Source organism: Cupressus sempervirens, chromosome 7 (assembly GCF_028749045.1).
Source record: "Cupressus sempervirens isolate cs-2001-9-10 chromosome 7, ASM2874904v1, whole genome shotgun sequence".
Classification (NCBI taxonomy): Eukaryota; Viridiplantae; Streptophyta; class Pinopsida; order Cupressales; family Cupressaceae; genus Cupressus; species Cupressus sempervirens.
In genome coordinates, this window is record NC_143124.1 from 903,529,265 (window position 1) to 903,817,622 (window position 288,358).

General features: G+C 35.5%; 3 protein-coding genes and 1 long non-coding RNA gene across 11 annotated transcripts; 2 read left to right on the plus strand and 2 right to left on the minus strand.

Annotated features, from left to right (window-relative positions):
- Window positions 1–13,148: 13,148 nt before the first annotated feature.
- Window positions 13,149–28,661, plus strand: LOC149550427 (protein LURP-one-related 15-like). 2 transcript variants are annotated; one of them, XM_089793456.1, is made up of 3 exons: window positions 13,149–13,563; window positions 13,761–13,982; window positions 26,705–26,988. In XM_089793456.1, the coding sequence occupies exons 1-3, from the start codon at window positions 13,324–13,326 to the stop codon at window positions 26,849–26,851; spliced, it is 609 nt and encodes a 202-aa protein (XP_089649582.1). In that variant the 5' UTR covers window positions 13,149–13,323; the 3' UTR covers window positions 26,852–26,988. The 2 variants fall into 2 exon arrangements, with proteins under 2 accessions (XP_089649582.1, XP_089649583.1); XM_089793457.1 differs by lacking the exon at window positions 26,705–26,988 and adding an exon at window positions 28,327–28,661 and having other exon boundaries at window positions 13,180–13,563.
- Window positions 28,662–49,719: 21,058 nt separating this feature from the next.
- LOC149550428 (potassium channel KAT3-like) lies at window positions 49,720–56,141 on the plus strand. 5 transcript variants are annotated; one of them, XR_016354203.1, is made up of 13 exons: window positions 49,720–50,451; window positions 50,619–50,834; window positions 51,804–51,965; window positions 52,549–52,606; window positions 52,701–53,018; window positions 53,123–53,359; window positions 53,842–53,964; window positions 54,106–54,204; window positions 54,318–54,356; window positions 54,609–54,826; window positions 54,977–55,177; window positions 55,422–55,677; window positions 55,803–56,141. XR_016354203.1 is itself a non-coding variant. In XM_089793458.1 (13 exons), exons 1-13 carry the CDS (start codon window positions 50,270–50,272, stop codon window positions 55,904–55,906), a joined length of 2,181 nt encoding a protein of 726 aa, XP_089649584.1. In that variant the 5' UTR covers window positions 49,791–50,269; the 3' UTR covers window positions 55,907–56,141. The 5 variants fall into 5 exon arrangements, 4 of the variants coding, with proteins under 4 accessions (XP_089649584.1, XP_089649585.1, XP_089649587.1 ...); XM_089793458.1 differs by having other exon boundaries at window positions 49,791–50,451; window positions 54,609–54,794; XM_089793459.1 differs by lacking the exon at window positions 53,842–53,964 and having other exon boundaries at window positions 49,796–50,451; window positions 54,609–54,794.
- A 16,105-nt stretch (window positions 56,142–72,246) lies between these two features.
- RAPTOR1 (Regulatory-associated protein of TOR 1) lies at window positions 72,247–214,877 on the minus strand. Of its 3 annotated transcripts, none has more exons than XM_089793463.1 (23): window positions 213,519–214,877; window positions 206,928–207,030; window positions 203,257–203,339; window positions 202,965–203,123; window positions 202,760–202,876; window positions 202,459–202,619; window positions 187,274–187,428; window positions 187,016–187,160; window positions 186,844–186,922; window positions 180,980–181,081; window positions 151,863–151,946; window positions 151,642–151,752; window positions 151,143–151,496; window positions 150,866–151,055; window positions 150,115–150,738; window positions 149,535–149,849; window positions 149,270–149,393; window positions 127,466–127,590; window positions 127,212–127,357; window positions 126,968–127,069; window positions 88,252–88,337; window positions 87,929–88,004; window positions 72,247–72,529 (listed from the first exon to the last, which is right to left on the minus strand). In XM_089793463.1, exons 1-23 carry the CDS (start codon window positions 213,870–213,872, stop codon window positions 72,404–72,406), a joined length of 3,921 nt encoding a protein of 1,306 aa, XP_089649589.1. In that variant the 5' UTR covers window positions 213,873–214,877; the 3' UTR covers window positions 72,247–72,403. The 3 variants fall into 3 exon arrangements, 2 of the variants coding, with proteins under 2 accessions (XP_089649589.1, XP_089649588.1); XR_016354204.1 differs by lacking the exon at window positions 72,247–72,529 and adding an exon at window positions 73,851–74,765 and having other exon boundaries at window positions 127,450–127,590; XM_089793462.1 differs by lacking the exon at window positions 72,247–72,529 and adding an exon at window positions 73,851–74,765.
- On the minus strand, window positions 194,607–196,143 carry LOC149550430 (uncharacterized). Its single transcript, XR_016354521.1, has 4 exons — window positions 195,797–196,143; window positions 195,556–195,679; window positions 195,199–195,461; window positions 194,607–195,091 (listed from the first exon to the last, which is right to left on the minus strand). It is a non-coding gene; the product is annotated as an uncharacterized LOC149550430 (long non-coding RNA).
- Window positions 214,878–288,358: the final 73,481 nt, after the last annotated feature.

A 288,358-nucleotide genomic window follows, 5' to 3' on the forward strand; every position in this document is an offset into this window, starting at 1 on the left:
GAAAAGAGAAAACTGTGGGCATTACATGTGGAGTTGAATGTACAATATGAAGATAAATTGAGAAAGGCTCTCATGTATCTGGGAGATAAAATTGAATGGCCATTATTTTAATGATCAATTAGCAAGAACAATAAACATATGGGATGAAATAAAAGCAAATGATGAGGCTTTGAAGCTCATTGTGAATAAGTGGGGAAAGAGAAGGAAAGAAATTACATTCTTGTGCTACTCTATCCTAAGATCTCTACATGATCCAATTGAAATCACTTATGATCTTGCTCATGATCTTACAAAATTTGATGACAAGAGAGTTGAATTGCAAAGAAGAATAGTTGGCTACTTGGATAAGTATAAGAGCCAAAAATTTGATATATTCCCTTTTGCCTTAGGCAGAAAAAATAAATTGAAAAACAAAGATGAATGGGCTAAAGAACTAGATGATTTATTTTTTCTAAGAATGAATAAAATCATCAATGAAATAGGACAAGCATGGTGGGCCACCACAACAGAAGAAATGGTGAAAGCCCAAATATTCTTTGAAACAAGATTTTGTTGATATTGACAGTGAAGCTGAGTATGTGCTTAGAAAGAAACAGGATGTTCTACAATTTGATTGGCTAGATGACACACTTTTTGACAAATGGATGGCAGATATTGCTCCCAATGAACAATTGGAAGAAGCTAACATAAATGATGATGAGGTACAGGAGGATGAAGTGGAGATTGTTGATATAATAGCACCATATCAGAGAAAGGACAAGGATAAAGGTCAGCAATCAATTTTAGTTACAAGTTCAGAGGCACGGGATGTGGACATGATAGAGGAACAAATAAGAGTAAAATTAGTTTTGTCAATTCAAGATAAAAATAGAGAAAATCCTTGGGTAGAAATTGATTTGCAAGTGCTACAACAAGATCCATTCATTGGCCACTATAGTAGCTACATATGCCAAAGATTCAGAATAGTAGTGGCCAACCAAAGAACCAATAGCTCATGAAGATTTAACAGAAATGGGACCTACCCAAGAGTTACTTGATACATTAATTTTCTATTACATAAAGTTTTTGTCCTTTCATGACTATTTTTAAAGTGTAAATACCTTTTGTAAAAGGACACTTGTCAGTTATCTATGCTTGAAGCTTTTTGCATCTCACACTATATAAGTGAAATTCCAAGGCTAGAGAAGGTTCTGATTTGTAATACAATTTGAATCTATATTGAGTATAGTTCGATCCAGTTATGGTAGCAAACTCTATGATGTATCTTCTCTGCAAATTTTCTGAGAATACATTGATGTTATGTGATCTTTGTGTCTTGTCTAGAGTCATTTTGAGTTTTATTTCAATTGTATATAGTTTTCAAAGAAAGTTAATACAAGTTTGAACCATTCCCATATCTATTCTTGTTGAATTTTGTCTCCTTTGTTATTACTTGGTTATTCGGATATTATGAACAAAGCTTGTCCACTTGAATGCAATTCACTTAGGTTTTATGTCAATTCATTATTGCTATTGATTCAACAAATTAAGTAAATTCTTTAGTGAATTTGATGGGATTACTATGGTAGAAGAAAAGATGTCTATAAGAATGAAGTCCAATAAGAATTGCTGATAATATTTGTTGTAATGCAACAAATTAGATCTATAAATTGGAATAGACTCTGAATCCCAATGGAATAGGCACTGGTCTAGTTAATCCAGTCTACAAATAGGTAGATCATGAAGAAGCATCAAGTTTAAAATCAAAATCACCTTTATTTTACTGTTCGAAGAGTTTCAAAGATGATTAGCACTTGTTTGCATGTAACATTTTAGCTTTAGTTAGCTACTATGGTTAGAAATTCTTGCAAATTCGAGAAGAATTGTGACCAAATCTGCTTATAAGGGATGTATATCATTTGAAAGTGACAAGAAATGGATAAACAATATACATGTCAAAGATATAAGATGAGAATCAGAATGAAACTAATAAAATTCTCATACAACAACATTCATTTTGAATTATCCCTTAGGTATACCCACCTTGTTTTTGCAGAGCCTAAAGAGTAGAAAGCCAGTCCTAGTTTTGTTGAAGTTGGTTCCAGATAATATGCAAGCATAATTGTTAATAGGACGTAGATAATCCTTAGATTTGTGAGTATTATTATTTTGGTATTGAGCCTTTATTATTCAATAGTTGAAAAACACCAAGTCATATGATGCCGTATCTATAGAGAGATAGATTAAGAGGTTTATCGAGAGAGAGAGAGAGAGAGAGAGAGAGAGAGAGAGAGAGAGAGAGAGAGAGAGAGAGAGAGAGAGAGAGAGAGAGAGATATTAGGGGTATATCTAGAGAGCATAGAGGGAGAGAGAGAGATTGGGAGGAGTATCTAAAGATTAGGATGAGAGAGATAAGTGAGTGTATCTAAAGACTAGAGAGAGCGAGATTAGAGGGTATATTTAGATAGTGGGGAGGAGATATTATTGGGTGTAGTTAGAGAGAGAGAGAGAGAGAAGATGGAAGAGGGAGGGATTACATTATTAAAAAGGTTAATAACTTCTATAAAAATAGCACTAATCACGAGCACTATAATAGAACTAACCCACATTAAAATCTAACTTATCAATTATCCTAACACCAAGGTAAAGTGTAATAATAGCACTAACATCAACTATAATTTATGATTAGTAACCTAAAATTAACCTTAACCACAATAATAACTCTAACTATAACTCTAACGCTATCTCTATCTCTAACTATATCTCTAACTCTAATTATAACCTTAATCCTAATTCTAATTCTAACCCTAACCCTAACCCTATCTCTAACTCTAATTCTAACTCTAACTCTAATTCTCCCCCTGACCCTAACCTTAACCCTTTATAACTCTAACTCTAATGCTAATTCTAACCCTAACCCTATTTCTAGCCCTAATCCTAAGCCTTACTATAACTCTAATACTAACTCTAGGTCTAACTCTAATGCTAATCCTAACCCTAAATCTACCCCTAATTTTAACCCATATTCTAACTCTAACCCTAACTCTAACTCCAACTCTATCTATAACCCTAACCCTAACCCTACCCCTAATTCTAACCCTAACTCTAACTCTAACTCTAACCCTAACTATAACTATAACTCTAACTCTAATTGTAACTCTAACCCTAACACTAACCCTAGCCCTAACCCTACACCTAATCTTAATCCTAATCCTAACACTATATATAATGTTAATCCTAACCCTAACACTATATGTAACTCTAACTCTAACCCTAACCCTAATTCTAATCCTAACTCTAACTCTAACCCTAACCCTAAATCTAACCCTAACTCCAACCCTAACCCTAAAGCTAACCCTAACCCCAACTCTATCTACAACTTTAACTCTAACTCTAACTTTATCCCTAACTCTAACTCTAATTCTAACCCTAACCCTAGCCTCAATTCTAGCCCCAATTCTAACTCTAACCCTAACACTAACACTAACACTAATTATAAACCTAACCCTAATGCTAACCCTAACTATAACCATAACCCTTGTGCTAACCCTAACCCTAATTTTAACCCTAACTTTAACTCTAACTCATGTTCTAACTCTAACTCTAGCACAAACCCTAACTCTAAATCTAACCCTAACCCTAATTCTAATCCTAACTATATTTCTAACCCTAATTCTAGCCCTAACCCTAATTCTTACCCTTACCCTAACCCTAACCCTAACTCAATCTGTAACCCTAATTCTAACCCTAACCCTAATCCTAACTCTAACTCTAATTGTAACTCTAATTCTACCCCTAATCCTAACCCTAACCTATTTAACCCTAATTCTAACCCTAACCCCAATTCTAGCTCTAACCCTAACTATAACTATAATCCTAACTCTAACCCTAACTATAACTCTAACTCTAATTCTCACCCTAACCCTAACCCTAACACTAATTCTAACCCTAAATCTAACTCTAATGCTAATTCTAATCCTAACCCTTATTCTAACCCTTATTCTAACCCTAATTCTTACCCTAAATCTAACTCTAACTCTAACTCTAACTCTAACCCTTTCTCTAACTCTAACTTTATCTCTAATTCTAACCCTACCCCTAATTCTAACCCTAACTATAACTCTAACTCTAATTGTAATCATAACCCTAACATTAACCCTTACCCTAACTCTGACTATAAACCTACCCCTAATCCTAATCCTAACACTATATAACTCTAACTCTAATCCTAGCCCTAATTCTAATCCTAATCCCAACCCAACTCTAACCCTAACCCTAACTCTAACCCTAACCCCAACTCTATCTCTAACTTTAACTCTAACTCTAACTTGAACCCTAACTTTAAGTCTAATTCTAATGCTAACCCTAACCCTAACCCTAATTCTATCCCCAATTCTAACCCTAACTCTAACTCTAATTCTAACTCTAACTCTTAAACTAACACTAACACTAATACTACCGCTAATTTTAACTCTAACTCTAATTATAACCCTAACCCTAATGCTAACCCTGACCATAACCCTAACACTAACCCTAACCCTAACTCTAACCCTTATTCTAACTCTTACTCTAACTCTAACTCTAACCCTAACTCTTATTCTAACCCTAACCCTAACCCTAATTCTAACCCTCGCCCTAATTCTTACCCTTACCCTAACCCTAACTCTAACTCTAATCCTAACTATATTTGTAACCCTAATTCTACCCTAATCCTAACTCTAACTATAATTCTAACCCTAACCCTAACTGTAACTCTAACACTGACCCTAGCTCTAGCTCTAATTGTAAACCTAACACTAACAATAACCCTAACTCTAATTCAAACCCTATCCCTCACCCTAATTTTCATCCTAATGCTAACCCTAACTCTAACTCTAACCCTAACCCTAACCCTAACCTTAACACTAAGCCTAACCCTAATTCCAACCTTAACCATAAACATTAATCTACCCCTAACTCTAACCCTAACCCTAACCTTAACACTAACCTTAACCATAAACATTAATCTACCCCTAACTCTAACCCTAAATCTAACTCTACCATAATTGGACTATAACCATAACCCTAACCCTAACTTTAATCCTAGCTCAAAACCTAACCCTAATCATAACTCTAATCTTAACCCTTACTCAAACCCTAACCCTAGCCCTACTATAACCCTAACCATAACTCTAACCCTAACCTTAACCATGAGCAAAACTCTAATCCTAACCTTAACCATAAACACAACTATATCCCTAACTCTACCATAATTGGACTCTAACCCTAACCCTAACCCTACAATAACCCTAACCCTAACCCTAACTATAACCATAACTCTAACCTTAACCTTAACCATGAGCATAACTCTAATCCTAACCTTAACCATAAACATAACTCTACCCTTAACTCTAACTCTAAATCTATCTCTACCATAATTGGACTCTAACCCTAACCCTAACTCTAATCCTTACTCAAACCCTAACCCTAACTCTAACCTTGACCCTGACTCAAACCCTAACCGTAGCCTTACTATAACCATAACCCTAACCATAACCATAACTCTAACCCTAACCTTAACCATGACCATAACTCTAACCCTAACCTTAACCTTAACTCTAACCCTAACCTTAACCATAACTCAAACCCTAAACCTAACTCCAACCATAACCCTAATGCTAACCCTAATTCTATCCCTAAGGTTAACATAAACTGTAATGGTGACTTTGTCCCTAACCATATATCGATGTTTGACTATAACATTTTACCCAAAAATAAAATTACTTTTTTTTATCTAATTTTTTTTTTATCGATAAATGGCTAAAGCCATGATTTGTATTAATAAAAGTAAGAATTTACAATAGTCTCTGTTCTGGCGGGCACTAGTAGGAAAGAACGGAGAAGAAAACCTCCAGTCTAGCCCGGGACCGAAGTCCTATATAATACAAAATAAAAGGGGCATATTGTCATGTCCAAACTATGAGGGCAAAAAAAAAAAAAAACACACAATTTTTTTTTGTAAAATTATTATAATGTTCAATGATGATAAGTTTGTGATCCCTCAACAAGAAAAGATTCTTTTTATTACATCATAAGTTTATAACTCTTGTGGAGGAATACATTGTTAAACTAAAGCTCTCGATATAAAAATAATGTCATCATTTCCTTCGTCTCATATTAATCTTAAAACAATAAATTTAAAATTTCCTCTATAACATTATAATTAAAGATAGATTGAACATTTATTACATAGCATCTTTCATTTCATATGAGGTTAACACTATAAAAGAAAAATTTTAATCAATTTCAACTAGATCAAGTTCAATTATAAATCTCTTAGACAAATATCACTTGACAATTAAATCGATATTGAAAAGTCACTATAAAAAAAAAAAAACAATTTAACTAAAATTAAAACATAATGTATATCAAATTTATTAACTTTAAACATTCCAACCATTTTCACATATTAATACTCCGTCGAAATCTTCTAAATTTAAATTTAATCAATTAACAATTAAATAAATTCTAACTAATTATGAAATTTAAAGCTTTCAAAAATTAACTACATAACTAAATAATAATAAAAGCGAGCTAAAATAACTTAATATAAAACTAACTACATTATCATGATAAAACTATATTAAAACTAACAACTATCTAGATCATTTAATATAACACAAATTTAAATACATAAAATAAAACAACCTAACTAACTTAACTTAATCTAAACTAGCATCTAAACATTAACTTAATTTTAACATACTAAACTACAATTCAATAAACTTAAACTAATTTAAAAGCTTTGTTAATTAAACTAACATCTCATAACTAACACAAGTCTAAACTCAATTAGATCTAATACTAACTCAATAAATACTAACATCTAACCTAACACTAACTAAAAATAATAATAATATGATACACAAACTAAACTACTACACCCAATTCAGTCATAACTCCCTACACTCAGCAATGTACAAAGGGCAAGATTGGGGCTAACCACCATCAGATCGCACGTGGGCACAAGGCCCGAGCCTATCCCACTCATGTTGAACCATGCCGACCTCTCCCTTCCAAGCGCATGATATAACTGCTGAGTTGGGAGGTGGAAAGAAGGAGGACGAATAAGAAGAAGACTTTGCATTGTGAATTCATTTCAAACGCAACCTGCCACTACCCTGCCAGGCACTCGAGTACTCTCGGGCTGCGAATTTGGTGGGAGGTACAGGGCTTGTGTCAGCATTAAAACATTGTTGACTTTGGTTTAAAAAAGCTCATGTCTTCCCTTTTGCTTGTGCCTAGGAAAAGGATGGAGGAGTGTTTAAAACACTCAAAACCAAAAGCAATTTGGCTCAAAGGCCCCTGCGAAATCCTAGGAAGGTATGTGGGTCAATCACCCATAAAACTCATTGACTTAGTTTATAAGTCTGCCAAAACTGATGCCAAGGAAGTGATTGGGTGGGTGGTAAATGCAAGTCATAACATAAAGTTTTATGGGTGAGAATGTCACAACATATACATTATAATATTTTAATTTTCAAGCTATTCATTTATATTTCTATCTTATACAATATAAAATTGGGGTTTATTTACAACTCAAGGCATAATGGAGGGAATATTCTCTGTCACCAAGAGGGGAATTAAAATTTTCTCCCATACATTTTCCAATGAGCAAATTTGCTCCTGGAAGTGTCTATTCTCTTTTGAAACCAAATATTATGAACCAAGATGCATCTGTTTGAGATATAAATTTCATTATTGAACTAGGTTTCAAAGTGATCCATAGTTTCATTAATCTATTAAACTATCATGTTAATGCAAGAGTATGCATGAGGAAATCTCTTAGCCTTTAAATTTGAATTGCATGTTCCATGCATAAATATCCAGTGCATACTATGAGTCCTAAATTTCCTTCAATTTGAATACAAGATTACAACTTCTTAATTCCATTGATACCATATGAGAATGGAGAATTTGATGCAAGGTAAGATATCATATGCATGATTTACAAAGGTGGTGAATAATTCTATTACAACTTGCGTGAATCCATTCGTGAATTTTGACAAGAATGGATATATACCGAGGAAACCACATTGTTGAATTTGTGTTGATTACATCATAATTCTTATGCAACAATCTATTAGACTTTATCATAACCAATGCTATTTCTTTCATTACCACAATTGAAATTTGAATGATCATTAATCAAGAACATTTATCTATCAACTATTCCTTCACAATATAAGCCAAATTATGAAATCACAAAGAACATTGCAAGGAACTTCCATAATCCCCCTTTTTTTTTTCTATTATGCAACCTGGTTCAAGACTCCATCGAGAAAGAACCAGTAAGAAAACTCGATTTCGTTGCCAATCATTCACAATATAAATATACATATAATTACATCAGATTCACAATACAATGATGATGATTTTTTTTAAGCTTCTTTACAATACTTTACCCCTTCAACTTCAATTCTTCATGGAACCCCAAGGGGAAACAAGGCTGACCCAAGGCAATTCAACACAATCAGAAAGACACAATTCAACATACACCCATCCGGTTTAACACACTAGATCCATCCATAGGACCTTATTAGGGGGGGAGGTGGATTTTCCCAATGGGAGATGTCAATCACCATATCTTAACATAACCCTTTCGGGGTTAAAACTCAGGAACTTTCTTTGTTCCTCAAATGCCCTTTCGGGGCCAATTCAACAAGAATTTTCTTTCCTTTCCATACTCAAGATTTCACAATATCAACAAGGTATGTGATGACCGGTAGGGGCCCATACACCCTACCCTTTTTTCCCTCCTCTCACCATGAAAGGAGACTCTGCACCATTGAGGTCCAACTAAAGCCCTACCCCCACATGGCCACTTCTTCCCTATCCAAGGGTGAGTAATGCCAAATACAACCCCATGAAAACCCCTCAATACGATACATCAAGATGAACCAGAACACATCAAGGACAACACAAAAGAAACCCTCCAAATCAACCCAACATACAAGAAACAACAATTAACAACACAACACAATGTGCAAGAACAAGCATGATCAAAATATGGAGAAAACAAAATACAAAGCCAAGAATCCTACCTTCACCAAGGAGGGATGGTAACAATGGAGGTTTGAGAAGAGCTTCCTTTTCCTTGTTCAATCTCCAACTATCTTCCAAGCTTTCTCTAAAAAAAATAGAGATTGGGTGACCCCCCAAAACTCCTCCAAAAATCCACTAAATAGGTTCCCTTGACTCAACTAGGCTTCATGAAACCCTAGGATGGAGTTTGGGTTCCACTCAAGTGGATGACAAGCCATTTTCGCAATCAACCATAAATGGGATTTTTAAGTGACCCTAAAAGTCCACTAGGGTGGCTAAAGTGGGTGGAAAGTACCCCCAACCCATACCCTTACCCTTGGGTGCTTAAATTTAACAATTTTAAGCCTTAGAGACTTGGTAGGAACACATAAAAGTTAGGAAATACTAAAATCAAATAACAACCTTTAAAGGTGGACAATACAAAGACGACACAAATCAAACAAGGGGTTCAGCTTGTCTCTCCATTGGATTTTCTGACTAGCTTTCCTGCACACTCGTTGCACACGTCAGTAGTCCAAGAAACATATAGGTCCAAAACATGCATTAAAATTTTCATGTAATTAAAGACATCCATTTTCCACAATTCAATTATTTGTCTTATCCTATTCATTAAAATTGGAAAATTCAAAGTATTAGTTGCATTCATTTACTTCGTCAGCATATATGTTATAAAGCTTTAAATGACATAATCAAATATCTAAAGTAAAGCATCATACATCATAGATAGCATAATAGTGTTCAGTGCATCAATAATGTTCTGACATAACGAGTCAAAAGTATCAAAATAACAGAGTATCATCAATGTTAGGATGGGTCGGGGTGAGGCCTAACACATACCCCAGTCAGATTTTTAACAAAATTACATAATTTCCTCTGGATGTACTAAATCTAATTAAAAGAAGGTGATCCTTCCAAATTCTGATGAATGCACTTGAGTTGAAGAGAAGGAAACTTGAAATCAAAAGGAAAAACACCACAAGCTAACCACAGAATGGGGTTAATAGTTAATCCAAATAAGAAGGAAAACCAAAAGCAATACCAGATGTGGCAGGTACCGAGATACGATACAAAGTGAGATATATTTTCAAAATGATGTTATTTCTATGCTAATTTACTTTTTTATTAGTCAGCTAGTTATCAAATAATCTTGGAGAGATCAATAAACCTCTTGAAAGCTTTAGAAAAAATTCTAAAAACTACAAGGCAAAGGAATTAAAGAAAAACAAAAGTGCATAGAACAGATATGTCCATAAATAGAGTCATCGAAATTCAGAAAGCCTTATGAGAATGCATCATAACAGTGAAAAATATAAAACTAAAACTATAAAATGATAGGAGTCGAGAGGATAAAAGCTAGAGATCCAGCAGATACAACTCGTGAGGGGAAAAGGAACAAGAGAGGGCTACAACTCTCAAAGCCTCAGTTGCAAAAAAAGAAGAATAATGTCCTTAACAGAATTTGGAGATTAAAAATCCACTCAAAGATAACCATGCTATAATCATCACGAGATATCAGGCAAGAGGTACTAAAAGCTATTAGTATGCCATAAAGGAGGAGATACAAGAGTAGTTAAATTAACCATTGAAACCTTAAAAACATGCATAAATATGTTACTAATCCAACCATAAATCAAGAAGTTGTGATGCTTAACAAGTACGCAAAATCCAAACAAATAGATGCTTAAATATTAACTAAAAAAGGGCAATAGGCCTTTGAGGCCTCCGAAGCCAAAGCAACCATGAAAGAGAGTAATTAACAAAGTTTGTTACATTTATCTATATTAATGGAGATAAATATATACAAAGTATAAGCAACAAATCAAAAAACCTCCAAACGTCCATAACTGATAAGGGTCCCAAGCTAAGAGTGCCCAGATTAAAGAAGAGTTACCAAAATGCTACTAAAAACTAAAAAACAAGCTAATATTACAGTAGCCCAGAGCGAAGAGCATAAAAAACTAGCATACCCATGTAACTGAAGCCCTAAACCTAGAAGCATCATATGCATCTACCCAGGGTCAAAAAAAGAGAAACTGCCCAACAGAACACCAGAAAGCCCTTTACTTCTAGTAGACCAAAATGACTTCAGAGATGTCATTTGGGTTCTCCACCTGAAAATTGGGAGGAAATTCAAAATCAAATTTGACCCTACTAGTTTTTGCTATATTTGCAGTACTGAAGATCAAGGCTTCTAGATTGTCGAAGACTACCCCTAGCTGAACATATGCTTTGGACACATTGAGATAGTTGACTAGCCACTCTCTGTTCTCCTCCTCAACGATTCCCCTCCATCTTGGGCCATTCACGATAGAAAGCTAAATTTTCACGGATAACAAGTGAGGGTCGATGAAATGCTACCTCCAAATCTGGAGACCTTGGAGGGAGTGCCATTTATTTCTCCGAGAGGGGTATACGTAGCTTGTAATCAATGCTTCTGATGACTTGTTCTAGCCTCTTCCTCCAATTTGGGTTGAAAATGTTGTAGCAGAGTCTAATGATTGCTCACAGTTCCACCCTAGCCCTCGCCATACATTTAATGAAGGTGCCTATTATATCACTATTCATCCTCTAGGTATATTCATAGTCGAAAACACCCTCTCCAATGGCTCTACTTACAGCAATCCTCGTCATGTCATTCACCGATTTGAGGATTATACTCCATCTCTCTTGTTTGACGCTGCCCCAGAATGCCATGATTTGAATTTCCAAGATGTGAACTATGCTAATATTAGAATCTATCCCCAGAGTGAGAGTGAGCCCAACAATAATGACAAACAATGGTCTTGCTAGAGATTAAAAGGTGGGATCCAGTCAAAAAACCTAGAAACTCTTGCTGCTATGACATCATATAGTGATGACTTCAACACAAGCCAAGACTTGAGTGGGACTTAAAGGTGCAATAATGGAAGATACAGTTGAGCGAGTTGCCACAATTATGAAGAGGACAACTTCAACTAAGGAATAGAGGGATGCCACCAGGCAAGTTGAAGTGAAAAAGAAATAGGGAAAAACAAGAGAAAAATAAAATTGAAAGAAAATAAAATAAAAAAAGAAGAATGTGGTCATGACAAATAATGAAAGAAAGAGAGGTTCTAATTATCTCTAAAAATAAGATAAGACTTACCATTAGCCCCTTCATTCGCTAAAAGATCAGCTTTCTGATTACCTTCCCAGTAGATATGAAAAATTTGAGTTTCTTTAAATTTATCCAAAATGGAGAGAACCTCTGATAACTTTGAGTTCAGAGTCCAGCTAGGCATGGCTCTTTTCCTAATGGCATTTAATACGATATGAGAGTCTCCGTCGATGACAATTATAGAGAGACCCAGTTTCAGACAAATCAGTAGCCCCTCTTGTAGGGCTTCAAGCTCTGTTAGGTTGTTAGTAGTAGGCTCGATAGATTTGGCCTTCTTTGCTATCCAAACGCCTGACTCATTGTTAATTATGCAGCCAATGTCTACCTTGCCTGGGTTACCATGTGAGGCTCCATCAAAATGTAACTTTACCCAGCAGTGAGGAGGGGGTTGCCATTTGCAAGATGCCCTAGTTGCTTGATTATTCTTCCTATAGGTGAGCGGAGGGTTGATAAGATAATTCCAATTTGTTTTAATGAAGCCATCCCAATTGGAAAAGGATCCTTCTTCCTTCTAAACCTTTCTGAGATGAGAGTTCATTGTGAGACTTTTAATCTAAATTAAACTCCATATATTAAATTTAAAAAAAATGTTTTGAAGCATAATTTTATAGTAACTTTATACAACTCTAATTAAAAATTAATTAACAATTTTATAATAACCTTATCAAAATATAAATAAAAAGTAAATGTTTTTCCTATTGCGCTGCAACTACCACTAGCTTTTATATATATATATGAAAAATCGTTCTTGAGGCGCCTATTTTTATTTTCATAAATCTTAACTGTGATTAAAATAACTTTGGAATTAAATAAAAATAAGCACTTCAAGAACGATTACTTTTAACGATATATATATAAGCTAGTATATATATTGAAACATAAAAGAAAATAGCATATTCTTTGCTTATCAAGTAGCGTATATATATTGAAACATGAAAGAAAATAGCATATTCTTTGCTTATCAAGTAGCGTATTCTTTTGCTTTAGGCGCCCTTGTATGTGACTGAACATACCAACAAAGCGACCGACCTGACCGACTTGGGAATCCTCTTTTATCTTTTCCCCCTGCTTCTTCTCCAACGTCCATTTTCCGTCAAATTCAGTGAGGGGAGGAAAAAAAAATTATGGAATACCAGTTGCAGCAACCCCAAAGCTTAAGTGTAGTACACCAGCGCTTCTGCGCTCCGTACCCCATTGAACTGACTGTGCAGAAGAAACTCCTCACTCTCAGCGGAGGAGATTTCACCGTCACAGACTCAAACGGCAACATTGTTCTCACAGTCGCCGGAAAGGTCATCAGCCTCCACGACCGCCGCCTCCTGCAAGACGCCGCCGGAAGTCCCCTGCTCACGCTGAAACAAAAGGTATAAATAATCAAACCCTAAGTAATGTCAATGAAATCCCCTGCTCAGGCTGAAATAGAAGGTATGAAATCGACCCTAAGTAATGTCAATAAAATCCCCTGCTCACCCTGGAACAAACGGTATAAAGTATAGACCCTAACTGCTAATTCATTTTATAATTCAAGAGCCGTTTTAACTAGATTTGTTTTACATTGCAGATGGTTTCGATGCACAGGCGATGGGAAGCATTTAGAGGGGACAACTCCGACAACAAAAGCTTTGCCTTCAGTGCAAAGAAATCGTCGATTTTTCAGCTCAAGACTGCCCTTGATGTGTTCATGGCCGGTAATAAGGCAGAAAGGTACCCTGATTTTCGTATCAAAGGCAGCTATTTTGACCGATCGTGTACAGTGTATCAGGGTGACCGTATCCTTGCTCAGGTAAAATGTTGTACTTGTTGATTGCATAGCAGTCCAGAACTATTTAAATGTTGTATTTGTTGATTGCATATCTGTCCAGAACAATTAAATTGTTTTTGAGCAGTTAGTGATCTTGTTTTGTTTTATTTCATTTTTTAAATTCTATAAAATTATATGTAACTGTCTCATTTTTATTTGAAATATTTTAGAATGGTGAATATTTTTGTATTTTAATTAATTAATTAAAGTTTACTTTTCATATGAAATTTTATATTTAATCAAAAAAAAGTTTCAAATTTGATTTTCAATCTTCTACTCAAATTTTACCATTTTTCTACTGGTCTTTAATAAACTCAAGACTTCACCATCTAATTGTCCCAACTAGTAAACTTCTTGAGATTGGAATTTCTCCCTTTAACATTCAAAAAATCAGATATGCCAATTTCTATCATCTTTTTCTCATGCATCTATTGCACTTGAAGGCATAAACATATTTTAAAAAATCTGATTTCAATCCCTTCCATAACTATGCTTTATTACCATGAAAGGTCCTATGAAACATAATCTCACACAAGTTTCTTTGTTCTCAATATGTCGCCAACTTTCAAGAAGTATTCAAAGAGTTCCTACACATCTTAGCCTCTCTATCAACCAGTTTGAGCAAGTGCAAGCATAGGGACAAGTGGCATATGCTAACTTGATTCTTCAACATTCAATCAAATAGACACCTTGAATGATCCATAATACTAATGACGCATATCCTACCACCAATAAGGACATGCATGCGCAAAGTAGACCATACAAAAACCCTCGTGTTAGGTAACACATTGACCAATGCCCAATCAACAATATAAAGGCCAATAACAATTAGTGGTAGGTAGGTTCTATATTTAATACCCTACTTTGACTATGTAGCAACCAAACATAGTTCCACACCAAATGAGTTTATCAAGATTGGGAGATTAAAAAACTTGACATTTAGAAACAAAAAGCTTTCAGTTTGTTAATTTTGGCTTAGTATAGGTTGAAGCACTACCAAACCATTATACATTTACTTTTGAATAACACAATCTACAACCTTATCACCTCAAATATCCACCATAATATCATTGCACTCATTTAATTTCATGATCTTTTAAGGTGGCTCTAAACTATTCCACAGATCAGTTAATAAATTAGCATAATTACCACCATTAATGACCCAAGGTAGATCTATGATTATACATATCTACATGACATTATGAAATCCTTAATATGAGATCCATTCAGAGGACTAACAATAGTAAGGATTTTTCTCTAGTCCTTTTTATTTTGATTTTTCTTGTAAAAATTTGCACCATTGAGCATTTGAGTTGTTTCATTATGTATAGAACAATGTTGGCTTCATTGTACAAAATGTGTGTGGCTTCTTCCAACCTACTTATTCTTACCAAGTCATAGTTAACTAATGACACTTTCTTGATCTCATTGGGGCCTTCCTATAAAAAATGTTTTCATGATTCCACTCATGTTGCTTTCTTTGTAAGTTGGAGACGAGACATTAAGTAAATAGAAATCATTAATACTAATCACTACATCTTACTAGCATATGATAACCATTGGCCTTTAGATGTCTATAATTTCATTCTACATATTCCAAGAGTATCATTCCATAGCCCAATCCTAGAAATGCATTTGGAATGATGAACGTCCAAGTTATTATTCAAGATTGGGGCTATATCAAACCCCCCCCCCCCCCCTAAAAAAAAAGAAAAAAAAAGAAATCCTTCTTTAGGCCGCTTGTTTTGTGTAAAAAAAAAGATTTGCAACTTTTCACTATTAATGATATGATCTAATGAGAAAATATAATCATTTAAGGTGGCTTTCATCTTGATAGCCTAATCCATTTACACATTTTTCATGAGATCTATAGTTTCATCTAAAAACCTATGAGCTTTTTGATGATTAGACCACACAAAAGGCCCACCTTAAGTAACACATTGACTAATGCCCCCAAAAGATATAAATGCTAACATAAATTAGTGATAGGTAGGTTCTATATTTATTACCTTACTTTGACTATATAGCAACCAAACCTAGTTCCACACCAAATGAGTTTATCAAGGTTGGAAGATAAAATAAAATGCTTTATAAACAAATGGCTTTCACAATTATGATTCTGGTTCAAGTATAGACTGAAGAACTACTAAAATCCTTCAACGCCCACTCTAAACTATTTTTCATGGACTTTTGAATAATATAATCTACAACCTTCTGACCTCGAACATCCCCTACAATACCCTTGTACTCGTCTAATTCTACAATCCTTGAGAACTTGACTCAAAACTACTCTTAAGAATCGATTTATAAATTAGAATAATTACCATAATCAATAGTATAGGATAAATGATCTATAATTGTACGTCTACATGACATAATGTAATCTTGAATATGAAATCCATTTGGAGGACTAGTAGTAGTAATGGGTTTTCTCTACTCCTTGTTGTCTTATATTTAAACATTGTACCACTGAGCATTTGGATTGCTTCTGATGTAAGAGCATCCAGAGGTATAAGGGCAATCTTGTGTCACCCAAAAAAATGTACTTAGACTTAGTTTCTATTTGATGTGTTTTCATTTTTGGATACCCATTTGGGTCAAATAAAGGTTCCAACTCTCACAGTTCCACTATCAGTGCGTTTGAAAATTCCGAAAAAATAGGAGCGTGTATTTGGGCCATCTTTTTGGTAAACTAGAAGGTGTGAATTGGCCAAATGAATGTAATCATGATTTAGAGCATTCCAAAAAAAGAATAAGGTCAATAGGCCCCACGGTTTGAAAGTTATTGCAGTTTTTCGGGTTTTGGAGACCTCCTAAGAATGCTTCAAAGTCAGGTTTGGGGCATTAAATGACCTCGAAAAGGGTCGAAAAATGGGGGACGAGCAAAGCTGGTTCATAGGGCTATAGAGCGCTTCGAGAGCTTTTCGAAAATGTAAACGGTTCGTCAATCGGAGCTACGGTTCAAAAGTTATGCCTCCCGAAAGTTCGGTTACCGTTTCTGGATTCTTCTAGATTTGCACCGACTTCTAACGCAGCTTCTGGAACCTTCTATTTTGTCGGTGGATGTCTACTAGCACTTTCTAGAATGTACTCCTAGTCCTTAACCCTTCGGGGTCTATTTAAGGAGATTTCTGGCATTGTAAAAGACAGTTCGGAGTGGAGTTTGAGAGGAGGTTCTGAAAGGAGAAATTATCTCCAGATTTATGCTATTGTAAGCCCTTAGGGCATGTTCTGAAGTTTATTTTCTCTGTACTGTTTGTAATAGCTTATTTTCTTAGTTAATATAATTTTTCCTTTCTGTTGTGTCCATTTTGTTCTTGGGTTGTGTCCCCATCAAGTGGTATCAGAGCTGGTTTTCTTGAGTGTGTAGACAGAGCACCGACTGTGAGGCAGTTTGCACCAGGACTATGTGGTTGTGGGTTTGAGTTAAGAAGATGCCTCCACGAAGAGAGCGTGGCGGAAGGGTCAGAGCTGTTAATCCTGAGGAGGTTAGAGCCCTCCAAAGGCAGGTACAAGTATTGCAAGAGGAGCTTCGTAGAGGAGCAAATGTTGCCGCAGGTGACGACAGTGAGGATGACAATGAAGAAGAAGAAATGGGACCAGAAGGGGAACTTGACGGGGAAGTTCTGAATCCTGTAGAGAAAAGGCTTTTTAGGGCCATTACTAAGTTTGGGAAAAGACCTACAATTGAAGTGGGTGTATTTTCAGGAAATCTGAAACCAGATGAGTTGATCGATTGGATCAATGAACTGGAAAAATGCTTTGAGTATGAGGATATCAGGGACCCAGATAGGGTTAAGTTTGCAAAGGCCAAACTGAAAGGCCATGCGAAAATCTGGTGGCAAGAGGTTCAATTGGAAAGAAACAGAAGAGGAAAGGAGAAGATCACAAGATGGGATCGCATGGTGGACAAATTGAAGAAGCAGTTCATTCCTGTGGACTACGAGCTTGATCTGTTTAAGAAGATGCATGGGTTAAAGCAAGCAGGAAGATCAGTCCAAGAATATACAGAAGAATTTTACCGACTCTTGATTAGAGCAGGACATGTAGAAGCAAATAAGGAGAAGGTTGCTCGTTATATCAGTGGGTTGCGACCTAGCATCCAGGAGGAATTAAGTATGGTAAGAATGACCAGCGTTGAAGAGGCATACCAGTTTGCCCTACGAGTTGAAGAGAAGCTGAATAAAAGGTTTGAAGGAAGACAAAGAGGGCGCGGTCAAGGAGAAAGGGGAAGCGGTAGATCATCTGGAGGCCGCAATGAAATCCAAAAGAAAAATGAAGATGTGGGTACTAGCAGGAACCAGAGGAATGAGGGTTTCAACCGCTCCCATGATCAAGACTTTGGAAATCAAAGAGGAAGAGGTAGAGGATGTGGACAAGGAAGAGGAGGCTTCCATGGTACCTATTTCCATTGCAATGAAGAAGGTCATCGTGCCTTTGAATGCCCTCAACGACAAGGAAGGACATATAGGAGAGCTGAGGGCCAAGCTAGGGTTGCTCATGTGGATGAGGATGCACAATCATCACATTCAGAGGATGCAGAAAGAGGAGAGACCTTGGTAAATGAAAGAGTCCTACTAAGTGGTGAGATTGAACCAGGACAACGGAGGAGTTTGTTCCGTACCAGATGCAAGTGTGAGGATAAATGGTGTGACATGATCATTGATGGTGGTAGCACTGATAACTTGGTATCAGAAGAGATGGTCTCTAAGCTGAAGCTCAAGAGGGAGAAACATCCACAGCCCTATCGGATTGCTTGGGTAAAAGATGATCATAAGGTCCTGGTAAGTGAACAATGTTTAGTAAAATTCAAAATTGAGAGTTACCATGATGAAGTTCTCTGTGATGTTATTTCGATGGATGTTTGCCATCTATTGTTGGGTAGACCATGGCAGTTTGATAGACATGTAGTGCATGATGGACATGCAAACACATACTCTCTCACAAAGGATGGAGTTCGCCATAAATTGAAGCCCATGAAAAAGGAAGATGAAAAGGTATGTAGCAGTGCTAGGATTTGTCTTGTTGATGGAAGGAAGTTTTTAGATGGCATGAAACATCAGCATATGTGCTATGCTTTGATTCCTACGAAAGATAAAGAAGGTAGTAGTGAAATACCATTTGAAGTTTCAGATTTACTAGGGGAGTTTGGAGATATTATCTCTGATAATGTTCCAGATGGATTGCCACCAATAAGGAAAATCAGTCATCAGATAGATCTAATTCCAGGAGCTAGTTTGCCTAACAAGGCTGCTCACAGGATGACTCCTACTAAAACAGAGGAGCTAAATAGACAGGTTCAGGAGTTCTTGAGGAAGGGCTTGATTCGAGAGAGCCTGAGTCCATGTGCAGTACCTGCAGTACTCGCACCAAAGAAGGATGGAGAGTGGAGGATGTGTACAGATTCTCGAGCTATAAATAGGATCACCATCAAATACCGGTTTCCTTTGCCAAGGATGGATGATATTATGGATTGCTTGAGTGGAGCTCAGTACTTCACAAAGATAGATTTGAAGAGTGGTTATCACCAGATACGGATTCGAGAAGGAGATGAGTGGAAAACAGCCTTCAAGACCAAGGAGGGTCTTTATGAGTGGTTAGTCATGCCCTTTGGATTGACGAACGCCCCAAGCACCTTCATGCGGCTCATGAATGAGGTACTTAAGAAGTTCTTGGGAAAATTTGTTATTGTCTATTTGGATGATATTTTAATTTTCAGCAAGACTTTGGAAGAACATGTATTGCATATTCATAGTGTCCTTGAAAGGCTAAGGGAAGAGAAACTGTTAATTAATTTGAAGAAGTGTAACTTTGCAAAAAGGGAGTTAGTCTATTTGGAGTTTGTTATATCACCTGAAGGTCTCAAAATGGATTCGGAGAAGGTAAAAGCCATCTTGGAATGGCCTACTCCAAGGTCTACTACTGAGGTAAGATCATTTCATGGTCTGGTTAGTTTTTACAAGAAGTTTATTAAGAATTTCAGTGGCATATGTGCACCCCTAACTGATACAATAAGAGGGGATAGAAAAGAGTTCAAATGGACTGCAGCAGCTGCGAGAAGTTTTGAATTGCTGAAGAAGAAGGTAACAGAACAACCTGTGTTGGCACTTCTAGATTTTAGAAAAGTGTTCCAGGTGGATTGTGAGGCTAGTGGCAGCGCTATTGGGGCTGTATTAAGCCAAGAAGGTAAGCCTATTGCATATTTTAGTGAAAAATTGAATGATGCAAAGAAGAAGTATTCTGTTTATGATCAAGAGTTCTATGCAATAGTTCAGGCCTTAAAAAAATGGAGGCATTATTTATTGCCAAAAGAATTTGTTTTGTATACTGATCATCAGGCATTACAGTACCTAAATAGTCAAGGTAAATTGAATCAGAGGCATATGAAGTGGGTAGAGTTCTTGCAGAGCTATACATTTGTGTTGAAGCATAGAAGTGGAAAATCTAACAAGGTTGCAGATGCACTAAGTAGGAGACAGTTGTTGCTTACAACAATGCAGGTTGAAGTAGTTGGGTTTGATGAACTCAAGAATTTGTACCCCGAGGATCCTGATTTTGCTGAAGCATGGAAAGCTTGTAAAGAACCTGTTGCTATAGATAGAACCAAGTGGTTAGACTATTTGATTCAAGATGGCATGTTGTTCAAGGGTAGTCATTTGTGCATTCCAAGAAGTTCCATGAGAGAAAATCTGATTAAGGAGAAACACAGTGGAGGGATGGCAGGACATTTTGGTCGAGATAAGACCATTGCCATTCTTAGAGAACATTATTTTTGGCCTCACATTTCACAGGATGTGAAGAAGTTTGTACAGAGTTGCCAAGTTTGTCAAGTTGCCAAGGGGTTTAGTCAGAATACTGGCCTATATCAGCCATTGCCTGTTCCATCAAGGCCATGGGAGGACATAAGTATGGATTTTGTTCTTGGATTGCCAAGGACACAAAGGGGTAATGACTCAGTATTTGTGGTGGTTGATAGGTTCTCCAAAATGGCACATTTCATTCCATGCCACAAAACTCATGATGCTGTCCATATTGCAGACTTGTTTTTCAAAGAGGTGGTAAGACTACATGGTCTTCCAAGGAGCATAGTTTCTGAAAGAGATACTAAATTTGTGGGGTATTTCTGGAGGACATTGTGGAAAAAGTTAAGAACAGACTTAAAATTCAGTTCCACGCATCACCCACAAACTGACGGCCAAACATAAGTGGTAAACAGAAGTCTGGGCAATTTGCTGAGATGTTTAGTTGGGGATAAGCCCAAGGGATGGGATTTGATTCTACCACAAGCAGAGTTTGCTTATAATAACTCTATAAATAGGAGTACTGGAAAATCACCATTCCAAATTGTATATGGGAATAGCCCAAGGACTGCACCAGAATTGAGGAAGATAGAGCAAGGGGAGAGGACAAGTGATGAAGCTGAGGAATTTGCTGAACATATCAAGCGTCTACATGAGGAGGTTCAAGCACACATAACCAAGATGAATCAAGAGTATAAAGCTAGGGTTGATCAAAGGAGAAGACATAAGGAATTCCAAGTAGGGGATCTAGTCATGGTGCACTTACGAAAAGAAAGATTTCCAGTCGGTACTTACAACAAGCTGAAAATGAAGAAATTTGGCCCCTGCAAAATTCTGAAGAAACATGACTCAGGAAATGCATATGAGGTGGAGCTACCAGAAGGTATTCACATTTCTCCCATCTTCAACATTGCAGATTTAACAGAGTATCATGATGATGGTGCAGATGAGGAGCTGGTTTTAGAGCCATGTCCAATTCCTACTTCTAAGAAGGAGGAGATAGAAGACATTCTAGATCATCGTGTGGGTAGGAGTACTAGAAACAGGCAGTATAAAGAGTATTTGGTGAAGTGGAAAGGACGGTCGATCGAGGACTCAACTTGGATTTCAGCAGCTGAGGTTTCCCATTTGGGATTTCCTCTACCATCCATAAAGTGACAGGGTCACTTTTCAATCTACTCTGGGTGTCTGATGCAGGAGCATCCAGAGGTATAAGGGCAATCCTGTGTCACCCAAAAAAATGTACTTAGACTTAGTTTCTGTTTGATGTGTTTTCATTTTTGGATACCCATTTGGGTCAAATAAAGGTTCCAACTCTCACAGTTCCACTATCAGTGTGTTTGAAAATCCCGAAAAAATAGGAGCATGTATTTGGGCCATCATTTTGGTAAACTAGAAGGTGTGAATTGGCTAGATGAATGTAATCATGATTTAGAGCATTCCAGAAAAAGAATCAGGTCAATAGGCCCCACGGTTTGAAAGTTATTGCAGTTTTTCGAGTTTTGGAGACCTCCTAAGAATGCTTCAAAGTCAGGTTTGGGGCATTAAATGACCTCGAAAAGGGTCAAAAAATGGGGGACACACAAAGCTTGTTCATAGGGCTATAGAGCGCTTTGAGAGCTTTCCGAAAATGTAAACGGTTCGTCAATCGGAGCTACGGTTCAAAAGTTATGCCTCCCGGAAGTTCGGTTACCGTTTTTGGATTCTTCTAGATTTGCACCGACTTCTAACGCAGCTTCTGGAACCTTCTATTTTGTCAGTGGATGCCTACTAGCACTTTCTAGAATGTACTCCTAGTCCTTAACCCTCCGGGGTATATTTAAGGAGATTTCTGGCATTGTAAAAGGCAGTTCGGAGTGGAGTTTGAGAGGAGGTTCTGAAAGGAGAAATTATCTCCAGATTTATGCTATTGTAAGCCCTTAGTGCATGTTCTAAAGTTTATTTTCTCTGTACTGTTTGTAATAGCTTATTTTCTTAGTTAATATAATTTTCCCTTTTTGTTGTGTCCATTTTGTTCTTGGGTTGTGTCCCCATCAGCTTCTATAAACCTAGTCCCATGTTGTGGTCAATGTACAAAGTGCTTATGGCTTGTTCCAACTTACTTATTCTTACCAAGTCCTAGTTAACTAGTGACACCCACTTGATCTCATTGGAGCCTTCCTATAAAAATATTTTCATTATCTTATTTGAGTCACATGCATAATTCTTTGTAAGTTGGAGGCAAGACATTAAGTATATAGGATTAACTAGTAATAAACACAATTCACCACTAACATCTTACTAGCCTTCGATAGCCATTTTCCTTTTCATGCCTATACTTTTGTTCTACATATTTCAATAGTATCATTATATAGCCCAATCCTAAAAACACCTTTGGAAAGAGGAACACCCAAATAATTAATCAAGATAGGGGAAATTATAAGCCCACAGAAACAACAAAATTTCTTTAGGTCACTTGCCTTGTGTGAAATAAGAAGATTAATGACTTTTCACTAGTAATGATTGGCCAAAATATGAATTATAATCATGGAAGGTGGCTTTCATCTTGATAATCTCATCTATTTGCACATTTTTCACAATAGTGTCATCTACAAACTATTGGTGGATTATGGGATATAAATTCTTTGTTAACTAGATGCATCACCATTTTCCTAAGGAAACCTTCATTTTGACAACGCTCCTACAAAACCTTCCATAATCACAAAGAAAATGGGAGACTAGGTACTCTTTCCATAAACCTCTAGTTTCTTTGAAGAAACCATAAGGGACCCCACTGAGTAAAATTAAGAATCGAGAATAATAAATAATATGATAAGTTCTCATCCTTGTTTAACTCTAAATTTATTCTAGATTCTCATCAAGAATATCTAGCTAACGTAATCATAAGCCTGTGTATGTCAAATTTTCTCAACACGCTCTTTTAGATCTAGTATTGATAATTGAATGAATGACTTTATCGACTGAAATCATCCATTGAACTATACCTATAAACCTAACCATAAGCCTAGACCCTAACCCTAACCATGATCATAAACCTAAATCATAAATCCTAAAACCTAGTCCTAAATGGTAAATGATGAACTTAATGCTAACCTTATCCATGATGTAAACCCTAATTATATTAATTTATTCAATGTATAACACTAAACCTTAAGTATCTGGCATTTAACCCAACTATGGAGTCCTTTGACAAGATTCCTCTTTGGGTTAGATTGTTGAATCTTCCCCTTCACCTATGGCAGGACTCGGTCTTGGAGGTTGTGGGGAATGGCCTTGGGATTTCTGAATGGTTGATTTGGTTTCCTCCAATGTCTTTAGGACAACGTATGCTTGCATCCTTATGGAGATGGATATCTCTAAAGGGCTCACTGCTATGATTAAGCTGGCTTGTTCAAGTGTTTCCTGGATTCAGCTTCTTGATTATGAAGATATTCCCTTCAGATGTAGGAAGTGTCATAATATTGGACATCTTGTTACTTGATGCTCCTCTGATAAGGTTAGAGCGAAGAAATCACCTTCTTGGTGGTTGGGGGTTTCAGATGATCATTATACGATTCAGAAAGCTACTTCGGTTGTGGATGGGTTGGATAGTTCTTCGCATACTGATCTCACTTTGGATGAGGATTTTATGGATGTCGTTGATGCTACGCATGCTGCCCCTTCCACAGTTTTGACTCAAAGTGTTGTTGATGTTTCGTCTCCTGCTAACTCTACGATTCCAGACCCTTTGCCTACTTTGAGTCAGAATTTTGTTGATGTCCCTTCTACTGCTGACTCTTTCCATAACACTACTCCTAGCTCTTTGGCTAGGGGGTTTTTGGGGGTTAGTGGGGATTGGCAGAAAGTTGCAGGGAAGGTGGAGGATGCTTGGACTTCAATTAAAGGGAAAAAAGGAAATTCCTCCAAACCTTCATTTGATATGACTTTACGGTCTCAAAAGAAGGGACCAAAATGTAAATCTTGATGGTCTATGTTTGACTTTGGTTGTTTGCCCTCATGTTGGGAACATTAGTGTGTCCCTCTAGTTTTTCGAGTGGTTCTCCATAGTTGTTTTAAGATTCTCATTGTTATATCTTTCTTGTCCCTTTGTACAAGGTTTCAGGTCCTTTCAAAACCTGTTTTTACTTAATCAAAACACTAAACCTTAAGTATACTAAACCCTGACCCTAACCCTAACCTAAATTAAACCAAATCTATTTAAACCCTAACAATAACCATAATCATAAACATAAAGTAAATCCTAATTGTAATGTTAATCTTACCCTTAATCCTAATCATAACCTTGACCCTAACCCTAGCCCAATGAATAACCCTAACCAAATCAAAATCCTCGTGCTATCCATGTAATTATTCTAATGCCAACCCTAATAATAATCCTAACCCAACCCTTAACACTAACCAAAACCTTATTCCTAATCTGAAACTTGTTATAATTATAATCCAAACCCTAAGCCTAACCATATTTCTACCCCTAACTATAACACAATTCTGACCATGACGTTAAACCCTAATCGTGACCATAAAACTAACCTTACGAATAAACTATAACCATAATATAAACCCCTAAATGCTAACCCTGACCATATTAATTTATTCAATGTGTTATACACACCATGGCTACTACTATCAAATGTATAATCAATATATTCATTAAGTGCATTTTATTTTTTCATCATTCAACTTTCATAAAAACAAAGTTGAAAAACTCAACACCTCGATACATAGTTAAAGTTGAAAAAATTAAATGTCTCGATACATCTCAACATATTTCATATACAAATTATATATTGGCTATAATATGTCCAATCTTATCAACGTACTCTTTTTGCTCTAACATTGACAATTGAATGCATGACTTCATAAATTATGTTAATTGTATCTAAAATGTTCCATTTAGGCATGGAATCACTTTCCTTTGGAAATAATATATGTAAGAGGAATCAATTGTTTTACCATCATCTTAGATTTTTGTAACTTGTAATTTGGTGTTACATAAGAGGAGAGGTTCATCTTACATAAAGGACTCAAATTCCATATTTAGATCCTCTAGAATCTTGTATAACTTTATCAATTACTCTACAACTCCCATACATCTTTATCTTTAATAGTCTAACACTTTTATTCAAAAAGAAGAATAGCTTGTATTTGTTGTTGATATGCCAATATATCTTACAAAAAACACTCAACTCGAAGTTTCTTATAATATTAAGCAAAAATAAAGCTAATTAATCTAAATATTAATTATTCTTATGTTTTAGTATTGACAATTAAATGAATGACTTTATAAATTATGTTATTACTCAATGAAAATGATATATGTGTGAGAAATCAATTGGTTTACCATCATCTTAGATATTTGTAATGGTGTTTTATAAGAGGAGAGGTTCGTCTTATACAAGAGTCAAATTATATATTAAGATCTTCTAGAATCTTATGATATTGCTATCAGGATTTAACTATGTGGTTTTGAGTCAAACTCATTAACCCATATTTTATGAGTATTTATTTGACATGAATCCATCTCTCATGAGAATAAATGGAACACTTAGCACTCATTGGATCTAGGTGATGCTCACAGGGGTGAAGCATCGAGACTTCTTGGGAGGTCACCCATCCCAGTACTACTCCAGTCTAAGCGCGCTTAACTACAAAGTTTCCTCTAGAATCTTGTTTAACTTTCTAAGTTCCTCTACATCTCCTATACATCATCTATAATAGTCCAACAATTTTAACAAAAAAGAAGAATAGCTTGTTATTTGTTCTTTATATGCCTATACATATAACAAAAAACATACAACTTGAACTTCCCACAATATTAAGCAAAAGAATAGCTAATTGATCTTAATATTGATTTTTCTTATATTTTAAGAATTTGTTTGTTTGTTGTTGTGTCTGAAACATCAGATGAAGAGGAAATATACGATAACAGATGTGTTGTTGGGAAAGGATACATTTGCAGTGATGGTGCAACCTGGAGTAGATTATGCTTTCATAATTGCTCTTATAATTATTCTTGATGAGATTAATACAGATCGTCATGATGAAGAATAAACAATCTTGCATTTGTTTTTGTAAGGTTTATGAATGCAAAAGAGTGTTTCTAATATGATCATGTAACTCACTTTTATTAGAAGTGTTTTCCTTTTCGTTTAAAAAGATCAAACAATGACAATTTTTTTATTAGTTTATTGAGTTTGTAAAATGCATTATTTAATTTCATAATTGTATACTACAATTTATTTAGAGTACCAAATAACAACAACAATAATAATTTAATATTTAGAGTTGGGTTTAATAATTATAATGATGTACATGAAAGTTAAATATGGGGATTACATAAACTAGACTTTATAAACTATCATAAAGAATTCATATTGATGTCATGTTTAATTAATTTGTTTCATATCTAGTATTGAATACCTCAATCTATTGAATGCATTAGTCTTTATAGTCTTCAAGTGATTTATGATTTGATTCTAAGCATTGTTAGGTGAATCCCAAGTGGTGCAAACTTGATGTAATGCACAATAACATAATGCATGAGACCGATTTATCAACATATGTTTACAACTGTATGCATATTCATCTTCTTAGATGACAATTTCGTAAGTTGGTCCCTAGGAACATCTTTCCAACTTGATGAGTGTGATTTCTCTAAAGTCAAACCCCTTTGGCAAGTTGAAAACAACCACCATAAAATAATATCAAAGGCAACTTGCACGTGCAAATGCACATGCACATATGCATACACATACATGAAGATGACACATATGAATTAGGAATTGGATTGGGCCAATCTTGAGCATGAATGTATGCATTTTAAAGTTTATGGACATTTTTATTTGACATGAATGTTAAATATTTGAGCACTCATGAAGTGATAATCATAGAATCGTTGTGTTCTTGGTATGATTGCTTCATCAAAACCTACATATATGCAATGACTAGCACTTGTCTCATAATCAACAAAAGCATTAACTATAAGTTGCCTAGTAATTGTAAGGCTTAACTATTCTATGACTATTGTCATACCACAATAGATTATGATGCTTGAGCATTTTCATGTTTTTGAGACCTATTTAACATATAATTTATGTATGTGCATCCACGCAATGGATTGATAATGGAACAATTGTTGTCATGTACATGATGCTAACCTAATATCTGTATGGGTTAGATGTTTGTAAAGTATGCCCATGGTTTGATTGAGGGCTATGACCGGATTTTATGAAGTCATGTTAAGTGCTTGTATAAGTTTGGTTAGAGAATCATTTATTCTTGGTTATATTATGAGATTAGTTATGAGTGTTTTATTCTATCATACATAATTGGGATATTGTAGGATGTTTATGATATTATTGATCATTGTGATTTATAGTGAAATTATATATCAACTAATTTTTTTAATATATTTTTAACCTTCTTTGTATTTACTCAATTAGCATTTATTAATCTAGTTTTTATATATTTCTACACTTATTTTATAAAAGTAGAATTTTTTTTTTTTATTATTTTTTTTTTTTTAGACAGCAAGAATCGGTGCAACACAGCCCCCCTATAAACTGCAGTGCGCCTGGTAAGCTTTTTAACGTGACCGGTAGTGCTGGCGCGACACGCCCACGGGTACCATGAGGACAGGGGAGACTAGAACCCATGACCAACCCCCTGCAACAGGGAAGATTTAGCCAACCGAGCTAGGGCCCCCGCCCTAGAATTATTTTATTATTGATTTAAATATTAAATTAAATTATTCTATATAAATACATGGTAGATAAGAAAAAGAACTAAACTATAGTTTAAAACTAAAACATCAAATGTAGATGTTTCATTTACAAGTTACAAAGATCATAGGTTATTTGCATCTCGTAAGAGCATACTTTGAACCATATATGTGACTTGATATAAAATGGAAAAATATGACAAAAATATACTAGTAGACAAAGCTAAGAATAGAAAGAAAACAACACGTAGTCTAACTATACTTTAGAAGCAACACTCATATCAACTTTAAATAAAGATTAATGGGAATCTAGACACAAGAGTGGTAGGTAGATGAAAGAATCAAACTTTAGAAGAAGCACTAAAATCAACTTTAAGAATCCAAATGCAAAAATGATAGATAAATACAAGAACTATAGTTTAAGGCTTAAATATCAAATCTATTATATCTACACCACAAAAGAACATAATTTAAATTATTAATATAACTTTTCAAATTATTAATTAGTTTTTTATTTTTCACCGGAAAATTGTTAGCCCATTTTTATTTTTTCTAATAAGAATTAGTTGTGCATATCTATTTTTTAATTTTGGAAACTATTTAAGTGAATTCTTCTTTTCTTTCATTATAGAAACAAATTATTTCATTTATTGTGGAAACTATAAGAGTTTCTAATTTTGACTACTATCTTTTTTTATTTAACTCTTAATCTTATGATTTTTTTTGCTTTATAAAAGCAATTATTTAGTTAAATCTAGAATTAAAATATCTTAATTTTACATATAGAGAAAATTAGATATTGTTGCTCATATTGAATGTGCTTTAATTTTTTTTAATTATCACTTGTAATTAGATTTTTATTTATTAGTAGTACTTGCCATCATGTATTGCTTGTACTATAACAATTTTCTTATTTTAACCAATTATATCAATTTATTATTATTATTATCAAAACAAACATACTTATTTTAAAGTTTAAATTTATAATTATTATTTTTTTTATATTAAAATTTCTATTTATCTCTTATACCATTGGTTCAAATTAATGTGCCTTATAGAAACGTTTTTTATGAGATCATTCAATAAAAAATAGAAACTTCCTCTTTTTAACAATAATTTTCTAAGGAGAACCTTTTGTTTTAGATAGTTCTAAAATATGCATTTAGTCTAAGTGGGTGATATTTTAATCATCTCAAAATTATCCTAGATATAGTAGAAATTGTGGAAGGGCAAGCTAATGCATGTGAAGATTGTAAGGTATGAAAAGAGGTGGATGGTTCCTATGCTATATTTCTCATTGGCTTTTTCCCTTTGTTAATAACTTGCTTTGTGGAAGGGCAAGCTAATGCATGTGAAGATTGTAAGGTATGAAAAGAGGTGGATGGTTCCTATGGTATATTTCTCATTGGCTTTTTCCCTTTTGTTAATAACTTGCTCAATTATTGATTTGATGGTGATGTGTTCCAAGAGGTAGTGTTTTTTCAATTGTATGATTGTTTTCATTCTCATTTTTTCTAATTAACTATTCATTTATCTCTCTAAATTAGCTTAGCTCAATTCTGTGGGAAGTTCCATGTGATGGGTTGGTAATTCATGTATGTAATCTTAAGAGATTTGTTTATATTATTGATATGTTGATTTTCATTTGATTTTGTTTTTAATAGTAGTTGTTTGTTTAATTTTTTTTTATTTTTTTTTTATTAAAATAATTGAGTGTTTAGTTTTCATTTTAAAAAAAATGGATAAGAGTTCTATATGATCTTTTTTAATAAAACTTATGTATGATTTTACGTCTATATATTTATTTTTAATGAATGTCAGTTTCCAAATAAAAAATATTTTTACTAATACTATTCTATTAGTTAGTTTCTGATTTGACCAAATCATATCGATTTATTATGATTTTTATCAAAATAAAAATTTTAAATTAATAATTAATATTTTTTATTTTAGAAAAAAATTGTATCTCTTATGTCATTGATGCAAACAATATTCCTAATAAAAATGTTTTTTAACAGAATCATTCAATAAGAAATAGAAATTTCCTTTTTAAACAATAATATTTTGCAAAGAAACTTCAATTTTAGCTAGTTTTAAAAACATAATCATTTAGAATGTCCAATAATTGATATTTTAATCATCTCAAAATATACGTTAGCAAATATGATATTTTTTCAAGTATTTTTTTGTGACTGGGAGCCAAAGAGGCACAACAATTTTTTTTTTTGTCATTTCATTAAATAATTTGGCGAAAGACTTCCTATCTAGAAATTGGGCCATGGACACTCAATAGGGAGCAATGCAATTATCAGTGCAAAGTAGAGCCATGAAAAAAGACATTTTCCAAATTTTCTATGTTATATGAGACTACGTAAGGAGACCACCACTGAATTCTTGATTTCCCACATATACATATATTATGGGAGGACCTTGTTGGGACACATGTAATAATGGAAAATGTAGACGAAAGACTATCCACTATAGACAAAATAGAATTTGTTATGAACATTACTATACTTTATCTCATTTCTAAAAGTTTTTTCATATTTAAATAGTCTTTTATTCATGATAGATTGAACATAAACAATAATATTCTCTCATTTAATAATTTTGTGATTTTCAATGGATTTTGTAATATATATTTTATTTTTAATAAATTGAAATCAGTATCATGTATTTTGCTTCTCCATAGTTACAAATAATTTTTTCAAATGTATATTTCTTTTCAACCATCAAACAAATAGAAGAAATAATGAGTTTAGTTTTCCTACAATCAAGATAGATTTCCTCCTATAACTTATCTAGATTAAAGAATAGTTATGAATATACAATTAAACAATTAAAACATCTTTTTCTTAATATACTTAAGCTTTATTTGAAATGATACTTGGATAGAATAATTAAATTCACATTGATTAATTAAAAGAAAATTAAAATAAAAAGAATAATAACATTAATCAAAATATTTCACATATGTACAATAATTATTTTTTTAAACATAACACATTTGATTTCTACTAAAAAAATAACTTTTATCACAAAACTAAATATGATTTAAAAAATAGAATGTATAATCATTATTAAAATTTACTTATTTATGATATAGTAATGTTAAGATAATATTTTATTGTTAAGATTATAATATTGTAATTGTAATTATAGGTGTAATTTTATTAAACTAATATCATTAATTTCATTCTAAAACTCTGCTTAAAATAAGGCAAGTACTCACCACTATGTGACACTTGTTAGCTCATGTCATAGGAGGTAAACTTACACAATCATTCACTTCAATAAATAACAATTAAAAATTTAGACAAAAAAAAATTAACATTTTTTTCAAGTTTTTAATTCTTATGAAATTTAAAATTTTGAATGTATTTATTAAAATGAGAAATTACTTTTTTTTAAAAATCCTATCGATTGAAAATAACAAGAAGAAAAATATGTTTTCAATCTAAAATTAATAATAATTTAAAAGTAGAAAGTTTCTAAAATTTTCCAGCTACATTTTTTTGTTTCTTTTTTTTTTTTGCTTATATTTTTTTTTAACATGCATAACTTCTTTCTTATGAGAAACTATCTCTGTATTTTGAAATTAGAGTTTAATTTTTACAGATTTTTTATTTAGAGACTGTTATTGAAGAGTGATTTTGTTTTGGTAGACAACTCTTGAAGATAATAATTGATGGATAGGTTTTATTTATACAATATTTTAAATTGCAGAAATCCTTCTGGAAGGATTTTATGAATTAGTGTTTATGAAAATCAAAACTCGTATCGACTCATCATTGAACGTAGAAAAAAGGTGCAACTGCTAGTATAACTTTTCATATAAAATTTGATAGAAAACAACAATTGATCTAACTATATTTAAAAGCAAACACTTAAACAAAATTTTTAAATACAAATGTATGAGAATCTAGAGACAAGCATGTGACGTTGATGTAACATGCTTACTCAAAAAAGAGATGGGCCTTCCTCCAAAAGATTTCTCTCCCTTCCACATTCTAAGTCCCATAAAGCCAGCCTGTTCTACATATAATGCTATAGACTAATACTAAGAGCTGACTTCTGCTAATACAAGTATATAATCTTCCATAACCCATCCTTTTAAATGACACAAATCATATATGTATGCATTACCATCCTCACTCTATTAATCATTCTCCTGTCTTTGGAAATGACATAGCAGACCTTGACCACCGCCATTGCTATCTAATTAGCGGTCAGAATAGATAGCGGTATAAAAAGCTATGCATTTCAATACATGGAAGAATGCAGCTTCTAAGATCGTAACACAATGAATTTACATTGGGCACTGTTAACATTGAATTACATGCCCAACATCATAATTGTTGAAGTGGGGAAAATAATCATTTGGTCAATTCGATTGTGAAATCGCCATTAGAATGGCAAGATGCTGTAACATCACCGAAAGCATCTCGAACCCTTCTACACACAACATTGTTCCCCTTCTATGAACATAACCTCAAGACCAAGATGGATTATTGTCATTTTTACTGTGAAAAACACACTTGCAAGTGAAAAATCAAAAACATGTAACACTAACAGATAGGAGATAAGATGGGAGATAATAGAAGAAATATTTTTGAATATCGATGACACCAATTGGGAATCGATCACTCTAAAATGAAAATTAAGCTTGAAAAAAAAAGTCAACTTTGACTATTTAACACTTTTAGTTTTAGAATGAAGCTTAGTGTGTGATGTTTAAGGCATTCACTAGTGGAATAGGAGATGACAGTAGGAGACAAAGATGTGTCAAGTGCAAATATATCTAGGATTGTAAAGGAGGATAATGAAATTCAAACTTCTATATCTTTGATAATTGTCGATCTTTTCTATTGATGCTAAAGTGAGGAACATAATCCAAAATGTTACATCTTTTAAGAGAATTTATGTACTTAAAATCTTCATACTATTTTATTTGCATCACTTTGTGGGAGTTTTCTAATAAGCTTGGTTTATGTTGATGGTCTAATGATATTTTGTTGTTCTCCACCAATGACAAACGGGAGATTGTTGAACAAAAGGGTATCATGGATGTCAAAGTTGTTTGTCAGAGGAGTCCATAGCCAGTGACAATTAAATAGAATTGTACATTAAATAGCAAAGGAGTTTGATGGGTTGTCAAATATCCTATATGTCCATGTCTAAAGATTTGAGCTCGAGAAGTACAATGGCTAGTTATGTTAGTGAAATATATTGATGTACGACAAAAGTATTATCTTGCATTTATTCGTAATGGTGGATACAATGCACAAGTGAGATCCAAATTGTTTTGATGCAAGTTATTCAAACAAAGAGCTTGCTTTGGAAACTCGTTACGTTTCACACTCTATCATAGATAAGAATAATGACCTACAATTCGGAAGTAGAGTACATGTGTATGTACATGTTATGTTGGGTTCTAGAGTTCTTGAAATTGATTGTCAATCAACGAAAAGTTGGAAATGACAAAATGTCTATTGTGCACGTTGGTTGACAATGGTGTTTCACATTGACATGTTATGTAGTAACATGTTCTCATTGGAAATGACATGTATAGATGACCATTGGGGCCAAATAACAATACATTGAGGAATGAATAGTGAGTTTCCTTTTTAAGATTAATGTGTAGATCATTGAACCTAACCTATTGCATGTTTGGTTATGGGTCATGTTTGTGGCTAACTTGCAAATGTAATAATATGTATATCATGTCAACATGTGAATGTAATAATCTTTGTGATTCATGTGTATTATTGATTTAAAATTGATTAAGGATTTGTCCTTTAGGTTGAAAAACAAAAGAAGTATCATAGTATGTGCAATGATTGATGTGATTAGATACAAGGCAATCTGGGTTGCATCTTGATAACTGTAAAGCTTCAACATAAGGTCATATGCATTGTACAAGGATTCACTAAAGGTTTTATGTATCAAATGTAAGTTATGTAGTGTGTCCTAAGTTGGTGCTCAAATCTCGGTGTCTATTGTAGGTTGATACCTACAAAAGTACTTGGGGATTGCCACCTATAAGTTGTTGCCTACAAATGTATTGGGGATCATTGTGTCTGGTAGGTTGGTGCCTATTTCATATTGTAAGTATTCTATTTTTATAAGGATAAATTTGGCTAGTAGATCTGACCAAGTATCATGATTGTGGTTTTTCTCCATTATGAGTTTCTATGTATATTGTTCATATGCATAAATATGTAGTTGTGTTCCTTATTTGATAAACTATTAGTAGATAATTTTAACAATAGATTTAGATGTGGTAAGTTAAGAAGTTATCACGGGTAATTAATGTTCAATCTTGAGTTGAACTTAACATATACTAATCCCCTCTCGTCCAGTACATTGTGCACCCTTCACTATTAGCACTCAGATATTTATATTTGATGGATCAAGTGATCACTACCAAACATAATCATAGTTTGTTGAAATGAGTTTCTAATACACTTTTTGAACTTCTCATACACTCAAAAACCCATTGAAACCCTTATTCTACCTATTACAACCACAACACTATATCAACGATGAGATTAAATATATTTTTGTATCCTCTATTTATTTACTAAATTAATATTTAACGATTCATATTTATATAATTATAATTTAATAACTATATTATGATTTGTTCAAGAAATTAAATTAAATTACTATATAAGTGAAAGAACTAAAGTGTAGTTAAAAAATTAAACATCAAATATATTTCTCTACAGTACAAAGGAGTAGAGTTTATCTACACCAAATAAGAAAAAGGTTTGAACCGCGTACGTGACTTCATATGAATGGGAAAAAGTGAAAGAGCTACATTGCTATGAAAAGTTGAGAATTTATATCCTTTTGAAGAACCAGTCAAATCGATTCTACATACAATTTTATAGATCTAAGTATAAAATGGTACATAAGTAAAGAACTAAACTTGAGAAGACAAGTTGAATTAACTTTAAGTGCAAATTTTAAAACAAAAACACAAGAATAGTAAATAAGTGAAAGAATTAAAGTATAATTCAATAGCTAAACATCAAGACTATTTTATGGATACTACAAAAGAATACCACAACATTAACTTTAAAAATAAAATAAACAATTGCAGCAAGGAATAATTAATCTATTTATTTATTAATATATGCCCAAACCAACTTTAAGAGCAAGTATGTATATTGCTCCTTAGCTTATTTTTGCTAGCAATGTTTTAAATATTTTTTTAAAATCAATTTTCAATCACTTATCTCGCAAACAATTTTCAAAACTATAATGTAGCCAAATAAAAAGGGGATCAAGAAAAAGTGGTGAAGACATGTGTCACTTTTTTCAATAAGCAATGACTACTTATTTCTAGTCCCCCCCCCCCCCGCTCTTTTCACACAACTTATTTTCATTTGATACAAAATAGAAGCTCCACAAAAATAGGAAAATATTCTGATTTTTTTATTTCCTACAGTTTTTTATTTTGGCATGGGGACATGATAAAGTAGGTAGATGTGAGAATCTAATTACAAGAATGCAATGTTGATGTTATATGCTCACACAAAAAAGAAGTGAGCCTTCTTTCAAATGATTTCTCTTCCTTTCAGATTCTCAACGATATAAAGTTGATATATTCCATATATAATACTATAAACTAATAATAAGAATGACTTTTGCTAGTACAAATATATAAACAATTATCTCAATCATAAAAGCATGTAATTTAAATTATGTGTACATGATTATTTATATCTTATAAGAAAGAAAAAGATAAATAACATGACCATTTCTATTGATATAAAATAAAGAACACTTTCCAAAAGCTATGTTAATAAAAATAATTAAGAATCAATAAAAAGCAACAAATAATCTAATTACACTTTAAAAGAAGCTCTCAAACCAACTTTTAAGTATAAATGTATGAAAATTTAAGAGCAATGAATGTGGCATTGATCTAACATGCTTACACAAAAAGCAGATGGGTCTTCCTCCAAACTATTTTTCTACTTTCTACATGTTGATGCCTATAAAGCCCACCCTAATCTATATACAATTTTATAAACTAATACCACAACTGACTTATACTGGTACTAATATGTAAATGGTATATAAATCTTACACAACTTGTCCTTGTTCAATTATGTAACATGAGATTGTATCTTAGGGCCTATTTGGTTGCTAATATATGATTTAGGAATTGGAATAAATGAAATCCTTGATTTGAGATTCTAGAACTTGAAATCCATATTATAGTTTCTAGAATTTATTTTGGGACTATTTGGTTCAAACACAAAAACATTTGATATTCAAACCTTGTTACTCCAAGCCCATTTGGTTCAAAATACGAATATATGGTTCAAAAGATGAATACAAAAGTTGTAGTGAGAAAGGAGGTTTGTATCTCCAATTTGTTCAAGGAGTTGTTCATGGTGCTTCTAACTCCACACATGTCAAAAATGTTGATGTTCATTGCAAAATAAAAATTCAATAAAAGTTTAAAGGAAGACAAAAGAAATTAGATATGTGTGGTACTAGTTATTTTATTTAATCCAAACATATGATCAGGTGTAACAATAGCGGAAATTTTTTCCCCAATTTTAAAAAATTGTATTAGTACAAATTTCTGCAGTAATTTTTCTAATTTTTTCAAGCGACACTTGCTAATTTTTACAAAATAGCATTCAAAGGGTACTCGAAGTAGATGCAAAGGATGTAATTTCTTGAAAAGCCTCACTCTCTTGGTTACAACCCAGTTAAATTTCAAAAATATGTGCAAAAATGGGCATCTAAATGTCAAACCCAATTAAATTTCACTTTAGGCGAAATCCTCATTTTCAAAAAATGGGAATTCTAAATAACAAGTATTTTGAGGGGAGATGGAATTCTTGTTTTGGGGGGCCAAATTGGGATGCCAAATCCACATTTACCCGAATTCAAATTCCAATTTTGCAAACCCAAACAATGGATTAGGAATTTTTGAGAATTTTGAATTATAATTCCTACTCAAATTTGTGATCCAAACAAACTCCGTGAAATTATGTTGGGCACTCTTAACATTGATTCCATACCCAACATCATAATTGGTTTGGTCATAGTTGAAGTGGAGAAAGAATCATTTAGTCGATTCAATTGTGAAATTGCCATTGGAACGACGGGATATTGTAACATCACCGAAAGCATCTTGAGCACTTTGCACAAAACATTGTCCCCATTAAATGAACATAACCTCAAGACCAAGATGGATTATTGTCACTTTTACTATGGAAAAACACAATTGCAAGTGAAAAATAAAAAACCCATAATACTAATAGATGGGAGATGATAGAAGAAATTATTTTGAATACTATGAGAAGGAGTTGGGATTAGTTGTTCCCTCTTCTTAAATCATGAGGATGGGAAGAGTGTTGACTCTCTACCACAAGAAAACTTGGTGGTCTAGTGGAGTAGGAGATGATACTAGGGAAGAAAGATGTCTCAATTGTAAAACCAAACTAGGCTCATAATGAGGATAGTGAAATTAAAACTTTTATATTTTTCATAATTGTTAAACTTTTTTTATTGATGTAAAAGGGGGATCATAATCTAAAATGCTACATCTTTTAAGAAATTTATGTGCTCAAAATCTTCATACTATTTAAATATTTACATCACTTTGGGGGAGTTTTCTAATAAGTCTGGTTTATGTTGATGAACCAACAATATTTTGTTGTTTTCCACTAATGACAAAGGGGGAAATTGCTAAATATTTTCTAGAGGTGTCCAGAGCCAGTGAGAATTAAATGGAATTGTACATTGAATAGGAAAAGAGCTTGTTGCATGGTCAAATGTCCTATCATGTATATGTCTAAAAATTTGAGCTCTAGAAGTATAATGACTAGTTATGTTGGTGAAATCCATTGAAGTATGACAAAAATTATTATATTGCATCTATTCCTAATGGTGTCTAGGTGATCCAAAGTGAGATCGAATCCTTCTTTAGGAAAGTTTTCAAATGAGATTTCTTTGAAAACTTGTTATGTTTTACACTTTATCATAGATAAGAATAATGAACCAAAATTTGGAAGGAGAGTATGTATATACATGTTATGTTAGGTTCTAGAGTTCTTGAAATTGATTATCAATAAACAAAATGTTGGAAGTGACAAAATGTCCATTGTGCAAGTTGGTTGGCATTCTTGTTTCACACTGACATGTTAGGTTATAAAGTGTTCTCATGGAAATGACATGTATAGATGCCCATTTGATGCAAGAGAATCCTAGGGTAGTTGACAATCCTATAGGGTGAAGTGGTTTTGGCCTTGGAGTTGGAGAATTCAGTTGTAGAAGAATTGGTACTAGGTCTTTACTAGATAGTTCTTGGGTGTAGTGTTGGTTGAGAAGCTTGGTCACTAAAGGGGCTCGATCATTGAAGGCTTGCTTAGAATATACACTATCACGTAGTGTATACTATGTTGCTCGGCATGTGAGGAACTCATCAATGCTTGTTAATTTGTTGACAATCGACAGTTTGGCTTACAGGATGGAGTTCTTGTAGATTTTCTCGATCAAGTTGGAAAATTTAATGCATGTTGTATGAGATCATGATGTGGAAGAGATCATGGGAGTTTGTGTGGAAATATTTGGGTCTAATTTATTTGTTCTATGCCTATTTAATGAGTATTGTAAGCTTTTCAATGCATTTGGTATTTAATATCTGTTGGAGGCCAACTTGTGGCTCAACATGTATTTAATGTAAGCGTTAATTTTATTTTTAATTTACTAGGCCAACTTGTGGCTTAGTTAGGTATAAGTAGGGTGTCTTGTGGAGTCTTAAGTAAGAATCATACAACTTAGAGAAGAGGATGTGGAAGAGGAGACAACTTTGAGAAGAGTTAGTAGCTACAACTTGCAAAACAAGGAGATTGCTTGGTGGGCTTGTGAGCACAAGTTTACATCTTCTTTGGAGGTTTCTACTAGAGTGTGGTTCTAGACTAGCTAAGGGTTTTGGTTTGGATCTTGAGGATCTTTTAGAACTATTACTTGCTTTGTATTTGGCCATAACTAGAAAGACCTTACAGCCTATCACATTGCATGTGATCAATTATTTTATGAGTAAAGAGTTGTGTTTGGTATCATATTTTATATCTTGTGTTGTGTTTTTGTTTTGTGGTTATTTTTTGGGGGCTAGAACATATCCTTTGGGGATTCTCCTACCTTGCACTGCATTAGGTGGTATTAGAGCTGGAGTTCATGAGTGTGTGGATAGATCACTGAACATGAGGCAATTTGCACCAAGACATGGGGTGAAGATTTCAGAGTGAATTTTGGATTAGGTTAATTTGTTGCAAAGGGTTTGTGAAGGTCTTGGAAGATGCCTCTGAGACAATTGGATCCTAGGGCGATTGAAGATCTATGTGATGTTGTGGAAGTGAGGATCTCAGAGAAGATTAAAGCATAATTCAGATCTGAGATGGTGATGATGAAGAGTGATATGATCACTAATATCATAAGTGTTATAGTTGGTGTACATTGGCATGCAACCAGTGAAGATGTTTATCAGGAAGTTGCTAAAGACTTGGAGGTTATTAGATTGAGTGGTAAGGATAGAATTGATAATATGGAGAGACCTATGGGAAATAGGGTTGTTCAGTTTGATATATCTGGATCTTAGTTGAAGCTAAAGCATAAAATGGATGTTTCTAATTTCTTAGGTACATTGAATCCCGAAGACCTAATTAATTGGATTGGTGAATTGGAAGAATAATTTGAGTTAGAGGATATTGGAGATCCGCTCAAAGTGAGGTTGACACAGACTAAGCTTAAAAGGCATACAAATTTATGGTGGAAAGAATTGCAAAGAGATCGAGAAGAGGAAGGATGAAGATCACTCGTTGGACTAATGGTGACAAAACTAAAGGCTAAATTCATACCTGTTGATTATGAACTTGAGTTGTTTAAGAAGTTGCAAAATTTGAAGCAGAAGGATATGTTTGTGAAGGATTATACTAAGGAGTTCTGCAAGCTGACTATTTGGTCTGGACATAGAGAAATTTCTAAGGAGAAGGTAGCTTGATACATTAATGGTTTGCAATTCAATATTCAAGATGAGATTGGTATGCTAAATATTGCTTCAATTGAGGATGTTTATCAATATGCTTTGAAAGCAGAAGATAAGTTAAAGAGGATAAATCAAGGTGGTTCCCTAGGAAAGAGAAACAGGATCATTTGACCAAGGATAAACAAATTACAAAAGAAGAACCAAAACTTGTTGATCAGAACAAGAGGACAGATAGAGGTGAGTTTAAGGGTACTTGCTACAAATGTAGTGAAGAAGGACATTGAGCTTATGAATGTTCACAGAAGGCTGGTGATAGAAGAACTTCTGTTGTGAATGAGGTTGAATACTATATCAGTGAACCTGAGTAGGGAGAGAGTTTTTTGGATCAGGGAGTACTAGTTGGTTAGAGGACACTGGAATCTTTTCAGAGGAGTAAATTGTTTAGGACTTGTTGTAAGTTTGGTGGTAAAGTCTGCAATGTGATTGTGGATGGTGGTAGTATTGATAACCTAGTTGTTGAGGAGATGCTTTAGAAACTTGGTTTGAAGAGGATGAGACATCCTTGTCCTTATAGGATTGGTTGGTTAAAAGATGAACATGCTTTGTAAGTGAAGGAGCAATGTATTGTTGATTTTCAAATTGGACAGTATAAGGATCAAGTTTTGTGTGATATTGTGGACATGAGTAGTTGTCACATATTTCTTGGTAAACCTCAATAGTATGAGTGTAGGGCTATGTAGGATTGTGTCAAGAGTGTGATTACTATTGAGAAAGGTGGCAGGAAGCATTCCTTGATTCCTTTGTAGAATGAAGAAATCGGTAGGAGGAACTCGAGTATCTATAGCCGAGTTGAGTTGACAGATTCTAAGAGGATTTGAGATCAATGTAGAAAGAAAACATGTGGAACACTAAGGATGAATGTGAAGAAAAAGAGATGGAACAAGGGAAAGAGTGTGCAAGTTAAAGACTTGGAGGACATGTATGTGAAGAGCTAGTTTGGGGTTTATGTATTGAATCCTAGAAGATTTTCTTCCAGCTGCTGAGAACATCATTTTGCACCTGGGATGTCTAATGCAAAAGCATCCTAGGGTAGTTGGCAATCCTACAGGGTGAAGTGGTTTTGGCCTTGGAGTTGGAGAATTCAGTCATAGAAGGATCGGTGCTCGATCTTTACTAGGAAGTTCTTGGGTGTAGTGTTGACCAAGAAGTTCTATCATTGAAGGGGCTCAGTTAGTGAAGGCTTGCTCGACATTTACACTGTTGCTCGACATATACTATGTTTCTTGACATATGAGGAACTCAACAATGCTTGTTAATTTTTTGACACTCCACAATTTGGCTTGCAGGATGGAGTTCTTACAGATTTGCTCGATCGAGTTAGAACATTTAATCCATGTGTTGTGTGAGATCATGATATGGAAGCGATCATGGGAATTTGCGTGGACCTATTTGGGTCTTGGTTAATTGTTCCATGTGTCTTTAATGAGTATTGTAAGCCTTTTAAGACATTTGGTATTTAATATCTATTGGAGGCCAACTTGTGGCTCACCATATATTTAATGTAAGGTTAATATAATTTATAATTTACTAGGTTGGCTTGTGTCTTAGTTGAGTATAAGTAGGGGGTCTTGTGTAGTCTTAAATAAGAATCATCCAACTTGGAGAACAGGAGCAAACTTTGAGAAGAGTTAGTATCTACAGCTTTGAAAACAAGGAAATTGCTTATTGAGCTTACAAGCACAAGTTTAGATCTTCCTTGGAGGTTTCTACTAGAGTGTGGTTCTAGACTAGCTAAGGGGTTTAGTTTGGATCTTGAGGATCTTGAAGAACTATTACTTGCTTTGTATTTGGTCATAACCAGGAAGGCCTTACAACCCAACACATTGCAAGTAATTGGTTATTTTATGAATAAATAGTTGTGTTTACTATCAGATTTTATATTTTGTGTTGTGTTTCCTCTATGTGGTTATTTTCTAAGGGCTAGGACATCTCCTTTGGAAATTCTCCTATGTTGCACTGCATCACCATTGGTGTTAAAGAACAATAAATTGAGGAATGAACTTAATGTATTTCCTTTTTAAAAGTAATGTGTAGACCATTGGACCTGACCTATTACACATTTGGTTAAGGGTTATGTTTTTGGCATTCTATAATATGTATATCATATCAACATGTGAACATAATAATCTTTGTAATTAATGTATATTATTGATTAAGGATTTGTCATTTGGTTTGAAAAAAAAAAAAAAAAAAGCATAGAGTATGTGTAATGATTGATGTGTAGTCAAATGTGAGGCAATATAGGTTGCATCTTAATCATTGTGTGGATTCACCATAAAAGCATATTGATGCAAAAGCATCCTGGGTGTAAGAGAAATCTTCCATCACCAAAACTATTTTATTTTCAGTCTTTTCTATTTTAATAAGGACTAGTAGACAGGGTGGTTACTATTTATGAAAACTTGCTATTTTTAGTAATTTTGTCATATGAGATTGGAATGTTCTCATTTTCTACAGGAAGGTTCATTTTAGAGTTGTAAGCCTACCGTAAAAAATCTCATTGCTCAAGCATAAGTATCAGAGAAGTTATTGCAGATTTTTGGTGGAGAAATTTGCAGAAAAATCTTCAGGCTCATCGATGGAGGCCTTAAAGTGCCCAGATGAGGTCTAAAAACTTGACAGAAGGGTGCTAGCATCATTCTAAGCCTATAGATCAAGAGCTGGCATTTTCAAAAAAGGGTTATAATAGCCAATTGGAGCAATGGTTCATTAGTTATGGCCTTTCAAAGTTGGGCTACCCGAGATATCTAAAATAATTGTCAAAGATTTATTTGGCCGACTTTATATGTATTGTTAGGGTTTGTTGGCCCTAGCTATTAAGTTTTAATGTTTAGAACCTTCCTAGGCAGCATAAAATTGCCTATTTAAGAAAGGCCTGAACATAGTCTAGAATAGCTCTAGGTGGTAGTTCATGGCTTAATATTACATATTATTGTAGTGAAGTCACCCATGTGGGTTAGCATATTGTACTTATGAATTTTGTAGTTCTGCATTTGCGACGCAAATAAGAAGTCCATATTTTGTTCTTGCATTTGTTGTTGTTTCTTTGTTTTTGTTATGATTTTATGACTTTAAGGGGAGCACCCTTCATCAAGTGGTATTAGAACTAGGTTCTTGAGTGTGCGGATAGATCGCCAACTATGACGTAGTTCGTGCGAGGACCATGGTTTGAGTTGAGTTAATAGACAGATCGCTAATTGTGAGGCAATTTGCAGTAGGGTTTTAGCGGAAGCACAAAAGTGCCTCCATGAAGAGAGTGTGGCAAAAGAGCTGTAGGTGTTACACCTAATGGTTTTTGAGCCCTCCAAAGACAAATGCAAGCATTGGAAGAAAAAATGCACAAAGGAATAAATCTTTTTGTAAGATAGATCTGAAGAGTGGTTACCCTCACATTCATATCAGAGAAGGTGATGAATGGAAGATTTCTTTCAAGACCAAAGAAGGACTGTATGAGTGGTTAGTCATGCCTTTTGGGATAACCAATGCACCTAGTACTTTCATGCAGCTCATGAATGAGGTACTGAAGGAGGTTTTGGGTAAGTTTTTTATTGTTTACCTAGATGATATTTGGATCTTTAGCAAGACATTGGAGGAGTATTTTATCCATATTCGCAAGGTGTTTTATAAGTTGAGGGAAGAAAAGTTGTTGATAAACCTAAAGAAGTACAGTTTTGTAAAGAAGGAATTGGTGTGCCTAGGATTTGTAGTCTTAGCAAAAGGTTTGAAAATGAACCCAAAGAAAGTGAAGACTATCCTTGAATGGCCTACTCCAAAAAGTGCGACAGAGGTAAGATCTTTTCATGGACTGGCTATTTTTTACAGAAAATTCATAAGAGGTTTTAGCAGTTTTTGGGGACCCCTGACTGAAACAATAAGAGGGGATAGGAAAGAATTTAAGTGGATTGTAGGAGCAGATAAGAGTTTTAATCTATTGAAATAGAAAGTTACTGAGTAGCCTGTTTTAGCACTTCCTGATTTTAACAAGGTGTTTCAAGTAGATTGTGATGCTAGTGATACTGCAATAGGAGTTGTTCTAAGCCAAGAAGGTAGACCTGTTGATTATTTTAGTGAGAAGTTGAATGATGCGAAAAGAAAACATTATGTTTGTGATCAGGAATTTTATGCTATAGTTCAAGCATTGAAGAAGTGGAGACATTATCTTCTTCTTAAAGAGTTTGTTTTGTATACTAATCATCAAGCTTTGCAATATTTGAATAGTCAAGGAAAATTGAACCAAAGTCATCTAAAGTGGGTTGATTTTTGTAGAGTTATACATTTTTTTTGAAACACAAGAGTGGAAAGTCTAATAAAGTTGTAGATGCTCTTAGTAAACGACAACTTATGCTAACAGAAATGCAAATAGAGGTGGTTGGGTTCAAGGAACTCGGTACTTTGTATCCAGATGATCCTGATTTTGGTGAAGTGTGGAAGGCTTGTACAGAACCTGTTACACTTGACAAGACAAAGTGGTTGGATTTCATAATCCAGGATAGTATGTTGTTCAAAGGAAGCTAGTTGTACATTCCCAAAAGTTCAATGAGAGAGAATCTCATCAAAGAGAAGCATAGTGGAGGATTGGCTGGACATTTTGGCAGAGATAAAACCATAGCTTTGGTTGCTGAGAATTATTACTGGCCACAATTCTAGCAAGATGTGAAGAAGTTTGTACAGATTTGTAGAGTATGCCAGATAGCGAAAGGAGTGAAGTAGAATTTAGGGTTGTATCCACCATTACCTGTACCAAAGAAGTTGTGGGAGGATGTTAGCATGGATTTTATTCTTGGATAACTGAGGACATGGTGCAACAATGATTCTATTTTTGTGGTGGTTGATAGGTTTTCAAAGATGGCACATTGTATTCCTTGCAAGAAGACTAGTGATGGTGTTCATGTGGCAAAGTTGTTTTTCAAAGAAGTGGTGAGACTACATGGTCTGCCAAAGAGTATCATTTCAGTTCAAGATACCACATTTGTTAGGTATTTCTGGCATACATTATGGAAGAAGTTGAAGACAAATTTGAAGTTCAGTTCATCACATCATCCACAAATTGATGGACAAACAAAAGTTGTGAATCACAATTTGGAAAACTTGTTGAGATGTTTGGTTGGAGACAAGCCAAAAGGATGGGATATGATTTTACCACAGGTGGAATTTTCATATAATAATTATGTCAACAGGAGTACTGGTAAATCACCATTTCAGATTGTATGTGGGAGTACTCCCAAAAATGCTTCTAAATTGAGGTAGTTGGATAAAGGAGAGATAAGTAGTGTTGAAGCAGAAGAATTTGCTGAACATATGAAGAACATCCATGAGGAGGTGAGGAAGCACATTATAAATATGAATACATAGCACAAGATTAACGCAGATATTGAAAGGAGGTATAAGGAATTTCATATTAGAGATGAAGTCATGGTTCATTTGAGAAAGGAGTGTCTTCCAGTGGGTACATATAATAAGCTAAAGATGAAGAAGTTTGGACCGTGCAAGATAGTGAAAAGGCATGATTCTAGAAATGCTTATGAAGTGAAGTTTCCTGTTGAACTGAATATTTCACCAGTATTTAATATTTTTGATTTGACAAAATATTATGAAGGAGGTGATGGAGATGAAGTTGTAGAAGCGCAATGGAGTATTCTAGCAGCTAGTTTGGCTACAAAGGAGATTGAGGAGATACTGGACACTCGTATTGGCAAAAGTACTAGGAACAAAACTTATGAGGAATATCTGGTCAAATGGAAAGTGAGGCTGGTAGAGGAGTCATGGCTAACAAAGGAGGAGGTTCACAGACTTGGTTTTCCTCTAAACACCTGAGACGCGATAGAGTCACTTCTCAAATTATCTCGAGTGTCTAATGCAAGAGCATCCTAGGTGTAAGAGCAATCTTGCATCACCCAAAAATAATTTATTTTCAGTCTTTTCTATTTTAATAAGGGCTAGTAGATAGGGTGGTTACTATTTATGGAAACTTGCTATTTTTAGTAAGTTTTCCGTAGGAGCTCAGAATGTTCTCATTTTCTACAGGAAGGTTTATTTTAGAGTTTTAAGCCTACCATAAAAAATCTCATTGCTCAAGCATAAGTATCGGAGAAGTTATTGCGGATTTTTGATGGAAAAATTTGCAAAAAAATCTTGAGGCTCACCGATGGATGCCTTAGAGTGCCTGGATGAGGTCTAAAAACTCAATGGAAGGGTGCTCCATTGTAAGCCTGTAGATCGAGAGCTGGCATTTCTAAAAAGTGGTTATAATAGCCAATTAGAGCAACAATTTGTGAGTTATGGCCTTTCAAAGTTGGCTACCCAAAATATCTAAAATAATTGTCAAAGATGTATTTGGCCGACTCTATATGTATTGTTAAGGTTTGTCAGCCCTAGGTATTAAGTTTCAATGTCTAGAACCTTCCCAAGTGGCATAAAATTGTCTATTTAAGAAAGGCTCGAACATTGTCTAGAACAACTCTGGGTGGTAGTTCACAGCTTAGTCTTGCAGATTATTGTAATGAAGGTGCCCATGTGGGTTAGCATATTGTACTTATGAATATTGTAATTCCACATATGTGGTGCAAATAAGAAGTCCATATTTTGTTCTCGCATTTGTTGTTGTTTCTTTGTTTATGTTATGAGTTTATGGTTTTAAGGGGAGCACCCTTCATCACATATCCATTGTATGAGAATGCACTAAAGGTTGTATGTATCAAATGTAAGTTATGTAGTGGTGTGTATTAAGTTGGTGCTCAAATCTCAGTGTCTATTGTAGGTTGATAGCTACAAATGTACTTGGGGATTGTTGCCTATAGGTCGTTGCCTACAAATGTACTTGGGGATCATTATCTATGGTAGGTTGGCACCTATTTCATATTGTAAGTATTCTATTTTTATAAGGATGGATTTGGCTAGTAGATCCAAGCAACTATTCTCATTATGGTTTTTCTCCATTTTGGGTTTCCATGTAAACATAGTATTCATATGTGTGAATATGTAATTGTATTCCTTATTTGATAAACTAATCGAACAGATGTAGATGTGGTAAGTTAAGAAGTTATCACTAGGGATTATCGTCTATAGTTTGTTGCCTACAAATGTACTTGGGATCATTGTCTATGGTAGGTTGGTGCCTATTTCATGTTGTAAAAGTATTTTATTTTTATAAGGATGGATTTGAATAGTAGATCCAAGCAACTGTTCTCAATGTGGTTTTTCTTCATTTTGGATTTCCATGTAAATCTACTATTCATATGCATGAATATGTAGTTGTATTCCTTATTCAATAAACTAATAATAGATACTTTAATGATATATCTAGATGTGGTAAGTTAAGAAATTATCACTAGTAATTAATGTTCAATGTTGACTTGAATTCAACATATATTTATCCCCTCTTGTCCAATATATTGTGCACCCTTCACTATTGGCATTTGAACATTTTTATTTGATGGATCAAGTGATCACTGTGAAACACAATTATGGTTTGTTTGAAATGAGTTTCTAATGCATTTATTAACCTCTCGTAGACTCAAAAACTCATTCAAACCCTTATTCTACCTTTTATAGCCACAAAAATATACCAACCTTGAGATTACATATATCTCTTTATCCTCTACTTATTTACTCAATTTATATTTAATCATTCATTTTTTATTTTAATAACCTAAAAATATAATATAACTATTATATTATGATTTGTTAAAGAAACTAAATTAAATTGCTACATATAAAATTATACGGTTGATAAGTGAAAGAACTAAAGTGTTGTTTAAAAACTAAACATCAAATCTATTTCATCTACACTACAAAGGCGTAAGGTGTAGAGTTTATCCACCAAATAAGAGCATGATTTAAATTGTGTGTGTGACTTTATATGTAATGGGAAAAAGTGAAAGAGGTACATTGTTATAAAAAGCTAAGAATTGATATGCTTTTGAAGAACAAATTAAATAAATTCTACATAATTTTATAAATCTAAATATAAGAATGGTAGATAAGTAAATAACTAAACTTGAGAGAAAACCTTGAATTAACTTTAAGGAATTTTTTTAGAAATAGAAACATAAGAATAGTAAATAAGTGAAAGAATTAAAATATAACTCAAACATCATGACTATTTTATGTAGACTAGAAAAGAATATAATTTAAAATATATACACACTTGATACTAGTATATTGAAGAGGAAAAATTAAAAAACATAACAAGGAATAATCAATCTATTTATAAAGATATGCTCAAATCAACTTTAAGTACAAATAAATGAGAATCTAATTACAAGAATGCAATGTTGATGTAATATGCTTACAGAAAAAATTATCTATGCCTTTCACATTTGGATAACTATAAAGTTGACCCACTCTATATACAATACTGTAAACTAATAATAAGAAGTGGCTTTTGCTAATACAAATATATAATCTTATGTTCTCATGTTCATGTTTAAGTGTCATTTCTCTTAAATTTAAGTAGCTGAAGTGTTCCCTTTTAAAATTTTAATTTCTAGAAGGAGAAAAATTGGAATCTTTGGCTATTGTTTAGGAATTGAAAATAAGCTATGGGAGAAAAGAGGGCTTAAAAGAAGCAGCAACTGCTTATTGAAATAAGCTAGTAGTGTTTCCATAAAAACAAGTTATCTTTTTTTTCATTGGCCTAACTTCTTGCATCTATATTTTATTTACAACAAATAATATTTTTTTTAAGAGCAATGCTTGAAAAGAAGCAGCAAATTTTGTTTTCATGGCCCATCAGCTTCACATATTACTCTTATAAATATTGAACTAACCAAGATAAGCCTAACAATAGCATGAGAACATGCTCTACGAAGTTATCTAAATCATAAAAGAAAACAATTTAAATTAATACTTGATTATTTATATCTTATAAGAAAAAATAAATTAGTAATATGACCATTTCTATTGATATAAAATAAAGAGTACTATTCCAAAAGCTATGTTAATAAAAGAAACTAAGAATCAATAAAAAGCAACAAATAATCTAATTACACTTTAAAAGCAGTTCTAAAACCAACTTTTAAGTACAAATGTATGAAAATCTGAGAGCCTGAATGTGGGGTTGATGTAACCTGCTTACACAAAAAGCATATGGGCCTTCCTCCAAACTATTTCTCTCCTTTCCGCACGCTGGTACCTATAAAGCCACCCTATTCTATATACAAATTTCTGAACACTATAATATAATAATCAGAGCTGCCTTCTGCTAATACTGGTATGTTTATGGTATATAAAACTTCAATAACTCATACATTTTAAGTGACACGAAACATATGAATTATCACCTCACTCTATAGATCATTTAGCGAGTTTAATCACCACCATTACAATCTAACCAGTGGTCAGAGTAGAAGAGTAGTCTAAAAAGTTAAGCATTTCAACTTCCTCGTTCAATTATGTAACAGGAGATCGTATCTCGGTGAATTTACGTTGGGCATCGTTAAAAACGATTCCATACCCAACATCATAATTGTTGTGGGGAAAAAAATCATTCAATCAATTGAATGGCAGGATGCTCATGTAACATCACCGAAAGCATCTCGAGCCCTCCTGCACAAAACATTGTCCCCCTTATATGAACATAACCTCAAGACCCAGATTGATTATTGCCACTTTTCTTGTGGAGAAACACGATTGCAAGTGAAAAACTCAAGAAACCTGTTAACGCTAACAGATGGGAGATAAAAGAAGACAATTTGGAGCTAGCTGTTACAATATATGCAATGGGGGAGAAGAGTGTACCAGTGGAAGATCGTATAGTTTCAATAGTAGCTTCCTGCCTCCCTTGGGGGCTAGAAGTAATTGGAGGCTCCAGCTAAGGAAGCACATTATTTCTCCCATTGAACCTTGGTACAGGTACAAATAATTACAAGGTCCATGCAATAATGTATTTTGATTTTGTTTCTATATTTGGTTATTTATAATATCATAATAGCAATCTAACTTGGATTTTGATCTGCTTCTACTCAACAAAAGTGAAATTCAGTGATATCTGATGTGAGACTATGACTTATTTCGTCCAGGTGGTGGTGTTTGTTTCTGATAGTGCTGGTCATTTACTCTGCGTGGATCTCACCATTCGAGCTAGCCTTTGTTCCAAAGCCTGGGAAGGCATTGATCGTGTTGGACAATGTGGTCAATGGCTTCTTTTTCATTGATATTACCATGACATTCTTCGTTGCCTACTTTGATAGAACTACCTATGTATGGGAAGATACACCCAAGAAAATTGCCATCAGGTACTGGATCATACTACCAAGAACTTTAAATGGCTATAGTGGGTGTGAAGTATACACTCAACTCATTTCACTGTTTATATGGGTTACTTGATGATAAATCTGTATATGTATATGTTTTGCGATGCAGTTGTTCTATTTGTTGCTTTGTTTTTGTCTTGAGGTTGTGAAACTTTGCAATAAAGTTTGTTTTAACAATATTATAGGAAGTCTAAATTATGTGATTCTAATTGATTGCAACCTCAAAGGATATTTAACTTAAGTTGGATATTTAACAACAGTTTTATTTTTATTTATTAAAAGAATATTTCTAAATTTGTGAGTTCGAAAAAAACATGAAGTGATTTTATGTATGATTTAAAGCTTAAGAAAGGAAGAAACATTCTTTCCTTGCTAAGTAAGTAAAGTAGCTTGGCTTTATATATGTAAGATTGAAGTAGTAAAATTGAATTGATTTGGATTCTATTATATTTTGGAAGAGAAAGTTTGTTGTTAGGCTGAATAGAAAATCCAACAGTTGCAGGTTTTTCTCCAAGCTGGGGTTTCTGTTGACTTCTATTAGTTTGTTTCCACTATTTGCTTATGTTAATTAACCTAGAGTATTAATTGTTATAAAGCAAATTGAATTTCTTTCTTTGAATTTTTTGTACAATTGATCTAAGTTATAAGAAATTAACAGAGTTTACAAACAAAGAGCATAATAATATACTCTCGCTGTATAATTCAATATATATTTGTGAATTTGTGGCTGATTTCCACCCTTCTGTTTAATTGGAATTTCAACAATGGCCATTACTTCACTTGTCTATGTCTCAGGAGTCAATCATTTGATAGTTCAATCTGAATTAACTAGCATGCCTTTCTCATGAGTTTGAATGGATAACTTGGAACTCACATTGAATGGAATGAAGAGATATGAATTAGTACACTTTGACAGGTATCGAAATAAACCTTGTGTATACTGCATTGCAGGTATCTTAAGACTTGGTTTATATTGGATGTGATTTCTACAGTTCCATTTCACGAGGCTACTTCCTACATATTCAGTGGAAAGCACAAGTGGGGGATCTCCTATGGTCTTTTAGAAATGACCCGTTTATGGCGTTTGAGGAGGGTCAGTGCACTATTTGCCAGGTAGTTCATTATCTTCATAACCATAGTTAGAATATAGAATATACAATTGCACATTCCTTCCCTTTGCACATTCCTTCCCTTTGTAACATAGAATTGCACTTAATTGGAGATTTAATTGCAGTGTTTTTCTGAGATCAAGTCTTTAAGTCGATTGTATCTTTAAAATATATAAGCTTTTTCACAGTTCCTAACAATTAGTTCATATTATTTTGATATTAGATCATAGAATATAACAAATCTTACAAAATTGAATTCAGAAGTGTATGGTTACAATTAGATCTCTCCAGAAAACCCTCATCAGAAAAAGGATGCGTCAGATATTTATTTTATCAACTATGGATTCAGTAATCAACGCCTACACGCCCAAACGTAATCAATCTGCCTAATTGTTGTCAGAAGAATCTTGCAATTAGATCCATCTTTTCTTGTTAAGATCCAAAACTTGCTGCAGTTATCTCCTAAATCAGAAACAGAATTCAAGTATATTAAGGCATTAGCTATTAATTGAAAAGGTTTTGAATAACTAAAAGTTCACCTGAAGATCACTGCAAAAAACTTAGGAAAATTCTTTGCTGAGATGTAGGTTAGAGAAGGACGTGCGCCTGAATTACTTTTGGACAAGATGCATAAAGCTTATTTGTGTAAGGACTCAAAACATCTCTATGATTGATATTTGATTTCTTGATTCAGTTTCATCTTAAACAAGGATGATTATAAGGGATTGTGATGGCCCAGGTGACTCTTTTTGCTGTCCATTGTGGTGGGTGTTTCTACTACCTACTGGCACGGCGGTATCCTGACCCCAAAAGCACCTGGATTGGTAATACGTACCCTAACTTCAAGAAGGAAAGCCTCTGGACTGAATATGTCTCCTCCATGTATTGGTCTATAACAACCTTAAGCACTGTGGGGTATGGAGATCTCCATGCTAAAAACACTGGAGAAATGGTTTTCACCATAGCATACATGCTCTTCAATCTTGGGTTACAAGCCTACTTGATAGGCAATATGACCAATCTTGTTGTCCATGGCACTAGAAGAACATTTAACTTTGTAAGTATATGCAGTAATAGTATTAATTAGGATGCATATTAATAACCTAGTATATTGGTTTTCTATGTAATTGCTGATGGAGTGCTATGTTAGATGGGGTATAGAGAGATGCAGCGAATGCTGCCTCAGATTTCTGTGATAGAAACAGACTGCCACATACACTAAAAGAACAAATCCTTGGACATATGAGGCTCAAGTTCAAAACCGAAGCTTTGCAGCAGCAAACTGTAGCAGGCCTTCCCAGGACAATTCAGTCTGCCATAACTCAACATTTGTTTTACTCAATAACGCAGAAAGTCTATCTCTTTCATGGCGTTTCAGATGATTTCATTACTCAGATGGTAAATGAATCACCTTTTGCTAAAAAAATATTAGTGTAGGTTTACAGTTTCTACAATCTATGCTAATATCATTCAATTGTTTTAGAACTTAGTTGTGTAATTTTTTACATCAACATTTCAGATTACATTCTATGAACTATTCTAGCTTCTTCTCCCATCCAGCCCTTTGGGACCGGGCCCCCTGCACGCACATGAAGCCCATAATGTTAAGAGAATGAAAGAATATATAAGATTGTAAGGTTTACTAATAACAATAATTTGTTTTGCCTCATTAATGGATTAATAAATACCTCTTATACCAATAATTTGACCTGTTCTCTATTGAGGAAGAGATCCAATAGCTGTTCGGGTTAACTTTGTGCATCTAGATCTCCTAAACTGTTAGTTGAATTGTGCTGATTTTTACAGTGTACCTCAGTAGGTGACTCAAGAGCTTAAAGCTAAGGTTTCATGTTTGGATGTTTACTGATCTCTCTATGTAGAAGCTATGGAGTGCAAAGTCGTCAAAAAGTGTCCTTCTAAAACACTCGCTGATATTCCGCGCACCAAAAAATAGTACTTTTGGCACAATTGGACTAGATCTCTTCCCCTATATTGTTTCTTATGTACTTATTATTCTCAATTTCTTATGTACTTATTATTCTCTATTTCTTATATCTTTTTCGTTTGTGGGTATTTGCGTACTAGTCGTATTGAAGTTATGTAAAGTTGTAAGCATTTATCTCTATGTGCATTCCTTATTACAGGTGACAGAGATGGTGGCAGAGTATATTCCTCCTAGAGAAGATGTAATTCTTCAGAATGAGATCCCATCTGAGCTATATATAGTTGTTTCTGGAGCAGCTGTAAGTTACATTCTCGCAATCTTGCATTCCTTTTCCATATCTATCATGATTCCTGCTTTGACACTATTTGGTAAGCATATGAATTGTAAACTGGGACAGATATTGTATTTCAGGATTTAATTTTAACGGAGGATGGTCCAACTTCAGAAAAGGCAAGTTTTAAATTAGATCACAAAAAAGAATTTATTTATATGAATGTCCATTCTCTTCTAAGATCTTGAGTGTAGTTTCGGGAGTGTTGCTCAAAGTAATTGAACCCAAATTTAGAAGAGGGTTACACATTTGTTCTAGTATTTGTGGAAAAATTTGTAAGCTCTTTTCAATGAGAACTTAACAATTTTTTAATGAAATCTTCTTTCATTTGATTATCTGGTGTCATTTCTTATATGAGGTAATGGCTCCAGGTTCTTCAATCGGTTGAACCAGGAGATATAGTTGGAGAGATCGGAATCCTGTTCAATATTCCACAGCCATTTACAGTCAGAACAAGAAAGCTTTCTCAACTTCTAAGACTTAATAAGAATGTTTTGATCAATCTGATACATTTAAATATTTCAGATGGAAGGATTATTATCAACAACGTTCTTGAGGTCTCCAAACATCTAGGACTCTGGCACATATGGTTTTTTCCTTTTCTGCAATTTAGTTTATTCAATGAAAACATTTTTCTTTTAACATGAAGCTGCATTCTTTAGGCATATTGAGGGAAGCAATAACTACCCTCTCTTACAAGATGGCGAAGATAATTTTTACATTCTCTCATTTTCCACAGCATCTGAAGCAGCTTAAAGGAACAAATTTAGAGCATCTGCCATCCGAAATACAGGTTGCTTATACAGAAAGTGATGCAGATTCTCCATTGCCAATAGGCCTTAATTATACAGCTTCAAAAGGGAATGCCCAATTCATGGAAGAACTTCTGAAAAGAGGATCCAAATCTAAAGATGCAGATTATAATGGCTTCGCTTCTCTGGTTAGTCAAAGTATTTATTACTCTTATTATCAATGGGCCAATGTTTTTGATCTTATGAACTGATATTTTGGAAAAAATCATATTAACAGATTGAATCCCCTTGTAAAAGCTTCCTTCCTATAAAGTCTTATTAAGGAACAGAGTAGCCTTAGAGTACAAAACCTAAACTAAATTCCATAAAGTATAACAGTCCCCTTGATCAGCAGCCATACTAATCATTTGCATTGTAACTAATTCGTTCCAGAATAAGCATATTGAAAAACTGGATGGTTTTCACCATGCATTATTTGGCATGCTTGAACGGGAGATGAGCATGAATTCTGCAATAGGGGATCTGAAAATTAACTCAATCTCCAACTCTTTTCATCCTCAATCAGTTGCAAGTCAACCCAAAAGAGTAACAATGCACTTATCCCATCCAAGCAATCAGAAATCAGATATATTACGTGGAAAATTGATTGTTTTGCCTTCATCACTGGAGGAACTATTGCAAATAGCAGGTAGATTCTAGCGATTTGGCATTATATTTCGATTGCTTAGATGTGTTGATTTAATTTTGAGCAAATTCAAAATTCTTTTCCAAATATTATCTCTTCAACAATATGCCTCGTGTACTTGATAACAGGGCAAACATTCGGATACAGAGCAGCCATTGTACTGAACCCAGATGGTGCAGAGATCGATGATATCAATGTAATTAGGGACAATGAGCATTTATATTTTTGTTAATTTAATTTTATAAGATAAGTTTCAATCAGCAGGACTAAAAAGATCAGATAATCATTTTGTTCTGACTTTATGGAAAAGATCAGGAGTTAATCTGCAATTAGCAAAATATAAAAGGATTATAATGTATATACTATACTACCTTACGGCTCTGCCAAAACTGTAATGTTCGTCTTTCTAATTCGATTTTTATATTAACATGACCTTGGAACAATAAATTCTTGATATATTTTGGAAAGTTTTGTTTTATTTCACTAATATAACTGATTCAAACATGTACCAATAGACATGGGCAAAGTGCTATTGTTCAGAAGATTTCATAGCTCTAATAATGGCAATTATATTGTAGGAATTCACTTACAATATTATAGACGAAATTATAAGTTATATCAAAATTGTAGACTGGTTGGTTACAAATGGACTGATAATTTAATTTTGGAGCACATTAGTAGTAAATAGATGATACTATTTTTAAATCTTAACTATCAAAGTTAAATTTAGACTAGGGGTCTCAACTTCTAAGCACCTATATTGTAGCTCAAAGGGGAGTATTGAAAATTAAGTTACATATGGCCCATAGATATATTGGTTATAACCAGGCTAGAAGCTCAAAGGTTTGAGCACCTTAGTAGTGAAGAGGTGATCATAGCTTCAATTCCCAGTTGGCTCATGTAAAAAGATTAACTAAGTATAGGAAAGAAATCTTTTGCCATCAATAAGACTTAATCATTATTTTGAAATAGATGTAATATCTTTGAATAGGGATGTGTACATAAATTTAGCAAGAAGCAATGACCTTATAAGTACAAGTTTATGTAGAGGTGAAAACAATATAGAGCATGATTCCTCTTGAGAAGATATTCATATTACCGAAAAAAAAATGATTTCAAGTTCAAACACAAAAGTTATTACCTAAGTATGTAGCAAGACCTCTTGCATGTTCACATAGTGTTTGCTCATATCAAAAGCACTCTCCTAATAATAATTGCCTAATTGGTACTTTTGCTTTGCATAAAGTGGCAATTTTGCAACTATATGGTTCTTTTGGAACCACCAAGACATTTTTGTATTTTTTTATGTATCTAAGTAGTAGCTTTCCCTTGTTCTACCTATCAACTTTTCCCAGTGTAATGAGGAAGTGTCTATACATCCAACCAAATGGTTGTGATTAGGCATTTATTTGTTAATATTAAAATTAAAATATAATGGTTTTATGATTATTAAACAATTAATAAATTGTAATAAATAGCCATTTTGTCAGTTGCTTAGCCATTTCGATGTAATGAGGTGGAGTGATGTAAGAGGGATTAAAAATACGCCCTCCTATAGAGATTAAAACTTGAATGCAAATGAAATGTTATGAAACCAAAATAAAAATATGCAAATTAAAACAAAAAAATCTTCATAAATTTAAAAAAGGCCTTATCTTTAAATAGATGAGGTTGTGGTCTATGGGCTAATGAATATAGTCCCAAATCTAATGCGGTTTAATCATAGACCTCCAACACTGATAATTTTTAACAACAACAATTGCTTCCCCAAGCCTCCTTCAAATTATCTCAAAAGCTAAAACACAAAGCTCTCTCCCTAAAACCATTCTCAAACCTGCACCTAGACTATTTGAAAACTCCACTCTAAAAAATCCCTCTGAGAAAATACTACAAACCCCTTTAAAGGAGTATTTCCTAAAAAATATATACCCATCACTTGTGTTATTCCCATAACCACTCACATTTTTCTAAAATTTGGGGCAAACATTTAAATAAGAATGTAACACAAATATTAAGACGGGTTTCAAAGTATTGATGGGGCTCCCTCCACATGGATGCTCTTGCATTAGACAACCATGATAGAAAGGATAGTGACCCTATCACTTCTAAAAATGAAAATGAAGGCCTTTGACCTCAACTTTTGATAAACAAGATGATTCATGAATAGGTCTTGTAAATCCTTCTATCAAATATTCAAAGCATTGTGTGTTCCTTGTGCTCGTAATCACCCTTCTCTCTGAAATTGCCTCTCTATCTCCTCAGTATATGAAGTAGATGTTAAAATGTTCACCCATGTTCCTATTGTATCCCCTCTAAACTTAGATTTGTGATAATATGCTAGATCTAATTTTTCAAATATGGGAGAAATATTAAGCTCATCAGGTAACTCCACTTCATAGGTTCTACCAAAATCATGCTTATTTCATTCTTGTAAGACACAAATTCTATCATTTTTAGCTTGTTTTAAGTACCAACTAGAAAGCTTTATTTCCTTTTTAGAGTATCATATCATCACCAATCCAAAACTCCTTATGTCTCCTCTTCAAATAAGATTTAGACTTGTGCTGAAAAATCACTTCAATGATATATTTTCTTACCTCTTCATGCAGGTTGTTCATTTGCTTAGTAACTAAATGTTTCTACATGACAGCTATGTCCAACTTTCTCAATCTCAAATACCCTTTGCGTTGTTCTCATAAACAATATGAAATGGTATTTTATCCATAGTTCTATCAATGGAGTTGTTATATGCAAATTCATCTTGAAGTAGAATCAAATCCTATCCCCTAGCTTATCACCAACTAAAATTCTTGGTGAAATACCCAAGCTCGTGTTTACAACTTCTATTTGGACATAATTTTGTGGATGATAGGATAAACAAAACTTCAAATAAGTCCTTATCTTCATCCATAATGTCCTCCAACAGTATCCCACAAACATTGCATTTCTATATTAAGTTGTTTTGGGAAAAAATGAAAGTGATCTATAAGATGTATTTATCAATTGAAATATTCACCCTAACACTCAATATAAGAGAAAGAGGGGCTTTTGAGTATAACTCTCAATAGAAATTAAGTTTGATTAGCAAGACCCAAATAAGATGAGGTAATGCTAATGCAAAACTCAAATTGTATTAAGGAAGTACGCAAGCAAGCCTCCCTCTTTCATGCAATGTTAATTCACCTTAGATTTGTTATGTGAAGGTAAATTAGTTAAATTGAATTGGTTGCTAGATTGATTAACTTTCCTAGGGTTAATTAATTTAAATGCAAGAAACACAAGTACAAACCTATGCAAGAATTATATTTGGAACATAAATGGACAAATAAGAATGAAAATTACTCCAAAGACATGAAGAGGAAGACACTTTAAAGGCCTAAAAATAGTAGATTGGAAATAACATGAACAAAATAGAAGGAATATTTGGAATCATGAAATCGATAGAAATAAGACCTAATAAATAATTTGTCCTAGTTATAAGTTTACTTGTGGTGGCGTATACATCTACTTGGAGGGTATACATCAACTTGGAGGTACATGTCGACCTAATTGATGTATACTAGAGCTTGAAACTTTTGTGAGTCCTATTTTTTTTTTGAAAAGGTTACTTAGATCCACATTCAACACTCTGATATTGGAACCTGCCACAAGTAAAAATGGTTTTCTTTGTTGGGGGAAGGCTTGCCTCTATCAAGCCCTATATTAAGGAATTAACTTTGAAATGATATAAAATTTAAAGCACATAAGGAACCAAGAGAAACTATAAATAATTCCCCTTGCTTAATGAGACCCAAGTTGTTACGAAGGATTTTGCAATGCTAGATTGCCAAATCTTCAATGTGAATGTAGGAAATCTCTACAAATGCAATAGATCTAATCAATACCAAATCATGGAGCCATGGATGTAGATGTGCTTGAAGAAAGAAGAAGAAAAAGAATTAATGCAATGCATATCTCCTCCCTTGATGACGAACAATGGATGGTAGATCTTGAAGATGAAATGCTCCAAATTAATCACGAATGGTGCTCCCCTTAATACCACAAAACACAACAGAAATAGAGAAACAATACAAATTGGGAGATCAAAATATGGGCTTCTTATTATTGCCAAAAATGCATAACTACAAAATTACAATATGCAAACCCACATGGTGGTCTTCCTTACAATAGTCTGCAAGACAGAGCTATGACTATCACCCAGAACTGCCTTAGATAACCTATGGATCTTTCTTATATAGGCATTTTCACTAGCCGGGAAGGTTCTAGACACTAAGCCCTAACCCTTGAGGCTGACCAACCTCATATTATATTATTTCATTACACTTTATTACATAGGATCACTCAAGACAAATTAAAAACTACATTTTTGAACAAGTTCACTTTTGGATACCATAACTAGCAAATTGTTGGCCCAATGGGCTAATATAGCCCCATTTTAGAATCCTCAACTAAAGATCTACAAGAACTATTGTGCAAGTGTCCATTAGCAAAGGTTTCTCCTTGTTTTAGATCCATTTAGGCCTTCATCATTAGACCTAAAGTTTGGATAGCCAAAATTAATACCGTAAATCTGCATGAACTACACTAATACATATGACATGACAATAAATCTCATCTGGTAGGTTGCTATGTCAAAGATGAACCCCCACATTTGAGACTAGAAAAAATGAGCACATAATACCAACTTACCAAAATTAGCAAGCTCCTACAAATAGCAGCTCTACACAGGTATAGCCCTTATTGGAAACATAAAATAGGAAAATTGGAAGTATAAATGTTTTGGGTAATGCAAGATTGCCTTACACCCAGGATGCTCCTATATCAGATACCAAGGGTATTTTGAAAAGTGACCTTGTCACGTCTAATGCAAGAGCATCCTAGGTGTAAGAGCAATCTTGCATTACCCAAAAATATTTCCTTTTTTGTTTCTTGAATAAGGGTTGTCTCAAGGTAGAGTTGTTATTTCTAGAGGCTTTCTACTTAGTAAGTTAGTCATACAAGCTCGGAATGCCCTAATTTCAGGGGTGGGTGTTCATCTTGGATATATCAACCTACCAGTTGAGGCTCAATGTCATATCATGAGTATTTGTAGATTTATTGTGCAATTTTGGTATAAAAACTTGAGGCTTGTTGTTGAAGACCTTAGGGGCCCTCTGTAACGCCCCGCTCAAGAACCCAAAAGAAATAAATCTAATATGTTACAAAGTTTACTAAACTAATTTTTTCTAAATTTTAAACAACACAAGACAATAATGCAGAAGTAATATACACATACACATCAAGTACACATAAGAAAATACAAATACAATTTTTCATTCCTCAAGGGTTCCTTCACATTGAGTCACATTTAAGAAGTTTATAACAATTAGTTTAAGTCTCAAGTACATGTTCATGATCATAAAGAAATAATGGATACATCATCTCATAAGAAAATGCATGAATACAACTAATACAATGAGAACACATCAAATGAATAACATCCACTACACATATCGCAAGGTATGCGAGAATAGATACAAGTACATTAATATACAATACAATATCCTACAAGATCTCCAAATACTTGATACATAGATATATTAAATGAATAGAGTTCTCCAAGATAAGAATAAGAATGATAATGGGTACAACTACACCAATGAGCATCCAACATCTACAAATCTAAGAGGGACTCAAATGGTAAAATGACACTAACTCCCGACTACGTGGTCACCTAATCAGGCTCCCACTCCTAGCATGCAGGAGAGATAATGTACAATCCACACACAGACAATCAAATCATAAAATAATCCTAGGCAAGGAATCCTGATAGCCAATTCCAAAATTTGTTTCCCAAAACCTATGTGTCCCTCAAATGAACTGCCAACACCCTAATAAAAAACCATAACCCTAACTAGAGTTTTTTTCTCCAATATTTCATAAGCCATTAACTTTATTAAAATACTAATATTTTAATTGTTTAATCCCTTCATGCACACTTAAAGAACTTTTTAATTAAAATATTATTTTCTTTTCTTTCCCTCCACTTTATTAATTAGTGCAAGAACTATTTGAAGTGTAGTTTATTATTTAAATTAATAACACTAATTAAAGCTCATTATTTAAGTGTAACTCAAATTTAATTATTATTAATTAAATTATTATAATAAAACAATATTAAATATTTTAATCTTCTAATTCTTTTTTAATGCAACTTCTCAAATTGGACTTTTAAATTAAATCTTTTAAACTAAAGAACATATTTAATTAATTTATAATTAATTAAATATCATCATATTCTAATTTCTCTGTAACCAATTTCTTTAATTAGACTTCTAAATTAAGTCTTTTAAATTAAAGCAAATATTTAATTAGTTTTCAATTACTTAAATATTCTCATATTTTAATATTTTCTTTTTAATCAAATAATATTTAATAATTCTCAATATTATATGATTAACCCAAATATTATAATTAAATCATTTACCAAATAAATCACATAATCAAATTCACATAAAAGCAACATTACTAAAACTAACCAAAACTCAAAATTAAACAACACGGACAAAGATAAACTTGTGGGTTTTAAAAGGGTAGATAGTTAGATACGAGTCCTCCTTACAAGACAAGTATTTTGGCTTTGGCTAGGATTGGACATGAACATTATCTCCTCATTTTTACCATTAAGTTATTGCAATAGGGTGCGCTCATCCTGGCAATTCAGGGAAGTCGATACATGGTACCTATAAATTTGTATAAAATACGAGCATCTACATGTGCATATATATAAGCTAAACAAGCAATGGTGGGGAGTGGTACATCATGTACATCTCGGCTAGTGGATGACTACAACTCCCTCCCTCGGCCATATCAGGCACGTCAAACATAAATGTAAAATAGACACACACACACACACACATGCAAGTATGGGGTGTATAATAGTAAATCTTAAATATAAATAATATCCTATTCTAACATGAATATCTCATCGTCATGAGAACATAATAAACATCTTTCTAAGACACACCATATGACATCATCATAAAAGTAATTTCATTAACTCACTAAGAGCAATTAAAGCACCATCATTGCGAGTAGGAAAATGTTACAACCTAATATAATCAATTACTCAACATATCAAAGTATTGCATTTCAAATATCAAATACGGGCTAACACATCTATAAAAGAGTCATATAGAACTTTAACAACGAAGTCTACAATGATAGCAAAGGAGGGGTATTACACCCTTGATGGCCTCTAAAATGGGGTTGAATGGAGCTTGTGCAAGCCAGGCCCTGTAGATCAAAAGCTGAGGATTTTGAAAAGTGGTAATAATAGCCAATTGGAGCAACAGTTTGAAAGTTATGGCCTTCCGAAGTTGGGCTGACCAAAATAAGTGTCAAATGTGTATCAGGCCGACTCTATATGTAATTTTAGAGTTAGTCGGTCTCAAGGGTTAGGGTTTGATGTCTAGAAACTTCTCAGGTGGTGTGAGAATGCCTATTTAAGGAATATCTATACATTGTCTAAGATGGCTTTGGGTGATAGTTCGCAGCTCTGTGTTACAAATTATTGTAAGGAAGATGCCCATGTGGGTTTGCATATTGTGTTTCAAAATTCTACAATTCTACATTTGCGGCGATAATAAGTAGTCCATATTTTGTTCTCACTAATTGTTGTTATTTCTTTGTTTATGTTATGTGTTTGTGGTATTAAGGGGAGCACCCTTCATCATGTAACTCTTTCATTCTTTTTAGTTTAATATTGCATTTCACTTAGCTTTAGCTTGCATTTGGCATTGCATACTTGTGATTCTTGGATATTGGCACTCTTGATTCTACTTCTTGAATCTTTCATCTATGGTGCATCTTCCAAGAGTTTCTTAAATAGGTTCATTTGAGAGTCATCACACCATCTTGAGTCCTTGCACATCTTAGATAGGAAGCTATAAGCCACCTCCTGAGACTCCCGTCCTCATGGATTCTCTCAGGTATAATGGTTTATAGAAGTGTGACAACTTTTGTACACACACACGCACATGTTGGTGTTATTTTGAAACATCATAAATTTATTGGACACATAAATGAACCATGTCACTTTTTTGGATGGTTTTAGCTCATGGAATTGTATTATAGCTTGACAGTTTTGTATATTTTATCTTGTGTATTGTATTAGAGCCTTATAGTTCTTACCTTTGGATCTTTCTCTATGAGAAGCTTTCTTTGCATATGTACTATATTCTGATGTTGATTTCTAAATAATATATTTAAGGTTTTTGGAGTGTGGCATTTTCCTCCCGAAAAGGTTTTCCCTACATAAATCAATGTGGTGTTGTATTCATATTGTTAATGTATATTTAGGTTCTTTGTTTAACTGTTGTAATGACTTGCAATTTCTTACACAACCACCCTCTCAAAGTTAGTCTACAAGTTGCTCTTCTACCTTATAAATTTGATTTATTTATTAGAATTATTTATCTCATGACTTTATTATAGATATTATGAGTATTGTGGCATTTTATTGAAAAAGGCAATTTCACTCCAAGACGCAATTTAGTGTTTTAGGTGTGATGGTCACATTTTTTATGACAAGTAATTTATTGTAATTAGAGCATGCAATGCACACCAAAGTGCACAAATTGCAATTTAAAAAAAGTATTTAGAAAAGAAAAATATTACAAGCTAATTTAGATATCTTGAATACAAATGTATATGTCAATTGTTTTGTCAAGTATAAGTTATTGATATTATTTACATATACTTCAAACTTCAAGATATTTTAAATATAAAAATATGACAATGATCAAATAATAATCATATACTTGTTCATAAAGTTTAGATATATTTAAGGGATTCTTTAAAAAAATCATCCTATAATATTTTTCTTCAATACTTGTCTTGTAATGATTTATCTATTGTACATTGTGTACTTCTATTTACTTTTTCATTCTTTCTCTTATCATCAAAAGGGGGCCTAAGAAATGACACTTAATATTGTATTTATTTATTAAACACTAACTATATTAATCTTTTCTTTATTTATAATTTTTATAGCCTCATTTTCCTATCAAATTGAATAGTTTTATAGTCATAACATAAATTTGTAGAATTCTCGACAACACACAAATATTTACAACTACCCTCTCACTAATCAACTAAGAATGGGTTAATAATTATAGAGATAAAAAGGGAAACTAAATTGTTCCGACGATAGTAGTAGATATTCAATATTTGGACATCACCCACTGATTTGGCGACATTTTTAGTGTGTCCTTATTTAATGTAATCAATAAGCACATAGTAGCATGACATATTCTAGTGTAACAATGAAAACAATAATCAACTCACCCAAAAAAAAAAAAAAAACTATTTGAGAAAAATTAAAGAGTAGAATATAGAGATAGTGTATCGGTAAATATACGAACATATTAATAACTATATAATTCCCAAATTTACAAGATAAAATGCAATGGATCCATGTGTATCATTATAAAAACTTTACAAGCTAAGATGTTTGAAAATGTTGTAGATAAATATCAAATATGAAGTTCCTAAAACAATACTTATATTTGTAGAATAGATCTTGCAATATGCAACATAAAGAAAACCTATGATCTATATCAACTCAGATAGCAATTCAAAGCACAACTTGCACTTGAAATGCCAACAGATTGACTTCTTGGTATTCATTTGTGGTTATCTCTCACAACGATAAGGGGTGTGGTGATAGCCTAAAGTTGACATACAAGGGATCGCATTGGCAACTTGCAAAGCCAAACAAGAGATTGATATAAACTAGTGAGTTAATTCGAGTATTTGATTTTAATAAGCTTTAATTCTATGTGAGGATAATTTCCAAACACATTAAAAATGTTAAATTTTTAAACAAGTAGAAAATATTAATACCAAAAATATTGCAAAAAAGTAATTTAAGGTATGATGTAATCTTAATTGCACAACATGTCTCATAACAGAAAAGAAAAGTGGTATCAAATGCCACATATTAAAGATTTTAAATACTGTATATTATCTGAGCAAATAATTTTGCTCTATCATATATGCAAGTACAAACAAATTAAACAAGAATACATATCATCTAGTTCATGTTGATTTGTTTTTAACAAATTTATTTTGGATATTGGATATGAAAGAAAGAAAAATAATAATTTTGAAGTTAATCATCGAACTAAGGAAATCAAAGGAATCGTAATATCATCTTTGTCTATTAAATTATTAAATTATCTCTGTAAATTTTGAATTTAATGATGGAAGTAAGAAAATTAGTGGAATCATAATATCATCTTTGCTACCAAATTATAAAATTAGTGTTTCAGGTGTAATGATCGTACTTAGCTATGACAAGTACTTCATTGTAATTAGAATATGTAATGCTTAATAATATACACATTAAAATGCAACTAAGAATTTTTTAAACAAAAGAAAATTACTACAAGCTAGTTTAGATATCTTAAATACAAATATCTATGACCATTGTTTTGTTAAGTATAAGTTGTGTATTATTCACATATTTAAGATATTTTATAAACTAAAATATGTCAATGATCAAATAATATTAATCATAAATTTATTCATACCATTTAGATATAATTAAAGGGATTGAAAACTAGCTATCCTATTTTATTTTTCTTCAATACTCATGTTGTAATGATTTATCTATCATACATTGTGTATTTATTTATATGTATTCAGTTTCTATCTTAACATGAAAGGGGGTCTAAGAAATGAGACTTAATATTGTATATATTAATCAAGCACTAACTATATTAACCTCTCTTTTTTTTCATAATTTTTATAGCCTCCTTTTCCTATCAAATTGACTTTTTCGTAGTCCTCGTAGAAAATCATAGAATTCTTGGTAACTCAATAATCTTTACAACTACCATCTCACTAATCAGCTACAAATGTGTTAAAAATTATAGGGATAAAAGGAAAACAAAACCATTCCAAAGATAGTAGTGGTTATTTGATATTTAGGCATAACTAACTAGTTTGGCAACATTTTTAGTATCTTCATTACTTACATGATACATTTAGTATACTTAATAAGCACATGGTAGCATGTCATATTCTAGTATAACAATGGAATAGTAATTAACTCACTAGAAAAAGCTGCTATTTGAGAAAAAATAATGACTAGAATATGGAGATAGTGCATTGGTAAATATACTAGAACAAATTAATGACTATATGATTCCCATTATAAGATAAAATGAAATGGATCCATCTGTATCATTATAATCTTGCAAGTTAAGAGGTTTACAATATTTGTTTGAAAACATTTAAGATTAAAAATAGATATGAAGTTCCTACAACAATATTTATATTTGTAGAATAGAGCTAGCAATATGCAACATAAAGAAAATTTTGTTGGGTGTATGATGCCCAATTATTCTATAACGATTACTATGGCTAGAGAATATTGTAATGGACATGCAATGTTAATATTCTAGGGGGAATCAATAACATCAGAAACTCTTGGTCTTCCACATATTTTCTTTTTTGAAGACTGCTCATAGATTGATGAAGATTACCAATCAATGGTGTATTGTATTGTGAGATTAATTAAAACTGAGAATCCTCGATTTAAATAAAATTTGTGTATGTTTTGTTTGAGTTTGTTATCCTAATTTTTATTTTTATTCCTTTTCTTGTACACTTCGTTTTGAGCAAAAAATCAACAATTGGTACCAGAGCTGGGAGAATACTCTCAGTGTCAAATTGTGAAGAATTTCCACAAAAATGGATGAATCAAAATTGTGTGATTGAGCACAAGCTCTCATGTCTATGTTACATGCTTGTCAAGAAACTGATGATGATGATGATGATGATGAGTTTTTTTATCAATATAAATTAGATGTTGAAGCTAATGTTGTGGAGGATTTCATAGGCATGCTAGAATCTAGTAGTGATAGAAGAAAGATTGATGGGGTTCTTGGTGATGTGTTTCAAAATGATGTGTCTAAGAATGTTATTTGTTTGGCTGTAAGAGATGTCCTTTTAGACGAAAATATTTTGTTTTTTTCTCAACATGATGCATGATTTGGTAAAAGAGGGTATAGCACCTCATGTGGTGATGATTGGACACAAAAGAAGTTAGTGTCATTTGCAGAGACTAAGTGCGACTATTATTTACTATGAGCTCGTCTGAGAGAGGTATAGAGGATGGAGGAATAGATGTTGTGGATAGTTTGATTGTTGTTTGAGAAATTTGGCAGTGTTAATGGCAAGTTTGTTCAACCTATTAGAAATTTGTCTATAGGGGGTGAATTAAAGCCCACCATTCCAAGGTTGAGAAGGACGCCTTCTTTGATTGCCAAAGTGGACAGTGAGCAAGGAGATGGTCCCACTCATACCGCAAAAATTTCTTGCTCATGGCATTATTTCAATGCCTAGCAATCTTTGGGGCAGTATAGAAATGATCGAGAGGTGTTTGATAGTGGTTGTAACTCAATCTGATAGTAATCTTCCATCAGAAAAGCCCCAAGATTAAGGTTTCGATAAAGCCAAAGCAGACTATTAAGACCCAAGAATCTGCCAACACTGTAAAAGCACTTAAGCCAATCAAGGCACCAAAGAAAGTAAAGGCGATGGCTAAGGGAGGTGAGGAAGTAAAGTCGGTAGAGGCAGAGAAGGAATGAAAGCCTTTGCTAGAGAGAGAGAGAATGTTCTTCTAAAAAATCTGTGCGTCAAGGTTCAAGGTTGTGGATGTGTTCAAGGTAGATTCTATTTTGTTAGAGGATTTCATTGGCAACGGGAGTGAGAAACAATTTACTCATATCATGTTGGGCTGGATATTATATGGTGTGTTTATTTCGCTATCAAAATTTATTCAATGTGAAAGAACTTGGGGAAATCTCATTTGGAGTGTGCAAGTACATTGCGTTGTATTGTTGAGATCTTCTCAAAACCTTTTTTTATTTTTTGTGGTTGATGAATAATGCATGGGATATCTGTACGAGCTTTCTTTCACTCCTTTTTAAGGGATTGGTCTTTAGGTGAGAGATTGATGGGTGTATGAAGCCCAATCATTCTATAACGGTTACTTTGGCTAGAGAATATTGTAACTAACATGCAATGTCAATAGACCCATCGACTAAATCCTTTAATAAGATTCCTCTTTGGGTTAGGTTGTCGAATCTTCCCCTTCACATATGGCTGGATTCAGTCCTAGAGGCTATGGGGGAGGCCCTTAGTGACTTCTTGATGATTGATGTCACATCTTCCAATGTGTATCGGACGACGTATGCTCGCATTCTTTTGGAGATTAGCGTTTCCAAGGGGCTCCCTGAAATGATTAAGTTGGCCTCTCCAAATGGCTCATGGATTCAACTTCTTGATTATGAGAGTATTCCCTTTAGATGTAGGAAATGCCATAAGACTGACCATCTCGCTGCAAAATGCTCCTCTGAAAAGGTAAAATCGAGGAAATCACCTTCTTGATGGTTGGGGATTTCAAATGATCACTACACGATTTAGAAAGTTCCCACTATAGGGGATGGTTTGGATGCTTCTTCACAGGAAGATATTTCTGTAGTGAAGGATTTTGTTGCTGCCTCTAATGTTTCAAATGATGTCCCTATGGCGATGACCAAGAATGTTGCAGTAGTCCCTTCTTCGGCTATTGTAATTGTTGATTCATTTGTTGCCCCTCTTGCAGCTCTGTCTCAAGACAGTGTTGTTGTCCCTTCTTTTGTTGTGGTTCAGAAATCGTGTGGTGGAGATGTTTCTTCTCCTGCTGCAAGGGTGTTGGGGGTTGGTTGTCAAGTTGATGTCCTTCTATGGCAAAAGGTTGTTGGGAAGGTGGAGGATGGATGGACAACAATTTTAAAAAAAAAAAAAAAAAAAAAGTCAAGCCCTCCAATCCTTCATTTGATGTCTTTACGTTCTCAAAAGACAGGTCCAAAAGGTAAATCTTGAGGCCTGGTTTTTGCATTTGGTTTGTCCTTTCAGAACCTACAGCTAGCCTATGCTTTTGAGGTTGTCCCTTTAATATGAGTCTCCTAGCCTTTTTGGCATGTTGTTTCTTTGCAATTTGACATGGTTCAGGACTTAAATCTCTATTTCTTTTGTAACCATGGGGTTTCAGACACTCATTTTAATACCTTTTTTTGGTGGCACAAGTGTACTATGATATTTGTGAGGCCACCCCAATCACCTAATTCTGGTAAGTGACTTGTTTCACCTTTGATTTGTTGCATCTTTAGTCCGGGCTACTTTGAAAACATTTTGATTTGTAAAAGGTTTCAAGCACCCTTCAAAACCTATTTCCTAATCAAAAACATGCAATGTCAGCATTCTTGTAGGAATTAGTAATGGCAGAAACTCTTGTTCTTCCACATATTTCATATATTGAAGGCTACTCATATATTGAGCAAGATTACCAATCAATGTTGAATTGTATTGTGAGATTAAGAAAAAATGAGAATCTCAAGTTCATAGTAGATATAGCTTGTCTACATGTGAACCACTATAAAATTTGTGTATGATGTGTGTGAGTTTGTTATTCTAAATTTTGTTTTTATTTGTTTTCTTCTACCCTTTTTTTTTGAGTTCAAAAATAATAATCAACAAACTTAGGCTCCATATCAACTCATAGAGCAATTCAAAGCACAACTTACACTTGAACACCGATATATTAGCTTTCTAGTATTCATTTGTGTTTTTGTCACAATGATATGACACGTTGTGTGTGTGTGTGTGTGTGTGTGTGTGTGTGTGTGTGTGTGTGTGTGAGAGAGAGAGAGAGAGATTTCAAGTTTTGAGTGACAAATTTTAATATTGATTGACAATTTTACTCTGTAAAAGTTGACTGACAAATTTGGTAAAAATGAAAATTACTTGGGTCTAGATTTTAATTTTAAATACTTTAAAAATAACCTTTTTAAATGAAAAAAATTAGTGTTACATACTTATAAAAATTATTTTTCAAATGAAAAACATTAGTTTTACATAGTTATAGAAAAATATATTTTAAATGAAAATAACTTTACACATCCATCCACATATTTCTAGAAACATAATTTTGTAATTATTAATGAAATTATATAATTTTAAATTTTATTAGTTTTACAATTTTAAAATAATTGAAGTTCACAAAGATATTTATTTACTTAAAAATCTTAATTGTAAAAATTTCAGAGTTATAATTTATATTGATCTTCTTAAGGAAAAATTCATTACCCCAAAAACAATATTGATTATGTAAAAAATAATTTTAATGACAATTTCATGTTTTCTTATTAAAAAATAATGAGTATACTATTTGTTTAAGCCATACCGTGAAGATCATAACTACTAGGATATAATTTATGTTAGACTCAATTAAACTAGACTCCTCGTCCATCATATTGCTTCAAAAAAAATTGTTCGAATTTATTCCATTTCCATATACCTATCATGAAATTTTTTTGCTGTTCCAACGGACGAAGAAATATCGATGTTGAGGGCACCATCTACAACCCTTGAGATTTGTCCGAAGCAATCTGTTCACTTCAATTTTTCAGAACTTGTACTGTATGCTTTGTTCTCTAATATTTATTATTTCTTGCATTTATTGCTCTATGAAATTTAGCCTAATGCGGCATATGATTACCGGATTTATATAGTGAAACGAAAAATTGGGGATTTGAATATAATTATTTTGTATTGAGGACAAGAGGGCACTTAAACATATAATATAAACAATTAATTTGAAAAAATATATTACTTTTACTAATCTCGAGAATCAACACTTGGAAGAGCGAGGAACGTCTGTGTACAGCCAAAGATATTTTCATTCACAATACCAGATTGCCGACCAAATCAAAAAAAATCCAATTCACATGGAAGTATATATTTTAATATAATTTCATATACCTGGTTAACTTTTCCTTGGCACTTGCGCGATGTACAGTGTTGGCCACTAGGGTTTCATTTGAAATTCTTTCGACAGAAGAGCGGAAGAATAGAAACTGAATCTTCACCTTCCCTGAAAATTCTAGATGAACCTTGGGTACTTTAGAGGTTGTGCCAATTAGTAAATAGAGATTACAGACAAGTTGAAGGCACTTTGCACCATTCCACCCAATTTAACGGAAGTGTGGTTAGCGGAACAATATGTTTGGCAATGTTTTTGGTCTTATTATTTTGTTTCAGAAAAGTAATGGACGAGTGCAAGTATCTAGTAATGGTAAGTTGCTTCTGCAAAACCATATGTTACTCTCATTTCCCTGCGTAATGGCAGACGAGAGGGGTGTGTGTTGTGGAGACGCAACTGCAACCAGCATTAAGTAAATTAGAAATGGAGCCATAAATCATAGCCGTCAGTTGGGAATTGCAGATCTTTTACTGGACGAGACAATGCTTGCACGGATAAAGCTGACTTAGAAGAATAAGACCAATGGGTTCACTCTGTTTGCTCTCACTAATGAGCCATTCTAATGTCTGGGTTGAAGAACTACTACGCTTTTGAGGCCCTCAACAATGAGGAAGTTTCCAGAATTTATTTCTTGATAATTTTCTATCACAATTAATTAATTTTACCCCAGGAAAATGGGGATTGACCAAATTAAAGTAAAAATAAATGATTTCAGATCATTAGTACTATCCTGAATTTGATTTAAACAATTAATGCTGAAAACATTAGTTCCCATAAAGTTCCAGGCGTAATGTATAACAGATCTAGAACGCTGAATTTTTGGGTTGCAGCAGACCATAGCCTTCAAGTTTGTGGCCACAATTAGGGGTGTAATCAGTGCAGTACACAAGCTCCATATCTGACGGAAGTCTTGCATATAGACTTTCCAACGTTAATAATCTCCAGAATGATCATTACATAGCTGCACACATCGTCTTTTCCTGCTATATAGATCATGAACTGCATATCCCGATTGATTTTAAGATAAAAAGATTTTCATAGAGATTCGCGTTAAATGCAACCAGCAATATTTCACTTCTAAAGTAAAATTTGCGAACTGTTAAGACACTACGTGTTCATTGTAATCGCTAATAAGAGGATGAATTAAACTAAAGAAGTTAAATTAGAAACATTATCCATGTACACGTGTTTATAAGATTCTCTTCACTTCATTGGTCAGAACGAGAAAACAATTAATAAAATATTTTTTTCCAAAGAATAATATATTCTTTGATATTGTCAAATTGGTTGGTGAATTTTTAAAATTTATTTTGATACTTGTTTATCAACAGTTGAAATTTTAAAAAGATTGATAACTTCTGAAAAACTCGATGTATATTAAAATCATATAAATGCAAAAGGTTGTTGAAAAATAAGTACTCTAATTGGACAGCTAAAATGAAAACTTGCATTTCGCTAAAAGCTACAGTATCCTGCCCATAGGCAGAAACTAGAGGAACTATTAAAGTTGCTTCCCAGTGCACTTCACTGGCCCACCTAATATATGTAGTTCTTTTTATTCTGTACATGTACAACCTTGTTCTTGGAAGAGCAGATCCATCCAAAGTAAATACATAATATGCTTCAACTGTGTTTGACGTGCCATCGCTCGAGATATTTTTACATCATAAAAATTGATAAGCCATCACAGCAAAGAGAACGAGCTCCCAACCATGAACCCAGATAATACCCAACAGTTCCAAAACCACCTTTCCTTGTTACAACACGCTTCCAGACTGAGGTATACTACCTTTGTTATGACTAATAGAGGCAAGGATGGAACAAACCAAAGTGACACCCTTGTAACCTCCCCAGGAAGTCAATAACATACCATACAACCCAAACCAAACCAGCTGTGTGTTAAATCATCTAGACTTTTAAACACTTCAGCTCCAGTCAGAAATGACCTCTCAAATGTATGAGTTGAAATAGAGCATCCATAGAGTCCCTCATCTTGCACATGAACCATTCAATATTCTTTCAGGTAACATACAAATTTAAAGTATCCTCCAACAGTGCATCCACAATTTGGAATTCCACGTTCCAAGAATTGTTTCAACAGAGGTAATATTCATGTTCCAATGGTCCACGGCATTCTCTTAAGTGAACAACTACAGCAATAAGTATGAACTCCCGATTGAGAGATGCTCAAAAATATCTCACATAGTGGCAGGTTAAATATGAAGAGGTCCACAAACCCCATAATAGTCTCATCCAAATATAATGCCTCAAGATTCCAGAACTGAAAGTCCACATCATACAAGGTACAGAAAACAAAAAATGTAACAATCCTTCAATGCTTACAATTTAGCATATTTTCAAGAAAAGAATACAATAAATCAGTGTACACCCTATGGCCCTGACCAGGGTCGGTTACAGATTTTGAGATTGTCCCTAGAAGGCAGTAAGGGAGTGCAACCCTGATCTGTTGAAATACAACAAATTGCTACAAGTGACAACAGTTGCAAACCTATGCACTGCAAATGTTTACAAAACGAAACAAGAAATATTTACATATTTTGCCCTCCTACACATTATTCTGTTGCTGTGAATACCCCAAACGAAGCTAAGAAGATGCTCCATCAGAGGCATAATACCTTTAATCACCTCTTGCCAAAAGACCAATGAATATAAATATACATATTTGACAAAAACCCATACCCTTGAAACCCTAAAAGGAATTAATTCCCATAGAGAGGAACAAGAGGAAATGCTGGGTTAGATTGCTGTGTAGCAAAAACCTCATTTAGCTAAAGCTTGCTTCTCAAGAATTATTGCAACAACTGCACCTCTAAGCCACAATTACAAGCATGATCTTCTGATACACAGGTCAAAACAGTGACCAGAGCTCTATAGTTTATCTTGCTTGTGAATTTTCTCGAGCATAGATAGACACAATAGCATCTGATGCTCCTGCAGCAAGTAGAATATTGTATGGATGAAAGGATAAGCAGTTGACTGGTCCTATCCTTTGTCCCAAAAAACTGTTGTGATAACGCACAATGTTTAACAGATCACCCCGAAGATTAAACACCTTAATATACTGCTTGGCAGTCCCACTTGCAATCACTGGAGCATGTCTATGAACAGCCAAAGCAGTCAGTGATCCCCTATGAGCATCAATTGACAGGTAAGGACTGCTGCTGTTTCTTATGTCTAGAAACTGAATATCTCCTGCCTGAGAAGCACTCACTATCTGCAGCAAAACCTAATCTTAAATTAACATATACTAAATAAAAATAAATCAAGGAATTTGTTTAAAGACATCCAAAATGTTAAGACTATTGTATATTAAGCTGTCAAAATGTTAAATACATACATAATAGAAACAAAGAACTCACTATCTGCAGAAAATCCTAACTTAAAATTTAAATTTAGTGAATAAAGATTGAGAAAATCATGGATGAATTAATAGACTTCCCGAAGATCACATAATTATGTATTAAGGTATCAAAATGACAAAAAAAAAACAGCACACCACAAAGCAGGATTAAGCATTATAAGAGAGAGTACAGTCCAATAAACTCAATCACCCTACAAACAGAATTGAATTTCCGAAAGTAAATTTTACTTGATGAACAGTAAAAACTGTCATTAATTAATTGAATGGTAAAAAGCACAGATTTTAAAAGCAATTAAAATTCAAACTCACTTTATAAGCCATACTGTTTCATTCAAGCAAAACACAAATGAACAGCTTCCATTATATTTTTTTTATATTAAGAAAGTTCGTCAACAGATAAAAAACTGTACATACATATATAAGCCTTCATTATATTACATTAGTCAACATATTCATAAACCCAGACACCATACAAAAGAGAATTCCACAGATTCAATATTACTTTAGTTAACAAGAAACAGCATCACCAAATGCACAGTAAAAAGATAAGACTATCCCTTATCTTTCAGACCAATGATTTTGATTTATCAAGGTACGAACGACACATAAAATGCAAACTGTAAAAAGGTTGTTGAGCTCTTTTATAAGAATCTTCATCCCAATACTCTTCATGATGGATGTGATAATTTCACTACACTTGGAGTAATAGCCAACCACAGAAGTAAACACCTGTCTGCCATTTTTTTATAATAAGTCTAAATGGATTTCTAAACTAGTCACAGAAGTAAACACCTGTCAGACATTTTTTTATAATAAGTCTCAATGGATTTCTAAACTAGTATAAATAAAAACCATTAGCATCCAGAAAAGACGCATTAAACACTTGCAGGCAAACAATTATCATCCATTGTAAAGTTTCTGCAAATTGTATGTGCTCAGACTTTGATAATAACTTCTATATTGTTTGCTGAAGATGATCTTCCTTCTATCTGAACTTGGAGAAGAGATGTCAATATCAATTGTTATTCTGAAATGTTTTTGTCTCAGCAAGTATTTGAGTTTAGGCAGAATTGCTTAGAGGAGTAGATGATCTATTTGTGTGTCCTTTAACTACATTCCCATCCTATATAAATATGCAACCAAAGGGCATGTCTCTCTAAGAGACATGTCCCTATCCGGGTCGGCCCTGATTAGTTCTCCCAGAATCGGAGCTCAAGGGACAATAACATTAGTTAGTGTTTATCCTAACTAATTAAAGACAAGTGTGGACTTATCTAATTAACCCAGGGTAGACACCGATACCTTAGTAAGACAAGGCAATCATATATATAGCCTATTGCAAGAAAGGCATAGAATTATTACTCTGATCTGTACGATCTATACTGCCAGACCAGCATGATTGAGAAGTTACAGAATAACAATCCCTCTTAACTTAATAATCATACTGAGAGATAACATATCTAGCATCATCAATTAAGATGAATAAGCATAGATCGATACTCTATATCTATTTGAATCTTCAGAGTATGTGTCGTCATGAACACATGATACTATGTCATATTACTACACACGTGATATGACATATCACTGATACTAGTGATAGCAGTATTGCAAAGAATACAATATATAGGATAAAATCCAGAGAATTATTAAATTCTTCATTATCCAAGTTGTGACTCATAGGTACTGGCATTCCTATATCACAACATGATCCTAACACAGGATAAACTCCAAAGAATAATAAAAATTCTTCCTTTATCCAAATTGTGACTCATACGCATAAAAATGCCTACATCACAATGTGATCTTGAACTCATCTAGATATGAGAGTAGCTCTCTACTGTTTAGCACATTATCTAAGAAATTGTCATTTCTCATGATGTCTTTTATAACAGTGTTCATTATTTCAGAGATCGTCACCTCTTAAATAATGAATATAGGATGGTGGAACTCATAACAATCAATAGCCTGACAATAAAAATTATTTTAATAATTATTAAGGAATATAAATGAATTACAATTCAACCATACCAAGTCTTTTCTTGAAGTGATCTATCTTCACTCGAGAGAGAGGTTTGGTAAGAATATCTATTGTCTAATCTACAGTGCAAATGTATTCTAATTTTATAGTATTCCTATCTACCATATCTCTTACATAATGGTAAGGACCTTCAATATGCTTGGACCTGTCATGAAAAACTGGATTCATAGAAAGCTTGATTGAACTCTGATTATAACAATGAATAATCATATGATTCATGGCTTGACCAAATAATCCCACAAGTAACTTTCTAAGCCAAACTGCTTCTCGAAATCCATCACTGTTGCAATGTATTCGGCTTCTGTGGAACTTTGTGCTACCTAAGATTGCTTTCTGCATATCCATGATATCATTGCTGAGCCTAAACTAAAACAGCACCCTGAAGTGCTTTTCCTGTTAGTAACACTTCCAAGCTATTCTGAGTCTGTCTATCCATGTAGATCCAATTCAACTTTCTCATACTTGAGCCCAAGGTTAAGAATGTTTTGTAGGTATCTCATGATGTGTTTGACTGCAACTAGGTGAATCTCCTTTGGCTCACACATAAATTCACTTAATGCATTAATAGCATAGTAGATATCAAGTCTTGTATTTACCAAATACACAAGGTACCCAATCATATGTCTGTAAAGAGTAGAATCTATGAAAGGTGATTCTGTTGTTGCTTCCTTAAGTTTATATAGATTAGTCTCCATGGGAGAAGACATAGGCCTACAGTTCCACATTCCAAATCTCTTCAAAATGTCTAATGTATACTTTCCTTGATTAAGTATGATGCTATCAGAATTCTGCCATACTTTCAGTCCTATGAATAAATGAAGGAGTACTAAATCTTTCATCTCAAATTCTCTGATTAGATCTTTCTCACATTGATCTTTGAGATGATCATCACCCGTTATTAGTAAATCATCAACATACAATATCAAAATTACCATATCATCTTTATCGCTTTTATAATATAGAGTTGGATCAGCTTTCAATCTTGGAGAATCCTAAGCCAGTGAGATACTTATCAATTCTTTCATACCAAGCCCTTGGAGCCTATTTAAGCCCATTGAGAGCTTTATTGAGCCTGCAAACAAGTATTTTAGGGTTATGAGTTTCAAAACCTTCAGGCTGCTCCAAATATACCTCTTATGTAATCTTTCCATTTAGAAATGTTTTTTTTTACATCCATCTAATGTACTTTCCATCCCTTCAATGCTGCAATAGCTAGGGCTCCTCGTATGGAGGTGTATCTGGCAACAGGAGCAAAGGTTTTTTCATAATCGATCCCCTCTTTTTGAGAGAATCCCCTGGCTACGAATCTAGCTTTATATTTTTCAATGCTACCATCAACAGCATGCTTCATTTTAAATATCCACTTGGAAGAAACAACAAATTTTCCTTCGAGTCTTGGAACAATTTCCCAAACATCATTCTTCACAATGGATTGGTATTCTTCCGTCATGGCATCCTTCCAAGTTGTATGTTTAATAGCATCTGAAACATTGGTTGGTTATGATTTAGACAAATCACTCACGTTCGCTGCATAACTAGAAAATCTTTTGGGTCTTTTGCTTTCTCCAGAGATTCCAGATGGTGCAGCAAAGTCTTGTGCTTCCTCTACTGTCTTAATGGCCCAAAGTGGTCTTTTCTTAGAATTTTGAGTTTCTTCAAGATTGAGATTTTGAATTTCATCCTCAATGTTCTCCCTCTGAGACTTGGATTCAATATTTTCTTCAAAACTAGGTAAGCGAGAGGGATCTCCAGAACTTTGAGGCTCTTTTGAATGCTAAATCTTCTTCAAAAATTGCATCCCTACTAAATTCAATATTTTTGTGACCAGGTATAAAAATCGTATATGCTTTAGATGTTTCATTAAAGGGTTCTGACTTAGTTCTGTTTTCCTTTTAGAACATGTATGTATATTAGGCACCCAAAAATCCTAAGATGACTTACATTAAGTTTAACTTTCATAAAAACTTCTTCAGGAGTTTTATCTCTAAGGTAGGAGTGAGGACTTCTGTTTTGAATATAGACAACAGTACAAGAGGCTTATGCTCAAAGATAATATTCTAGATTTTGATCAAATATCATAGCTCTTGCAGCTTCTATAATTGTCCTATTCTTTCTTTTTGCTACCCTGTTTTGTTGTTGGTTAGAAGGAACGTTATACTAACTCTTAATTCCTGTTTTTTTACAAAACTCTTAAAACATATCTAAGGTGTATTCCCCTCCATTATCAGTCCTAAGAGTTTTAATTTTATGTCCTGATAAGTTTTCAATTAACATTTTACATTCTTTAAATATCTCAGGGATTTCTTTAAATATTCGTTAAACATTTTAATAGGAACCGTAATTTTATCACAAGGAACTAATACTGATGGCTATAGATGGGTCACCAGATTCATGGGTTGCCAAATTTCCTTGTGCGAATGTTTCCCATGAATCTGGTGACCCATCTATAGCCATCAGTATTAGTTCCTTGTGATCAAATTACGATTCCTATACTTGCAAGTTCATCTCTTAGACAAGCAACCCTTAGGTAAGAATTCATCAATTCTCTCTTCTTTATATGTATATGATTTAGTTGTTTTTTAGTGTGAGGACTCTAGTTGCATTATTGATCTCATATGCATTTAATAATGCACTCATTATACAAAATGTTGTTTGATGTTTTGTTAGCATGGGTACTATTTCATTTTTCACTCCATCTAATATGATATGCATGTCTTTCCTGTTTCCTTTACTCCAGATAGTTTTATTAGTTTCAACAGCAAGTTGTTTGGATGTTGAATCAACAAACTGCTTCACATCATTTTCTTCAAGAATCATCATGATTTTGAATTTCCAAGCATCGAAGTGTTATTTCCCATCAAACCTATCCTCGGGTTTGATTGTGTATGCCATTGAAGATAGAAGAATGATGCTAGATATATTAAGTCTGATTGTTTAATTTGCAGAACCTAGGTTCGTCTAATATTATGTAAAGTTTCTGCAAATTGTATGTGATCAGACTTTGATAACAACTTCTATAATGTTTGCTGAAGATGATCTTCCTTCAATCTAAACTTGGAGAAGAGATGTCAATATCAATTGTTATTCCGAAATGCTTTTGTCTCAGCAAGTATTCGAGTTTAGGCAGAATTGTTTAAAGGAGCAGACTTGATCTATTTGTGTGTCCTTTAACTACATTCTCATCCTATATGAATATGCAACCAAAGGGCATGTCTCTCTAACAGACATGTTCGTATCTAGGTCAGCCCTGATTAGCTTTTCTAGAATCAACGCTCAAGGGACAATAACATTAGTTAGTGTTTATCCCAACTAATTAAAGACAAGTTTAGACTTATCTAATTAACCCAAGGGAGATGCCAATGCCTTACCAAAACAAGGCAATCATATATATAGCCTATCACAAGAAAGGCATAGGATTATTACTCTGATCTGATCTGTACTGTCAGACCAGCATGATTGAGAAGTTACAGAATTAACATCCATTACACTTTGTGCCATATTATACCTCAGTTTATATTACATAAGAACTCAGCAGTATACTGTACAACTTACAAAACTCCCAAATACAAAAAAAAAGAGCCATATTTTCCCAGATCTAAATTATTCTAAGTGAATTTCAAATGAAGTAACTAAGCAAATATGTAATGACCTTGCTCAAATCTGATCCCAAAATGCTGATAAAAGTTCAAGAAGACACTTTGCATACAAGGGTCTTATGACTGATATAATATTTCAGTTTGCTTGTATGGCTCTTTCCTTCACTTAACATCAATAAGAATGCTTGCAAGAAGACTCTCAATTGACTAAACAATGACCTAACATGAATGTGCAACTTATTTTGACAATATTTAATGCATATATGTGACTGAAACTACTTGCAATATGCAGCTACAGCAACTAGTAATTTTGACAAACACTTGGTATGCAGAATAATAAGCTGATCATGAACGTTAAATACATATTCAATTACATTATATCAGACCAGCAAATTATGTCTCCTTTATTGCACATAAAATGTTAACTACAATATTAGTATGAAATGACCAAGACTCTTGGCTTACATCCGCATGAATAATGCTTAAATCTGTTACAACTTTCACCTACAGCCCTACCTCCTAATATGCATCTAAATGATAAGAACAATGCATGTAATATCCAAGGAACCTGATTGTAGATGGCTGTAATAATTTTCTCCAATGCTACCTTTCTGCTTTGCTTTTTCCAATCTGCTTTTTCACCTGCTTTTTTCAAATTTGCTTTTTCGTTTTGCTTTTTCGAACTGCTTTTTCTAATCTACTTTTTCGGATTGCTTTTTTAGATCTGCTTTTTTAGACTACTTTTCCGGACTGCTTCCAAAAACTCAAACCCTCAGCTTCGAACTGCTTTTTCTAATCTGCTTTTTCGGATTGCTTTTCCGGATCTGCTTTTTCAGATTGCTTCCAAAAACTCAAACCCTCAGGTAGTCTGAGTATACAAATTAAGCTCAACTTGAAATGGCTGAATACCACTTCCAAAGTGCAACCCTTCAGAAGATCTTTCACTTCCTCAGTTATGTGATCCACTGGGAGGTATCGTTCCCAAAGACCAATAGACTATCTGAAACCCTTAGCTTCACAACAGACCATGTGATTGTATTCAAAATCTGATGTCAAGAGAAATGATAAAAACTGGATGATGAGAATGAAGCCTAGGATGCCTATTTATTCTTTTTCTCCACTTTTTCTAGAAACTTCTAGAACATTATTTTTATTTTATTTATTAAGTGACTTTATAAACTATTTTCAAGTCACTTTATTAAATTAATTAAATATAAAGTTACCTTTTTAATATTTATTTATTTGATAACTTTATAAATAATTAACTTAATACCACTTATTTATTTAATTAAAATAATTAATTAGTCCTCATAAAATATTTCATTATTTTGGACAACTTAATTAATTTAATTAATTAAATCAAATTACCGCCAAAACGGGGACATTATAGTCCGCCCCTCCTGAAATTGCTTGACCTCAAGCAATTCACCACCTGGATTCCACAAGAAGAACTGCATAATGTCCCTGCCATCACCAAACAACTCCTGCAACATTTGCTCAATCCATCTATCATTCTGTCGTACCAACTCAATACCACCAATGCATTCCACTGGCCTAAGCGGAAAGTACAACCCAACTCTGCAACAATGGTGAACATTCCTGAATGAAATTGTACCTAGTATGGAGAATCCACATACTATACAAATCTTGCAGTCAACACAACTCTACAGATCATTGGCCACTGTCTCATAACCATAACTCCCATGCATCGCTGATGGCGAATAGTCATCACATGATAGATAGCAAGAACTAGAACCCAAACCATATCTGGCGGCCATCAAGTCCTTAATACCTGGATCCAATACAAACTGATGAACATACCCTGCAGTATAATGTTGATTAAAAGAACCAACCTCAGTTGACAACTCGCCATACACAGGTGATGCAACCCACTGCAGCTGATCACTAACCAAGGCGGAACTAACTACTACTTCCGAAGATATTGCCAAGGGAGTAGTGTCACTAGCAGGAACCATGCCAACTACCGGCTCACCAACATCACACATGATCTTTGATACAACATCACTAGTCTCCTTGTCATTCGTAGTAGAGACCACCACCAAGTCAAACATACCTTCATGCTCAGCTGCAACGCCCAACTCAACTAAACCTGCCTCTAGTGGAAACGAACCAAACATGCCAATACTGGTATCGAGGACAGATATATCCTTATCTCCACTGCCTCTATCAACCTTGACCATAGACATCCTCAGATCACCAGACAGCGTGATTTGTGACTGTACAGGATCTGGTAAAGACTGAAGTCGCTCTAACTCCATGGTCACCTCATCCAAATGAAAATGTGACTCCTTGAAAGCCAATTGTGTATGCTCAAGGAACTCAGAAGTCACCTCGAGCTGCTGAGTAAGCTCACTCACCTCATCTTCCTTGACCAATAATGCGTCATATGCTGTACTGCCCCACTCCATAAGATAATCTCTGTCGGCTACCAACTGCATATAATTCTGTCTCAAAATCCGGATAGCCTCCCATAAAGAGTGGATCCCTATCAAGGAAAGATAACTGCCTCCCTGCTCATCACTAGTAGGAGAACCCCATTCGTAAACTGCTAACAACTGACGAGCAACATCGAAATGCTTGCAAGCGATAGCAATGTCTTGCTCACTAACTCTTAGCTGACTAGACACATGATTGTGCTGGCTGGTCGAACTCCTATACTCTACCCCTGGTACACTGTCCAAAGGAGTAACCTTAGAATAGCTATCATCTGTAATACTGCCATCCAAATTCTGCAGACCAACTACTGAACTTGTATCATCAAACATAGTGACTAAAGCATCAACATAAACCTCTGTATCAAAGGAACCCGCTGAAGAGGCTAAGTCCTCAACACTGTTAACAACATCCTCCTCGGTGTCATCTGTAATAATCAAATCCTGGGACTCTTCTGTAAACTCTGTCATATCTAAGGGATCATCAACCCATTCCAACAAGAATGCTCAACTGGATACATGAACAATGCCCAACACAGGTGTATAAAAACTAATTCCAGCATCAGACAAGCTGCTGGCATGGATGAGAACTACACCTGGTAAACTACTAATCAAGTCCATGATAGTGCAACAGATACTACTACCAAAGAATGATAGATATCTCCGATCAAAACAATCCCAAGTACTGAGATAAGGATTCCAACATCTAATCCATGAACGAAAATCAACTGGCAACTCATGTAAACTCCTCACCTGAGTAATGTGAACAATACCAACTGACTTCACGCACCTGTTTACTGTACCCACTACAATCTCTGAATCCAGAGTGTGAATGATAGACATACTCATATCATCATCAACATGTGACCCGACTGTAAAAGAAAACCGAGTCCCTTCCATATGCGCTAACTCTTGAACTGAACTCCCCTAGAGACGAAGCTCATCCACATGTCTCTCAGAATCCTGGAGAGCCAACTGAGTATACATCAAGGAATTCCGAGTACCCTCCAGCTCATGAGAAAATCGGTTGACCTCCTCTTCCTTCTTCTTCTTCAATGCATCTGAATAGATCCCCACAAGATTAAGGAGATGATCGCAATCTGAAAGTAGGTGTATGTAACTTACCTTCATTGCTTCCATGCCTTCCTTGATCTGTTGTAAGTCGTCACAAGAAGAACCTACTGTGACCCCTTTCTGTCTCTCCTGCAGTTGAATCATCCAAATGTGATTCTCGATCAATCCATGCATCCTATCATGATGAGATAAAGCCGCAACAATATCCTTTTTTCTTCGTCTTCAGCTGGCTTGCCAAAACACGTGAAGAACTACTAGCCTCTATCTCATGCGAAGAAGCATCCAATTGTGCCTAATACTCATTTTCTGCAAAGTCCTGAATGCTCACTTTCTGATCAACTGTACTATCCTCAAACATAACAGTATCCTTAATAGCTAAAACTTCATCCGGACTAACTGTACTAGAATCACTATCTATGTCAATCACACAATTCGGTGTGCTTATGATATCCCCCTCTGATGTAACTGGCTCAACCTGCACAACATCTATAACCACTTCTGCCTATGAAGATGATGCAGATAAACCATTACCTAAAGATGTGCTAATGTCTCCCTGTATCGAATCGGCATGTCTGTTAAACTCCTCATACAAGTTTCTGCCTGTCATAAGAAAAGTACTTCGATCCTTATGGCCTATCAATCAGGCTCTTTAACCACGTACATGCCACATTCCTCTTTTTTGTCCAAACCCACCACAAATCTTCTACCAAAAGTTTAGAAATTTCATTCTCCTCCTCAAACAAGATTGTGAACATGATGGAGTGCATCAATGCTAATACACTACTGGGATGAAACTCATCCATAATATTCCAAAATGTGTTAAACATCCTGCAAATGTCACCGATACAACCTATTGCCAACATAATGTTTTCAAATCTACACCTTGCAAATACTTCAAGTAATCTTGCCCTTTTTGTAAAATAAGGGTCCCGGAGGTTGTCCAACTTTTCGAAGCTTTTTACCATGGCATGAAGTATCTCTCTCATAATCTGATCGTCATAAGAATTGAGGCCAGCTATTATCCTCATGATTTCACTAATGCAAGAGAGAGTTGCAAGTCTTATCACCTCATCATGATGTCTCAATAAGCGGGGTTTAACCAACGAACCAAATGCTGGAGATAAAGCTGTTTACATAGCATCGGGTTTTGAATGATCAATCTTGCCTAAATAATTTTCCAACTCCTCCAAATCTTTTAGAAGGTTCTTTGTTCGCTGAAATGGGCAATCTAATTTCTTCTTTGCATTGTGCATTCTTTCTTCCAAATCCTTGTCTCCTGTTAACGCCATACTGATAATTGAATTCATTCTGAAATAACCTAGTCAGGCTGGCAGGGAACCGCTCTGATTCCACTGTAATGACCCTGCTCAAATCTGATCCCAAAATGCTGATAAAAGTTCAAGAAGACACTTTGCATACAAAGGTCATATGACTGATATAAAATTTCAGTTTGCTTTTATGGTTCTTTCCTTCACTTAGCATCTATAAGAATGCTTGCAAGAAGACTCTGAATTGACTAAACAATGACCTAACATGAATGTGCAACTTATTTTGACAATATTCAATGCATATATGTGACTGAAACTACTTGCAATATGCAGCTACAGCAACTAGTAATTTTGACAAACACTTGGTATGCAGAATAATAAGTTGATCATAAATGATAAATACATATTCAATTACACTATATCAGACCAGCAAATTATGTCTCATTTATTGCACATAAAATGGTAACTACAATGCTAGTATGAAATGACCAAGACTATTGGCTTACATCTGCATGAATAATGCTTAAATCTGTTACAACTTTCACCTACAGCCCTACCTCCTAATATGCATCTAAATGATAAGAACAATGCATGTAATATCCAAGGAACCTGATTGTAGATGGCTGTAATAATTTTTTCCAATGCTGCCTTTTTGCTTTGCTTTTTCTGATCTTCTTTTTCACCTTCTTTTTTCAGATCTGTTTTTTCGCTTTGCTTTTTCAAACTGCTTTTTCAGACTGCATCCAAAAACTCAAACCCTCAGGTAGTCTGAGTATACAAATTAAGCTCAACTTGAAATGGTTGAATACCACTTCCAAAGTGCAACCCTTCAGAAGATTTTTCACTTCCTCAATTATGCAATCTACTGGGAGGTATCGTTCCCAAAGACCAATAGACTATCCAAAACCCTTGGCTTCACAATAGACCATGTGATTGTATTCACAATCTGATATCAAGAGAAATGATAAAAACTGGATGATGAGAATGAAGTCCAGGATGCCTATTTATTCTTTTTCTCCACTTTTTCCAAAAACTTCTAGAACATTATTTTTATTTTATTTACTAAGTGACTTTATAAACTATTTTCAAGTCACTTTATTAAATTAATTAAATATAAAGTTACCTTTATAATATTTATTTATTTGATAACTTTATAAATAATTAACTTATTACCACTTATTTATTTAATTAAAATAATTAATTAGTCATCCTCATAAAATATTCATTATTTTGGACAACTTAATTAATTAAATTAATTAAATCAAATTACTGCCAAAACGGTGACATTACAAAATACCTAACTACAATCAATGCCACTGTGTTGCCAATACAAATGCATTATCATTGTAATGACCCCATATTTTAGCCTTCACGTTCTCCAAAGTCTAAGTGAAGCATGAGGAAATTAAATTAATTTCTTATAAAGTAATTAAATAAATTAAAAATTAAAAGCTGACTTTATATTTAATTAATTTAATTAATTATTGTATTACAAAGGAGAAGCTTCTAGAGTGTGTATTAATTATTGAAAAGAGGGAAGTCTCTAGTAATTTAATTTTCTAGAAGCACAATTAATTATTGTATTGCTAGGGAGGAGTTTCTAAAAAATGCATTAACTATTGGAAAGGGGAAGCCTCTAGTAAATGCAATTAATTAATGTTTTAGTTCCTTCTAGAAGGGTGAAGGAAAAGGATAAATAAGGTTGAGAGTCTCATTGTTTAGCATCAGATTATTGTGAATGACACTTGACAAGAACTTGGATGTGTGAGTTACATATCTTTTCTTGGCATTTGAGGACATTCACCATATCTTGTAACATTCTAGACGTCATTCCCTTGGGGTTTGGCTTTTGAAATATATTGCTATGTATTTGATTTTATCATCTTGAGAACTAATAATATTTCAGTAGCGGTTCAATCTTCAATTTGCATAAATTCCTTCTTGCTCATGTTGTGTGGATTGAAACCTATGCAAAGACATTTAAATTGCTTTCAACAATTAGTTAGTGCTTGGGCATTTCCAGGGTGCCCATTACAGTGCTATCAGAGCTTGCTTGCAAAGAGTTTCACAAAGTTATAACCAATTGGGGTTATTAGACGGTGCCCATTACAATCACAAGCTAATAATGTGCAAATTATTGAATGTTTCCAACTTGATAAAGCTATAATTTGCCAGAACATATTGTTTTCCATAAGAAATAAACTTTTATCTTATTAATTAAACTTGAGATGTGATAAGCAATTATTCCCTTCTAAATTCTAGGATAATTTTAGGTGCAAAACACCTGACTGCTATCAATGAAACAGGCATTGAGCATTTGGTTAAATTTTTGAATGAACCAAAACATCTCAAAAATGATATAAAAAACAAATCACAAAACTAAGTACCAAAGAACTAATATTTTCCTAATTTGTTTTGGATCCGTGAGTTCATTTTGTCAATATACATGCAACCAGGACCAGATCGGTCATTAACATAAAATCAAATGATGGTAATTTGATCCATTAATTTTTCCTCTTTTCGTCTCAAGAAAACAGAAGTTTTAAATTGCACAAGAATCAAAGAAAAATAAAGGCATTCTAACCTTTGCAGGATCCAAGCCTGGTTGAAAGTCGATTCCTACAACTCTCTGAGTATGCGGCCGCATGGCACAAACTAGCCTGTAATATAACCAGAAAAGAGCTGTCAATCCTAAACTCTATGAAAGGAGCAACAGTTGAAGTTTTATCCACATATATTTATAGTTTTCAAAAGCAATATTAAACATCTAAAAATTGCGGTATAATGCAATTGAAATGAAAGAAATAATTCCTTCTTTGTAGATCTTTGAACAATTTTTTTAGGGCTTCCTTAAAAATTTGCATTAAGTTTGTTCATTTATTGATTCTTTAAATTGTCTGCGCTTACATTTCCCTCGTCCGTATATCATAGAGTTTGACAGATCCATCACCAGTTCCTGCTGCTAGCTGCCCACTATGAACCTGGGATGCGGACTGCAAAACACATAGACATCTAGCAAAGGTTACAAATTGCAAACAAGTTATTTGGGTAAGATTGACCATCACAAGGAAATGTAAAAACATGAAACATTGCTAACGAAATGAAAAGGCAAACCATTTGCTAATAGCAATAACATCTCAAAAAGTTCAATCGAACCCGCAAACTAAATGCTATAGTAACAACTACTTCAGCCCTTTATTCTTAACAAACAGCGTGTCCTATTCAAAGCACACCTAATGAAGTTATACAACTACCTAAACCCATCAAACCAATAAATATCCATACCATAAACCCGTTTATTAGTCCCTGCCTTATAGCAGGGAACTAATGTTTTTGTTTACCCCCTCCTCTATTTCTTTTTCTGGATACAATTATCATATTGTTAAGGTTTTTATGCTGTATATTTTTTAATTCATTTATGAGAATAAAAATCTGTTTTTCTGATTGGCTAAATGCGATTTTCTTGGGGATATTTTTGATTTTTTGAATTGAAAAATGTCAGAAAAATTATAAAGATAAGAATGTAATTAATATGCTGGTCAGAATTCATTTATGAATTGTCATTTCTAATTAAAGTCCTTGGGGCGGGTGACTTCCTCCATTCCCAAGACCAATGATGGCCACCGACTCTATGTTCTGGCAGCACAAATTTTCCAAAATGCACAGTGCACTCCATTGACAATATTTTTCCGTTCTTAAAATAAAAAATAATACACATCACACATCCGTAAACTTTATAATTCAAAAGAACAAAAATGGCATACAATATTCCCTATTCCATTTAATCTAGCGTGATAGGATTTATGGACTCCAAACCGCCTAATTTGTTGGCAGGTAGTTGCGCCGCTAAAACTATAGCTGAACTTAGCCCACTGGCTTCTCATTATAATTATTATTTAGGCAGAGCCAATAAGAAGACGTGCGGTCCATAGCTAATGCTGGCGGAACTGTTGGTAGTCGAATTCAAATTTGATGGTTTTAAATCACCATTTATTCACTTTTGAATAATATATTATTGTACATGATTTTTTTAGATTGTTTTTCACATGATATTCTTTAAAAAAATTATTATAAATAATATTTAGTATTTTATTTTATAGTATGTATTTATGTGCGTTGTTTAAAATATTAATATTAATATAAATATTAACTTTTTGACATATTTTAATATGAACTTTAAAATAGTTTATTTTATTATATGAATTTAAAAAATAATATATAAAACTTGGTATTGATTATTAATTAATTATATTTAATAATATTTATTATATCAAAAGTATTAAGTTTTTCCCTGTATTTAGGTTCTTGGTATTGATATATTGTCATAATATAAAAAAGAGAATAAATAAATTGTACATATTCAAATTGAAAAATTTAATTTTAGTAATGTTTTATTATATATTTATATCACTAATTTATTGTCATCTAAAAAATCTATATTAGTAATGAAAGGCAGCGAACTAATTTTTTTGTTTACCCCCCCTATTTATTTATTCTAAGTAAAAAGTATCGTATTTCTAAAGTTTAGAACTCTTTATTTTTTAATTCATTTATCAGAATGGAAATCAAATTTTCTGATTGGTCAAAGACCATTTTCCTGGGTGAGACACAACATGGACACAAATGGATTTTTCGATATTTAGCTTAATCATATAGAACGATTAAATTATTTTATTTTAAAAGCAAAAAAAATTGAATTAAAAACATTTCAAATTTTTATAAGCTCTTTAATTATATTTTATTATATTAATTTTTACATTTACATATAAATATTATATATTATTATTTAAACTATTCTCCACCTAAAAATACAAACACTACATTTGTGTATCGAAAACTAATCCATTCACAATTTTATCTCACACATAAAAAGACAATTTCCTTTCTAAACACATACTAATAACTATAATGTTGACTATGATCCAAAAGGCAGGGACTCCAGCTCTCAAAGAGCTCTTGTTATATAGGAGCTAAGAATAAAGCCAAGAATGTTGCTTCCAGATCATGAGAAATGAGACGACTTTTTTGATGTAAAACAAGATATCTAATCATGTAATGTCCCCTTTTTAGCATTCATAGCATGATGTTGTCGTTAGCCTATTTCCCCATAGTCCCGTAGGCTAACCAGGACATCAAAAGGGCTTAGAGGCCATTTGGCCTAGATAGTTTCAGTTGCAGGTCTTTCTGAGGGGTTTTGAGGCAACTTTGGGCATACTTACTATTTATAGTAAGTCATCTTGGGCATGGGTGGACATCCAGTGGTAGCGGTATGTCGATGGTAATTGTTTAAAATCGGGGTAATTGTTTAAAATCGGCAAGAAGACTTGTTTATCATTGATAAGATTTGTTTTGCATTGAAAAAGCGGAACTAAAAAAGTAGGCGAAAAAAGCGGAATCGAAAAAGCAAGCGGAAAAAGCGGAACCGAAAAAGCAGGCCGAAAAAGTAGTTCGAAAAAGTAAAGCAGAAGGGGCAGCATTGAAGGAAAATTATTACAGCCATCTACAACCAGGTTCTCTTGTTGGTATTGTTTTTTTTAGGATATTATAAGTTTCAGCTGTATGTGTGCATTATACCAGCATTGTCATTTTGGTAATCCATGTAAATGCCAAAGTCTTGGCCATATTTCATGAGCATTGTATTAGAAATTTGATTGCAATCAAAAAGATAATAGTTGCTGGTGTCATTTAAGCAATTCAATCTCATTATTTATCAGAGAGATAGTTTGCATACCAACTGTTTGCAAAAATGCCAGTTGGCTGTAGGTGTTCTTTTCTCATGCTTAGATCATAATATATGCACTGAATATTGTCAAAATTAGGAGCACACTCATGTTAGGTCATTGTGTAGTTCATTGTAATCTTCTATCACTAGATTTTCATTGATGCAAATTGGAAAAAAGTCATTTAAAGCAAGCTGAAATACTATATCAGTCATATGTCTCTTGCATGTGAATTGTTTGACAAAATTCTTTGAGCCTTCAATCAGCATCTTTGAGAGCAGATTTGAGGAGGGTTATTACAGTGGTATCAGAGCTTGCTTGCAAAGTGTTTGACGAAATGTCAAACAACTGAAGTATAAAGATTTTTGGTGTTTGAAGAAGTTATAACCTGTTGGGGTCATTACAAATCATTGAGATCTTGGACCACTACTGACAATATCTTGACCAATTTTGCTGACCAGTGATTGCAACATCTCAATCAAGATGGTCCAGGAATAGTTTGCTGTTGACTTTGATTTATAGACATGCATCAATCATGTGATTCAAATTAAGTAGAAGGGTTATTTATTCAGAATGCACCAATTTAAAACAGAAATTAGTAAAAGACTATAAAAAACAATATCCAAATGCAATGCTGGAAATTGCACTCAACTTCATGAAAAACATTGTAGAGGTCTTTACGCTGATATGGTGATGTATGTCCTCAACCCAAAATATATCACTTGTATCTAGAAAATATATTCATAGATATTACACAAAACTTCACCAAAAACATCCAAAACTAGTTCGCTACTCTTGAGTAGAGACGACCAAATTAGAATAAAACTTTATAAAATATTAGTGAATACGATTTTATCATGCTTGAAGCTGGTTGATTACAGCAGCAATAATAATGTATACAAACTACTGTGTAGAAAGGGCCAAATAAAGATAGAACTTTATTAAATATCACTGAATGGGATTTTAATCATGCTTAAAACTGATTGATTACAGCAGCAACAATAATATATACAAGCTCCCGTTCATAAGAAAAACTCACAAAAACTATTACAGCCAAATACCACCAATGTCACTGCAATTTCACTACATGCCTACTTTATTCGGGGAAGCGTTTCTGGCAATAAGCCCCAAGTTTCGGAATCGGGGACAGCAGGACGGTTGGGGATGTTTCCTAACCATCCCCACCTAGACAGGAAAATCGGAAACACATCACAGAAACTTCAGAAACGATCAACGAGTTTCCGGATCACATTGACCATCCTGGGGACTCCATTTAAGTTTCCTATCCATCTTGGGGATTGCAAAATGTCCAGTTTAAATAAAATTCAACCCAAAAGAAAATTTAAAACTTGTTTACTAACCTATCTGTGCAGGCCCCACAGTTGGAAGCCAGACTTAAAATATAAGTTATGTTTACATATCAATCAAATGTAACAAAGTTTTTTTGCATTTTTCATTCTACCTGACACACACACAGAGGGAATGCTGGAGTTATGAATGCAGCCACAGGAAATTAAGCTTTGAAGGCAGCCGCCAAGGGATGTTGAGCACAGGTTGAAGTTTGAAGGCAGATTTTTTTGCATCTTTGTTTTCATTTTGACTTTGTTGTTGCTGAATGTTTTATCTTAATATTATAGGATCAATGACAGTTGATAAATTAATAGAACGATTATATGATCATTGATAGATTATAGTTGATACTTTAAAAGTTTAATACTGAAGTCTTCGCTTTTCAATGTTTTCATTTTGTTGAAAGTTGAAACATGAGCATTGCAGCCTTGTGATATGAATCTATGATACTTCTTGTTGAAAATTTGGTAGGTAGAATGCATGATAAAGAAAGTAGCAAGTTGGTTGGAATTGAATTTTCTATAAGGAATGTGCTGATACATGGAGGATTCATCATTCCTAATTCTTCAAAGACTCAAAAACTGGACAACATATCGATTGAGATCAAATATGAAATAACTGGAACTAGTTAATGTATATTTTCACGATCAACTTGTGTATATTCTTACTTTTGATGTTGTATTTATATGAAGTAATTAATCTTGCATTGAATCGTAGTCTATGTATTTTCCATTAAAATATATATATATATATATATATATATCAGTTTGTAGCTATTTTACCTCAAGTTTCTCAGACAGGGGGACAAGATGTAATGTCACCCTTTTTCTGGGACATTATAATCCTATGTTGCTGGCTCTCTTCGCCTAGGTTTTGAGGGCAAAAAAGTTCTTTACGAGGTTCAATTCGAGATTTGGCCTAGACATTTCCAATTTTAGACCCATCATAGCAGTTTTGGCTGCTTGTCCAGTACTTACTATTTTTAGTAAGTAAACAGAGCACAATATTTTTGGTACCTCAATGTTGTTTTGGAACCGTCTCGCCGAGAGCTTTCCAACGAGCTATTGCATGTGATTCTCTGAGTTCATTTGGTCAGCTATTTTAGTGTCTGATGATTATATGGTTTACTGAGTAAGTGACTATTAAAGCTCATTTAACTTGTCACTTTATTTTAAAAAGTATTGTGTTCACTTAAGTGACTAAAGGACAAAAAAGGTGCTTTATCCCACATTACTTAAAAAAGTGTGCATCACATTGGGAAAAGTGATAAAGGTACAACAGACTCCACATGGGATGGTATGAAAATATAATATTTAAAACAAATATTAATCTCGGAGCTGGAAACAGTTGCTGGTTATTTCTTCGAGGACACAAACCCTTGAAGAAGCTTTGGAGGTTGGACGCAAACCTAGCCTTCTTACAAATTTTATCTACACTTGCCAATCTGACTGTTTTTACTGTTTGTAAGATTGGATCATTTGGATATTTGCATGTTATTGTATTGCTGTTGTAAAATAGAGTACCACATTTGATGGTTATCTGAGTTAACTCCTGGTTTATATATGCCCTTTCTGAACATTGGAGGAATAAACAAAGCTTTTCTAAGTTTTATTGCATGTAAATCTACTGATTAGAAATCGATTTAAATTCTGGAATTTATATTGGATATTGGTTTACTGTTCGGATTTAAATCTGCAAGTATATATCTTGGGTTTTTGGTAAAATATCCAAAAATGGATATTACAGTAGTATCAGAGCCAAGAATCCTGCCATCCTGTGGAATCACGCAACACACGAGAATTTATGAAAAGTTATATTGTAAGTTCTGGTTGCTTTAATGTGACTGGTCTGAGACTTTGACGACGAAAAACCTCAAGTCTGGAAACACTAAGGGCCCGTTTGGCAGCTGGAATTAGAATGGAATTGGCATTCAGAATTCTTAAAAAATTCTAATCCATTGTTTGGGTCCGCACAATCGGAATTGGAATTGGAAAAAAGTGGAATCTGGTATCCACATTTGACTCCCAAAACAAAGATTCCAAATTCTTTCAAATAATTGTTATTTGGAATTCCTGTTTTAATTCCCATTTTAAATCCCATTTTTTGAAAATGAGGATTTCAACTAAAGTAAAATTTGATTGGGTTTGACTTCCGGATGCCCATTTGGGGGCACTTTTTTTTGCACTAATTTTTGAAATTTAATTTTTTTAAATGGGGGGGAAATTTTCCGCTATTACTTGCTCATATATTTGCCACTGTTGAGTAGTTTATCAAGCTTTTTCCGCCTAATCCGCCTTAGTAGTTACTACAAAAAAGTTTGGTGAAATAACTTTTTCACATACATTGTTTCTCAATTAAATGAATTGTATGCAGGACAAAAACAATCTACTCTATTGATTTTTTTTTCTGGCATAAAAGTGTTTCCAAGTAAGATTTCGTAAAAATTTAATATAAAAATTTAGACTTTGCACCTGTGAGTTTGAATGTTGTGATGATCAAATTTTTTATAGGATCTCTACAAATATATATATATATTTTTAATGGGATGTTTCTGACTCTTATTTCATCAATTCTTGTGATTCGGATTCATTCAACGAGACTTGAACAATATACATATTTCATATCAGTAATTATGTGAATTATAATCAATGGTATTTTTTTTATAAAGCAAGAGTCATAAAAGTTTTAGTATCCATTAGTACAATCTCGTCCTCATCCGTTATGATAATGTTTACTTTCAACATGACTTAATCTTTTTATACTTGTTAAAAATGTTTGGACTTCAACAAAGCAAATAAGTATTGAATTTTTTTGCATGATGATAATGCTACAGCTGGATGATAATATTTTGCATGTTATTTTGGCTAGTATTCCAATTCCACAATGTGCAACCAAATGGAGGAAATCTGTATTCTCACAATGAATTCTTGGTCAACCAAACAGTCCCAAATTGGATTCCCTAATCATAATCTGGATTTCAAGTTCTAGAATCCCAAAGCCAGCATTCTGAATGCCAATGCTTAATTTATATTCCAGCAACCAAACGGGCCCTAAAGGAGCTGGACGTTACCCCAAGCTTCTTTTAATTTTTTCAGTTGTTTGGTTTGGGCAGAAGTCGGCATGGCATGAGATTCCAGTTTAGACAGCAAAGTAAGTACCATTGGCCTTTGCATTTGTACTGGTAAATACAGTTGATTCAATACAGGTAGCTGAGCAGATTACACTGACAGTGAGATAATAACAGTTTGGTTTGAGGAAGTGGCAAATAGAAATCCCTATATTGCTTCTCACGTGCCGAGTATTTCCTAGTTGTTTTTCATCTTCACGTGTTTGGAGGGAACTCAGGCTGGCACAGGCTGAGACAAATCTGGGTCGCGACATTAAACAGGGACAGGTTTCATTTATGAGTGAATGCTGGTGTTGGTCTACTGAATAGGGAAAAAGGTCAAGCTGCTGAACAGATGAATGGGATTACGGCAGGTAGATTCAGGAACTACGTTTTGAAAGGGGCATAAACTAACGCAGACAGGAGGTTCCATTATACTGGCAGCAGTTGGAAATTTAATGAGTTTATTAAAGTGCCACAGTGTGTTCAGATTTTGGAAAGATAGCACAGTTTCCATTCAAAACACCAAAGAAAAAGTGCTACAGACTGCTCAGAATTCGCATGCCGTGGTTGGACAGCACACATTGGAAAGAACTTGCAGAGAGTCTTATTTTTCAGACCTTGGGCAATTGTTCGTGACTGTTCTTGAAGGTACACCAGCAATATGGGTCTGTTCTGGTGTTCTATTATTGTTTGCGTTCCAGCAGTGAATATTGAAATATAAATCAAAACATCGCACATTCCAGAAAATACAGTATACACAGCAGGGACGTACACCAAGTGTTTGACCAAATTCCAACGGCAAACATTTAAGCGTCCTGTCTAGGTTGGACAGAACTGGGAAGTTTATTACAGTGATCTGGACATTGAATCAGTTAGTTAATCATGTTTACCTCAAGTACCCTAGAGCAGTGGGACAAGACTGTGGAGAAGCTTAAACGAAGTTTGAAAAAGTTGGATGACAATTAAAAAAGGATGAATGAATTGATTTCAGACCCTGCAAAACTAGACAAAGTGGCACGATGTATGGTTTCCATTGTTAAGAGGACTGCATCACAAAATGAAGAAAAAGAGGAACAAGAGGTCTCTATAGTATCTAGAAGCCTCTATGATGAATTCCCAGCAGTTAGTGACCATCATACAACTGACCTTATAGGGAGCAAAAATCAGACCTTAAAAAAGGAATCAGAAAATTCATTTGATGACAATGAATCCCAAGATCATGATGCGGATGGACACGTAGTCACCTTGGGAGTGGAAGTGCGTCAAGATACTGTTATATCAGCAGCTTCTACCTCGCCAGTTGAGCTATCCTATGAGGTGCATAGCAATAGAACCCTAGATATTAAGGAGTGCTCAGATGATAGCATACACGATGTTGCTTATCATATGGTGAGTGACATTGATTCAGCCTCATATCATAGTGTGGGTGACAAATTGGAAGATTGGTGTGGAATTGTTTTGTCACAAGGGAATCATCATTTAGCAAGCCAATTGAAAGTTAATGAGAGGATGGTTGCCACAACCGTTAAGCATTTTGATGTTGCTCGTCAAATGTTGGCCACCTATGGTTGGGGTACTCCTTTGACAGATGAGCATGGTGATAGTGTTTTTTCCCTTGCAGAGATACATGCATTCCGAGAAGCGATTGGAATGATGAAACAAAATTACCTACAACTACTTGCAGATAGAGAATATCTTCTTGAGTGGGATCGCATTTGTTATGTTGCATTGCAGGGAAATGAGGAGACGGTTGATAAGCTCACTCATGAGCTTGAGGTGACTATGGACTCTTTGCAAAATTCCCAATTGGCCCTTCAAGAGTCACAATTACAAAGTGAGAAACTTACAGAGGAGTTGAGTTTGGCACAGTCTCCACCAACTGCAGATATAGTACAGTTACATACAGAGGCAGTTGATAAGGATTTTATATCCATGGGTTATAGTAGGGATGTGGTTACATCTATCACAGATATAGTTACAAGTTTCAACTGGGATGAGTACCTTGGTGGAGAACAATAGAGAACCACTAGTTGTATCGAGTTCTCCTGAGGTTAGTGTCGTAATAGTTGATACAGGACAATTTGCTAGTAGCTCTTGTGTCACAATGGTGGATTCTCTTGAGAGTTGTGTGGTAGTACACGAGGCTACTCCGTCATCCACACAAAGCATTCGCAGAGTGTCATCCGATTAGGTGTATAGCTCTTATGTTGATTTGTTTCCATCTCTTGGAAGCAAATCTGTCACTTCATTCCATGCAGCTGAATTTGGATGTCGGCTTGTTGATTTTCAGAATCAGAGGGATCGGCTGCTTGATTCAAGTGTTTTTAGTGATGAGCCACTGACAGAGGTTGGAGCATTTTACCATGAACACACAGTGAGGAGTGCTCATCATTTTTCTTTTGACACACGCACGAAGGACTTGATGATGCATCAGTTTGGATTGGTTCCAAAATTATGCCATCCCTTGTGGGATGTGTATTCACCATCTTCGAAAGATGGGATTAGCGGCTGCAAGCATCCAACTCAGCTGTTTGTGGGGGGTTACTAGCAAGGAAAGTTGTCAGTTATACATCATGTTGATATGTATCCAACATGGATTGCTACTTCTATGTCACAAAGTTCTCTTATGGGTACATGGTTATAGGTCGACTATGGTGTCAGTTGGCATGATGGTTTGGTTAATTATCACATCCATGGGAGATTAGCGGGACCTGTAGAGAGATGTTGTGTTATAGATGCCACTAGGTATTTTTATCTCTATATGGCAAATGGATGTGGGCTTTGATTGTTTTGGGATCTAGGTGGCGACAAGTTTGACACGATGTATTGGGTGACCAAGGATCCAGGTGTTAATAGTATCTTACATCTAGTGGATCATGTTGTGTTGTTACACAGTCACAGGACTATGATCTGTGTGTTTCAGCCTTCTAACACATCAAAGTTCCAGAGATTAGGATTACTCTGTTGCCACCAGGGTGATATAGTGGTAGAGTCAGATTTGTCAGATCTACCATTGTCATTGATGCAAATATTACATGAGTTGGTCAGTGGTATCTCAGACAGCGCACGAGTTCTCACTTGGGATCCAGGGGGAGCATCCTTATGTATTGCCTTTTATCAGGGAGCTAGGAGGAGAGTTGGGGTGTTATCATCTTGTGGTGGATATTGGTATATTATTGAGCTTCCATCTTCACTTCATAGTAGAGACTCGCAAGGTCACTCATGGAGTGAGACATTCATTCTAATTGAGGGTATTGGTACATAGAGCAACAACATATGGCAGTTGGTATCCCTTAATGGTGAACCTTGGGATCCTGGCATTTGATTTCTATAGGTATGAGCGGATTGCTTAAGGGCAAGCAATCTTTGAGAAGGGAGGCTTTGTAATGTCCCCCTTTTTCTGGGACATTATAATTCTATGTTGTCGACTCTCTTCGCCTAGGTTTTGAGGGCGAAAAGGTTCTTTACGGGGTTCAGTTCAAGATTTGGCCTACAGATTTCCAGTTTCAGACCCATCAGAGCAGTTTTGGCTGGTTGTCCGAGTACTTACTATTTTTAATAAGTAAATAGAGCACAGTATTTTCAGTACCACAGTGTTGTTTTGGAAGCGTCTCGCCAAGAGCTTTCCAACGAGCTATTGCACGTGATTATATGAGTTCATTTGGTCAGCTATTTTAATGCCTAATGATTATATGGTTTACTGACTAAGTGACTATTAAAGCTCATTTAACTTGTCACTTTATTTAAAAAGGTACTATGTTCACTTAAGTGACTAAAAGACAAAAAAGGTGCTTTATCCAACATTGCTTAAAAGAGTGTGCATCACATTGGGAAAAGTGATAAAGGTACAACAAACTCCACATGGGATGGTATGAAGATATAATATTTAAAACAAATATTAGTCTAGGAACTGGAAATAGTTGCTAGTTATTTCTTCGAGGACGCAAACCCTTGAGGAAGCTTTGGAGGTTGGACACAAACCTAGCCTTCTTACAAGTTTTATCTACATTTGTCAATTTGATTGTTTTTACTATTTATAAGATTGGATCATTTGGATATTTGCATGTTATTGTATTGCTGTTGTAAAATACAGTAATGCATTTGATGGTTATCTGAGTTAACTCCTGTTTTATATATGCACTTTTTGAACATTGGAGGAATAAACAAAGCTTTTCTGAGTTTTACTGTATGTAAATCTACTAATTAAAAATTGATTTAAATTCTAAAATTTATATTGGATATTGGTTTACTGTTCGGATTTAAATCTGCAAGTGTATATCTCGAGTTTTTGGTAAAATATCCGAAAAGGGATATTACATGGGAAAACTAGTTTTTGCGACATTTTGTTTTGGCCGGAGCAAGGGACAGCTATATGTATAAATTCATCACAGCAGTAATATAAAATTATCAATTCCATTCATCAAATAATGATTCATCAATCATTATATAGAACACATTAGAAAATAGCATCAATTTCAATCATCATCTAAGAATATCAATAGTAACATAGGATGACATCAAATGAATCAAATGAGAGAATGAAAACCTGCTAGAATTCCATTAGATACATATCTAGTAATCACATCTTTTGCCTCATGAATACGAGGTAACTCACCAATGAAAGCAACCATCCTACATCCATAACCATGTCAATTTCTCCACACCAGTTAACACAGAAATCGTTATCTTCTACTCCGTCCTTTCACACTTATGAATCATGTCATTGATCAAAATTTGTCTCATTCTCCAACTTAAAGACAAGCCTTCATGGCTCTTCTTTTAGAATGAAAGTTTAATACTTGGAACCTTGATGTAGATCAAAGTGAAAGAGTTACCTTTTTCATAAATAATCCCATGGCAACCTTGGACTCATGCTCTTCAATAGTTCTTCGAATCGCGTTCCAAAGTCGCACTTGGTGGGAAATTCATTATTAGAAATATTTTATTTGCCCACTTTACTCTTGCTTTCCAATTTTGTGGTTGGAGGATAAATCATTAATTAGATATACTGCAATTTCCCACTCCATTCTTGCACCAACCTATGTAGAAACACCTTGGCGAGAATGTCGCAAACGAGAGTATGAAGGGCAAGAGTATGATGGTCGCAATGGAATTCATAGAAAGAGGTGCTTGTACTAGTCTTGAGTAAGCCTCTTTGAAATCAACCTCTGAATTGATACGCTCATAACTAGCATTCCTGGGGGCAACATCCTCAATAGATAACAATACTACAATAGCTTCACTTAGGCCAATTTTTTCCTACACTTATTTTTCCTCGGCAGTTCTATTGCTAATGTGATAGCCTTCTTCCAAACCTCCTAATCTTCCATATTGGTCCAGCAAAATATTATTGTTGCCATAGTTCTAACTGTCCCATCAGTCTAGAGATACTTGTATATGAATCACAACTAGTAGAAACACAATAGCATTTTAGGTTATATAAAAGGCCTTGTGCCTTAAACATACAACACATGGATTTTGTCAAATAGTCCCCTAACGCAATTATAAACTTGGTCGTTGCTAAGTTGCATCATGAAGCCAATCTTCCAGCAAGCAACATCAAAAGCAAAGTTTGCACCCATTAATTGATACTAAGGAGTTCTAATAAATACTTAGACTTTGGCATAGCCATAATGAATTTCTTGAGTATCTAATTATCCCTAAACCTCATATGTCATCCTGCTCCACTTGCATTAAGTCTTGCTAGCAAACTTGTTAAATACGTGTCTCTAACTTGTAGGCTCACATGGAAGCTATGGAAAGCATTGTGGTGAAGTGTGAAGACCAACTAGAGAAATTGACTTGGAAAACTCTATAAATAATGGTTGATTCTCACCTTACCCTATTATATTGCACCACCATGTCACATAGGTGTCTCTCGCACTCTTTGATTTGGCGAATGGAATTTGGATTGCTTTGCCCACCTATGCATGACGGGGTCCAAGTTGTCCAAGCTCTCTTGCACTCGCTCTGTATAAAGCTTTCCCAAATAAGGGAATTAGGTGTCTCCCCTTTAGCACCTCCAAGCTTTTCTCCATGCCATTGCTCATCATCACTTAAACTTGTGCTCTCAACACAAATCAATTGGCCTTAAATAAGTCACTCTACAAGCAATTACGATAATTGTTGCTTGTTTGCAAATACACACTCTAAAAATGGTTTTGGTCTCTTAGTCTCCTTACAATTGGGAAGGCATGTCCTATCTTGTCAAGAACGAGCAAATTTTTTGATTATTTAGTGAAATAAGTATAAAGCTGAAATGTTGTGATTGTGGAAGTTAGAAATTAAGGGTGAAATGGTTGAAATTTCACTGTAAGAAAACTTGTCAAAAATATTGTGAATTTGTCGAGGATCAAGTTCTTGCATTTGAAATTTGAAAATTGCTGAGTGGAGATAAAAGTTCAAGTAATGTTGCTAGGTAGAATTTAAGCCATCATAATTCAAAATCAAACTAGAAGTGTTGAGTGGGAATCCAAGTTCAATGGCTAACTGGAGAAGTAAAAATCTCTAAGTCCCTAGTCGCACATGCAAGAGATTCTAGTGAGTGAGAGTGAATGTTTCTATGTTCCCCCAACTTTCCTAGACAGGTACAGCAAGAGATAGCAGGACAGGTTTCCACGAAGGCAAAATTTTTTGCTGATTTTGAGGACAGACGGGGGGCAAAATTGCATAGAGAAATTTAAAATATTTATATGAAAACATAGATAAAGCATTTACTTATACATAATAAAACATTAAAATATAAGAATCAACAGAATTCATATGCCAAATTTTTGTTAATTTGAGAGTCAAAAGTCTAATTTGTTCTAGAAGTCAAAGTCGCAGTCCCCTAGGTGTCCCCAGGTCTCCGACTGACACTGGTAAGTTTTGCTCATCTCCTACATAGTGTTGGAATTCTGACCAACTTTCAACCAATTCCAATCACCCATTGGAAAGTCAACACTTGAACATCATTTCCAAACTAAACCCTGCCAGGAAATGTAAGGGAAAATTGCAAGTTTGAAATTAGAAAATGGATTTCTTATTTACAAGATGAATTTCGAATAAGTGAACAGGAGAATCCTCAAACAAACACAGGAATTTTAGACAAAGAGATGAAATCCTTGAAATGAAAATGCAAAATCTTATTAGATTTTGATGTGGAAAAAAGAAGGTAGTCAAGCTTTTGCTCATTTCTGCTACCTATAAAAAATTTGGACTCACTTTTGCTTGTTCCAAACACCCATTGGAAATCTGACATTACAGGTTTGCCAATTTTGAAACACCAGTTGGAAATCTGACCTAACAAGAGCTCATATCCAATTACCAAGTAGAAATCTGCCTAGCATAATTGACAATTCCAAGTCATCTATAAAGATTGCTGTAATGTCCCTGAATTTTGAGCAGCAATTACTTGAATTATTTTTTATTAAGTTGTCATTAAATGTTTTTTTAATTTTTTATTATTTTCTACCATTAATTAATTCAATAAAATGATTAAATTTTATTAAATGTCATTTTCTTAAACTAAAGTTTTAAAAAATATATTAATTTCTATGTCAGCCAAGTTAGCCTAATGCTCTAGAGTCTACATGCCTCTTGGAGTTCTTTATAAGGAGGCAGATGGAAGACATAAGTATATTATTTGGAACTAATAATTTATATGAAGCTTTGTATAAAGCAAATCATTGAGGATGGAAACCTTGAGAAGATTGTCAAAAGGGTTGGAAGAGAACCTAAATCTTCCTAAAAGGGGGATTTGTGATGCAGTTCACAATGGGCATATTTGTGGAATCTCCTATGTGTTGTGGTAACAGAGGTATTTGCAGATCTAAAGTAATTAAAGCAGGATTTGAAAATAAAGATCATCCTGGTGGAAAAATATATATGGTGAGAATATTCAAGTATTTCATCAGGCTTTTATTATTTGCTATTGCTGTAGATACAAGTGTCATGAATATCTATTAGGAAAGTTGAGCGGTGAAAATATTATAAGGCAGTAATTGTATTTGGTTGCGGACTTTGCCAGAGACAAAATTCCAGCAATAGAAACAGCCCATTCAAACAAAGATTACTTTTATTCTGAAAATTGTGGCTCTGTAATATCCAGTGGGTCACAATCCATTATTAGTTTTCCTTTATAAGTAGTGGCATTATAAGTATTAAAGGTTTTTAATTTCTATTTGCCAAGTAGATTAAAGGAGGCAACTACAACATTTGCCATCAGCCGATATTTTAAAATAAAATATCTGTCTGGCTTGTCATTGTCCTGATTGTATTACATATCAACAGACCATCTTCATTTAATAATTTGAAAGATTCGAAAACAAATCTGTTCTCTGTGCTGGGCAGATTCGATGATGTGTTGGTTTCTAGGAATACAAATAGATCCATATCTTTGTGACTGAGTTTCGAATCTCCCAGTTTCATTTCTTCAGCAGTTTGTGCTAGCCAAATGGAAGACTGCATGCAACAGTGGACGTTAATAATTTCCGAGTGTTTAAGCTTGTTGGCCATTGATTATGGAACAGATTATGGACAAAGAATAGGTCAAATTCCAGACTGAACGTATGGATAAGTCTCCCAAATTTCTGAGTTATTCTGCAGGGACCATTCCTTTTGTATTGTGGAGAAATAAGGTCAGAATCATTTGTCATTTCTGTAAGTTTCAGAATATTATCTGTTGACCTATACCCCAAAAGTGCGAATTAAATGTAAAATCAGAAACTATGGTATGGTAAATTCAATTAATGGAAATATCAAATTGCATATCCAACACTGATTGGCAAAATAATTCCATGACATGCACGATAAATGTTTACAAAATGTATCTATGGAAAAGTGCAATTTTATGGTGACATTGTGAAAGGGGATAGTACAGTCGCCCTTGAGAAAAAACATAAAAGGAACAATTTGAGAGAAAATTGCAAATTCAAGTACAAATTCCATCAAAAGAAAATGGTAAAGAGGGAAGGGAACTGTCAAGAATGAGTTTTCATCTAAAATGGAAGAAAGAAGAAGAAATCCTAAGTGAAGAATCATCAAAATCGGAATTTGCACTAGTCAATTTTTTGCTCCTTTACAAACCCCTTTTGGAAACCTGCCAAAAGCTTCAATCATTTTCAATACCCGACCTGAAATCTGCCCAGCACTTGCTCAAGAAAAAAAAAATTAATATGCAAAATCAAAATATTGAATTGGGAGAACAATCAGGTCAGCCTTATCTAAGCCCAGCCACCTTTTGAAGGTAAAGTGCTAAGAAGAGGCTACAAGCCTACAACCATCATTGAATTCACAATTCAAAAGAAAATCAAGTGCACATCAAGGAAAATCAGAAGTGACGACAAGAAAGGCAAATTTCTAACAACAAAATCAGAATTTGAGGGCGATCCCAAAAGCAAATGTGAATTCCATCAGACCTTGGAGTCGCTTCATTTGATTACACATTTGTTACAATGCTTAGCATTTGAGGTTTCCTTGTTCAAGAGAGAATAGGATAATTAATATTTTATTCTTCATGTTGGAGTAGTTACAAAATTTGTATAAGCACTACTCATTTGTTGAATATATTGCTTGATTCCCTTCTGTCACCTAGAAAATACTTGTCTGTATGACCTATTCTGTATTGCCATACACAAACATCCAACAGTGTAAATGTTGTTGGTATTTGTCCTATATAGCCTACTTGCATTGTCGTACAGCTTACCCTCACCCTCATACAGCTCACTTGCTTTCAGATGCAGCCTTAAGTACCAACCTCCCTTGTTTGTGTGCAATCTGCTAACCTCCTCCCCATACTGCCTAGTTGTTCTGCTCTATACAGCGTACTCAATCATACGACCCGGCCCAACTTTGTTCCAAGACAACACTCACAGCTGTCACATTGCCTCGGGATCAACAACGTATTGTTGTGTCCCAATACTGCAACCCTTCCTTTGCTCCCATAGAATCTCTTGACTGGAGTACTTAATGCATGTACATTGCACAGTCCTTGCTGCTATTGTACGATGTGTTGCCATGCCTCATCAATTAGGTAATCGATTATATGCAAATTTCATAATTGCCTTTTATCACTACGTGTTGCCACATGTTTTTCTTTTTCTCGTCTTATTGTTCCTTTTCTTCTCTTTAAGGGAGTTCAATTTAACTTCAAAACATTCTTTAAATTTCTCCCTTTCAATTCTTTTTTTGGCCCCACTAATTATCTTTATTTTTGACTGTTCCATAACATTCACCAATTTCAACAGTTTAATACTCTTTTTCAATCTTAACACTTGAAGAGAGGAAAAAAATTGCAAAATTCTGCTTCTTTCCTCCTTATTTATTACTTCTTGTTCTTTACGCTCTATTCATCATTTATCTTCCTCTTTGTTCCTCAACACTACTTCTTGTTCTTCACGCTCTATTCATCATTTATCTTCCTCTTTGTTCCTCAACACTACTTCTTGTTCTTCACGCTCTATTCATCATTTATCTTCCTCTTTGTTCCTCAACATGTATCTAACAACCTAATTTTTGCTTAATATACAGAATTATATTATCTGATAATATGATACTGTTAGATATTTTCGTCATTGATGTCAAAAGGCTGGTGATCAAGACTGTAAATATGAGAGAATTTATTTGAGGTGCTTGACCTGCTTGACTAGCTTCAGCTGCTAGGTTGAGCTAGTTGCCTGTCTGCTTGTTTCAGCTGCCTGTATGCTTGTTTGAGCTGCCTGTGTGCCGAATGTCTTGAGCTGGCTACCTGCCTATTTGTCTACCTATCATTATCAGATTGAACTTTTGCTCATTCAGTATTAACTTTTCAAACCAGGTTGAATTTTATACATTGTGTCGTGTGTATTCATTCTTATCGTGAGCTGAGTGGTTAGTCGATATTCTCTATCTGCTGGCAGCCAATAGAGAATGCCTGGTAATAAAAACCGTTGCTGTATGTGCCAGGGTAACACAGACATAAGAGACATGATTCACAGTCATCAACAAATACACTACTCCTTGGAATGGCACTGAATGATGCCTTTGTAGTTGGTGTTGCTGTCAGTTTTTGGTTGTCGTTACTATTCAGAAGGAATCAAGGTTACTATGATAGGTTGTCACTACTCAAATGTCCGCAGTTGGGATTAAACACTGTAACGGTTCTTACAGTGTCGTAGTACTGGTTGGTGCAGAGATATTTTGCAGGTACACAGAATATTAGAAATGGTGCAAAGATTATTCTACACAGAATTTACTTTGGTCGCAATTAATAGTGAAAAGGCAAGGTGTAACTTATTAATACATCACCAAGATAAGATTAACTAGCAGGCCAGTTTTAGGGCATATGTTCTGTTCCTTCTGAACTCATACTAAAGTGGCAGATGATTGGGTGTTGAATGGACGTTACAAATTTTATTGACTCACCTCATGACTTGTGTAACGAAGTGTATTTAGAACGTCTTTCCATTAAGTTCGGTAGCTAACTTTAGACATAAAGAGATATATGTTCCATATTTGGTAGAACACTACCTCAGGCTCTGGCTTTCCTACAGATAAAATCAGGGAAGTAAGTATCTCTTCCTTCTTGATTAGTCAGTTACTGTGTAATTGGAGATTGTGAAAAATAGTGAAAAATGAGGTTCGATTTTAGAAAGGGACTATGAATTTGGTTTCTGTATGCTCTGCGGGTAAAGATTTCTGGTTAGTGTGAAAAGAACACGCTACCTACACCTACATTTCTTTTGAATACATGCAAATGCATTTGTAAAATGATGATACTGGCTGTAGAAGTATTTGCATATAGAGAGCACTATCTGTTGGTCGATTCAATTTCATGGAGCTAAAATCTAACATCATGTGTTGAGGTGTTAATGCTGTTGAAATAGTTTAGTTCAAACCTTCAGTGTATGTCTGGTCAATTGCTGAAAAGGATTCTAGTGTCACTACAAATCATTTGCATTGTTCTGCAAAAGAGGAAAGATCTATGTTGAGTGCCTAATAAAATTGGTGATTTAACAGAGTTTACACAGCAGTAGCGTTACATCTCCAAGGAAGTTCAACATACTCATGCTACTGATTCAACGACAGATTGTTTTTACAGTTTTACTTCATCGAGGCTCATACTCCTGCTATGTTAATGGTTGCTGCCATTACAACTTATAAGTTGATGTTCTCAGTGAGAGAGATTGAAGCCTGAGTGTTAGTTTTGAGACAACAGTTGTAGCTCTTCATGTACTGGGTTGGAGTCCACTGCTGAAAAGGATTCTAGAGTCACTACAAATCATTTACATTGTTCTGCAAAAGAGGAAAGATCTATGTTGAGTGCCTAATAAAATTGGTGTTTTAATGGAGTTTATATAGCAGTTGCGTTACATCTCCAAGGAAGTTCAACATACTCATGCTACTGATTCAGCGACAGATTGTTTTTACAGTTTTACTTCATCGAGGCTCATACTCCTGCTATGTTTATGGTTGCTGCCATTACAACTTATAAGTTGATGTTCTCAGTGAGAGAGATTGAAGCCTGAGTGTTTAGTTTTGAGACAACAGTTGTAGCTCTTCGTGTACTGGGTTGGAGTCCATATTTGATTTTAGTGAACCATAGTTTTTACCCAAAAGGGTTTCCACGTGATAATTGTGTGTCATCATCTCAAATCCCTTTTGAATCTGTCCTATCTAATTTAAAGTTTTAAAAAACTAATTCACCCCCTCTCCCTCTCAGTATTCTTGTGTTTTTCAGATACTTCATCATTTGATCAAGCTAAATATTAAATGCCAAATCTCTGTTAGACGCATAGGAATCATTTGATAAAAAGTAAGGATTCAAATTACGAAGATTACTATTGATTTACAAGTATACCCACTTTTTATGATGAATTATAAGAAGTAATGGTTCCAGCTTTCAAGCAATTGAAGACATACGACAATGTTAAATTTTCCAAATAATGATAGTGAAGGATTTCAAAAACATGAAAATACTACTGGAATATAACATAGACAGGGATAATTGAAAATTCCAATATTCGATGAATGAACAAAATATGGTGTCTCTTCCCTATCTACTGAAAGTCACTTAGGACCCAGCTATGGAACTCAATTTTGTCCAAGCTCTACCCTAAGAACTTGAGGCATACTCTAGGTGAACCCTAAGCCATCCCAACCCCAATTGGCATCCATAAGTACAAAGGGTCAACAAAGAAAAAAAATTCCCCCAAATTTAGAAAATAAAATAAGAAAATATATTAAAAAACATTTTAGATATTTTTTAATTGATGTTGAATTTTGTTAAGTTTAAATGTATTGTAAGATTATAGTTTTTCTTTCATTTTATTCATAGTTACACCTCCTTGGGGGACGGGGGGATGGCAGAATGGGGGAACAAGTTTCCAAGACGGGAGACATAAGAACCTTAATTTGGGAACGACAGGGGGGCAGTGGCAAGGGACGGGAGCTGTTGTATATACTATACATATAGTACTTCAAATGCTAGTTATGAAAAGATGTATTGCAATATAAGATATAAAGATGTCAAAGAGTAAAAACTTGAATACTGCATTGAAATGGAACATCAAACATTCAAAATTAAATAGTCAAATCAGTAAATAGTCAACACCGAGACGTCCCCCCATCCTCGGCGGAGGTGGCGTAATCTACTGACACCAATAGCGAGGGGGGAAGGAGTCCCCAAGTCCATGTTGCAGCCCTGAGTTTGGGACGTAGGGAAAATTGGGGGGGGAGGAGGGGTCCCTGTTGTGCTATGATTTTCTTCCTTGAAATCCATATAATCAAGGCTGAGTTTATTATTTATTTTATAGCTTCTCTTCTAACAACAATTTAATCAAAATGCAATTCAACTTCAAAGCTTTAGGAACAAACGTATCAAATACAATTCAGCATCAGTTTTTTGAAAATATGACCACCTGATTAAACTACTTATAGGACATATGGCTTATCCTTTGCATTGGAGTCATCGTAGGATAGAGTATAAGAGTTTATTTACTTAAATGAAAGATCGTGTTTGTCCAATGATCAACTAAGGAATTCAAGTTTCCCACTAGCCAAACAAAAAGGGATCATCAAAGGAATAAAATATGGCATTGATTGAGAAGAAGAAGATGATGTGAGTGAATGAACAAATTTAACAAACTCCTATAATGGAGCAAAGTAATGTTAAATGAAGTCTGGTCATTCCATATCATTTCTTTGAGACACCATATATCCAAAAAGATCCCTCTATTTCTTCCTACAAAGGAGGCAAATTGCAAAAGCACATCAACTATCCTTCTTTTAGCCTAGAGCAAAGGGACAGCGAAGCGAGGGGACACATTTCCACAACGAGGGGGGCAAAGGGGCCTTAAATTGGGGACGGTGGGGGGACAACAAGGGGACGGTAGCAGGGAACACGAAGGGGTTTTTAAATTGATCAATAAAACACCCTTTGGATACACATCCTAAGTATGTGTATGTGCACACCACTTATGCAAGGTAAATACAATAAGAAATTACTAAATTATCGTAATAGTTTCTTTAATGGTCATCTTAGACCTTAGTTTATTACGTAATTTTTATGTTTCTGTCTCTAGTTCACAATTGTTTCATGATAGACATCACCTTTGTAAATTTATATAAGGAGCTTTTGTCTCCTTTGTTCAATAAAACATTGACTAACTATAGCATGGTATCAGAGTAGGTCTAGGGGATCTCACAATATTTGGCACTTAAAGAATTTGATTACACAGATTTTCTGATCTGAGCAAAAGTCATCGATTTTCAAAAGTTGCATGTTTGTTGCATGTGGCTTGTGTAAATTGCATGAAGATTTCTCTGGTGGCTTTTCATATTTTTTTCCCTTAAAAAATTTCTAATAATGGTTCATAAATCTTTTACTCAAAATTTTTTGATGGGCTTTCATTATTTTTCTCCCATCAAAAACTTTCCAGTAGGTTTTAATAATTTTGTCTCATGGAAAACATAATTGAGTTTATAATATTTTCCTCAAAAATAAAGGGTTTTACTCTTGTTAGGGAAGGCTTTCCAGTTTCTAGGAAAGGTTTATCATTTTTACTTGGAAACAATATTTTATATGCCGACACATGTCTCGGATTTTGTGACAGATGTCTGTTTGGTTTCTTTATTTTATCTTCAAAATGCATTTCTAGATTCTATAATTCACAAAGTTATGTGGAACTCGTTTGTGGGTTTTTACCATGTTTTTTGAAAAAAAAAGTGATTTTTAATCTTTGGGTTTGGCAATTTTTCCCTCAAAAATAGTGACTTTTTGTATGTTCTTGGGCATGCTCTTCTACAAAATTTTGAGGGTTTGCTGATTTTTCATTTGTTGTTGCAAAGCAATATGACGAAGGGGTAGCGCCTTCTCTATTTGTTTTGCAAGAATATTGGCTAGTCTTGGTCATTAACATTCTAAAGATTCGGGTGAGGGTCTCGCAAATAGCAAAATGTTCTGAAGAATTCACGTGAACAAGACATGTAAAGTCTTTTGCAAGGTAGTTAGATGATGATCACTAAAGAAGGGTATAAGAATATTGTAATGTTTCTTTAATGGTCATCTTAGTTAGTCTTTGGTTTATTAGGTACTTCTATTTTCGGCTTTAGTTCACAATTGTTTCATACGAGAAAAATTTGTCTTTGTAAATCTTTTTGGAGAGTTTGTTGATATTTCCTCAAAATCATAGCAGCAATTGTTCTTGGTATTTGGCAATGACAACTTTGTTATTCAATATCAGGTTGGACATTTTGTGATGATTTTTGGTCAAAAGTCAGTGGAAAACTCTTATCTCTTGTTGCAGAGTGTTTTGAAGGGGGCAACTTTCTCTAATGTTTTCTAGACTGATTTTGACTACTCTTGGTCATTAACATTTTGCAAATCCAAGGACGGTCTGAATAATAGTAAAATATTTCTAAGAATTTATGACGACAAGATATGTACAATCTTTTGCAGGGTAGTTAGACAATGACCATCAAGGGAGGGTATTAGAATATTGAAATGTTTCTTTAATGAGCATCCTAGTTAGTATTTAGCTTATTATGTAGTTTTTGTTTTTGTCTTTAGTTCACAAATGTTTCATACTAGTAACATTGTCTTTTTAAATCTATATAAGGAATTTTCATCTCAATACTACATATACCTCCTATTTATATCATATTATGCCTTGGATGCCACATAGAATATAGTATGCCTTGGATGTTTATGAGTATGATCAGAGTAAGCATACAACTTATTTAAGAGATAAGGTAGCCCTAAGCTAACAACCCATATCATTGGCAAGGACAACTTTGTTACATAATATCAAGTTGGACATTTTGTGATGATTTATGGTCAAAAGTTTTGCAGATATTAGAAGGGTTTGGTAAACTCATCTCAACGGCTGAGTCAGTGGAAAACTCGTCTCTTGTTGTAGAGTATTTTGAAGGGGGTAACTTTCTCTAATGTTTTCTGGACGGATTTTGACTACTCTTGGTCATTAACATTTTGCAAATCCAAGGAGGATCTCAATAATAGCAGAATGTTTTGAAGAATTTATGACGACAAGATTTGCAAGGTCATTAGACAATGACCATCAAGGGAGGGTATTAGAATATTGAAATGTTTCTTTAATGATCATCTTCGTTAGTATTTAGCTTATTATGTAGTTTTTGTTTACATGACTATACAAACATACACCTCCTGTATATATATATATAATGCCTTGGATGCCACATACATATATACATTTGTCTATGAGTATGATCATAATAATTATACAACTTATTTAAGAGATAAGGCAGCCCTGAGCTAACAACCCATAACATTGCCCCCCAACAATAGGATTGTCCTCAATGTCTTCTTCTTCTTCTTAGTTCTTGTTATTTGTGTGTTTCCTCTTAATCTTTCTCTCTTACTCTTGCTCTTGCTCTTATGCTTGCATTTTTTTCGCTCTATGAGGGAATACCTCTAATAGTCTTCATAAAATATTTAATTCTAAAAACCTAATGATAATAACTACCCTATACCTCTTATTACACCATGTAGGGCAACTTAGATACTTAAATACGAATCCTATAATCATGTAAATACATATATGTGATTAAAATAATCATTATGTAACTTATTCAAGAGTTAAGGTAACCACATGCTAAAACCAAATGTGAGCACATCCAAATGTTTCTAACAAATCATCATGCCCAAGGCATCTTCGTGATTTTCTCCACTTTGGCTATTGAAAGCAAATCTACGCAGTTTTACAATTAAATTATATGGCCTTCCCTAATTCAATTTTAATTCGTTGGTAACTTATTGTTTACACTACATTAGGTTGTCAGTACTTGTTTCACACTGCTCCACTATTGAACTCCCAGCCCCCTTCATGACCCCTTTTTTACAGTTCAATTCTGGTTCACTTTTCAACCCCCACACATCACCTACCAATCACCGCATTTTGGGTACTCAAGTCTCCTAGAGTGTCTCCAATGTCATGAGAAATTTTCCATAGACTAGCTAAAACTCAAACCTAGTACCTCCTATTTACTGCTGGAGGACTCTACAACTAAGCTACCAGACCACATCACGACCAGTCGGTCCATTGACAGTTCTGGTTGGGGGGTAGGGGGAGGGGGTGTACAATAAAGACATACATCACTCTCACTATAATAATATGAGCTTCGCTACACTTATAAATAAGGCTTGTATCTGCTGTTTGAAATGAAAGTATTTTACTCTGAGGGTTATGTACATAAGACCTAGCATGCGCATAAGACACACAAGGGAAAAAAAAGCAAAGCCCTCAATTAAGCTCTAATAGATATACCACATCTGTCATTTTGATTTAAAACCTATCAGACATATAACTATTTGTATCATTAAGACTGCAATTTCTAGACTACAATTTTATTTTACCATTTTTTGGGGACAGCTGGGGGAGGGCAAAGTGGGCAACTATATATTAATAGGGAAAAAAAAAAATTAGAAAATATAAAATATTCATATGAAAACGTGGATAAAGCTTGTACTTAGACATTATAGAACATTAAAATATAAGAATTAGCAGAATTCTTATGCCAAATTTGCTTTATTTTCAGAATCAAAATCAAAGTCTCTAACATATATCTGGCTCCTGAGACATAACATCAACTTATCTAGGACAAGTTATTGCAGCAAAGTTTCAAAACATCGCAGCGAATTTGGTAGAATATTGGCACTATTTCTTTATTTTATCGTGTTAAATAGAAAACTTATCGCCTGCAGGCCTGTTATAGGCAAGGATGCCCCAGATAAACATTTTTTTGATTGGAAAAATAGATTTGGATAGGAGAGAAAGGGCAAAAAGGAAAAAGAAGTTTATATCAGGATTGGAAAAACAGATTTTTCTCTGGAAAAACATATTTGATGTTCCCCATTTTTCACGAAAGTTTCCGACTTATCTCTGATAAGTCTCGATATATTGTTTCTTTGCCCTCTGTGATAAGTTGCCAACAACGATATTTTGAACTATGATTATGAGTATGCAGAACTTATAGGGAGAGCCCGTAGGCATCCCTGTCCCAAGGCAGGGACACATGAACAATAAATCTGGGCTCATGTAACCAAAGTAACATAGCATTATATCCATTCTTACGGCAAGCAGCTTCTATAATATTCTAATGTGAATATATTTTTTCATGGTATCAATGTTTTGTTGCTTATCTCTTATCATAACATAGAGATATTATCCAGATTCGTCATCTCTCACACACATGAAACCAAAGGACTAGGAACAGAGGAAGATCTATGCTAAACAGGAAACAGAAAAAATCAATCCCTCTCAACAAAGAAATCATCAAAGACTTGTAAAATTGTTCTAGTAAAAAAGAAGAATATTAGCATCTGTAGTTATATACCATGTAATCCTCCTTTTGTCTAATAACCCAAAAATAATCTAGCGCACATTTCCATGCCACATTAAGGCCACATCACAATGGAAAGGGCGGTGCTTGCAGTGGTACCTACATATACTATGTCATGCTATGAAATATCAAAAACCCAGGCAAGCAATGGAAAGCATTATGAAATGGTTCCTAAGGGAGGGCTCTCAGGAAATAAGGAAAATGCCACTTGTGGAATGGGATACTATATGCAAGCAAAAAAGCATGGAGGGGTTGTTTTTCCGAGAATTAGAAAACAAAATTTAGCATTGAGTGCCAAATTAATTTGAAAAATGGTAAGATTCTACAGGCAAAATATTTGGATAGTAATGATCCAACACGCATCCTCACCATAGGCAATATGCAGGGAGGGACTGCAGTAAGGAGGTTTATGAGGAATTACAGGCGTCTGATTACTCCTCATCTAACATGGAGAGTAGGATATGGAATGACAGTCAAATTTTGGAAGGGGATAAGGTATAAAAGCATCACAGTCATCATAAACATAGATCCTTATCTAAGGTCTGCAGTAAGGAGGTTTATGAGTTATTGCAGGCCTCTGATTAATCCTCATCTAACATGGAGAGTAGGATATGGATGACAGAAAAAATTTGGAAGGGTTCATGGAACAGGTATTAAAGCATTGCAGACATCATAAACATATATCCTTATCTAGATTCAATAACAAGCATATATGGGGATAAGGTATGCAACTATACAATAAGAAATAATAAGGAACTTGATAGCAGCTGGAAATTGATGGCCATGGCATCAGTTCCCATTTCAATCAATTTGGCAGAAAATCTAAAGATGGAATTGGATAAAAGGAAAGTATGTTTTACCCAAAGGGAAGACATGGTAATATAGTGGGGAACAAAGTCAGGAAAATATTTCAGCAATTTGGGATGCAAAATGCAGGATGGATATGAAAATCGGGAGGAATGGAACTCAGAGCTAAGTTGGAATCATAACATTTTACCAAAGACAGACATTCGTTTAACTCACCCTTCATCATAGTTGTTCAACAGCGGAAAGGTCAAAATAGCTAGGTTTCACAGGACCATCCAGATAAGTGCTATGTAAGCAAGATGAAGAATGCACAAATCATCTTTTCATAAATTATGTGGTGGCAGCAAAGTGTTGGGATAGGTTTCAAGATTCTCTACTGCAGTATAGCCAAGACAGAAAAACTTAAATGAATTTTTTAGCGGATGGCCAAAGGAATAAATGCAGCTATTGGTATGGGATTTGGGTGACTCCTCATTAGAAATTTATATATTTGGAAAGAGACGAACAGAAGAATTTTCAAGGTAAAAATCCTCAGTTGCAAACAGCTGGTGGCAAGAATACATTGATGCAATCATAGATGAAGTAAATAATAATGCAAGGATCAACAGAAAATCACTCTTTACAAAAAGGGATGAGGACATTCAGAAATGGTGGGCAGATTTGAGAAGACTGAAGATAACATTCTTCACAAGAAAGGAGGATAGAATGGACATAGTGTAAAGATGCCCCAAATTACATACATGGAAACTAAATTTTGATGGGGCTGCTAAGGGAAACCCTAGCATTACAAGGAGCGGGATGCATCATCAAAGATAAAGAGGGGAATGGAAAATGGGCAGCATCGGAACACTTGGGATGCACCATCAATAACACTTGGCATTAGGACCGAGTGACACAGTGCAAGGTGAGAGAATCCCCAAAGGAGATGTCCTAACGCCTAGCAGATAACCACACAGTGGAATATAACCATCTAACAAGAGATTTAGATACAAAATAACAGTTCTGCAAGACCTCACAAGGTCAAACTCCTAGCTAGCCTTGACCCACAATCTGGTAAAAAAAACCCTAAGAAGAATCTAAACTTGTGCTTACAAGCCATCAAGCAACCTTCTTGTTTTCTAGGCCCAAACTCAACTACTAGCTCTGCTAAACTTCGCTCCTCTCAACTACTCCATGATGAACTCCCTCACTTCTGAAATCACAAGACCCTCTACTTATACTAAGCCAAGCCACAAGTCGGCCTAGCAAGTTACATTAAATAAACCCTTACATTAAAAAACCCCTAAAGCGACAAGTCAGCTTTGCATCAGACATTGAATACATGAAATAACTAAATACTTAGGACAAGCAACAATATTACAATGGATAACTAACTCATATGACAACATAAGCATGTCAAGAAAATAGGAACACGTTACCAGTAGCCACCAAAAAGGCTCTAGCTCCAGCACAATAACTCCAAATTTTATGCACACTTAGGACAAGGTTCCCCAATGTGCCTCAAACACATCCCAGAAAGTGTGAAGCAGAAATCCACAAATCCAAGCTCAATGCTCTTGCATCAGATTCCCTCGATAGCTAGGAAAGTATGTTCCATACTTTGATGCCAAAAGAAATTTCTGCAACCAACTTCATCTTCACCAAAGGACTCCAATTCATCTCATACAAAAAAACAAATCTACACATCAACCATCTTTGCTTCATCCATTCAAACATCAAAATCAAAAGAATCTTAACAACCTAATTGTCATGCTCACTTCGAGGAACAAACTAAAAATAGTGCTTCACCAACAATTCCTACAATTGATCAGAACCAACAACATTAACATCCTCAAACATGAAATCTATGTTAGCAACATCATATAACTCCAAACCAAATCAGCAACATGTAAATCCAAATCCACAATAGTAGCAACAATAGAGTCCTCAACCATACGAGCAACAACATGCAGATACAAAACCATATTCACACCAGAAGCAATATGGAAATCTAAATCAACCATATCAGCAACAACATGTACATCCTCAACCAAATTATCAGCAACATATGAATTCTAATCCATATCAGCAACCATATGCAAATCCTCGTCCATATGTAAACTCTCATAATCAGCAAACTTATCATCCATAATAAGATGCTCTTCAATTTCCATGTCAGACACAACCAACTAATCATGAAAACAAATCTCCTTTCCAGTCTCAACAAGTTGCTCTGCAGGTTTCATATCACACTCCTCAAATAGATCAACAAAACCAACCACACATACCTCTTCAGCAAAGTGTCTTCTTCTCTAAACAATCCTTCTAACAGACCATACAACTTTCTTCACGATCGGTAGACTCCAACTCAAAGCAAGCTTCACTATCTTCTCAACAATTTCAATCCAAAATGGAATCTCCTCAAAGTGCAACTGCCTCACATCGGCAATCTGATTGCAAGACTCCAGCTGCCTCTCACTCGATGATCTATTTTCCAAATTCACAACCTGCCTCAACTCGGCAATCTATTCACTCAAGGAAAATTCCATCAAGGTTTCTTCACAACCAAAAGATACATCTGCAAGTCCTCTACAATTGCAAGTAAAAACCAGGATCAGCCATCTAACAACAAAGAGATCTAGGGCTCCACAGAGAATCAATCCTCCACATAACTAGCACAAGATCAAATTCTGCTCCAAATCCACAAGATCAACCAACTCTAATACCAATTGATGCAGTGCAAGGTAAGAGAATCCCCAAAGGAAATGTCCTAACCCCCAACACCTAACCACATAGCAAAATATAACCAATAACACAGAGATTCAGATCCAAGACAACACCAATTCTCATTATAGAGAATCATAAGATTTACATCTAGCATGCCCATCTGCAAGGCCCCTTCCGAGCTATGGCCAAATAGAAAGCAAATAAAATAACAAATCTGCAAGACGTTGCAAGGTCCAACTCCGAGCTAGCTGAGACCCACAATCTAGTAGAAAACCCAAAGAAGAACCTAAACTTGTGCTTGCAAGCCACCAAGCAACCTTCTTGTTTCCCAAGCTCACACTCAACTATGAGAAGAACCTCCTTATAGCAATATCGTGAGAATGCTCGAAATAACAGAATACAAAGTGATAGCAGAACTCAGAATAAATCTACTGATCGCAGGCCACTTCGAGGGGGTAACCTCCTTTGAGCAAGCTCAATACAATAAATTCGTCCGTGCCCATCAAGGGCCTCAACCTATTCTTATATACTGGGTACGATCTAGAAAAGTAATACTACCTATGCATGTGGGATAATAAAATAAACTCACGGGACGACTTACAAAGCATATGCGTCCAACAACTCTACTCTAACAAAATAAACAGAAGGAACACACAGGTTCCTAACATCCCCTCTCCCTTAGAAAAAAGCTTTGTCCTCAAAGCTTAAGGTGTGGAAATTGTTGTTGAATCTGAAGAAGGGGTTCCCAGGTAGCATCCTCTGGTTGCATGCCATGCCACTGAATCAAGACCTCAGAGATGGAGCGAGAGCGAAGCTGGCGAGTGCGCTGGTCAATGATTGCCACCGGCTCCAGGATAATGGATCCTTCCGTATCCATTTCAGGGAGAGTAGTTTGTGCTCTGACAGTGGTACCCAGAACTTTCTTTAGACAAGAAACATGAAAAACTGGATGAATGCGGGAAGAAGGAGGAAGTTCCAGTTTATAAGCAACTGAACCAATCTTCTGCAGAACCTGATAAGGCCCATAAAATTTTGGGGCCAGCTTATGACGCCCTTTCAGCTTTAGGGAGGATTGTTTGTATGGCTGTAGACGAAGAAAAACCATATCCCCAACTTGAAATGAGCGCTCAGAACGGTGTTGATCTGCTTGCTGTTTCATCCGATTACGGGCCATGTGAAGATTATCCTGTAAGGTACGAAGAATCTGATCCCTGTTGCGGAGAACTATGTCAATTGCCTGGACTGGTGAGCTGTTGGGAGTGTAGGGAAGGAGCACTGGAGGTGCCTGACCATAGACTGCTTCATATGGAGTCATTTTAGAGGCAGTGTGGTAAGAGGTATTGTACCACCATTCAGCTAAAGGGAGCCACTTGGCCCACTGATGTTGCTATTCGGAAGTGAAGCAACGAAGATAAGTTTCCAAGCATTTATTGACAATTTCCGTTTGACCATCAGTTTGTGGGTGATAGCCCGAACTCATCTTCAGTTTGGTGCCAGTTTTCTGAAACAGTTCAGTCCAAAAATGACTGGTAAAAGTTGCATCACGATCAGAGACAATGGAAGAAGGGAGTCCATGAAGACGAAATATCTGGTCCATGAAGATTTGTGCAACAGAGGAGGCAGTATAGGGGTGGCTGAGGGCACAAAAATGACTATATTTCGAGAGACGATCAACCACAACCAAGATCACTGTCTTGCCACCGGATTTAGGAAGCCCTTCAATGAAATCCATAGAAATATCAGTCCAAATCCGTGTAGGGATGGGCAATGGTTCGAGCAAGCCAGGAAGGAGGGTCGTTTCACCCTTGTGGCGTTGGCAAGTATCACATTCAGCCACCATCTGTTGAATCGTCTGTTTCATTCCTTTCCAAAAGAAGTTTCTCCTTGCTCGCTCATAAGTTTTGAGGAAGCCTGAGTGCCCGACTGAAGGAGAAGCATGGAGTTCATAAAAAATAGCCTGATGTAGAGCTGGGTTCTGAGGAAGCACTAGCCGACCCTTGTATCGAAGAGAAGCACCATCCCAAGAGTAATGTGGTATAGCAGAAGGATTATTGGCTAGCTGGTGAATGATTTGAGATAAAGAAGAGTCACTGTCATAGCCCTGCTGAACAGACGCTAACCAATTGGGAATGGGCTTAGAAATAGCGGAAAGGGAAGCTTGATTATCAAATGTGCGAGAAAGAGCATCTGCCACAATATTCTCCTTACCCTTCTTGTAGGTGATCTCATAATCATACCCCATGAGTTTGCTGACCCATTTCTGTTGTGTAGGAGAGGATACCCGTTGTTCCAGGAAGTATTTCAGACTTTGGTGATCGGTTCTGATGCAAAAATGACTCCCTAAGAGGTATGGCCGCCACTTCTGTACAGCATGCAAAATAGCCATCATTTCTTTTTCATAAGTAGAGAGGGCTAGATTCTTACCAGAGAGGGCTTTGCTAGTGAACGCAATAGGATGGTCATCTTGCAGGAGAACAGCACCCAATCCATTGCCGCAAGCATCACTCTCAATAGTGAAGGGTTTGGAAAAATCTGGCATCGCTAGAACAGGTGTACTGCACATAGCCTGTTTCAGTTGTTCAAATGCAGTCTCAGCAACAGGGGTCCAGGAGAAGGCATCCTTTTTTAACAGAGCTGTCAATGGTGCTGCAATTTTCCCGTAATCTTTGACAAACTTGCGGTAGTAGCCAGTCAACCCCAAAAAACCCCGAAGGCTCTTGAGAGTTTTAGGATGCGGCCAAGTTTTCATGGCATCTATTTTTGTAGGATCCACCCGCACTCCATGGTGTGCAACAATATGCCCGAGATACTCCACTTCCTCCTGGCCAAACACACATTTAGATAGTTTTGCACAGAGTTGATGATCAGAGAGAAGTTGCAAGACAAGCTCCAGATGATGGAGATGCTCAGCCCAAGTTTTGCTATATATGAGGATATCATCAAAGAAGACCAGAATGAATTTCCGGAGGTATGGTCGAAATATGTTATTCATCACTGCCTGAAATGTTGAAAGAGCATTCGTGAGGCCAAAGGGCATGACTAAAAATTCATAGTGACCATCATGTGTGCGGAAGGCAGTTTTAGGTATATCCTCCTCATTAACCCGAATTTGATGATACCCAGAACGAAGATCTAACTTGGAGAAAAAATGAGCCCCATGAAGTTCATCAAGAAGTTCATCAACAACTGGAATGGGAAACTTGTCCTTTATAGTGAGATGATTAAGTGCTCGGAAATCAATGCAGAGTCGCCATGACCCATCTTTTTTGCGAACAAGCAGAACTGGAGAAGAAAAGGAACTGGTACTAGGGCGAATAATACCTTGCTTCAGTAAGTCACGGACAAGTATCTCGATTTCGGTCTTCTGATGAAATGGGTAGCGGTAGGGCCTGATGTTGGGCGGAACACTGCCAGGAAGGAGCTGAATACGGTGGTCCTCTGGACGAGAAGGAGGTAATCCCACAGGTTCAGCAAATATACCAGAATACTTGTCCAAAATGTGTTGGAGATCGGCAGGAGTGCTAGAGACTGCTGATGGCTGCATCTGAATGGAATGGAGCTGAGCGATGACACCATGTGAATTCTTCTTAAGAAGTTTTTCCATACGGTGTGAACTGATGATGCTGAGAGACCCTGGTTGTAAGCCTTTCAAAGTGTGTTGGTGCCCCTCGGCTGAAAACTGCATCCAAAGTTCAGCAAAATCCCAGAGAATGGGGCCAAGAGTGCGTAACTATTGGGCACCCAAAACCACATCACAACCACCTAAGGGTAAGGCAAACATGTCAGAGCGCATGTTATAATCTCCAATAGAGAGACGCACATTGCGACATTTCCCTTTACAAGGTAAAGTGCCCCCATTGGCAATCATGACTTCAAAGCTAGAGCAGGGATGGATAAAGCAATCAGCCTGTTTGGCTATTCGTGGATCAATGAAGTTATGAGTGCTACCAGAATCAATGAGTATAGTAAGAGGGATCTTCTTGAAGAAACCCTGGACCCGCATGGTTTGTGGAGTAGTGACTCCTGCCAAAGCATGGACAGATATCTCTGGTGGAGCTTCTGGGGAAGGAGGTTCAGGCTGGTGAGGCTCAACCTCAGCATCCACTGTTTCCTGAGCATCTACATATTCTTCCAGTTCCGGTGGAGAATCCACATCCAAGAGATAGAGCTTTTGCTGAACACATCTATGGCCCCGAGACCATTTCTCATCACAATTATAACAAAGCCCTTTGTCTCGCCTAACTCGCATCTCTGTTTCCGACAAGTGCTTGATCGGAGTAGTTCTGGGAGCTGGTATGACTGGAGGGTTGTGAGAACCTGTATTTCTGAATGGAACAAAATTAGATCTGGAGCGTTGTAGAGCACTAATCTTGTCTTCCGCTAACTTAGCCAACCCAAGGGCTTCCATCATTGTAGTAGGTCGAAACATTTTGACTTCTGAGCGAAGTGCATCCTTCAGACCACTGACAAAACAACTACGGAAGAATTCATCAGACAAGCCCTCTGTGTGATTAGCTAATTTTTCAAACTCTGTCTGGTATTCTCTTACAGTGCCTGTTTGACGCAGTTTAGTGAGTGCTCCTGTGAAATCATCAAAGGAACTAGGGCCAAAGCGCTCCAAAATGAGGGTGCACAATTCGCTCCACGTTGGGCCTACATTAGCCTTGATGTACCAACGGAACCATTGAAGAGCTTCATGTTCCAAATGAAAAGATGCAAGGGAGACTTTGTGGTTATCCAAAGTATTATGCAAGCTGAAATACTGCTCTGCCCTATAGATCCATCCAGTCGGATCAGAACCATCGAAGCGTGGAAAATCAAGCTTTGGTCCACGGAAATTGCCAGAAGAGGACCCAGTATCTCCTGAATGGTTTCGGCTCATGGCTGACTGCTGAAAGTTAAGACCCAGAATTTTGTCATCCAGATCTTGAAGTCTGGTTTTGAGGGATGCAATTTCCTCTTCCATGATTTTTGCTCCTGTACGCGTAACAACCATAAAACAAGATTTTTTTTTTTTTTTTTTTTTTTTTTTTTTTTTTTTGAAATGGGTAGAAGATGAGAAACAAAAACTTTTTTAGTTACGGCAAACTTGGATTTGGGTAAAACTCATATAGGAAATGGGTGTTCGACGGGTGGTGGGAGACTATCTGGGGACAAGGGAAAAAGAAAAATGAGGGTTTCAAGGGTAGGGAGGCGAAATGAGGCGAACAGTCCAAGGGGGATAAGGGAGCAAAATGAGGAATTGAATCTTGTGGCTCAGTTTGGTGGCGATTGGATGAGAGGTGAAAAAGATAGGGCAAACCCTAAAATTAGATAAATGAGGGATTTAGGGCTTTGATATGTAAAATTTGGGGTTGGGTCGCCAAGGAAGGAAGTATGCGAAATGATATTGCAGACGTTCTGCGGAAGTATGAGCAGAAACAGAAAGCAAACAAGGAAGCTATGACTAAAAAAGTTTCACTCACAGACAGAACAACTGAAAAGAGTTATTGCAATAACAAGAGATATTAGAAGTGAGAGGAACCTGAAGGCCACGACAGAAAAAAATTTGATGTAATTTCCACCCAGCGAGCCCAAGAGAGTGCTCTGATACCAGATGAGAAGAACCTCCTTATAGCAATATCGTGAGAATGCTCGAAATAACAGAATACAAAGTGATAGCAGAACTCAGAATAAATCTACTGATCGCAGGCCACTTCGAGGGGGTAACCTCCTTTGAGCAAGCTCAATACAATAAATTCGTCCGTGCCCATCAAGGGCCTCAACCTATTCTTATATACTGGGTACGATCTAGAAAAGTAATACTACCTATGCATGTGGGATAATAAAATAAACTCACGGGACGACTTACAAAGCATATGCGTCCAACAACTCTACTCTAACAAAATAAACAGAAGGAACACACAGGTTCCTAACAAACTACTCCATGTTGAACTTCCTCACTCTAGACATCACAAGACTTTTTACTTATACTAAACCAAAGCACAAGTCGGCCTAGCAAATTACATTAAATAAACCCTCAAGCCACAAGTCGGCTTGCTAATAGACATTAAATACATGAAATAACTAAATACTTCAAAGTTGCCGGTTCGTGGTTCGGTTCCGGGTTCGGGTTCGAGAACCGGTTCACTGGTTCGACAAAATTTTGAAAAGGGGTTTGGGTTCGTTTGGGTTCGTTAGTACAAAAACATGTAAAAAAAAATATTTTTTTTTAAAATATATATATATACATCTTTATGAAGCATGAGTTAGAATTAGAATGTAGCATAGTAGCATAAACACATTTGAACGACAAAAAACTTTAAAACAGCATAAACAATATAGTAGCAAACCACAACAATCATTGGAACCCCTAGCGACTAGATCTCTTTCCTTTCATTTAAAAAATTCATAACTGTATCTGATTAGTTTATGCAGATCAACAATAAGTTTTAATAAAAATTTCTTCTTTTCATAAATTTATTTACCAAACTCTTATTATGATTAACATAATCGATTGAACGTGGTTAAAAACTAATTAGATCTAGCTTGCAGAAGGTAAATCCCTTTGACCAGCTGAATATTCTTCAATCTCTTTGGGCACAATCTCCCAAGCACTAATCAACAACAGTAAACTGGAAAAAGACCATTCATGGAGGCCTCTGGATAACACAGTCTGACGTCCCAGATTCAATATTCTTTAATACAATTTTTAATATACCTAGAGGAGAAATAATCAGCCAAACAGTGATAGACAATGTGGTAAGTAGCTGCCCCACCTGACCATATTCATGTGACCGTAACTTTCTTCTGCAGGGCAACATTTCCCAATAAAACGTTGTTTATTGTTTAGTGATTGAAAAATTCATATTGCTACTCAAATAGGCCTTGAAATTCCTCGAAATTGGTCATGGTGGTCGCCACATGTTGAGCATCTTCTCTTGTGGGTGTCTCAAATTTAGTAGCATTTTGATTCAAATAGAAAGTGTTTTACAGCTAGGGATTACTCAACACTAAAAAACTGTGGCATTGTAATGCCTACCAACCCAGACCCAAGATGTATCAACATAAATTAAATTAAAACATGCTGTAATGTGGCAAATTTATATGTGGTTCTCTTGGGTTCGAACCCTGGTCCGAAATTTTATATGTGGTTCTCTTGGGTTCGAACCCTGGTTCGAACCAGATCGAACCAGGCCTCCAAAAATGAACCCAGGTCGAACCCAGGTCAAACCGGACCAGAACCACAAACCGGTTCGAACCAGTACGTGGTCCGGAGGGGGGGGGGGGGAGGTACCCGTGCAACTCAGAATACTTCGAACAAGCCCCAAGTTTACAATGCTTAACTAACTGATATGAAAACATAAGAGTATGTGCCCTTAGGCATAGGTCCACATGCCATCCAACAATCCAAATCCAAGAGAGCACATGCCATCTCCCTCAGATCGAACATGCAAATATGATCTCCAAAGTCTGCCCAGAAAACAGGAACACGTTACCCAGCAGCCACCAAAAAAGCTCTAATTTATGCGCACTGAGGACAAGGTTCCCTAATGTGCCTCAAACACATCCCCAACCACGCGAACCATAAGTCCACAAATCCAAGCTCGATGCTCCTGTATCACTGAGATTGTGCATCAGCAAAGGAATAACACAGGTAGAGATAGAAGGAGATTTTTTTAATATGTATCCAGGAACTAACAATTGGCAAAGCTTTTGATTCTAAGTTGCAAGATTGGATCATAATTATCTAGGATCTTCTGGACAAATTGGGAAATTATACGATCACTCATACATATAGAGAAGAAAACAAACCAGCTGAATGCATTGCAAACACAGATAAATCAACTGGGCATGTATTCGATAGTCAAGGACATGGAAAGTGGGAGACAATAAAAGATATAATTGAAAAAGATAAATGCAATCTTAAATGACTTTAACACCCAATTTCAGAATCATGAAGTGAGGAAATGGCAGACAATATGGATGGATTTGCCAAAAGCTGAAAAATCTAAACAGGAAGTGTGTCCGCAGATCAATGGTCAGAAGAGCAATCAAATATTATTAGATGCACATCCATATGGGCTGATTTAAGGAGGGCAACTGTCGACCTGGAGCAAAATGAGTACAAACATTAAACGAGGCTGATATGAGCGTATACCAAATGCATAGCCTGCGAGGACAAGTATGCAGAATAGTATAACAGAATCACAGAAGATGTACAGGATAGGAATGGCAACGGCAGACCAGTGCAGTGAACAACTGCAAATTGCAGAGTTAGGGGTGAATAAAATTGGAATGCGTGTAGAGAAACTTGCTAGATGGAAGGCCTGACTCTCAGAATACCATTCACACCCTGAGAAATCACGATGTCTCATCACTTTAGACTGAGCTGTTTTAACTGTGATGTGCCCGTGTTCAAACAGTACAAAAGTTGGTTTCCTCACTCACAGGACCAGGTCATTGAAGCGATTTGCACCCTGGTAAGGGGAAGCATTGGTGGAAGCAGGCATTGGTGCGACAGCTGGATACACAAAAATGGTCTTGACTATACTGGTCAATATCACATCAACAAAGGCAATCTATGTTTAAAGGCTTCCAGGTTTATAAGCGAGGTGAATCTCACTGCAGTGGCAAACGAGTTACTTAACATAGAGGAGGATGGATGGTAAGCTGGCTGAGACTTCTTTTTCTGACCCTAAGTATGCTGATGATTGGTACAAGGAAGCTGCGGCTGAATCTTCAAACACTCGCAGGAGGAAAGAAGAGAAGCTAGAGTACATGCAGAAAGCCTGGGAGATGTTTCAATGCAAAGTTATGAACAAGGATATGGAGCCCTTTGGCAGAATCTGAGAAGTGCTGGCCATCTGCTGCTGGAGCCGTCAAAGTTTCTGATTTGGGGCATTTAGGGATTACCTCTAGTCATTTGAATTAAGCAGTGGTTTTAACATGCTTATTTTAAAAACAAAAAACTCTCACAAATTTGTTCTAATTATCTCAAATCATTTATCTGCCACATATCTATGTGCAGCTAAATTTGGCATTTCTCACAATTATATAGCACTTCTATAAGCCTTTAAAAAATATGTGCAAAATTAGAGCTAGACAAACTAACCAGGGCCGAAATACAGCTCTCTGAGGAAGATGGGATATTACAAGCCAATTGTTCTCTATCAAGATCCCAAACCATGATGGAGGATATCTCCCCTGATGCATACTGCCAGTTAAAAGAAACTTAGAACACCTATATTGTAAGTTGAAAGAAACTTTAAAAAACTCTGTGATAAGGAATAAAATGCTGAACAGTAAGAAAGAATAAGAAAACCATTTTTAAAAAAATCAACTTAATTTAGCATTACCAGATAACCTGTCAACTGCTGCCAATCAACCACAGCATTCACACAGCGAGCACCAGGTCTATGGCCTTGTGTTGCTTGCCAAGCTGTTGCAAGTTTCTGTTTATCTCGTTGGGTGTAATCTTTCCAAACACGAACACTCCCATCACCTGTAACTTACAGTTGATATTAGTGGCCTCCCCACCATTCCCAGTTCAACACCTCAAAACTACATACAATCACAATAATCTGGAAAACATACCGGCAACGGATCTTACTTGAAGCAACAAGAAGCATGCTGTCATCCAGTTCGTTCACAAGGGACAGCTTTGATATTCCTCTTTTGGCACCATCGTGGTTATCAAAACTATTCATCAGTGAAAATTCTTCATGGTTCCATATCCTGTAAAATACAATAGAATTTACTTCTTAAACCCAATGTACAAGATATGTGTTCAACATGCCAAATCTGTGATGAAGATAATAGTTCAACTCTATAGTCAAATCATATCAGTCTATAGCTGTTGAAACAACTGGCAGCAACCGAGCAGGTACACTTTTGGTTCTAGGTAAATTTCCAATTGTTTATACTCAAAATTGTGACATGAAGTATTCTCCTTGCCCCACACCAAACCCAAATACTACTGCTATCCACCATCTCGTTGCCCATATTAGGAAAGCCATAGGCACAAAAGCATTAAATCCAATAAGGAAAACAGTGTATAGTCAGATAATAGTAGTTTATAGTTGCCGAGGCAACTGGCAGCAATTGAACAGATACATATTTGGTGCTAGGTAAATTTACACTTGTTTATACTCAATATCATAACATGAATTATTCTCCCTTGCCTCCAACCAAATCCAAATACTACTAGTATTCACCATCTTGTTTCCCATATTAGGAAAGCCATTAGCACAAAAACGTTATATCCAAAAACAAAAACAGTAAATAACAGATCAAAACATGTTGATATCTACCATTTGAAACACACCAATAGCTTGCAGTTGACAGAGGGTGGCCACAACAAAATTGAAGGTTCCATCAATACAGAAGATCAGATGCTGAGACAAATATAAAGCACAATGATGAAGCTTGTACGAACAAGCTTTGTGAATGAAATGCATACCTCTTCATTGATATTTTTCTCAAGTAGACAATGGTAAATACCAAAAATTACTAAATATCAACTGGAACTGGAAATAAAATCAGTAGCTCAGAATACAAACCCACCATGTACATGCATTTCAAAATAAAAAAGGGAAACAAAAGTCAGATAGAGAAATGAATCTCTAAGAGGAGAAATTCAACTACATAGGAAGCATTTAGTAGTAGAAGCATATCATGCAATAACAAGATCCTCTTCCTAACAGGTGACAGAGACATTTTCTTCATATGTAAAATATTAGTTATTGTGAAAACAATTAAAATCCAAGGAAAGCACTCTGCTTACACAGCGAAATGACACATAGACAAAACTTTGTTATCCTAAGTTAAAAGCAAAAGCTTTCATGTTGCTTGCCACACAAGGTGGAAAAGATCCACCAAAATGCTGTCAGTTTCAGCACAGCACATCGATTTGGAAAAGCACATCTCAAATCAACAAAACTTCTCTAAATTTCAAAAGCATGAGCCAGATGTCTAGAAACAAGAACTTCTTTTCGTAGCAATGCATTGGATGTTATATGGGATATTTGTTATATTTATGTAGTCTTGTGGAATAGCATCAGAAAGAATAAAGGAAATCCTAAACTATACCCTGAACATTCCTAGCTCAAATGCTTTGCTATACATTTTTAAAATATGTTTAACAAAAATTGTGATTTGAAGAGAATATCAGTTAGATAAGCAATAGATATAAATATCTTATTTTAATGGTGATAGATTATTGAATGTTTATATTATGGTATGAATTGTTAGTCAAATGAAATTGTCAAAGGAAACAAAATACCCCTCATGGACATGGAGGGAAAGAATCGATCTAAAGATGAGAGCAGATGAGGAAGAATAGTGAGACATCATGACTCCAATATCTCAAACTCACAGTAAATATGTCTTGTTCAATGTATTGATTAGTTACGCTTTCAAGTCACAAGTAAGAAAACCACTCTGTATCGACATGTCGTCATTGTTTTACCCTCATGATTGCTTATATCTTTTTGTGTTGACATCATACTTCAGTAGTTCAATGTTGACTATTAGTCATGCTTCTCTCTGAGTGTGTTGCCATGGATATGTGTTCATAATAATATACTAGCATGCACACACATTCGTAAATGTGCTTGTGTTCAAAATATAAATATATATGCATAAGAAAACTTGGAGAGATGGAAAAAACCTATTTGGTGCAATGAGAAGCTGAAAAGTCACTACTTCATTCATGCTCTCCCTTCAAAAGGTCAATGAACACGAGCATATCTTATACAAAAGAAAAATTTGAGATGTACAAGCATAATTAGAAACATGTAGAGTTCAGAGGTGAATATATCATTGGAGGAAACGGTATGTTTGGGATTTCATCACTCATGGTAAGGTATGAAACAACAGAGGCAAACAGAAAGAAAGAGCTTACTAATAACTAATAATTATTCTTCACAATATGTAGCATTTGGGTTTTCCTCATTGCACACTTAGGATGTCTAAGGAACTAAAGTAGAGAGTTCTCTATTTTTTTATATGGACTTGAATGTGATTTATGTTAATCATCTATCTGATTTACATAATCAGTTTATACATATAAAGTGCATCCTCCTAAAAAGTAAGCACTTAAAATTGTGCTCATTTTGAAACCATTTTGCGCTTACTTAGCACGTTTCTTTCTTATGATAGGACCTTGTACCACACTTTTGCACACTATATTCAAATATTATAAGTTCTTATCCTTCAATCTTGCTTAAACTCAACTTGGCTCTCACTTCTAGACATGATTTCCCATTTTTCCACTCAATCACACAATTCATTTCCTCACATTAAACCCATGCATTTGTTTTCGAATTTTGTGAATTGTTTTGGCCTTGTGGCAACCTTCTGTTTTCTTCCCCTGTTCCTTTTCACATTCTCAAGATCTTGTCAAATTTTGAGGTGATTTTACTTGGAACAAATCAACCTGTCCACTCGTTCTTCGGAACAAGTTGATTGACCAACTTGCGCTTGGGTTTTTAAACCTGAATTTTGCCTTAGGTCTGATGGCAGGATTTCCCTCCAAGTATTCAATTGTAGTCGACCTTGACAAGATTTGCACAATGAAATGAGTATAAAGAGACACCAACAACGCCCCCCCCCCCCCCCCCAGTGTGGATCTTGCATTAGCACCCTTTATCACTTTGGTTGTGCTATTCAAATTCAATTAAGGGTAGGGTTTGTATTCCAAGATAAAGAAACCCCACCTAAGAATTTGGTGAGTGGTCTACCCTTCCTCTATACATAAATATATCCAATTGGTTATTAAAATGTTTTAACGCAGATAGGCCCATAAATTAATTGTTTTGCTTTTTGGTATGCATGCAAAATAGAGGTGGTAAATTAGTAGAATGGTCAAGATGGGTTTGTAGTTTTGATTACTCCTTATCTTCAATCTACTTACTGGTCATAATTCGACCGGACATTGTAATTATTTTTTCAGCCATAGTAATGCGCCAAATAGGCCTATAAATAGATTGTTTTGGGTATACATGCAAAGATAGAGGCAGTAAGTTGGTAGAACAATGACGATGGATTTGTAGTTTTGATTACTCCTTGTTTTTAATTAGTATATTGACAAACCATTATTGACATAGATCTATAATTTAGTTAGTTTTCCACACTAGTGCTCCCAATTAAGGTGGATTATCTATGGAAACCAGCAGCTTCGAGTTATCTTTCATTGATGAGTATTCATAAATAAATAAAGTTTCATTGATAAATTCACAATCTCAAATCAAACCTAGGTAAACATTAGCCCTAAAGACAATCCCTGCTCTACTTCACCATAATGAGGAATCACAATTTCAATAAGTATTACATGTAATTAACAAAGCAACCTCACTTTTAAGAAAAGGAAAGCCTAAATTCAAGATACTCACTTAAAGGGAACATAAAATGCTTCTATTGTAATAATGTAGGACATATAATTTTGAATCATAAGATGGGGGATATGATCAAATATATGACAAAACAAATCAACCCACTTCCTCATCTGAAGAAACTAACCAAGAAGACTTGTCCTGTCTTGGTGATAAAGAATGTGTTTTGAAAAATTTCAAGGTTGGAGGCAAGAGGTGTTCGGCCCATTGGTGAACAAAAAAGAAAAATATAATCAATGCAAAATACAATTCATTTAACAAATGCTTTCCATACACAACAATGATATTTCATACAATGATAATGATGCCAAAATACATAAGTGTTCACGACATTTATAATGTTTGAAACGGTGCCGATGAAACAACACAACCGTGTCTGCACCGATAACTGTCTAACTACCCCTTTTACCTGACAACATCATCCCCCCCCAAAAAAGAAACATCGTCTCCTGGCGACTCAAAAACTAACAAAATTAGCAGTCGACATACAAACATACAAACATAGAAACAATATAGACTAGGGAGGAGGTTGCATCCTTGAAATGCTCTGCTATCGGCGCAACTCATAAACTTGATCAGTGCAGATGCGTAAATCCTTCTGCGTTCATGTTTTAACCTCCATTGCCTCCTTTAGGAGAAGTGTTGCGTACATGGCCTAGGCCTTAACTATATATAATTCTTGTTCGATCGTCTATAATCTTTCGTCAGCCTTCTCCTTATCTCATAAGAGCACTATGCGCTTTGCTGCCCATGTTGTCTGCTAGCTAACCAATTCAGCAACTAACTTCTCTCTAGCCTCTATCTCGACTATAGTAGACCTCACCGTTGCAATCTTCTCTAATTCCCTATCTGCCTATGCATGCCTATGAGCATAGTAAATGCCTTTATATGTCCCCACTATCTCGTGTGCCAGCTTCTCCATAGGAGTGTTGCATAGTCCCAACTCAAGCTCTGTGGCCCAATCAGCCAACATCTTTAGTGTTTCAACGATTGGCCATCCCCTGGCCTCAAAGAAGGAGCGAAAACGCTCAAGACAGACCCCCCATATATAGGCTCGAATCAAATGTAATCCCTTCCTACGAGTCAAAGCCTAATATGCAATGATGTGTGCTCTCTCCATCACAACCACCATAGCTCTGATGTATGCCTTGCATCTATCCTCATCTGACCCATAATCTTCTTTTCCCACATATCAATATTCCACTCCCTATCGGTATCCATCTCTACCTCTTTAGCGGTAGCCACGTCCACATCCGGTGTCGCCTCCTCCTCTCTGGGTGCATCTTCAGACTATGGTACTCCTACCTCCTGTGGCTCTAATGTGGCAACTGCTCCTAGGGATACCTCTCCATGCCTCGAGGACCGAATGGAGTACCGACCTCTACAGGAATGAGTTGTAACTACTATCGCAGGAATGCACTAGCTATATCCATTACCTCAACCTTCTCGGGTTGTACTGCCTGTGTCGTCTCAATGCTCTCCACTGACTATATTGGTTGGGCCTCAACCAACAAAGATGAAGATATGGTGACCACAACGTCAAAGCCAATTACATCTAGTCAAACTTGAGGTTTGGGCTCTGGCACCTACATCTCTACTATCTCTGCTACTGGCGCTGCTAATGCAACTGGATCTAGTGAAACATTCTATGGAGTCATAACATCTATAGTGGCCATCGATGCAGTCATGATAACTAGCACATGCCTTTAGCCAAACAGAGGAATAAGCAAAATAGTGGTTGTCAAGTGTGCTGAAGTTGGCAACTGGGGATGGGTGAAAAATGTGGACCCTTCGATTGCCGCATTGCTCCCAACTTCTGTCGAGGTACCCTCTTCCTCGAAGTCGGCTCCACTACTCTCAAAGGTTTCCTCCCTTCCACTATCTGTGTCCCCATATGCATTCAACTCCCACAATACCCTCTTCTGACCGGCTGCAGTTCCACCCATATCTAAATGTCTCCAGTAGAATATTGGAGGTTCTCCTGGCACTAATTTCCCCCTCCGTGGAACTTTAGAGTTGTCTACTGGAACTTGATGAAGGGTTGCTTCTAGAAACAAGCCGATGGCATGATGTGGCATGAAAAATGTTCGATGCCATAATGTAATATAAAATCCTCCATTCTATTGGCGAGGACCGTGGCCCAATCATACACAGTACCATTCATGATGTCGTTCATGAATGTACTCTGAGGCAAAGCAATATCTGAGGCCCTATTTGCCCCTATCAACCTGCTTTTAATTACATCCATAATAAATCTCCAATGGCCCGCTCGAATGAAATCTCTCCCTAGTCCTCGGCTCTTGGCACCTTTCACCACAGACTCCATTTCCTCTAGTATGAGATTGCGGCCCACCAATTTTACCCAATATTCCTTGCGTTCTTGCAGCAACTTGTGATTGTTGGTCACCACTTTGCGACCTCCTTGGCCAGCAATGCCAAAAACCCTACTAAAACCTCACGGTTTGAAAGAGACTGTCATAAGGTGCTTCTTGTACAAAAATGTACTTGTTCTACTATTCTTGTTGTACGTTTCTATCATAGTTCTTAAGATCGATTCAAACAGTCGAATAGAAAACAGTGGAAGTTGTATTGCCCAATTTACTTGCACCCGTATCAGAATTTGTTTGATTAAATATGTATCTACAGTCTCTTGCCACCATCTTCGGCACTCACTGCCATTCAACCCTTCAAACTGAACTCTAAGGTGTGACAGGTCGGCCTTCACTTTTTGTTTCTTACTGTTGGATGCTGTCGAGCCCGCAACTCGAACTCTAGAAGCCAACTCTCGCATTCTTTTCCATATTTGCCTTCAACTGATTTTTTTTATTGTTTTCTTTTCCTTGTGGACTCCATAGTTACGATCTCTTGTTTTGTCTTTTAATGTAACCAAATAAACAATTAGGGTTTGCTCTCTCTTTTTGTCTTTTGCGACAGTGCTTCTCTGGCGGCAATGGTTCCCACGTTCAACGCCTTTGTTGTCTTTCACTTCTCTGCGGATATTCTTATTTTTCCCACGGACGATATGCTATGAAATATGTTTCCTCTCCCACAGAATGTAGCTTATTTCTTTTCTCCTTCAACGGAATCTCTTCTTATGACTTCTTGCGAATGATCTCTCTGTATACCGACACCAATACTCTGCTACCACAAACTGCCTTTCTCTATCTTCAGGACCCCCCACTATGTATTGGCAATGTCAAGCCCTACTCGCCCTCAGTGGACCCACGAAGTCTAGTCCCCAACGTTCAAACAACTCCTGGGCGTGGGATGCGTTTAATGGCATGAAGTCCCTCTTGAGTGGCTTGTCGACTCTCTGGCATGTATCACAACTCAATACCCATTCCCGTGCATCGTTGTAAAGTGTGGGCCACCATAACCCGGCAAGCAAAACCTTCTATGCTGTTGTGCCGGGTCCAAGGTGGCCACCTGCTAGTCCTTCATGTGCTTCCCTTAGAACACTTCACACTTCTTCCATTACACATCACCATAGTACTTGATCAAGTCCCATCTTGTAGAGAAGACCATTTATTAGTTGAAAAGTCTGGCTCCTTATAACTAGCTTCCATCGTTTGCCTGGCAGCATTTCTCTCGAAAATTGAGACATTGATAGATACTCCCCTATAGACTTGTACCATCCCGAAAGAATGGCGATTCTAAATAAGTGTACATCCGAAAAATCATCATTGACCCCTTTTGGTGACTCCCGAGACCTGATTCGAAAGAGCTAGTCCACAATGACATGACTCTTCCCAGGTTGCACAATGATGGTCAAGGTGAATTCCTGCAGTAGCAACAACCATCTGCTAATTTGCCTTGGATAATTGGTTTGTTCACAAAGTACATCAACACCTAGTGATCCATGTAAAAGGTAAATTGTGTAGCCAATTGGTAATGTCTGAACTTTTGTACTTAGTACACCATCCCTAGAGCCCCCCTTTCAGTGGTGCTATAATTCTTCTTGAATTTTGACAGTAGCCGACTTGCAAAAACACTAGGTGATCAAGGCCATGGTCACCACTCTGCACCAACGTTGCACCTATGGCAAAGTTTGAAGCGTTCACATGGATGTGGAACTCCTTCTTCCAGTTTGGATACGACAATATGGGTGCCCCCAATAATCTATTCTTCAGCTCTCTGAAGGCAATCTCTTGCTCGAAAGTCCAAATGTATGGTTCTCCTTTCAATGCCAACTTGTCCAGGGGCAGAGCAATTTGGGCATAGTTCTTTATAAACCCTCTATAGTACCCAATGTGCCTGAGAAAAGACTTGACTCTAGATACCTCCGTTGGGGCTTCCATTTCCACTATTACCCTTACTTTATCAGGGTCGGTCCTTAATCATGTCTTGCAAACAATGTGCCCAAGTAGTTTCCCTTGAGGAACCATGAACCGACATTGTTTTGGATTCAATCCAACCTTGCCCATCAACACCTCTCTATACATTCCTATAAATGCCTTCCAAGTGATTGTTTCACCCACTGAAAATGGAACAATCATCCAAAAATGCACGAAAGTTGCCTATCGACATTTTGTCAAATATGTGCAAAATGATCCTCTGAAACGTGGCAAGTGCGTTACACAATCCAAAGGGCATATGGTTGTATGCATACACTCCATCCTCCACCAGAAAAGTAGTTTTTAGTTAATCTTCTTCAACAATGGAGATATGGTTATAGCCAGAGAATCCATCGATGGAGGAATACATCTCGTGTCCAACCACTTCTTCCAAAATCATGTCGATGAACAAAAATAGGAAGGGATCTTTTATTGTGACCGTGTTGAGGCACCGAAAGTCCACACATCCAAATTTGGATCTTGTCCTTCTTCATGGATATCACAATTGGTAATACCCACTCACTTATTTGAACTTTAAATATTATGTCGGCTTCCAACATTCGTTGTATTTCCTCATCTACGCGAGCTGCGTAGTTCTTGATTTTGTATGGTCGCTTCCGCACAAGTAAGGCTCTAGGTACCAACTGTATGCGGTGGACACACATCTTTGGCAAGACTCCTTTTAACTCCTTTTAAATCCTTGTAAGTCCATGCAAATACATCTTTGTACTCCAAAAAGATTTTGAATGTCGCGGCCTTCAATACAGGGTTCTAACCGTCTCCCAAGAGAATGTTCCTTGGATTCTTTGCATCTCCAAGATTAGTAGCCTCTATGGACGGCTCTTTGTATCTTATCTCTTTTCCTTCAAAGCAATGGGCGGAACTCTCATTGATCTCTGCATTTCCTTCTCTGTATTCCACGTACTCTGGTGGGAATATCTCATCATCTAGCTCCTCGATGCCAAGCATGTACGTATGGAAGAGCTCATAGTCTTCCATCTACCAATGGAAAAGTTAATTCAATGAACCGGTCTCGTCTCTTGAACACTCCTCCAATTCTAAAACACCTTCGTCTTTCGGATCCATTCTTCCCTCATTTGACTGATGCTCTCCATCTTACTCGAAGTCCGACGACGATGTCATTTCTTCACTTACCATTTGAGTTCGAAGATCAATAGCAAACTTCCACCCTCCACTTTCCATTGACAAGATCTTCTTCCAATTGTGATTTACTTTCGCATCCACCAGCCATCCTCTTCCAAGAATGGCATCATATCCCTTTTTCTTCAAGGGAATCACTACGAAATCTAGCACAAATGGATGCATCCCAACAATTACTTGTATAGCCACCAAGGTCCCTAGGAGCTTTAACCCCTTTTGGTCGATGTCGAGCAAGTTGAATATGGGTGGCCAAAGTGTAGGCTTGCCCAATTTCCTCCACATCTCCTCAAGAAGAACATTCACCCCGGACCCACCATCCACAATGGTGTCCATCAGGATGGTTCCAAAGATTCCCATCTCAACCACCACCGAATGACAGTCGTTGCTTACTGTCAGCAACAAGGGATATGTCGCCGACCCTACTGGTACCATTTGTTATTCCTTCGTCTCTAACGGGTTTGCGTGGGCATTCAATAATGTCATCCTTAGTAGGAATACCATTTGTAATAGGTCTTGAACTCTAACGGTGCCTCCATTTTTAGAATCTAATTGACCAAGTTGTTCTCTCCCTCCAATCGCTGAGGAATAGTATCTTTCATATCTTTTGTAGCCTTCATTGCCCTTTCTACGTCTTCTCTTGCCTCCCGCAACTTTTGCTTCTCCGTGCAGGGGTCAGGATAGGTGGCCTGCTTAGCCTAGTTGCGGGTGACAACCAGAACTTTCTCCTCGTCAATGTTAATGAGGTTTACTTGTTTCGAGCAGTTAGAATCTTCATGGTCCCCTAGACCACACCATTGACATAATTTATGAGTGTCATTCTTCAGACACTCTCTAAAGAAGTGGCCCCATTGGTTACATGCCCAGCATTGGATTATGGGCCTTCCCTTGGAATCATATTGTATTTGATTCCTGTTGTCATTCTTGCCCCATCCTCCTCGGCGGTTGTTCTAGTAGCTGCCAAATGTGACATTATTGTTGCCCTGGGTCTCATTGTTAGTGCCCAAAGTGGATGATTGTTCTTGTGTGAACAGTATTTGTTGGCTTCTAGTCTTCATGTTGAATGGACATTCCTTTGTAGAATGACCTAAGACCTGACAGAGATCACACACTGCCTTTTTGGGGCACACTCCCTTTGAATGACCTTTCTCTTTGCAATCTGTACACCAAATTTCTCCTTCCTCCATGCGGCCACTGGTTCCCATCATGGATTTGAATTCCTTTCGCATCCGCTCTTAAGTCTTTTTGTAGTGCGTGTACTTTCTTGTTGGGCTCCTTCTCGCTGTCTACACTGCTTTCCTCGTCAGAGGATTCATCGTTCTTAGAGGAGGATGAAGATTTACTTCTCTTCTTCTTCTTCTTTGCTGTTTTGCTACCACTTTATAGATTTAAGACACGGTCGTATGCATCTGTGTATGATGTGGGCGAAACTATCTTCATTTTTCTTCTCGGTGCCCCATGGAGGCCTTCTACAAACCAATGTTTCTTTAGTTCATCCGCGGGTTGAGTACCATCCGGCTAAGATCTTTGGGCCTTTGATTGTAGGCTCAAATAGTGTCCTTCCCTTGTTTACAATTGTAGATTTCTGCTACAACCTCGTTATCGTCCCGGAGCAGTCGAAATTCTGCTTGGAATTCTTTCTTCAGATCATCTCATGTGGAGATCTTTGACTTGTCCATGTCGGAGAACCAATCCACCGCCATTCCCCATAGGCTGGCTGGAAACTGGTTCAACCATTCATCCGCATCCGTGACCAAGTAGGCAGTCCGTATAGTTTCACATGTACAGCAATGTCGTATGGATCTTCCTTCCTGTCGCCTATGAACTTTGGAAGTTTTTGCCTTTAAGACACTGCGCTTCTTACCCTTTGATTACCACTAGATCGTGTCGATGAACACTTAGAAGTTGATCCCAGCGGGTTACTCTGACCACCGTGCAGTGTCTCTCTAACACTTCCTTGCACCCTAGTGTCTTTTGTTGGCCTCGCCTTATTTCCTTCTTCTTCACGCGTTCCCTCTCATAGTGTACGGGATGAATGTAGAAACTGCTCCTTTGTCTCCTCAAGAACTGCTAATCTATGTCGTGTTTCCTCGAGCAACTCTTTGTTGCTCCATCCCCACCGTTCCAACAAACTGTGGCACCCTCTATTGGTTCCTGTGAACCCCACTACAACCACCACACTAGGTGATTCCTCCGGTTGCCCCTCAGTCTATTCCCCGATGAGTTGTCTTCTTCTCCGTCGTCATTCGGCTTTGCCATGCACAATTTGTAATTCGTCGATTTCTTCCCTCAAATTCCTATTCTTATTTAAAAGATTGGGCATTTAACATATACCATTATAAAACAAAACCAAAAAAAAAACACTTTTATTTATTTATTCTGTATACATCATGTGTCGACTTATGCGACAATTACATATTTCTGAGTGCCCTTGATACCACGACGCAACAGCTCACAGTTTAGTTTTCTGACATTGTACGTCTCTCTCCTCATAGAATTTCTTGAGTCCCCTGACGATGTTCCTTGCGTTGTACTTCCTCCCTACGTCTCTTCTATGCTACGTAGGCTTGTGCGATCAAATGAGGAAGTTGGTCCAGAAATTTGTTCGTGGTTGAGCTTGGGTGCATAACATCCCACACATTGTCTAGCGTAACCCCGTTCTCTGTGGCCTCTCTCCGTACGAAAGTTTCAAGACCTACGCAGTACAGAACGTGAAAGATTTGCGTTGCCTTGTGCTCTCCTTCAAAAAAATTTGTTTCGTCATCGTCATTCATCTTTCAGTTGTCTTGTACTGTTATTCCCATTTATCTTCTTCTTTCCATACTACTTCAAATTCGAACTAGCAACGGCACCAAATGTTCAGCCCATAGATGAATAGGAAAGAAACATATAATCAATGCAAAATACTATTCATTTAACAAATGCTTTCCATACACAACAATGATATTTCATACAATGATAATGATGCCAAAATATGTAAGTGTTCACGAAATTTATAATGTCTAAAACAGTGCCAATGAATCGGCACAATCGTGTCCGCACTGGAAACTGTCTAACTACCCCTTTTGTCAAACAACAAGAGGCCATGGAGGAAGGACAATCGACACTCTATCGACAATCATTAAGTTTGGGACCGCTTTTAAGATTTAATAGTGTTTAGTTTTCTCTTGTAATGTGTGCTTCTAATTTATTTTATTTCTAGTAAATTGTAAATTCCACATCATTGGGGAGATATAGCATCAAAACATACTTGAGAAAATGTAGTATATTGCTAAAATTGCAAGATATTGCAAGTCATTCTTCACATAAGTATATCGCCGGAAATAGTGGCCAAAGTTCTAAAAAATATTGTTGGGAATTTTGGGTAAATAAATATGAAAAGAGCCAAAGTTTAGTCAAGACTTGGTCAATCTTGGCAATAAAGACTTAATAAAGTGAAAACAAATATCTTCTTTGGTACTTTATTCTTTGTTAAGTCATGACAAATGAAGCTCATTTTTCCTGCACAACACCAAATAAAAAACATTTCCTATTCTATCTGCACAAAAAACAGGAAGTTTTCTTCAGATTTGTTTGAAACATTCAGCTTTTTATCAGATTTGTTTAAAAATTTATGGAGAAAATATTTATGCATTAATATATATTAGATAAAACCATAGACAATATTAAACTAGGGAATAATTTACAATAGTATTAATATGTTATTCCTGTGTAAACACTACTATAATGCAGTGTCAATCTTACTTCCTCAAATCTAAAATCAGTATATGTTTTATAAATCTGGTGTACATGTGTGGTTTTTTTAAAAGAATTGAGCAATTATATATTTTCAAATGTTTGATACGAAGTGTTGATTTATTGTTGAATTTTTCGACGAATTTTTGTCAAGTCCCAATATTTTAAAATTTGGAGGCCAGTCGATAGTGGCCATTTCTCTTCATGAGTGTGATTTTCTTAGGACAATCTTACTTCATCAAATCTAAAATTAGTATATGCTCTACAAATCTGGTATATATGTGTGTTTTTTATAAATACGTTAAGAAATTATATATTTTCAAATGTTCAATAAATGTGCTGATTTATTACTTAATTTTTTGACGAGTTTTTTGGCAAGTCCCAATATTTTAAAATTTGAGGGCCAGTCTAGTCATTGTTGAGTCTAATTTATTCAGCTATTACACACCAACGCAATAGCGGCCATTTCTATTCATGAGTGTGATTTTCTTATGTGACCTCCAAGTATAATGAACAAAAGCACAACAGTAATGCACTTCATGTATCTCGAAATGGTCAGCAAAATAATAAGAATCCATATATAAAGTGAACAAAAGAGTGATTTGTGGTATAAACCATGCAAGGCTGGTGAGAGGTGTCATTCATTTGAATCAATGTGATGAGCCAAAAGAGTTGAACTACTATAGTTGAAGGTGTGCAAGTTTTTAACATCTTTGCACTGGGGGGGGGGGGGGAATGTTGGAAATATGTTGTTACCTGTCTCCAAAATCACAGAACCATATGTGTTACTATCACTCTCTTCTTGAATTGGATCATCCAATGGTAGCCCCACCATTCCTAGCGGCTTCACCTCCTCATTAATCTGCCTAACATCTTCAAAATCAACATCGATCGCACCATTTAATTTTGTCAATCCTGAAGTCTCAAGGCACTATGAACTGCAGCTAGTCTTTCAGCTTGTTTCACTTAACGTGGGCAAAGCCAAAACTCTGCAATAGAGAAACTAGCAAACTGTGAGAGGAAATGAATGGCAAGTTGTTTCAAGTCTCGTGAGTCATCCCCTATGAAATTTCCATAATCAAATTGGGTTCTTTGTGCAATGGTGGCCCTATCTAACCTAGCTTCTAGAATCCTGACAATCAACAAACTGTAGCCACTGCTCTCAAAAAAATAAACTGTGAAAGGAAATGAATGACAAATTGTTTCAAGTCTCATGTGTCCTCCCGTATGAATTTCCACCATCCAACTGGATTCTTTGTGCAATAGCAGACCTGTCTGTCCTACCTTCTAGTTTGCTGAAACTAGGACCCCGACAATCAACAAACTGTACCCACTGCTCTCAAAGAATAGCTGCCTACTTTTTGCAATGGATTTTACAAAGGGTTTTTGAAAGCACAGTTTGCATACTTTAAGGCTCCAAAAGTACTCAATACATTCTGATTTGGGAAAAAAACTCAACACGTACTTATAAAAGTACTCAGAATTAAAATTGTATAGAGACATATTTTCTATGCAAACAAATCAATTAAAAAAGGTATCCAAGAAATATTCAGATTTTGAAAGAGAGTGCATAGACTAATAGCAAAAATGACACGTGGAAAATGCATTTTAACCAACATTTTAGCCACGTAGTTAGCCACATTTTCTATCTCTGCAGACTTCAAGAGTAAACTTGTAAAAACTTGCCTAGCAAAAAACCAAAGAGTATTTGACAATTTAGAGTATACTCGTTGTGTTTTGCAAGCATTAGTTGTAAGTACCTCCATCACCTCTTCATCCTCGGAACGAAGCATTTAGCTGTGTCTAGGTGCATAGCAAACTTCAGATTAAAAGCAAAGGGAGGAATGTTAGGAACCTGTGTGTTCCTTCTGTTTATTTTGTCAGAGTAGTGTTGTTGGACGCATATGCTTTGTAAGTCGTCCCGTGAGTATATTTTATTATCCCACATGCATAGGTAGTATTACTTTTCTAGATCGTACTTAGTATATAAGAATAGGTTGAGGCCCTTGATGGGCACGGACGAATTTATTGTATTGAGCTTGCTCAAAGGAGGTTACCCCCTCGAAGTGGCCTGCGATCAGTAGATTCATTCTGAGTTCTGCTATCACTTTGTATTCTGTTATTTCGAGCATTCTCACGATATTTGTATAAGGAGGTTCTTCACATCTGGTATCAGAGCACTCTCTTGGGCTCGCTGGGTGGAAATTACATCAAATTTTTTTTTCTGTCGTGGCCTTCAGGTTCCTCTCACTTCCAATATCTCTTGTTATTGCAATAACTCTTTTCAGTTGTTCTGTTTGTGAGTGAATTTTTTTAAGTCGACTGTTTAAAAAAAAAAAAAAAAAAAAAAAAAAAAAAGAACAACTGAAAAGAGTTATTGCAATAACAAGAGATATTGGAAGTGAGAGGAACCTGAAGGCCACGACAGAAAAAAAAATTTGATGTAATTTCCACCCAGCGAGCCCAAGAGAGTGCTCTGATACCAGATGTGAAGAACCTCCTTATACAAATATCGTGAGAATGCTCGAAATAACAGAATACAAAGTGATAGCAGAACTCAGAATGAATCTACTGATCGCAGGCCACTTCGAGGGGGTAACCTCCTTTGAGCAAGCTCAATACAATAAATTCGTCCGTGCCCATCAAGGGCCTCAACCTATTCTTATATACTAAGTACGATCTAGAAAAGTAATACTACCTATGCATGTGGGATAATAAAATAAACTCACGGGACGACTTACAAAGCATATGCGTCCAACAACACTACTCTGACAAAATAAACAGAAGGAACACACAGGTTCCTAACATCCCCTCTCCCTTAGAAAAAAGCTTTGTCCTCAAAGCTTAAGGTGTGGAAATTGTTGTTGAATCTGAAGAAGGGGTTCCCAGGTAGCATCCTCTGGTTGCATGCCATGCCACTGAATCAAGACCTCAGAGATGGAGCGAGAGCGAAGCTGGCGAGTGCGCTGGTCAATGATTGCCACCGGCTCCAGGATAATAGATCCTTCCGTATCCATTTCAGGGAGAGTAGTTTGTGCTCTGACAGTATTTCAGCTTGCATAATACTTTGGATAACCACAAAGTCCCCCTTGCATCTTTTCATTTGGAACATGAAGCTCTTCAATGGTTCCGTTGGTACATCAAGGCTAATGTAGGCCCTACATGGACAGAATTGTGCACCCTCATTTTGGAGCGCTTTGGCCCTAGTTCCTTTGATGATTTCACAGGAGCACTTACTAAACTGCGTCAAACATGCACTGTAAGAGAATACCAGACAGAGTTTGAAAAATTAGCTAATCACACAGAGGGCTTGTCTGATGAATTCTTCCGTAGTTGTTTTGTCAGTGGTCTGAAGGATGCACTTCGCTCAGAAGTCAAAATGTTTCGACCTACTACAATGATGGAAGCCCTTGGGTTCGCTAAGTTAGCGGAAGACAAGATTAGTGCTCTACAACGCTCCAGATCTAATTTTGTTCCATTCAGAAATACAGGTTCTCACAACCCTCCAGTCATACCAGCTCCCAGAACTACTCCGATCAAGCACTTGTCTGAAACAGAGATGCGAGTCAGGCGAGACAAAGGGCTTTGTTATAATTGTGATGAGAAATGGTCTCGGGGCCATAGATGTGTTCAGCAAAAGCTCTATCTCTTGGATGTGGATTCTCCACCGGAACTGGAAGAATATGTAGATGCTCAGGAACCAGTGGATGATGCGGTTGAGCCTCACCAGCCTGAACCTCCTTCACCAGAAGCTCCACCAGAGATATCTGTCCATGCTTTGGCAGGAGTCACTACTCCACAAACCATGCGGGTCCAGGGTTTCTTCAAGAAGATCCCTCTTACTATACTCATTGATTCTGGTAGCACTCATAACTTCATTGATCCACGAATAGCCAAACAGGCTGATTGCTTTATCCATCCCTGCTCTAGCTTTGAAGTCATGATTGCCAATGGGGGCACTTTACCTTGTAAAGGGAAATGTCGCAATGTGCGTCTCTCTATTGGAGATTATAACATGCGCTCTGACATGTTTGCCTTACCCTTAGGTGGCTGTGATGTGGTTTTGGGTGCCCAATGGTTACGCACTCTTGGCCCCATTCTCTGGGATTTTGCTGAACTTTGGATGCAGTTTTCAGCCGAGGGGCACCAACACACTTTGAAAGGCTTACAACCAGGGTCTCTCAGCATCATCAGTTCACACCGTATGGAAAAACTTCTTAAGAAGAATTCTCATGGTGTCATCGCTCAGCTCCATTCCATTCAGATGCAGCCATCAGCAGTCTCTAGCACTCCTGCCGATCTCCAACACATTTTGGACAAGTATTCTGGTGTATTTGCTGAACCTGTGGGATTACCTCCTTCTCGTCCAGAGGACCACCGTATTCAGCTCCTTCCTGGCAGTGTTCCGCCCAACATCAGGCCCTACCGCTACCCATTTCATCAGAAGACCGAAATCGAGATACTTGTCCGTGACTTACTGAAGCAAGGTATTATTCGCCCTAGTACCAGTTCCTTTTCTTCTCCAGTTCTGCTTGTTCGCAAAAAAGATGGGTCATGGCGACTCTGCATTGATTTCCGAGCACTTAATCATCTCACTATAAAGGACAAGTTCCCCATTCCAGTTGTTGATGAACTTCTTGATGAACTTCATGGGGCTCATTTTTTCTCCAAGTTAGATCTTCGTTCTGGGTATCATCAAATTCGGGTTAATGAGGAGGATATACCTAAAACTGCCTTCCGCACACATGATGGTCACTATGAATTTTTAGTCATGCCCTTTGGCCTCACGAATGCTCCTTCAACATTTCAGGCAGTGATGAATAACATATTTCGACCATACCTCCGGAAATTCATTCTGGTCTTCTTTGATGATATCCTCATATATAGCAAAACTTGGGCTGAGCATCTCCATCATCTGGAGCTTGTCTTGCAACTTCTCTCTGATCATCAACTCTGTGCAAAACTATCTAAATGTGTGTTTGGCCAGGAGGAAGTGGAGTATCTCGGGCATATTGTTGCACACCATGGAGTGCGGGTGGATCTTACAAAAATAGATGCCATGAAAACTTGGCCGCATCCTAAAACTCTCAAGAGCCTTCGGGGTTTTTTGGGGTTGACTGGCTACTACCGCAAGTTTGTCAAAGATTACGGGAAAATTGCAGCACCATTGACAGCTCTGTTAAAAAAGGATGCCTTCTCCTGGACCCCTGTTGCTGAGACTGCATTTGAACAACTGAAACAGGCTATGTGCAGTACACCTGTTCTCGCGATGCCAGATTTTTCCAAACCCTTCACTATTGAGAGTGATGCTTGCGGCAATGGATTGGGTGCTGTTCTCCTGCAAGATGACCATCCTATTGCGTTCACTAGCAAAGCCCTCTCTGGTAAGAATCTAGCCCTCTCTACTTATGAAAAAGAAATGATGGCTATTTTGCATGCTGTACAGAAGTGGCGGCCATACCTCTTAGGGAGTCATTTTTGCATCAGAACCGATCACCAAAGTCTGAAATACTTCCTGGAACAACGGGTATCCTCTCCTACACAACAGAAATGGGTCAGCAAACTCATGGGGTATGATTATGAGATCACCTACAAGAAGGGTAAGGAGAATATTGTGGCAGATGCTCTTTCTCGCACATTTGATAATCAAGCTTCCCTTTCCGCTATTTCTATGCCCATTCCCAATTGGTTAGCGTCTGTTCAGCAGGGCTATGACAATGACTCTTCTTTATCTCAAATCATTCACCAGCTAGCCAATAATCCTTCTGCTCTACCACATTACTCTTGGGATGGTGCTTCTCTTCGATACAAGGGTCGGCTAGTGCTTCCTCAGAACCCAGCTCTACATCAGGCTATTTTTTATGAACTCCATGCTTCTCCTTCAGCAGGGCACTCAGGCTTCCTCAAAACTTATGAGCGAGCCAGGAGAAACTTCTTTTGGAAAGGGATGAAACAGACGATTCAACAGATGGTGGCTGAATGTGATACTTGCCAACGCCACAAGGGTGAAACGACCCTCCTTCCTGGCTTGCTCGAACCATTGCCCATCCCTACACGGATTTGGACTGATATTTCTATGGATTTCATTGAAGGGCTTCCTAAATCCGGTGGCAAGACAGTGATCTTGGTTGTGGTTGATCGTCTCTCGAAATATAGTCATTTTTGTGCCCTCAGCCACCCCTATACTGCCTCCTCTGTTGCACAAATCTTCATGGACCAGATATTTCGTCTTCATGGACTCCCTTCTTCCATTGTCTCTGATCGTGATGCAACTTTTACCAGTCATTTTTGGACTGAACTGTTTCAGAAAACTGGCACCAAACTGAAGATGAGTTCGGGCTATCACCCACAAACTGATGGTCAAACTGAAATTGTCAATAAATGCTTGGAAACTTATCTTCGTTGCTTCACTTCCGAACAGCAACATCAGTGGGCCAAGTGGCTCCCTTTAGCTGAATGGTGGTACAATACCTCTTACCACACTGCCTCTAAAATGACTCCATATGAAGCAGTCTATGGTCAGGCACCTCCAGTGCTCCTTCCCTACACTCCCAACAGCTCACCAGTCCAGGCAGTTGACATAGTTCTCCGCAGCAGGGATCAGATTCTTCGTACCTTACAGGATAATCTTCACATGGCCCGTAATCGGATGAAACAGCAAGCAGATCAACACCGTTCTGAGCACTCATTTCAAGTTGGGGATATAGTTTTTCTTCGTCTACAGCCATACAAACAATCCTCCCTAAAGCTGAAAGGGCGTCATAAGCTGGCCCCAAAATTTTATGGGCCTTATAAGGTTCTGCAGAAGATTGGTTCAGTTGCTTATAAACTGGAACTTCCTCCTTCTTCCCGCATTCATCCAGTCTTTCATGTTTCTTGTCTAAAGCAAGTTCTGGGTACCACTGTCAGAGCACAAACTACTCTCCCTGAAATGGATACGGAAGGATCTATTATCCTGGAGCCGGTGGCAATCATTGACCAGCGCACTCGCCAGCTTCGCTCTCGCTCCATCTCTGAGCTCTTGATTCAGTGGCATGGCATGCAACCAGAGGATGCTACCTGGGAACCCCTTCTTCAGATTCAACAACAATTTCCACACCTTAAGCTTTGAGGACAAAGCTTTTTTCTAAGGGAGAGGGGATGTTAGGAACCTGTGTGTTCCTTCTGTTTATTTTGTCAGAGTAGTGTTGTTGGACGCATATGCTTTGTAAGTCGTCCCGTGAGTATATTTTATTATCCCACATGCATAGGTAGTATTACTTTTCTAGATCGTACTTAGTATATAAGAATAGGTTGAGGCCCTTGATGGGCACGGACGAATTTATTGTATTGAGCTTGCTCAAAGGAGGTTACCCCCTCGAAGTGGCCTGCGATCAGTAGATTCATTCTGAGTTCTGCTATCACTTTGTATTCTGTTATTTCGAGCATTCTCACGATATTTGTGTAAGGAGGTTCTTCACAAGGAATATGGAGGGGTGTAATAAGTTCCTTATAACATTCAAATTGCAATTCAAGATTCTTTTGACGAATTCCTTGCTTCTTTTGATCAGCATGCTATCAAAACTCTCATGGATGTCAGCCTGCTATCAAAACTCTCATGGATGTCCCCCAAGAAACACTTTTTATATTTTATTGTAGAAGATTTGAACTCAACACCTTCAAAGTGCGTACAACATGAACCTTGCCATTTACCAGATGTTTTTTGGCACCTCCAAGAAACATTTAAAAATTTGAACATTCATAATACAAAGTAAAACAAAGTGCAACAAACTCAGATAAAAAATAACAGATTTCTTACTTGATATTGACCCCCAATGTCATTGAGACCAATGTTTCCAATCTCCGCAAACAACAATAGATTTGGGGAACCTATGCGTCCGACATTCCCTCCAACAAACTCTAATATCTAGCATATCAAGTCTCTACTAGTTTGAGGAATTCTCTCTTTGACTAGTGTAATGGTTACAAGTAAAAAAACATTTGTATTTGTATGTGTCTAGCCTTTGCCACCTCTGCATTCACTCACCCAATTTTGAGTAAATCTTTCCAACATATTAATCAATGCATGTACATAACATTGCATCCAAAAAATATGCTTATTGGGTAAGTGCCATGTGTTTCTTTTAAATGCATCATCATAGGGTTTCCGTGTGGTGTTGGAATGTTTGTGGTCCCCACACACCACAACACAAGGGAAAAGAAATTTGAAAAACTTAATTTTTTTTCTTTTTTTGGTCAGAAGCAGAAGTGTTCCCAACTTCTGGAGGAACACCTTGCCATTACCAGGACAGCCAAGGTACATTTCGGTTGTTCTCTAGGCATCCTGAAACAGCTTGGTAAAATTTCAGCCATTTCCTGCTGACTCTATGGCAGCAGGCGCAACTCCCTGACATCCTGCCATGACTGAAATGACTAGGGAATGGTATGCCTGCCTTCAACACGGGGCATGTACCTGTCTATCTCTGATTTATAGTGTGCTCATGTTGTTATGTGTTTGTCACAAATTGTTTCAACAACTCCCTAATTCCGGAATAGGGTAGAACCATACAGGAGAAATATTGGGAAGATTCAGGAAGATTCTGTCCTGTATAAATGTATATCTCAAATGATTTATGTATAGACAAAACTATGATTATCGGGAAGTTGTTTTGAAAAATAAAGTAATAGTTATATGACCAGAACTCTATTTTTCAGATATTGTCTGTCCATGGACACCAAGCAGTCTAACACTAATGATCTTCCCAAGGGATAAATTAGCAATACTTAGAAAACTGATAAATATCAAAATACACATACCTTACTGTTTCCTTCTCATCTGCTACAACTACTATTGGGATGAAAGGATGGAGCAATACAGCCTTAATTCCTTTCTCACAGCCTGTATCCCAGCTCGCCTTCTGATCACTGACTTTCGTTACATCTGCAAGATAAACAGCTAACTCTTATCTAGCATTTTGTCGAGTGACGTGCAAAACATGCATAATTGAAGGGACAAACAAGATAATAAGTTATTTTAAACAAGAACTACACAGCTTCTGGAAAGGGTAAAAATGGTATTTACTGGAGTGTTGGCATTTTGCAATTCTATCAAGAGCCATGCTCTCTCTTTCTTCTCTTCTTAATAATGATTCCTCATCGTCATTAGCTGGATACAAAAGAGGCCTTGAGAAATGACCACAACTCCAACTATATATAGTTGATTGTGGAACAACCCCTCTTTCAGAAGTTGATGACATCCCAGGAGAGGGTAAAATTGAGTCAGCTAATCCAGCATCTGTATTATGCATATGAGGACTAAACTCTAATGAACACACCCTTCGCATTAAGTGTGTCCTAGTTGGGGGACTCGCAGGAGGAGTTCTGAAAGTAATTGGTGCTGTGAAATATAAAAATACAATGTCTTGTCAAATTTTCAACACCCAAAATGATAAAAAATACAAAGATATGTATAATTTTATCACAACCAGCAACAACTAATAAAATAATCAGCAAAATGCTTGTCATGGTAAAGTTATAGAGCCTGGTGACACCAGTTGCTAATTACTCTGTTTTACTCTAAGTGTGACATCCACAATTTGCTATACTAAACTAAAATTCTTTGAATCCTGCTCTATATGCCTGTAACAGTTTAAGAATCTAACCTGGATTTAAATCTAGCCAAGAAAATGAACGTGCCAATCCAGGCAAAGTAGAAGAAACAGATGGAAGAGAAGCATCCCTGGGGTGTCCAGCACCACCAGTAGGCCTCACTGGCTTCACCACAACTGGTTCAACACCAATTATCCTCAGTATCTGATGCCCCAGACTTGCAACACGTGGAGAAGGATCCCTTGCCAATGTATACATCGCTGCAACACACTGTGCATATACTGCATTATCCAAGGACCTGGACTTCGGAAGCCTTAAATTTCCATTACTTACACCATCATTGAGTGACACCCTCGACTCTGAATGCTGCGATGAACCATCAGAGGATGGGGATCCATGCATAACAGTAGATGATGCCAGAGGGCTACTAGCAGGTACCCTTACCTCTCGAGCTGAGGTACTACAGTCACTTCCTACTCTTAAGACCGGACAATGACTGCCAGAAAATGCACTCAGTGACTGAGTTAACTGGCCAGCATTAATGTAGCTATTAGTTGAACTTCTAATATTTGCCAATGATGGCAATGAAGTCAATGTAGAATTGGAAGGTGGTTTTAAATATGCAGCCGCCATTGGTTTCAGCTGCTTGTTATGCCCAACAGCAAAGCGTGACAAAGCTGTAAAACAAGTTAAATCACTTTAATTCCATAGATAACATTTATAACAAAATAGTCTTCACAATGCGCTTCCAGTTCAAAATAATCTCTCTAAAACATCAATGTTTAATGTTGGAATTACTAATACCAATTGCAAGTTCAGCCCTGACAAGTGGACTGCCATCAGATAGCACTTTAAGGAGATGTTTTGCAATGTCTTGTTCCGCTTTACTTCTTTCATCATCTTCGTCATCATCATCATAGCAATACCCATCTCTTGATGGCTCGGTGCCAGTATCAAGAAGAGTTCCTAAAGCATAAACAGCAGATGCCCTCACCTGAAAATCCAGCCACAAAGTTACAGCTGACTGTCCACTGCATGACAATTTTAAGTAATGTAATGTGAAATTGAATTCAAAAATCACCTCTGGTTGAGGCTCAGATAGCAAAGGTGAACATAGATCTGTGGCATTTCCACTCAGACCCAGCAATTGAGCCTCTGGAAAACCTTCCCATAGCTTTCCAAGACACAAACAAAGCCATTGCAAAAGCAATGGTTCTGGCTGTGCCTCACCAGGAGGAGCAACCTGCATATGCTGGAGGCATACACTGATTAATTGAGACTGCAAACATGCTTCTTGTCCTCGGCGGTGCCCATCAACAATCACAGCTAACACAAAAGCTGCCATAGCGCGCTGTTCCGCATAAACATCAGTACTATCGAGGAATTTGATAAAATATTGGTGTCCACCATCCTTTACCAAGTCCACTTGGCATGACTGCGGATGAATATAACCAAAAAATCAGAATATAAAGACATGATAAAATTAAACCACAAACACATACTGAAATGGATCCACTGCCAAATATCTAATATTAAAGATGTCCAATTTATTGGTTCAAATTTATTAGCTATTCTCTTACCTTATCAAGTGCAAGGATCTTTGTCCATATAAATACAAGTATTTGTCGTAGTTCTGTAGCTGTTGTTTGCAGCAATTTGAGCACATAGGGAAAGATACCAACAGAAAGAGCCTGCAAATCATCCAAGAAATATTGATATAATTATAAATAAACTTAACACGGCACAAATAAATAATCTTTCTACAGAAGTAAAGCCACTGTGAGTAGTAAGAGCTTTGTACCAGATCTACAGCCCAAGCTCCCATGTCAAGGAATCTTCCAAGCAATACCAGAGCCCGACATCGGTGAGATTGACTTAGTAATACCTGCATAACATAAGATTTAGATACCTTGAATCAAACTTTCATATAATCTAAATATAAACTGAAAAGTTAAAATAAAAAAAGGCCAAGATGAAGTGCAGTTTATATGTATGTCTATGCGTATATTCTAAGAAAGAAAATGATAAAAATACTTCAAAAGATAAATTAATAGCATAAGTTGCAACCAATAATATAAATGGCTAAAATCTTTTCATGGAGATAATACATAAAAGGAAAACAAAGAAAATTTTTATGGTTTAAGCTATTTAGTAAGTGTGATCCATTTTAATATTTTAGACATATTACAACCTTTAAAGGAGTCACTTGATGAATTACTAGTGTTGCTCCTGCATCCCACCCACTTCTTTGTAGCATTTGAAATTAAAGTTAAAAGCATAACTTCGATCATCATACAGATCTGACTCTCCAGATCGCACAGACGTTATCTTAGTGTATTACCTTATGATGGCCTTTAAATATATTGCTCCTTGAATAGGCATGATCGGCGATTTCATAGATGAGTGTGTGTTAGCATTTACCTTAACTAATTTTAGTTATTTTTGTTTGCTGAACATTATCTACTTGGGCGCCGATTCTGAGAATGCTTTGTTTGGGCCGACCTAAATAGGGTCATGTCCCTTCGAGGGACATGCCCTTTGGTTAAGGTATTTATACAACGTGTGATTGTAGTTAAAGGTCACACAAGAAGAATAAGTCTACTCCTTTAAACAATTCGGCCTATATGCAAATTTATTGCAGAGATAAAACAAATTTCAGAACAGCATTTAATATTCTGATAACACCTCCTACATTCAGAAGATAAAGAAGATCATCTACAGCAAGGATAGAAGGTATTATCTAAGTCTGATTTAATAACAGAATTTGTCTAAAATTTATATGGTATCAGAGTTGTGGTAGTCGAACCTAGGCTCTACAAATTAAATAATCAGACTTGATATATATCTAGCATCACTCTACTATCTTCAAATGGCATACACAACCAGACCCGAGGACAGGTTTGATGGGAAAGAATACTTTGATGCTTGCAAATTCAGAATCACCTACTGTTGAAACTCGTAAAACTATCTGGAGTAAAGGAAACAAGAAAGTCATGCAGATCATATTAGATACAGTTAAAAATGATAGAGCACACATGCTAACGAAACATCAAACAACATTTGATATGATGAATGCATTAGTAAATGCATACGAGGTTAACAATGCAACTAAAGTTCTAGCACTAAAAAGGCAACTAAATCATATACAAACATAGAAGGGAGAATCAATGAATTCTTACTTCCTAAGGGTTGTCAGTTTAAGAGATGAACCTGCAAATATAGGAACCATCATTAATGACATGGAACTAACACTAATGGCTATAGATGGATTACCAGATTCATGGGAAACATCCGCACAAGGAGTAAGTGCCAGAGATAATCTTCCTGACTTCAATAGACTTAAGGGAGATTGTCTTTAGGAAGAATCCAAAAAACTTAAAGAAGGAGAAAAATTAAAAAGGGAAGATGAAGAATTTCATGTTCTTAAAACAAATTCCCATGAAGGCAACAAGAAGCACTTCAAGAAGAAAAAGGGTAATCAAAACAATGACAAACCTAAGAAAGATCTATCCAAACTAAAAATGTGAAAAGTTTGGACACTACAGATCTAATTGCCCTAAGAATTCTAAACAGCGAGTGAACTGTACAAACATTACTAGGGAAGAAGATAACTATGACCGTGAGAATCATGAATTGTATTCATCACTATCAAATGAAGTCTCAAGTAAAGCAGGGGTAATTGATAGTGGATCATCTCGACATATTAGAGGATACAAAGAAGCACTCAGACTCTATATCACAAAAAGTTAATGGCGAAGTCACCATTGGTGATAATTCAGCACATTCCATCAAAGGAATTGGAAATTGCACCTTGAAACTAAAATCGGGTAATTCTCTTCTTCTCAAAGGAGTACTCTATGTACCAAGAATAAAAAAGGATCTAATCTCGGTTACAACACTTGAAGATGACGGACATAATGTTGCATTCATGGACAGTAAAGTAATAACCTGGGGTAAGAACTCCTCATTTAAGAAAGAAAAATTGATTGGTCAAAGAAAAAGGTACTTGTATGAATTGAATTCAAAACCTAGTCAACCTATTCAAGCCATAATTCATGAAGCTGTTGATGTAAACCAAATACGGCACGGAAGGTTAGGACATCTAAATTTCAAAACCTTATCAACTATGGAGAAGATGGTTATTGGTTTACTTGAACTGAATAAAGATCACTCAAGCATATGCAAAGGATGCGCTCTGGGTAAGAACACCAAAACTCCATTTCATGATAGCACTAGAAAACCTAACAATTTTGGAATTAATCCACTCAAATTTATGTGGACCTATGTATGTTCCTTCTCTTGGAAGATTCTGGTACTATATACTTTTTATAGACGACTTCTCTAGAAAAATTTGGATTTACTTCTTAAAATGCAAAGAATTGGAAGAAAGATTTAAAGAATTTAAAACCTTAATTGAAAACTTGTCAAGACATAAAATTAAAACTCTTAGGATTGATAATGGAGGGCAATATACCTCAGATTTGTTTAAAGAGTTTTGTAAAGAAATTGGAATTAAGAGGAAGTATACCATTCCTTCTAACCCACAACAAAACAGGGTAGCAGAAAGGAAGAATAGAACAATTGTAGAAGCTGCAAGAGCTATGATATTTGATCAAAATCTAGAATATTATCTTTAGGCAAAAGCCTCTTGTACTACTGTCTATATTCGAAACAAAAGTTCTCACTCATACCTTAGAGATAAAACTCTTGAAGAAGTCTTTACTAAGGTTAAACCCAATATAAGTCACCTTAGGGTTTTTGAGTGCCCAATATATATACATGTTCCAAAAAAAAAAGGAGAACTAAGTTAGAACCCTCCATGAGGAAAGGTATTTTTGTAGTGTATATATAGTGAAACATCTAAAGCATATAGGACTTTCATACCAAGTTAGAAAAATATTGAACTTAATAGGGATGTAATTTTTGAAGAAGATTTAACAATCAAAAGAGCCCTACATTCTGAAGATCCCTCCCCCTTACCTAATTCTAAAAGAAATACTAAATCTGAGTCTTAAAGGGAGAACATTGAAGAAATTGAAAATGAAATTCAAAATCTCCATCTTGAAGAAACTCAAAATTCTAAGAAAAGACCACTTTGGGCCATTAAGACAGTATAGGAAGCACAAGACTTCGCTAGACCATCCGGAACACTCATAGAAATCAAAACACCCAAATGATATTCTATTTATATAGCAAACATGAATGATTTGTCTAAATCAGAACCAACCAATATTTTAGATGTTATTAAACATACAACTTGGAAGGGTGCTATGACGGAAGAATACCAATCCATTATGAAAAATGATGTTTGGAAAATTGCTCCTAGACCTGAAGGAAAATCTGTTGTTTCTTCCAAGTGGATATTTAAAATAAAGCATGATGCTGACAGTAGCATTGAAAAATATAAAGCCAAATTTGTAGCCAAGGGGTTCTCTCAAAAAGAAGGGATTGATTATGAAGAAACATTTACTCATGTTGCCAGATACACCTCTGTAAGAGTAGTCCTAGCTATTGCAACATCGAAGGGATGGAAAGTACATCAAACAAATGTAAAAACAAAATTTCTTAATGGAAAGATTACAGAGGAGGTATATTTGGAGCAACCTGAAGGATTTGAAACTCATGATCCTAAAGTTTTTGTTTGCAGGCTCAAGAAAGCTCTCTATGGGCTTAAACGAGCTCCAAGGGCTTGGTATGAAAGAATTGATAAATATCTCACCATTTTAAGGTTCTCCAAAAACAAAGCTGATCCAAATCTATATTATAAAAGGGATAAAGATGATATGGTAATTTTGATACCGTATGTTGATGATTTACTAATAGCAGGCGATGATCATCTCATAGATCAATGCAAGAAGATTTAGTCAGAGAATTCAAGATGAAAGATTTGGGACCCTTCATTACTTCCTAGGATTGGAAGTAAGGCAGAATTCTTACAGCATTATACTTAATCAAGGTAAGTATACATTAGATATCTTGAAGAGATTTGGAATGTGGAACTATAAGTCTATGTCTTCTCCAATGGAGACTAATCTACATAAACTTAAAGAAACAGCAGCAAAATCACCTTCCATAGATTCTACTCTTTACAGATAGATGATTGGGTCCCTTATTACTTCGTAAATACAAGACCTCATATTTGCTATGTTGTTAATGCCTTAAGTCAGTTTATGTGTGAGCCAAAGAAGATTCACCTAGTTGCAGTCAAATACATTATGAGATACTTACAAGGCACTCATAACCTTGGGCTCAAATATGAGACTTGGATTTACATTGATGTACAGACTCGGATTGGGGTGGAAGTGTTAAGGTTAGAAAAAGTACTTCAGCATGTTGTTTCAATTTAGGATCAGCAATGATATAATGGCTATGCAAAAAAAAATCTTTAGTAGCACAAAGTTTTACAGAAGTCGAATACATTGCAGTAGTGATGGCCTCTCTGGAAGCAGTTTGGCTTAGAAAGTTACTTGTGGGACTATTTGGTCAAGCTTTGAATCCTACGATTATTCATTGTGATAATCAGAGTTCCATTAACATTTCTGCGAATCCAATTTTCCATGACAGGTCCAAGTATATTGAAATTCTTTACCATTATATTAGAGATATGGTAGTCAAGAATACTGTAAAATTAGAATACATTTGTACTGCAGATCAGACAAAAGATATTCTTACCAATCCTCTCTCTCGAGTGAAGATAGATCACTTCAGAAAAGTACTTGGTATGGTTGAATTATAAAAATTTGTATTCTTTAAATTGTTAATAAAATAATTTTATTGTTAGGCTATTGACTGTTATGGGCTCCATTTGTATTCATTATTTAAGAGGTGACGATCTCTAAGATAATGAACACTGGTATGAAAGACATTATGAGTGATGACGATCTCTTAGATAATGTGCTAAACGGTAGAGAACTACTGTCAGATCCAGATGAGTTCAAGATCATTTGAGGCATAGACAGTTCTAAGCCTATGAGTCACAACTTGGCTAAAGGAAGAATTTATTCTTTCGATTTTATTCTGTGTTCTAGTAGATCTTAACTCAAGATTGTGTTGTGATATAGAATTGCCAATACCTATGAATCACAACCTGGATAAAAGAAGAATTTAATCATTCTTCAAATTTTATCCTATGTATTGCATGGAATGCAATACGGTTATCACTAGTATCAATGATAAGTCATATCACAAGTTTACTAATATGACATAGTATCATGTGTTCAATGATACCACAAGATAAATAAGATTCAAATAGATATAAAGTATCATTTTATGTTGATTCATTGAAATTGATGATGCTAGATATGTTATCTCTCTGTATGATTATCAAGTTAAGAGGGAGAGTTAAAACCATAACTTCGATCATCATACAAATCTGACTCTGCAGATCGCACAAATCTTATCTCGGTACATAACTTCGACCATCATACAGATCTGACTCTGTAGATAGGACAGACCTTATCTTGGTATATTACCTTATGATGGCCTTTAAATACATTGCTCCTTGAATAGGCATGATTGGCGATTTCATAGATGAGTGTGTGTTAGCATTTACCTTAACTAATTTTAATTATTCTTGTTTGCTAAACATTATATCCTTGGGCACCGATTCTGAGCATGCATTGTTTGGGCCAACCTAGATAAGGTCATGTCCCTTCTATTAAGATAATATCTTATACTTTCTATAATAGTCAACTACTTATCTGTAGTCCGTCTTTCAGTCTGGATAGGAATGTTTCCTATCCCGTCTCTTTTTTCTTGAGTCCAGATAGGAATGTTTCCTATCCTGTCTCTAGTTTTGTTTCTAATTTCGTCTTCAGTCTACGTTGTTTCTTTTAGAAACAATGTCCTTGTAATTCTTTATAAGGAACACATTTGTTCCTCTGTTTATCAATGAATCATCCGGAAATCCGTTAATCTGCCAACTCTTCTTGAATCTTGTAACATGGTATCAGAGCCAATACTTGAATTTTGTTGAAAAAATTATAATTTCATTCGAAATTATTTGCTAAATTTTTTTGAAATAATTCCTAAGGTTTTTCTCAAACAAGCTCGTCTAGGGTTTCTGATTTTTGAGAAATTCATCCGTGCAGCTAGGTTTCTTTTTTGGAGTTTTTTCCTTGCAAAGTCTGCAAATCGCGGGAAGAATTTCATCTGCAACTCCCGTTTTTTTCAAAGAGACCTGTCTGCTACAAAACATCTGAAAATCCGTGGCCTGTACTTGCGACTGGTTGACATTTAACTCTGCAACCCGTGAGATTTTTTTTGACTGCAAACTCGAACTCACGGCTTTGCGTTTTTTTTTTTTATTTTAAATGCCTGCTCCTACCACATCCGCCACCGTTTGGAGGTCACACTCTGTGTCTAGCGTCGTCTCAGCCTGAAGTCGCGATCTGGCAAACAGATTTGTCTTTTTTTTTTTCACAAAAATCAACATTTTTTTTGCAAATCCGACCTCCCTGGCTACCGACCGTTTTTTTCGAAACCCTAATTTTTGGGGTCGAAAAAAAATTTTGTTTGCAGATTCTTGGTGGGTTTTTCGAGAGCTCAACTGGGTTGTCGTCTGTTTTTCTGAGTGCCTCGATTTTTGTGCCTCGATTTTCGAGCCAACGGATCTAGAAAATGACAACAGATTCCTTTTGGGTTTTCCGAGCTCTCTTCTGGGTCATTCTCTGATTCTTCTCGGTCTTTCGTATTTTTGCCTCGAAGAACGTGCCTTCACAAATTTTCACAATTTTTCATTGAAAAACGTGCTATGGCATCTCTGACAAATATTCTGCTCGAACATAATTCCAAATTCAATGGTCGCAATTATGGAACCTGGAAGCAGCGCATCATCGCAATCTTCGAATATCGAAACACCAATCAACTTGTTCTGGGTGTTACGCAACATCCGACTTCTCCGGGTCCTGATCAAGGCAAAGTTGCATTTTTCGCCTTCTGAATTTGTTTCTGAGATTCTGGGTTTGTTGATTTTCTCCTCAAAAATCATTTCAAGTTGTCTGTAATACGCAAGGTTGTGTGAGATTCTGGGTTTGTTGATTTTCTCCTCAAAAATCATTTCATGTTGTCTGTAATACACAAGGTTGCGTGAGATTCTGCGCTTTACCGTTTTTTCCACAAAAACGAAATTTTGTAATCTATTTTGAGTCATAGCACTCTTCTGGCAAAGCTTCTTGGTTTCAACATTCTGTAGATCCAGGGAGGGTCTCAATTATCCCAGAATGTTCCGACATTTGTACGTTGACCATTAAGGGAGGGTATTAAGATAATATCTTATACTTTCTATAATAGTCAACTACTTATCTGTAGTTCGTCTTTCAGTCTAGATAGGAATGTTTCCTATCCGGTCTCTTTTTTCTTCAGTCCGGATAGGAATGTTTCCTATCCTGTCTCTAGTTTTGTTTCTAATTCCGTCTTCAGTCTACGTTGTTTCTTTTAGAAACAATGTCCTTTTAATTCTTTATAAGGAACACATTTGTTCCTCTGTTTATCAATGAATCATCCGAAAATCCGTTAATCTGCCAACTCTTCTTGAATCTTGTAACACCTTCAAGGGACATGCCCTTAGGTTAAGGTATTTATACAAGGTGTGATTATAGTTAAAGGACACACAAGAAGAATAAGTCTACTCCTTTAAGCAATTTTGTCTTTGCCTTTATCCTTCTGAAAGGATTTTGCAACAAAGGCTTGCTCTATGGAGGTGGAACTGGAGTTTCTATCAAACTGTCATTTCCACTTTTTTTTTTGAAGCAACAGTGTGCAGAGATAAGTGAATTTCAAATCAACACCAGAAGACGTGACATTGAGAGTCTCGATAAAATGCTCATAGGACTTTCATAAACTCCGAAGAGTGATAACCACAATATCCTCTTCCTCCATCTTGCGACCGATGGCAAGTAACTGATCACGGATTTCTTGAATATGGTTCAAGTGTGCCTGGAGCGAGGTGCGCTTAGCGCTCATCAATAGAAAATAGAGTGTTCTTCAAAAAGAAAGCTTTGATTTTGTCGTAAGTCTCATGAAGACCTTTGAGATGTGTCCAAATCTCGACAACTACCTTGCCGAATGGAATCTGAGAAAGCTGATCATCAGCCACAGATAATTTGAGAAGCATCACTACCTCCCGATTATTCAGATCCCATGTATCTTGATTAGAACCACGAGCAATCGGATGCTCCGTAACATCCAATACAAGTTGGTCGGTGTTCCAATATTCAAAAATGGCGATCCGCTGCTTCCAAGTGTCATAATTCCGACCATTGAATTTGGAGTTGTGCTCAAGCAAATTTTTTGTCAGAGATGCCATAGCACGTTTTTCAATGAAAATTGATGAAGGCACATTCTTTGAGGCAAAAAAAAGACCATAAAAATTTGGAGTGACCCACAAGCAAGCTCGAAAAACTCATAAGGAATATGTTGTCATTTTTTGGATCCGATGGCTCGAAAAGCGAGGCACTTAAATTGAGACACCTAGAAAAATCTAACGACAACCCAATTGAGGTCTCAAAAAATCTACAAAGAGTTTGTCATCAAAAAAACAATTCCAAACTCAAAAATTAGGTTTTCGAAAAAATAAGCAATCGGTAGCCATGAAGATTCGTCCTTATCATCTAAGATCTCAAAACAATCCTTATGTCGGCTCCAAAACAATTTATATAGTAGTTTGTGCCATTACAAACAACTTGTCAAAGCTATATTATTCAGCACTTTAAGTCCCTAATGCTCGGCATCCACTGCAACTTCAATGTTGTAACTCGACCTCTGAATGACTCCGCACCTACTATCTGCTCGGCACTTGAGTGACGCGGCACTTACTAGTTACTTGACACATACTAAATATCTCTTGCTCAACATATACTATCTGACAACTTATGCTCAGCATGTATTACTTGTTCAGTATGAACTAAGTAAATGACTTAAGTATATTGCCACTCATATGTCAAAAGCAATCTTTGATTAACAATCTACCCCTTTGACATGAGTGGCAAAATACTTGGTCATGCATTAATAACCTTAGCCTTTCAAGCATAACTCAAATAATACCCATTTACATACAAAATTTCAAAACTTCAAAAGTTTGCAAAACTTACAACTCATTAGTCATACCTAAAAATTCAATAGCTCCCCGTGAGTTGATTGTCCCATTCTGAAATGAAAAATTGAATACTCCTTTTGAGTAGATTCTACATATGCTAACTCGCTGACTCTGTCTCTGTTTGATCTTCAAAACTTATCTCTACTTATCATGCATTGTCCCCCTTTATTTATTCTCCTCTTTTTGACACTTACGTCATGGGTTGTACACTTATAGTGTGTTTGTCCAAGAAAGTTTTATGGACCAAGTATTATCTTTAGAGCTGCATCCCAGTTATCACAAGCTACCTCCAATGATTTGATTTGGATGGCTAACTCGGCAACAAGATGAACTAAGCCTTCAAGTGTGGAAAGATAGGGATCTTTCTGAATTAATGTCTCTGCAAAGGCTAGCTCATTGTGAAGTATCTCCATGTGAGGGGTTAGCATGGATTGGATGTTAATCAATGTAGCTCAAATATTTACGTCTTAAGCATGTCGAGCTGCCAACTGACCTTGGGAATTCATCAACTTCTAGAAGTGCTTCTAACTCCGAGTTAGAGAATGATTCAGGAAGTGCTTCTAACTCTAGGCTAGAGAATGAGGTAGAGTTGTACTTGATAGCTTCATATCTCCCTCCAAATTGTCAATATGGCACTGCACTTCTTGTGTGAACAGAGTTGTATCACACAACTCTGTGTAAAGTCCGAAAATATTCTCTAAGGCTTTCTTAAAACTGTCAATCTTGGTTGCTAACTCAACCTGACTAAGTGCAATAGCACTTGATATCTTTTCATTGACCTTTCCTAGAAATTTCTCTCACACCATTCAAGTAATTTTACATTGGAATCTAGGTCGGCATCACTGATCTGTTCTACAATGTGTACCAACTGCTCCATGATCGACTAGTCTTCTTCAAGTGTTGGCAAGCTGAATGCATCAAGAAATATATCCTTGATGTCTTGCAATGCTTGCTTCTACCTAAGCTCCCTTATGAGCAGTTCGTGATGCTTTTTCTTTGCAAGTGCATCATGTAGTATACTCATTTGTTCAATAGTGATTGTTGCAAGGTCAAACTTTCGTAAAACAATCACTTCGTCCAAGTTAACATCACCAAATGATGTAACCTCATCTACCTTGGATGTACTAGGACTAGGCCTTGATGACTGCAGTGGTGTAGCTTCTACACTCAGCTTGTGAAGTGCTTGACTTGGAGGAGTAGCAAACACTAGCAAAGTAGCCAGTCTTTGTATTGCTAATTGCTCCTCAGGCTATGTAGTCAATTCTGACACTTCAGTCCTCTTCTCTTCTTGCCTTTCAATGGCACCTTGAACTTGTGTTCCAATATGTGCATCAGTAGCAACTTCTGGTACTGACACAGTGTACACCAATTTGCTTATGTTTATCATGGATGTCTCTTTTCATTGATACACTACAAGGGGTAATGTAGGTTGTATCAGAGGTAATTGAAGGGATTTTGATATGTCTTGTGTTTCCACCTCTGCAGATGCCTTCTTTGCCTTCGTAAGTTCATCTACACTCACCAATATTGGATGACTAAATCTATAGAACAAAAGTTTGGTCAACGTATTGTTACACATAGAACTGACAATGGGGGTAGATTTCTATTCTTCTGCCTTCTCTCATTTTTGTGAGCAACATTACATAAAGTGCCAATTAACAACACCCCACAACCCCCAGCAAAATAGTTTCATTGAGCAAAGAAATCATACAATCTTACATTTTGTTAAGTTGGTGATCAAGAAGGGACGAGTTGAGGCAAGACTAGTCCTCTAACGATGCACATAATAGTCTCCCTACCACATTAATTGCGTAAGTTAGGGCCTTGTAGTCGGACCCAAGACTAATGGGAAGCAAGCCCATGGCCCAAGCTCCACTCTGCTACTTGTACAGGCTTACAATATCATTTGATCTCATTAATTACTAATCAGTCTATGACACCTTGTTGATAGCAATAAACCAATTTACATTTTAAATCTTTGTTGGTATTGTAATTGGGCTCAAACTTTGCTTCAGAATTGTGTCAAATGAAATCAACTCACTTAAGGATTATTGCATTTTTGGTTTAAGAAACGAGGTTATGCATGCAGTTCAGAATGTTTGCATATCATCTTAGAAATATTTTTAGTATATAGACAATATGGTATTCAATGATAAGCAACTACATAGCATGGGACATGCATGTCATTCACTAAGTGTTATGTTTGCACATGGTAATAATTTTGTAAATTTTATGTTACAGTTATGTGTAAATTATTAAAACAACTATATGAAGAAAATGGGTTACACAATGATTTCTAGATGATAAATAAATGGAACTCGCAAACAATCACAAGTGGATAGAAAAGAGGAACAGCTAAATAAATAAATATATATATATATATACACACACACACACACACACAAAAGATGTGCTGCACTTACATTTCAAAGCAGTCATTCTTTAATGAAAACAGAATACCTAAATATACAAAATGTGTATTTTTTTATATATTTCTAAAGCAATAGTGATATCTGGATGGCAAACATGGCAAGCAGTCTGCTTAAAAAGGAAATGCTTGAAAGCCCACATATCAACAGTAGAGTTTGTTGGGATTAGACACAATCTAAAAGCAAACGCCCAACCACAAAACACTAGCAAATAAAGCCAAATGAATAATATCAAAGAATAACTAAAATGTACATAGCCGGCTTGCACATATAAGCCAACTAGACGGGGTACACAAGTTGGATACAGCAGCGGACTCACCCTCAAAGATAGGACACTCGTGGGCATCCATGACAAGAGTGTGAGAAAGTGGCTAATGTACATGCAAGATGTGTTTTTAACTAAAATGTCAATTAAAAATTTAAAAGGTTTTTAAAGTAAACTTAAGCTTATGCATCAATAGGTCAATATGGAAAGAGCTAACAACTAACTAGTTAGGTAACAAAACTATTTACACTAACAGGGAGTTTGATGAGATGAGCAAAGATCACCATACTGCAATGTAAATTTCAATACTTCAGCTAAGTTGCCGGTTTGGATTCTGGTACAGACGCGGGTTCGAGATTAGGGTTTGAAATTCATCCAAAAAAAATTAGGGCAGGTTTGGATTCGTATTGGGTTCATCCATACAAAAACACATGGTTTTTTTAAATATGTGTGTGTGTGTGTATATGCAACAACAGATATGGCCATACATCACTATGCTAATTGCTAATAGTAAAGCAACATAGCAAAATACACCACCACATCTATGTTTCAGTTCAATAGGATATTAATTACATACAACATGATACACCTTGGCCCCATGCATGGAACACATTTCCATATCGAGGGGACAGTTTGAGGATGAAGGAATTATCAAAAGATAAATGTATTATCTGAATTTTTATTTAGTATTGGTTAGAGGACTTCTAACCAGGCTAGATCAAAAGCTGTGATTCAAATTATAAGCCCTGGATTCAAAAATATCATATCTTTTTTAATGAAATTCCTCTATAATTGTCAATTTGGATTTCCTCTATAAGCTAGTGTTCATTTTCATTCATGATACATCGACCATCTATTTTGGTCTTTTTAGTAGTCGCTTTAGGGTTGGGAGGATCGAATAGACCAAATGTTTCGAGACCAAATTCAGCCCAAGTTTGACCGCTGGGCAGCAAATTCTTCAAAATTTGTTGCAAAGTCTGCCTGGGTTTCTTTGACAGAATTTGCAGCAAATTTGTAGTTCTACAGGAGAATTTGGAGAGAGCTTGACAAGGACCAGACTTTGAATGCTGTTGGAGAGAATCTGGAAAATTAGTATTTCAGAAGAAATGATCAAAAGTGACAAATTTATAGTTAATTTCCAGTCAAGTCCAGAGTTTGATGATATGAACAAAGACATACAAATGTGGAAGAGAGTCCAGAAGAACATTATGTTTCATCTTGGCAATATAAGATACTGGTCTCTTACAATATGGTGTATTTTTTTTTTTTGGGGAGGGGGGCGCAGAAAGCATTTTAGGATGAGACAGAGGACACCATTCTGAATAGTTAAAAATAAAGGAAAGGATTAGCTTTTGCATATTCCAATATTTTGAAATACCATTACAATAACGGCAACAATTCCTATGACAACACATCATATCATAGTTTTGAAGTGCTAAAACTTGCATAACAAAATCATACTTCAGGGAATGTATATATTTTTTTTTTTTTTTGAGAAGCTAAAATTTAAGTTCCACTTCAAAGTATTTAATTCTAACATTGCAAGTGAATTCAGTGGCAAAACAAATTTATTTGTGGATTCAGAAGACAATAAGAAAAAATTCATCTTGCAAGTAAATTCAATGACCAATCACTCCTACTTAGTCATCATAAGATGTAAGAATAGATAGAAGGAAAGTATAATGACGCAGACACAGTAGGAGGATCCTCATTCCTGACACAGACACAGTAGGAGGGTCCTCGTAGAAGACAGTCCAGCCATGCAGCCCAAGTCACACAGTAAAAAGCATTTGAAGATGAAACAGTAGACACCATTCTGAATAGTTAAAAATGAAGGGAAGGATTAGCTTTCCATGTTCCAACATTTTTCCATATCACCTCAATAATGGCAACAATTCCTATGGCAACACATCATATCATAGTTTTTAAGTGCTAAAACTGGCTTATGTGAGCATGACAGAATCATACTTTAGAGAATATATATATTTATTTTATTTTATTTTTTGAGAAGCTAAAATTTAAGTTCGTGAATTCAATGGCTAAACAAATTTATTTGTGGATTCAAAAGCCAATAGCAAAAAAAATTATCTTGCAAGTGAATTCAATCACCAATCTCTCCTACTTAGTCATCATAAGATGTAAAAACAGATGCAAGAAGAGTATAATGACGCAGACACAGCAGAAGGGTCCTCATGCCTGACACAGATACGGTAGGAGGGTCCTCATAGAAGACAATCCAGCCATGCAGCCCAAGTCAAACAGTAGAAACAAACAACAAGAACAACAATAATAAACTGGACACATGCAAAATATCAGTTCTTCGCACTATTACAGATTCATGAAAATTACATACAATTGGCCAGCAAAATGCAGGCTCACATGCCCAATTACAAACATAAATCTAGACTTGTAAGTTCTTCCAGCCCCAAAAGATTTATTCACCAGGAACTGATGCCTTGAATGATTCAATTTATAGAGCCTTCGCAGGAAATATCTCAGCCAAGCTCAATCACATTTTCCAAAGCAAGGAAAACACACTACCAAAATATAGGTCAGAACCTAAATCCAGCAAGCCATGAAATGAAGTGTGAACCTAATGGTAGGTTGGCCACGAGAATTGGAACATGGAATGCTGCAACACAAAGCTTCGCAAATCACAGAACAACTTCGCATGATTGGAAAACTTCAAGAACACAAGTTCAAGCAAGAGTCCAAGAGATCGCCAATGCAAAGCATTCGATCAATGTGTGAACCTAGACACATCATGATGTCTAGAACATGCCCTCAAGTTGGTAACAAAAAACTAGCCAATTTAAAGGAACATTAAAGAAAACACAGAACCTGACTAATAGAAAAAAGAAAACTGGAAAAGCAACTACTGTTGGGTAATGCAAGATTGCCATGAAAACAAGGATGCTCCTGCATCAATTCCATCCCTTAGATTTCATTGCCTTTCTACCTTACATTTATTTGGCAGTTCCTCCCTACTTGGTTATGTTGCATGCACATTTGAACTTGTACTCTATGACCAGGGTTTACCTCTCACTCGCTCAGCTTCTCTAATTCTTTCATAGCCTTGTATCGTTCTAATGCCTCAAGTTACAAGAGAATTTAAAAGCAGTACTAATTCTTACAAAGAAATAAAGGGTCCGTAGGTTATGTAGCTTGTTGCCTAGCTCATGAGATATAGAACTAGTAATGAACCTCAATGGGATCAACAACAAAACTTTAAAAGTCCATTTTAATTCACGGACAGGATTAAATGAGGCTTGAAACCAATGTGACAAAAGAACTTAGGGTCCGTTTGGTTCCTGGAAGATGACAGGAATTGGCTTTTTCAAAATCCAGATTTGAAAATTTTTGCATTTGTTTCAAAATTGGCAAAATGGAATTAGCATACCGGACTTCCAATTTTGCCTCAAAACCAGGTTTTCCAACTTCCTACTAGCAAGTAGGAATTGAAAATCAAAACCTGGTTATGTTTTTTAAGGAGTGTTAAAATAATAGATTGGACTACTTTTTGAAATTTGCCTTCAACTCCAAGCTTACACATAAAAATGTGTCTTCACACTCATCTTCCGTGTGAAACAAATGGTTTAAGTAAAATCCCAAAAATTGTAATGAAGATTTGCAAAACCTTGATTTGGCTAAACCAGAGTTTGTAGAAATCCCGGTTTTTTCAATTCCACGAACCAAACGAACCCTTAGAGACGTCGAGACAAATTTCTGGGACAAGGAAAAAGGACTTCGATTTGGGGAAGATGGTGGCCGAGGGGTGGGGGTGTTGGAGTATACCATACATATAGTACTTGAAATGCTAGTTTTGAGAAGTATATAAGTATCAGAACTAATAATTCCAAATACTTGAAGTCAGCAAAAAATAGCAACATGCCCAATATAGTATACTTGAACATTGAAGTTTTCAGTTTGAACATTGAATATCGAATTACCAATTACTATTAAAATTTCAAATTATCGACAAATAGGAGATTCTTATTTATATTATATCAAAAATATCATAAAGATTATTACAATGAGTAAAATGATATCAAAACCACTATATATTCTAACTTTTTTTCATGCTGACATAGTCCAGCAATGGAGGGCATCCAGACATATGGATGTCACCGCATCTCAGCCATGCGATGGTGATGGGAAGGCTGTGGATGGGGGACTGGGGAACACCAAGTTCCCATCTTGTGTGCATGGTTTTTAGCTTTTGTACTATAGAAACCGAATTCGTAGGTGCAACAGCTTTCATATTCATCGCATGTAAGACATGGATAGAAAAAGAAATTCGAATCAAAAATAGCATTTCTGTAATTTCCCCACTTCCAATATCGATTTTAATAATAATAGAGTTAATACAAGATTAAACAAATAAATTTTAAAAATATAATTGTAATTGTAAATATAAATATATTGATGAAGTTAAATAATAATGATACCCTCTAGAATATTGGGAAGGCTGTGGGTGGGGGGACTGGGGAACACCAAGTTCCCATCTTGTGTGCGTGGTTTTTAGCTTTTGCACTATAGAAACCGAATTCATATGTGTGATGGCTTCATATTCATCACATGTAAGACATGGATAGAAAAAGAAATTCTGGAATCGGAAATAGCATTTCTATAATGTACCCACTTCTGATATCAATTTTAATAATAATAGAGTTAATACAAGATTAAACAAATAAATTTTTTAAATATAATTGTAATTGTAAATATAATTATATTGATTAAGTTAAATAATAATGATACCCTCTAGAATATTATTAATTTATTATCCAAGTTATTATTTCTATAATGAAAGAAAAAATTATTGTTATTAATATTATATATAATAATCCAGTGTAACATCCCCATTTCAAAATAGAACTTAATAATAAACAATCCTTAATTACTGAGGTTCTATTAATCATTAACAAATAAATAATAAAATGATAGTCAGAATATGGACTAATTAATAACATTTCAAATATCCTCATAACTACAATAAAATATAAATCAATATATTACTATAACAATAATATTGATACATCAAACATCATTATATCAGCAACATAAATTATATATATATAACAAAAATAAACATGAAATCCAAAGTCGTGACCGACATTAGGAAAGAGGAATATGGACTAATTAATAACATTTCAAATATCATCATTACTACAATAAAATATAAATCAATATATTAGTATAACAATAATATAGATACATCGAATATCATTATATCAGTCTAAAACATAAATTATATATATAACAAAAATAAACATGAAATCCAAAGTCATGACCGACTTTAGGAAAGAGGAATATATAATTGGAAGGGCAGCCAGGATATTGGGGGCAGAATAATGAAGGAATGGGCAGAGAGAGGAATAAAAACAGGATGGATGAGAAGATAAATGCTTACACAGTCATGGCAAATATAGCTGAACAGGGAACTAACTATTCGGACCAATAATACTATAAAAAGATTATAGTTATATTATGAATTGAAATAACAAAAGATTGGTTGCCGTTCACAATAATAAATTGACTCAGCACTCCACAGAGGAATACCCACATTTCTCCTAGGGGCTACAAAAAGTTTTATTTTTATCTCATAGACACAGACATAGCTCTATACCATATCATATGGCAGGTGTGAATTGTATTCACCAAAAGAAGTGGAAGCTTATGCATTCACAGGAACTATTTTTGATACCACAAATAGATTGACGGATTATCACAGATTATCAACAAAGCCAGCAATTGACTTCAGCAAGTAGTTGACTCATCCTATCAAAATGAAAATTGCTTCATTATTGTGTAGACCTATTTCTACTCAAAGGGTGATGTCAGCATCAGGATTTCGTTTGAGGCAACAGAAAGAAGGTTGGTTACTAAACAAAGGCCACGATAAATATCTAGAAGGGATTACGAGATATGAAGACGAGAAAGAATGGATGGTCAAAAAGAGGAGAGTCATACATGGTCATCGGCAGAAAAAAATGCAAATACAAATAACACATTGTTACTCTCCAAGTTCTCTAAGAGTTTGAGTTTCGATATAACAATGATATTGATACATCAAACATCATTATATCAGCAACATAAATTATATATATAACAAAAATAAACATGAAATCCAAAGTCACGACCGACTTTAGGAAAGAGGAATATGGACTAATTAATAACATTTCAAATATCATCATTACTACAATAAAATATAAATCAATATATTAGTATAACAATAATATGGATACATCAAACATCATTATATCAGTCCAAAACATAAATTATATATATATAACAAAAATAAACATGAAATCCAAAGTCACGACCGACTTTAGGAAAGAGGAATATATAATTGGAAGGGCAGCCGGGATATTGGGGGAAGAATAATGAAGTAATGGACAGAGAGAGGAATAAAAACAGGATAGATGAGAAGATAAATGCTTACACGGTCACGGCAAATACAGCTGAACAGGGAACTAACTATTCGGACCAATAATATTATAGAAAATTTATAGTTATATTATGAATTGAACTAACAAAAGATTGGTTGCCATTCACAATAAGAAATCAATTCAGCACTCCACAGAGGAATACCCACATTTCTCCTAGGGGCTACAGAGAGTTTTTATTTTATCTCATAGACACAGACATAACTCTATGCCATATCCTATGGCAGGTGTGAATCGTATTCACCAAACGAAGTGGAAGCTTATGCATTCACAGGAACTATTTTTGATACCACAGATAGATTGACGGACTATCAACGAAGCCAGCAATTGACTTCAGCAATTAGTTGACTCATCCTATCAAAATGAAAATTGCTCCATTATTGTGTAGACCTATTTCCATTCAAAGGGTGACGTCAGCATCAGGATTTCGTTTGAGGCAACAGAAAGAAGGTTGGTTACTAAACAAAGGCCACGATAAATATCTAGAAGGGATTACGAAATATGAAGATGAGAAAGAATGGATGGTCAAAAAGAGGAGACTCATACATGGTCATCAGCAGAGGAAAATGCGACTACAAGTAATGCACTGTTACTCTCCAAGCTCTCTAAGCGTTTAAGTTTCGAAAGAGGAAATTCTCTTTTTTATATATAAGAAATTAGTCACAAATCTTCTAATTATCCATACGGACATTACAATCAGGAATATAAATCAGAAATAACAAATGCATGGTCACAATATTTGATAAAGAGTTGGCCATTGCATAAATCGAGAGTCTAATCAGAAATAACAAGAGACATACATATATTTCTGGTACATCAGATACAGCTATCAAATACAGCTTACAACTTATCTCACCATATCAGAAATTGAGAGGTAACTTGAGGCGAAGCCTAGATTTTGTATCATGAAGCGTAAACTCGCTCATCAAATATTAGACCTTACTAGATGTCACCCGCACGTAATCCTCATCAACATATCAGATGTAGAAGAGATACTTGAATCTATCTTGTCAAATGGGATATCAAAAATATTTATTACATCTCATAATAGTTAATTATATAAGGTGATACAAATTATCATAATAAGATGTTCATGACAAGGAATATATTGTGTATCCTAACGACAATCAACATATACTAAGTGATATTAATTATCATCAATATATAGGAATTCAGGACTTCAGAGTCTTCTATTGAATGGAAATTTTGAGATAATAGTCCCAAATCTCGGAGCAATCAGACAAGAAACATTACAATTTCTCTCTGTTAATGTTAATGTAGTTTCATTCGGATAAAAGTCACTGAAGATATTTATATATATACTTTGTGTGTGTGTGTGTGTGTGTGTGTGTTATCATATCATTAATCATGATAATAAGCAAATGTTATTGATAACTAATAAGAATTAAAGAGACATGTCTCCACATAGACATGCCTCTTAAAATCTAATACATGTGCATTGAGAAGGTAACTTGAAACACACAGAAAATACATAAGTGCTATTACAAGTTACAACTAAGATAAAACGATCCAATTTTTAGCATGGTACCAGTGCCAGATGACACAATTCTCTTTGGGAAATTTCCTAAGAGTGGCTTTGGTGAGATTAAGGCCCATTTTGGATTGGAAGCTACATGATAGGCGATGAATGTAAAGAATTCTCTAGCATCTTTGATTACAATTGGAACTAGACCGGTTATATCCAGAAATATCAGAGTATATTTATAATCTGGTGATCATAGACTGCAAATTTGGTGTACTCTGTCATCCCCTCATTGATTTGATAGTGTCTGACTATAAATTGAAAATGACTCTGCTGAACTATATATCGGTATAGTTTTCAGGATAATAATAAATCTGAGGACTGGCATAAATAAAGGTGACTTCATAATATAAGCTTGGATGCAGTTTGGTGAATGTTAAAGTTAGGGAAAATACTTCAAGGATACTTTGTAGATGTAATGCCTTTGTATTTATGGGAAACTTTATGATTATATTATCACCGAAGATCATTACTGATGTTATATGTGGAGGCCTCCTCATTTATTTATTTTTTAAATTATATCATTGGGTTGAAGATACTGAGCAAAACAATAGAGAGATTCAGCATGAAGATTTAGGAGCACACTTATCTGTAAAAAGCACACCTGAATATTTCATCTGCACTTGGAATTATTAAAGTCTGCATACCATAGACATATTCTTGGATGCCTTAATCTCTGGACACTAGAAGCAAATTTATAATATAGTATTTGCCAAAAATATAACGCATAATCCCAGAAATAATTCCATCACACAAATTAATGGAGAGATAAAGAATATTATTGGTGGAAGAATTTGTAAAAAACTAAATCTGACCAATAATACTGTTCTGAGAATCAATGCATCAGATATTCTTAACTGGGCTTAAGGGATCGCACTCAGAAATCTTTTCAGAAGTTTAATGGGTTGAGTGATGTTGTGTCTTAGTGGATCCAGAAGGAATACAATAAGGCATTAAGAAAGTTGGTTAGATCATAAAGAATACTGGGAAAGCACAGACAGAAGCCAGTGACTGAATCCATATTGTGATATTGCTATCAGGATTTAACTGTGATTTTGACTCAAACTCATTGAACCATGTTTCATGATTAGTGATTCAATATGAATCCATCTCTCATGAGAATAAATGGAACACTAGCACTCATTGGATCTAGGTGATGCTCACCGGGGTGCACTGGGACTTCCCGGGAGATCACCCATCCCAGTACTACTCCAGTCTGAGCGCGCTTAACTACGGAGTGTCCTCCATGCTTCACCCCGGAAGTCCCAGTGCTTCAGCCCTGTGAGCATCACCTAGATCCAATGAGTGCTAAAGTGTTCCTTTTATTCTCATGAGAGATGGATTCATATTGAATCACTACTCATGAAACATGGTTCAATGAGTTTGACTCAAAATCACACAGTTAAATCCTGATAGCAATATCACAATTTGACTTGATGTGGAAATTATCTCCCTCTTATGAATCCATATTGCCAAATATGGGTGCATCAACCATATCCAACAGCTGTAAATAAATACTGGGAATACTCCTCGTAGTGACCTAAGTGTGAACAATGTTGGTGTATCTCAGGAAAAGATATAGAATACAGTAACCATTTTATAAAGACAAATAATTGATTCAACATAATAACTAACATGATAATCTAACTTTGGTATAACAGTTATTTCGAGTTGACACAATTCGTTGTGAAGGCACAAATGTTATTTGGTATTGTTCTTGGAAAATATCTATCCACAGTACCAGAACATTGATTCATAGATAATAGTACCCAATGAATTGTTGTGTTGAATTTTGTGCAGTAACATCGAAAGGAGGTTTATAAGATATGCTTCAATCTGGCATAAGTTTCAAAAACTTCGGCACATTGACTCTTACTCTATAATACCCAAAGTGCCCGCATAGTATTTTTAGAACCTGCTGGATTATAACAGAGGTAACAAGTTATTGCAACCTGACAGGTGATCGTGGCTCAAATGTTATATATGATGGCTTATCATTGGTCAGAGATTGCAAATGAATGTGGCACACGTGTTTCTTCTGTCCAAATTTCCCTGGCATAAATATGAAATTATTTTGCACATTCTAAAATTCTCAACATAATCCTTGATACTCCAACATGTTTAGAAGCCGGTGATCTATATTTTAATAGTGCCAAAGTTGGTAGGATGATTATATCAATGCTTCAGAAGAAGCTATGTAATATTGTCAGTTTCCCAAAAGAAGGAAACAAAGTGAAATGGCAGGCAAATTAATAGTATTGCCTCCTGTGATAAACTTATGATAAAGCTGGTATTCGTGGATTAATGATGATTATAACACTCACGACTATGTTGATGTGGAAGGATGACTTACGCTCATTTTCAGACCGTAGGTTGTCCCATACAACCAGGATTCTTCTCGGTTGTTTCACTTAGGCTGAGCATATTGAGATAAGTATTCTTAGTTACTACCTCCTAGATACTAATTTATTTGCATATTGCAGTTAATCTCTTAACTTTATCCATGTATGTACTATAAGAGCTATTTTCTTTTTAATACTCTTGTCCTTTCCATTGATCCCTAGGAATGATTCTTCGTAAAGAACAGAAAGAAAAAGAAAAAGGAGTCTGCCATATGTGATGCATGGAAAAATAGTTCGATGATATAAAAGTGGGAATTATACATTGTGGGGGGGGGGGAATACAATAAACAATGTTTCATTCCTACTTGAACCATCTTGAAGGAGATGTACCATTCTTGTATGTTCTTCAAGGAAAAGAAGAATGGTACATGAGGCATGTTACCAAATATTATGCAGGACTCAATCTTATTACAATGGCTCAAAAGAAAATTCGATCTGGGCGCATTATTCATTTGAATATCATGCAAGATAAAGTGAGGCTCTTTAAGAAAATCTCTTTGATGACTAAGATTACAAGTATCCTTTTTTATTAAGAGGGAGTCTGACAGTTCATTAGAGGCAATCTTGGACAAAGAGAGGGAGCAAATAGATGATATAACTCAGTCAAACTTTTGATAATCTTGGTCATATTTTTCAAAGGGAATAGACCATGTCGAGATGGGTTCTCCAGCGATCGGAAACTATAGAAGTTAAAGGACAACGATTCATGGGATAAAGTTTCACGTAGTAGGCTAGAAGGCCATATGCTATTAGGATACCTATTGAACTAGGGAAGCATGACACGACTTGTTTCCAAGAGGTTAGAAGGACGATAACAGATTGAAAGTGAGTCTGACACTTCATAAAGAAAACTTTGTACTAAGAGGTGATAAAAGTTGATATCAAATTCAGAGGGAGTTTTAACACTTTATTAGTAACCTTGACAAGGAGGTCAAAAGGTTACTGTTTCTTCATGAAGAAGATTTTCTAAGTTCAAGGTGAAAAACCTTATTATTTGATATTTTTCATGGTAGATGCGATGGCAACACCACATAACAATATTTGTGGCCTTCATGTGATCTTCTGATGTCATGTGTGTATGGCTTGCCCCTTGTGTACATCATGAGGAAGTGACAACTTCGAAATGATTATAACTTGTACTTGCAAAAGATATTGGACGGTGACGATCTTACAATAACTTAAATCATGATAAACATTTTCTGTAAATGTTGAAATAGGTCATGAAAGGCTTTACCTTGTAAATCAACAACTAAGTGTTAGATGTCATTTAATTGATTGTCTAAAAGTTGTTTGTATAGATATATGATAGGTACTTGGTGAATATCCTACCTTGATAATCTGATAGGTCATTACCACATTGAGTACTTGGTGAATATCATTTGATTGATGTTCTGCTAGGCCAATACTCATCTTAAGTAATATGATACCAAAAGAGTTTTTGGTGAACGTCATGTGTTGACATTTTGAAAGGCCAATACCCATATGATATTGTTTAATGGAAATCTTTTGATCAAAGATTGCCTTGATGTATGATTTCTAAATGTTACCAACGATGCAATATTTACTCATGTGTTTACCCTTTTTAACTAAGAGGGAGTGTTAATGTTAATGCAATTTCATTCAGATAAAGCTCACTTTGTGTATATATGAGATATATACTTCAATCATTTTCAAGGTTGCACGGGCACACGTGCCCAAACCCCTGGAACACGTACCAAGTACTAGGACGTGTATCATGTACCGAGTACAGACTAGGGCATGTTTCTAATATTTCGAAACGCCATGTCAGCTTTTTAAAAAGTAAAAATGGCACAATTTGTCGTGCTAGAAAGGAAACCTAAAATCCGACCTAAAACCTAGCATTATATTGACTAAAACGCAGCATTAAACACAAATTTGTCACCGTCCGCAAGCAAGTTAAAGTTTAAATGCAGCAGGTTGAACACGAGGTTAAATGCAGGCAGATAGCTGAAAAACGCGGGCTGGAAAACGGAAGGAAAGAGCGAAGTTAGAACGCAGGTCAAGGGCAAAGTTTAGACGCCAAGTTTTCTTCCACGCAGAGATTGTTTTTTCGATTTTTCTCAGATTGTTTTATCGATTTTTCTCAGTCCACAGACTCCTCGACGCTCGCACACAAAAAGGTATTTGTTTTTTGAAGTTACGACTTCATTTTTTATTTTTTATGCACTCACGTTTAGAAATTATAGTTTAGAAATTAAATTATTTTTCTATAAGCTCTTGTTTTCGATTTTTTGAACTTTTTTAAATTTTGAGTTTTAACTTATAAAGTTTTAACAAAGTTTAATATTTTATATATGATCGACATATTATATTTAGGATATATTATAAATTTAAAATAATAAGTTTAAACTTTAAGGTTAAACACTACAATAAACTTAAACCAAATAAATTAATAAATATTTTTAAATTTCAATATATATATACAGTTTATAACTTTATCGAAATTAAATGTTATTGTTTAACTTTAGTCTTTAATTTTTATATAATTTAAAATTGATAAAATTTAGTTAAAATATTATTTTATTGATTTAATTTACAGTTTAGTAGTTTACTCTTTTGACTTGTCACAATACACAATCATATTAAATTTTTAAAAAATTAAATTATAATATAAATATAGATTTTTAAAATTTTAAATAGATGTTTGCAATTTAAATAATCATTTAAATTTTAATGTGAAATTTATTTTAGATATTAAATTTAAAATATAAAGCAATATAAACAAACTTTAAGTTTTTAATTCTTTTTTATTTGCTATACAATATCTTCTCGACAATTTGACACTAATTATCGAATTTTTTTTTTAATTTTTCCAAGTAGAATGTAAGGCAGAGGAAAGCAAGGGTTGTATCCTTTGTGGAAGTATGTTGATAGTGTTTGAGGGCCGACGGGTTCAGGTGGATCAGCCGAGGTCACATGCAAGCTTTGCCCTTTGAAATGGAAAGGTTTTTACACGAGAGTGAAGGCTCACTTCCTTCACATAGCTGGGGTAGGTGTTGATCCTTGTACAAATGAGGTGGAATGATATGATTTTATAAGGGAGAAAGAAAGGGCTAAAGGGAAAGTTGCTAAGAAGAGCTCTCATGCTTCAACAACAGCACCTGTACGGAGTCAACATGGAGATTCAGAAGTAGATGTCTCTACTATAGATGTAGCAACAGAACATGCCCGCAAGAGACAACACATTGGAAGCTCAAATCCCATTGGAGAATTGTTTGATGTGCACGGTCGAGATGCTGTTGATGCAGCAATTGCACGATTCTTTTATGCAAATGGAATAGCATTTAATGTTTCTCACTCCCCTTTCTACACTGAGATGGTCCAAGCTATCCTTCATGCACCAACAGGGTATAAACCACCTGGCTATGAAAAGCTTTGCACTACTTTACTTGATAAAGAGAAAGGTCGATTAGATCAACAAACTACACCAATGAAAAGAGTGTGGGCTACAGAGGGATGCAATATTGTGATGGATGGGTGGACAGATGCTAGAAATCGTCCATTACTTAATATCATGGTAACATGCAGCAAAGGGCCTTATTTTTTGAAGGCAATAGACTGTTTAGGGCAAGAAAAAAATGCAGAATTTCTACACACCCAGCTATGTGAGGGCATTGAGGAGGTAGGGGCTACACATGTGATCCAAATTGTTACTGATGCTGCCCCTGTTTGTAAAGCAGCAGGTATGTTGGTGCAAAAAAAAGTACAAGCATATATTTTGGACACCCTGTTGTGTGCATTCGTTGAATAATGCACTCAAAGACATTGGTAAGTTTCAATGGATTACAAATCTCATAGAGAAGGGGAGAAAAATACAAATGTTTATATGCAATCACCACCACACACAAGCCATCTCTCCTAAATTTGCCAAGGTGGAGCTACTCAAACCTGCTGATACACGTTTTGCTTCTTACTTCATTCTTCTTGACCGCCTTTGTGAAGTCAAGGGAGCTTTGTGTTCCACAGTTGTTAGTGAAGCATGGACAACTTGGAGACAATCTACTTCAGATACTGCTATTGAGGTGCGAGGTATGATTCTTGATGAGCATTTTGGAGCTGATGTGAAATTTGTTGTGGAGTTTATTAAGCCCATATGTGAGCTGATCAGATATGCGGATTCAGATAAGGCATGTTTGGGAGAAATTTATGAAGCAATAGATTCCATGTGTGAAAAAGTCAAGACAATAACTGATATAAAAGACAGTTCTCTATATCCTTTGATACAGGAGAAGTTACATGAAAGATGGAATAAGCTTAACACGCCTCTTCATTGTGCTGCATATGCTCTTAATCCTAAATGGCATGATATACAAGTGACTAGGAAGAGGGCTCCACATCAGGATAGAGAGGTAATGAAAGGATTTTGGGCTGCAATAAAAAAGATCTATGGCTGAGGTGAGGATGCTGCAGTTGTAAGGAGTCAATGGAATAAGTTTTCACGTGGGCAAGGTAAGTTTGGTTCTGCGGAAGCTTTATATGATATGAAATTAAAGATAGACCCTATAGAGTGGTGGTGGAACCATGGAGGTGGAGCTCCTGAATTGCAATCATTTGCAATAAGATTGCTCTCACAAGTAGCTAGCTCTTCATCTTGTGAGAGAAATTGGAGTTCTTATGGGTTCATTCATTCACTATTGAGAAACCATTTGGGGTCAAAGAAAGCAGAGAAATTGGTGTACATTCACAGCTCACTTCGTCTCCTCTCTCGTCTAGATCCTGGATACAATGATGGTCCTTCATCAAAATGGGATCAAATCTCACCTGATGGAGAACTTGCTGCCCTTGTGGATGGAGAGGTTGAAGTAGATGGCCTTATTGACTTGCCTATTGTTACTCTACCAACAAAGGAACCTGAGCTCGAGAGTGATGACTAGTTGGACAGCATCATAACTGAGGACCTTGATATGGATGATGAAGGCATAGAAGTTTAGAAAATAGATTAAGATGTCTGATTTTTGTTTTAGTTTTTCATTTGCATATCAGCTTGCTGTTTATCAAGCTTATTTCGATATGTAATCAGTTTGAGACTTTGGTACAATGCTGATTAACAATAGATTATAATCTATAAACATTTTCTGATTTTCACTGTTTAAACTTTTAAGTTTAAACTAGAAGTTTATCATTTCTAATATCAATATGTCCTATCTATATGATTTAAATTTATGAAGTTATTGTTCATATTTAAAGTTTGTCTTCTCTGTTAAGTATCTTTATCATTATGAAGTTATTGTTTGTATTTAAAGTTTGTCTTCTCTGTTAAGTATCTAAACTCTAAAGTTTAAAGTTTTAAACATTCAGCAGTAGTATATATTATAAATTTATAAGTTTAAACATTTTTGGATTTCTTGTTTTGGATGCTCAATGTCATGACTCATGACTGATATTTTGATTTTCAGATTTTCTATAAGATAATTATATATATATATATAATTAGACATACACACGTACCCCCGTCCCCTGTTTTGAAAAATACCCATACCTGTACCCGTTCCTGTTCCCGTACCCACTCACCATGCAACCTTGGTCATTTTATATATATATAACTTATTATCATATGATTAACCATGATGTCTCTACATAGACATGCCTCTTAAAATCTAATACATATGCATTGAAAGGTAACTTGAAACACACAGAAAATACATAAGTGATATTATTACAAGTTACAACCATGACAAAACAGTCCCACTTTTAACGCTATCATTACTATGGAAATCTTAGTGGATTCTTTGCAAGTGAGTTCTCTGTATTTGAAGCCCAACTTCAACATGACATGGTCAAGGGCATAACCAGATGTGAATTCAATCTACATTGCAGAAACATAGCATACCAAGACATTAACCAAACCAATACGCATTTCTAGAGCAAATCAAACCAGAATGTGGGGCTGTTCGAGACTGATTAGAGCAATTTAGATATTATGGCTATAAGAAGCATTGACCTATTCAGAATTTAAAGTTATGGTTAGTTCAGAATTTAAAATTATGTAGAATAAAAAAGTTTTCAAAAAACCCAAGTTAAAACTTGTTAAAAGCAACAATCTTGTTAAGAAAAATTGATTTAACCATTGTACAAGACCCCTCCTCTTTATGACATACTCTCCCAAGGTTTGTGTAGAGGGAGCATAATTTCTTAGCATTTTATCTACACAAAAAGGAAACTTAACCTAAAAATTCTTTGTTCTTCTTATTATGAGCATAGCCTAATTTGATTGCCTCGGATACTTGTAATTATTATTCCCAAGAACATAAAAACAAATATTTATCAGCACAACAGTTCATATTTTGCTTCTTGCCCCACATTTGTAATAGCCTACTTTAAACTCATGCATTTCGCTAAATGATCAGGTCAATCTTTCTAATCATGAAAAAGTTTTATGAGAAAATCCAAATTACAAGAAAAAAAATGACTGAAATTATATGTTACGTGAAGTCATATTTCCATAATAAGCAAAACATTCAGGGTGTCCAATACATGCATCCCAGACTTTATTGATCTCGTGAAACTTTTATTCCATACTTGGGCATGGAAAGCAGCAAATAAACACAATAAAGTTAAAAAACTAAATTCTACCATAAAAAATAGAGATATCAAAAATAGCCATACTATAAGTGATTATTGTAAATTATTATAAAGCAGAAAAATCACCATGCATAATTGTTTATGTTTTCACTTGCGTTTATACAGCAATTAAAAAGTGAGAAAACTGAAATTTACCTGAAGAACAATAGGAAGTTGCTCTGGTGGTTTTTTCTGTTCAGATCCATGCTCAAGCCACACCTCAAAAGCTGTCAATTGTTCAGTGAAGAAAGGGCTTGGCTAAAAAGTCAAAAGAGGGGCGTAAGTTAGAAAAATTATGCATGGCCTACAAAATATTTTGGTCAATTTAACAGAAAAATTATGCATGGCCTACAAGATAATTTAGTCAATTTAATCATTGAAGCACATATGGTGATAACATGCCTATCAGTTTACCAATAACTTTTTTTTATTGCTAGCACAATTCTAAAGAGAGATCAATTGATGGTTTAATCATGCAAATACATTGCAATTTTTTGAAACCCCAACCGGTTTATTTGTAGTCAAACCAGTTTATTCAGTTTGACTATAAAATACTAGGTTTCTCAGCAAAAACATCTTGTTTATATTGCAGATTATATTTTTTCAAAACAAATTTGTATCCAGAGTACCCATAGCAGCATTGGTCAAAGGATTTTGATCAACTCAGCACAAGGCCATACCAGCATTAGTCAAAGGATTTGTTTTAAAAAGATTATCAACTCGGCCCATGGACCAATTTATGCACAGTCAAGTGCACTGGTTTTACACAACCTCTGCAATATCTATTTCATATTGTTATCTAGACAAATGAAGACCTTCCTCTTTGTTATTTAGAGTTTTTCTTTATACTAAAAGTTTACGAGTAACTAAGATTGTTGGTTTAATTATATATTCACTAATTACACTTTAGTTAAGCCTATTTAGGATAATGTATTGCATAGTAATTTGCATGCGAGACACATAGGAGTTTGCACCAGTTTTTGCACATGGCGTAAGAGAAATTCCATTTTGGGTGTTGATAATTATTATCACATTCAGCTTTATGTGCGTGATTCACCTTTAGTGCACTTATCACATTATCATCCTCCACAACGTTGCACATACTTGATTGCATAATGTAGGGTGTTGCACCTTTGGCTAACATGTGATTCCATCTTGTATGGGTGAAAACGTATCTTCTTATCATTGTCTCTTATTGCCTTGCCAACAAAAGTACGCACATCTAGATTGTATATCAATCCATCAGTTATGCAATTATATTCCAAATGTTGTCTACAAACAATAATATCGTTCTTACATTTTGTTGCAATCGTTTTGCCATTCTTTTGTGAAGTTATCATGGTCTATCATTTGATCCTAGGGATGTTGTAGAGTCACCTATAAAACTAGGTTTTAACTAAAGCATTCATATTTGAAACACTAGTATAGGGTCTTAAATAGAAAAAGCTAACCAAAATGATGCAGATTTATAGACTAAACATTTAAGCTTATGCCATGACAAACTTGTGACCTTGTTTTTAACTTTCTATACTAACAAACTGATAGGTTCCAAGTTCGACTCTAAAAAATTGGTTTCTGAAATTTCAGAAAATAAAGAAATTTTTTGACTTGATTTGATTTTGGGGATTTTTTCAATTAGTAGTACATACAAATTAAACTTCACATTTTGTGAAATTAACTGATGATTTTTGGTTTTATTTGAAGTTTTAGAAAAAAAAAATCCAGCATCTATAAATTAAATGGCATATTTTGTGAATCTAAATGATGATTGGTCATTAAGCATGTCAAATTGCATTTGTGAAAGGTGATAAAGCAAGACATTAGGGGATACAAAAATTACCCCACAAGTGTCACCCATCAAGCTTTGCTGATTCTTGAGTCTTATGAAGAAAAGAAAACAAAGACAAGCAACTCTTGGATCAATGTCTACTAAAGCAAGTGCTAGAAATTCAAACAAGAATAAACCTTCTCAATGACTTGAAGGTATGCAAATGTCACTACACCTTTCATATTTAAAAAAGCAAACACAAAATGACACAATATAAATTCTTTCTTTGGCATCCTACCTAATACACCTAGAACTCTGCCATATTTATCATAAAATATTGTTGCGCCATAAGAGCATTCATGAGCAGGTCAAAGAGCCCATTGGACTATTATTATATTATTCTAACATCCCATTCAACATTGTTATGTCTCCATTAATTAAAATGGATGATTGATTAAATTTTAGTTACCAGCCTGAGACTTAAAACTCCATAATATAAGTGATGCAGGAGCATCTATCAAAAAGGAAAAATAAAAGGATCCATGAGGATGAATTTTTTTATCTTTTAATGTATTTTGAATCTATTTGAGTCAATATGTAAGGCTTAATAAAGCCGTTTGTAATAGATTATCAAAGTTGTCTAGAATGGTCAAATTATGTACATGAACTCATGGAAGGCTAAAATGTCATAAAATATCATTTTCAATCTACTTTGTTATGTTAGTAAGGATTTTATAAAGTTTAGAGGTTATTTGTAGGAAAGTACAAAAGTTGTCAAATATGTAATAAAATATTGTCATAAAATGTGACAATATGAAAAAAAGTTGATGCAAGAGAGAAGGTGAAAGGTCATAGGAGATAATTAATTAGTTATAGGACTTGAAAAGTCTTTAAAAGTATCATGCAATGGTTGTGATTCACAGATTTGAATGGTTGGGGAACTTTTGAGAACAGAAATAAAAGGAGGTTTTCTTTTGCATGTGTAATTTTTCAGAAACCTGACTGTTTTTTCTATTGGTAAAAAATCATATGAACAGATACAGACCTACAACTTATATTTTTGGAGAGGTATTTGAGTTATCTTTCATTTGGCTTTAGTTTGATCAGATTTCAATCAGATTTGAAGAAGTTATCATCATTTCAGTGCAGACTCATCAGAATCTTATTTTTATTTGTGCAGTTTTCAAAGAGTAATAAATTTTATTCTGCTAATAATTTTGAGCTATAACTTTGGAAAAACATGTTTAACTAGTATATCTACTCTCATAAAGGAATTAGTTTCATCTCTTCATTTGTAAAAGTTATTAATGGTTCTTTAGAGAGTTTATATTCTGTCCTATAGATGATTAAGTTGGTAAAAGTTCCTTAATTGTTGTGTAATAACCCATTGTTGATGCTTGTCGAGTAGTATTCCTAAAAGAGATGTTTACAAGGTGTACCTCTGCATCAATAAGAGCTTTAGGAATAAAACTATTGAAAATGCAACTCTCAATGCAAGCAATGTCCTTGCCAAGCATTAAAAAAAGGTGAACTAAAACAATGAATATGTTTATGTCAATTGTGTGGATGTAAAAAAAGGATCCATGCTTTCATTTTCTTCTGACATTATAATAGCACAGTTTTCCTTAAATAAGTGAATATGCCACAACCAAAATCAGAACAGTGTGAGCACTTTTCTACCTACTAGTTGCGTGATCATTGGAGAAAAAATCATGAAATATTCCTCATTGTTTTGAAGTGCCAGTGTTGCTCACTTTCTAGATTCAACTTTTTTCTATGATACATAAGGAGCGAGTTATTGTAATATCCCCTTTTGTAAATCCATCAGATTTTGCCCTAAAGTGTGAGCACTTTTCTACCTACTAGTTGCATGATCATTGGAAAAAAAAATCATGAAATATTCCTCATTGTTTTGAAGTGCCAGTGTTGCTCACTTTCTAGATTTAACTTTTTTCTATGTTGAATCTACGATACATAAAGAGCGAGTTATTGTAATGTCCCCTTTTGTAAATCCACTAGATTTTGCCCTAATCACAAATTCCAAGTAGAACAATAAGTAGATTAGAATTAGTATCATTATTGAAACATAATTCCAAAAATCTTACTTATTAGAGAAACTAAAAGAACAGATCTTTCCTATTAGGGTTGGGAACATTAATTTAATCTTAATATTGTATTATTTAATTTAATTAATTAATTTTAAGTCATCTTTTGCATATTTTATTTATCAATTTAATTAATTGTCACCCTCAAAATAGGGGACATTACAATCTCTTCATCTTGGGCATCTATTTTGGAGGGAGTTTATTTGGATCATTGTTTTACAATTGCTACAATGCCATTTTTATTTTTAGTGTCGATGCCATTTCCAGGAGAATTTATTACGGAAGTAATTGGTAAAATACTTGCTTATATTAACAGAGACCAAAAGGTCAATATATACAAAAGAATAAAACTATGTTTCTTTCGGAAACGATCATAAAGAATACAAACATTTTATTCTAACAGAGAAAACTAAAAAAGCAAAAGCAAACTAAAGCTAACTACATATTTACAATAGATTACCATTAACTAATAATAGACAATTATCTATTATTGTAATAGAATTTGCCACTCTTGGCATGAGGAAAACACTGCACTAATTACATATGTCCCAAGGTCGCTTACACAATAAATTTGGTCACTAGAAAACTGAAATTTATGAACTTGGGATATTTTGGAGAAGAAGCATTGCAAGGAAAACATTGTTGAAGGTTTCAACATTTCCAGACAGACAAAAAAGTCTATGATTCTATTCACGTGATAATGATATGAATGTATGGTTACTGGTTTTATAGTCTGCTACATTATACTAAATGTTCTTGGAAATAAATAAGTTCTCCATTAGAGTAGAAAACATCTACCTAAGCATATGGTTTAGGATTAGTTCATCTTCACGAAGGGTGGTAAACTTTTCAACCAGCAATTAAGGTGTGTAGCATTTGTTAAAGTTAAATTGCAACAAGTCAATAATAAGGGTTTATATCATTGAACACAATAATAGGCAAGTAATAAGTAGGAGATAACTTCCACAGGAAGTCAAATTATGATATTGCTATCAGGATTTAACTGTGTGATTTTGAGTCACACTCATTGACCCATATTTCATGAGTAGTGATTCAACCTAAATCCATCTTTCATGAGAATAAATGGAACACTTAGCACTCATTGGATCTAGGTGATGCTCATAGGAGTGAAGCACCGGGACTTCCCGGGAGGTCGCCCATCCCAGTACTACTCCAGCCTGAGCCTACTTTACTATGGAGTTTCCTCCATGGTAAAACGCAAAGCTTGCAACCCCATTCGCAAGCTTTTAACCCAATAGGCAAGTATTTAACCCCAAATGTCCATATAATATCAGGTTGGAATAATTTTTAAGCCCTGTAATCCAAAGGAATAGGCAGCAATCTTCTGCAATATCCTTATCCATTCATAAAAATACAAAATTCAGGAATCACACTTAATTGTTGTAATTTAGTTTAGGTATTTTTATTATGTTTAAGGAACTGTATTTTTATATTGTTTAAGGAACTATGTACAAGGAATTTTAAAATGCAAATTATCTTCAAACCTTTCCTATATTTGTATGAACCATTTATCTATCTTCTACTTTGTAATAGACCCATTGTTCAGCAAATATCCAATGTTGTTATTAGGTACACATGCCTAGCTTTTGCTATCTCTACCTCTGTCTTCCTATCTCTCTATCTCTATCTCTATCTCTTCCTCTGTCAATATCTCTCTCCACCTTTCTGCATATTGACCTTTCCCTATCTTGAAATAAAGAAGAGGCATATATCTCTCATTTCTTGACCCAACATCATAATTATTTTGTTACTTTGTAATTTTCCATTATTATTTACAAACTGCAAAATTATAAAAATTAGAGACAAAAAAATGCATAGCTATTATCAAAGATTATTATTTGAATTCCTCTTCTATCTGTATCGAATCTATTTAGCATGACCTTTTTAAGATAGCATTTTATCAAGTTTTTTTCTGGTATCAATCCCAAGTAACTGAATGAATTTTTTCAGTATCAAGTTTCTTCCAATATAAACCACAATTACTGCTTCTATACGATTTATAATCCTCAAAATTACTTGTGACATATTCTTTTGAAATGCATAACATATACAAGTAATACAAACCATTATGAAAAATGTCAAGAGGTACATGATAGTATCAATTTTTAACCATTCCAAAGACTTACTTGAAACTCAGCATTTGGATCACTAAGCAGAGTTGGTAACTGAGAAAGGCATATCTCGGCTGCCATATCCCATGCATCCCTGTAAATCCAGGTTTAGCTAAATAGTTCAAACAACAATGCATTTGGCCATTAGATCAAAATTTGAAATAGCGTCATTTTTAAAAAGAATTACCACATTGGGTGCTGATGAGTAGGTGGTAAGAGTGGAAAGGAAAGTGGTGTACAGTTTGCAGACCGCATAATACGTTCTGCCAGCAAGAAGTTCCTAAACAGACTTGCAACTAGAAGGTCCTGCCTAAAAAGCCTTTGAAAAAGTTCTGCACAGAAGTCCATTTATTTTTGCATACATTCAGAACAGGAATCATTGAACTACTGATGCAATTACAATACAGACTAGACATATATATGACACATGTAGAAGCAACTATACCACGTGATAAGACATTCCACGCAATGGTATCTGTAACTGCAGTAAAAATCCAATTCAGTTCTCCCAAAAGAGTTTTACGATCAGTCTGCCGCCCAGGTATCTTGTCAATAAGATTGGGATCAAGAGAATCCTGAAGCAGTGAGCGTGTACAGAACCTGAAATCATGAACAGAGTAGACAGTCAGAAGTCGAAATCCCCCATCTCCCCTCAACAAAGATAAAGAATGTAACATTGAAGACATGAACTAGGAATTAAAGTTGTTTGGATTTTCATAGAAAAATGTTCACACAACACATTGGACTTTCCGAGGATCCTTAAGTTTTAGATAATTTATAGATTGCTAGCTTAAGATCAAAATGTTCAATATCAAGGCTGCTCAAAGGTAAAGTTATTTATAGTAATCCGATGCAATGCATGGTTAAAAATTGTTTTTGAGTCTTCTTTCAGATCTTTATGATATGTTTCTAGATTAGGCCTGACAAATGTTCTTAATATAGCCAGGTGGTTGTTGGATGTTGCGCAGCTTAAAAGAGTGCCCCCTGCACCACATCTTTGAAGAAGAATTGGCTGCAGCACTTCTAATTTGTGGGATCCGTGTTAAAAAACTAAGCAGATGTGGAGTGGAAACCTATTGAAACAAATGAACTAGCGTGGAAATATTGTATGGATTGATGCATCATTGGGATTTGTAACTTTGTATTTAGGATTTGGCTCGGGGCCAAAATGATGTTATCATGTATAGAATTTAGGCCAACACAGGCTACAAAATAGTGATTGCTAACCTTCTGCCATAAAGGCAAATTTTATCTTAGCATTCCGAAAGAAGTTAAAGAACCAATAAGAAAATTAAAAGATTGAGATCACAAGAATTTCAGCATATAAAGCTAATGTTATATGTTAAGATAGAACAATTTATAAATGAAACAAAATCCAATTTGATCACAGTTCTAATGCATATAAATTGTCAAACATCTGGAATTTCACAAGATAGCATATAGCAATAGAATTATAAATGTCCCAAGCCACATTAATGGAGAAATAAATAAAAAGTACTCACAATCCTCTCTAAAACAAGCATATTCCCTCTATGTTAAGAAATGAAAGATCGAAACTTACCTTGTTCAAATGCCATTTTTAGTTAGCAATTAGTTCAGTGTTGTGTCAATTTCAAATATCATTGAAAATAAAAGAATAATTGCTGAGCTGTTAACGTTATTATATTCAACTGTCTTTCAAGTCCCAGAAATTCAAATTAATTTACATCTAGAATCCATTCATAAACAACTGTAAACATTAATAATAACGCATTAACTAAACATATTGAGTGTAAATTAACCAGCTGCTTTACTAATGAGGAGCGAAACTGGGTACCTTCAAAATATGGGCATTTCGGCCAGACCAAGAGTAAAAGATTTCAAAGAATAGATAGAAAGATCCTAATGACCTTAAGCTAACAGCCTCGAATTATGTCAATGCTAATGACAGAAAATAAAAGACCTATATAGGCCAGCGAACCTTCATTAATCTCTCACCATTTCCAAACCTCACCTTTCATTCTTCCTTTTATTCTGACACTAAAATGCCTTATACAACGGAACTCTTAAACAGAACTAAGAACCAGATTGCAAAATATCATGGTATGAACAGCCCCAACTTCCTAGCTAATATCCTACATGCCATTAGGCCTCCACAATTACTTTTTTTATTAATCAAAGTAATGTACCAATTTTCTGATGTTTAAGACAATAAGTATATCCCAGCTGCTGCCACACAGAACAAAAGAGCATAAAATGTCGCATCCTAGCTATATAATAGATTAGATGATACAAAAAATAAAGCCCAAGGACAAACTGTTAACCACTGCCAAAAATAGATAAATGAATCTGCTGCACCTGAACTATTGTCTTTGTAACTGTTGAAGGTGGCAAACCCTTGAAACTGCTGCAGCAATGAAAAATAATGCCCTGTCATGAGGACCCCAGAAAAATGGTTTGCTGAGCAATATAGTGTGGGCCACATCAAGAAAAAGTATCACACAACAGAAGGCATGAGAGAAACTGTTGTTCATTTCTTCTCATTTCCAAGAAAAGTATTTAGTGGGTTCCACCTAAAGTGAATTTGTTTTTTTGTTAGTTTGTTCTGCAAAAGGGTAAATTTGTCAACACCACATAATAAGCTATTTTTAGAACCAATGGGATGCTCCTGCATCAGATACATGTGGGATGGATCTCAACAACATAGGGATGGCAGCAAGAGCACAGTGTAGATAAAAATAGTACTTTGAAAAATTAGTTATAAAAAGATGTCTAAGGATTACAAAGCAAACTTTGGCAAACTAAATAAACTACTGAACAGTAAAAACCATAGTAACACGGGGAAGCGTCCCCGCTGTTTTTGGGTGCCACACCCGAGACAGGAGGATTCCCACATCCACAACAGTGCCACCAACTCACTGCAAGGAGGGGGATACGTGTGAGATGGATCTCAACGACATAGGGATGGCAGCAAGAGTACAGTGTAGATAAAAATAGTACTTTGAAAAATTAGTTATAAAAAGATGTCTTAAGGATTATAAAGTAAACTTTGGCAAACAAAATAAACTACTAAACAATAAAAACCATAGTAACATGGGGAAGCGTCCCTGCTGTTTTAGGGTGCCACACCCAATATGGGGGGACAGCATTCCCACATCCCCAATAGCACCACCAACTCACTACAAGGAGGGGGGCATCCCTGCGACCCCATTTGGGGACTTGGGAACGGGGACATGTTCCTCGACCCAACTGGGCACGGTTGGCCATCCCTCTTTTCGAGGCATAAAAAAATGCAAAAACCAAACATTTAAAAGGTTTTGTTATGTTGTTTTTTATTGTCTACTGAGCCTAAGCCTCAGGTTGACATGGATGATTAGAGGCCTCTAGGCAGCCTCAAATACATTTTAGCGGCCCTTGGGCCATTAGTACTTGACGTTTTGTCTTTTCATTTTGTAGTTTCTACTTGAGACTTGGATTTTTAAAGTTTGAAAGTTGAAACATTGAACGCAAACTGATGCTACTTGATGTAATTATGTTTATGATGCCATTGAATAATTGATGAGATAATGATACTAATACTTTTGCTAAATTGATAATAGATATTAGTCATGACTTTTGAATTTGCTTAATTATTTAATTTAATTGATAAAAGTTGGTACTTAGAACTTAGATCTCTTTTATTGTTCATGAATCATAGTTCAATGTTCAATGCAAATGTAAGACTAAACTAGTAATAGCGGTTTTGATGAACTTATTCTTAATAATTATGTCTTATATTGGTATACATATTTTATAATTAGAATTTTAAGTATCATATGTATAGTATATAATGTCCCCACCGTCGTCCCCTTGCCATCCCCAAATTGAGGCCCCTTTGTACCCCTATCCCGAAAACTTGTCCCCTCATTCCCCCATCCCCCTGTCCCCCAAGCCGGTGTAACTATGATAACAACATTTGATTGCATTCTGCATTAACAACGGCAAGTGGATGTTTGGCAATTGAGCCTTCCTCGTCAAGGTTGTGGGGTAACACCCATGCAGAAATTTAGACCTTCAAAACTATTTTAGGTACCTATTTATAAAAAGATTGTGAGTGCTTAGGGTTTCAGTAGAGCCCACAAACCCTCACAGTTAGAGTTCGTAGCACCCATCTCAAAAAAAAATCTTTTGTACTGACTTTTTTCCCAAAACGATATCAAATTGAAATATTGTTAGAAAAAAATAAAAAATCATATTTTGTAAGCTATATTATTGTTAAAGGCTAATTGCCCAATCAGTTGAGTACAATTAATGACGACGAGGGCATGTTCTATAGAAAGCCATCCACCAAGGCCCAAAACCCCTAGTGGCATGTTTGGGCCAGGTTTGAACCCCGAGTGAATTTGATTGATGAAATAACCCTGCACATGGCTACTTAACCAAAGGTAGCTTGTGGTTTAGATGTATGCTTTACTCATATCATTATGAACTCACATATAAAGGCAAATATGCCGATACAATGGCATCTATGTATGCTGACACATTTCCATAAAAAAAAAATTAAAAAAACCAATACTACACTATGATAACAATGAAATCTGGGCAATAACTTTGAGTCAAACTGCTAACTTTTGTCATTAAAGATTGACGCCAGCTTCATGATCAAGAGTCAAGACTATATGGCTCCTTGCAACCTGAATGGATATTATGATGCCCAATCTATAGCCAGCCTTCACTGAGAAATCCATCACTGACCTGAAACAAATCAAATTCCCTTCCAATCCCAGATCTGAAACGCAAGTGTTGTAACTACTGTTAGAAGTCTTTGTAGTGTGACAAGACAAAAATTGCATAGTCGTTTCTTTGCAGAGAATCTCTCATCTAAAATCTGAACGGTGTACAGACCTAAGATGATTTGAATGACCACTTGCAGGTGTATTGCATCTGTAAAAGAGGGAGTTGAGGCTAGATAGCACATGTATATGTATCTACAAGCATCACAAGAGGCATTTTTTAATAAACAAATATTTCCACCTGTAATCACATATGATTAGAGGTGTATTAAACTATGTTCCCCCGAGCTTCCGGGACGGGGAAGGCAGGGGATGGTTGGCTAGGTTTCTAGGACAGCAAAAAAAATTGCCAATTTTGGGGACCGGGGGGACAGCAAGCGAAGTCGGCTACATAAATATAGGAAAAATATAAAATACATGGGGATATTTGGATATATACACTACATTCATATGAAGGCATAGATAAATCATACAACCTATACAACATTTCAATAATCAAACTCAATGAAAATGCTATAATGCATTCACAATTTGTAATTACTGTCAATGTGCATGTAATATTAAAATAACAACATAAAAATTTGAAATATACCCAAGAACATGATTTAGAATTTATTTTCAATAGCAACAAGAACAATAACCCACCTTCCAAATTAAAATGCACTACAATCATCTAATTCTGAAGCTACACTTCAAATTCTTTGTAAGCATAATGATATTTATACAAAAAAGTCCTCTATACAAATCTGATAATGGTATAGGTTTGTTACAGTAAGACGCTATCTTGATGCAACTTCCAATGTTCACCATGTCTTCCACAAAGGACCCAAATCAACCCAAGACCAACCAAGCACTAATGTATTGCCAAAAAATGACATAAGGATGCATGTTCTAGGTCTACAATGCACTTTTCAGACTTTCCCAACACCTTGCAAATAGTCTGCTATATAATTCTGAGCATGTAGTGTGACTGTAACCGCAATGTTAATTCCATGATTCTTAACATAATATTGTCAAATACTAATCAAAGGGACCACTTGCTCCACATGATGTCCATGATGTCCCATCCATCCCAGGGACTTCCAAGGCATCCCCAACCGACGCTAGGATGTATGGACATCCCAAAAAAGAAAATCCTAAGTCCCCAATATTCTGGAACATTTCCTGGGAATTTTCAGAAAAGGGGGACGGGGTGGGGACATCCCCTAGCCATCCCCAAGTCTCTGAAATGTTTTAGTTATAGGGACAGGGCTTTTTTTTGGTAGGGATCGTATCTGAGTAACACAAGTATTAAATCAAAAAAAAGTCCTCAATGAATTTTTTTAGAGCTAAAACGATTATTCCTTCTACTAACATTCAACAATAAGTTTGGTGAGCAAATGACAAGTGTTTTTCAAGGAGCCAGTAGTTATTGAATTATGATGAAAAGAGACTCAAAAGGGGGTAAGATGTTATTTAGTATCTCCGGGGATTGACAATAGCGAACCCTTTTTTTACTAGGTGGTGATCTCACAGAGAAGACACACAAGCAATAGCAAAGAAGCCAAGTTTAGCATGAACTGTACGTGGATGAGAGGGTATTACAGGTGGTTTAGTGTCATTCTAAGACTGTACACTTTATGTCTAAGATATCTGAGGCAAGTATATACATATTGGTATTGAACTCATGTTGTAAGTTGATTGCTACAGTTTCAGAAAACAAATTAGTATTTCACTTTTATGAGGAAGGACAAACTCAAGCTGTGATCTGGAGTGGGTGCTCTATATTGAGGTTGGAGCCTTGAAGATGATACAATGTATTCTAAATAGGAACTCCGCTGTTGTACTGGGTTGTAGCTCGTTGTTGACTGATTAGTGGACTGTGGTTTTTACCAAAAGGGTTTCCACGTGACAAACTTTGTCCGTCATTGTCTTCAATCTTTTCTTGCGAATGAGTTCTATCTATTTTTAATGTGAATATATTGATTCACCTGCTCCCACTCTTAGTCTTTTCTGTGTCTTCAGTCTTGTAGAAACAAATATGACAGAACATTCTGCTATTATTGAGACCTATGTCACAAGGTTTGAATTCGAATTCAAGTTCGTCCATCATAAAATTCAATTGAAATTTGGCAAAGGTAAAAATTCAAAAAAAAATCAACATTAAATTTAAGTTATATATATTTGTGTATTTTTTAATATTAGTAGTATATGCACAAAATTGTCAGTACGTTGTGATATTGCTATCAGGATTTAACTGTGTAATTTTCGAGTCAAACTCATTGACCCATATTTCATGTGTAGTGATTCAAAATGAATCCATCTCTCATGAGAATAAATGGAACACTTAACAATCATTGGATCCAGGTGATGCTCACAGAGGTGATTTCAATACATTGCTAAATAATTTAACATAACTCAATATCATTTTTAAATAAATGAATATTGTATTAAATAATAGTATTATATTTAATAGCATAAATTTCAGATGAAGTTCGGAAAGGGTAAAAATTGGGATGAAGTTTGAATCTCATGGATGACGATCGGCCAAGAGTAGTCTAGAAAAAAATTGAGAAGGTGGGCCCCTTCTTCAGAATTGTTTGCAACAAGAGAAGTCTGCCACATACACTTCCACTGACCCTCTCAGAATTTGTGAAAATGTTGACTAGAAATCATCATAAAATAATATCCAACCTGATGTTGGATAACTGAGCTGCCTTTCTCTTGAAAGGGAACAACAAAAATCTTAGTTGCCAATTCGTGACAAGAATCCGATTCAAGCACGGAATTGGATCCGTGAATTCGGGGATTTTTTATTTTCCCAATTATGATTCATGGAGGATTTGTGCATATATATATATATATATATATATATATATATATATATACACTAAAAAATAAGAGAAATATACATAATTCTAAAACTAAATCATTTCATAGTATGCATCTATGAATCTAGTATACTTGATCAATGACATTGATAATTAATCTATTTTCATGATTATAAAGAAAATCAACACATTCACATTGAATTACTGAAAGTGAAAGTTTGTAACATTCAAAATATAGATCATTAAACTTAAAGTTCGTAACATGATTTACTCATAAAAGAGTCAATAGTCAAGACTAAAAGTTTTTGATTTAATCATCAAATGGATTTTCAAGAAAATTCGCATCAGAAGGGTATTGATGAGCTGCAAGTACTGCATTTGTATTAGTAGAGGAACCCAAACCACCAGTAGTACTAGTAGAGGGGATTGTTAACTCATAATCCTCCTCCTCATCATCCACATCAATCAAAGTGGATCTAGCAAGATCCCGGATGGTCATATCTAAATCAAGAGTCTCAGGTGCTACATCCCAAAGCTTTTCAAGCCCCTTCTTGTACTTAGGATCCTTCCATGACAGCGAGCGCAAATTGTTGTGACAAAACACAAGGTCTTCTGTTTTTTTGAAGCCAATCGGTTGCGTTTGACTGAGTGGATAAAGGAGTAAGTACTCCAATTTCGCTCAGCTGCAGAAGAGCTAGCAACCTAAAGAGAAATTAAAAATTATCAATACAACAATCAAGATAAATAAATTAAATAATAAATTCAAGGAATTGAGAGTGTTAACCTTAAGCTTAAGCTTACAAACTTACTTGGGATAGGACCTTTATGGCAAGAGGTTGGAGGTACATGAAGGTACCACCATTTGATGGCACCCATCCTGCTTCAGTCTGCTATGGCAATAGGGAGGAAATCCTCACCTGAGTTGAAGGCAGCAAATTCACTCCTCACAATTGCCCCAATCTCTAGATCTTGGAATATCTTATCTAGTGCCTTCTTATACCCATCTGCAACCTCTGCATCTCTAAATGGTGACACTCTACCTGGAAGGTTAAGTAGCTCTGCACTATAGTACCTGGGGATAACAAAAGACAATTGAACACTATCAAATATCAATAGCACAAATATTGGATAAAATAAGCACAAGCATTTGATAAGAACTACAGTACCTAGGGGATAGTGCATATGCAAGGAGGTGCAAAGGTGTGGTCATCTTGTTCCATCGATGATCAACAAATTTTTCCACCTTTTGTAAAGGGTGTCCTCAGGATCATTCTCCCTCCTCTGTATGGCCTAGGATATGAAATATGAATAATAATTATAATTAGTGAATATGTCAATTTAAACTTTAGAATTTAGATATCTCTCAAATAAAAAATTCAAATTGTTGTAAAAGAGTGTAAAACTTACCATTTTAATTTTTTCCAGCATACTATCCATGGAATCATAAATGTCCCCAAGGCATGGCTCATCACTGTCTATGAAGCGAAGCATTGTCATTATTGGATCGGTGATTTCCAACACATAACTCACAAGACCCCACCAATCCTCATCTAGTATCATTCTTCTCACATTTATGGCCCTTGCTGTATTGGAATTCTTCCAAATGCCCCATTGGCCACACTAATGACCATCTGTTTCAAATTTTCAATGCTTCTTTTACCTTCACAAGTCGTCTCAAGACGATTGTGTGAGGCAAAGCGAGTTTCAGCAGCCTAAGAACATATTAAACTCAAGTTAGTAATACATTTAAAAATTAAAACATGTTAATGTAAACAACAACAAAAATTAATAATTATGGAATGCAATAATATTCAATTATATAATAAATATACAAATTTACCTTCAATAACTCCAAATCCCAAAAACTCCTAAAAATTGCTTGTGATGTGATGATTTGTCACAAACATTTGAATCTCTTCACCTTCCTCATATATATCCTTTTCACCCAATCTATTTCGGTGCCAATTCCTTTCATCACTAAATTGAGAGAGTGGACGGTGCATGGTGTCCAAAAGATATGATCATACCTAGACTCTACAATTATCCCTGCAGCCCTGCAAACTTTTGCATTGTCCATGACCACTTGGACAACATTATCAGGACTCACTGACTCTATAGCATCAATGAGATGCGTGAAATAAATTCTGCATCTTTCACTTGCCCTTCCCAATCAACTGCCTTCAAGATCATTGCCCCCTTAGGGCATACAGCAATAACATTGATCAATGGACGATTTCTACAATCTTTCCACCCATCCGAAATAATAGACACACCCGATTGAACCCAAATATCTTTTATTGGTTGAAGTTGATCCTCTACATATTTCCTCTCATCATGTAATATGGTAGTGCGCAACTTCTCATAACCAGGCGGTTTGTAACCATGGGGTGCATCATTTACTGCTTCCACCATCTCCCTAAAATAAGGTGATCTCACAAAATTAAATGAAACACCATTTGCAATTAAACAACGTCCAATTTTGTGACCAGCAATGTCTCTCTTTTCATTTTGAAATGCCCTATCTAGTGGGCCCTCTCTTGCGGGTGAGTGGAGATGGGTCTTCATCTTCATCATTTGTAGTTGGCATAGGCAAAAAAAGATGTGTTCTTGTGTTTGTTTGATCGGTTGATGGTGTTGGCAAATTTGTTCTTTTGGAAGCACCACGTTTTGCTTTTGCAACTGCTCTATCAGCATCCTCTTGCTCTTTTGCTAATGCTGCTATTTGTGCAGCTGGTAATCCCTTTTTATCACTACTCAAACACATGTTAATTCCTTCACCCGCAGGGTCCAACAAATGTAGTTTCACTCGGGAATAGGAACTTCTATGTTGTAGGTTGCAATAATTACATTTCCATATGTATGCCCCACCCCCAGGACATTGTGCAATTCTTCTTGTGCGTCTCCATAAAGGAGACCCCTTATCAATTTTGAAGCTTGGTGATGTAGCGCCACCCCCACCCACTGAGCCTTGACTACTCATTGTTCTATTCTTCCAATCTAGAAAAAAAAAATGAAAGAAAACCATGTTTCACACTTACACAACTTTGAAAATTTGGAAAACTTAAAAATAAATCAATAATCTATGAAAGAACTCAAGAATATGGTTGAAATGCATACCTTAAGCACTTCTTGCAAGGTATTTGGAGCTCCACAACCGATCTCCTTCGAATCCAAGCTCTTTACTTCAAACTAGCAAGTATGAGAGAGCAAAATAGATAGTAAATGAACTTGCATTGTGATTTAGAGGGTCGTTTTTAGGGTTTAGGGCCTTTAGAAGAAAAAAAAATTTAAAAATGAGGATGGGCCCACTTTTTTGCAAATTTTTTTGGACCCTGCCGCAAATTCACGCGGATCCGCGCGTGGATCCTCGAGGATCTGGGCCGGATGTGTAGTCCTGCCTATGGATCCGTAAGGATTCGCGCGCCAGGGATCCTTACAGATCCACAGGCAGGATTACAGATCCTGCCCAAATCCTCAAGGATCCATACGCAAATCCGGACCCGAATCCGGATCCAAGGCTAAACAGACGAATCTGGTAACTAAGATGAAAACTAAACTCATTTTTTGACGTGAAAATTGATTTAAAACAAACATAATTTTTAAGATGAAAAATCGATCAAAACCAAACATGACTCTTGAACTGAAAAGTCAATCAAAACTATACAAACACAGATCAAAGAATATATAAGAAATAATTTTTGAGGGAAAATTTTTGTAAACCCAATAGGTAATGTTTAAGGAAAAAATTATTAAAACACCAGCTCTCACTCTGATACCATGAAATTGTTGAATCCCACCAGGTAATTTTTAAGGAAAATTTATTAAAACCCTCTAAAAAAAATTTTAAAGGTTAAAAATTAGAAACCCATCAGATAATATTTGAGGAGCAATTATTAAAAATCCAACAGATTATTTTAGAGGAAAAAATTATTAAAACCTTCACATAAAGGAGTCATACCCAGATAGGCTCCTGGTTTGATACTATGAAATTGTTAAAAACCAGAAGAATAATTGTATTAAAAATGCACTCTTCAATAGAGTTTATAGATGTTAATAATAGTGTAGTCTAGAATAGACTAAATTAAGAAAAACTTTTTAAAAAACATAAATGACATTAAACTAAGGTTCTCGAAGAATGAGCTAAATATAAAAAGAACCTAAGATACTAAAATAAATCTATTGAACACTTCATGTTGCATAATTTTGTTTCTACGGTTTAAGCCAACACTCAAGTACAGCAGAACATCTGCTCTGATATTTGAGGAGCACACTTTATTATTGGTTGAAACATACTGAAGACAAACTTTGCACATGATGCTCATATCTAAATATAGAAAGAACCTAAGATACTAAAATAAATCTAATAAAAAATTCATGTTGCATAGTTTTGTTTCTACGGTTTAAGCCAACATTCAACTACTGCAAAACATCTGCTCTGATATTTTAACAGCACACTTTATTATGATTTGAAATATGTTGAAGACAAACTTTGCACATGATGCTCATACCAGGGAAAGCACTTTGAGTCAGGTATGCTATTCTAGTTCATCATAAAACAAGTACCAGTAAGATTATGTTGTCAGGCTATCTGGAATACTGAAGCCAGCATAGTATGGTCACTGGTGTGATAAACAAAGTTCCATCAAACTCTCTGAAAATCTAATATTTCATGCTTACTCCAAATACATAGATATTTGTTATCATTTTCTCTGAAAAAATTTAGAGGAAAATTCCAATTCTTCAATATGTTCCATCAGATCAAACAAATTTATCTGATCTTTATGGAACAGCAAAGCTTGAATACTAGAAGCCATGTTTGATGGAGAAACCCTTCCTGAGAAAGGAGAGAGAGCTTTTGTTGGTCACTCAGTTGCTGTTCTCCTAAAGCTGCATGCCAGCATTAATAAAAAACAAGACTCGTCTTTGGAGTTGAATCTACTTCCACTGCACACTGATTTTTAAAGCTGCTGGAATAGGCATATCTATTTAGCTTGTTGCTTCACACATATCTTTTAGCTTGTTGCTTCGCAGTCTTTTAGTGCTTTATTTCTGGTTTTTCTAGTGTTTTAGTATGGGCACCACCAGAGTTGTGTTTTCTCAAAACATTTGCAAAACTCAATGCGATAGAAAAACATGATCCATCATCTGATAGTCCTTTTATTCTGCATTGTGTTTCTCACGTTGGTGGATCTTGCTATTGAAATAGAATGCCCAGTTTTAAAATCAAAGTACAAACATCATGTCATATATCTTCTAGTTTTATTATTATTTATACTTTTTGTACATTCAGAAAATTTGTGTTTGCAGGATAACATGCTTATAGTTTTGATTGAACTGTTTTTCAAAAGAGGGATAAATGCTCTAACCCCAAGCTATGAACCAATGAGGCCAAGAAATGGGGGAACTAAATTAGCACCCCGGCAGGATTTGAACCTTGAGGGAAAGAACAGGACTGCTATTTAACCATCACAACATACCAATGCTGGCTTTTATTGAAGATTTCACTTAGGACAGATAAGGCCATGATTTTTGTGTGAAATCTGCATACTATGGTTTGAATTTCAGCTCTTAATATTACTTTCTTTTTAATGTATTTTTAATTGCACACATAAATCAGACTGACAAATAAGGAAATTTTTATCAGAATTCAACTGCATAGTTTCCAAATCAAAGTTGTTGACTCAAAATTCATTACATGTGGGTCGTGCAAACCCATCTCTCACAGGCATGAATGGTCCACTTGTCACTCTATGAATCTAGGCAATGTTATGAGGGATCAGTATCAATACTTCCCAGGAGGCTAATTTATCTTGGTACTACTCCAACTAAGATTCATTAGGGTGGTACTAGGATGGGTGACCTAGTGATATACCATGTTGTTTGACCCTTGTGAGCATCGCACAAATCCGGTATCTGGTAGGTTGCTCTAGTTTGAGGATCTTGCTATTCACTTGGGATGCTCAGTTTTGAAAGAAAAATTCAAACATCAAGTCATCTATATTCTAGTTATAGTATTATTGATGTTTTTTGTACTCTCACATTTGTGCCTGCATGATAACATGCTTAGAGTTATAGTTTTAATTGGCATGATCTTTAAAAGAGGGGTAAATGCTTTGACCCAGAGCTATAAACCAGTGAGGCCAGAAATGGAGGAACTAAACTAGCACCCCAGCAGGATTTGAATCTTAATGGAAAGAACAACACCACTATTTAACCATCAAAACATGCCAATGCTGGCTTTTGTTTAAAGGTTTCATCTGGGACAGTTAAGGCCAAGTTTTTGTGTGCGAAATCTGCATACTATGGTTTGAATTTTAGCTCTTAATTTGCTTTTTATTAATGTATTATCAATCGCACACACAAATCAGGTTGACAAATAAGGTAATTTTTACATTACGTCGTAGCAGGATTCAACTGCATAGTTTTTTGAATCAAAGTTGTTGACCCATAATTCATCAAATGCGGATGGCGGAAACCCATCTCGTGGGCATAAGACTTCCCAAGAGGTGACTTATCTTGGTACTACTCCAACTAAGAATCATTAGAGTTGTACAAGGATGGGTGACCTTGTGATATATCGTGATGTTTCACCCTTGTGAGCATCACCTAGATGCAATAGATGGTAGGTTGACCATTCATGCCCATGTGAACACAACAGACAAAATATGGATCAATAAGTTTGACTTGAAAGATACATTGTTGAATCCTGATAGAATAGCATAAAAATCAGTCTTCTAAAATACATATATATGATATCATTTATGTGTATTGTCTGTGTCTTCTTCCACACCATTCTATCGCTTTGTACATATGATGTTATTTGCGGTATTGTATTTGTCTTCCTCCACAACCATAGTAAATACCATATTGCAACATAAGACCTTTACATGAATGTCATACATAGAAAACCATAGAAATACAAGAACAATTTTCTAATTACGAAAAAAATGCTCTACAAAGCCAATCTTCAGAAATTTAAATAGTGAAGAAAAGATATATTGAGACTAAGTCATGCAAAAGCCTCATATACAATTAGCTGATAAGCAGAATATGTCAATTGATCTACAATAGTATATCTATAAGCATGCTTAAACAGGAAGATACCCTCATAAAAACTCAGCCCTGCTAAGGATGCAGTTTCTTTATTGTCAAACGGGATTTCAACTTGATGTAATTTAATGACATTAAATATGCTCTATCACAAATCATGCAACACAAGAAGCAATTTGAATTGCACAAAACCTTACAACAATTAGGAAGGTCCTAAAATCAATCAAAATCACTATTCATATGCTTGCAATAATTAGTCTCAAAAGAGCATTCAAATGCTAATGAAGACTATTCAAAGTGTTGTATAACAAGAATGGCATATTGACCATAATAGTAAATATAACAGTTGGGAAGTGACATAATAGAAATGCACCTCCTCAAATATGGGCATTTTGGTAATTCTTTAGGTCTTGTTAGATAAATATGTAATCATGTTTAGCAAACAGAAATCCAAAACTAGGAACATAAATTTCAAAAACCAGAAATTTCCCAACGCAACGGGAATAGAAGGATCACTAATTCACCAATTTGGAACGGCTTAAACATCACACACTAAGCTTAATTCCTAGACCAAAAGTGTTAAATAGCCAAAGCTGACTTTTTTTTCCCTGGCTTAATTCTTCCCTTAGTGTGTGATGTTTAAGGGTGGCCCATTAATTTCAGTATCCCAATGTTTTTACGTTCAATTCCATTAGAAGTGAGCTATTTGTGCATAGTCAACAACTTTGCCCTACCTAAAAGAATCATTTCAATATTATGATACATGTAAACACTATATCCATTGTGACACATACTTGAGGGAAATGAGAATAACTTAAGATACAAGATAGATAAACAGTCATTAGCCAAACTCTACATTAAATTGATTCTGTCCCAGAAACCAATCTGTTAATTCACTCCCTAATATGTCCAGTTGCTGTACCCAGCAAAGGAGCTAGCTATTAGCATATCACAAATTGCAGTTTCCCATCATGTGTAAAAAGAATGAGATGATTAGAGGTATTAGAATAAGATAATACCATCGCAATGCAATTTTAATAGGTGTTGTGAGACATGAAGTGAAGATATCAGCTGGAAATGCAGCACTCTGAGGAAGAATCTCATCTGCTCCACAAGCTGCAAGTAATATACAATCCTTCATTGCGACTGCAGAAGAAATACCAGAACCCCAGTCTTGACGCTGGACATCAACCAAAGACACTGTCAAGAAATATATTATATATACTCAAACAAACAATTAACTTATAAAGGGGCATATGTATCTGTTTGGATTAATCATAGAAGATTCATGCACTTCACAGTTTATTGAGTAAAACTTACCTCCAGAAAAGCATTCACAATCATACCAGCAGCAGAACAATCAAACACATAAATTGAGGGTGTCCCAAGCCATGATTCTAATTCATAAACAGACAGGGGAATGTATTGTGTGTAATCCTGCACTCAAAAAAAAAGCCTTCAGCCACCTGACAAAATTATAAGAGACAGAATTATGTTCTACTAAGCACTTTACATTAAATGTAACCTTGTTAAACAGCCAGATTTCCCCATTTGCTGTGGGCTTTGGAACTCCATGTCCATTATAATGGAAAAGCACCCGCTCTGATTTAGCATTCTTGCGGCATTGGCCACAAAGCTTCTTTACCTCTTCAACAGTAGGATCAAGCTGAAGCCTATATCGAGCCTACATATGGAAAGACAGTATACACACAAAAATCCAGTAACCAATTCTGTTTATTCAGAATTGAAATGCTTGACCACCAAATATAAAAAATACTGGCGGCTGCCTCAAATTACTTAGAGAATGAATTTATTACCCGTGGTTGCCACCGTTCATATTGAGCCTGCAAAGCCTTCCCTATAGCATCAATTGCTTTCGGAGCTGCCATGGAAAATGGATCTGAAATTTGATTTTGAAAAATTAAGAATTAATTGCATAGATTTCAGACCTTTTTGCAATGGCATATCTTTTTTAATCAATCTCCTCAATAAAAACATTGATGTCTTCTTTTTAATTTAATGCTAATTTCAGTATTTTTTGACTGGCACTTTTCACTATATAAGAAGAAACAAATTGCATTAACAACAAAAACAAGTGAACCCTGAATATAAAACCAACATATTGCAGTGAAAACTTGAAGAAAAGAAAATACAGGTGTACTAACGAAAAAATTAAAAATTGAGACAAGTGAGTCCTGACTATAAAAACAAGTTAAAAATCATTTAGCTGTGAAAATAAAAATCATGTTGTTTATGGCATTATGCTAGAACAACTCAAGAGATGCAAATTATTTTCTTCATTGGAAACTCATGTGGACTATTAAAAGTCTCTTAAGTAAAAGCTCAGAGAAGGATGAACTGGACCAAAATGTTTCAGGAAGTACATACTGACCTGGCCCAAATGGACTAAGACTAGGATTTTTTAGTCCACGTGAACAATAACTTCAACAATTATAAATTAAAACACATAGCTGACAGGGAACTCCAGAATTTTTTAAGGAGCAAGATCTCAATGTGGAGAAGATGGATAAGATGGAGGACCAAGTATAAAGCATTTGCAATACTTTGAAGCCAATGAATTGAGTTACAAAATAAGGATTCTGGGGCAAAAACGCTAATAAGGATGTACAATCCTCCTGAGTCCTTATATTTATCAAAATGGACTGTGAATATGAATCCTCTCATCTGAAACTAGGAAGCTGGCACCAAGTCATTGACAATACTAATTTGTAGCACCGGTTGCACTCACATGCAAATCTATGAGATGTATTTCAGGAGCAAAATGAGAAGAGATGTTTCATGGTTCTCAAAGCACATTCATGGATAATCTTCACACATTCTGTTCAAAGCTCTTAAAAAAGACACATGGACATAAACATCAAAGCTGCTTCCCACCACTATCTATCAAAAAAAGGTTGAAATGATAAACAGTATATAAATAAGAGCCCAAAAAATATATACCATTGAACATCATTTTAATGAAAAGAAATATCTTCTTAAAGGCCCTCAAAAATGGCAATGAAGTCTGACAAATTTAAGAAAGAAGCAAGAATAGGCAGAAGAGGTAGAAGGAAGCTAAGGCCCAATAACAATATGGCTATAAAGATTGGGAAATTTAAGAAAGCTGCAAGAAAAGCAAGAATAGGTAGAAGTGAACCAAGGCCCAATGATAAAATTCATCGCCGGGCTTACCTTCTTTATATTAGAGGCCTCATAGAAAACCAGCTAGAATATAATAAAATTACATGATCATCATTTCAAATCTTTCAAAACTCTACGTAATAATCTAAGTAAACCTTAAGTCCCTTGAAAATTAATCCTGGGAAAAAAGACAATTAGAAAAAAGTTATGCAGATGTGTTATTTCCTACAAGCCTAAATGTCAAATAAACAGACGAAAAGGATGTTTTTCCAAATTAGACTCAATGTTAGCATGAACAATTTACATCAATTGGCCATGAATTAGCATATCAATCCCCTAAACCACATGGGAGATTTGAAAATCCTCACCCTAGACAATTAGGGGAACTGGGAAGTACAGAACAAATTAATTAAGCCATAGAATACTAAAAATATTCAAAGAACCCTAACAGGGCCAATGGTTGGAAACTCAGCAAGGCTTGGCAATCATTACTGTGTAGAAGGGAAATACTTTAAGTGACCTTTTTTAATACATAAGATAGAGATTATATTAATTTATTTATATCCATTTATCGGATAGCCTTAGCACCATCTTTAATCTAATTAACTATATCTAAATCAATTAATTTTTATTTGTCCCGCAACCACCTTGATCTTTTTCTCTCTAATTATATTTGCTTCCTTGGTTCCATTACTTCTCTTCCCACTTTTTGTTGGGAGATTGTTGGAGATTCCTATTTGGAATTGTTGTTGGTTGTGTTTGGCATTAATGTTTTGCCATTGGTGTCAACATATATGTTTACCAGACAATGTTCCTACTGATGGTCAGTGAGAAGAGAGTTCTTCTGAGAGAGTTCTGCTGAAGACAAAAATTGTTGAACCTCAGCTAGCAAACATTATAGGATGATGTTTGGTGAATCTCCATGTTATGTTTGCCATCGCATGTGTCTGAGTTGACTCGGAGAAGTTACAGGAGATGTGTTCAAGACTGGTTACTGACAGTATTACTGAGAACTATTTCAGACAGTGGTTCTGTTTTTTTGTAAGGTGAGTTTCAGTGAAGCAGAATTTTGGACTGTGGTTCAAAATACTTCATGAAGACGTACATTCATGTCTATCTGCAGATTTACTTGAGGATCAGTGACTCGGAAGTCAATTTGCTTGTTGGACAGTGAAAGGGAATTTATTTCCTGGCCGATTCAATCAAGAAACATGTTATTTGGTTTATTATGGTTATCTATTGGATGATAGCATGTTAATTGATATTGTAATGTATTCTATACTAGCTGACACTTATGGAATCGCATGGGTTGATGTAATTTATTTGAATATTAGGTCTCATATTGAGCCAACCTAACGACTGTTTGAGACTTGTACAAGAGCATGAATTCATGTGTGAATTTGGAGAAGTGAATGTGTAAGTGTGTGTGCTGATGAGAGTGAAAGATGCGAAGATAATGATGCGAGTTTGGATCAAAGACAAAGATCAAAATTGACTGAGAAGAGGTATGAGTGCAATCTAATATTGTACTTCAAAGGAACTGTATTGGCATAGTTGATGCTTTCAGTCAGTTCATCTTAGTGGATTGTTGTCCACGGTGAATTGTTGTTCACACATTAGGCTGTTGCTCTTATTGTATTTGGATTTTGTCCCCAGTCAAGGTTTTGCCCTTGTGAAATGCATAGTTATTCCCTATTGTACACTTAGCAGGGTTTTATATGTACTAGTACACCATCTAGTGGATTTGATCCCCACCTTGGTTCAACAAGCTTGGTTTAAACCTATTTCAGATATCAGTTGTCAAACTTAACTCCCACGGATTTTTACAATTAAAATTAACTCAACAACAAAAGTGGATGGTATTGATTGCATTCTAAATGTAATTGAGCCTTTTATATTCCACTAGAGGTATATGATCCTAGCTAAATGTATGAAGCCCTATGTCCTAATAAAAAAACCACTTGAAAACAATTAAAGATGCAATCTGACAGATAAGACTGATAAATAAGACACAAAAACAATGATTCAACTAACTTTAAAATAGGTTATACAAAATGCAAAGTGATTTAGCCAGAACCGTAATTTATACCGATTAGTAGATATTAAAAATCATCATATAGATGAATTAAAAAATTAGCTTACTATATACTGATTTTTAGTTTGTTTTATGGTGAAAAAGCCCAGAAAATGGAAAGATCCCTGTCAAGATAAAGGAATATATTTTTAAGTTATTCTTCCAAATAAATGAGAAAAAAGGCTTCTCCATTCTCAACGACACAAAACCTCTGCACAGCATATTGTAGCTACAATTACAAAATAACATGTGTGATGTGCACTCATGACTTACCAATCCAGCATTCCATCCGAGCACATGGGGATATCTTGATAACATCTGGAGGATCAACACCAATATTTAAGCACAGAACAAGTGCAACACACCCAGTTTTCATCTGCATGAAAGAGGCTGCCAATCAGATGACCGGATAATGTATAACAAAAATTTTAATAGATGCATGATTGCACTCGCAAACAAAAATGCTAAAGGCATGGAGAATAACTGCAACAATATGCAATACAGGATATTAACTGTATTTGTATAAACATAAAAAGAAGAAAACAAAAAAACAGAATATAATTTACTAATCTCCTGAAACTGTAATTACTGATCTATAATCAAGGCTGGTTAAACTAAAATTCCAACATAAGATTGTCAAATTGTTAAAATACATATAGATTGCGGAAAATTGGAAGCTGTGAATCACTTGATAATTCATACATATAAAAAAACAAAGATCAACAGATTATTTTAGGTGGCAATGTTTCCCATGTACAGTGCTTAATTAACCAAGGCCAAGACTAGTTTCCACAAAATCAATTTCCTAAACAAGATAACAAATTGAAAACCAAATAGCATTTACAGAGCAGTGATTTTATCATATCAAGATCTAGAAGCTACACACATATCAAAGCATCACTAGCTTGCTATCATCTGCTCAGTTATATCCATCTTCAACAAGGCAAATGCACAACTCGGCATTTGTTGATAATCATTAGTCACATCTAAGCAGTAGAATGCATTTTGCATTCTAGCAAACTAATTAGTATTTACCATATATAAAAGAAAGGCATATATTTGGTCCGAAATTGTGTGTTAGTCACATCTAAGCAGTAGAATGCGTTATGCATTCTAGTAAACTAATTAGTATTTCCAATATATAAAAGAAAGGCATATATTTGGTCCGAAAGTGTGCGTGTGTGTGTGTATATATTTATACATCTCTAAAAAAATATTGTTTATGATTTATTTTCATTTTTTGTAAATGAAACACAAGAAGTATCACTATTGGCATTTATTTCAAGAACAGAGACTAAGTGGACTAATCTAATTAGTATTTCCCATATATAAAAGAAAGGCATATATTAGGTCTGAATGCGTGTGTATAAATATACACCCCTCTAAAAAAGTAGTTTAAGATCTTTTTTCATTTTCATATTCGTAAATGAAAAACAGGAAATATCACTATTGCCATTGTTTTCAAGAAAAGACAAACTAAGTGGACTGATCTTTATGCTGGGTTTAGTATCAGCTTGAGACAGAACGAGAGAGAGAGTATAATATTATGTGAGTTATGCAAGTTTCCTTTGCAAGTTCAAGCATTCATGATTCATCTGTTCAGAGGCTTTATTCATATCACCAAGGTATAATAATCGCTCACATGCTAGCTCCACATCTGCAACCTAAATCTCACTTCACAAATTTCAAATTTTATAAATAGTGCTTGTCATCCTATTCTAGTTTTAATCAAGCTCTCATTCCTCATGTGCACCATTCAAATGGCCACCACTCTTGAAATGACAAGAATGAAGAGGATTCAAAAGGAAGACCTACTTGAACTCCTGCTCACCCCCTGCTCAATCAAGACATTGCCACATTGCTTGCTATATAGCACATACCATCATAAACTTATTGTAACCATTAATATTTTGAAGATTAGTTAGCCTTTCATGGGCACTCCTCACATAGATATTAGATTGCAGATTTTGATTGGAAGATTTCAATTCACCTCAACTTTTATAATCAGTACCCCCCTTGCCCCCCACCACTGCCATTCTGTCATCGTCCCCTTGCCATCCCCAAATTTAGGGTACTGGTCCCATCAGCACTGAGACCCATCCCTACATCGCACTGTTCCCCCACAAAAAAACTCCATTGACCTATGGTTCCTATCCAACCAATTTCAAGATATGGAGGTTGCCAAGCTAATAAAGGCTCCTCAAGGAGAGAAACCAAAAAAATATGGTTAGCAAAAAGCAAAATCAATGATTTCAGCAATGCCTATCATATAATAAAGAATAATTTGACAATCTTCATTGAGAAGTAGGCATTCTATGATACTCAAAAAGGATTGGCAAGCCTGAAAATCACCAATTGCACTAGCTATGCATACATTAAGAGTAATTTTTTTGCTTTGATTCATATATAGACATTAAGAGTAATTTTTCATCTCACATTTTCTATCAATCATGCTCCTCACTGGAAAGATATCCATTTTAAACTGCCTTTGCTTGCATTCTTCAGCTTTCATTAAATCATTGCATTGTTGGTTGGTACTCCAAAGCATATTCAAACATTTTGCCTTTGGCTTCATTCGTGCCATAGTACATTTTTGTGGTTATGAGCATAGTTCAAAATATCGTTATAGGCAACTTATCCCCGAAGGCAAAAAAAGGATATCGGAAAATATAGGAGATGAGTCGTAAACTTCTCCAGAAAATATGGAACTTAAAATCGGTTATATCAAACAAAATTTTGTTTTTCCAATCCTAATGAAACCTTATTTCTCCTCTTTGCCCTTTCTCTCCTCTCCAAATCTGTTTTTTCAATCAAAAAATGTTTTTCTAGGCCATCCTTGCCAATAATACTCTTGTGGTTGAATAGTTTGCTATTTATCACAATAAAACAGGGAAATACTAAGGATATTTTACCAAATTATCTGTGATATTTTGAAACTTCTCTGCAATTGCTTATCTGAGATAACTGACTTTAGTTCTCGAGAACCAAAGTAAAAAATCATATGAGATATTTTGATCTATGGTTATGATTGTAGTTACCAGCTTTAGTTTATAATTTCATAGCAATTTTGGCTATTTATGGTAGTTTTCTAAAAACTATCATTCTTTGTATATACTTTTTTAATAGTATATATTAATGTCATGAGTAAAGTTAATAGCTTTTGTTTTTAACAATCTTGGCAACTCATGGTAGTACTCTATGAACTATTATTATACTTAAACAGTGGTATGAGCAACTTAAGAAATTAGAAAACATTCATCGTTGCTGAAACATGAAACAAATCAGGGTTTCCGAAATTCAATTTCAAGGCATTAAAGAGGAATACCTATTTGGCAAGAAATGGTAGTGTGAGAAGAGATTCCAACAACTCTTTATTTCTGAATAGTGGATCTCATTACAAAGCACAATAGGAAGTTGTGAAAAGGGGCCCCTCTTTAGCTTCTTCAAGGGAATGTAAGTGGCTCATGGTTGAAGAGACTTTAAATTTGAGTCAAAAACTTAATGATATCCTAATTAGATGCTACTATCGAGAGTGTAACAAAGTGGTCGATTTCCTTGGGAAATGTAGTAATCAACAAATCTACTCTTCATCTTTGTTTAGCCACTAGTTGGATTCTTGGATTGGGTTGGATAAACTTCCATGTGCCCATTTTTTGCCTCGACTAGCCTATTGGCAAACCATCTTCATGATGGAAGATATTAATTTCCCAGTATTTCTTCTGATGGCTTTCTCCTCTTCATCTTTGTTTAGCCACCAGTTAGATTCTTAGACTAGGTTGGATAAACTTCAATATGCCCGTTTTTGACCTCGTAGCACATTGGCTAACCATCTTCATGATGGTAGATCTTAATTTCCCAATATCTCTTGTAATAGTTTTCTCCTCTTCATTGCAATCTCCTTAAAAGGCTAAATGCTTATTGGTTTTGTCAAGCAAGTGAAAGAGCTCATACTTATGCTCACATGACATAAATGGCCTTTGAGTTTTGCAAATGTAATCTTTCATTTATGGGTTTCATGTTACATCTTCTAAGCATTCTCTTAATCACTTTCTTCTTGTTGTGCTTTCACAATATTTATTTTCAAGGGGAGTTTTGAGGACGGTTTGCACATATTGCACCCAAAATAATGTTTCCAAACAATAGCCCTACCTCAATGGTACCTAGTTTCTAATTGATGCCTATGTTTCTTTTTCCAATGCCCAATACTCTGTCTGTGAATTTGGTAAAATAAGTGCTTGGTTCATTAATCCAGGAAGAGACATGGAGGCTTCCATTTTATTAAATTTTCAAGTAAAATGGGTTATGACTGTATCATCTCTTGAGGTGCACAACTCAAAGTTCTATATCCTCCTCCAATCACAAAATGATGTTTTTGGTTCACATGTCAATGAAAAGGCGACGCAATAGTTGAAATTTGTTCTTCTTGAGTTCTCATCCTCTTCTACATGCTTACAGTGAGAAAACAGTCTTCCTCCCAAATTTTCTCACATTGAGTTTGGAATTTGTAACTCTTCACAATATATACTTTGTTCTGGCTTCTTTAATACTCACATAAACCTCCCTTCTTTCGGAAACATGTAAAAAGTGATTATGTCCTCTTGTTAACCTTTCCTATACTTTGTATGAAGGTATCTGTTTAATTGAGCTTTGGCATGACTCTAGTATTCTTTTTTCTTGATTCTTACAAATATTTAAGCATATCTGATTTTCCCTCTATAAGTCTTGTACCTTGGACTTCGCTTCAGATTTTACAGTATCATTGAGTATTCGACATGGCTAGCCTATGAAACCTTCTACAAATTTGTAGTGATTTAATCAAAAACTTAGCATGCAAATTTTTATACACAAACTCCAAGTGTGTTAGCAAAGCTCCAAACAAGATAGAAGGATCATAACACTGATAACAAGTGATTCAGGATGCTCGAATAATTGCCTGGCACAAACCCAAATACAGGTTCAACAATTATTCTCTTTTTTATACAGCATAAATTCATGAACTTGCATACATATATACATAGACAACGGTATAGCACAGAAGTCCATTTAACATGAAAGGTATAACAATTAAAATGAACCAGAACAGCTGATGTACAACATACACACAGACATCAAACCTAGGTGGCGTGATATCCTCAGAAACATCGGATTACACATGAGTCTGATTTTTCCACTTAAAGACCTTTGCAGACCCAACAATCAGCAAGAACGCACTCAACATACACTTCTAACTCTACACATGTTTAACACCACAGCATCTCTATATTTACAAGCTAAGATGTCTAACCCCATCACTTCTGCAGAAATGCTTATCTGCTATTACAAGAAAATATATAACCAATAAAATTGATAACCACATGCTAACTCCGTAATAACCAAAGCTTGACCTAATTCACAGAATCATATAATTGAATAAAACCATTATTTGGAATCCAAATAACATTTGCTCAGAAAAGGATTCCAAATAGTTTACAAACAGTACAGGATAAAGTAATTTACAAGATCTTTGATGCAAATTATCCACCACTCTGATCCAATAGATACATACACTAAAGCAAAATGAAGAAAAGTTCTAGGAATAAAAAGGGGAAGAATACTTGACAGCTAAGCATAAAAAAAGGAACAAAACTTGCCACAGTCAGCAATTGACAGAAGTTGCTCATACCGCTAAGTGAAGAAATACAGGATAAAACAAGATCTATTGATTGCAAAAACAAACTCGTTCATTCAGTCAGAGGCCTGACACAGAAGCACTAGAATCATAAGAGTATAAAGATTTATTCACCTTAAACAGAACTTGCTATTAAAATAAATGCGCTAATAACGAATGCCAAGCCCCAAGTCAACAAAAAATAGCCACCAACCCCGAATGGTCAAATGCAACAAGTAACAATCAGATGTGGATTGTGCATTAGCCCCACTGTGCAACTAGAGAGCTTGAGAAAACAGAAAAAGGGTGGCAAGCTGAATGCAAAAGACAATCTTTTGAGCAATCAAACTCAAATGCCACCATTCTAATGTTCCACGAGACTGCTATTTGGCGGAGTAAATGCAAGAAACAACAATACTTAATAATTAAACTTGTGTACAACTCAAAGGCTTTTTCCATAACACTAAAAGCTAAAAAACAAGAAATTGAGAGATCAAACTCAACATCCTTCATCCTAAAGTTATGGGATAGATAGCATTCAGCAGAATAAATACACAGAGGTAACAAATTAGCAAAACAAGCACCATCTGAATAGTAATGTACAACAATCCTCATAAAAAACAGACTCGCCACGACAAAAGAAATGAATATAAGACATAGCGACCTCTGCAACACGCATCAAAGTACCACCAGACAAACCCTACTTGTAAGGAACATTTGGTACCCCTCAAGCTAAATGCGCCGGGTGCAACGCATTCAGAAAACGGATTTCTACCATGCACAGCTGCAAAATACTACTTAGAAACACAGTGAGACTGTCGGGCACTACAGATTGAAAAGGTTGGGGTGGTTTCGCCTAAAGTGTATTCCCCGGGTCATCATAATGGCATGGGCGTGTTCACCCTGAAGAATTTGTTCACGGCAGAGGCAAGACTCGGGCATCTTAATAAACATGCGCCCGAAATTGTCCCTCAGCCTCGCCAGCTCAAATTCAAATCCAGTCAAAAAGTGACAACTCCAGCTAACACATAAAAATACACACAGTTGAATTAAGACGCACTATGTCGATATACTATGGACTCTGGAAATCTAACGTCTACAACTAACAAATTGCAAAACACGCGACACCAAAAAAATGAATGAAATCCATAATACAAAATACAGCCTCATAACAAACAACCACCAAAATTTCAAGAAAGCAAATAAAATTAAATTACCCGGTCCTTCATTCGCCATTTGGAAACTAAACCGCTCTCAGACGGTCCAGACGGCGTGCAAGCCTCGAAGGCATCATGTCTGAGGTCATTAAAATACACGGTCTGAGGCAAATAAACAATACTAGTGCTAGTATTAGCACTCGATGTGGACGCCGATACTGCAGCAGCAGCAGATGCAGAAGTAACAGCAAAGACGTCTCCCTGCGCTAGTCTCCTGCTGCTAATCCCATCCTCAAACGCAATGCGTGCACCCATCTGATTACCAGCCATATGATTAATACTACTATTGTTAACTTTATCCCCCTCCCTACTACACCCGCCTGAATCCAACACGGCCAGATCTCCCAGTGCCATCCAAAAAACACTAACCTTACACCCCCGTCCTCTTCGACAAACCTTATTTAAAATCTTCCTCTTCCAATTTCTTATTCAATAGCCCTCTATTTGAACCATTCTTCAGTGGCACTGATATTACATATTGATTTCTCCTGCAATACCCTTCACCGTCGATTACTTCTACAGAAAATCTGAAACCCTTCTCTCCTGGTTCTTTTCTCCAAGCTGAGCTTTCCTATGCTAATTTCTTCCCCAATAACCCCAGTTATACTTCAATCACTCCGAATATAAAACCTTATCTACTGTTTCCTTCTTCAATATCAAACTTCTCTGCTGATTTCTTCTTCAAATCTAATTTCCTTGATTACCCTATATTTAAATCCTTTCCCGTTGATTACATATTCGATAACACCAAATGCAAACCCTCGTCCGCTAATTTTCCTCCGAATTCAAACCCCGCTAAATACCCTCCATTCTGCCCATCAACCAAAACTAAAATAAGTGATATTGACAAATCCAGAGGCCGCCATAGCTGTCGACGAACATATGCAGCACAAACCTTTCCAAACACCGCAGATGAGGATTCCGGTGCTGTCAAGAAAAGCAGCCGTTTTTCGTCGTCCGTTTTATTTTTTATTTTTGGTGTTTTTGACTGGCTGGCTGTCTTATTACAGAGTAACACTGTCCCGTTTCCTAAACAAAACCCAAGTGGTATTTACTTCTGCATGAGAAGGCACAGCCGTAAATAGTTAAAAGTACTCAACAATGGAGACACTTGGTGTCCAAATACAGGCGAGCCAATCTGACATATACATAATATATACATGTGGGTATAAATATATGTATGCGTATACGTCGTCTGTGGCTGAAACAGCATGCGGCGGCGGCGGCGGCAGAAGAAGGAGGAGGTCGATGAGTTGCAGGTTAGAGGGGTAAATTTAACGGGCAGGCAGCCCTTCCAGCATGAGAAGAAATTAAGGCTGAAATTTTTTTAAATTAAATAAAAACAATCCGGCTGGACTTGGGTTTGAGATTTAGGTTTGTAAGGGGTTTTATATATTTTTTAATTGACGGGATGGAGAAGGTTCATCAAGAGCTGGAAAGCACCTAAGAGATGGTGAAGTCACCTTTGAACGAGTGGGTTTTATTTGTTTGCTAAGACAACTCTATACTAGCATTTGTATATTTTTGGAGGTGTATTCGATGGATATTTAACTTGCAAATCTTCATTATGATTTTCGAAATTTTACTTAAATCGTTTGTTTCACTCAAAAGATGCATGTGAAGACACATTTTTATGCATAATCTTGGAGTTGAAAGCAAATTTCAAAAAGTAGTCCAATCTATTATTTTTACACTCCTTAAAAAAACATAACCAGGGTTTGATTTTCAATTCCGACTTGCTAGTAGGAAGTTGGAAAACCTAGTTTTGAGGCAAAATTGGAAGTCCAGTATGCTAATTCCATTTGGTTTAGCCAAATCAGGGTTTTGCAAATCTTCATGCTGATTTTTGGAGTTTTACTTAAATCATTTGTTTCCCTTGGAAGATGCATGTGAAGACATATTTTTATGCGTAATCTTGGAGTTGAAAGCAAATTTCAAAAAGTAGTCCAATTTATTGTTTTTACACTCCTTAAAAAACATAACCAAGGTTTGATTTTCAATTCCTACTTGCTAGTAGGAAGTTGGAAAACCTAGTTTTGAGGCAAAATTGGAAGTTCAGTATGCTAATTCCATTTTGCTAATTTTGAAACAAACACAAAAAATTTCAAATCTAGATTTTGAAAAAGCCAATTCCTGCCATCTTCCAGGACCCTAAAGCGGAATGTGTAGAGTTGGTTTGAAATCAATCTCATTATTAAAAAAAGTGGGTGTGTATTTTTTTTAAACATGGCTATAAACTAGTTGTTGCACGTTTATGTACGTGCAATAATTAGTCGATAGGAGTCATCTATGTATATGATTGAAAAATGGGTGCATATTAGATAGAGTTCAAATTTCATACTTTTAATAGAGAGGAATTTTCATTATTTCTATAGTAGAGGCCTTTGCATATTATTTCACTGCAATTGTGAAAGAGCTTTTGATTGGTTGTGAAAGAATGTAAAACAAGAAACAAACATCTTGTCAAAATATGCATTCATTTATCTTTAGAGTGCATTTATAATGGTATAGTTCAATCATAACTATCATTAAATAATCACCCTAAGATAGAAAAAATTGAAGAAACAAAAGTAAAAGGAAATATTTAAGGAAGCTATCCAATTGTTGATCTTAACATAATAGAAAGTTGCACTTGCCTAATTAGTCTTACAACTTTTCTATCATAAATTCAAAATTGGGGAGCAAAGCTCCCACATAAAGCCTACTAAGGGAAAAAAATAAGAGAAGCATGAGGATTTTTTTTTCTATATGTGGGAAAAAGATGAGTTGGAAGAGAGTGGCATGGTGTCAATATAAGTTAATCAAAAAGTTACAAAAGTAATATTTAAAATATAGAAAAGTGATGAAGTCCTGAGGGTCTAATTTTACTTACCGTTCTTAATATTAAAGTAAAAAATATGCAAATCAAGATGAAATTTGTTATTTTAAACTATTGTTATTGTGTTTTTATAAACAATTTAAAAATTTGTTTTTTTATAAACTACATTTTGATAAGAAACAAAACATGTGGAGAAAAATGATAGCATTATTGAAATAAATACATCGCACAAATGTAGACATAATACAACATGTTAAGCTTTTTCTACTTCAAAATAATTGTTCCCTATCAATCTAGCTTTGTGTTTTATCAACATTTTGGTATACCGACATATTTTTGTCTTACAATTGAGATATGATGTCAATATGTGTCCAGAGGTGTTAAATATTAGTTTTTATATTTTGGCTTGCTCCATTGTAGAATTTATAAATTTCTAACCATCAAATTGTCTTGAACTATTTATGTACTTGTAAGAATGATCTACATTCCTCCACTCCCAATTGTTCTAGTAATGTGGTTGAGTGATATGGTTATATAGTCATTAAATTATGTCGCATTAAACATATGTAATAGTTTTGGATGACTACACTTCATTTTAAAAAAATTGGTTGACATTAATTTGTAGCATTTGTTTTTTATTAAGTAAAACAAGTTTTTTACAAGGGTTCCTGAAACCCGTGAGTTAACAACATAAAAATAAAATTAACAAATTAAGGTCTAGAAAACAAGCAATAGAAATAACAATAGGCCATACCCGGCCACCAAATGAAAACTAAAACCAAAAGGCTAAAAGCCAAGGAACAAGCAAAAACCAAGAAGCATGATCAGGGGACAAGTTCTTTAGCCAGCTCTTGTTTCTTTAACTCCATCTCATCTTTGGCCTCGACCATGTTGGTCTTTGAGTGGCTAACATCCTGAGGAGCCTCCTCATCCCTCTTTCTCTTTTCCACTTTCTTTTTTTTGCTCGGGCTTTTTCTCTACAAAGACACCTCCTCCTCGAACACCCTAGTTCTCGCTTTGTCCTTATCCTCCTTCCCCTTTTTATTTTCCTCCATCATCCCATGCAACTGAATGATTTTATCATTTAGCCCTTTAATAATGTCAAGGCTCTGATTAGCCGAGTTGTGAAGCGTAGTCTCCATCATTTCCATCCTTTTTTTCAATCTCTAAAACCCTAGCCTCCAATTTGCCAATTTTGACATTGTCACCCTCCCTTCACAGTCTTTCTTATCCCTGCAACCTGAACTTAATTTTCTCAATTTCATGAAATATCCATTTTATGGACCGAAAATTGTCCACAAGGTTGTTTCTGGCATTGCTCAAGAGGTTCAAACTCATTTCCCGTGCATTATCACTAAAAGGATCACCAGGTCTGGATCAATCAGTTCTTCCAACTAAATTTTTCCATCCCTTTCCTCGAGCACCTCTAGGTTAATATTTTCTCTGAGAAGCCCCATCTTCATTGTACTTGCATGGAAATTCCTCCATACAGTTTTTCTACCCTTTTTGTCCAAAGAAACCATATTTTTTACTGTGCCCTCTTCCTCCTTCCTCTCTTCCAAAGCTTCAAAAATTCTCTCCTTACCCTTTCTCAGCTTCCTTCTCCCCTCCTCTTTTCCTTTTAATCGAGCTCTCCACCTTACTGCGTGCCTATGCCTTACTAGGTCCCTCCTCTCTCACATTGTCTTCCCTATTAGTGTCCATCCCCTCTTCCTCATCATTATACTCATCCTCTAATTCCTCCTCCTGCTTTATCCTTTTCTCTGAACCTTTCCTTGGCTTCTTTTTTTTCTTCTTACCCAAATACTTCATGATTTTCATCACCTCCTCTTCTCTTGAGTGCATACTTGCACTATCCTCTATGTCCAATAGGATGTATGAGCTCTCTATATCTTTGGACAAAACTGTCTTCTAGGCAACAACCCTTCCACAAGTTTGAGCTTTAAAATGCTCATATAATAATAATAGCAATCCCTCATGGAAGGTAGGGTTAGAGTACACTTTCTTCTTATAGTCCATTATACTCTTATTAGCAGAGGAAAATAGATAGTAGGGAATGAAAATCTTAGTTCTGTACCTAAAATGATTTAGAATAACAAAATGGTAGGTTCAAATCCTATCAAACTTGGTGTTGAGCATAATGTAGTAAATAATTTCCCTTAGGACAAACCTCCACAGCTTCTTAATAGAAATAGGCTCATAACAGGCACCTATCTTCACAAGATCCTTCATTTCCTTCGAATCCTTAGCAAAATCCTTCACCGCACTTAGGGAAATTTTCTTATCCCTATAGAATTTAATGCCCTAGATAGGGGAGTTTGTTACCTCGGCAATGACCCCTTCATTGATCTAAAAATCCACCCCATCAATCTTCACCTTCCCCTCTCTCCATGTCTTCACCATTAGGTCTATAATCTTCGGGTCCCAGCCATGAAATCTTTTAATGAAGGATGAGATACCTCCTTCCCTCAATTTCTCCCATAGCTTCAAATGCCTCTTCCACTTCTCAACTTCTCCCTTTGGCTCCCTTCTATGTCTCTTCCCAACCATGTTGTTGTAAATAGAATAACATAAACTCTGAGCTTTCCCTTCTCCAAGCACTAAGAACTAGTTTTTCTCCCAAAGCCTATACTTGACTCTAACCTTGGAAAAGAAAATGATATATTAATTACCATAAGCCCTTAAAATTTCCCATAAAACATGCCAATAAATCCCACAATTATGATACCTCTGGATTGGCTTGTGTCAAACTCTTATTACTTTATACATCAGATTTTCAACATTAACTGCATAATTGCACTTAAGGTTTCTCATTTTCCCCTTAATCCTTTCTAGTTCAATAATGTTTTTTATGTCTGCTAGTAAAACCTCTCCACTTGTCCATCTTTGTGACATGTCCCTCCTTACTACCTCATTTGTCATCCAAGCAGCAACCACATTACCTTCACGGTAAACATGTGACACAAAGACCTTTTCAAATGACAGAAAATATAATTTTCATTTCCTCTATCATATTCTTTATACTCCATGCTAGGGGTGATCTCCCTTTAGGCATTTAATAATGTTATTTGAGTCCCCCTCCAACCAAAGGCATTTGACCCCAACATCTTTAGCCAGTTTTGTTATTTAAAGGGCAGCACTAGCCTCTGCATAATGGTTAGTTTGAAAACCCAGGGAGAAAGTAACTACTGCTATCTTATACCAATGACTATTTCTAATCACACCACCACAACCCGCCTCTCCCAGGTTGCCTTTGGCCACACCATCAAAGTTGGCTTTTTGCCAACCTTCCAAGGGTAAAGACGAGGAACACTCCTTTCTTCTAGTCCAAGAACCAATAGTTCTATCATTAACACCTACAAAAGGGTTAGTTCCTTTAATAAACATATAGTTTTCCAAAAGGGAATTTTGAATATTACCAAACACAATTCTAGCTATTAGGTTAGCATCCCTAAAGATTTGGTTATTGTGTTCCTTCCATATACCCCAACCAAAATGAGGCAAGGCCCATTTACTAATAATTTGGAGCCTAGTACCCCTCCAAGAATTTTCCCACTATTTTAAGAAATCAATAGATGAGTTGGGGACACACCAACTCATCCCAAAAGCTTGACTGAGAAAAGACCAGACCTCTCTAGAGAAAGAGTAGTGTATAAACAAATGGTCCACCGTTTTGGCCTAGTTTTGCAAAGGACACACCTATTAGGAATATGATGTCCTCTCTTGCATAAGTTGGCAATAGTCAAAATCTCATTTTGGAGTAAAAGCCAGAAAAAAAATGTTGATTTTAGGGGTAAGACCGAGGTACCAAGCTTTAGCCCATTTTCGATCTCAAATCCTACTTCATAATAGCTTGGTACCCCAAGGCCACTGAATAGGTACCATCCAAAGAATTCTCCCAAACAAGCTTATCATAATCCTCATTCACTACCATAGAAAGAAGAATAGTCATAAGGGGTTTAAGATCCATTGAAATGGCACTTAGGTCCTGTCATGTCCCCAATTTTTGGTGACAGTTCAATTTAATTAATTTAATTAATGGTTGTCCAAGGACGACTAATTAGTTATTTTAATTAAATAAATAGTTATTAAAAGATAACTTTATATTTAATAAAGTTACTTGGAGTATTTAATAAAGTCACTTGAGGGATAAGATCAAAAAGGTTCTAGAAGTCTCTGGAGAGGATGGAGGGAAAAGAATAAATAGGCACCCCGGGGGCTCCATTCGAATCAGGCAGTTGATTATCTCTCTTTGATTTTCAGATTTGTGATTCAATCACAGGTGCATTGTGGAACCTAGGGTTTTCGCAATTGTCACAGTTGGCCATTGAGAACGATAACTCTCAATTGGTGCGCAATTTTGAGGGTGTGAAATATCATCTGAATTATTGCAGATTGGAGGTGACATTCAGTCATTTCATCAGGGAAATTATTGGTGGCTTAAGGCCAATTTTCTGGTTCTTGCATCACTGCACATTTTTGGATCAGCGAGAGTGGTATTAATCACCATAATAACCGGGAGTAAATTCTATCCATGCGGCCGTTGGTCATTTACACCGGGGTTCAGTTTGTGATCAGGAAAGGCTATCAAGTCCAAGACGCAGTGTGAGCAGATCAAGGAATTTCCAAGACATCTCATCAGCCAGCATTTCCTGTATAATATTTGGACCAAAGTTTGGGCGGAAGGCTATTGCAAATATCCTATAATAAGGTGACACCATTGGAGACGAGCTGGGGGTGGAACCGGTTTGAATTGAGTTAGAAGCCGTTTGAACTAATATGTATAAGACTAGCGAAAATCGGCCGGCGGATATCTGAGACCCAATTCCGACCATCAGCATCCATCATTTGTGGGTGTCTAGGAAAATCACCGCCGCGCAAGGGTCATCTCACAGACTGGTTTTTCTTCTCTCCCTTCACTGCGTAGAGGGGTTTCGAGTTCAAGGAAAGTTGCCACAAAACTTATTTCCAAAACAAGAATTGTTGAGCCTGAGAGTGTCACGGAAAAGCCCCTCAAGGAATATGAAATCAATGGTGAAGTAGTACTGCAGAAGGTGGCATTTCTCAACCTCACAGACTACTGTGCAACTGTGGCCGACGAATTTTTGATTGGGAGAAAAGTTTCTCTTCAGCCTGTCAGCAGCGACCAAATTGATCCCGAGACTGGATTGGGAAAAAGTGTGTCCTGGAAGGTTTGGTCTCCGGTCTGTACAGCCCAGTTTGGTGGCAGCACTTTTTGGCAGGTCTGGCATTGCCAGTTACAGGACTGCATCGCTCGGTTGGAAGGGACATTTGGCTATCAACTCCAGCATTCTTCACAAGCAGTTCGAACTTCAGTTTGGACATTCACTATCATTTTTGGCTTCAGCATTCCCAGGTTTTGTCATTGCTAATCAATTGGATAGTTTTCAGTTTGAATTAAATGTTGTAGGAAAGATTTTAACAGTGCCGAATCTAGCTTGTATCTTTCTTGCTGAGGCAATTCGAACTTACAGATTTCATGTATTGGCTGAAGGTAATATCTAATGTAATGAGTGGTTGGAAGGAGATAAACTATTAAATTAGTACTTAGTTTTGCAAAGTTTGGGATGGTTCAGCTTGTTCCTAATTGCTTGCCAATTGTTTGATATATTGTCTTAGTTCAGTACATGTTTGGTATCTTTTACATCAGCTTGTTGTTACACAACCATATCTTAAGTTCATATTGATCTCCAGCAGTAGTATGCCAAGTGTTCGACGTAATTACACTTCAGTTTTAGAGGTTTTTTTTAGTGACCTTTATAGCTAGGGTCATCTCAGTGGTATCAGAGCTCGATTGTTTGAAGAATAAAGAGTTATTTTTGGTGCTGGAGAAAGCAATAACCTGTCAGGGTTATTACAGTGGTATCAGAGCTCGATTAAAGTTTTAAGTTTTGGTGTTTAAGAGGCAAATATCCTGTCGGGGATATTTCAGGTCCCTCCAACCCTAGTCTTGTCTATAATCTAATACAGATCTTCCAAACCTCTGGATGCAAATGCAGGCCCATCTCTCAAATCAAAGATGACTATAAGAGGCCCTTGAATCAACCAATTATCCTACCAGAAAAGAGTATCCTCTCCATTCCCAACACACCATTTCACACTAATATTTGCAACATCTCTTGCACTTAGAAATCCATTCCAAATATTAAAAAGCAAGTTTTTGATTGAAGGTCTACGAAGATATTTGTCTTCCATGATGTTCCTCCATTCCCTTTTACTAGAAAAGATTCTTCAAACCTGTTTAGCTTGGAGGGCTTTGTTGAAAGGATGCAATTTCCTTATCCCCAAACCAACATTCTGTTTTGGTAGACACACATTATCCCAAGTCACCAGGTGTAAATGCTCGTTACCTTCCAATTTTAACCAAAGAAAGTTTCTCTAGATCTTCTCCACGTGCTTTGCAAACTTGCTTGGAATCCTAGAAAGACTCAAAGCATAGGTTGGAAGGTTTTGAAGAGTAGCTTTGGCCAACTAAATCTGTCTAGCTTGGCTAAGAGTGATTCCCTTCCATCCAACCATTTTTTTGTTAAACTTGTCTAATAAGTTATTCTAGAAAGAATTTAGGGATCTCAAACCCATGCGGAGACCCAGATAGCTTAAAGGAAGATTTCTTATATCACAGCCTAGAATAGTTGTAATCTTCCTTTAACGCTCAGTTGGAGTGTTCATGAAGAAAACAAAACTCTTGTTCCATTTGAAAAGCTGCCCCGAGCCCCTATAATAAGAGCTCAAAATCTTTTTCACTACCTTGGCTTCACCAACACTGGCCCTCCCACCCATTATAGTATCATTAATAAACTGTTGGTGGGAGAAAACTAAGGGACTAGAAGATGGTTTAATTCCAATCAGAGCACCCAAAATTCTATTAGTAGAAATTATTCTACCAAGATGAGCCAAGATAATGAAGAGAATGGGGGATATCAGATCCCCTTGTCTAAGACCTCTAGATGGCTTAAACAAGCTCGAGGGGGAACCATTAACTAGCACCACCAAGGAGGTAGTAGTCACCAACTAGCCAATAAGTTTGATAACCCTTGAATTGAACCCAGAGGTCCTAATAACTTTGAAAAGAAAGGTCCAATCCACATGATCATAAGGCTTAGACAAGTCAAGATTAAGGAGGAAACCTTCTCTCTTACCTTCTTCCAAAGAGTGGACCGCTTCATGGGCAGTCATAATAGGATCTAGGATTTGATGCCTCGAGACAAAACCAAATTGTTGAGGAGCTATAATAGAGGGGAGTCCACCCCTGCCACCTTAGGGATAAGCACTAGAAAAGAAGCATTAATCTCCTTGAGTAGACTTCTAGCACCAAAGAATTCTTGCACCGCTTTAGTAACATCCTGTTGAACCACATTCCAGAACATCTGGAAGAAAAAAGAAAGGAACCCATCCAGACCTGAGGATTTTTCCTCTATTAGAGAGAAAATAGCCTGTTCCACTTCCTGAGGTGAGGGAATAGCCCCAATCATCTCATTCTCCTCAGGTTGGATCAAAGTGGATAAGATTTCCAACTGATCTTGTTCATTCAGATTTGTGTCTTTTGCATGTAGATTAGTAAAGAAGGAAATAACCTCTCCAACTATTTCATCTTCCTCTTCAAAAACCTCTTCTCCCTTCTCAATGTTGCTAATTCTATTATGGGCTATGTGCTTCAATGAAGAGGTGTAGAAGAACCTAGTATTCATGTCCCCCTCTTTCAACTAGACAACCCTCGACCTCTATTTCCAATAAGTCTATTATTGACTAATAACATTATGAAGCTCAGACAAGATAGATTTCTCCACCTCCATCCTCTCCTCATTATACTCCTCCTTCTGAATAGCATCCTAAATGATACCTAGTTCCTCCAAGATCCAAGCTTTGGAGTGAAGGATATTACCAAAATCATACTTGTTCCACTTTCTAACATTCAACTTCACATTTCTCAGTTTCTTAGCCACCTTGAACATAGTAGATCCCTCATTTTGGATATTCCACCATTATGAGATATAGGGCCTAATATCTAGGTGAGAGGTCCACATTTTCTCAAATCTAAAAGCGAAGTTTCGTTTGATATCAATAGCATCTAAAGTAAGAGAAATGGGCGAGTGATCCGAACCAACCCTAGCCATTAACAATAGATTTCAAAAATAAGAAGACATCCAGTCTAAGGAGATAAGAGCCCTGTCTAAGCAAACCTGAATACAATCTCTTCCCACTCTTCTGTTACACCAAGTGAAGAGACCTCCCTGAAGATCAACGTCAAGATAGGCCAGATCATTGATAAAATCTAAGAGGTCCATTTGATTGTCCAAATCTGGTGGCAAACCTCCATGCTTTTCATCCCCCCTTAAGAGAGTGTTGAAGTCCCCCATAATAATACACATTCCTACTTGGAATCTAGATAAAACATTCTTAATTTTAACCCAATAATTCTTCCTACCATTCTTAGTGTTAGGAGCATATACATTCAACAAAAACCAGGCTTCTTTGTTTTTTATATTTTCAACATGAATGAGGAGAATATTACCTTCACCATAAACAACTTGAGACTTAAAGAGATAAGAGCTACAAAGGGTAAGCAAACCTCTCAAAGCTCCTATTGAATCCATTGCGAAGCCCTCCATACTACTACTAAAAGAGATTCTTTCCACTACCTCCTTTCTCATTTTAGTTTCCTTAATAAGGAATAAGTCAGGCCTGTGATCCCTAATCATATTTCTGATTACCTCTTGTTTGTGGGATCCATTTAGCCCCCTTATGTTCCAGGATAGGACCTTCATTTCTTCTTTGTGAAGTAGATCTCTAGGATGGTCCTTTGGCTCCCATCCACTAGGTTCCTTCTAATCTCCTCTTTCCTATTTTGATTATTACTATTCCTTCCAAGAGTCTTTGGTCTTGCTCCAACATCAAACTTAGCTCTGCTTCTTATTGCAGCTAGGGACACTGGAGAAGGGTCCTGAATATTCTTTTTCTTAGTTACCGATGTCCATTTCCCTTATCTTTCATCAATACATATTGCAAATAGAGCCTCCATATGTGTAAGTTGCTCTAGTGATGAAGATCTAACCATTTCCACCACTCTAGAAATCTTTCCTGGAGAGGCAATCCCCATATTGAGATTATCGCCTCCATTGAGTATTACCTTGCGTGAGAGAGTTGTCTCCTCCTTTTCCTCCCTAACTTGGATCTTGGGAACATAAGGAATTTCCTTTCCTACTATTAGTTCAGGTCTCTCCTTTTCGAGCTAAACCTTTTGGATAACTTTGCCCTTAAGTGATGACTGCTTCAAATTTTCTAGAACCTCTAGCCCAACTGCCATCCTCTACTTCTCTGACACTAGCCTTTGGGATTCCTCACTAATAGTTTTGGTACATGTTAGTTCTGTCCCTAGGCCATCCTCTACCACCAAAGTAGGAGAAGCCACCAGAACCTCCTTTTGCTGCTCCATAACTGAATCTTTATTGGTAATTCCCTTTCATTTCCACATTGTCTCTCCCTCCTTTGAACTTTCAATACTATCCTTTGTTATTCCCTTTATCTTGATCTTATTCTAGTTATGTTTTCTAGCTTTCTCCTCCAAGACCCTAAGGAAAATCTTAGCTATATGACCTACCTTCTTACAATGGAAACATGCAAATGGGACACTTTCAAAATCTAGCTTTTGAATATGGGTGCCCAACTTTGAGTGTAGGTACACCACTTCTGGCATATCTTTAACCTCACTTACTCCATTGCATATTCTTGCATAAGTTAACCGCCTCCTTACTATAATAGGGTCAATGGATAAGAGTTCCCCAATGGATTTAGCTATTCCATTGAAAACATCCTCATACCAAAATTCCATTAGAAGTTCCAGTATACAGACCCAAACAAAAGCTTGGACAAAGAAAGAATCGTTAAGATCCAACTTTGAAGTCCATTTCTGCAGTGCTAGTGTTGTGCATCCAAAGGACCAGGATCCAACACACAGAATCCTCGTGAGATCCTCCATACAAGAGAACTCAAAAGAGAGGAAACCCTTAGCCATAGTTGATATCTCCACATGCCCTTTTAATTCTCATTTGTTTCTAACACAAGTCCTCACAATATCAATATTCGGCCTCGAGCCTATAAACTTCCCAACCAAAGAGGACATCATTGAAGCAATATTATGGTCTACCAGTTCATCAAGGATCTCAATAGTGAACATACCCTTTTCTTTGTCTGAGATGTCTTTGATCTTTGAGAAAGAAGACTTTCCTATAGGTTTGATCCCAGAGAGAGAAGACCACTTCCCTTTCGAACCTAAGTCAAGGACCCTCCACTCGTTCTACAAGCCTAGCAAGGTCCTTCCAGAGTCCAAAACCTCCTTTCTCAAGGCCTGTCATGATTCTCGTGGGCCTTCATTTCCTGAGGTAACAATATTCCCCTGGCCTTCCTCCTCCTGGTTATCCCTAAAAACCTTCTCTGCTCCATCCTAGACTGATCCTCCCATTGCTGAATTCAAATTTCCAATCTCTCCAATTCCCACTCCAACACTCGCTCCCTCCCCACGTGCGATATGTGCCATTGTTATCTTGCAATGGCATGTGATGATTACATTGTGATACTTTTGGATCTTGTGGAGGGTCTATCAACTAGGTCTAATGTTTCACACATTTCCTTTCCCTTTTGCATACATCTGAGATGGTGTTTGAAATTAACAGTTCATTTCCACATCATTTGGACAACTTGATGAAAGACTCTCTCTCTCTCTCTCTCTCTCTCTCTCTCTCTCACACACACACACACACACACACACACACACACACACACACACACACACACACACACACACACACACACACACATACATATACATACATGTATATATATGTATGTATATATATACATCTGTATATAAGTATATACATATATATACATATGTATACATTTGTATTTATATATACACACACACATGCATACACATGTATATACATATGTATATGTACATGTATATATACATATATATGTATATATGTGCGTATATGTATTACTAGTAAAATTTGACTCATTTTTCAACACAAATTGGTCAAAATTTTGACTGGTGTTGGTCTAATTTTTGACCAATTGGTTTGTCGTTATTTTTATCATTGAAATTTTGACCAAAGCTTTATAGGTGTCAGAATTGTGGTGATTTATTTGGTCAAAATTGAACTCTTTTGTCATTGCATCTTGGTGGACACATTGGTCAAAATTGCGACCAAGATTATCAATAATTCCACCAATGTTGGTTGATGCATTAGTCAAAATATCGACAAATCTTTGGTTGAAATTGTCACCAAGATTGATTGAAAGTTCCACCAGTGTTGGCTGTTGCATTGTTGTCAGAATTGCGATGATTTATTTTGTCGAAATTGAACTCTTTTGTCATTGCATCCTGGTGGACACATTGATCAAAATTGCGACCAAGATTGGTCGATAGTTCCACCAATGTTGGTTGATGCATTGGTCAAAATGTCCACAAATCTTTGGTCAAAATTGCCACCAAGATTGGTTGAAAGTTCCACCAATGCTGGCCACTACATTGGTCAAAATTGCCACCAAGATTGGTCGAAAGTTCCACTAATGTTGGTCGATGCATTACTCAAAATATCGACAAATCTTTGGTCAAAATTGCCACCAAGATTGGTCAAAAGTTCCACCACTATTGGTTGATGCATTGGTGGAAATTTTGACCAACTTGTTTTGTTTAAAAAAAATCGACTAACAAAAGCAACTTTGTGAACATTATAAAATGGACTGCCTCACACCCTCGCAGCAGTTAGGGCCTAATTGCTATTTAACAATGTGAGGCTACAAGGCTGTTATCTTTGCCAGACATGAAATCCCTTAATGTCACATGACACTGTGATGACGATTTTGATGATTGCCATCCCTAATTTTGCGGCCTCACAACTAAAAATTGTAACTATGGGTAAATCCATGTGAAGTTGCGAAGACCATTAACTATTTCTTATTTCTTTATTTGCAACTTCACAACCTAAAATTTGTCTTAAAGCCCCTTGACCATGATAATTGCCTAAAGCCAATTGTTTAATGCCATCACATCTTCGCGACTTTATTTCTTCATTAACCATGTAGACATGCGAAGCTTTGAAGACAACATTCAACCATTGATCACTCCATCATGACTGCTTGTTGTTTCTTTCAACTAATTGTTGTGAATCAACGATAATCACTAGACTAACTACCATCTCACCATCGCGACTTAGGTTCTTAACTCAACAAATAACCCTGTGATGGTGTGAACAATGACTATGCAACTATGCAACCTTGACCAAGGTTTGCACTTAACTCTTTGCAACAGTGCGAACAATGCATTTTGCATCATCACCATCTTAACCCTAGGTTAACCTTGATCACTTGCGATGCTGCAAAATGGACTGCTCTAGTTAGCTTTTGCACCATCTCAACTTATAATCTAAAGCTCATTTTCATGGAATGTATCGATCAAAACTATTCTCCATCTAGCAAAGGGATACTCCTTCAAAAACTAAATATGAACCAATTTGCATCTATCGAAGGGATACTCCTTCAAAAACTGAACACAAAAACTTTTTCTAATAACCAAGTAGATGTAGCTATCTCAAATTAAGATAATGTCAATGATTGCTAACTTAAGGTGGCTCTTCAGTAGTGCTACAACCATACATCAAAAACAAATGCAAAAAAAGTATTTTTCAAATGAATTTTTTTACAAAGAACAAAAAAAGACAACCCATTGCACCACATACCTTTTCTCAATAACTTCCAATCACTCCTCCCTTTGGCTCCCACCAATTAGCTTCCCAACCTGTGAAGTAGTGCACATAAGCTTAACTTCTGACAAAAAGATGTTGACTGCAATCATAAGCTTAGACATATTTAGTCTAAAAGACAAAAGAAATAAAAATTCCTAATTAATGGAAATGTTTAACGAGCACTGGAGTAGAGGTTTTTTTCTCTCCTATCATTCAATTTTGTGTAGGCTATTGATAGATCCAATACAATCTCTGCAACACCTTGTTAATCTCATAATGGTTTTCACTAGTGAGTATCTATACACTTAAGTCATTTACATAGTTCATGCTGAACAAGTAACATATGTCGAGCACAACATGCAAATTAGTGCATGCTGAGTAAATAGTGAGTGTCAAGTCACTCATATGCTAAGTCACTCAAGTGCCGAGCAGATAGTATGTGCCAAGTGATTTAGGAACTGGGCAAGCAGTGTATGCCAACTAATAGCATTAAAGTCACAGTATGCGCTGAGCACCAAGGACTTCAGATGCTGAGTAACACAGTTTTGTCATAATTTTTTGTAGTGGAACAAACTACAATGTAAACCTTTTTGGGCTGACTTAAGGATTGAATTAAGATATTTTGGTGATAAGGATGAATCTTAATTCAGAATCCCTATGTATTACATACACCCAATCAGGTAAAGGGAAGGTTTAAGCAACAATATGGATGAATCATAACTGTTGATTCATACTAACCCTAAGTCACCTAGGTCTTCTTAAGGAGGAAAAACTCTAAACTTCATATCTATGAGAGGGGGAATGAATGAATGATCAAGGAGAGTTTTGCATGGGCAAACCAGGACATTCATGGTGACCAAGGCATTATGATCTAATTGAATTTAAAAATCAGTTAAAGGAGAATAGAGGAAGGAAATAGTGAACAACAGAGAGATATCTGATTAAGAAGGATCAAATACTCAATAGAATAGAGGTGATTTGTCATCAAGCATTAGAATTCTAATCGCAGGATCATTGCTAAGACATTCTAACAGGTGAATTAGTTAAATCTCTTAACAGAGTAGTCCTAACAGGTTGTATTGAAATCCTCTAATAAGGTGCTTACTTAATTGTGAGTTGAAGTCCTTTAACCAAGCACACTTCTAATACGGTGTTAAAATCCTTTAACAGGGTGAGACCTAACAGTCTTTGTAAACCTTTAACAAGGTAGATCATGTTTCATGATCAAATATTATAACCTTCATTGGATACACTTTATTACTTTAGTAGTGAAGATTTGTGGGTGTATCCCTACCCTAGTTTTACCTTCTCATTGGAGGGTTTCTGGGTAATCATATCTTGTGTCATGAATGTCTAAATTTTTACTAATTTACATACTTTAGATGTATATGCTTTACATGGTATTTCAGTTTATTTATTGAATGTGTGAGATGGATGTGTAGTGAATATTTTTACGGGTTAAAGTTTAAAGCACTGATTCACCCCCACCCCCTCTCAGAGTTTACCTTTCCTATTGTAATTCCAACAATTGGTATCATAGCCTAGTTCTCTAAAAGTGAAGCCTAACAACTTTGAGGAAAGATCTTGGAAATGGAAGTCTACAAGTTGGGAAAAATCATTGAGAACCGGGGGATTAAAATACAACTCATTCTACATCAATTGAATGAAGCAAGAGATGATCTAAAGAAATCGTTGAGAAGAAGGAAGGAAATTGCTATCAAGGAGAATGACACACAATACCAAGAGATGGACACCACTAAGCTATTTGCAAATGAAAACTCCAATGAATTTGATGCAGCAATTGCAGATCTAATGGAAAAGACTAGAACCCTAGCTGAAGAGATCATAAATCTTAAGATAGAGCAAGAATCACAAGTCATATTACTATGTGAGGTGATGGAACAAAAAAAGAAAGCTATGGAAGACAAAGTCATGATTGAAGATGACAAAAGAGTTTTGACTAGCAGACTAGAGGAGAAATCAAATGATGAATGCAAACCATGAATTGAATGCCAAGAACATTGAGATAACAACATTGAAGCTGCAAAATGAACAGTTGAGTAATGACCTGAAAAGGGAAAAGGAGTTTGCTAAAAGTTTCAATAAACCAAATGAAGCTATTAAGTACTTTGAACAATTGATGAGATCTCCTAGATCTAACAATGATACATCCAAACTAGGATACACAAGTACTGAAGAAGGAGAATCATTCAAAAGTGCTAAAGAAAGAAGTAACAAAGGTAAGAACTCAAAACCTACTTGTCATAAGTGTGGTAAGAAAGGACATGCTGCTAACGTGTGTAGAGCAAGTCTGTAAATCAGAATGTTAAACAAAAGAGCATGGGTCACTGCCACAAGTGCAACAAACAAGGTGATTAGGCACATGAATGCAGAACCAAGACCATGCACATTCAAAAATTTGAAGGACATTGTTATAATTGTCATAAGTATGGAGATAGAGCTTTTGAGTGCAGATCCAAATCCATGTGCTCATCAAACAAGTAGAAAAAAGTAAAAAATAATGGCAACTTTCATAACTAGGATTATAACACAAGCTATAGTTTTCACTACTATCAAGAGTATGGTTATGTTCTTGAGAACTGTATTAGAACACACTTTAGGAGTGACTACAAAAGGCAGTTGAGTCAAACCACATGTTTTAGCTATTTGAAGACTGGTCACATAAGTTGATATTGTCCAACAAGGTCAAAGGCACCAAGTTGTGAGTTCAACAAAGGCAAAGGCAAGGCAGATATTGAAAATGTAAAAAATGAGATGAACAAGACATCGAAGAGAAAGGAGGATTACAATACATCGAGTGTAGATAGGATCACTTCACCTAATGGGTTAGGTGATCACACCTCATCAAACTAAGCAATCAAAAGGTATGTGGGACTGATATTTAAAAGTTATACCATACATTAGTTCCAAGGGTTTAGTTTTGAAAAGATTACATATGCATGATTAAAGATGCAAAGTGTTACTAGAAATCAAGGAAAATCTTTAAAGTTTTGTCAATTTTTACATGTTATTGTCGAGCATGAAAAGTTTCTTATGGTTGCCGAGTAAAATGATAGTGGATGCCGAGCTAACAAAATTGGTTAGTTGAGGCCGAGCTCATAACGATTGCCAAGTGAATGGAAAGACATGTGGATGCCGAGTGAGCATGAACTTAGCTGATGCCAAGTTTACAATTGTGTAAGCACTTAGCATTAATTGCAGTGTTTAAAGGGCAATTTGATCAATTTCTACTCATTTAACATCATTTGAAATCAAGAAAGAAGACAAAGAGCTAAAGGTGATCTAGATAACTTCATCTTAAGTGTTTGCAAGAGATTTGAATGGTTCTTTGACATCATTTCATCATAATTTGTAAGGTATTTACCCTATGTCGAGCTACGTAGTTTCAAATTTTGCAAACCCTAGATATATGTAATGGCGTCTAGTTCTTTGAAAGTGAAAGGTGTAGAGGGAAAAGAGGTTTTAAATGTTTATTTAATTAGCAATGAGATTAAAATTACAAAGAAATTTGTTCATAGGGTATCCAACCCTAGATCGGCCAAAGACTATGAGAAGTGAGTCAAAGGAGGTCATTGAAAAGAACATAGGAGCCATATGGAACAAAAGGGGAATGGCATTTGATACAATCACAAATCCCCTGATAGCTTTTACAGTGAGGGTAATAGCACACAAATTTTATTAGTCAAGCAGATTAAACAATGTACCTTGCATTGTGGCTACCAAATTGTGAAGAAAGATCACACTTATGATCTTGTTGATTTGCAGTTGCAACAATTGATTGAAAATCTAGGAGCAATAAGGAAAACAAAGAGTGCTCAGTGCAAATTTGGATCTATTCTAGTATGTGTTTTCTTCCATGTGCAAAATACATTTCCTGCATTTGGTAAGGTTGAATGGAAGACAAATAGATCAATTACAGTACATATAGGAGAATTCATTGAACAATTAGGTGATAACTTTGAGTCAGCAATGTCTATTTATTTTGAAGATTTCAAATAATTTATAAAGAAGAGATTAAGGATTCCCGTCTCACTAGTGAAGAAACATTATGATGATGTTTTCTTCCTAGTTGATACTATTCACACATATGTTTAAGCAGTGATTCCCTGAGTGAGATGACTAAAGCTATTAGGTTACGAGATAAATGTTGATGAGGCCTCTACAACAATCACAACATTACTTGTAGAAGAAGTGGACAAAGAAGCCAAAGCATTTGGTAACTATGAATCGGCCAAATAAAAAATCACTATGGAATTGAAGACTGCTTTTGTGATCAAGAAGAAGAACAAATTGGTCAAGAAACTAAAAGAAAAATTTGGTGAAGGAGTTGAGGAAGATGAAGAAGAAGAAGACACATGTGCTCAAGAACCACTGACACTGACACAAGGTTAGGGGTAGGATCACTAAGAAGAGGAAACAAAAATTGTAGAAGTTGCAGAGGGAGAAGAAGCCGAGGAAGCACCCATTCCTATTGACAAGAAGAAACGAAAAACAAATACATAAGTAGTGACAAGACCAAAGAAGGTTGCAAAACCTATCCAACCCAAACCAACAACACCTACCACAAGGGCTAGTACAAGAGTCACTGCATAGAAGGCTAAAGAGGTAGCCAAGCCTAAAGAATAGGAAGGTGGAGCATAGAAAAGACCAAGAAGAAAGTATGTTGCTTAGGCTAAATCTGATGAGGAGAAGATTGAATCTGATGACAACAACCAATTCCAAGTGGTGAGTCATGGTCCCTCCTTAGACCTAGATCTTTAATGTGAGAACATTAGAAATAATGTTGATTTGTTAGATTTATCTCACATTGAATTTGATAATCTTAAAGAGATTGAGAAGAATCAAGTAGAGGAGGCAATATATGCCATGATGACTACTTTTAAGAAAGCTCCTCTAGAAATTGCCAACTTCATACCTAAGAGTTTATATGATAGAGTTGAGCAAAAACGACATTGTTGTTTGAACACAGAAAGGCAAATTAGGGAGACATCCCTTACTCAAGTTATGCCAGAACTCAGCAAGGCTAAAATGTCAAAAGCCATAAAGAAATATGCTATGAGATTCATACCTAAGTATAGGGCATTTAGCATATTAAAAAACAACGTAGAGGATGGTGTTCATAAGTCTAAACAAATGTGGAAGATTACATATGGACTAGCCACAACCAAAGATGATGAACAAGAACCTATTGAGGTAGAAGATGATGAAGAGGATAAAAATGAAGAAGACACAATTGAGGGAGGCAATAATATGAATATTGATGGTCAGGCAATAGCTAAGGAGGAGCGGTAACCAGAATAGAGTGTACAAGATACACAAATATTGAGTGCCAGCCCTCCACAGGTGATAAGTGCAAGTACTGAAACTCTCAAAGTAAAGGGTGTTTCTGATTCTACTGATTAGAACATCAATCCCCTAACAGAGGAAGATTTGAAGAGAATACTTGTCCAATCTACACTACAGGCTAAATTATGCGACAACCCTATATTGGTAAGTATAGATGAAATTCACAAGTCAGAGGCTATGACTGTAGGTGAGGAAGTGAAAACACAAGAAACACCTACAATCACTCCTCAAGTCACAAGTGTACAACCTTCACAACCCTTAGTTGTATATCAAAGGAAGGAGATAGTAGGATGCACTGTCAGTACACTCATGGAAGGAACTCAAGTCTCAAAAAATGCATAAGAACCTTAAAAAGACAAGGTTGAGACAATTGGAGAAGATAAGGTGAAAATACCAGTCAATGATGGGACACAAAGTCAAATAGGTTAGATAGATGTACCTACACCTTCGACATAAGAACAAGGTGCAACTGAAGTCAGAGAGGCAGAAAAGGACAAGCCTGAAGAGATAAATCTAACACCCAAGCCGAAGGGGCTGGTAGTAATTCAAGCACCGGTGACATTACTAGAATCAAGAACTCCTTCTAGTCAAACTCTTTAGAGGCTAAGCATAGATGCAACACCTTTGTAATTCTTAGTGCTAAGTCCTAGCCCATCTAAGGCATAAGAGGTAATAACTTATGGGGATGTTAACTTAGATGAAGAAATTGTATTGCCCAAGTTTGATTATGTTGCAATAACAACTGAGCAGATGGGTATACTTCAAGAGTCCCTAGCAAGAAAGAAACATCAAGAACTTCTTGGAAGCGAGTATAGGTAGAAGCAATCTTTGATTGAGATCAAAGAAATTTTCTTAGATGCATTCAATCTGCCTACTCCAAATGAAACAAAGCCAATCATTAAACAATTAACCAATATAGTGGAAAGAGTGAGTGATACAGGCCTAAATACTAATGCGAAACTATTAGAATGGTCCAAGAAGAAGTTTCAAAACAAAGTGAATGAGAAAATATCTAGTGATATTGCACTAACACAAGTTGCATTGGTAACTAAGATAGATAGTGTGAAGAAGGTACTAGAGAACATTTTCTCTTTGTACACCAAATTGTGTAATCCTACACTCTTCACATAGGAGATAAGGAATCACATCCTAAGCTTGGAGAGTCAAATGTAGTCATCAGGTGCCAAATTGCTCATGACTCCAACTCAAAGTGAGAAAAACTTCCAGAACTTGTTGCAAACCCAAAGTTAGTTAGCAACATTACAAGTAGGTGAAGTCAACATTAGGGCTAAATTGATCAACATCTAGTCTACATTGAATCCTCACATGGAGATTTTATACAAGGAGCTAGGTTATGTCGAAACACTTATGAAGAAAGACCCCAATATTTTCACTTTAGATGGCTTAGTACACCTTGCTGCCGAGTTGGTCATCCAAATTAAGTCTTTGGAGGTAGCATGTGATAATTGGGATGTAACTCTTAAAATTATACTTGAGGTCCACAAATCCTTTTTGGACAAATACACTATTAGTGTGTAACCCATTAAGATTAGTGTCAAAAAGGGGGAGTAAGAATTAAGGGGGAGTAAGAGCAAGTGGAAGTGGAAGCAGAAAATAAGGATTCCACTATATTGGTTAATTTTTTAATGATTGGTTTTGTTTCATTTGGAGCAGGCAGACTGAATGCATCTAATAAAATGTATTTGATCTAGGTCAAAGCTTGCTTCTTCCTCTACTCCCTTCTGAGAAGTTCTTGTTGTTTCTTTCTTGCTAGGGACTCTTGAAGTATACCCATCTGCTCAATTGTTATTGTAGCATAATCAAACTTGGGCAATACAATTTCTTCATCTAGGTTAACATCTTCGTAAGTTATTACCCCTTATGCCTTAGATGAGCTAGGACTTGGCACTGAGAATTGAAAAGGTGTTGCATCTATGCTCGGCCTTTGAAGAGTTTGACTAGAAGGAGTTCCTGATTCTAGTAATGTCACTAGTGCTTGAATTGCTACCAGCCCCTTCGGCTTGGGTGTTAGATTTATCTCTTCAAGCTTGTCATTTTCTGCCTTTTTGACTTCAGTTGCACCTTGTTCTTGTGTTGGAGGTGTAGGTACATCTACCTAACCTGTATGACTTTGTGTCCCATCATTGACTGGTGTTTTCACCTTATCTTCTCCAATTGTTGCAACCTTGTCTTTTTAAGGTTCTTGTGCATTTTTTGAGACTTGAGTTCCTTCCATGAGTGTACTGATAGTGCATCCTACTTTCTCCTTGCTTTGATATACAACTAAGGGTTGTGAAAGTTGTACACTTGTGACTTAAGGAGTGATTGTAGGTGTTTCTTGTGTTTTCACTTCCTCACCTACAGTCATAGTCCGTGAATTTCATCTACACTTACCAATATAGGGTTGTCACCGTTAGAATTCTTTTAGAATAACTGGGGGGGGGGGGGAATCAGTTATTCAAGGTCCAATACAACTTTTTCTTTCTAGCCTTTTTACTTTCTTGTCAAATCCTTAATAGCATATAATTGAAATTATCATGCATGCAATTGAACATTAATAACCATGAAAAGTAAACATGCATCACCACATAACACAAAGGATTTTGGTGACCCAGAAACCCTCCAAGGAAAAGAAGGTAAAACTGGGGTGGGGATGATACCCACAAAATTACTGCGCAATAGATTTCAACCACTTCTGATGGTTTGCCCTGTTAAAGGCTTTACACAGTTAGATGTGACCCTGTTAAAGGATTTCTACACCTTGTTAGGAGTGTGCCCTGTTAGAGGACTTATGAACATTCAACTTAGAATGCCACCCTATTAAAGGATTTACATAGAGCTGTTAGGCCCACCCAAGTCCATGGGATTTACAATCACCCTTGAGGCTTATCCACCTAGCTGTTAAGCTAACCTAGCAATGTAGGATTTCAGTGTCTAATACAATGGTAAGAAAGTATTAGAAAGGTTTTGACCTAATAAAGATTGCAACTCTAACCTTGTAGATTTTAGATCACTCTTCAGTTCTTTTTGTTGCTTGGCTTTTCTTCCTTACAGTGCTGACAGCTTGTCCACCCTTCAAGATTTGTCTCCTTGAGTTCTTCCACTCGTTGTGCCAATGCACTCTATGGTCACTTGATCAACTCAGAGTCTTAATCCTCTGTACTTACTCTCCACTGTGTCCTCCTTTTGACACTTCACACTAGCCTTCTCTTGGCTTCTTCACATGACCACACTTGTGACCAACTCACTCTCTCACTATTTTGATCTTTGACTTGTAACTCCTTATAAAGAAGTTATGTTCTTCATTTCCTGCTCAAATCTTCTCACTCATCAATTTGATTTGATCAGAGAGAACGATATTGTTTTCCCTCAAAATTGTTTCTTCCAGAACTTCATGATAAGTCCATCAGTATTCGCCTTGAATTGGTTTGCATGGTTTACATAAAATTCTGTGACATCTACTCATCATCCTTATCATCCAACTAATTCACAAAATTCAATGTAACAAACTTATCATTACTGATCTGGCGAATCTTTTGACTTAAAAAATAATGCAGCAACTCGGCATCATTGGTTTACTGATGCTTGGGATTAACTGGGTCTGAATTGCTCGGCATCCTCTATAGTTTATTCTTTACTTGACACCTGAAGCTTTCTTGTATTGCTCGGCTTCTACTATTTTCTTGAATCACTCGGCTTCTATTTACTCTGTAGTGCTCGACTCCTATTGGATCCTGAGTTACTCAGCTTCTACTACATTTAGTGTTACTCGGCACCCGAAGGATTGCTTGGCACCTTCTATGTTACTCGGCACCTAAAGGATTGCTTGTCATACACTGAAGTTGAACTTGCTTGGCTTCAACTAGTTTTCTCGACACTCACAAATGAACTTAGTCAGGTTCTACAAATGACTTAGTTAAACCTTACATCTTTGATGTGTCTTAGTGTGTCCATTCCCTATGTCTTAGAGTATGTCATCAATACACTATTTCATCAATGGCTTAGCTGATCCTTATACTTCATTACAACATCATAATTTCAACCTTTCTTTAGTTGCTCTAGTTACATCTTATTGATTGCCTCCTCCTTGTCAATCAACCAATTGATAGTATTTGGATCACTAAAGCAATTGTCATTCCTACAAGTAGCAGGTTTGACATCAATGACAAAACAATGATTGAAAGCATTCTTTACCAGTTCCACTATTTTTCATTCATGATCTTTTCAATCATTTCCAACAATTGCATAATTTGGCCTATAGCGTAGATTGGACAAGTATTCTTTTCAAATCTTCCTTTGTTAGGGGATTGATGTTCTGATAAGTAGAATCACAAACATCCTTTACTTTGATAGTTTTAGTACTTGCACTTATCACCTGTGGAGGGCTGGCACTTGGTATTTGTGTATCTTGTACACTCTATTCTAGTTACTGCTCCTCCTCAGCTATTGCCTGATCACCAGTATTCATATCAATGCCTCCCTGAATTGTGTCTTCTTCATTTTTATCCTCTTCATCATCTTCTACCTCAATGGGTTCTTATTCATCATCTTTGGTTGTGGCTAGTCCATATGTAATCTTCCACATTTGTTTAGACTTATGAACACCATCCTTTATGTTGTTTTTTAATATGTTAAATGCCCTATACTTAGGTATGAATCTCACAGCATATTTCTTTATGGCTTTTGACATTTTAACCTTGTTGAGTTCTAGCATAACTTGGGCAAGGGATGCCTCCCTAATTTGCCTTTCTGTGTTCAAACAACAATGTCATTTTTACTCAACTCTATCATATAAACTCTTAGGTATGGAGTTGACAATTTCTAGAGGAGCTTTCTTAAAAGTAGTCATTATGGCATATATTTCCTCCTCTACTTAATTCTTCTCAATCTTTCTAAGATTATCAAATTCAATGTGAGAGAAATTTGACAAATCAACATTATTTCTAATGTTCTCACATAAATTATCTAGGTCTAAGGAGGGACTATGACTCACCACTTGGAATTGGTTGTTGTCATCAGATTCAGTCTTCTCCTCATTAGATTCAGCCTAAGCAACATACTTTCTTCTTGGTATTTTCTATGCTCCACCTTCCTATTCTTTAGGCTTGGCTACCTCTTTAGGCTTGGCTACCTCTTTAGCCTTCTGTGCAGTGACTCTTGTACTAGCCCTTGTGGTAGGTGTTGTTGGTTTGGTTTGGCTAGGTTTTGCAACCTTCTTTGGTCTTGTCACTAATTGTGTATTTTCTTTTTGTTTCTTCTTGTCAATACGAATGGGTGCTTCCTTGGCTACTTCTCCCTCGACAACTTCTACAATTTTTGTTTTCTCTTCTTAGTGATCTTGCCCCTAACCTTGTGTCAGTGCCAATGGTGCTTGAGCACGTGTGTCTTCTTCTTCTTCATCTTCCTGGGCTTCTTCACCAAATTTTTCTTTTAGTTTCTTCATCAATTTGTTCTTCTTCTTGATCACAAAAGCAGTCTTCAATTCTATAGTGATTTTTTATTTGGCCGATTCATAGTTACCAAATGCTTTGGCTTCTTTGTCCACTTCTTCTACAAGTAATGTCATGACTGTTGTAGAGGCCTCATCAACATTTATCTCATAACCTAATAGATTTAGCCATCTCACTCTGGGAATCACTGCTTAAACATATGTGTGAATAGTATCAACTAGGAAGAAAACATCATCATAATGTTTCTTCACTAGTGAGACTCGAATCCTTAATCTCTTCTTCGTAGATTGTTTGAAATCTTCAAAATAACTAGTCATTGTTGACTCAAAGTTATCACCTAATTGTTCAATGAATTCTCCTATCTGTACTACAATTGATCTATTTGCCTTCCATGCAACCTTACCAAATGTAGGAAATGTATTTTGCACATAGAAGAAAACACATACTAGAATAGATCCAAATTTTCACTGAGCACTCTTTGTTTTCCTTATTGCTCCTAGATTTTTAGTCAATTGCTGCAACTGCAAATTAGCAAGATCATGAGTGTGATCTTTCTTCACAATTTTGTAGCCCATGTCCACTACAATGCAAGGTACATTGTTTAATCTACTTGACTGATAAAAATTGTGTGTTATTACCCTCACTGCAAAAGCTATCAAGGGATCTATGATTGTATCAATTGTCATTCCCCTTTTGTTCCATATGGCTCCTGTGTTCTTTTCAATGACCTCCTTTGACTCACTTCTCATAGTCTTTGGCCGATCTAGGGTTGGACACCCTGTTACCCTATGAACAATTTTCTTTGTAATTTTAATCGCCCCATTCTCTAGCCATATTGAGATTTCATGTATTCTGCTCAAGGCAATCCTAATCCACTTAATTTTGAAGACATTTGGAAAATCTAGGGCACGAGTTAACCCTTTCTTCTTGACAATATTGTATTCTTCTTTCAGTGCTCCATTTTCACATAGTCTTCCATATGCTTCTCTAATTTCCATTCACTTATGCTTCCAATCTTCCAATTATAACAATTCCTGACATCTTGTATCATTAAGACTCCTGATGGTATCATAGACAATGCACCGGAGGGATTTTGTTTATACGCTATATTTGGAATAGCCTTGAAAATAGGTTGTTTAATCTCATTGCTAATTAACTAAACATTTAAAACCTCTTTTCCCTCTACACCTTTCACTTTCAAAGAACTAGACACCATTACATATATCTAGGGTTTGTGAAATTTGAAACTGCGTAGCTCGGCATACGATAAATACCTTACAAATTATGATGAAATGGTGTCAAACAACCATTCAAATCTCTTGCAAACACTCATATGAAGTTCTCCAGATCACCTTTAGCTCTTTGTCTTCTTTCTTGATTTCAAATGATGTTAAATGAGTAGAAATCAATCAAATAGCCCTTGAAACACTGTAATTAATGCTAAGTGCTTACACAATTGTAAACTTGGCATCAGCTGAGTTCATGCTCACTCGACATCCACATGTCTTTCCACTCACTTGGCAACCGTTATGAGCTCGACCTCAACTAACCAATTTTGTTAGCTCGACATCCACTATCATTTTACTCAGCAACTATAAGAAACTTTTCATGCTCAAGAGTAACATGTAAAAGCTGACGAAACTTTAAAGATTTTTCCTTGATTTCTAGTAACACTTTGCATCTTTAATCATGCATATGTAATCTTTTCAGAACTAAACCCTTGGAACTAATGTATGGTATAACTTTTAAATATCAATCCCACATACATCTTGATTGCTTAGTTTGGTGAGGTGTGATCACCTGACCCATTAGGTGAAGTGATCCTATCTACACTTGATGTATTGTAATCCTCCTTTCTTTTCCATGTCTTTTTCATCTCATTTTTGACATTTTCAATCTTGCCTTGCCTTTGGCTTTGTTGAACTCACAACTTGGTGCCTTTGACCTTATTAGACAATATCGACTGATGTGACTAGTCTTCAAATAGCTAAAACACATAGTTTGACTCAACTGCTTCTTGTAGTCACTCCTGAAGTGTGTTCTAATACAGTTCTCAAGAACATAACCATACTCTTGATAATAGTAACAACTATACCTTGTGTTATAATCCCAGTTATGAAAGTTGCCATTATTTTTTACATTTTTCTACTTATTTGATGACCACATGGATTTGGATCTGCACTTAAAAGCTCTATGTCCCTACTTATGACAGTTATGACAATGTCCTTCAAATTTTTGAATGTGCATGGTCTTGGTTCTGCATTTTGTGCCTTATCACCTTGTTTGTTACACTTGTGGTAGTGACCCATGCTCTTCTGATTAATATTTTGATTTACAAACTTGCTCTACACACATTAGCAGTATGTCCTTTCTTACCACATTTATGACAAGTAGGTTTTGAGTTCTTACCTTTGTTACTTCTTTCTTTAGCACTTTTGAATGATTCTCCTTCTTTAGTACTTGTGTATCCCAATTCGGATGTATCATTGTGAGATCTAGGAGATCTCATCAATTGTTCAAAGTACTTAATAGCTTCATTTGATTTATTGAAACTTTCAGGAAACTCCTTTTCCCTTTTCAGGTCATCGCTCAACTATTCATTTTGCAGCTTCAATGTTGTTATCTCAATGTTCTTGGCATTCAATTCATGGTCTGCATTCATCATTTGATTTCTCCTCCAGTTTGCTAGTAAAAACTCTTTTGTCATCTTCAATCATGACTTTGTCTTCCATAGCTTTCTTTTTTTGTTCGGTCACCTCACGTAGTAATATGGCTTGTGATTCTTGCTCTATCTTAAGATTTATGATCTCTTCAGCTAGGGTTCTACTCTTTTCCATTAGATCTACAATTACTACATCAAATTCATTAGAGTTTTCATTTTCAAATAGCTTAGAGGTGTCCATCTCTTAGTATTGTATGTCATCATCCTCGATAGCAATTTCCTTCTTCTCAATGATTTCTTTAGATCATCTCTTGCTTCATTCAACTGATGTAGAATGAGTTGTATTTCAATCCCCTGTTTCTCAGTGATTTTTCCCAACTTGTAGACTTCCATTTCCAAGATCTTTCTTCAAAGTTGTTAGGCTTCACTTTCAGAGAACTAGGCTCTAATACCAATTGTTGGAATTACAATAGGAAAGGTAAACTCTGAGAAGGGGCGGGGGTGAATCAGTGCTTCAAACTTTAACCCAAAAAAATATTCACGACACATCCATCTCACACATTCAATAAGTAAACTAAAATACCATGTAAAGCATGTACATCTAAAGTATGTAAATTAGTAAACATTCACACATTCATGACATGAGATATGATTACCCAGAAACCCTCCAATGAGAAGGTAAAGCTAGGGTAGGGATGACACCCACAAATCTTCACTACCATAGTAATAAAGTGAATCCAATGAAGGTTATAATATTTGATCATGAAACATGATCTACCCTGTTAAAGGCTTACAAAGACTGTTAGGTCTCACCCTGTTAAAGGATTTCAATACCCTATTAGAAGTGTGCTTGGTTAAAGGACTTCAACTCACAATTAAGTAAGCACCTTGTTAGAGGATTTCAATACAGCTTGTTAGGACTACTTTGTTAAGAGATTTAACTAATTCACCTGTTAGAATGTCTTAGCAATGATCCTGCAATTAACATTCTAATGCTTGATGATAAATCACCTTTATTCTATTGAGTATTTGATCCTTCTTGATCAGATATCTCTCTGTTGTTCACTATTTCCTTCCTCTATTCTCCTTTAATTTATTTTTAAATTCAATTAGATCATAATGCCTTGGTCACCATGAATGTCTTGGTTTGCGCATGCAAAACTCTCCTTGATCATTCATTCATTCCCCCTCTCGTAGATATGAAATTTAGAGTTTGTTCTTCTTAAGAAGACCTAGGTGACTTAGGGTTAGTATGAATCAATAGTTGTGATTCATCCATATTGTTGCTCAAACCTTCCCTTTACCTGATTGGGTGTATGTAATACATAGGGATTCTAAATTAAGATTCATCCTTATCACCAAAATATCGTAATTCAATCCTTAAGTCGGCCCAAAAAGGTTTACATTGTAGTTTGTTCCACTACAAAAAATTATGACAAAACTATGTTACTTGGCATCTGAAGTCCTTGGTGCTGGGCACATACTATGACTTTAATACTATTAGTTAGCATACACTGCTTGCTCAGTTCCTGAATCACTCGGCACATACTATCTACTCGGCACTTGAGTGACTTAGCATATGAGTGACTCGACACTCACTATTTACTCGGCATGCACTAATTTGCATGTTGTGCTCGACATATGTTACTTGTTCAGCATGAACTATGTAAATGACTTAAGAGTATATATACTCACTAGTCAAAACCATTATGAGATTAACAAGGTGTTGCAGAGATAGTATTGGATCTATCAACAGGCTACACAAAGTTGAATGATAGGAGAGAAAAAAACCTTTGCTCCAGTGCTCGTTAACCATTTCCATTAATTAGGAATTTTTATTTCTTTTATCTTTTAGACTAAATATGTCTAAGCTTATGATTGTAGTCAACATCTTTTGGTCAAAAGTTAAGCTTATGTGCACTACTTCACAGGTTGGGAAGCTACTAGGTGGGAGCCAAAGAGAGGAGTGATTGGAAGTTATTGAGAAAAGGTATTGGTGCAATGGGTTGTCTTTTTTTGTTGTTTGTAAAAAAAATCATTTGAAAAATACTTTTTTTGCATTTGTTTTTGATGTATGGTTGTAGCACTACTGAAGAGCCACCTTAAGTTAGCAATCATTGACATTATCTTAATTTGAGATAGCTACATTTATCTGGTTATTAGAAAAATTTTTTGTGTTTAGTTTTTGAAGGAGTATCCCTTCGATAGATGCAAATTGGTTCATATTTAGTTTTTGAAGGAGTATCCCTTCGATAGATGCAAATTGGTTCATATTTAGTTTTTGAAGGAGTATCCCTTTGATAGATGGAGAATAGTTTTGATCGATACATTCCATCAAAATGAGCTTCAGAGTATAAGTTGAGATTATGCGAAAGCTAACTAGAGCAGTCCATTTTGCACCATCGCAAGTGATCAAGGTTAACCTGGGGTTAAGATGGCAATGCTGCAGAATGCATTGTTCGCACTGTCGCAAAGAGTTAAGTGCAAACCCTGGTCAAGGTTGCATAGTTGCACAGTCATTGTTCACACCATCATAGGGTTATTTGTTGAGTTAAGAACCTAAGTTGCGATAGTGAGATGGCAGTTAGTCTAGTGATTATCGTTGATTCACAACAATTAGTTGAAAGAAACAACAAGTAGTCACGATGGAGTGATCAATGGTTGAATGTTGTCTTCAAAGCTTCACATGTCTACATGGTCAATGAAGAAATGAAGTTGCGAAGATGTGATGGCATTAAACAATTGGCTTTAGGCAATTATCATGGTCAAGGGGCTTTAAGACAAATTTCAAGTTGTGAAGTTGCGAATAAAGAAATAAGAAATAGTTAATGGTCTTCACAACTTCACATGGATTTACGCATAGTTACAATTTTTAGTTGCGAGGCCGCAAAATCGGGGATGGCAATCATCAAAACAGTGATCACAGTGTCATGTGACATTAAGGGATTTCATGTCTAGCAAAGATAACAACCTTGTAGCCTCAGATAGTTAAATAGCAATTGGGCCCTAATCGCTGCGAGGGTGCGAGGCAGTCCATTTTATAATGTTCACAGAGTCGCTTCTGTTGGTCAATTTTTTTTAAACAAAACAAGTTGGTCAAAATTTCCACCAATGCATCAACCAATAGTGGTGGAGCTTTTGACCAATCTTGGTGGTAAATTTTGACCAAAGATTGTCGATATTTTGACCACTGTAGTGGCTAGCATTGATGGAACTTTCAACCAATCTTGGTGGCAATTTCGACCAAAGATTTGTCGACATTTTGACCAATGCATGAATTGACATTGGTGGAACTATCAACCAATCTACTTCCAAGTTCAAGAGCAAGAGCAAGAGGAATCCCTATGTATTACATGTACCAAATCAGGTAAAGGGAAGGTTTAAGGAACAATATGGATGAATCACAGTCATTGATTCATACCTAACCCTAAGTCACCTAGGTCTTCTTAAGGAGGACAAACTCTAAACTTCATATGTGCGAGAGGGGGAATGAATGAATGAATGACAAAGGAGAGTTTTGTATGCACAAACTACGACATGTTCATGGTGACCAAGGCATTATGATCTAAATTTAATTGCAGAATTAGTTAAAGGAGAACAAAGGAAGAAAGCAATGAACATCATAAAGACATTTGATCAAGAAGGACCAAGTACACAACAAAATAGAGGTGATCTATCATCAAGCATCAGAGTGCTAATTGCAGGATCAATGCTGAGACATTCTAACAGGTGAATTAGTTAAATCTCTTAACAAATTAGTCCTAACGGGCTATATTGAAATCCTCTAACAAGGTGCTTAGTTAATTTTGAGTTGAAGTCCTTTAACCAGGCACACTTTTAACAAGGTGTTGAAATCCTTTAATAGGGTGAGGCCTAACAGTCTTTGTAAGCCTTTAACAAGGTAGACCTTTCATAGGGTAGATCATGTTTCATGATCAAACATTGTAACCTTCATTGGATACACTTTTTTACTGTAGTAGTGAAGATTTGTGGGTGTCATCTCCACCCTAGTTTAACCTTCTCATTAGAGGGTTTCTTGGTAATCATATCTTATGTCATGAATGTGTGAATGTTAACTTATTTACATACTTTAGATGCATATGCTTTACATGATATTTCAGTTTACATATTGAATGCGTGAGATGGATGTGTGGTGAATATTTTTATGGGTTAAACTTTAAAGCACTGATTCACACCCCCACCTTAGAGTTTACCTTTTCTATTGTAATTCCAACACACCTTCCTAGTGAATGTGTACTTCAAATGGATACTATTAATTCATATATTCAATATTTAGAAATATATAGCAAAACTTATTAAACAGTCACCTATAATTAAAGATCAATGTCTTTTGAACTCCTAGAAGAATCTATAGATCCATAGCCTCAAATCCCTAGCTACCACTCCCCCTAAAATAGATGGAAAATCCAAAATGTGATTTAAGGAATGATTACATAAGCATAAAAGAGAGAATGTAAAATGCAATATTGATATTCATAAATTTGTATTTATATTCAATAGATGATTCTGCAACTTACGTTGATGTATTGTATTCGTAGATGCCTAGAGCCAAGTATACATGTCAGCAAAAATGGTGTGCATTAAAGAAAGTTGGTATATATATGAATTAAAGTATAGAAATATAGTTAACAAAAAATTACAAAAAAAGTACCTGATCAAGGTTGATTGTTGTTGTAGTTCTTGATAGGGGAGAAGTAACATGATCTAGATAAGTAACAGGACTAAGCATTGCAATTTTTTTATAAGTCTTGCAAGATAGTTGTTTTGAATCCCATGAATCTTGTCATGGCTCCCTACATTATTTAGATACAAAATTTAGTTATTTACATGAAATTCTTTGCTGTATATGTATATGTATAGATTGAATTGAAGGTGAGTTCAAAGGATTCTGATTGCAAGGAGATTTGATAGTAGTTACAATGGTCATCATGGAAGAAAATATGGATGCAAGGTGCATTCAAAGGCCATTCATATTTAGGATGTTGGCTTGGTTTTTCACATTTTTAAAATTTTGCAAAATTACAGTGAAAAATCCAGTTATCCATTTGAAATTAGGAATCACGTGTCTTTCATTTGGTTATGGTCTAGAAAAAATCCCTAAAATTATGTTACCCTAATGAATTTTTGTCCTAGATTCCTGAAAGTGGATTTACATTGTTCACATTTTTAAGAATGTGTGAGAGTTTTCCCACTCAATTTTTTAAAGTCCCAACTTGTTGTTAACACTTGCAACGATGCAATGAGGACCTCATATGCACCTAGCCCACCAAGGCACATGCCAAAAGCTTGTATTCCAACATTAGCTAAACTTTGCACATCTTTAGAAAGCATGAATACACCAACCATTAATCTAACAAGATCTAATGGTTATGAAAATCGTGGGCCACTAAGGTTTTCTTAAGGTAGAACTTGACCTGCAACCATGCGATGTATGGTTAATCACAACTTCACAACTTGAAACTAGATGCTATACTTCTAAGCTATGAAGTTGTGTTGATTGTTGAGATGACCGTGTTGCACCTTCATGACCCCTCTAATAGTTAAGTAATGAATTGGGGCAACAGAGCAAAAAGAGGTAATCACACTATCACAACTTCAAAATCTTCATTCGATGAGAAGGAAATAAAGGACTTAGAGATATAAGGAATGAATAAGGTTTTTAGATATCCCTATCAAGTTTGCATGGTAATAAATGAATAGTCTAAAGGATGTAGACATGGCTGTAACCCTAGATTTCATGAGACTGGATGCAGAAGACAAGACTTAGTTTAAGGGTTAGCTATTTCCTATATTCAACTGAATTCTCTTCAGATCTGGACCAACTTCCATAGAATCACAGGGACTCTCTACACTTTATGCTCTATAGGGCCAAGGAAGGTGCACCTTAGGGATGAGAATGATTGGATATTTTATGATTTTTTTTGCATAGTTCATTCATTCACACTCTTCTCTTAGATCTATCCCCTATAGCAGATAATAGTCGCAATTCTTCTTAGATTTCTAATAACTCCTTGATTACAGTAGCTACCTATAATTTAGAGATATATTGCTACAAATAAGTGAAGACCAATAGTTTGATTGTTCATTACAGAAAAGTAAAATTTATTTGATTTATATGTACTTTGTATAACCAAACAATTGCATCAATTTGCATCACAACTTATGATCAGTGCTTTATCCATTTGTTGTATAGAGTCCCAAGAGTAAATACATGACCTATATAATTGCCTTGAAATTAAAATGATTAGTTGTTAACCCTAAACCCCATTCTTAGTATATCCCTCTCAAATGCTTTGAAACCCTATCAATTTATGGAAGCAATTACTTAATTCCTTGAATAAAAAGAAACAATAAATTGACATATAACCTATCTAAGCTGCATTAAATTGCATGAACTTTGCTCGCTCAATCCAAAGTAAAAAGCATATGAAAATGGAGACACAATTTAGAGACACGGATATTCAAAACTCCCTCCTTGTATTAATATTCTTTGAAACTAATACATTATTAGTATAAAGTCAATAACAACTCTAGCTATGACAGACTTGTTATTCAATATTCTTAGATTTGCAAAATTGTATACATCATACAATTAACAGAAAGAAAATTGGACCCATTACAGACAATGGCATAAACACTAAAAGTTATATAGACTTTGGACCCTCCTTTAGCCTTAGGAACTCACTTATATAGTGTGAGATGTAACAAGCTACAAGCATAGAGGGAAAAAGGACAATTGTACTTATAATAAAAGAAAGACAAAAGGACAAAAGTTTTTGCTATCACAAAAAGAAAAAATTTGCTGCTCACTTGCAACTTTACAATAGAATGTCTTTATCACTGATCTTCTTGTCGTGGGACCAATTCTTGTTGGAAATTTGATTGATAAGCTCATTGTTGTTAAAGATCAAAGAGGGAGATTGTTATAAAAGAATGTTTTCAATCATTGTTTTGCCATTGATGTCAAACTTGCTGTTTGTAGGGATGATATTTGCTTATAAGATCCAAGCACTATCACATAGTTGATTGATGAAGAGGATTTGATCAACAAGATATAACAAGAGTACCTAAAGAAAAGATTGAGTTATGATGTTGTAATGCTATGCAAGGATTAGTTAAGACAATGGTTAAGTAATGTATTGATGACATACTCAAAGATACAGAGGTTGGTCATACTTAGATACATTAGAAGAATAAATTGTAACAAGGTTGACTGCAAAGCTTTAACTAAGATCATTAGTAAGTGTCGAGAAAGTTAGTTGAAGCTGAGCAAATTCTTAGTAGAAGCTAAGTAACAAACATTTCTAGTGTGTGCCGAGCATCAAATTTTTTTTTATTTTTTAGTAGGTGCCGAGTGATCTTTAGGTGCCAAGCATTAGAAAAACATAGTTGATGCCGAGTAACACAGTATGTGTTGAGCACCAGTATTTCAATAGTGTCGGGTTGTTGCATTATTTCAAATGATGAAGATTCGCCAAATCTAAGTCGACATAGTGGTTGCATTGAATTTTGTGAATGAGTTGGAAGATAAGGATGATGAGTTGTTAGCATTGAATCTTATGTAAACCATTTTTTGAGCGAATTTTAAAGGATTATTCAAGAAGTTCCTAGAGGAAACATAATATGGGTTAGATACAATGAATCCTACCTAATCCATGCGAATTGAAATTGAAAAATGGAAGAATCGAGCGAAAAAAGGAACTCCAAGACTTCTATTTAAGAAGTCATAAACCAAGAAGCAAAGAGTTGTTGATACTGTTGCTACTAAAGTGCCAAATCTGCAAAGTGATTGAAAGGGTGTCAAGAAAGAGACATCTAGGAGAAGGAAGATCACAGAGGCTTTGCTTCTACGAGTGGTCATAAAGAGATGATTGCACTGGTACATTGAGTATGGAGACTCAAGGAGACAAAGCTTGAAAGGAAAGGCAAGTTGTTAAGAGTTGCATAGATTGAAGGCCAGGCAAGGGTATGAGCTAAGAAGTCCTCTAACCAGGCCCACTTCTAATAGGGTGGTTAAATCCTCTAACAAGGTCACATTTAACAGTGTGTTGTAAGCCTTTAATAGGGCAAGCTTTTCAGAGGGTATCACTTCAGAAGGGTGAAAATTGAGTAGCATGTTATTGGTGGTTTTTTCCAAATTGGGTTTCCACGTAAATCATTGTGTCATGTGTTGATTTCTTGTATGTTATACTTGCATGTTTATTTACAGTAACTTGCTGATTAGATAAGTTAAAGCTTGGATGGATGAATGGTTGAATAATTTCACTATACCTAGTGAAAAGTTTGAATAGGACATTTGGACTTTGAATAACTGATTCACCTTCCCCCCCCCCCCCTTTCAGTTGTTCTAAAGAAATTCTAACAATTGGTATTAGAGCCATCTACTAATTTAGTTTCAAGGTACTAGAAGCAGGAAGATCAAGATGTCCATGAGAGAAGTTCCCAAGCTCAACAAAGACAACTTTTCTGCATGGTAGAGTTTGATGAAATTGAACCTTAGATCAATAGGTGACTATGCACAAACCTCAATTGGAATAGAGCATGTAACTCCAGTAGGACCCCTCACTGCAGATGACTTAAACAAAAAGGAGCATAACCAAGCAATGTTGGAAATTGCACTTAGCTATGCTGAATATGATGACATAAAAGATTGTAACATGGCATTCAAAATTTGGAAAACCTTATCAAATATCTATGGAGGTGATTAGAATTTCCAGAGAACAAAGAGAGAAAGCCTAAGAGGGAAGTTTGATGATATGAAGACGGAGGAAGGTGAAAATGTTGCTCAGTATGCTGTACGAATAAAAGAAGTGGTGAGTGCAATAAGAAGTCTAGGTGGACAACTAGAAGAAGAAACATCCATCAACAAATACTTAAGAACACTACTCCCTATCTACGCTATAAGAGTTTTAGCCATCCAAGAGCTGAGGTGTGTACAAGGGAACACACTAACCTTTGAAGGAATAGTTGGAAGACTTATTGCATTTGAGCTATCCAATTTTGACAACTACAAACTTGAGAACCTTGAATCTGCTTTCAAGGCCAAGATGACAATAAAAGATGCTGAGGAAGACACATCAAGCAAGAGAAGAAGAAAAGGAAAACATACATCCAGTGATAGTAGCACAGATGAGGAAGATGTGGAATAGTTAGAAGCACTATTGGCTAGGAGATTCCATAGAGGTAAAGGAAAATTCTAAAGTAAGCTCCCTATCATATGTTTCAATTACAATGAAGTAGGTCATATAGCTTCAAGATGTCCATAGAAGAAAAACTATAAAGAAGGAAATAAGTTCAAGAACAAAAGAGAAGATGACAACAAAGATTACAAAGAGAAAGGCAAGAGATGCTACATTGTTGAAGAAGACTCTGATGAAAATGATGATGAAGTGGTCTATGTAGCCATGAAGGATGAATCAGACAAAGATGCAGATGAAGCAACAACATTAGTTACCTGTGTGAACAAGAATGACAAGTGGATCATAGATAGTGGATGCTCGCATCACATGACAAGAGGTAAAAGTAAGTTCATTACCTTTACTCAATATGATGGAAATAGTGTTAGATTTGGTAATGATGCTCCATGTCAAGTCAAAGGAAAAGTCTCTATCAAACTTACAGAGAAAATTTCATGTGACAATGCATACTATGTTGAAGGATTGAACTACAACTTGTTGAGTGTATCACAATTAGGCAATGTAGGTTGCAAAGTTGAATTTGGAAACAAAACTGCCAAGATATATGACACTAATGGATATCTGATAGGAAAAGGTGAACAAACTAGGAGTAATCTATTGTACCTAGATATGGAAGAAGCAACATGTCTTGTTGTTAGACTTGATGATGTGTGGTTATGGCATAAAAGGTTGTGTCATGTTAACTTTGATAATTTGATTACTATCAACAAGAAAAAGAAAGTCAGAGGATTGCCCAAGTTGAAGAAACTTGAAAACACAATGTGTAAATAATGTCAACTCAGGAAAATGACTAAGTCTAGTTTCAAAAGAAAAACATACACTTCCAAAGAAGTACTAGAGTTAGTTCATGCAGACTTATGTGGCCCAATAGAGGTGCAAAGCTACCTAGGAGATAGATACATAATGCTATTTATGGATGATTACTCCAAGATGATGACTGTTATGCTTTTAAAGCAAAAATATGATGCATTCCAATTGTTCAAGTGGTATTTGGCTAGAGTTGAGAAGGAAATAGGAAATAACCTGAAATGTCTAAGGTCGGACAAAGGAGGTGAGTTCACATCAAGAGAGTTTGAAACATTTTGCAATGACAAAGGTATCATAAGGCAAACATCAGCACCAAGAACTCCACCACAGAATGGTATTTCTGAAAGGAGAAATAGGTCAATGATTGACTATGTGAGAACCTTGATGATGGAGAAAAATGTTGCACTAAAATATTGGAGAGAAGTTGTAAGTACTGCAGTCTACACACTAAATAGAGTTCAAGTCAAGAAAGGTATAAATGCAATACCCTCTAAATTATGGTATGGTCATTCACCTAATTTTAAACATTTAAAAGTGTTTGGTTGTAAATGCTATATTCTAAAAGACACTATAAATGGCAGGTTTGATGCAAAAAGTGATGAAGGCATATTTCTTGGATACTCCATCAGAAGTAAGGCATATAAGTGTTTGAATACTAACACTAACAAAGTTGTGGAGAGTGCAAATGCAAATTTTGATGAGCATGCAAAAGTTCAGGTTGAGAAGTCAAAGAAAATAGAGGATTATAGATCCTTTGTTTACTTCTACGAAGAAATGATAGTTGAAGACAATGTTGCAAATCAGGTTGGGAATTAGCATCAAACTTTAGCATCTGCTGAGTCTCAACTAGTGAATGCCAAGTTACATTTATAAGTCAAGCTACAAAATGTAGAAAATGCACATACTGATTCTGAAAATAGCATGCAAGAAAGAAATGATGAAATGCCAGATGAAGAAGAATGAAATGACTCTGAAGCTGAAGGATCAAATATGGAAAGAAGGACTGAACCCAGATTAGCCAAGTATGTAAGAAGACATCACCCTGTAGATCAAATCATTGGTGATAAGGATGCTAGACCAATGACAAGCAATAGACTGAGAAATGAATCATGTCTACTAAGCAAGGTTGAACCCAAAATAGTCAAAGATGCACTACAAGATGATGACTGGTATAAGGTCATGAAAGAGGAGATAGATCAGATTGAAAAGAACAAAACTTGGTCTCTAGTTCCCAGACCAGCTGATAAGAATGTGATTGGTACCAAATGGGTGTTTAGAAAAAAACTTGATGAGAATGGTGAAATAATAAGAAAAAAAGCCAAATTAGTTTGCAAAGGCTATGCACAAGAAGAAGGACTGGATTATGGAGAGACATTTGCCCCTGTTGCAAGACAAGAAGGAGTAAGAACATTACTTGCATATGTTGCATATAAAGGTTTCAAAGTCTATCAGATGGATGTGAAGTCTACTTTTTTGAATGGTATATTGGAAGAGGAAGTCTACATAGAACAAACATAGGTATTTGTTGATGAAAAGAACAAGGACATGGTCTACAAACTACACAAAGAACTTCATGGATTAAAGCAAGCACCTAAAGCATGGTATGAAAGGTTGCACAAATATCTTGTAAAGATAGGATTTGAAAGAACAGATGACAACAACAATTTGTACATCAAAGCTAAGGAAGGTAAAGACATTTTGATATCAGAAATCTTTTTTTGATGACATAATATTTGGAGGAAAAGATTTTTTATGCAAAGATTTTGCTAATCAAATGAAGCATGAATTTGAGATGTCAATGTTTGGAGAAATCAAATTCTTTGTTGGATTGCAAGTACATCAGTTGAAGCATGGCATATTTGTGATCCAATCCAAATAAAGGAAGTACTCAAAACATTTGGGCTAGAAGACTCAAAACCAGTTAGCACACCAATGGCAAAAGGTCATAATCTATCCAAGAATGATGAATCTGTTGAAGTAAATCAGACATTGTATAGGTCAATGATTGGAAAGCTACAATATGTTTTTGCATAGTAGACCAAACATTGCATTAGCTTTTGGAATAGTAGCAAGATTTTTTGCCAATCCAAGAGAAAATCACTTAATGGCGGTAAAGAGAATATTGAGATACCTGAAAGGAATTGATGACTTTGGTTTATACTACAAAAGAAATGAGAAGTTTGAACTAAAAGCTTATACTGATGTAGATTGGGGAGGTAACATTGATGATAGAAAAAGCACCAGTGGAGGAGCACTTTTCTTAGGAAAGAGGTTGATTACATGGACAAGCAAAAAGCAAAGGTGCATCTCACAGTCTATTGCAGAAGTTGAATATGTGGCAGCTGCTATAAACTGCACCAATATTGTATAGATCAAACATTTGCTGCAAGGTATGAAGGAAGAAGTAATTGAGCTAGTGGCACTTTATTGCGATAATACAAGTGTTATCAATATATCAAAGAACCCAGTAATGCATGCTAAAACTAAGCATATTGCAATCAAGTATCACTATGTAAGAGAGCTAGTGGAAGACAAACAAGTGAAGATGGAATATGTTAGCTCAAAGGAACAGATTGTTGATATCTTCACAAAAGCACTACCTAAAAATGCTTTTGAGTATCTTAGAGGTAAGTTAGGGGTGATACCCCTAGCCAAGGCTACTTGAACCAAAAAGCAAGAATGCCTTGCATCAAATAAGTAGAATGTTGAAGATTTTACACATTGATGCAAAGGATGTTTACTTTGGGATCCATGCCTAAAGTAGTAGAAGTGTTGAAACTTCAAATTAGTCACAAGCAAGGTGACAAAAGGAGACATTAAATGAACTTGTTAGAGCTACATCTGTACATTAAGATGTTAATATGTTTTTAGCATTGTTGTCAAAGAGGGATAAGTGAACAACTGATCAACAACTATTAAAGATAAAGGATCAGAAAAAAGAGGGAGATAGTAGACAATTGGAATAAAGATAGAGGGAGATTTTAGAGGTTGATTAGAACAGTAGAAGATGAATAATATAGAGGGAGAAAGATAAAGATAAAGGATACAACAACAAAGAGGGAGAAGTGAAATGAAACAAGAATAGTAGTAGGAGATGTGATGTTACAATTTACTTTTTGGTATTTGACTTACTGTTCTAACCTAGTAAGCTTTTGGTGGAATAGTTCAGTTTGATGGTTGATCAGTTTGGTTTGCCATCAATGCCAAAGAGGGAGATTGTTGGAAATCTGATTGAAAAGCTCATTGTTGTTGAAGATCAAAGAGGGAGATTGTTATAAAAGAATGTTTTCAAAGTTATGCCAATGATGTCAAACTTACTATTTGTAGGGATGATATTTGCTTATAAGATCCAAGCACTATCACTTAGTTGATTGATGAAGAGGATTTGATCAACAAGATGTAACAAGAGTACCTAAAGGAAAGGTTGAGTTATGATGTTGTAATGCTGTGCAAGGATCAGTTAAGATAATAGTTAAGTAATGTATTGATGACATACTCAAAGATATAGAGGTTGGTCACACTTAGATACATTGGAAGAAGAAATTGTAACAAGGTTGGCTGCAAAGCTTTAACTAAGATCATTAGTAAGTGATGAGCAAGTTAGTTGAAGCTAAGCAAATTCTTAGTAGAAGTTGAGTAACAGACATTTCTAGTGTGTTCCGAGTGATCTTCAAGTGCCAAGTGAAGATCAAGTGCTGAGCATAAATTTTTATTTTTTTCAGTAGGTGTCGAGTGATCTTTAGGTGCTGAGCATCAAAAAAACATAGTTGATGCCAAGTAACACAGTATGTGTCGAGCACTGGTATTTCAATAGTGCCGAGCTACTGCATTATTTCAAATGATGAAGATTCACCAAATCTAAGTCGACATAGTGGTTACATTGAATTTTGTGAACGAGTTGGAAGATAAGGATGATGAGTTGTTGGCACAGAATCTTATGTAAACCATTTTTTGGGAAAATTCTAAAGGATTATTTAAGAAGTTTCTAGAGAAAATAGAATATGGGTTAGATACAATGAATCCTATCTAATCCATGCAAATTGAAATTGAAAAATGGAAGAATCGAGCAGAAAAAGGAACTCCAAGACTTCTATTTAAGAAGTCATAAACCAAAAAGCAAAGAGCTATTGAAGTGCCAAATCTGCGAAGTGATTGAAAGGGTGTCAAGAAGGAGACATTTAGGAGAAGGAAGAGCACAGAGGCTCCGCTTCTACGAGTGGTCATGAAGAGATGATATCACTGGTACATTGTGTATGGAAACTCAAGGAGACAAAGCTTGAAAGGAAAGGCAAGTTGTTAAGAGTTGTAGAGATTGAAGGCCAGGCAAGGGTATGAGCTGAGAAGTGATATGAGATCTGCAAGATAAGTTGTATGTTGCAGTCAGATCAAGATTTTCTAATACTCTCTAGCAATTGTATTAGATTTGAAAATCTTATGGACTTAGGTTGGCCTAACAACCATTTTTAAATCCTTTAACAGGGTGGCATTCCAATTGAATGTTCTAAAGTCCTCTAACCAGGCCCACTTCTTACAGGGTAGTTAAATCCTATAACAAGGTCACATTTAACAGTGTGTTGTAAGCCTTTAATAGGGTAGGCCTTTCACAGGGCATCACTTCAAAAGGGTGAAAATTGAGTAGTATGTTACTGGTGGTTTTTCCCAAATTGGGTTTCCATGTAAATCACTATGTCATGTGTGGATTTCTTGTGTGTTATACTTGCATGTTGATTTACAATAACTTGTTGATTAGATAAGTTAAAGATTGGATGGATGAATGGTTGAATGATTTCACTATACCTAGTGAAAAGTTTGAATAGGACATTTGGACCTTAAATAACTGATTCACCTTCTAAAGCAATTCTAACAATTCTGTTGTAGCAACTGCTTGCTGATCCATTGCATCTGGCGATTGGCTTTATTGCATCTATTTCTCTTCCAACTATGGAACCACTTGGCTTATACTTGGTGTATTAGGTTCAGTGATCTAGATATTTATCATAATTGGTTGATCCCCTGCCATATTACAAGTTTGAACTACCATGTTCATAGTTGCAATTGGTTGTTCTTCATCTAATTGTTGGAATTCTTTTAGAATAACTATGAGGGGGGGTGAATCAGTTATTCAATGTCCAAATGTACAAATTAAAACTATTCACAATTCAGTTAACCCATAAAACTTTCTCAACCATGCATGTATTCATTATGTGTTAACCCAAACTGATATGTTACTGTAACATTAAAATGCATAAATGTAAAGCATAAAATACAACATATCCATCAGTACACTTGACACAATGATTTAACATGGAAACCCAATTTGGAAAAAACCACTAGTAACATGCTACTCCTTTTTCACTTTTTTGAAGTAATGCCTTGTTAAAGACCAACCCTGTTAAAGGTTACAACACACACTGTTAAATGTGATCCAGTTAAGGAATTTCAATCACCCTGTTAAGAGTGAGCCTTGTTAGAGGACTTTAGGCCATTCAATTCGAATGCCACCCTATTAAAGGATTTTCCAATGATTGTTAAGTCAACCTTTCTCCAAAGGATTTAACCTAATTTGATACAATTGTTAGAAAATAATAGTAGAGCTTTGATCTGATACAACTTACAACCTTACTTGTAGATTATAGATCACTATTCAGTCCTCAACTCTACTTGGCTTCCAATCTTTGCAACTCTGATAGCTTGTTCACCCTTCAAGCATTCATCCTTTTTAAGCCTTCTTGCTTAGCTCACCACTGCAAATTTCTTCTCGTGGGTCACTTGATGAAGCAAACTCTCTTCCTTCTCCTTGTCAGATTTTCACTTCCAAAACTCTCTGACCTCTATCCAACATTTCTTCATGACTAGACATCCCTACTTATAGAAAATTAGAACTCTTTTCTCGCTCATTATCCATCTCAAAAACTAGGGTTTTTGATGGATTAGGTAAGATACAATGTATCTACCACATATCTTGTCTTCTCCAGAAACTTCTCTTAGAATCCACTTGAATTCACCTTCAAAATGGTTTACATAAGATTATGTGTCTCCAGCTCATCAATCTTATATTTCTCTTGATTCACAAGTTCCAAGAAAAAAAACTTGTTCCCTTTAATTGACGAATCTTCAATCTTTTTCATAATGTAGTAGCTTGGCATTATCAATTTACTGATGCTTGGAACATACTATGTTACTCGACATCTATTGTAAAATCACTCGGCATCAATTGGATTCTACTGGTGCTCGACATCAATTGTAATTCACTTGGTATCTACTGACTTTCTCGGCACCTATTAGTTTGGTCGACATCCACTAGAAATCGCTTTCACTTGGCTCCAACTGACTTTTTGCTTGGCTTGTACTAACTTTTCTCGGAACCTTTTATCAACTTGGTCAAGCTTAGCAAATGAACTTTGTCCAATCTTTTTCTTCTAAAATTTCTAAGTGTAGCCAATCATTTTACAACCTCAAAGTAGATCATCAATACATTATCTTATCACTGTCTTAACTAATTCTTGCACTTCAATACATAATCATAACTCAACCTTTCTCTAGGTACTTTTGTTACATCTTGTTGATCAAACCCTCCTCATCAATCAACTAAGTGATAGTGCTTGAAACATATAAGCAATTGTCTTACCAACATGTAGCAGGTTTGACATCAATGACAAAACAATGATTGAAAACACTTCTTCAACAAAATCATTTACTCAAATGATCCTTTCAATCATATATCAACAATCTCCCTCTTTGGCATTGATGGCAAACCAAATTGATCAACCAGTCAAACAAATGATGAACATCTTGTTCTATCAAACAAACTAGGTTAAAACAGTAAGGCAATACCAAAAAGAAATCTTGTGAATAACACTTCTCCCTCTATCAACAACTCCTTCTTAGGTTACAAAATATAACTCAATAATTCTCCCTCTGATTTCCTTCTTATTTGATTCTCTTCTATTATGAATCAACAGAATATTAGAATATCTTCCTCTTTCCTTCTGCTTTCTCCCTCTTTATTGCTTTTAGTCTTTTGATCTCCTGATGATGTACTCTTCTTTCATTGCTCCTCTTGTGCACTATACTTTCTCCTTGATTATATACTCTAATCACCTCCCTCTCGATCACTATGCACTTGATCAGTTTACTGTACATTCTTCCTCTCTGACAACAATGCCAAAGGTAAATACACAACACTTGGCATCTTTATATATTTAGATATAAGCTTTTGTAGGCTCTTCAATTTCACTCCCTCTATCACCTTGCTTATGACTGATTCAAGATTCCAGCTCTTGTGATTACTTTAGGCAATTTTCTAAAGTAAGATCTATTGCATCAATTTGCATGAAATGAATATCAGCTTGTTTGATGCAGGATACTCCCTCTATCTTATACATAACCTTTGATAGGGGTATCACCCCTAATTTACCTCATAGATACTCATAAGTATCCTTAGGCAATGCTTTGGTGAAGATATCAACAATTTGCTCCTTTGTGTTAATATATTCCATCTTTACCTCTTTGTCTTGAACCAACTCCCTTACATAATGATACTTTGTTGCAATGTACTTTGCCTTTGTATGCATTATAGGATTCTTTGATATGTTTATAACACTTGTATTATCACAATAAAGTGTCACTAGTTTAGTGTTTTCTTCCTTCATTCCCTTTAGTAGCTGTTTGATCCATACAATGTTTGTGTAATTGATAGCAATAGCAACATGCTCTGCTTCAACAGTAAATTGTGAAGTACAACTTTGCTTCTTGTTTGTCCATGTAACAAGTCTTCTATCTAAGAAGAATGCTCCTCCACTGGTGCTTTTTCTATCATCAATATTTCCAGCCTAATCAACATCAATGTAGGCTTTCAGTTCAAACTTTTCATACTTCTTATAGTATAAGCCATACTCTTCTGTTCCTTTCAAGTACCTCATTATTCTTTTTACTACCATCAAGTGATTTTCTCTAGGATCAGTAGAGAATCTAACAACTATTCCCATAGCTAATCCAATATCAAGTCTACTATGTACTACATATTGCAATTTACTAATCATGGATCTGTATAATGTTTGATTGATCTCAGCTGAATCATCATTCTTTGATAGCTTGAGTGTTTTTACCATAGGTGTACTTATTGGTTTTAAATCCTCAAGTCCAAATGTCTTCAATATCTCCTTGACATATTTTGACTGAGTGATATATACACCATATTTCATTTGATAGACTCGTAATATCACAAAGAATTTGATCTTACCAAATATTGACATTTCAAACTCCTGCTTTATCTGATTTGCAAAATCTTTACACAGAGCATCTTGTCCTCCAAATATAATGTCATCAACAAATATTTTAGATAGTAGTATACCTTTTTCTTCATCTGTCTTCATGTACAAATTGTTGTTATCATCCATCCTTTCAAATCCAATCTTAACAAGATAAGTATGAAGTCTCTCATACCATGCTCTTGGTGCTTGTTTCAATCCATATAGGGCTTTATGCAGTTTACATACCATGTTTTTATTATTTTTATCCACAAATCCTTTTGGCTATTCTATGTAGACCTATTCTTCTAATATGCCATTCAAAAATGTAGACTTAACATCCATATGATAAACTTTAAAACCTTTGTATGCAACATAAGCAAGCAAAATTCTTACTCCTTCCATTCTTGCAATAGGGGCAAATGTTTCACCATAGTCAATTCCTTCTTCTTGTGTATACCCTTTGCAAACTAGTCTTGCTTTGTTTCTTTTTACTTCACCATTCTCATCTAGCTTGTTTCTAAATACCCATTTTGTGCCAATCACATTCTTGTCTTCTGGTCTAGGAACTAGGCTTCAAGTCTTGTTCTTTTCTATCTGTTAAATTTCCTCTTCCATAGCCTTGTACCAATCATCATCTTCTAATGCATCTTTCATTGTCTTAGGTTCCTTCATGCTTAACAAACATGCTTCACTCCTCAACCTATTTCTTGTCATTGGCCTTGCATCTTTGTCTCCAATGATTTGATCTACAAGATGGTGTCTTTTGACATATTTGGATAGTCTTGGCTTAGTTCTTGTGGTTGCATTCCATCTCTCAGCTTCAGTATCACTACGTGCATCTCTATCAGGTGTTTCAACATCTCTTTCATGTATGCTAATCTCAGAGTTAGATTGTGCATTCTCCTCATTTTGTAATTGAACATCTGAATGCAACTCGACATTCATAGGATGTGACTTGAAAATTGTTGAAACTTGTTGTTGGTTTGCTACATGATTTGTAGCATCTTCTTCAATAGACAATCCTTCATAATAGTATGCAAATGTCTTGTAATATTTTGATTCTCTTGTAGTCTTAGCTTCATGTGCTTCTGTAAACTCATCAAAATTCACATTTGCACTTTCCACAATTTTGTTAGTGTTATTAATTAAACACTTGTAAGCTTTTCTTTTTGTGGAGTAACCAAGGAATATACCTTCTTCACTCTTTGCATCAAACTTTCCACTCCTAACATCTTTAAGAATATAGCATTTGCTTCCAAATACCTTCAAATATTTCACATTAGGTGGATGACCATACCATAGTTCAAAAGGTGTTGAGTGTGTACCTTTCTTTACTTGCACACTATTCAAGGTGTATACTGCAGTACTTACAACTTCTCTGCAATATTTTAGAGCAAAATTTTTCTCCATCATGAGTGTTTTAGCACAGTCTATTAGTGACCTATTTCTTCTTCAGCAATTCCATTTTGTGGAGGGGTCCTAGGTGCTGATGTATATCTCTTGATTCCTCTATCATTGCAAAACATCTCAAATTCATGTGAAGTGAACTCACCTCCCTTGTCTGATCTCAAACATTTCAAGCTCTTACTTGTTTCTTTTTCAACTCTTGCCAAGTACCATTTAAACATTTGAAAAGCATCTGATTTTTGTTTTAGAAACATGACTGTCATCATTCTAGAGTAATCATCAACAAGCAACATTATATACCTATCTCCTTTATAGCTTTGCACTTCAATAGGTTTACACAAGTCAGTATAAACAATTTCAAGTTTTTCCTTAGAGGTATAGGCTTTACTTTTAAAGCTTGACTCTTTCATCTTGCCTAGTTGACATTGTTTGCACATTATATTTTCTGGTTTCTTCAACTTAGGTAGATCTCTAACTCTTTTCATGTTGCTGATACTAATTAGATTATCAAAGTTAACATGACATAATCTCTTGTGCTAAAGCTATACATCATCAAATTTTGCAATAAGACAAGTAGCATCTTCTATATCCAAATAGAACAGATTACTCCTAGTTTGATCACCTTTTTCAATCAAGTTTTCATTTGTATCATATATCTTAGCTGATTTATTTTCAAACTCAACTTTACACCCCAAATTATTCGATTGTGAGACACTTAACAGGTTATAATTCAATCCTTCAACATAATAAGCATTATCACATGAAATCTTGTCTGTGAGTTTGATAGACCCTTTTCCTTTTATTGAACATGGTGCATCATTACCAAATCTTACTCTATTTCCATCATTACAAGTTAAGGTAATGAACTTACTTTTGTCTCTAGTCATGTAATGTGAGCATCCACTATCAATGAACCATTTGTCATTCTTGTTCACACAGGTCATAAGTGTAGTAGCTTCATCCTCATCTAATTCATCCTTCATTGCAACATATACCACTTCATCATCATTTTCATTAGAGTTTTGTTCATCAGCAATGTAGCATGACTTCTTGCCTTTGTCTCTGTAGTCTTTTCCATCATCTTCTCTTTTGTTTTTGTGCGTGTTCCCTTCTTTGAAATTCTTCTTCTATGTACATCTTACTGCAATATGGCCAACTTCATTACAATTAAAACAAATGATAGGCAACTTACCTTTGAATTTACCTTTTCCTTTGTGAAATCTTTTGGCCAACGATGCTTCCAATTGTTCAATGTCCTCCTCATCTATACTATTATCACTGGATGCATACTTTATCTTTCTTTTCTTCTTCTTTGGCTTTACCTCTTCAGAATCCTTTAGTAATATTTTGGCTTTGAAATATGATTCAATACTCTATATTTGTCAAAATTAGATAACTCAAAAGCAATGAGTCTTCCTACCAAACCTTCAAGGGTTAGATCATTTCTTGACATGCATCTTAACTCTTGGATTGTAGACACTCTAATGGTATACATAGGCAACAATGTTCTCAAGACTTTACTTAGCACATTATCATCATCTATTTTACCGATAACACCTTTTATTGCACTAACAACTTCTTTTATTCCAACAACATATTGAACAATATTTTCACCTTCTTCCATTCTCATGTCATCAAACTTACCTCTTAGGCTCTCTAACTTGGTTCTTTAAACATTTTTGTCTCCTCCATAGATGGTGGCTAGGGCATCCCACATCTGCTTTGCACTTTTAAGGTCTTTGATATCATCAAACTCAGCATAGCTTAGGGCAGAGGCAGTCTCCAACATCACCTGGTTGTGCTCTTTCTTTTTCATCAAATCCTCAGTAGTCAGGGCTCTTGTTGGATCAACATGTTCTACTGAAATGCAATTTTGTGCATAATTTCCAAGTCCTCCAAAGTGTAGCTTCATCAAACTTTTCCATGCAGAAAAGTTATCTCTATTTAGCTTGGGTACCTCTCTTTTTAACATCCTGATCTTTATGCTCTTAGTACCTTAAAACTAATTCTCTTAAGCAACTGCGCTTTGATACCAACTGCCCATTCTCTGTATCTTATAGTATGCCATCAAATACACTTTTTCATCAATGGCTTAGTTGATCCTTGTACTTCATTACAACATCATAACTTCAACCTTTCTCTAGGTGTTCTAGTTACATCTTATTGATTGCCTCCTCCTTGACAATCACCTAATTGATAGTATTTGGATCACTAAAGAAATTGTCATTCCTGCAAGTAGAAAGTTTGACATCAATGACAAAACAATGATTGAGAACATTCTTTACCAGTTCCATATATCATTCCAACAACTTTTCTTATGATCATTTCAATCATTTCCAACATATACACTGCTTTAAAACTAAGGAAAAGGGGCTCGCATGTCCATGTGTCACAACCTTGCATCCCCACTTTGTTTAAACCTCGTACAACTTCAGAATATGGGGATACGACCATTGTTGATCTTCATATGATCAATAGTCAATGAAATAAACTCTCCAAGGGTTAGGAGTTTTGATTTGAGCTCATAAAGCTTTTAAGTGTGCGGCATGGCAATCAAGTTGATCACATAGTCGAAGCTTAACAAAAGACAATAGCATTTTATAGCATGACTTGGTGAAGCAATGAAGTTTCCCTAGTCACTGGTTGCATCAGTTAAGTGCTCAACTACCTTTCAACCTACAATTGAGTGAAATAGTTAGTAAAGCCTTAGTCGTGCAATCAATTAAATGAGAGAAGTATAATGAACCTTCATAGCAACTGGGCGAATTGTTGTGTTCACATGGTCAGGGCCTCAGAATACAAAGACTAAAAGATAATCGCGATTGTGAAAAACTAGTTAGAAGCACATAAATAACTTTATTCTTGTAGTCACAGGGGTGACCAGATGGTTAGGAGATTTGACTATGAAAAAGTGACCAAGTTAAAGCACTTGAAATCTTTTTTAGTCGCGCGGTCGTGGCATATAGATCATGATATGCAGGATGAACTATGACTTGGCAAAGACAATTATGAAGTTCAAAAAGATATGGATTTGCATGGTGTCACAAGGGGAAGATTACACACCATCCCAATCTCCCCTACATGTAGAAGAAGAGCATCTCATTGGAGAGCAAATTGAACAACTTGGATATCAGGGTGTAGTGTTCATCACCACTACAAAATTGGAAGAAGGAAATCTAATAGAACCTCCCATGCCCAGCTTGGAATTGACTATGACTGATTTCAAAAGAAAATAGCTAGATCTTGTAATAGAACATGCTAGCCATTAATTCTTATCTGATGACAGTTTTATAAAGTCAAGGGACTTTTACCAATTTGCATGGAGAATATTCCTCAGCAAATCAGTTGTTACCAAAAATAAGTTGAAGAAATGGATGTGGACCAGGATGAGGTACAAATAATTGATGCATCCATTCAAATAGAAGAAAGAAAAAGTGAGCAAGCAACTATGATTTCTAGTGTTATGCTATTTTTGCAGTTGATCTAGGTTGATCTAGTTAATCTTTGTGTCAATTTTGTGATATTTTCAATTGTGCAATTTTGAGAATACAAATGGATCTTGAATGACAATTTTGTCATATCTTGAGTTATTCCTAAGTTTATATCAATAATGTATTAGTTTCAAATAATATAAATACAAGGAGGAAATTCTACAATATTTGTGTCTCTAAATTTTGTAATATGAGAGAATGTTTAGATTTTGTCTCTGACTAAAATGATTATCTAGGACTTGTTTGTCATTTTCTCCTATCTTATCGCTACTACTGTTTCTCAGTCCTATACCTTGGACTTCTTGTCAATGTAGAACCTTTTTCCCCTTTTTGTAGCTTTATGGGTTGGCAATTTACTCATGATTTTGTGGTATTTAGTTTAGTAACTTTATATCACTATTCAAGGTAGTTTTCCCCTCCTTTTGGGTCTTATTGGGAATTCTCTCTGTAATTTTCTTGTAATGGACACACCAATTAAACTCTATAGCAACTCTAGGCTCATGGCCTTTGATGAACCTATCAAGGTAGACAGAATATGACTGATGTTGAATAAAAGCAACAAGATGGTTATCATGGCAGTGATGAGAGTGTTAGGAGATCAATATATTAGATGCCCAAATAGGTGGAGATCCAATTATGATATAGTGGCAATGTTTACATCCATAGCCCATCATGTTTATGGTGACAATGATATGATAGTAGAGCTCTACTCTAAAATTTTCCATCCTAACATTTAGCTTGGTTTGGAAGAAGCCACATGGAACATTAGGGGTGACCTAACAATTCCATTAGCTGCCAACTATGGAATTGTATATGTTAGGGGGGGAAGAAATTCCAGCATATCTGATCATTTTCATAGAATATAAGGCAGGTTTTTGGGATATAAGACCCATCTTTGCGAGAAATTTGAGTTTCTTAGCACATTATCAACTGGCTAGAAGATTACATTATAGAGAACGGGGTGTTGAAAGAGGAAGGAATGGAGGAAGTAGTGCAAGAACTCATAGAGGAGTTTGATGATGACTCATAGTAGCATAAGTACTATTAGATCTCCATATAGGATTTTGTTTGGCTAGTCTCTATTTTTAGTTTCTTATCTTTTCCTCGAATACCTTGTCCTCCCATTTTGACTTAGGGAGAAGGTAGTATGTTTTTAATTTTACAACTCCTTTAAACTCATTTTCAAGCTTTTAGTGGTAATAGATAAACATTAAGATACTATTGGTTTTTGTTTGAGGGCTATGGTGGCTTTTTGTTGTCTCCTTTATACTATGATAGGTTTGATATCCGCAATATGCCCGACATATTAGAAGTTTAAACTGGCAATTCTAACCCTCTGTTAGATTTGGTAATTATTGATTCAATTTGGTAAGATCTAATCTGTTTATGCAAAAAAGGAGTGGTTCAATAAGTATAGGGCATTGACAAGTTAAAACTCTTCGTTTATCCTCCTGCTCCTTTTATTCTTTCTTGTTGACACTTTTAGTTCAAGTTCCTTAATACATTCACATATTTAATATGTAATCTATCTATTTTTTATATTACATCAAAGGAAGACTGTGATTTTATTTGATATCTAACTTGCCTTAGTAGGAAAGCAAAAATTGTTTCTTACAGGCCACTAATAGGTTTATTTTTTGCACCTCCTTCTGTTATCCCCACCTCTCACTTACAAATTTCTTAGGAGCAAGTTCCTCGATTTGCTTCTTGATCCCTCCTCTAAATTCTTCACTTTGCAATACCAAAAGAGGAAGGTTGTATAAGGAAACTTGGAACAAAGAATATAACCGTTTCCACATGACCCATAATAGATCTTAAATAAATATGTAATTGAAATTCACATGCAAGAGAATAAACAACATATCCACAAAAAAGTGACACAAGATATACCCTGGGAAACCCTCATTGAGGGAAAAAAAACCAGCCTCCAAAAGCATCCATCACCATGTATTATTCATCAAAAATACCATTGCAATACAACCATGGAAGCCTTCAAAGCCATAGCCACAATCAAGCAATCCATGTGAACAAACATGAATCCACACATCCCATGCCATGCTTCCAACCTTCACAAATGCTCCCTTGGCTAACCTATCAAGCCTTGTCCCACTCGAATCTTTCCTTTTTGCCTTTTGTCTTTCTCACACAATACTTATATAGTAGCAAGTCCCACAAAACCACCAAGTGGTATTGCATAAACCATGTGCCACCTAACCCATTGACCCCACATTTAATATTGGAAATTTAATTCTTTTCCCCAATATTAAATAATTACATGAAATATTATCACAATGTTATGATACAACTCATCAAGTATATCCCATGGGAATCTTTACATGTTGCACGTCCATCTAGGTGCAACATTACATAATAAAATAAAACAATACAATATAACAATATTATGCAATGTGTGCAACACAAATAATCTCAACAAGTTGTAATATGTGAAATATAACTAAACAATATTAAATAGTTTTAAAGCTAAGATTTTGTAATCTGGGGTATACCCCTTTTATTTTTGTAATAGTACAGGACTTCGGTCCCAAGCAAGACTGGAGGTTTTCTTCTCTACTCTTTCCTTCCAGTGCTCGTTTGAATGGAGGATGATTGGGAAATGATCAATAATGATTTTAAATGATGCAATAAGGTTATTAAAGCCTCTAAGTGGTGTTAAAAGCACTCAGAGTGCAATAAGTTGTAAAATGCATATATTGGCCATATGAGCCTAAAAAGGCTTAATTAGAGTAGGGGTTAGTAGTAAGGGTTTATGAGTTAGTTTGGTTTTAAAGGTTGTCCTTCATTTTAGAAGGTTTTTTAGATGGCTTGGAAAGGTTGTCCCTCTATGCACGAAGCTTATTGCAACTCATGCTATATAAGTGAGTTCCCAAGGCTAGAGGAAGGTCCGAAGTCTATATAATTTTTTAGTGTTATGCTATTTTTGTAGCCAGTCCAATTAGTATTTGTGTCAATTTTGTGATGTTTTCAATTATGGAATTTTGAGATTACAAATGGATCTTGAATGAAAATTCTGTCATATCTTGAGTTATTATGGAGTTTATATCAGTAGTGTATTAGTTTCAAAGAATATTAATACAAGGAGGAAATTCTACTATATCTGTGTCTCTAAATCTTGTCTCCATTTTTCATATGCTGGTTATTTTGGGATTGAATGAGCAAGGCTCATTCAATTTAATGCAACTAGGATAGGTTGTTTATCAATTTACTATTGCTTTTAATTCAAGGAATTAAGTAGATGCTTCAATAGATTGGTAGGGTTTCTAGTCATATGAAAGGGATATCATAAGAATGGGGTTAACTATTGATATTTTAATTGCAAGGCAATTAAATAGGTCAAGTTTTTCTAGTGAGACTCTATATAGCAATGGATAAGGCATTGATCATCAATTTAGATGCAAATTAAAAGGTTCATGTGGTAACACAAAGCACATTTAAAATTAAATCAATTTTACTTTTTTGTAAAAAAGAATCAACTACTGGTCATCACTTATTTGTATTTTCCCTCTGATTTATAGTTAGCTGCTATAATCAAGGAGTCATTACAAATCTAAGAAGAATTATTGACCATTTTTTGCTATAGCTGATAGATTTGAAGAAAAGAGTGTGAGTGAAAGAATTTTGAAGTATAATATCAAATAACCAGTGATTTCCATTCTTAGGATGTGATTCACTTTGCCAATTGTTTGAAATTTTTAAGGTGAGAGTGCCTTGATTTGTGTTATGCAGTTAGGGTTTTCTATACAATTCTTGTCCTTTTTCTAGAAAAACCCTAGCTTGATATTTTATTTTTCAATTGCCCTAGGAAGCCCTTGGGTTTTAAATTCACGATCTTTTGATTTTAAGAGAAAATCAAGTGTTTCTATTGTATTTTGGCCTATTTTTCATTTTTAATGTGGTCTCTTAAAAGTTTTAAGTGCGCGACCCTATGACCAAGTATGTTTGCATGATTGGGGCATATTTACATACTACAATAGTTTATGTTGCGACCTCACGAAGAGGCTAAGTTTACCTTTGTTCGCTAAGTCATGAGGATGAGTAGGAGATAAAAGGTTTTAACTGCAAAGATGTCACCAAGTCAAAGCAATTGGGATATTCTCCAGTCATGCACTTGCAATAGTTAAATAATCATGTGCTAAGTCATTTGCGACCTAAAAAAGATAGCTATGAGATTAAATAGAGTACTTGTTTGTTTGGTCGCATGGTTAAGATCAGTAAGAAATATTTTGACCATGACAATGTGAATAGCTAGATTGGATGAAGAATATAGCGAGTCACATAGTTACAAGGTCAAGCTATTAGAAGATTGGAAGAGCTGCAGCTTCGCAAAGTCCTAAGTAGTTTGTAAAGTAGTGGTGATCGTAGGGTCATAGCAAGAAAAGTCTAGAAGAGAGAAATTTTTGTGAAGCCACGACTTCGAGAAGGTTAAAGGTAGTCACATGGTCATAGGAAGTAAGTGCTAATGTTAAGAAGAAGTGGCAACCGCATGCTTGCATTTATAAAAGGGTTAAGTTCCTTTGAGCGCTCAGTCACACAACTAAGCATCTAAACTATGAAGTAAGCAATAAAGTAGGGACAAAAGGTCTGAAGCTGTGATTGCCAGGTTATTGGTTTTGAAGGAAAAGGCAAGAAATTGATCGCAGAATGATGATAAAAAGGGGACGTTAGGTCGCAATAATGTATTATAAAGTAGAGAATGACTGTTAAGAGACTCATCATGATTGAAAAATAATGTCCTATCAAAAGATGCTTAAAAATATTTGAAGAGATGGTAGTATAAGTCATTTTTTGACACTTTTATAGTTTTTGAGAATTCTTATATGCATTGAAATAAAGGCCCATAAATGCTTCTTTGCTGCTCATTCTCTATTTAATGAGTTGATATAATAGTGTTATGAGTCACATGTATTTGCATAGTCTAGAGATAAGAGTGTGAGCACTAAGAATTTTTAGAGCTTGCAGAGACATTCAATTTTCTTAGAGCTAGTATCAACAATGATTAGTTTGAAGAATATATTATAGAATCATGGCAAATGAAGAAGGGAAAATAATAGCCCAGGTTGACGTAGAAGGGTCTTCACAGGCCGTTGAATAAGGTAGACCAAAGTTGACAAGTTTGTATGTAGAGGAATGGGTGTATTTCCTTCCAGGGTCTTCCCATGCTCAAAGTATGAATGTCCATATCTTCAAGGATGTATACTCCTTCTGCAGAGATGCCATTGTACCTAATACTAATGAAAATGAGCTTTTGTAGAATTTTTATGAAAATAGGTTTGAAAAATCACCAATTTGCAACCCATGGATCAGGATCATGGAAAAATTGATAATGCCAAAAGTAATAATAAATGTTGATCTAATGAAGGCATTGCTCAAATCCTATAATCCTACAACTAAAGCTTTCCATAAGAAGTATATGAATATCCTATGCATGCTGGATAGAGAGGCTTTCACTGAGGTCTTTGACCTAGGAGGGCCTATGATGAAGGTAATTGAGAGTGAGAACATGAATGAAACATTCAAAATTTCCAAGAGTTTATTTATTGGAAGAGTCATGAAGTGGCACATTCCCAAATCAAAACTAAAAAAGGGTGAAATAGCAAAGAAGGTAGGAGACCTTATGCCACTTGACTTCTTCTACAAGTATTTTACGTATACTATTTTTGGGATAGACAAGATGGTAGAAGTTAATGGCACCATAAATGCCCCAGGGTACATATATATCATGGATTTGGACATCCAAGATCTAAATCATAATGTTGGATATGATTTTGTGTAATATATCATGAACATGATGCATGATGAAATTGTGGTGGCTTAGAATGGAGAATTGGAAAACTTTAGGTTTTTCCACTATTCACTATTAATGCATATTATTCTTTTTAAGAATATAGGGTGTATTAGTCCAGACTTCATTGAGGCCACTGTGGAGAATGGAGAAACCCTACCTATGTAGATGTGGACTCACTTTTGGTAAATTTTTTATCCCTATGCTAGTGTTGTTTTTTTTTACAATGATTTTGTTTTTCCTATTACAAACATGTTAGTAGACATAACTAAAAGAGTACCTAGAGGGATAAGAATACTAATAAGACCATCTTCTTTCCTGAATGGGGATAGGGTAGTTAGCCATGATTGGGCTAGTTTGTATCTTTTTGAAAAAAAAAGTCTATTTTAAGGGTATTTGGGTGTCCACAGCCCCCTCATGTGTTACCAAAATATATCCCTAAAAGGTTAGGCCAATTAGAGTTCTTCTAGAAACTACTTATGATGAATAAAGAATACCTAGGTCCTACTATCAAGAAAGGCTCTTTTGTAGCTAGAAATACAAAGATGGGTGATTTTGTGATAGGAAAAGATGCCATAGAAGAGATAGATAAATGCATGGGAGAGTTCAAGCTTTTCTCGACCCCTGCAAGGACCTATGATCCAAATGATTTGGTGAGGCATGCTCTCAAGTAGATGATAAAATACACCATCTCTATCAGCAAGCCAAATTTGGGGGAAGATTGTATAATGAATTGTTTAGATACAAAAGTCTATAGGGATAGAACCCTAAAATGAAATAAGATAATGAAAATAGAACAAGACATTGAGGAAACCCATCCATTATTCTAGGGTTTCTATCATGAATCAACATACTTGGACAGATATAATAGGTGCCTTGACAATTTTGATCAAATAATGACACAAGTGCCTACTGAAATCAGAGACAGAGCAGAGCCTCAATCCCCTCAGTAGGATGATGTCATAACTATAGAAGTAGATGATGATTAGCTAAACAACTCTTCATGGGCTTAAGGGAGGTAAAGACAAAAGATGATTGAGATCACTGATAAAGTCAAAGGGAAGGCACTAAAATTTTTGCGTAGGGCGTCCTAATTCTTTGATACAATAAGACATAGCTTTTTGTTAAAATAGGCCAAAGAAAATGAGAAAATCCTAAATAAAATTGAATTGCAGATTCAGATGTTGGATGAGAAAATAATCTAGGCTTAGGAGTTCATGAAGGATGATCAATTTATAAACTCAGATGAATTTAAGTCATTCCTATACATGGTCAAGAAAAATTATCTTACCTTACAGCTACAACTAGGAGACTCCCTAGAGAAGATTGTTGAACTAGTGCAAAGGTTGCAAGAGTATGATCCAAATAGTGAGAGTCTCACTGTGTAAGAAGATAGGGCACTAGTGATGAGAAGTGGGGTGCTACTTTTTCTAGGTTGGGAACTTAGTTCATCTTTTATATTGGATCAAAATAAGAAGGCAAGAAAATTTAGTCTCTTTTAAAGAGACAAATATTATTGGTGAGCTACAAGGGTCTGGTTTCAACATTGACAATAAAACTATTGAAATATGGTGCATGGCTCCTAACGAAAACAAGCCAACCCTAATGGAAATAAAGGAATCCCCCCAAGGAAATGTTATATTCTAGAAATCCACTACTATATCAAGTGACCAGATACATAACCTAATGAACACAACATCACTCATGGGGAAGAGCAAGATGGATACATTGGAGGAGTGGCTATATCAAACATACAACATATCAATTGATGTTAGGAAGAAATATGAAGATGAATTAAAGAGAGCTTATGTTCTAGAACAGAGTGTGCTCACTTTGGATGAGGAGGTGAGAAGCCTAAGGAATGTGGCCAGGCCAATCATAAAGGTAAAAGATCAAGAAGCCCAAACATATGTTGATATAGCAAATATGGGAGAAAGCCAACAAATGGATATTGATGAGTGGGATGGTGCTAAGGAGATTGAAATCAAAACTATAAAAAATTTACTGACCCATAAGGTAAATACACTAAGACTTGTTTCACAAAATGTGCACAACAACTTCCTGGTTTTGCAAGGGGCTGAATACAAATGTTCTTAGGAAGTTGCTCTGTTGTACCCCTTTTTTACCATTTGGGGTCCTTACACCCAATTCTTTGATAACCTTGTACCTCTGCTACCACAAAATAAGGATTTACCAAAGGTAGTGATTATTAATACTAGGAAAATGATAAATAAGGTAAGAGATCTGAATGGTTTCTTTGCTAGAAAGTGCAATTAATTCAGAATAAAATGAAAGTAATTGCCACAAGAACACCCAATTTTGTGCCCACCATTCTAGATAATGATGGAGGAGTTAAGGATTGAATAGAATGGTCATCTTCTTTTGACAAAATTTTGAACCATCCTAGATTTCTTACATATTACAATGATGAGGTAGGTGTGGTGGTAGTTTATGATTTAATTGATATGATATATAAGTTAGAAGCTAAAAAGTCAAAGATAACTATTGTAGTTAAAGCTGTAACTGATGCCAAGTGGAACAAGTGCCTTGAGGAATTAAATGCAATTAGAGATGCCTCCTGGCCTGATGTAGACACATATATTGCTATCTAGGAAGTTATAGTAGACATAAAGGCTTTACTATTTAGGGAAGATGATTAGATAAAAGTAGCAAAAGGGTTTCTATGAAAAGATAGAATAAGACAAAAAAATTAAATCAAAGGACTTATGCAGTAAATGCCACCTACCATTTGGCAACTACTTCCCTTGTTTTGATCAAAGGCATAGAATGTTTTAATTGTAACTTTCTAAAAATATCTTGCCTTTTGTTTTGTCTAGTAAGTTTTTGACATCTGTCCTCCCATCTGAAGCTTGTTGCAATCCTCTATATAAGGATTTCTAGGATGTGGAGCGAGGGTCTGGAGTATGTGTAATTTAGTGCTTTTGCTATTCACAATCAGTCTAAATTTTGTCAATTATATGTTGTATCCAACTTTGTAAATCTAAGAATAAGTGAACATTGAATTATTCAGTTACAAACCCTTATTGGGGGAACTTTCAAATTGAATTTGAGTAGAGATGTACTTCTTATGCTATTACTCTTTATAGTCCTACATTCTAAGTGTTGGAATTCATGGAACAAATTTTTCAATGCAACCCTGCTTTTCTTAATGGTTATTTTCTTATAATAGGGAGATATGAATACTTACCTGAGGGATTTAAAAAGGATTGAGAAATCTTCTTTAGAGAAAACAATCAAAACTATTACAAAGAAATAACAAAAGTACTATATTTGTACTTATTTTATGTGGATCTTGTATTTGCACCAACTATAAATAAAATGAAACAATCAAATAGAGTAAAATTCATACTGGTTTGCTCATCAAAATTTAATGTAGTGGTTGAACAATACTATATTTGTATTTTTATGTGGATCTTGTATTTGCACCAACTATAAATAAAATGAAACCCTAATCAAAATAATCGAACAAAGTAAAATTTATATTGATCTACTCACCGTTATTGTCATTTGATTACTACCAACAACCACATCCTGCATGTAAAACTGTTGTTTCAGTGTCAACCCTAGATCTAGCAGCAAGACCCAAAATGAGGCAATTGGTAAAGTTGTTGAATGAAATTGATTAATTAATGAAGGTATGTTAGTTTGAGCTTCACTTGGTTTCAAGAATACTTTAAAATTATCTACGTAACAAGGCCAACCACGTGAAGGTGGAAGCTCATCTAGCCTCACCCCCCTCCCCCTAACATCAATCTAAATTTCCCATTATCATCTAATTACATAATTCATTCATTCATTCATTCATCCATTTATGAACTAAAACATTAAATCAATACAGTCACATAACATTCATTAATATGATATAAAATTCATTAATATGATATAAAATTCATTAATATGCAATACTAATTAAGACTTCATTAACACATAACAATATTCATTAACATGACATTAAAAACAATATTAATATGCAACATTCATAGATAATTACTTAAAACAACATTCTTTCATTATCCAACAAAGTTGATCAAACAAGGTTTAGTAAATAGTATTTTAATAAAATCATTTCTTCTTTTTGTTTTTGTTTGTGTTCCTAAGGTAAAGGCTGATAGGAGCATCAATATCTTCCTCATTCTCCTCCTCTTGTGGCACATGCAATGTCAAATTATGATGCCTCCTCCTTTTTTGAGGAGAGGGAGGTTGTTGTATTAAAGGGGGCTCTGTTGTAATAACAAGTAAATGGGTTAAATTAACAAGTAAATGGGTTAAATTGGCATACTCTTTTTCTTTTTTAAACTATTACAAGTATTTAATTAATCAGTAGAACATAACATGCATTTTTCTTACCTGACAATGCCACATTTGTACAATAACATTTTGATTCGTTGCCACCTCAACATGCTGAACACTTGGAACATGCTCCACTCCACCATGATGTTCAACATGCTCTAAAATATTCAAAAAAAGGTTACACATCAAATTGCAATTGAAGATGTTAAATTGTATTCATAATTGCGTAATTAATTTCCAATAGAAAATTAATACCTCCACCACTATGATGCACATCACGACCTTCATCACGCGGAGGTTCTATGATAAGATATGAAGGTTACAGTGAAATTTTATGCGCATTGTTATGCAATCAATTTATGTTGGAAACTAACACCAAAAAAGAAATTTATCAACTATTCAATTTGATTTACTTTTCATTTGACCAATTTACCCGTGTCTCACATGCTCCACTCCACCATGATGTTCAACATGCTCTAAAATATTCAAAAAAAGGTTACACATCAAATTGCAATTGAAGATGTTAAATTGTATTCATAATTGCGTAATTAATTTCCAATAGCAAATTAATACCTCCACCACTATGATGCACATCACGACCTTCATCACGCATAGGTTCTATGATAAGATATGAAGGTTATAGTGAAATTTTATGCGCATTGTTATGCAATGAATTTATGTTGGAAACTAACACCAAAAAAGAAATTTCTCAACTATTCAGTTTGATTTACTTTTCATTTGACCAATTTACCTGTGTCTCATTTGGTGTACCAGATGTTTGGGTGTCGCTTTCAGATTCTTGGTGTAGGTGTACAACCACAACTTTATAGCCTTCCTTCAAGGCAATTTTTTTATCTTCATCCGTAGGTGTTGGGCGTTCATTTTGCATGAGGTCAACGACGGGAATCCATAGTGTAATTCCTCTCTTAAAAAGAAAATCTTTTTAAGGATCCGCTCCAAGGTTCAGTGTTTGTCTTACGATGTGCCAAAATCTGCTCAGTAGAAGATAAATGTGAGTGTTCACAAGGAGGCCTTTGCTGGTTCTAAAAACTCTTTTGTCTTGGAATCGAAGTAAAATCTATTTGTTGTCTCAAAATATCACACCAAAAGAACAATATTTTTGTATTTTTTGTTTTTTCAATGAATGCAATTCTAACAATACAGCTACTATGAGGTCCTATTCTAATAGGGGGTTAGCAAAGAAAATAATGAAACTGAAAGCAAATAACATGAAATCAAATAACTTGAAATTGAAATTCTTAAATGGACATAAGCTATAGAACACAACACACTGCGAGTTAAACCTTTGAAAAAATTGGTAGGAAACCAATGAAAACAGGAGCAACACTTCCTAGAATCCACTGATGCAATTGTCGGTGAGAATCTTTAACAAATCAAATGATGTTTCACTCTTCATCAAATTGCAAGGCCACAGAAAGTGCGCTCATGCGAGACAAAAAGCTATGTAGACACAAATCAGGTGATCTCTTCTCAAGCTCTTTACATCAACAAAATTCATATATCTGTAGCAAACACCAGAACTAAAAGATCGCACAACCAGAAACAACACAATAAACCTTTGGCTCAATCACAATCTTATGAATAAAATCCACAAAGCAATGACACATTCAGGCAAGAATAACTACACTCTGAATGCTAGCACCAAAAGCATAACTTTATTGCATAATAACAACGACATTTGTTACGTTTTACAATGGGGTATTTATAAGAAATCATCTCCTCAATTTGTGTTGAGAGTGAGAGATATCTTGATGCAATAAAATGCTTTTAAAACATTAAAACAAACTAAATATATATAAACTGACAATCTAATTGGTGCTTAGAGGGACTCCATCCATATTTTATTCATTAATTGGATGCATGAGCCCTTTACATGTCGAAAATAGAGAAAACATGAGAGAGAAAGTAGGAGGGAGTCATCAGTAGAAGTAGAAGTGCATGGAGACACCAAAAATAGAAGTTGGCCCTTCACTTGATGTGTGTCGGAGTTAACTTGCCGTCAAAATGCGCTCCCATTTCATGAAAAGTGCTATTTTTGAAACTGGTAGTCAACTTTCAATGCACCTCTAAATTGCGAACTTGCATGAAAATGTGGAGCTATGGACCCGCGGACCTGTGGACCTACATACCTATGGAGCTCAATTCGCCAAAAAATCAAAGTTCTCAATTTTGAAAACAGTTTATGGGTTTTGCTCAAATGAGCTTTTAGATCACTTTTTGTATATGCTCCATGCCCCTTTCTAATTATTTACACCCTCTTTATAGCCAATTAATTTCATAAACTTGCACTCCCTCCACTTCTTCAATCAAAAATCTCAAGGCACCTGCATTGAATCTTGTCCCCAATAGTTGCATAAGATGAGGAAACTGATTTGCTTTATGTGTCCAACCTCTATATCTTTGACCTTTGTCTTCTCTCCACCTATCCAATCCTTCCTGGTGAGAAACCAAGTGATCCAAATTATCAAGACGATCAAATGTTTGCAACTTTTTCATATTTTTTCACAAATTTTCTAGGCATTTTTAAATAACCTTTTTGGAGGTCTTTTGCTCAAAATTTCAAGTTGGAACCTTCGTCGGTCCCTAAAATTGGATAGCTAAAGGCTCACTATTTTAGGGACTAAAATTAGATCTTTAGTTCTTCTTTCAAATGGTGTAAGCAGTTCTGAATTCTGAGGCCCGAGTCAAAAGTTATGACTTCGACAAGTTGAGGATGCCATTTTTACCTACAAAAGAAGCAAACATTAGTTCGTAGAGTTAACAATGCATAGTAAAGACACACTAGCTACTTAAACAAAACTGGAGGTGAATCTTGAAATCTGGCTGAGTCTGAAATCTTGAAGCCCTGAAATTTCCTAGAATGTTTACCTTATCTCGGGGAGGTTTGAAACCTATCTCAAAAGATTCATCGCATATATTAAAATATATGTTAAGTATAAGGAATTATATACTTAAACAATATATTTTAAACCCCTCTTATGGCTACTCAGACAAAACTGGAGGTGAAAGGGTGGCTTGGCAAGTGCACACGGTGCCTTGGGAGCGCGGCAACGCGAACGTGTGTGCGCACAACCCTTTGTGGCAGTGTGCGCACGCTACCCTTGGTGGCGCACGTGCGTGGCCTTTGGTGGCACATGCGCACTCCCCTTGGCGACACGTGCACACGACCTTTGGGGGCGCGTGTGCTCCCCTTGGCAGCGTGCGCGCGCGACCTTTGTGGGCGCGTTGCCCTTGGTGGCGCATTTTTTTTTAAAATTTAAAATTTAAAATTTTTATTTTTATTTTATTTTAATTGTTCAATTTTTTGATTTTTTGTTTTTTTTTTTAAAATTTTTTTTTTTTGCTTCTTGACTCTAAAATTCTAACTTCAAAAAATTTCTTCTCCCGACTCTTGAAATGTGAGTCTGGGAGTCGAAAAAAGCTGGGGGTCCCCATTCCTAGTCAGGAATGGGGTGTGTGTTGTGGACCCCACAACAAATAGCCCCGAAAAAAAGAAGAAATGTCCAAGGCATTTCTTCATCAGCAAACATTCCTCCGATGTGTATCAAACACCAACTGAACTTTGAATACCTTCAGCGTGTTTCAGATGACTTTGCAATCAAAATCTCAGAAGTTGAAACCTTCAAACTCAGTGTGTGCATTGTGTATTCATTCCCTTTGACGTGTCAGGATGCAATCAATCAAATTTTTCTGACAACTCGAAACAATCTTCCACTCCTCCTAGCTCATTCATTTGGAATCTCCACGAAGGCTCTTTATCAATCACTTGCTTGACCATATGAGAGAATCAGTTCAAGGGCTCTTGGCAGGATGTCACGTTCTTTTAATTTCTGGAATTTTGCATAATTACTCCATATCATTTAAAATGTTACTTTTGATGAAGCAATAGTTTGAATTGAAGATACTTTGTTTTGGGAATGTATCTTTTGCCATTTTAGATTTTGGAATCCTTCAATCTTAACACCGTCTTCTTCTTCTTCTTCTTTTTTTTTTTTTTTTGAATTCTATATCCTGACTACGCTTAGACTATGTAGTTAGAACATCAGTGTTATTTCTTGGAGTCGATCTCTTATGAACATCCCTTGCGTTCATCTTTTAGAACTTTTTAGGAAACTCTCATGCCAAACAATGATCTTAGTAACCTTTCGAGGAGACCCCTCCTGCTTGAACCAGTTGAAGTTTAGATCATTCCTCATCATCTTTGACTTTAATTCAACAGCACCCAAAATGATCAAATCTTAAAATTTTCAAAGTGTTGAGAGCTTGTTAGTCTAGGCTTCTGATTTCCAGACTTAAAGTCCCCTAATTCCACAAGAAATGTTTGTTGCTTAGTTGGTATAAAACACACAATCGTCCAAATGTTTTGACAAAGAAATACCTCCTCCTAAAATTGGGACCAAAGAGTGGTTAGTAAAATCTTGAGAAAAATCCCAAGTACACCTTACCTCCTAAGATTGACATAACTTTAAAAAATGAACACATGACTGAAAGCAAACACACAACACCTAACTAGAAAGACTAAAAAGACTAAGAAAAACAAAACAAAAACTTATTTACAGAAAAACTTGAATAATAAGAATGTGGGGTAGTTATTAGTAGATTTCTCATTATGTGCAATAGTAATGAACCACCCCATATAATTCTCAAAAATCCTTCAATGGATGCAGCTGCCTTCTGCTCAAAGAAAGCGGTCTTTTGAGACTCATGTATTGAATATGTAATGGTTGGCATTGGAGCAGCAGTAACCTGACCTGTGAATGTTACAACCTCTTTGAAAACCTTTTCAATGGTATCAATGTCTCTAGGTGGGAGCCTTCTTAGAAGAATAGAAGTTAATGAATCCATTGTTCCAAAATAGATTTGGATGGCAGCCTCCTGTGGTACAGTGTATGGAAACTCCATTCTTTGATACATCCAATAGAAGCAATGATTAAACTGTGAAATAGTCTCATGGGGATCCCTCTTAATCGAGATGAACTGATGATATAGGAGAGCTGGATCAAGATAGATCTTGAATTGTTCCAGAAACTTGCTCTCAAAGGAGTTCTAATCCATTATTGATGCCGGTGGTAGATTGAGGTACCAATTGAATGCCATTTCCCCCAAAGTGTAAGGAAAAAGGTGGCATACCATGTCCATATGCTGAATCTGGTTTCGATTACAAATCTCCTTAAAGATTTTGATATGATCTTTTGCTATTCTTGATTCTCCATAAATAAACTATGGGTAAAATTTTTCAGGATTTTTGGGCAAGTCATGCAATGGACCAGTTAGATTCAAAGGTGAACTTTGGGCATTGAAGAAAGACATGGTGCATAATGATGGAAATGTGTGAAGTGGAATGTAAAGTGAACGATGATGATGAAATGTGTAATGTGAATGGGTAGTATCCCTTTATCACTGTGATGCTTATGAAAATGACTAAGTTGTGGGAACTTGTGTTTATTCTGGAAAAGTGCACCTTTGGAGAAGCACAGTTTCTCAAAAATAGTGCACTACAGAATTTTGAACACTTGCAGAGCTGCAGATCTACAGAGCTGCGGACCTGCGGATCTGTGGACTTGCATACTTGCGGATCTGTGGAGCTGCGGACCTATGTACCTGTAGAGCTGCAAACCTACGCACTTGAATTTCTAAAAAATTAATTTTTTTTTTTGAACTTGTGCGAAGTGCAGATTATTGCAAGAGTGTAAAATTCTGAAACTTTGTCAAATTTCCTTCATTCCAAGGAGTGTAAAAATGGTTCAAGCCCTCCCTCTAGTGCCACTTCTATTGGGCATTCATTTTACACGAGGTTAATGGTAGGAATCCATAGTGTAATTTCTCTCTTGAAAATCAAATCTTTTTAAGGATCCGCTCCAAGGTTTAGTGTTTGTCTTGCGACATACCAAAATCTGCTCAGTAGAAGATAAATGTGAGTGTTCACAAGGAGGCCTTTGCTGGTTCTAAAAACTCTTTTGTCTTGGAATCGGAGTAAAATCTATTTTCTGTCTCAAAATATCACACCAAAAGAACAATATTTTTATATTTTCTATTTTTTTCAATGAATGCAATTCTAACAATATAGCTACTATGAGGTCCTATTCTAACAGGGGTTAGCAAAGCAAATAACGAAACTGAAAGCAAATAAAATGAAATCAAATAACTTGAAATTGAAATTTCTAAACGAACATAAGCTACAGAACACAACACACTATGAGTTAAACCTTCGAAGAAATAGGTAGGAAACCAATGAAAACAGGAGCATTGCTTCCTAGAATCCACTGATGCAATCATCAGTGAGAATCTTTAACAAATCGAATGATGTTTCACTCTTCATCAAATCGCAAGGCAATAGAAACTGCGCTCATGCGAGACAAAAAGCTATGTAGACACAAATCAGGTGATCTCTTCTCAAGCTCGTTACGTCAACGAAATTCATATATCTGTAGCAAACACCAGAACTAAAAGATCGCACAACCAGAAACAATGCAATAAACCTTTGGCTCAATCACAATCTCATGAATAAAATCCACAAAACTGACACATTCAGGCAAGAATAACTACACTCTGAATGCTAGCACCAAAAGCATAACTTTATTGCATAATAATAGCGACCTTTATTACATTTTACAATGGGGTAATTATAAGAATTCGTCTCCTCAATTTGTGTTGAGAGTGAGAGATATCTTGATGCAATAAAATGCTTTTAAAACATTAAAACAAACTAAATATATACAAACTGACAATCTAACTGGTGCTTAGAGGGACTCCATCCATATTTTATTCATTAATTGGATGCATGAGCCCTTTACATGTTGAAAATAGATAAAACATGAGAGAGAAAGTAGGAGGAAGCCATTAGTCGAAGTAGAAGTGCATGGAGACACCAAAAATAGAAGCTGGCCCTTCATTTGATGTGTGTCGGAGTTAACTGGCTGTCAAAATGTGCTCCCATTGCATGAAAGTGCTATTTTTGGAACTGACAGTCAACTGTCAGTGCACCTTTGAATTGTGGACTTGCATGAAAATGTGGAGCTACGGACCTGCGTAGCTGCGGAGCTCAATTCGCCAAAAAATCAAAGTTCTCAATTTTGAAAATAGTTTCTGGGTTTTGCTCAAATGAGGTTTTATATCACTTTTTGTATACGCTTCATGCCCCCTTTTGATAATTTACACCCTCTTTATAGCCAATTAATTTCATAAACTTGCACTCCCTTCGCTTCTTCAATCGAAAATCTCAAGGCACCTGCATTGAATCTTGTCCCCAATAGCTGCATAAGATGAGGAACCTGATTTGCTTTATGTGTCCAACCTCTGTATCTTTGACCTTTATCTTTTCTCCACCTATCCAATCCTTCCCGGCGAGAAACCAAGTGATCCAAATTATCCAAGACGATCAAATGTTTGCAACTTTTTCATATTTTTTCATAAATTTTCTAGGCATTTTTAAATAACCTTTTTGGAGGTCTTTTGCTTAAAATTTCAAGTCGGAACCTTCGTCGGTCCCTAAAATTGGATAGTATAAGGCTCACTATTTTAGGGACTAAAATTAGATCTTCAGTTCTTCTTTCAAACGGTGTAAGCGGTTCTGAATTTTGAGGCTCGAGTCAAAAGTTATGACCTCGACAAGTTGAGGATGCCATTTTTACCTACAAAAGAAGCAAACATTAGTTCGTAGAGTTAACAATGCATAGTAAAGACACACTAGCTACTCAAACAAAACTAGAGGTGAATCTCGAAATCTAGCTAAGTCTGAAATCCTAAAGCCTTGAAATTTGGCTAAGTCTGGATTTTTGAAGCCCTGAAATTTCCTAGAATCTTTACTTTATCTCGGGGAGGTCTGAAACCTATCTCAAAAGATTCGTCGCATATATTAAAATATATCTTAAGTATAAGGAATTATATACTTAAACAATATTTTTAAACCCCTCTTATGGCTACTCATACAAAACTGGAGGTGAAAGGGTGGCTTGGCAAGCGCACACGGTGCCTTGGGAGCGCGGCGGCGTGAACACGCACGAGCCTTTGGTGGCATGCGCGCGTGCTTTGGGTGCGTGGCCCTTTGGCGGTGTGCATGTGTGCTTTAGGCGTGCGGCCTTTGGGGGGGCACGTGCTCCCCTTGGCAGCGAGTGCACGCTTCCTTTGGGGGCATGCACACTCCACTTGGTGGCGCGTGCGATGCCCTTGGAGGCACGTTGTTTATTTTTTTATTTTTATTTTTAAAAATTATTTTATTTTGTTTTTTCAATTTTTTTATTTTTTGTGAATTTTTTTTTTGAAAATTTTAATTTTTTTTTTTTTGCTTTTTGACTCTAAAATTCTAACTTCAAAAAATTTCTTCTCTTGACTCTTGAAATGTGAGTCTGGGAGTCAAAAAAAGCAGGGGGTCCCCATTCCTAGTGAGGAATGGGGCGTGCATTGTGGACACCACAACAGTAGGCTCTACATTGAATTCAATGCCCTATATTTTTTGCTTAATATCACCAGTTTTGCAAGTATGATTTGATTAAAAAAAATTCTACAACATTATATAAAAAAAATTATACGAAGCTTCATTGTTGCTACTTACAAGTCAAGACTGAAGATTCATATAGCCACCAGAGCCAAGTTTGTGTTGTCCAACCTTTTGTAGTCTCATTTTTGTAGCCTTTGATGTGCCCTATAGTGTATGAAAATTTTGAGACATGTTAGATTATATATTTACTAAGATTACTAATTAGTACATGATTACATTCTACTTAATATTATCATGACATATGTTCTTTTTCCCTTTTCTGGTTCATTTCCTTTATCACATATCCTTATCTCTTTTGCATATTCTATTAATGCATTCCACTCCATCAATTGAATCCTAAGACAATGGTCATACTTTGGGTTATCCTTTAGAACCCTTCTATATTGTTCTCTCATAGTCTTTATATGTTTGGATGCTCTTTTGAGAAGTAGGGTAGTGTCAAAAATGTTTTTTCCAAAAAGGTCCTCAAAAGATGTAATGAGCTGATTTTTTAATTTAGGACCCTGTCAAACTACATACCTTTTACGTATGGTGGGTCTAAATAGCTTCAATGTCATATCAAAAAGATGATCAAAGAATACATCATGGGATTATTAGCCCAAAAAAAGTTATATATAAGTAAACTACAATTATATTGTAAATAATAACAATTTTAAAGCACCTGAAAGCTTTCATAATTTTAACAAAAACATAGTTTTCTTGTTTAGCAACAATGTACCCACAAATGAATCAGTACTAGTCACACATACTACTTCAGGAAATGGTTCAACTTCAGTAGTACTATTCTCTATTGTTCTATCAATTGAAGGTCTATCTATTAGTACACAAAATAGGTCCATGAGTATAAAATCCACCCAAAAAAAAAGCATGATTAGCACATTACAAAATATAGCAAAACAAGGTTTTACTAGTTGTACTTGGCATAGTCAAAAATGTTTACAAGCTCCTTGTTGCCGACAATGCACTTAGCAATATCAGGGCGATGACTGAAGGAGGCATCCACACTTAATCATGAGTTGAAGAATACATTGTTAGCAAAGACATTTGTAATGGATAAAGATCAAATGGGATACTAGCTAGAAGCATCCGAAAATAAAAATTAAGTGTTATAATGTTGATAAAAACAAACAATGTTGCACTAGTAGGGCCACAATCTTCTGTTATCGCTCATATTGTTTCAGAATGTGTACAATTGTTGCATACTTTCTTCTCATAGGAATACGACAAAGTATTAATTAAAGAGAAAGTGTAATAATACTATAATTTTTAGTAATTTTGAATATATGGATTAAATATATACACTGAGTTGGCATATGTCTAACTAGTTCAAACAGAGACCCAAGTACACAATAACACTTAGTCATAACTGAATCTGCCTTAAATAAACTCAACAATGTAATAATACTATAATTTTCAGTAGTGTTGTAAAGAGAAATTATTACTTACATGAAGGTTCTCACCATATTGACCATGTGGTCTTGTAGGTGTCACTAAATCCTGTAGAAGAATACATAATATTTTAGATCAAGATCCATAAGATACTATAAAATATAAACATCTATTGAACTTCTATTATTGCTTGAGATTAATTACTGCTTACCTTCAAAGAATTGACTCTAAGTATCAATTCTTCTTTTAGTGCCTCTATCTCCTCAGTTATGTTTCTCTCGAGGATAATGTTAAGAATTTCATCACTATATTTTGTATGAGTTGACGAACCATGAATATGGGGTCAACACTATGGGTGACGTCATCTAGAAATGACGCTCGTGTTTTAGATCGCATTTGATCTGCTATCATTTTTTGATTTTCCCTATCAATAAGTATCAAGTTGTGACATCAATATCATTAAAATTTCATCAAAATAACTCCAAAGCCATAAAGAAAAGAACATAATAATATGACATTTATTTCTATATAATTTGTACAATTACAATAATTAAGTTTTACCTTTGCTGAAGAAGGTGTATGAGCTAGTACATCCCCGCTTGTGTGTTGTGGTGTATCCATGTCACCTTGTGAAAAAAATTAGTAATTCTTAGCAATCAACAACAAAATGAAAGTAATAGACTTATGAATTTTTTTATTAATAAAATAGTAGATTGTAAATTGGAGTCAATATTAATTAGAAACAATTAGTTTAAATGTTATACTTACCAGTCCCGTGATAGGGATTTTTTTATCTACACGATTCAAATTGTAATCTATTAGAAGCTCTTCCCCTACACTTATTGATTTTATTGCACATAGAAAAACATGATTTCCCTTGTGTGCCTTGAATATATAATTTGACTACTTATTAGTTGACATAGGTCGAGAACTATTTATAAATCCTGCAATATTCCTTGTTGCTTTTGACCTTCCATCAATATACTAAAAATTATGTAGAAGACAAAAATTACATGATGCATTCATCAAAATCATTGTATATATTTTAATTCCTTACCTCTACTTTATGTGTGGTAGCTATGAAATATCATTTTATATACTCCATGACAGTAGAGTTCAACACCTAATAACTTAATTATAAGAACATACAAGTAAAACAAATTTCTATAAATAAATCATGACCCCATCATACTTGACATTGATCATACATCAAAAATTTTTTTATTGATCATCATCTTCATCCATGTCATCATCATCATCATCACCATCATCATACTTATCACTTTGATCATCATTATCACCACCACCATCTTCATCTTCATCTTCATCACCATCATCATCATCTTCATCACCATTATCATGGCCATCATCATCATGACCATCATCGCCTTGATCACCACCATCTTCATTAGCATGATTATGATCATTTTCATCATCATCATCATCATCATCACCATCATCGTCAGCATCGCCAGAATCATCATCTTCTTCTTCTTCATCATCATCATTGTGTAACAATCGTTCATAATCATCATTCATGTCATATTTTGATTCTTCAATATCTTCTTCTTCCATCACATTATACTTTACCAACCTTCCTCTTGGATCATGTCTAACAACAAATGACCAACCTGATTTATGTGAAACACCAAAGTAAAATACTTGCTCACATCGGCTTGGAAGAACATAGGAATCATCTCCAATTGGCTCAAATGACCTTGTATTAATCATTGTAAATCCACTATCATGTTCAATAACAATCTTATCATGATCATTTCGATTCAGTTGTAATAGAACTAATTTGAATGAATTAAAGTCACACTCACGTATACCATCCAAAATGTCATAGTATCAATTTTCAAAGTGTTGAGGATGTATATCATTTCTAGATGAAATATTGGTGACCTCAAAGACTATACTTATTCCAGAATCACAAGTTCTCTTCGTTTCATCAAACTTTTTTATGCAAAATTTATGGTCATGTTAGTAAATAGTTTTGTGGTGTTTGATCTACAATTATTCAAATATGTCAAGATTATTTGTATCGATCTATGAGTTGATATTAAACTTATGGGTCATATTAGTAATCTTCTACGTACCTTTCTATCTCCTAAGCCTATCTCTTATGTCATATGTGCAACATTGGGATCTCCATTATGATGAACTTATTCAACCAATGATGCAATACTGTCCAATGTTAATGAGCAACCATTTCCTTGAGACTGTTGAATCCATACCGTCGTCCAATCAAAATTATTTGCAATATACAAATGTAGTATATCCCACACACGACCAACTATAAAGAAAATAACTAGATCAGTTAGAAACAACTTATATTGATGATGGATAAGAATTAGTTAGCTACAATAAAATCTTATAATTACCTCTCTCTCCTCAATCTACCTTTTTCCGTCAAGTACTCTCCTTCAAATTTGTTAATAAAGTTGGGATCTCAAATGCAATCTACATGGATATTTGCTGCAAACTTTGAAAGATATTCACTAATGTACACCATGGTCTAGTATATCATATATCCCTCTACCATAGAATCCTTAGGACACACTTTTTGTCAAACCAATCACT

Coding starts and splice junctions, on each gene's coding strand:
- LOC149550428 (XM_089793458.1), top strand. CDS start 50,270: ATGGGAGATAAAAGAAGACAATTTGGAGCTAGCTGTTACAATATATGC. Junction 51,966..52,548: donor GTCAGTGCACTATTTGCCAG/GTAGTTCATTAT, acceptor GCTGAGATGTAG/GTTAGAGAAGGACGTGCGCC. Junction 54,357..54,608: donor ATGGTCCAACTTCAGAAAAG/GCAAGTTTTAAA, acceptor TAATGGCTCCAG/GTTCTTCAATCGGTTGAACC.
- LOC149550427 (XM_089793456.1), top strand. CDS start 13,324: ATGGAATACCAGTTGCAGCAACCCCAAAGCTTAAGTGTAGTACACCAG. Junction 13,564..13,760: donor TGCTCACGCTGAAACAAAAG/GTATAAATAATC, acceptor TTTACATTGCAG/ATGGTTTCGATGCACAGGCG. Junction 13,983..26,704: donor GTGACCGTATCCTTGCTCAG/GTAAAATGTTGT, acceptor CTGAAACATCAG/ATGAAGAGGAAATATACGAT.
- RAPTOR1 (XM_089793462.1), bottom strand. CDS start 213,872: ATGGCACTGGGAGATCTGGCCGTGTTGGATTCAGGCGGGTGTAGTAGG. Junction 187,429..202,458: donor ATTAAAATTGCATTGCGATG/GTATTATCTTAT, acceptor TCATGATTTCAG/GTTCTGTACACGCTCACTGC. Junction 88,338..126,967: donor AGAGCTGTATTTCGGCCCTG/GTTAGTTTGTCT, acceptor TGTGTTTTGCAG/TCCGCATCCCAGGTTCATAG.